The sequence below is a fragment of the Falco biarmicus genome, chromosome 4 (assembly GCF_023638135.1).
Source record: "Falco biarmicus isolate bFalBia1 chromosome 4, bFalBia1.pri, whole genome shotgun sequence".
NCBI lineage: Eukaryota > Metazoa > Chordata > Aves > Falconiformes > Falconidae > Falco > Falco biarmicus.
In genome coordinates this window covers 85938967-86227324 of record NC_079291.1, presented here as the reverse complement: position 1 = coordinate 86227324, position 288358 = coordinate 85938967, and the positions used below count along the sequence as shown (strand labels likewise).

The window sequence follows — 288358 nt, the reverse complement described above, 5'->3', positions numbered from 1 at the left end:
GGGCCCCCTTCCCAGCGCCTCTCCTGCTGCTCCTTCCCCATGGCACAGGCTGTTACATTGGGCTGATGGGCCATTCCCACCATTTCAGTACATTTTCCTCCTGATTTATCCTACTTGGATAGGAAGATAATCCATGCTACTGGAGAGCCAAGCCAGCTCCTTGTCTCAAAGGTCCTCCAACTCTCATGGATCGGTCAGGGCTCAGCTGCCTTGATGTCCTTCCTCTCTGCACAGAGAAGGAGGAAGCATTTCCAAAAGGAACAAATTGCCCTTTTTATAATGCCTATCACCAGGAGCATGCAAGGGAGCTATCAATCAGCACAGGTGATCAGCAGTTGTCAAGGTCATTAAAATCATAAGAGTTTGACTAATTTACACAAGCTGGGCATCAGGCCATTGGTTTTTCACTCCAGTTTTGATTAGCCACCATTGACCTAAGGGCTGGTTAAGACAGTAAGGACCGTAGGCTCAGCCTGCCGGCACCCATGGCAGTTGTCTCTATAACTGTTTTCCTTTGTAAAAAAAAATAATAAATTCTCAGAACTCTTCTCGCACCAGTGGAAAAATCATACATCCGCCGGGAAACAAACAGAAAAGGATCTGAGTCTCATCCTCTCTGCTGCATTTTAATGTCATCCCAGAAGAAGCAGTGCTGCCTTGGCCACTTGCAGCAGAGGGAAGAAACCTCGCCGAGTTTACTGGCTACTTTTATTGGTTCATCTGTGCCACGTTTTGCCGGCAGCTGTGCCAAGAAAACACCGTGGCTTTCCAGAGATGAGGCCTCAGAGAGGCAGAGGTAAGCCCAGGAGAAGAGTGAAAAGCTGGAAAGAGGAACCTTGTAAATTTGGTACCAGCAAGGATGGAGGGATGCCAAAGCTGACCGAAATCTGCCACGAAACGAATCAGATCGCAGCCTTCCCTTCCCCGCGCAGAAGTCACGACGCCCACAGCTGGGAGAGCGGCCAGTGTTATTTTTGGGCAAGATTTATGCAAGTTCCAAGCAGAGTCTCAGCGAAAAGGAAACGAGGGGGAGAGATGGAGGTTTCTTTTTAACAGAGATGTTGGAAACACATGGGAGCCATGAGCAAAGAGTTAGAGCACCTACTCCGGGGTTGAATACCTCTGAACTGGACAGACTGGGAACGGCAGACCAAACGCAGCTGTCCCCTGCTAGCTCCTGAGCTGCAGTGACAAATCTGAGGGGCAGCTAAAGCAGGGTCCCCACCAGGCCTGTCCCCAGGTCCCCCTGCACGTGCTGGGTGCCAGATCACAAGGCCACGCTCCTAAATTGCAAATACCACTTAGCTGAGCAGAGGAGGCAGGATGGCTTTGGCCGCTTCATCTCCATGGTCCCACTGTGGGACAGCGAGTCAGAGCACGGGGCACGGGGAAGCACAGGACCTTGAGCTCCATTTTCATTTGGGAGGGAGGTGTTGACAATTTAAATGCCACGAGTGATAGATAACTGGCAGCGTCTTGGGTTCATGAAGTCACCGAAAAGCAAAAAAAAACCCTTTTTCAATGCCTGTGGTAATGATCCAGTTCTGGGTTAGAAGTCACTCAAGTGCAGACGGCGTGATGCAGGGCACGCTCGGAGCCGGGATGAGTGCCTGCGGGCCGGCACGCTTGGTGGGGTGTTCCGCAGGGATCAGCTGGACAGCATCCTACCCTGGCGCTGCTGGTGAAGTCACCATGGCTTTCTGCCCCTCTCCTTGTCCCGCTCCCGAAAGGATGGGGTAGAGCAGCTGCACCTCAGTGTGTCAGGCAAAATATCGTTGTCTTCTTGCCTGCTGCCTCGCCAGGGCCCCGACATCGCAGGCACTTGGAGGATGGGTTTGCTCTGCCTGGGCTGAGCTGTTCACCTCCTGCCCTGTGCCAAGCACACGCAGAATTGAGCAGAGGAGCTGAGTTGAGAGCAATTCCTTGCTGGAGCAATTTGCTCACGGATAAAGGTGTGCAAGTAGGTCCTTCTGGCTGCTGGTCCCCCATGTAGGAGCACCAGCGGTACCACAGCTCCGGCACACACCATGAAGGTGGGGTGTCTTACGGTAAGAAGGAAGCACTTTCTTTTTATTACTTGGTTGTTCCTGGTGTTTTGCATCTGTTAGGCACGCCACTTCTTAAAAAGAGGAGTGGACCAGCTGCTGCTCCATGGAAATCATTACCGGAGTCCTTGTGGGTATGCACACCTCTGCATCCACATGGCCCTGCACTTCAAAACTGCCTCAGGCAGAGGCTCAGCTACTCTGAAATCACCCCATGCTTACGGAAAGAGTCCCAAAGCCAACAGTTCTGGGGCTCTGTCCACTGCCCCCAACACCTGGACCATCAGGATGGCAGCCCAGCATGGTGTAGGTCCACTGACGTCAATAAACTGTGGCCACTGTTGACCCCGTTGTTATAGCCCTGGAGCCAAAGGCCCTGTGTACCCACCCCATGGGCCCCATCCATAATCTCCTTGGGCCCACCTACCCACCACCACGGCTAGGAGACCCTGAGAAAATGCCATGGGCTGGTGCTGGGAGCTGCAGGAGCCTGGTGTTCCCTTCTGGGAGCAGGACATGCAGGGTCACAGCGAAAGTCCCAAGAAGTTCAACCCCTGGGGATTACAGAGGGATCTGAATGTTGTTTTGATAATACAGCCTAGTTTTCTCTTTCTCTGGCTAATTCTAATCTCAGGCACACTCAAGATAAGCCTCAAGATGTTACACTGAAAGAAACAGGCAGCTCAGAGGACACGTGTGGCCTTATCTTCTCCATGCATTCATTTGAATAAATCTGTTCCAAAGGTACTTTACATAAACATGCTGAAGGACAAACCCTGGCTCACCTCTGGGGAGTTTGTCTTATCAATGAAGTCTATAGGAGGCTTTTAACCGACTCACAAGGGCACCAGCGTTGCCCTTAGGAAAAGGCACTGAAAGTCAAAACCCCAGGATGCTGTTCCACTCATGCTCTACCAAACCATCCCTCCTGTGCTCAGCTTTCCTATTCATCAGACTCAAGTAATTAATACTGAGTAACCTGGGATTTTACAAGTCTCAGTGAAAGGTCTGTTATTTACTGAGATGGGGAAGTTTAACTTGGAGAATGTCACGTGAAAGCCGTTGTGAGTGCAAAGCTTTAGGAACATTTTTATCACATTGAAGCTAAGTGGTTTGTGGCAATAAAGAAGTTATCTTCAGGGAAAAACCACCAAATTGAAGCTATTCCTAGATTATTAGCTGGAGCAGATGTATTGTTGTTTTAGCATGGTGATGTGTATGAACAAAGACCAAAACTCAGCCATGTATCCACGTATCAGTAAGAACAAATATCCTTGCTAAGAAACTCGTTATGGAATTTTGGAGAGAAAAACCATTTTTGAGGAAAACCATCCCAAAAATGTCTTTATTTTTTTTTTCCATCAAAAATAAGGTTCTGATTTTTACCAACAACAATAATGTTAAAAAAGATCTGGATTAACTTGAAAGCTATTTCACTTTCACTCCATTTCTTTTGCCCCTCCGCAGGGAAATCCTCAGTGCACAGTTTCCAAATGTTAATGAACAACAGTCCTTTCTCTGTACCTTTTAGGGCCTGATTCACCATGATCATCCATAAATATTACTTTAAAAACTTTTCTGAGGAACTCCCGGGGGCCGTGAGAGCAGCCGATGTCAGGAAATGTCAGATATTTCTCCCTCTCCTCCTTGAGATGCTGGTAGCGTGGTTGGAAAAGAACAGATGCGTTAAATGCTCAGAGATTTACGGCACCCCCCACACACGGGAACCATAAAACGACAATTTGTTCAATTTCAAAAGCAGACCTCTGCCCGTTGCAGGACCTTTCATCACTGTTTATAAAGCTTGGCTTAAAAAGCTCGGGATCTTTTATGATAAAATGGACACAAAGTTCATTTTTCAACCACTGCAATACCTAGAAGATGGAGATGGGTGCAGCTGGAGGGGGGAAGGAGGAGAGGACAGGGCTCTCACAGAAGCCCCTCACCGGCCGGATCCTGCCCTGGGCTTGCTCCTGTCTCTCTCTGGTACAGAGGTATCCCGTACTGGGCATCTTTGAGGTAACAGGGCCAGGAGGGGTTGGAAGCCTCAGATTAGCAGACTGAATGGTGCGCAAGGTCTGCTCCCAGATTCTCTGTGAACCTCAGGTGACCACTGATGGACCTCGTACCTCTTCCCGACCTCCAGTGGGCACTGGGAGGATCAACATCCACTTCTGACCAAGAAATGGTTTGGAGTCATAAGATGAGAGCATCAGTCCAGTCTATCAAAACCTGGCCTTGACGAAGGTGTTTGCACAAAACCCCTGAAGACCAAAATCGCTGCCTTGCCTCTTGTTCTTGACCCAGTTCCCCCATCGCCTCTGCATGTCAGAGCAGCCTTCAGGCAGTCAGGGCATGCTGCCTCTTCCAAGAGACACATTGCCAGCCCCAGAGCAAAAGGAGATTTTGGCATTTGGCTCAGAGGGTTTCTTCACCTCCGCAGAGCCCACACGTGCTTAGTTTCAGACTCAAGGTGGCCCCAGACTGAAGCACTGGATCACCCCACCTCCCTACCACAGACCTGTGATCTCCGCAATGTTGGTTTGGCTCCGAGCACTGAGCTGGGTCCTCCTCTGGCATCCCAGCCCTGGAAACCAAGCAAGGAGTGAAGCAACGTTACCCACGTAATGGATGAATAAGAGCAGAGTTCTGCATTTATTGCCGAAGTAGTTTGAAGTGATTGTAATGCAGCCAGATTTATTTCTTATATACAGTGGTGGACTTATTAAACTTCCAGAGGAGCTCTTTAAGCTGTCATTTGGGGTTTAATTGCTGAATATAACGACTTGCTTCTAAAAGGCTGCCATGGAACAGCCCTCCTTCCACACACCGTCATCTCCTGCCCAGACAGAGAAGATCCCCAAAAGCACAAAGGGTTAAAACTCTGGCCTGCCTAGACCAGTCCACCCCCTCCTCCCCCAGTTTGCAAACAGTAGAAAGGAAAGGATTAGAGGGGAGAGATTTATGGACTAGCCCATCACAGAGCCTCAGTTCGCACTCTGATGATGGGGGAACAGCCCCGCTCTAACAAAGGGGCTGTAAAGCATGCCCACCAGTAAACTATCTATTGGGGGGAGCCAAATCCCTCCTTGGATTATTAAAGGCTCTGCGAGTCCTTGGAAAGAAAGGCTGCACCTTTTTTATTGCTGCATTATTAATAAAGAGCTGGTGAAATACTTACTGCTGCTCTGTAAATCTTCCAAGGGCAGGAGTAGGTTGCACAGACATTTGGGCTGGAAGGAAATGGAGGGGCCATGGGGCTTGACCTACATCCCCCATCCCAACTGTGGCGAGTGTCTCTGGAGTGGCAGGAGCCCAGTTCCGCTCCCAGTGTGGTGCAGACACGCTGAAGGGAGAGGAGCTCCATGCCCTGAAGGCCCCTGAGATGTCTTCTGGCAGCTCCATCCCCACGGCACTGCAGCAGAAGCTGTGCAGGGAGAGGTCCCCAGCCTCAGTGAGTGGGTGGGATGGCCCCATGTCACTGTTCCCACCAGCCTGTGGGTCTTTGGATCTGTCCCAAGGGCTGGGGAGCACCAGTGGCTGTGGGGATGGATCCTGGAGATACAAAGCCGCCTTGCCAAGGTTCCACAAGAAACCAGTACTATCATTCATAGCTGTAACTTTCATCTAACCCCATGCAACATTTCGTTTAACATCTTCAGATGCAGTAACTCCTTCGGTTCACTACAGCTCACCCAACAAGGAAGGTCTGAATGACCTTTTAGAACATCTTTTCACCGTTCTATAGTTTTTTTTAGCAGAGGAGGGAGGATTTAATGCAAAACCAAAAGTACTACATTTAAGCGAGAGATGGCAAGAAAAAAAAAAAAGTCTGCTGGCACTACCCAGCCAACAAGCAGCTGGTGCTGAATACGGGCTCAAACCAAACTATCATCCATCAGATCTGGATTTACAGGGGAGGCTGAGAGGAGGGAAGAACTTGCACTTTTACAGTTACTTGGCTCACATCATGAAACTGTTCCAGGCTGGACACCCAGAACCTGTCCCCAAGCAATGAAAACCATTTGCTCTCCCACGCATGTGCCCTATTCTGACACGGCCATGAAAACCCTGCTTGCCTGAAGGCAACCACAGTGGTGGAGGGAGGACATCGCCCATCCCCTTGCTCAGTCCAGGGCTCAGCTTCCCCCGCGTTAGCACCTGTTTGGAACATGCATCCCCCAGAAAGCCTGGAGTGCTGAGACCCGGAGGAGTTGGCTGTGCTTTAGAAAAAGCAAAAATAAACAAACCCTCATGACTACCAACAAAATCCAGCCCACGACAACAACAAAAAAAGTTTCCTTCCTAATTTCAGCTTCTGGTCATAAAATTTTACTTTCATGTAACAGCATGAAATCTGCACAACCGGAGCAGGGGTTTTTAATAAAAGGCAGAGTTGATGTAATATCCAAGCCAAGGTGTTTTTATAAGCCAGAAGAAGAGAGACAGAAACACAGAAGGAAAATAATTTTCTTGAATTCCTTCCAGAAAGAAATTTTATTTAGATTTCCTTTAACCATGCTGAAATTCTCCTTCCTCTTCTTGCATGGGTTTCCCCCCTCAAAAGCTGTCCCTCTTAACCGGCAAATCCAAGCCACTAATTTCTTTTTGCATCTCAGCCCTAATGCATTTAAAACATTTGCACGCTGAGGAACAGAGCCATTTTCAGCATGCATTGGGCTCCAGCTTGCCCCAAACCCCAAACCCCTGTGGTCCCTGGCCTTGGAGGAAGGTGCGAAGTGTCTTCCAGCCAGGATAATGTTCCTCTTCCAACACCCGGGAAGATGGCGGGAAAACACTTCCCATGTCCCAAACTATGAGGTTTGAGAAGAGAATAATGTCTGCTAAAGGGCCAGAAACAGCTCTCAGCTCAGTGAAAAATGACTTCCAAATGCCCCCTGCCCTGGGGATTTTATAAGGGAAGATGGATCTTTCTATCCGTTTTCCTTTCTTCTTCATTTTTCAACTCTTGACCTACACTGTGAACAGAAACCTCCCGGCTGTGAGCCTTCGGCAGAGGAAATGCTTCCTCCAGTTCATTTGTCTTCGGTGGTCTGTGCAGCTGAGGAGATGCATGTGGCCAAAGAGATGCTGTTCCCAACCCTGCCCATCCTGCCTCCTCTGCCCCGGCTGCCGCAGGGCTGCACCTGCGGCTTCATTAGCAGGGATGGGACCGGCCATCTCTCACCTGGCACTTTGCGACTAGGAAAACAAGAGCCAGAGCAGCCTTGGCCCTGCTTTTGGGCCCACACAGCCCAAGACAAAGAGAGGATGATCTTTTTTAATAAAGTAAGAACCACGTATTTACCTGGGCGCGAAGGACCAGATCATAGCGCTGGGAAGGGTGTTGCTGGGCATTGCCTCCTGGATGCTGTGGGTCCCAAGGTTACTGCTCTGGGTAACTCACACAGCCAGCCCCGTTCAAAACATCCCTCTCTCAGGTCAGAGCATGACACTAGTCACAAATGCCAGACACAGATTTCAAATGTCTTAAAGCCTGTGATTCCCAACTCAAGGCTCAAGGGCAACGTGCTGACACAAGACGTTCTTGCTTCCAGGATTGTTCATGATCATTGGAAACCACCATGGCAATAGGCCCAACAGGGAAAGAATGGTGTGGTTTGCAGCACCCTGTTTAGGAGATAATCCAAGCTGGATGCTTGGGAACCAGTGCCTAAAGGTTTCCAGATGAAGAAATTTCTGCTTAGCACATTATTTATAATTAGGGTGAAAATAACTAAGATGGGAGGATCTGTACAATTCAGATCTATGGGAGGTTCTTTGTTGCATCTTAGATAGCCCCAAACACACATTGCCCTGGATGCTGTCCACCTCCAGGCATGGAGCAAGGCTGGAGTGGGATGGAGGGGAAGAAGGAGTGAAGAGGGGCAGGCCTGGGTCATCCCGCCCCTCACCCCCCCCCCCCCCAGCCCTTCCCCTCTCTCGGTTTCAATGTGGGGCCCGTCTTTTCTTAACTGTTTTTCAGAGTGTCTCAAGCATGACCGTGGGTGGGGACCTCTCCCCGGTATCCGGCAGAGCCATTCCGTGCAGGCAGCCCAAGCATTTCGCATGGCAAACAGGAAGTGATGGATCTCCGGGAAAGCAATTTATCAGCAGCTGGTGACCGGCGGGGCTGAGACCCTGGCTGCACTTGTTCCTGGGCCACGCCATGGAGCTGATGGCATATGCAGGGGGAAGCACAGGTGTCAGCAGCACAGCCACCGACAGCAAGATGGATGATATCTCAGGACAGGGCTCACGCACCTTTGGCTCTTTGGTACACATACTGCATGACTTCCAAGCTGGATGTGGAGAGGAAGAGGCAGTGTCCATCCTCATCCCAAATTCCCTTCACGGGAAGGTGGAGGTGAGGCTGGACCACATCCTTCAAGTCTGGCACCAGGGCCAGCAGCTCTTGTCCCTTCCCACCTGGAAGATAAGCAGAAATGTCCTCGCAAGGTTTTCTCCTTTATGGCAGCTGCTGAGAGGCTGCATGAGATGGGGCCCAGCAAGCCCACAAACCGGGCTGTCCCCAGCCAGGAAAAGGTGGCTCTGGGTGCAAATTTAGGGATGGGAGAGAGGCAGAATCTGAAGACCCCATTAGATTTCAGTGCCATGGCTTCTATCTTGGACTTTGCTGTCCATTTAAGAAGTAGGAGATTTTAGTCCCAGGTTTACAAGCTGGGCCTGTCTCTTTAGAAAAATAAAATTTGAGAAAAGAATTTTTATAGGACAATTTGTAGCTCTCCATGAAGGCTTGAGAAAGCCAAACGGCACGGCTTGCGGGGCTGCAGCTCGGCTGTGGAAATGGACACGGTGGTGTCCTGCCTGCCCTCTCCCTCTTGCAGCAAGTAGTTTCCCTCGGTTTACAGCAGCCCATGCTCCAGGGGAAAAAACAACTGCCGCTGTTATTCTTTATGAAGGCAGCAAGAGGGCTGAATAAAAGAGGCTGCATCCAAATCACAATATGAGATGAAAAAGACATCCAAGCTCCATGGCGCTAGATAAAACAAAGCACACACAAAAAGAATCAAATGCTGAAATATGTATTTCTTGTGGGTATGAATAGAACTGTCTATGTTTGCCTTGGAGACAGGGGGAAGGAGGCCAAACGGTTTAATCTCAGCAGGTATTGCTTTTCAGTACAGAGACATCGAGCAATTTAAAGACCTCCTGCCAGGCCATTTCAGCAGTCACACAGCCGCGCTCCCTCTGAGCTGCTCCATGCTGGCCCACGGAAAGGTCGCCCCCCCTCTGCCACCCATGGACAGGTAGATGCTCGCACACCTCTTGCCCTGCCACAGATGTTAGCAATAAGAAAAGCCCTAAGTTCAAGGTAGCAAAGCAGCCATCTCCATAAGCTTCATCCAGCCTTTGCCCGGCGCTCCCCAGCCTGGCTCGCATCATGGGCCGTGCCACACCAACTGGGGTGCCCTCACTTCTCTGGGCTCGGGGACTTTGGACTGGAGGGTAGAGGTGGGAGGCAGTGGGATTTGTTCTGTAAAGCAAGCACCAGAGCTGGAGAGCAAACAGCTGCTATCACTGGAGCACGCTGCTATCTCCAGGAGTCCCATGGGGACAGGCAGGAACCAAGATCAACAGCTTTATGTCTTCATAAAGCCACAAAACGAGCACAAAACAGAGCTGGGTTTTCACTCATGATAGCAGTTGATGTGGATGTGATAAAAAGATGAAATGCTCCTATTTAAAGGAGAAATTGATTTTTTTCAAAATGATTTCCAGGCTTGGAAATCCAGTGATGCTACTGCCACCCTGTCTTCTTCCTCTGACCGACTTCACCCACTGCCATCCCAGGGCTGTGTGTAAGCGCGTACCCCTCGGTCTCTGAGCTTGCCCCCGTACTTGCCACGCACACAAGCGTGTGCCAGTGCAGCACCAGCAGGTGCTCGAGCGTTCTGCGGGCAGGTGCACGTCATGCCAGCGCCGCCATGAAATCGTACAGTGCTCTCGTCTGCTTACAAGGCAGGAGGGACCCATCTGGCATGGCGTGATGAGTGGGTCCGGAGGAGCAGGGCCAGGTCCCAGAGGTGATGAGTGAGCACAGCCGATTGTTCAAAGAGGTGAAGGCAGAAGGTCTCCAGGTGTGAGGGTGGGGGAGCAGGTGCCTTGCAAATGTTTTCCACATATTTGCCTGGAAACTGTGATGAGCTCATCTGAGAAGAGCCCCGCAGATGCTGAATGCACCCAGCTGCTCACTGGCAGGTTGGGCACATCAGTAGTTCTGATATTCTGTGCCCTTTGCAGATGGCTGGATCAGTTCACCGTCATCTGCATCTGCCTCCCTCATCCCAGACCACGTTACTACCTCCCCTGTCCCTAAGCAGCCCATCTATGTACAGAAATTTGGTTCCTGGCAGTGATGGAGAGCAGAAGCAGTTGAAGAATGATGTTAAGCGTGGGAGGAGGTGGGACACAGTAATCTGTTCCTAGCTAATCTATTCCTCCTGAGTGAGGCCAGACCTGCTCTGGCATCTCTTCTCTGGTGGTTTGGGCCAGCCTGCTACCCAGCCTTGTTGCTGTTTATCTCCATTGAAAAGCCAGGTGGTCTGAGAGACCCCCATCCTCCCCAGGCACGTTGCCTCCAATACCACCGACAGGTTGCCTCGTGTACTGAGGCTGAAAATATGGTTTTAATAATGTGCCCATAAATCATTCTATCCCTAGCAGCTGACACGAGCAGTGGTGCTGGGAACAGGCCCAAACTTCCCAGGTGCTGGAAAGCCTACTCAGTCAGCCCCAGTGCTGGTGTCACAAATGGTGGCCCCCATCAACCCATGGCACGAAGGTGGCCACCAACGAGACCCAAAGGCAGCGGTCACCGTGGGGTACAACCCACCCTCCAGGGGAGCAAGGGTGGGAATCAGGGCCCTAAACAGAGGTACCTGGTGCTGTGTGAGGTGCTCCGGGGTTTCAGGGCAAACCATGGGGCTGCCAGGATATATGGGACACCTGAGCCTGCTGGAAGATCGGCTGGAGGCCAGGTGGGGTCCTGCAAGGTGCCTGAATGGCACCAGCCACCCAGAATGTGCCCAAAGTCTTGACATGGGAACTGGGTCTTGGCCGCGGCATCAGCTATTAACCCCCCGCAAGAATCACCCCGCAGTGAATCTACCTGTGCATCCTCCGCCACGGAGTGTGCTCAGGGTGGCCGGGAAGGGTCAGCGCTGTTGTAATCCCTCTTCTGCAGCCGAGGAGCTGGAGCACACAGAAATGAAGTAACCCGGGCATGTTCCTGGGGGGCTGGGCTGGCTGTGGTCTGCCACAGAGCACTCTGCCGACAGCATCCGCACTATGGCACGTCTCTCCGTTCACAAGACCGCAGGACCATCCTGCTTTCTCAGCAGCAGCGAGAGCCATAGTGGAGATGCTGGTTACCAGACATGGTGTGTGCTGCAATGGCAGCAGAAATCACTTAAGGCTGCCTAGAAAGAAATGTCGTGTCAAAACAACCACATCAACGTGCATTTTTTACAGCCTTCCCTACATTTTTGTCACGGATTCCCCCAGCGGAGTCACGCTGGCCTCTGGCAGATACAGGATATGTCTCGTGACAGATTGGTTGTTTTAAAGGTATCCTGTTCTCCAGCTCTAATAATTTGGGAAGCTCATTTGCAGCCTTGAAAGTTGTTAGACAGCATTTAGCTGGGTCTGCAAGGGGTTTGCAGCCTGCCAGGCTCCCCTGTCCCCAAGCATCCATCACTCTCACGCTTCACTCCTGCACCAACACTAAAATAACAAGCGAGATCCTGCACGGGTGCAAAGCAAGTACCCCCAGCTCTACATCAGGACAGTTTGCCAGCAAGTAAGCTGGTTGGGATGACTTTTTTCCCCATCTCATGATGGATGATATCAGATTTTGAGCACGGGCTGGGTTCAGGACAAGGGCTGCTATGAAAAGCAACACCCCATCGCTGCTGCTCAGACTTCCCATTCTCCCTGTTCTTTCCATCACCTCCCTGCACTCAGCAGCGACGAGATTTTCTAGCAAGAGAAGTAAAAAAAAAAAAAAAAATCACAGAAAAGACATATCCCTATGCCACAGTTTTGGAGCACAAGAGCCATTTGCTGCCCGTACAGACATTTGGAGGGATGAAACCATCCCCAGATCAAAGGCTCTGACTCTGCCCAGCCTGTTTCTTTGTCTCTGGCGTTCGGAGCAGTGACGGGAAAAGCAGCTGGCCAGGCGCAGGGTCTTCGCCATGGGACTTCGCCTGATAGCAAGGCAACAAGAGGGGTTTTCACCTGATGCTGGAAACAATGCCATCCATAGAAGCCCACATTGTTACCTTGACATTTGGAAGCAATTACCTGCATGTTATGTAAAACTTTTATTAAACGACTGGAGAAATTCGGTAATGTGTTAATCATTGGTTGAATGACATCTGCTTAATACCAGAGATTTTTGAACTGCAGGAGAAGGGTTCAGCAGTTCAGAATGATTACCAAAACATATTGCTCCTTTTTTCGTTCTCCTACGTGTTAATTTTTCAGATTTATTATCTTAGGCTCCTGCGTCTAGTATTTTCACTACATGTCAACATCTGTTATATCTCTGCATTTCACAGCTCTTTAGTCTTTGCCCCATGAAGCCCTAGGCACTCGGATGAGAGGCGCAGCCAGCTCTAACCCAGGGTTTATGCAATTTTCCAAAGTAATCCAAAGGACAACTACCAGGGAAATTTGGCTCGCGGAGGCATTTTGGCATCAAAAAAGGGATCAGTAGGTGGACTCGAACCCAAAGAACCCAGGCAGGTTCAGAGACACACTTGGCTGTCAGGACAGGACTTGGAAAGTCTGGGGTGCTGCGAGTCTGCTGTTTTTTGAGAAACATGTGGTGGGTGGAAATGTGTCATGGAAAGATGCTCGGTTTGTTCCCACTCCTTGTTTTCTCTCATGCAGACGTGGAGTCATCCCGTTCATATGGCAAGCCACGAAATCCTCTGGGGACGCGCATCCTTTCGAAATGCAGAGCAAGGAAAGGAGGGATGTTCTGCACAAGCCATTGTGGTCAAGGGGCTCTGGCTGCACCTGTGACGGAGACACGTCCCTGGAGATCTGGGGCCTGGCTGGGACTTGGGCTGGGCACAAGCACCAGCACTACAGCAGAGGTGGGGGGCCCAGCACTGCCCATTATAAATGCATAGTCTGTTAGGGTGAGGGTTCATCCTGCTTTCTCTTTTTTGGGGGGGAAAGGGGGATGGGTGAGGCTTACAAACACAGCACCGACATTTCTCTGCTGGTAAAACCTTTGCCCTCGCCCCTGTGATCTTCCCTGGGACTGCTTTTGCTAGCAGACACATGAGCAAGCCCCTGCTGAAGCAGCAGTCTGTGGTGGTGGTGCAGGCAGGAGCCCTGCTGCCTGTCACCTTGCAAAGGCAGCTCCTACACCACGGGAGAGCAGCTGCCAGCTCCCCCTGGGGCATCCCCACCAGGGGCAAGCCAGGGTCCCATTAGCCCCTGCGGACAACGTGCTGAGCGGCCTCAGCCTGGGGCCAGAGGGAAGAAACGTCCTCAGAGCGCCAGGATTCTTCCCTTCTGCACGGGCGGATGCTCCAGTGATGGAGGCTCCCGCACAGGGGGCTCACCCTTTGCTGGGTGACAGCTGGTGGCCCCCAGGGCAGCGCATCGCCCCGCATCCCAGGGACCAGCACCCAGCGCTGCCGGCTGAGTGCAGAAACAAAAACCTCTCCTAGAGCCACCGGGAGAGAGGCAGAGTCCCGCTGGGCTCGTATCGGTTTGGAATTGTGCACTGGCCCTGCATGACAAATCCCACCCTGTATGCACTACATGGCGGGTTGATGTGGAGCAGCGCGGCGGCTGCAGCAGGAGGGTTCGGGAGCGCTGTGAGGTGAAGCGCAGCCGCCCCTCTTGGGGCATCGCTCAGCAGAGCCATGAGAAAATTCACCCTGATGTGACTTAATAGAAAATCTTTTTGCAGGTAATTTCCATGCACTGCCCTGGATCATGTTCCACAAGAAACTCACATTACATACAAGCCTTTCTACTTCCAACCATCAGGCCACGTTTCGAATTTATGCTTTTTTAATTATTCCGTTCCCTCACCCGTGATCTGCCCTCCCCTCCCCAATAAAAATTACAGCTCCCATTTATCATTTTTCTGAGGGCTGCTGTAAATTCAGCTGTGTCCCATCTCTCCTGCTTAATGTAATGCAAACTTTCTGTCTGCCTCCCTTTGTAGTTGTGTTATTTCCGTAACCTTACACATCTCCTTTCCACATCCTCCTTTGAGGGGGGGAAATATCTCTAAAGGCCATATTTATTTTTCTATCTATCTATCTATCTATCTATCATCTATCTATCTATCCATCAATCCATCCACCTATCTATCTATAGATATAAAATCCTTAAAGGCCACCTCCAAATCTTTAAAGGCCATCTCCAGAAGCACAGAATTACTGGTATCACATACAAATAAAACTTGCTTTTTTTAAGGGGACAACTTTTTTTTTTTTTCTTTTATAAAATACTTTCAGTAATTAGCAACAGCTTGGGCGGGTGGACAGTGACACTTGCTGCCCCTGAGCTTGTGGGACCAGGGGTCCCTTCAGGAGGGCTCTTGCCTGTTTTGCTCCCAAGGTGTTTTGCAGATTTAACTTTCTGGAGGCTTTGCACTGTTTTTTGGGAAGCACAGGGAGAAACGCGCATCCGATGCTCTGCTTCCCATCGCTGCAGCGCCGTGAGCCTGAAAACACTTATTCCTTCTAAACTCCCGCCTGGAGTAATTAAAAGAAATCATAAAAATGTGGGAATGGCTGTATTTCCCCCAGGCTCGCGGTCCGGTATCCGTCTTCTGACGGTGGCCAGCGCGCTTCAGAGGGAAGCGGAGACGACCCCCTGCCTGGGGCCGTTCTGGGATGAGCATCTCCACGGGGAGCTTCTGCCTCCCTTCGAGCAGAGCCTGGCTGGAGTTTATGCTGAGAGTTGGCCAGGAATCGTTCCCGCTCTCTGAAAACTGCTGATGGAAACAAAAGATTTTCCTGCTTGTTGAGATTTGTTGCGTTTTGTCAAAAAATCCTCCTTTTTCTCCATCTCGAAGCACAGCTTTCTGAATTTTTCCATGATCAGGAGAAAAACGTTAAATATAGAGCAGTTTGTACCTGGCACGGGAGCTTGCAGCACTGGTTTTGAGGAGGAAAACAAGGAATTTTTGCAGAAGTTCATGGCAAACCTCTTCCAAGCCTGAGCACAAGAAGGGCAGAAGATTAGTGCTGACACGAAAATATAACCAATGGGCAAGAATTTTTGGGAGACTCTACTTCAGTCATTCTTTTTAAATCCAGCACTTAAAGACGCTGCTCTTTACTTAAACATGACTTTAAAGCACTGAGCTCTGGCAGTAGTTCTCCTACTGCACAAACGTGTGACCTTGGATGACACCGATCTGCCAAAAAAGAAGGAAAAAAAAGGTGTTGCTGATATTTATTTATTTTATGCTCCAATTCCTCATTCATCATCAGGTAAATTTGCTCTTGGCAGCACCGGCAACTTCCTCAAATGCAGCCAAGGTGACCACTAAAATTAGCATCAAATCCCAATAACACTTTACATCATGTACACGTTATTTTTCACTGGACATAAATTGTGAGGTGTTTCGCTTTTGTTTTGAATCCCCGGGGGATCAGGTCATTACTCCGGGCACCAGTCCATGCCGGCGACGGAACCGGCTGATGCAACCGACTCCAAATGTGGAAGTTAAATTTTTTGTTTCACTGGAGAAATTTTCTCAGCCTTTGCCAAGATGAATTACTAAAATGTCTGAAGAAACAGCACTGACTAAGACCTCAGACAGTAAAACACAATTTTCATTCTCTCTCATAAATTTTTTGCTTAATGAAAAGTCCTCAAGGAGCACATTTCTCTGTCAGAGCCAAGGAAAATAAACGTGTGCGTGGTTAAACAGCGCCGATAGCCATGAACGCTAACGACCCTTCCCATGTCCCGGTGTTATTAAACATCTGCATCTACATTCCCGCTGGAGACCTCCCTGCCTCTGCCATCCCAGGTAGGTGAGCTCTGGCAAAGGGATGCTCTGGCAAAGGCGGATTTCACACCGTGCTGGTGCCACGCCGGCAGCGCTTGGTCCCCACTTCCAGTTGGCTTTAAAGAGAGCTGGGCAGAAGGCACAGCCTTTTCCTTAGCAGAATGTAGCGTTGGTTGGCTGAGGTCACCGTGAAAGCCCCGCAGTGACAGAGTGGCACAGGCTGGAGTGGCCAGGGTTGCCTGGCGGTCCTGGCCAGGTGGCCATGGCCCTTCTCATCCCCAGGCAAGATTTTGAGCTAAGAGAAGTGAAGCAAGGCAGGTAGTGCTAGTGGGAGGTGCAATTAAATGCTCATAAAGGCGTAGCATCATCCAGGGATGCTCACAGTTCCCTGCGCCAGTGTCCAAGTGAGTTTGGAGAGATGGAGGGTGAGGGCAGGTACCCTGTAGTGCTCCAGCCTGAAGAAGAGGGGTCACGACTTGTTCCACGGCTGTGCAGGATCTGGTTTGCCGCAGACCTCGTCTGCCTCATCCTCCTTGTCCTCTGAGGAAGCTGCAAGTGTGCGAGTGGTGAAAAAAAACATCAGCAATGGGAAGGTGGAAATTCCCTGCAAGGGTGGCTGACAGGGATAACACCTAAGAGCAACAGTCCCCAACACCTCCAAGCATCACCTAGACCAATGGGTTAAGATCATCAAGACCAACCATAAACTTAAAACGTTTCGAGATGCCGATGGCTCCAGGGTCACATAACTAGTTGGCACGCCAGAGTCTTGATCATTATCTGAACAGGGGATGGCAGCACCAAAGTGTCAGGAGGAAGCGCAGGGGCCGTGTCAGTGGGACACCCATGGTGCCAGGCTGCTCTGCAACATCCTGCCTATGCCCTGGGGAGCCCCAAAACGTGAGAGCCCACCACCGGGGCTGGGAGTCTCCAGCGGGTACTTTAGCCCGGCAGAAATACCAGTGCTGGCTGCAGCGGGGCCAGGATTGCACCCAGAAGCAGGAGGGTGAAATAAAAAATCAAGGGTGATGCTGAGGATCCTTATTTTTTCCAAAAACCTGAAACCCCAGGCAGCAGGTGAAGGGGCTGCCAGCCAGGGCGCGTGGGCAGGGGTCTGCCACACACATGGCCCTGCCCATTAAGCTGCTGATTTCATGGTGCCAAAGGGGGCCGGGGGGCTGGGGGGGGGGGGGGCCTGGACCGCACTAGAGAGCACTGTCGCCTGCAGATCACCACGGGGGGGACACGGAGGAGTTTTAGAAATGCCTGTAACCCACCTCTGCACCACAACCTCTGCTGGAGTCAGCAACTGGGCCGCTGTTTCAAAAAAATAATAAATATATATTCCATCTACTCAGGCTGCAGGGAGCGGCTGCGTGAGAACTGCTGGGTGAAATGTTCAAACCTTTACTCTCTGAATATTGCAGGGTCTGGGGTTATTTTTATATGTTTCATCCCAGAAGACACTCAGCCTTGCACCGGGTCTGAATGTAGCCAGGCTATTTCTTGGGCTGGAGATGGTCAGACCTTTGGAAGGTGCAGCAGAACTGTGTATCTGCCTCTGGATTTCTCCTTTACAGATGGGATTTTGTTCGGGATTTTGCATGGGATCTTGCATCAGGGCAAGAGGCAGCAGCCCCAGGAGGTGAGGAGGGCAGCACAGGGGCTGCTTGCAGAAAAGCAGTGGAGCATGCGCTCACAGGCAAAAAATCACTTGTTAAAGAAATGAAATGAGCAAAAAAAGCGAACCCTGCCCCTGCCCTGCATCCCTCCCCAGGGCAGGGTGCCGAGGCTGTTTCAGTAGTGCCGTGGTATAGCGGGAGCAGCCGGGACAGGAGCAGCTCTGATTTCCATGGACGAAGCTTGGGGGGATGCAGAGACAGAACACACAAGTTCTGTCAAACTGACAAATTCCCCAGCTGGAGTTGGGCCAGGACCCCAGGGCTCGCGCTCCCGGCTCCGGCTGCAAGTGCCACAAGACTCCTAACCACGAGGCGGTGAGGATTTGGGTTTTACATCATACCTATTTGTAGAGGAAAAGATTAAAGGCCTTGCGGACTCTTACGAAATCCCCGGCAGCAGCAGCTCTGGTGACTGGACTCAAATCAATTCCAGACTGAGACCTTCCATTAGCGGAGAACGTTTAGGGAAAAAAAGAGAGAGTATTTCATCTGCCTCCCTGAAACGGCCATGTCCGAGTTCCCTGCGCCGTTGGTGAGGGCTGGGGAGGGGTCTGCAGGCTAAGATGCATTTCTGAGCGACCCTGCTCCTGTCCTTCACACCTCTCCACAGTAGCAGCCATCAAGGCCAAAGGGACAGAAAAAAATCCCGATTTGCATCACATAGATGTCCTGTCTCACCTGAGCTGCACCTCCAGAGCATGGGACCATCAGGAACAGTTATAGCTCAGGCTGCTCCAGATGTGAGGTCTCCCTGCGGAGCTTGCAGGATGGTCAAGGACCAGCTCCCACATGGACCTAGTGGTGGAGCATCCACTGGGAGACCACGGCTGCCTGGAGACTAGATACACCTGCAGCTGAAGCCAAACACAGATTTTCCAGTGTTTGTTCTGATTAAATGATCTGGCAGGAAATAAACTTCCCAACCACCTTGAGATGCCTTTAGAAAATGCTGTTTTTCGAGGCAGGGCGTGATTTTAGCAGGAAGGGATGAGGAACCCAGGCCAAAGAAGGTGTGAGGTCTCCTTGGAAGCCACGTGCTCCTGTTGTGGGTTTAACACCCGGTGAAATCAGGAGAAAAAGCTTTTTGGGAGGGGACCACCAAAGGCATTAACTCCTCATGCCCCTGGCAGCCTGGTGCACCTCTCCATCCTCAGCCAGTAGATATTATCTACCAGAGATTTATTTCCAGTCTTGTTTTCAAGACATGATGTCAGGATTATAATAACCTGACTAAGGCAAACCCTGGATGGAATTACTATTGTGTTTATCAATTTCCTTTTTCTTTTCTTGTCTCGATTAATCATGGAACAGTGCGATGGAAAAGTCCTGTTAGACCAACCTACCTCCGAGCCAAGGCAGGACTGATCCCTACATCCACCGTCTTCTGTTTCATCCAGTCTATTTTTAAAAAATCCCTAGTGACAAGACTTCTTGAATCACAGGAGCGAGAAATGGAAAAGACCTATTAGATCATGCAGTCTGTCTCCTGGCCAGTGCAGGCTGTTCCCTGCAGCCCAGTTTTTTAGTGCTTTAGCTTCCACCTTTCCTTCCCTGGGGACATGATCCTGCTGGCTAACAGATCTCACACTCAGGTTTGCTTGATGTCATGCTGGAAAGCAAAAAAATGTCCGGCACTGGCCTCAGCTGACTAATGGGGCTTTAAGTCTGGTATGTGGGATGGGAACAGGGTGACCAGCCAGGTGCTGCCCTGCTGGGACCCCTGCGATGCTCCCAGGGGCACACGGGACCTGCCTGCTGCACCGTGAGTCCTGGCATCGCTCATCTCGGCTGCTGGGAAGGGACCTGTCCTGCTCCACACCCTTCATGTTCCCCTGTGCTGATGCTGTGCCGGCTCTGCGACTTACGAACAAGATGGACAGATCAACCTCAGCCAGGCTAATTAGCTCTGCAGCACCACTGTTGATTGGTTTTTAGGCAGAAATGGCCCACATCTGCCTGCAACGGTGCACACCTGCACAGCCCCGTGCAAAATGCCCCAGCCCACTGTGCTTCCCCCAGCACCGTCCCTCGGCACTGTGGAGGCAGCTCGGATGGGTGCCGGGGGCTCCCATGGGTGCTGGGCGCCCATGACCTGCCAGGGAGCAGCACAACCAACATGTATAAGCCACGAGGTGCCCTTGATCCCTTGCGGCGCATGGTTTTCGGCTCTACCCCAGCCTTATCTGTCTTGAGTAATCAAAAATAATTGGTTGCTCCCCAGTGGACTGATCTAATAGCAGTACGAATAAAGTTATTTTGAACAGTTGTTCATGAGTTCATCTCCTGGAAAGCCTCAGCCCCAGCTGTTGCTGTGCTTTTGATTAAAAAAAAAAAAAAAATATTAAACTCAAACTGGGGATTATCAGGGCTAAGCACGTCTCAGCCCTCCCTCCTCCCCATGTCAGGTGCCCGGCTGGGCTATAAACCGCTCTTTGTGTGCGGCTCCCTCGCCCCTTTCTCTCTGGATTGGCACCAGCACTGCCGCGATTTGGCAGCTCTCCGCGGCGCGCCGAGGGCGGGATGCTGGCAGTGCCGGCATGGCTCGCGGGTGCCCGGGGCCTGGCTGGCAGCAGCAGCGGCAGCAGGTTTAGCATGCAAATGGTCACCCAGGCCTCCGGCCAAGTCCGTTTGTTAATGGTCAAGCTATGGGGAGCTGTTTGGGGAGAAGTAAATGGAATTAGGTGTGAGCAGGGAAAAAGGAGGGTGGGAGCGATGGGGATGGGGAGAAACTGTGCAGGTTTCTGACCACCCTCCAGTCTGGCAAAATGTGGAGCTGGGGGTGGCAAGGAGGGTGCCTAGGGACAGCATGATGGCGGGGACCTGCAGCAGACACGAACACCAGCTCAGCCCCGTGCAAGCCCAGGGCAGTGGTGGGGGTGCCCTCTCCAGGCACCCGTCCACCCGCTGCAAGCAGCCTGCGGACGGGCCAGGCAGTGGCATTTTCCCTGCAACCACTGACTCACAACTCATCCCTCCAAAGCAAAACCCACCGCTTGTGCTCCAGGGTCAGGCTCTGAGCCGCAGGCTGACGCGGGGCAGGGATGTGTGGGCTCCCCATGGTGCTCATCCCACACGGGGTGCCCGGGGACCCTCACATGACATATTCCTGGGGTCTGTGGGCGAGCACGGAGCCCAGCTCCTCCTCCCCCCCAGCCAGACCATATGGTTTGCTGCTCCATGGCTGCCTGCCACTGCAGACGGTGAATCAGCCTTGTCACTCCAGCAGCACAACCTTTGCAGGCTCTAGGCTTTGTTTTTAAAGTACACCGCTCTCTGCCCTAACCCCTCCGAGAAGGCAGGCGAGCGTAGGATGGCAATGTCCCCTCTCACCTCCGCAGCAGCGGCCACGGGGCCCCAGCGGCTGGACCAGCCCGCAGCCAGGCGTGCGGCCCGAGCCAGGGCTCAGGCTCCCAGCACTCAGCGCCGAAGCACTTCGTCTTGCTCCTCTGCCTGCCAGAGCAGAGACGAGCTCAGCTCCCACCTCCTGCTCCAGGGTTTGGCCAGGACAACCTGTGCTCTGGCAGCAGCAGGGTTAGGATGGGTGGGAGACGGTGCCTTGACCCCCCTCTCCCCGCAACATCCCTCTGCCCAGGACAGCTGGCAGGGCAGGGGAACAGCAGTGCTGCAGCCTCCCCCCCCCCCGCCATCAACATCTGGGTGCACTCAGTCCGGTCCCAGCCCCTCTCTCCAGCACAAAATCCAGCTGGACACACGTCCCAGCTGCTGGACAGACACTGACACCGGCACAGTGGGGATGCACGGGCCGGGAGAGGTTGGGGGGTCACCCCCTTCCCACATCAGTGTGGACTTTGCTTGGCTCAAGCTGACTGCAGACCTCCTGCCGAGACCCCTCTGGAAGGGATGGATTAGCAGCTTGGGCATTGGGAGAAATTCTTGCTGAGGCAGAACAATTAGAGAGCGACTACGGACCGGACATTCAGAGATGTTCTTGCTGGGACAGGATAATTAGAGAGAGGGTATGGACACTAAAGAGTTTCACGCTTAACTTTCCTTGTCCAATCAATTAGGTAATAACAGAGTTATTCCATACATCTGCCTAAGGAGGTCCCTCCTCCTTCTGAATAAAGATAATTTAAAAAGTAGACTGATGAACTCACAGCAATAACTGTCCCAAGGTTGGGAAAACTTGGGAGCAATGCGGTGAAATAGGGACAATCAGATCAAAAGGCAGAAAAAAATGCTTGATAGTACCAAACCCTGAACACGTTTGAGGCTGAACATGCATATTGTCTTAAAGCTAAACTATACGGTTGCCCGTATATATATATATATATAATATTATATTATATATAAGATGTGCAGTTGTCATCACTGTACCTGCTGAATTAAGATATTAATTCTCAATGTCTGAGTGTCCTTCTCTAATTCTCTTCCCTGCTTCAAACAGAAAGACACTGTACCCAAAGCAGTGCCAGTTTCTAGAAGCAAATTTCACACAGCATCCCCACTCTCCTGGCCTACTCGCCATGGCTCGTATTTTCCTTTTCAGCATCAGCATCTAAACATCTGGGTCGTGGTGGAGCTTAGAGCTGGAAGCGACACAATATAGTGAGAAAGGATGTTTTTGTGCTATTTCCAACCTTCCCAGAACAGAGAACTTTAGAAACCCCTCGACAAAGGCTGCTTTCTTCCTCTACGCTACTTTGAAAAGATGGGTGAAATCCTCAGTGATCTGCCTATACCAGGGCTGTACAAGACAGAGACGATCAAAAAGGAGGGGGAAGGGGACAACAAAAACCACGGCCAAGTGGTTTTGGGTTTTTTTGTTTGTTTATTTTAGCTTCTTTCGGTTAAAACTGAAGTTTTGGAGCAACTCCAGCCTCCTCTCTACTTGGGGAGAATAGAGGATCTGAATGATCTACTACAGATCCCCACTGATATCTTAATTCTTTTTTCCCCCTCCCATACTAAAATTTCAGTTTCTTGCTGAAATGTTGAATCGGAGCAAATTTTGGGGACTTTTAAAGAAGCTTCACTGCTCAGCACACCCTGGGCTCAGCTGGCCAGCAATGCTGGCTGGAAAAACCAGTGCCTCCGAGCATCCCTCCCCACCAGCCAAGAGCCCTGGGCAGCCTCGGCAGGTGCCAAGGCTGAGTCAGGAACAGGGGCAAGGAGTTGTTCCCCTTTCCCTCCTCCGTCCAGAAAGGCTTGTGAAAGTGATTAAGGGTCTTGACTAGGGCCTCCTTGCACTCTGCACCCAAGGGTGATTGGGTGATGCTCAGCTCAATGCCCCTTCTCCCACCCATTTGGGTGCTCCCGGGGTTGTTCCACCTGCGGGACAGACCCAACGCCGACACCAGAAATGATGCGAGTCCTGCTGCCCTCTTCTTGTCCTCTCCTGGGATGAGGTTGTTCTGGCTTCTCCGTATGAGCTCAGTTTTGAGCCTCTTTGGGAGGGGGCTGCCAGATGGAGCGGGGCTGCCAAGCCCGATGCAATGCGGTTCGTTTGGGAGGTGGAGTCTGTCTGCAGAGCGCTGGCCTGCGCGATGCATTGGCCGGCGCTCAACTATGTTCCTGTGATCTTGATCGAAGGAAGCCCGACGTTTTACCTCCTTCCACAGATCCCCACAGCTAATCCCCAGCTGCCTGGGGGCAGACCTCCATTTTCCAGCTAGCCTCCAATTTTGGAACTGGATCCTCTTTGCCTTCCCCCAGCCCGCAAGCAAACACTTGTGCAAAGCAGCTCGTCCCTGAAGGGAGAGCCCCTGGCCTGCTCTCTTCCCCCCATTTTTGCTCCTGCACTGCAGACAGGAGCCGGGGCACAGGTGATCAGCAAAGTCCTGCTCTGCCTTCCTCCTCCCAGCACTCATCCATCCCCATCGGGCTCCGGCTCGCTCCCTCGCTTCTCAGAGGCTGAGCTCCATGTGTCCCCGCAGCCTCAGGAGGGTTCCCAGCTGCACTCCCTCTGCTCCCTCTCCCACCTCACTCCCCCTTTTGGGGTATAATCCCCTGACAGGAATGCTTGGAACCCCCAGGTTTTATTGCCATATAGAGCTGCATCCGACAGCTGCGTAAAGCGTCACCCGAACAGCATGAGCAGTGCTGAGGAACAGATGACGTGGCTAAAGCCACACTGGCCGAGCTGCTCGCTGTTCTGAGCATCCTCACAGCGGTACCTATGTGTGCTGAGCTGGCCAAGCATCCCCACCGCAGCCCAGCCCCTGCCATAGCCATGGGGCAGTCCCGGAGGGCGCGGGACCCCCGGCACACCCCTGGGGCAGCAGCAGAGCACAGTGGCTCAGTGAACCCCAGCGGGGCGGTTCTGACCCCATTTTGCAGAAGACTGCGCTGCACACAGCCCCCTACCCTCAGGGAGGGCCTGTGCGGTCCCTGCCTGCAGCAACACCAGGTACCAAACCAGGCAGGGATGCGGAGAAGGGGACCGAGCCCCAGCCCAGCCCATGGCTGCGCCAGCACACAGAGCTGCCAGTTCCCAGGTACTGGAAAATCAGGCGACGTCGCTTTTGTAGCACATCCCTTTCTGCAGGCGGCCCGAGAGTCAGAACATACTTTATCATATACATAATCTCAAAGAGAAAAAAAACAACAAACCCCCGTCTTCCAGATTCCCAGACAGTACACTCAGCATCCTCATGCTACTGATGTAATCCTGGAGAAAGGTCCCCTGGGCCCAGGCTTGCTACAGCGAAGCTGCACGAGCCCTCGGCTGCACACTGGGGTGGGCCAGTCTCCCCACAGCCCCCCGGTGCTGCACCGCCGGGGTGCCCCGGGCACGTTTTATGGACCTGTTTATGCACTTGTTGAGTGTCTAAGTTCACTCTGCACCCACAGGGAACATTAATAGCCCGGTACAGCTCCTTGCTAATACTATTCTTGCTGTCCTTTGTGTTCAGCTGCACTAAAAAATTAGCCAGGAATAAAGCTGACAGGATATTAAATAGGAATAAAACCAACAAAGCAGATTCCTTGGGTAACTCTGCATACACAGGTACCCACCTCCAACCCCGCAGGCTTCACCGTTAACTAAAAGCAACTGCAAGGCAAACCCTGAGCTGAGGTACAAGTGAAACGCAAGATAAGTCGGTGGCGTGATGCCAGGGTGCATATTTGACCCAAATTGCTTAAACTACAGCTGGTTGAGTGATTCACTGCATCCCGCTCCATCAATGGGCCTGGCCTGGCTCTCTGTTTGTGACTTGTCTCCGGAGAGACGGAGGGTTTCTTTGTTTTGTTTGTATGAACGCCTTGGTTATTCAGGGAAGCGTGACACACGCTGTGGGAACATTGGCTGGCTGCTCCTGGAGAAGATGCACATGGTGGATCCATATTTGGACCTGGCTGCTCGGCTCCCCTGGGACCCCTCCTGCTCTCGCTTGACCTCAGGAGCATCACTCAAGTCTTCGTGTGACCCGTAACTCTGTCCTGCTCCCTGGCTCGCCTGGCACAAGGAGGGCTATGGCCAAGGGAGGTCTATGTGATGCACAGGGTGTGTAGATGGAGGAGAATGTCAGTACTTGGCTGGACCACAAGCATCCCTCTAGCCCAGTGTCTGGTCTTTGATGGACAGATACTACTGGAGCTCCAGTGGGGAACAGACATGGTCAGGGACACCTGAAGCTGGAGAACACCTCTGTGTGAGCCTTTGGTGTCTGCTCTCCCTTGAGCAACTTGTGCCCACCTTGAAGGAGGTGGGTGGCACAGAGTGGGGCACCTGGCCTACCCAATAGCAGGTGGACTAGGGGCACAGAATCACAGAAGGGTTTGGGTTGGAAGGGACCTTAAAGACCACCTAGTTCCACCCCCCCCACAGTGGGCAGGACCCCCTCCCACCAGCCCAGGTTGCCCCCAGCCCCATCCAGCCTGGCCCTGAGCCCTGCCAGGGATGGGGCACCCACAGCTGCTCTGGGCAGCCTGGGCCAGCGCCTCGCCACCCTCACAGGGAAGGATTTCTTCTTGATAGCTGATCTAAATCTGCCCTCTTTCAGCTTAAAGCCATCACCCCTTGTCCTGTCACCCCATCCCCTGTCAAAAGCCCCTCCCCAGCTTTCCTGTGGGCCCCTTCAGGCACTGGAAGGTTCTGTAAGGTCTCCCCAGAGCCTGCTCTTCTCCAGGCTGAGCCACCCCAACTCAGCCCGTCTCCACAGGAGAGCTGCTCCAGCCCCCTGAGCATCTTGGTGGCCTCTGGGCATGCTCCAACAGGTCCCCGTCCTTCTCATGCTGGGGGTCCCAGAGCTGGATGCGGAACAGGGGCTCTGCACCCGAAAACACAGGCACTCTAAGGCAGGTGAGCCCCATATGGACCCAGGCAAAGGAAAAGAATCTGCCCCCGTACCCTGCACCCCCACTGCACGGTGCCTCCTGCCACCCTGCCCAGTTGGGATGTCTTTAAGCCACTTGGGCTGGAGAGGGGAACATTAAATACTCAGTCCCTCGGCTGCCCATCTGCGCCGTTCCCTCTGCACTAAAGAGAAACACACCCCAAAGACTTGAAATACAGAAACCTCAACCTGGGATCAATTTTTTTTCTTTTTGAGCCAATTTGTGGGAAGAGAAATCCACCCGACTTTAGAAGCGGGTGGAGGAAGGAGATGAAAACAATTAGATACCATCTGAGTGGCCGTTTCGGGCCCTTGCAGGCTGAAATTGGCTCCTTTCTCCCAATGAACTTTCCATAGCATGGAGTGATGGAGCGCTGCCTTCAAGGGTTTTGGAAATACCAAACACAAATGTATTCAGAGCTGCTGGAGTTTCCCTGTGTCAGTAACACTGTGCCCGGGCTGTGGGATCCCTTCCCCCCACACCACGAAATGTCCTCAGGGACAGATTCACATGGGGACCACCTGCAGTCCATCCTGGGGCTAAGGCGTAGCCAAGCCATCCTTGCTCCTTCTCCTTCCAAGCATGTTTTCCAACCGAAAAACACCTTTTTCCGCAAAATGGGAATTTCCACAGGAAACAGCCAAGCTCAGCAAAACCCTTCCTCTCTGCTTTGCCATTCAAACCAGCTACAAACGCACATCGCGTTCGGGTGGCTGGTAAACCCAGAAGCCAACCCAGCATCCCCACTGCAACACCGGCCACGGTGGCAATGCCTTGTCCACCCTGTGGACTCCCACGCTTGCCACCATGGAGCCACCCTGACGGCTTTGAAGTCATTTGGGCTCTGCCATGACTGCGGACGTGGGGGTTACGTCCCAGCAGGTGGGGATGAGGGGAAACTCAAGGCGCTCACCCCATCCAGGTGGGGCCAGAGCAAGCTTTCAGGACCCCTGAGAGAGGTTCGCGGCTGTGGGTTGAGCAGAGATGCTGGTGGGGAGGTGGGCATGGTGGTGAGCCCCAGCATCCAGCACAGCTGACCCCACGGGAGCACCAGCTCGACCCCAACTCCATAGATTTTTTTTTTTTTTTTTTTTTAGAGACACACAAACCCTCCACCACCCGGAGCCGGGCTGAGCCTTGCCCCTGGCAGAATGCAGCCGCCGTCCAGCCGCTGGGCAGCAGATGGCAAATCGACATGAAAAAATGCTGAAAATGAAAATGCAACAAAATGCTACACAGTTGCCTGTCCCTTTCGATTCAGTTTTTGGTCAACTAAATTGTTATTGAATAAGGCAAGCTGCGTCAAAAATGTACTTTAATGAAGTGCAGCAGGGGCTCTGGCATTATTTCCCAAGCTCCGCTAAGGTTTTAATCCCCCAGTTCTCTAAGCCACTGCGCGACATATGCTTTAAAGAGGATATTTTTTGCTCCCTGGTATTTCACGCATGTTATATTTTAAAGACTGCTGCCAGTTTAGTTTAGGCCCAAAACGCTGGTGTCACTCGGGGGACGGAGGAGGGGGAAGGCACCTCACCGAAGTGATTAAAAATAATCCCAGCGCAACCTCTGAGGCAGACGGCCGCCACCGCCACCGCCGCGCACAGCCCGAGTCCCCTCGCATCTCTGCCAAGTCTGGGCCTGTCCAAAAAAATGTAGAAGGGTTCCAAAAATGCTGGGGGGGGTGATGGGCACCCCCCCCACCTAGCCTCACCCCCCAGCCCAGTGCTGATCTGGCCACCGAGGAGAATCCCAGGGGAGTCCCCAGGCACCCAGAACGGACTTTGCTAATTAGTCCTGGCTTATCTCAAGCAAACTTTCTGCTCGGTTTGGTTAAGAGCTGCCCTGGAGTGACTGATATCTGCAGCAGGGAGGAAAAGCCCTCCTGGCATCTCTCTTCTTGCCTGGGAGAGCCTCGCTCGGGGAGATATTAAAGGCTTTTGTTTCCAGGAGCTGTCAAACCCCTCACCTTTCACAAGCACTAAAACGGCCAAGGGAAAAAATATATGCGAGTGGAATAATAATTTTTAACTCATAAATTTGAGCTTGTAAATCAAGGATTGACAGAGCAGTCGTTGTAATGTCTTGTGAGTTAACATTCAAGGTTTTCTTTCACCTGAGGAAAAGGAAAAAAATACCCAAATCTCTGCCCTTCCACTCCAGAGATGGCTATAAATCACCTTAATGTTACACTCTTGCTCTTAAATAGACCAAAAGCATGAGCGTGGGGAACAGATAGCGAAACCGGGTAATTTAAAAAGTACAGTACTGGGGAGAAAGCTTTTATTTAAAAAAAAAAAACAACCACAACCACCCAACAGACCCAAACCATTCCCTCTCTGCTTTTAAAAGCAGAGGGCAAATCCTGCACTCCAAGAAACACACCCCATGGACTGAGGCCAAGCCCTGGTGCTGGTCCTGCCGTGGTGCTGAGCTTGGCGAGGGCATGGGGACGGCTTGGCTGCTACTGGCAAACTGCGGAACGGGGCTGGCTGGCTGGCTGTCTGCACGGGTCCGAGTTTCAGGTTTAGGAAAACAAGAGAAAATAGAGGCATGAAGAGAGGGGGAGTCACGCACGTTGTAAGGGAGGGATGGAAAGGGATGGGGGTGCTACGCGGGTTGAACGGAGAATCCGGCCCCCCAGTGTCCCCACCTGTGCTCTGCCGAGCTGGGAGCATCACCCTGACACGTGCCGTGATGGCAGACGGAGCCACCCAGCACGAGCCATGTTTGCCCGTCCCCACACAAGGGAGAGCGGCATGTACCCAAACTGGGGGCACCTGACCCAAACCGGGGGACTCAGCCCTCCCCAACTGGAGATGCAGTGGCCGCACAAGAGGGGAGGCAACAGAAAAGGAGCCAACCCAGCCACACCGTGGAGGGAACATCTGCAGAGCTGGGACCATCACCCACCTGCTACAGAAGTCCCACCTCAGCTCCTCTCCTGGGAGGGCCATGGTGGGAAGTAGGGAATGTGATGGGAAAAGATGGATTGGAAAAAAACCATGCAGTTGGGCACTGGGCTGTGTCCATATGCAGATCTGGTTCTCTCAATGTTAAAATACGGTATGTTTTCTCCCCCTGGGATTTCCAATGATTTTATCTGTTTGGGATAAGAAGGAGAAAGCTCATCAGATCTGAACCCAGTGTCCCAAATGCTGAAGATGCTTGGACCCTCACCCAGAGGTCTTCCCACCTCCATCACTGCCCGGTCCAGCCGAGAGCAGACCCCCACTACCCCCACCCAGGGCTCTGCGGGGTCAGCAGCCGCCGGCTCATGGGGCTTCAGCCCCCAGGGCTCAAAGGGTCGCTGCCACCTGCCACCCCCGGGGCTGTCCACAAACCAGCAGCCAGGAACAAGGAGCTGGCGCAGAAGATGCTGAACGGATGAGATATCAGGTCAGGGAGGCTGTGGCCGCGTGGCCGGCAGAGCGCCGGGAGGAGGAGGAGGAGGAGGAGGAAGGCATTGGCATGCGGAGCACAAGTGCGTGCATGGCACTCTCCTCTGCCTAATCCGGTGGGTTCAAAGCAGCCGGGTGGTGCCGGGTGCAGCTGCGGCATCTGAGCTCCAACAGGTGATGGCTCAGCTGTCCCCCTCCCCAGGGGGCTGTCAGCTCTGGAGGGGGGCTGGTGTGGGGGCCAGCGGGTCCCCAATGCTCCAGCCGGCTCCATCCTGCCCTCAAGGAGCTGCCCGCACCTCCCCGGCGGCTGCCCGCAACCTCGTATGGCTCCCTCGGCTCTGTGCCCAGCGGGACAGCATGCCGGGGACGGGCACGGTGCTGGGAGGCATTACTTGTGCACAATCCTCCTAGAAAGTTCTCTGCCTTGCTGGGAAAGGCAGGACCAACCTGTTCAGCATGGTGCTGGCAGCACGGAGCTGGCACTGAGACCCTGCAGGCAGCACCTGTGCCTGCCCTGCGCTGGCACCCGCTCCCTGCCGGCACAGGGACCCCCTCCAGCACCCCCTCCTCTGCCCACGCAGGGATGGGATGGAGGAGCTGGGAGGCAGCCGAGGATGGGGGTGGGGGCAGCCCTTCCCACCCCCAGCCCTGGGCGAATTCACAGAATCACAGAAGGGTTTGGGTTGGAAGGGACCCTAACGACCACCTAGTTCCACCCCCCTGCCGTGGGCAGGGACCCCTCCCTCCAGCCCAGGTTGCCCCCAGCCCCGTCCAGCCTGGCCCTGAGCACTGCCAGGGATGGGGCACCCACAGCTGCTCGGGGCAATTCCCATGCTAAGGGCTACGCTGCGGGGGGCACCGAACAGCCCCCCACTGGGAAATATTTCATCCCATCACTTTTGAAAACTTGTTTGCAAACAGCATCCGTCAGTGAGACTGCCCCCGCTCCCAGTGCATCCCGCAGCAGGACCAGGAGAGGCCTTTTGGGCAAACCCAGCCAAGCCTCTGTGTGCTCAGTGAAGCCGGAGGGACTTTTATTTCTGGTCCTGACTGGTTCCTCTCCGGAGGCTGAACCAGCAGGAGAGACCATCTGCCACCAGCTGGGTCAAAACGCAGCGATGGGCAGGGGAGCGTGGCAGAAACACTTGCATCTGCCCAGGGCATCCCATCCAAAATCTGCATCCGTAGCCACCGGCAATCACCGCCGGGCTTGGGCTGGGACAGTGGCGCAGGCAGAGAGGGTCCGTGGCCGTGCTTGGCCTTACAAGAACTGCAGCATCCTGCAGTGATCCCATCCCTACTGCAAAGGGATGCCCCAATTTCCCTCATTTGTATACAAAAATAACGAAGTGTGACCTGAATATTTCTCCACCAGCTGCAGTGAGACACGACCGGTCAGATAAATGGCTCGCTCACCTCCACGCACCCAAGAAATAACTATTAACACAAAAAAGTGCAGGTGGGGGGTGGGTCCGTGCACCCCCACCCTGCAGAGCCGCCGGCTTTGCCACTGACCCGCTCCAGCTCTCATTAAGTCGCTCGAGCCACCTTCGTCTGAGCAGCACCATTATTCATGCAGCCTCCAGACCCCGTTCCCCACTGTTAATTTCTACTTATCTGCATATTTTATTGAAAATTAAAATCCTTTTGCATTTTTTCCCAGGGCTCAGTCGTGAATGATCTTTTCTCGCAGCCCTACTTGACTCCAATTAGTTGGGATAACAAAGCTGCCGCTGTTGGAGGATTATTGACAAATGCTCAAGGAAAAAAAAAAGTGGCAAGAGACTAGTCTATGAAAATGACAGCTTTTTAAGTGTAGGAGTAATCCCACCTGCAGTTAATAGTGCTGGGGAGGCACGGAAAATACCAGCTCTTATTTTTTTGATGGCGTTTTGATTGATTAGCCTGCTTGAGCCACTACATGGGTCACCATCAGCATCCCTGGCCGGGCACAATGCCACTGCATCCGTGTGTCCACCAGTGACCGCGGGGACATCGGCACCAGCCATGGCTCCGCGACAGGAGCCCGGGGGAGCCGGGAGCATGGAAATACATCCCGTCAAGGAGAGGCAGCCACTGCCTGGCCCGCCCGCGGGGATGCTGCCTGCTTCCCAGGCCTCGTGCTGAGCTGCCCATAGATACAGTTCCCATGGGTGCCCGTCGGTGCCGGCGCTGAGCTCCTGCCCCTAAAAACCTGCTCGATGCAGCTGCAACTATGGCACAAAAGGACTGAGAAGCATTGAGAGCAGCACAACTCATTCACTGATAACTCGTTAATGGCGTTTCATATTTTTTCCCTGGCATTTTTTTTTTTTTAATAAAAGAATAGGGGGTAAAAATGAAGCATACTTGATAAAGGGCAGTAAGTGTTATCCTTAAAAAAAAAAAAATAAAAACCTCACAGAGCTTTTTTTCTTTCATAGGTGGCTCGGACAGCTGGCTCTTTAAATATTAATCAGGGGCTCATTGATATGCAAATATGGTAAGAGGGAATAATGCTCCTGCAGCTGCGCAGCCCCCAGCAGCCCCGGCCGAGTGTTGGCCTCCTCTCCACCATGAATGGAAATATCTGAGGACACAGGTGCAGGGAGCCGACCGCGAGCAAGATCCTGCTTAATAAGGTGATTTGTGAGCGATGCTCTATAGAGACGAACCGGAGCAATCTTTTACCACTTGACAGTATCTGACCACTAAACAAGGTGTTAATCTTATAATTGTGGTGTTGACTGTTCCCTAGCACAGCGTTCCTGGCCTTTTGCCCTGACACTTGGCCAGTTAAAATCAACTTAACTGACAGGTCGGACGCGCGCCAACCGATCGGCGATAAATTATTTATTGTTCTATTTCCAGAATAACAAGTAAACAGGAAAGACGGGGCATCCCACAGAGAAAACCAGTTTGGATAAGCATCATTGGACCGAGTCGCGTTGCTCCACGCAGGCACCCCGTCCCCCCCGGGGCTGTGCTCAGCGGCCGTGCTCCCCCGGCTCTCACCTCTTGCTGCTGGGAAGGTGACCGCATCCCGTCCTGCAGGAGCAAAGCTGTCTCCACCGATGGGTCCAGTTATGGCACCTGTGTCCAGGGACATGCAGGTGGAGTTTTGGGGTGGTCACCCCTGTTCCTCACGCAGCTCCTGATACCCACTCTCCTTTTCCGTGAACTGGGGGCCAAGAAAAGAGACCAGAGGCAATGTCAGAGCCTGCTGTGGACATCACCACTGGGTGTCTGCTGGCTCCCTCTGCTACACTGAGCGATGGGCAGACCAGGTCAGGGGTGCCAAACATGAGCTCCCACACCTGGGGACCCCAGCCCATCACTGTGTCCTCGCTCCGAGGCCATCCATGCAGCTGTGGTGCCCACAGTGGGGACCTCTGGCTGCTGCAGGACAGACGACTGGGAAAGCGGGCCAGAGCCTTCAGCAACATTTCACATAAGTACCTACAGGGCTCAACTCGCATGTTTTTCTCCTATCATTTGCTGTTGGCATGGATGGGTCTACAGACCAGGGGAAGGTGGTAAGGAAGGGCCTCTGTGAGGGCACCAGGAAAGGCACCCTCCATCTCCACCCAACATAACCCAACATGCTGCACTGCTGATTTAAACACCCATACCCCCTAACCGTGCTTCTTGGGCAGGGATGCCCTTGCCGCCTTCTGCTCCCACCTCTCAGACAGAGCTGGCCTGAGGCACGGCTCATTCTCCTGCCGACAGGCAGGACCAGCTCGATGGAGGCATGTCGGGGCTGCTCCACCCCACACAGGACACCACGGAGGTGTCCTGCCCTTCCAGAACAGCAAGAGGGAACAAGCTTCCAGGCTGCGGATACAATACCCACTGTCGCAGGGTATTTTGAAGACTTGCCTCCTGTGGTTGCCGTCCTCCTTTTCCCTGCCAAGCTTCCTTGCCCAGGCTCCTGGTGATGAATGACCTCGTCCGGGTACCGCCGGTACCAGGCGCACGCAGCTGCGAGGCTTTTCTCCCGGGCGGGTGCTGCAGATGGCTGCTCCGCCGCCGAGCCCACAGCTGCACGCTCCCTGCTCGCCCCGCTGCAGCTGCCGCGTGCCCGCGCCACAAAGGCACAGAAAACGCAATTAGTTCAGAGAAAAGGAGTGAGCGGGAAGGGATGCTGGGATGTCTCAAGGAGCCGACCGAGCCACCCGCAGCTCACCCTGGGACCTCCGGCCTCGCTGCGGCTGGGCGAGCGCTCAGATCTGCAGAGGGGTCTCGGGGCAAGGGTTGTCCACGTGGTGTGGTCATTCCCAAAGGAGCTGAAGGCCTTCCTGGAGATGGGGAGAAGCACAATTTACCATCCTTGCCTTCTGACTCAACTTCCAACTTTTCTGGTGCTGGTTCTTGGTGTCTGGGTCCTGCCCAAGCCGGGCTCCCGCTGTGCTCCCTTGCAGGCAGCACTGGAGGTGGCTGCTACAACCTTTGTGGGTGCTACAACCATTGTAGGAAGAGGCAGCATCTCCCATATGTTTGGGGACAGAGAAGGTCATCTCAGAGACTGAAGTCATACACATTTGGTCATCTTTGAATTTGTTTAATTTAAAAATCTGTTTAAAGCTTTGCAAAACCTTCTTAGCCTCTATAAAAGTTACTTTATTCTAGGAGATAAGAACAATTCTGCCTAACCTTATAGACTGGCCTTTTGTTCCCAAAGTATATTTATCTGCCTTAGTACCTCAGCACTTGCATTATTAATTATTAATAATGAGAGATTAAGGATATATTACTAATAATAATTATTGTTATTTTATATAAAGTGATTTGCCTCTTTTGACACTTTATTGGGAGCAAAACTGCATCTATCACCTGGAGCATGGAGATCCTACTTTCCCACTTAGACCCAACTTTCCATCACTTCAGGGCAACACTCGGCTCTTGAATTTGGCCTGGGAGACAAAGATTAATTTGCCAATTAAATATAGCAGCCCTGGGGCTGCACCTGGCTCTGCTCACCCAGTGCAGGAGCTTGCCTCGCGCCGCCTGCCAGAGCTCACCCCGCAGATACAATTCCCACCCCTCTGATTTGTTTTCTGAAAAGCATAAACCCTTCATCTGAGCTGACAAGTAGCAGGGCTGCGCTGTGCTCCTCAGCTGAAATAGTCCTGAACAAGCCGAGCCCCACAAACCCGGCGCTGCTCCGGGAGGATGGAGTCTGCAGCGTGCTGAGGGCTGGGGAGGATGAGGCTGGACCATGCGTGGTGCAGCAGACAGCTGCCGCAGAGGTGTCTTTTTACCCTGGACCTTGTTAATGACCAAAAGCTTAGGAGAGTGTGGGCAGCTGGGCTAGACGGAGAATAAATAGGGGATTAGCAGTGCAGAGCCCCCGGGCGAGGATAGGGCTCTCTTCCCCCTGCACTTGAAACCCAACCGGCAGCGCCTCTTCCCCTCCCGATGCTGCAGCCGTCCGTCCATCGTAGCTGGGCAAAACTAGCTTCTGCAAGAGCTTTTATGCCGGCTGGGCAGCTAGGCCCTTAGGCTTCTATTTTTTATTATTTTTTTGTGTGTGTGTGCATGTGCGAAAACAGAGGCCAGGCAATGCCTTAGCTGTGGTGCATCTCTGCTCCAGCCTGCCTGCATCACTCCCCACTCCAGTGGGGAGCAAATGCCTCCCTGGCCACACTGGGATAAACTCTCCAACATTCCTCAAACAAACCCACGCAAGGCACTCTGCCTGTAGCCGTGGCATGGCCTGGTGGTATATGACCTGCAAAAAGTAGAACCGCCCCCCCCCCCCAAAAAAACCCAAAGGGAAAAACAAAGGGAAAAACTCACCACGCACGTACAGGGGGAACTGCAAGGTGAGGGCACAGAGCAATAAACAGCTCATTCCTGGCCTGGCCGGCATGGGCTGTGAGGCGCTGCCAGCCCGGCGGTGATGTACATTGTGCGTGTGCTTTACATGCACGCCATAAAAACAATGCTTTGTGAAGGATATATCTAAGCATCCAGGCCAGGCAGGGCCAGGCAGCTGGGAGCTTGGCTGGAAGAAGCGCTGGCAGCAGGACCCCGCCAGGCAAATTGGCACGGTGTGCTCCAGTGAAGGGGACGTGGATGGCTGCTGTCCCTGTGGCGTGATGTCCTTGTGCCACCTCTGCAGTAACCCCAGGGCTCAAGGGCCTGCAGGATGGCTCTCTTCTTGCCTGCAATTCTCTCCCTTTTAAGCAGGAAAGTGATGGAGCGTGCGGGCAGAGCAGCCCTTCCTGGGGAGCCGCTCCATCTCAGAATGGATGTTTGCTCTGGACAGGAGTGGTGAACAGCCAGTGCTTCTCGTGGGGTGGAAATGACTTAAAAAGCTACTCGCAAGCATCATGCTTCCCCTGCAGAAATAGCTCCAAACAGAAAGGACTTGAAACGATGCGATCCATGCTTTTTTCCCCTTGTAAAACCAAACACGCCATCTTAATATGGGGGGTGGTGGGGTGTGTGTGCACGGAAACGATAATTCATTTGAACTTTCCTCCTTGGAAAATGATCTGGCAAATGCCCCATTCTGCAGAAACACACAGGCAACACCGGAATGGCCCATCCTGCTGCCCACCCCTTGGCTCGCCCAAAGGGTTCCCCAAGCTGCCGCCTCCCCGGGGCAGCCCACCCTGGCAGTGCCGCAGTGCCAGGTGGGATGCTCAGGTCGCTTGTTCCCAAGGAGCCTTCCCCCGGCGGGTACGTCCTCTATTTGGCCCACATGAGGTAAGGCTTTGCACTAGACTAACACTTAATAAATGTTTGCAGGAATTAGCAGAACGTGACATTGCACAGCCCGATTCTTGACTGCGAGCTGCCAGCCCGGGCTGGGGCCGGTGCTGCAGATGTGTGTTCCTGGAAAATGGAAGGCCATATGGTAAATATTGGAAAAAACCCTCTAATATATACATCCCTAACTGCTTTTTCAGCTGATCAGAGTTTACTTGGTTAACCAAAGTGTGTATGGTAAGCAGCAGAGCCCCGGGGCTCCAACATACCCAGGTGCCGATGTTTGGTCCCATCCCTCTCGCCTCCCCTGCGAGCATCTCCCCGTACCCCGCACACGTGCAGCACCACAGGGAAGGGCGCTCTGGGCTGAGGCTGCACCAAGTAACCAACTGAGCTCCCCTGGCCATTATTGCAGGGCCAAAACGATGCTCCTCAAAGTAAGGATCAACAAATGCCTGTTCAGCCCTGAAGCGTGGCGTGCCTCCGCATTTGTCAGCCAAACACTAGAATTTCTTCCCCTGTAAAGCTGGAAAAGTATCAGTCCATGTCACTCCATGCCCTGTAATGAGCAATTATTCCTTTCAAAAGTAAAACGAAATAAGAACCATTCCCATAATCACCTACTGGATTTTATCAGCATGTTTGGGTTACGCTTTTGCCCCTTTGGCTAATACCTAATTGATTCTTTAATCTCTACAACTTTTTTATTGACTGATACAAGAGCTATTTAGCCCATCAGCGGCAGGAAGGCAGCCTGCAAACCCCCCGAGACCCCCGACATGGTGCTAGGATGACCTCATCTGAAGCCAACACTTTATTTGATAATCTATCACTTATTTATTATTCTAACTAACCGCTTGCAGGTGGTGTGATTTTAGTATAATTGTCCCAGCAACAGGCACACACAGGGAAAAGCTCGGCAATGTGCAGTCTTAGCCAGAGCTGCTACTGCAGAGGAAGCAGGTTCCCAGCCTCTGCTGGGGGAAAAAACAGCGTTTCAGTGATGTGAAGGGCATGGCAAAATCCCACTGACTGGGGAAAGGGGAGGGCAGGGGCTCATCCCCCCCCCAGCTCCCTGCGGGGAGAAGGAGGCAGAGCAGGATGGAAAGCCCCGATGCCACTGGGGGGAACCTCCACGGTGCCTGGCACCACGGCTGGGGCACAACGTGTGCAGGGGCCATCAGCTCTTTCCTCCCCACCTGCCTGCATGCAAAACCTGAGCAAACTGAGGGGTTTAGGCATGACAAAGTACAAGGACTCACATCCCCACAGAGCCTTGCACCGGGCTGGCGTGGTCCTGGTTCCCCGGAGGGGTCAGCGCTGGGGTCACCTGCCGGAGCAGTTCGGATGGCACGTGGACTCCAGAAGGTTCAGGCTGGCATATCCAATGTAAAATCCTGCATAAATAAAGAACAGAGGTTGGGGGTTTATTTCTGGACATCTCTGTGTTGTTTTTTTCCCACCATAGCCCTGGGGCGGTTCTTGGCCTGTTGCCATCCCACCTGCAGCAACGGGGCCAGACTGGATGGATGCCCCAGGGAAATGCCATCAGCTCGGCTGAAGCCACCCCGTGCCACAAAGCTGTTGCTCCTGCACAGAAGACAGAGCGGACAAGGATGTCCTCGCCATAAAACAGGGGCTTTGCTGCCTTCCCAGCCCGGGTGGGGGCTGCTCCCACCAGACCCTCCTGCTCCCCAAAGTGGAAGCTGAGAGGAGATGGCAGATAGAAACCAGCCCGGGAATTGACAGCGCAACTCCGAGCCATCCAGCAACAGGCTTTTAAGATCAATTAGTCCTGCATTAGTCTCTGAGACTTTTGAGCTAGAATTCCCTCCAGGATTCAAGCCACTTAAAGCGTTTTCCCAGTGAGGGAAGGGTTGGAGGATGAGGGGGTGGGTATCAGGAAGCATCGCTGGGAGCAGAGGAGGTGCCTTTCCACATTATCTGCCCCTTCATCATCTGCCCAAGCTCCTTCAACCAAGCCAACAGCCTCAGCAAAAGACAAAAATGGTATTTTGAGTGGCAAGACCCCATTGCAGCTTCATTTTTAACCCCAGCTGGGGTGGCGGGGGGTGGGGAAAGGAGGCAGTTGGGAGAATCATTTTTTCATTAAAATAAAAATTGATCCACAATGAAAATAGACTTTTAATGGGAAAAAGTTTAGTGCAAATGGAAGCTTTTAAAAGATTCTTTTGACTGACAATAACCTGAAGACCCTCCAGGAACTCCAGCCCAGAATAATCAGATTAAATGAAAACTAATATACGATCCTGAAATCCATCCCATGCTGGTCTAAACTTATAGCAGCTGGGTAATTTAGCCTACAGGTTTCTGCCTCATGCCCAGCAGTTCACACTGAATTGTTTAGCCAAACTTAATCTACTGGGAAGGAAAAAAACTCTTTCCTTTAATAATATGTGCTAAAGTAAAGCCAGCTTCTAAAAGCAGCTGGGAGCAGAGAAAGTATACAAATACATGTGTTTTCTACGGGAACCCCCGGACTGAAGGCTGGCTACTTTAAAACAAATAACTACAATTTATAAATGATCCAAGAATGAGGAAATCTCTGGGTTGGTGCATGGTAGCTGCCAGTAGGGATAATACTGGGACAAGGACCTCGCAGGGGCCGTGTTCCCAAAACACGAGTCACATCCACACTTCCAGCCACAGGAAGGTTTGAAAATGCGACCTGCGTGGATCTCAGACAACCAGATGGAAGCAATGACTTCTTTCCTCCAAATCTTTGGGTTTTTTACACCAGCCCTGGAAGGGTTATTTTTCAAGGAAGGCTGTCAGCCGGAGGAGGTTTGGCAAGATGTCCTCCCAGCGACCAGCGTGGTGATGGGGATGAAGCTGGGAACCTCTCTGTGTTTCTGTGGCAGAAACAAACCCTGATGGGAAAACAGAACTTCCAGTTCTAAATCCATCATGAAAGATTTTCCAGCTGCATCTTATATTCCTGTGGGGCACTGAACACGTTGCACAGTAACACACAGCACAGGTTTGCATCTCACCACCGGAGGACAGCTCTCCTGGAGGGCTCGGAGGCAGGTAGATGATCTAGAAAACCTTCAAAGCCCTTGCAACTTCATATGCGATGGAGTCTGAGCCAAAGCCTCCCACAGCGGGCAGGGGAATGAAGTAACCAAAGAACCCAGCCCCGCTGGGGACCCGAGATGGTCTGATCCAGCCTCCCACACCATCTTCCCCTTGACATGGGCATTGTCGTATCCAGCTCACTCCAAAAGCCATGCTGCTGGTTTTCCCAAATTATGCAAGCACGGATGCGTTTAGCCATTCCCTGTGTATGCAAGATGAGCTAAACCCCATCGGCCCGCACATATTGGCTTTGTGTTCCCCAGCAGCAACAACAGGAATAGACATTTATACGTGGTATTAAAAAAACCCCAAAGCCCAGGGAGGCTTCCTCATTCCTGGGGAAGAGCAGCCTGGATGAGCTTGGCCAAGGCGCTGGGATCCGACCCCGCCGCAGCCGGCAGCCAACGTGCGGAAATATAAACCCAGCTGTGCTTGCTAGGGGGTCTCATGCTTTCAAAAGGCTGTAATCTTGGCAAAAAGGAAAAAAAGTCGGTCCAAGCCTGCAGCCCGGACCTCCCGCCGGCTGGACTCCCTGGGCTGGTACCTGCGGTGGTGGTGGTGACCCCCAGACTCACCTTGAGGAGTCCCGGCTTGGGCGTGTGGCAGAGCAGGTGTCCCCGGGGACGCGGCAGCGGGTTGGAGGGCTGCAGAAGTGAAAAGCCACCTGCAATGCCATCAGGGGAGAGAAAAAAAAAAAATCTAAGCAAGGAAACTTCTACAGCAACGCAAAACGAAGCTGAAGGGGATAACCTACCCCAAGGGACTGTCCCCAGGATCTCGCCGTGACTCCTGGGTGCCTGGGACATGGGGTTTGGATGTGCAGAAAATGGAACCCCTTGTGTTTCATCACCCATGAAGCAAAACTCAGCTGCCAGCAGGACAGGGTGCAAGGGGCAGCGCCGGCAGGCCCAGCGTGGTCCCTGTCCAGCATGTCCCCCCAGGGGCAGGGACAGCTTGACCTTCAGTGCAGGTTAAACACGAGCATCCTCGAGGCGACTCCTCTCCCCAGGAGGATACGTATGGTCTCCTCCAGCCTTTCCTCTCTGGGATGAAAATGCTCCCCCCTCCCAGTGTGGCCCCAGGGACCCTCCTAAACCCACCGAAGCAGCTCTGGGTACAAGTCACCCAATCACTTCCGTCTTCCCAAGCAGCCCCAGGGCTGGGATGAGCCCACGGGCAGGGAGCGGGGGGCACAGTTCCAAGCAGGAGGCTGGAGGCTCTCCGCAGCCAGCCATTGCCCAGCGAGGACTGAACGCAGCAGCACGCTGGGGTTTCGGCGGGGAGGGGGCCAGTGTGCCCCCAGCCCCCGTGAACATGTGCACAATGCATTTGGATGGGCTGCATGATGCTGCCGTCCTCTGTGCAAACACTGAAGCACCCTCCGCTGGGGGTCCCTGCGGCCCCACTCCCCCCAGCATCACCTGTTCCCCCGGGGCAGGGCAGGAAAGGTCTCAGTTCATTAATTTGCAGGTACAGCGGGGGGTCTCCCGGCTATTTTCTCCCCACCCGTGGTTTTGCGGGTGATGCACTCAAGGAGACTGTGCAGCACCCAGAGCCACCGGCAGCCACGCGCACGGGCAGGGGAGCGCAGATTGCACAAGATGCATTTGTAACACCCCAAGGGGCAATAACTTTCATCTAGGAAAAGCAAATAAAAAAAGAAAAGCTGCTTAGCTTTGATCCAGCAATGTCCCCCGACATGCTGGCCATGTCCTTCCCCCCTCAGCACCAGTGGCTCTGGGACCTAGTTGGACCTGACAGAGAAACAGGAGGAGGGAGCAGGATTAGATCACACTCCAGACCAGAGGATGAGCTGGAAAAACACACCCATGATAAGAGATTTGACTGATGGACCCAAACCCTGTGCCCCAGAGCTGCTGGGGCTGATGCTGGGACCCTAACCCTCTCTGCTGGGTGCTTGTGGGTGTCCCTGTCCCCTCTTGGGACACTGGGGATGAGGAGCCTGGCAGGAGCAGACCTCAGACACAGCTATCTTTCACATGAATTTACGGTGCGCTGACTTGGGAATGCCACAAAGTTTTACTTCCAGTGCATAGCTCAGGAAAAAAAAAAAACAAACCTCTCCAAGAAAACTTCTAGTCAACAGATAACACAATGTGGTTCCGATTTCCTCACCCCCTCGAAATAATTGTTTCTTTTCTTCTTTAAAATTTTGTCCCAGGGAAACGTTTCTAATTTAATCCCCTGCATGCACCTTCCTCACTGCCTTTGAATGTGTATTATCTTCCAACCAGTGCTCTGGAGCGCAGCGAGAATTTTTGATTTAAAAAAAAAAAAAAGAGAAAAGAAAAAAAGCTTAACAAGCACAATGCACAGCAAACAGGAATGGAAATGCTGGTCTGGGTTCCATTATCCCTGACCCAGAGGTTGGAAACCAAAAGAAATTAATTAAATTGGGGAGCGGGGGGAGGCCCGCACTGTTTGCTGCCAGTGACCAGCCAACGAGCGATGCCTGGGGGATGTCTGTCACCCATCACCCATCACCCACGCATGGGGGCACCCGCACCCCTGTGCACTTTCCGAAGTTGCCAGCTCTTGGCACCCATGGGGATGGCTGGGGCTGCCCACCCATGCCAGCTTGCTCACATTAGGGCCGAAGGACGGCCGGGGCTGGGGAGCAGACGGTGTGGCCGAGGGGCAGAGTCTCTTTGAACAGTGACTTAAAATCTCTGGGCTCAAAATCCCACAGCAGCGACCCCCGGCAGGGGGCTGCAGCCACGGTGCTGGGATCCTCATGGCTTTTTGCTGCAGCAAGCCCCTGACCGGGAGCGGGCTCAGCCCCGAGGAGGCAGGGATGGCACTGCCGGGCACGGGCTCTGCAGTGTGACCGTGGCTGTCCTGGGCACGGGGAAGGTGGAAAGTGCCTTTTCAGGGGAGGCTCCACAGTCCCATCAAGCCAGAGAGAACAGGGGCAGCGTGTGCTGCTTTCTGCCGACTCACCTGCCGAAAAATTCCTGCCCAAGGTCCCCCAAGGCGCGAGCCGGGGCCGTGGGAGCAGTCCAGCCTTGCCCTGCGCATCCCACCCCAGCGTGCAATTTCAGCTGTGGGAGAAGAAAAAACCCAAGACCCAATAAAATGCTTCAAATAACATCTGGCAGCACCTGAGCTCACACAGGCGGGAGATGCTCAGCACGAAGCTGTGCCCATCGCATGGAGACACCGACCCCCACCCGGGATCCGTGACGGACACAGCCCGGCCTCCATCGCCCCCAGCCCCACGGCAGGGCAGCCAAGCCAGGAAGGACGATAATGGGAGCGAGATGCGGGATCGCGGCGTTTGCCCTCATCCCTCCACGCGGTAATCGGAACAAAATGTTCTTCCATTGTTCGCAGAAGAGTGCTGGTTTCCAACTATGGCAAATATTTAGGAAAACACAATTGAGTCATAAATGTTATTTACAGTTTGGAGCGCCCTATACGTTGCTCCAAGCGCCACAATTAATCTATTCGTCTTGGTTCAGAAAGGATGGTAACATACAGGCCTTCCCCAGTCCCCGGCCAAGAGCAGTAACGTCTTGCAGAAGCGTAGCAGCTCCCTGCGATGGGCCCTGCACCTCTGCTGCCGTCACGGCTCTCCCGGGTGCCAAGTGCCAGCCGCCGCTCCTTGGCAAAGGTGGGCACCCCCGGGACCGCAGACCCCCCCAACTCCCAGGCACGAGGACCGCAGACCCCCCCAACTCCCAGGCACGAGGCCATATGAGGGTCCTCCCGCCCCCTCCAGCCATCCTGAGCCGGACCCATCAGAGATGGAGCAAAGCCACCGCAACCCAAGAGCAAACCCTGTGCAAACGTGCCCACCGATGCACCGGAGAAGGGGAGGGAGAGCGGTGCTCCTGCAGCCGCGGCAGCCCAGGCTCACCAGGATGGTGATCGGAGGTGACACCAGGCATCTTCTCAAACACAAATAAGTGCTGCAACACCCACGACTCGCCTTATTTATTACCTGTCACCTCGGCCCCGTGGGAGCTGGCATGTCCCCGGCGAGTCACACCAGGGCAGGCACCGGGGGGACTGCACCCGGGGCTGGGCTGCCCTCCCAGGGCTGCTGCTGTTTTCCTTTCTTAACACTTTTAGAAAAAATAAAAAATGAGTGACACCCCCCATGGTTTTTCAAGAGCTGTTTGCTTTAATCCCTTTCTGGAAATACGCTCTCAGTCGTGCCCGCTCCGTACATGCCGTCAGAAAGGGGGAAGAAACATGGAAAATGGCTTTTCTGTGCCTGCATCCGTGCCCAAAGTTTCCCACTTTGGACCCATTTTTCTGTCAAAACCCCATTTGGCTGCTTTTGGCACATCTGGCGCGGGAGAGGATGGACAAGCCCCAGGGATGTGGCCACCACCTCTGCCTCCCGTGGTGTCCACTGGTCCCTGCCCGGCTGGTGGCCCCTGGGGGGGTGGCTGTGCCCCGAGCTCCCCCAGAGCCCAGCACACAGCAGTGCTTTGCCCCTGGCATGTGGCTTGGGCTCAGTTTGCTCTGGAAGGGTAAAAGCCTTCTTGTAAGCTTACTGGCCACTGGAATTCCTGCCCAGGGTGGCCACGGTGAATGTCAAGGCACAAACCCAGGGGGAAAAGCCTGGAAAGCCCTGTCCTGCCCCTCTCCCAGCCTCTCCTGCTGGGGTGTGCGGCCACACAGCTGGCGGCGCTGGACCGTGCCCATGGGATGCTCAGCTCCTCCCAACCACCGGCCGGTCGGACACCTCTGGCACCAACCTCTGCCAGCTCCAACAGGCAGATCCCGGCCCCAGGGCCACCAACCAAACGCAGCAGTTACAGAACCCCCAGGTTAAGCAAACAGGAAGGCGCAGCCCCGCGCGTCTGCGCTGCCGGGCCAGGGCCTGTTAAATCCAGCCCTGTGTAAACGCGGTGGGGCTGGCGGCAGACTTGGTGACTCCAGCTGCCTTCCCAGCCCGGGCGACCCAGGAGCACCAGCAGCGCTGGGACACGGCCGCACAGGGCTGCGCTTGTCCTCGGGGCTGAGTCACAGAGCCCACACGGCAGCTCCAGCGAGGAGCTATTTTGGGTTTCTCAGTAAACCTGTGGCTTTCTGCAGGCAAGCCTGGTACAACGGGGTTTTATGCGTTGCTTTGATCATTTTTTTTTTTTTTCCCTGCAAGAAGAAACGTGTGCAGCAGAACGTGCTAACAAGCAATCGATTATTATAAACTACCCGGCCTGCTGCTGGCTGCTTCACACACCGTCCACTTTCTTGCTCTCCCTTCACTTCCATCGCTGTCATTTGGGCTCACCGAGCCAAACCCATGTGGTGATTTTAAACACAGACCGAGATGAGGGGAGACTCCAAAGCAAACAGGAGGGACAGGGGATCCCAGGGTGAGGTCGCAGGGCGTTTTCCCCAGCCCAGGGATGAACAGTGGGAGAGCCGAACCATGCCTGGTGGGCAGGACACGTAGCTCAGCCCGGTCATGAGCCTGCAGTGAAAAGGTGGCGAGGAGACTCCTTCCCAGGGTGCCAGTGAGGGCGGCGCGGGGGCAGCTGTGTCGGGAGTAAAGCAGCTTTGACAGCTCAGGGCTGCCGGCACACATGGGGATGGGATGGGATGGGATGGGATGGGATGGGATGGGATGGGGTGGGATGGGATGGGATGGGATGGGATGGGATGGGATGGGATGGGATGGGATGGACGGGACGGGATGGGATGGGACGGGACGGCACGGGGATGGGACGGGATGGGATGGGACATGGGATGGGACGGGATGGGGGAGCAGTGCCCTGTGCCAGGCCAGCATCACCTCCACAGAGCTGGCTGCAGGGCAGGACCCAGCTGCGCTGTCCGATGCCGGACCCCAGGGAACCTGCGAGCCTCAGGGGGCACAGGCCAAGGCAGGAGACCACCCCGAGACCTCCCTGCACACCTCTGCAGCCACCACACAATGCAATGGCTCAGGATAAGCAACACCAACAGCTACCCAAAACTAATCATGGTATTTGTTCACACTTGTTTTTCCTAAGTTCTAGAGCTGATGATTTCCAAACAGAGCAGTCTGGCAAAAGAAATCAATCATCAGGCATGGCTGCGGTGAGAAGGATGGACAGAAAGAAACAGAAAGATGAGAAAAACCAGATCACAAAAGCAAGTGGACAGGTTGGTTGGGAACCTTCTGTAAGATATGTGTAAACAAGGATATGGATGAAAAATACAGAGAGAGGCAAGACAGGCAGTTTGTAAGGGAGCTGACTGCTCTGCTTCCCCAGCTGGTCCCTCTTGACCTTGCTTGTCCTCCTCCATCAGTCCCGCATGGGGTACGGCCAGTTCCTGTCTTCATAAAACTTCCTCAGGCCCTGGAGGTTGACGGGGGGGAAGTAAGGGCCGATCCTCTTCCGAATCCACCACCTCCCCTCGCTGGCGTGCTTTCCGCCGGGTCGGCTGAATTTGTACTTGAAGTGTTCTGCTCGGATCCACCTGCAGAGGAACACAGCGCAGCCTGCTCAGCAGGGGCTGGCACCACAGCTGGGCGGCAGCGGGGGGAGTGTCAGACCCTATTTACGGTCCCCTCAGAGATGAGGTTTGAGCCTTTCCATAGCTGGATGGAGAAGTCAGCTGGAGGGTGCTCAGCCTGGCTGGCTCCTGCATCCTGACGCTCCCTCCATCCTTGGGATGCCCACAGCCAGCAGCAGGGGTGCGGCCGTCCCTGCTGGAGCGAGGCAGCGGGGAGCTCCTGGGCTCCTCCTGATGCAATTTAGGAATGATGCAGAGGAGCTTTAACACCCCCTCGCCCTCTGCACTCCCCACCGCCGCCGCATGCTCCACACACCTCTCAGCAACCAAGTTTGAAAGAATAATAATAAAACCAAGAAAATTTTTTTTTTTTCTTTTCTGAGAGCAACTAAGGAGTATTTCTGCCCAGGACATTTTTAGGTATAGAGCCTGACTCCCACCCCAGCTCCCCCAGCATCCCTCTGCCCCAGGCAGCGGCTGCTCCTTCTGCTCCACAGCTTATTAGTGGAGCTACGAGCGCATCTGTTTTCTGGCCGCCCTGGGAGTTGACAGAAAAGGAGATTTTAAAACAGTGAAGAAAGAAGCATTCATCAGTGTCGCAAAACACATTCAGAGGCTAACCATGCCGCTTGGTTCGGGAGGTTTGGTCCCGCTTGATGTAGGGCATGCTGACAAGAGAGGGAGTAACACCCCGGTCCTCCAGCGTTGTGGTCCCTGTTTGCAGAGTGCATCGCCGCATTTGCTGGATAAGTTCATAAAATAACCCACAATATAAAAATGTCAAAGTCGTGTCAATGCTCATTTAAACCTGCTTTGCTTCACTACTAAAATACAAACCCTGCTACTGAGCAGGGCACCACGCTCCTGCAGCTGCTTGCTCCTGGGGCTGCACCTTGGGCAGCCGTAAAGTTCCTTCCTACTGCTAAAATAATTAGGGACGACTCCTATATATTTGCCATTAACGCCCACCTTTGTAATGCGGTGCTCTGATAGGAAGCAGGGGAGATGGAGACGACAGATAAAACTGCACCCAATCAAGAGGTCTGCTGCAATCACATCTCGACATCTCCACTTAAATCTTGCTGGGTACCCAGATGAGCGATACAGAAACGCATCTCCTAACAAAATGCATTAACATGGAACTGTTCATCACGCCCATTGCTTGCTGCTGACTCGCAGCAATGGGCACTACATCTGTTTTCTGATGGCCTCCTGGCTGGCATGAAAACAGCAAAAATATCACCATGCTTCCCCCTCTGCTGAGGATGACGGGGGGATCCAAGGAAGCCCAGACTAAAGCATTTGGAGCTGCGCTGGAAGCCCAGACTAAAGCATCTGGAGCTGCGCTGGGACAGCTCTAATTTAAACAAGGGGTAAGGGCTGGGTGCCAAGGGAAGCGTAGGGAAGGAGGTGCCCCCCGATGCTGTACCCTCTGCGGCAGAGCCCCCAGACGCTGACGGGGGGCTGCAGGGAGGCAGGACACCAGCCCTCAAATATGGGAAGGTAAATGGGAGAAGGAGGGGGCAACGGCACAGCCCTGGCTGGGGGCTCAGGGGGCACAACCCTGCATCTCATCACCATACATGCCGCCCTGCAGCTGCTGGCTTCGTGGCAGCCAGGGCCATTTCTACACCCTCTCTCCCTCCTCTGTTCTGAGGCTGGTAAAAGTCAAATGGGGGCTGAAGTGTTACTCCCAGAGTGTTTACTTCGCAGGAGCACAAAATTTCCTGTTAATAATTAGAGCATTACTGAACAGCAACGTTCCCGCGGGTCCAGGTAGCCTGCAGGCTCCTGTCTGGGATGGTTAGAGATTTCCAAGCTATGCTGCTTGATTGCTTTCCTGAAGTCAAAATACATATCTACTTCCCAAAAAAGTTTCAGTGGCTGATTGTATGTCCATCCCTCTCCTGCCTGAAGCCTTCCCCCGCCTGCCGCATCGGGGCTCTTGGGTTTTTTTCTTCACTAAGCGACTGCAGAGCATACGGTGAGCTGGGACCCGTCCCCATGTGCTCCCAGCACATGGGGGTAGCAGGGTCCCCAATGCTGAAGGAGCTGTCTGCAAACCCCACCTGGAAAAGTTCCCGTTTTCTAGACGGGGATGCGGAGTGCAGAGAGCAGCTGGCTTCTCTGAGCCCCTGGGGCAGACCTAGGAGACCTCGGGAGATGCCAGGTCTCTGCTCAGACACCCAAGTGTCTTCTCCCAAACCTCCAGGACTGTCCTGCAGCCTCTCTGGAATGAAAATTTCCTTGTCCCTTTCGAATGGGCTTGCCTGTCCAGATTAAATAATATCTATCATCTGATTTGGCATGATTTTTCCCATATGTTCTCTGTCTATTAAAATGTTTGCTATCAAAGGGATCGGCATGTAAAACTAGAACCGTGTGAGCATTAAAGCAACCACATGCCATTGAAGATGCATTTTTGTGGCATAGTTTGCCTTTCTATCTGACTGTGTTTCAGGCTTTCCTGTTCAGAGCCTCAATCAATCTGAAGAGTCCCCCTGCAGCCCCCCGACCTCTAAATTCAGCCACCCTCTTGTCCCAGCCACAGTCACTCTGCTTCCCCCAGCCTGCTCCACCTGAGCCCTGAGCTGGAGTGTTGGGACGCATGGTCCACGTCAGGATGCCAAGATCCACAGAGGAGGAACCTGCACAGCTCCATGGACTGTGGAGCTTGTATACTCTGTGGAGCTGAGCTCTTCCAGGAGCTGAACACTCACCCAGTGATGAGCTATAAAGCTCCGGCACACCACAGCCCACGGCTCTTCGCTGTCCTGCACGGCCAGCGCTTCTCTGGGATGGAAAACTTGCAGGTTTCCATTCTGGTAAATGGAGGCACCAACGAGCCCTCACAGGGCTGCAGCAGCCAAAGTGCTGCAGGATGGGGAAACTGCAGCGGGAATCTCTCTGAGCATCAGAATGCCTCTGAGCATCAGAATACCACAGCAGCATCCAGATCCTGCGCTATCCGTCCTCTCCATCCTTCCCGGCCTAGGGGCTGTGGGAGAAAAGCGGAAAACCTGGAACCCATGGCAAGCTTTCCTTGCAAGGCTTATGTATGTAAAAGCTGCAGTTTAATACTCACCGGAGCCCCTCATTTCAGGGCTCATAGAGTTTACAAGCTACCCCAGTATTTATAATCTACCTGGGTGCCTCAGTCCTGAAGTTACAGGATTTGTAAACTCCTCCAGCGCTGCCTCGCTGGACCCGCTCCCTCCTCTCGGGATTCAGGGAACGAACAACCCAGAGTCCATCATTTCAGGGCTCACAGAGTTTACAAGCATCACTTGAAGCCCTGGACAGCTTGTAACTCAGGCGAGACATGCACATATATGGTCGCCTGCAGACCAAGAAACCTGCAGGCTACAGACCATCCCATCAGCAACTGCTTGTGTTTTCTGCAACACAAAGACCTTCCCACACAAAGACCTTCTGGCTGGTGGAAGGGATCCACAGGTCTCCGAGCCCTCTCTGAGGCAGGAGACTGCTAGCATGTGTGAACCTTGTTTGCTGCTCTGGAGAAACGGGAGCATCTACAAGAAGGTCACGAAGAAGCGCTCTGACTTCATCTACATTCAAAGGAGTCTGCTGCCACAGGTGCTCGCCCACACTCAGAGAAGGATGAACAAGACTTGTGTTTCAGAGCAGACAGACAGAAAGGTCAGGAAGGACAATCCTGGCTGAAGACAGTTTCCCAGGATTTTCGGAGCGAATGCAAGCCAGCAGCTCCTCCTGGCTCCCTGGGAAGCACCGGGCACCAGCTACCACAGCTGGGCAGGGAATCGGCTCTGGAGGAGCATCAGCCTGAACCAGCTGAGCCCAGGTGAGGTCCCTTAGGAGACACACGAGGGCAAAATAATCACTTGAGAAGCCAGAAACAAGTTATGGTCAGATAAAGCAAGTCAGACATTTCTCCTCTAGATGGAAAACCCTCTCCACGATGACAACAACAGGGACATTGGGACAAGGGACAGCGGTACTCGGGAGGTGCTGGCAGAGCGATGGCGCTGATCCTGGTGTGGATGGCTGGATGAGGGAGGACCACCGAGCCACCCAGAAGGACCCATGGCCCTGCATGGGGTGCTGGGACCTGCCTGCTACCACCGTTTTGGGCAAACACTGCTCTCCATCACCACCCAGATCGGGCAGGGCTACAGCCCTGGGGAGGGCAGAAAGGCTAAAAATAATAAGCATTATTTTTTAGATCAATATATTCATCCCACCAGATGCCCGGTAGCAGCTGCGCTGTAGCACTTTTAAGATTCGATCATATATCAGCCTATTATGACATCTTCCAACTGTACGTGTTAAAAATTAGCAGCAATATTGGAGTTGTTGGGATGGAGGGCTAAATCTCCCAGACAGCTGTAATTAGTTCCAGAGGGTGCAGCTGTCTCCCTGCAACAGCTGAGGGGTTCGAGGGAAAAAACCAGAGCTGGTGGTTTCTGTTAGAATTAATGGCCTGACAGGGCAAGGCGGGGTGCGAAAGGGAAGAAAGAAACCAAAACACGGGGCGTCTTTTCGATTTGGTGGGGGTTTTCTTGTTGGTTTTCTTTTTTTTTTATCTGGAGGTTCCCCACTCCAGCTAACTCCTAACACAGTAAATCAGCGAGCAAGTGTCAGTGGAAAGTACAAATTCATTACAGTAACAGAGCCTCCATCATCGGCTTTCTTGCTTATTCTAGCCCTGTTAGTGGGAGGGATCATAAATTCATCTTGGCCCAAGTTTGCAGAATAAGGGCAGTTTTATGGGTTGTTTTTCAGCGCCGCTGACTGCTCCTTCTTCAAGGCTCCTGCAAGACCTGGCCCTGCAGAGCCAGAGCATCCCACGGGCAGTTTATCCCCCAAACTCTCTTGGGAGATGGCGAAGTGGGGGTTTTGCCCCACCGACGGGTTAGAAAGAGGGGCTCAGAGGCTGTGTCTGTACCAGGGGCAGAGAAAACCTTGGGGGAAGGCAACCCGGCTCTCCCGGGGCTCGCAGCACTGCCCGGGATTCCCTGCGGCACCCACAGACCCCGCAACTGGGCTCAGTTCAGCGTCTCGCAGGCGTGATGGGCATGCGGCCGATGTTCCCGACGGAGCCCAGGCAGGAGCTGCCCTGGCCAAGGCAGACGGCTCCTAGGGCCACAGGGAAGCTGCCCCACGGCTGCATCTGCCACCGCCGCGAGAGGCGGCTGGGAGCCCCATCCCCCACCCGGGGGGGGTATCCCGACGCCATGAGATGAGTTCTGCCCTCCCCAGCAGCGCTGAGATACCGAGGTTGTTTTTACCAAAAGAAAATCCCTTAAACTTCAATTCAGGAGAGTGGAATAATTTTGTTCTGATAATAGTAGATGTTGTAATGTTGATGATAAAGATTTTCTTTGAGATTCGAGTACATAGGGAAAGAAGAAACGAACTGCAGTAAAACATTTCGCCGTGGCGAAACCTGGTGAGAAAGCCAAAAGAATGTGTTTATACTTCTTCACCTCTGAGGATCTGGTCACCTCCCGGGACAGTTTCACTGCTGGCAAAGCCGCTTTTCCATGGGGAAACCACACAAAACATTTCACTTCTCCGCACAGAAGCCACCAGCACCCGTGGGAGAGGATTGGCTCTGGGGACAGCAGAGTCACATCGCTCCCTTACCGCATCCCGTCATGTGGACCACGCAGGTCCTTGGAGGGAGACTTGCGTGTCAGCACAGAAACACCGTGGGATGAGAGGAGGCATGTGGGATTCAACAAAACCCTGAAGGTTTTGTTCAACAAAACAAAACAAACCCTGAAGGACTCGTGTCCCTGCAGAGCATCCCATGCCCATGAGCAGCACCCCTGTCTCCTCTGAAGGCATTTTGGGAGGGACCTTGCACCACAGAACTGCCATTTCCACCCACATCTCAGTGATGCCCGTATCTTCCAATAACGCCGTACTCCCTTCCTGCTCCCAGCACTGCTTCCAATAGCTACAGAATTACCTTGACCCCTTCTGGGGGGGTCCGAGGGAGCAGCCCCCAAAGTGGCTTCTACACCGTGCAAAGCTCCGCAGCCACCTCCTGCCGGGCTCCGTGGTGACTCCCACAGCCTGAAAACCCAGTCCACCGTGCCCCCAGGTATAGCGCCCCGCAGCCGTGACACAAATGGGAAATAAATGGGCAATCAAATTAAAAAAAAAAAAAAAAAGAATACGAAACGTTATATTCTTCTTGCATTCCTGCAGCCAGGTAGCATCAAATGGGAAGCGCTGCCTCCATAAATAACGCCACCGCTACAAATCCAGGTCCTCGGATACATGTTGGGGCTTTTTCAATGAAGTGCTACTATAATTGCAATAAAAGTCCTTAAGTGAACATGATTTAATATCAGAGACACCAAACACTTCAGGTCAAAAATAAAAACCTGATTTTTTTTTTCCTCCTGTAGGCAAAATCTGATTTTTGTTTTCTTTTATTGTTGCAGTCTGTTTCCATGACGGCGTGTTAAACACTTATTAATTTCTCAGCCAAAGCCCTACCGTTCAGATTTATGACGGCTGGTGTTTTATGAACTATCCGCTGCACAATAATATTTTGTAAATCCACATTCCACAAACATCACTGTGCTTGAAGTAAAGCTTCACACTCAGCTAGGCTGGGCGCTCAACAATACCCTCATTTTTAATCAGTCACCTGTTTCTCATTTTAAGTTTATCACACTTGAAAAAATACTATAATTTCTAGAGTTGTAAAGAAACCTACAAACTTTGGTCTCAGAAATTTCATTTCGAAGGCATTAACTCATTTTGAAAGTCCCTTGGCTATTTAAGGTGTAGAGTTTCCATTAACAGAATAAACTCCATGGAGTATGGAGCGTAATGTTCTTATGGAAAACAGTCCCTTCCCCTAATTATTTAGTCTAGCAGGGAATGAAAATAATTAAGTCTCAAAATTCCCTTTAGAATGCAGAGGGGGGCGGAATATGGTAGGAAAATTAGCTTTTTTTCCACCCAGCTACTGAAGGGAGCCGAGCTGCGGGGGGCACAAGCCTCAGCTGGAAGGTGGGAGCGAAGGATCCTTCAGGTTTGCAGCAGCCGCAAATGGGCTCCGGCTCATGGGAGAGGGCACAGGGATGCCCCACGGAAACCATCGGAGCCACAGCCCCCCTGAACTATCTTTTCTTGCCAGGCGCTACCGCTAAGGCTCAAATTTAAGTCTATTGTTCACAATTAAAACAAAATTATAACAAAAAGGCGCTGGCTGGCTGTAAGCGGCTGTCAGCGCTGAGGTTGCCCACATCCAGCACTCTGTGGAAGATTGCTAAGGAGTCTGGATTAAAAAAATAGGTATCCTGCTAATGGCCTCTTATACTTCTTACACCCAGATCGGAGGGTACAGCTTGATCCTCGGGTTCTGGCCACGGTTCTCCCGTGGGAGCGTGCCTGGGGCTGTGCCGTGGGTGCAGGGGGCTCGCCAGCCCCGCTGGGAGCTTCAGTGTGCGACAAGGGGACACTTAAAATTAAACAAAGAAATGGTGGGTTTGAAATATAAAGGAAAAAACCCCAAACCCGAGCAAGCGAGCCCGCCGGAGCAGAACTAACGTTGGGTGAAAAGCAGCTCATGGAGCTGCTGTGCCCACGCCAGCCACAAAAGCCATGAGTGTAAACCCAGCAGAATGGGGACAGGGCACAGCAACTGGAAAACAAATTAAAAAAAAAAGGCAAACGGTCACTTCAGCCTCCTTATGCAGGCGAAGCTCTAACAGCAAAGAATAACCGAAGAGATGTAAATAGCCAGAGGAAGCGGTGACTGACGCGAGAGCCCAGCACAGGGTCCGACCCAGACCCAGCACCCCAGCGTGGGCGCCCAGCACCCCCCTTCACACCTGGGTAAAAGCCCGGGTGGTGCCAATGTCCCCAGGTGTTTGCATTTGGCTCGCCAAAACCCAAAACGTGACCCGCAACCTGGGATCCAGAGTGAAACGGGGTGTTGGATTTTGGTCTGAGCCAAAACGAGCATTTGTAAATTGTTATTTTTACTTTACGCCACCCAAAAATAAACTAGACCCATGAAAAACTTTTAAAGCAAAGCTAATGCCAGAGCAAAGGCAGCTGACACATAAAACCAGTGCTGGATCCTGATCTTTTCCTACTATAAACTAGCTGCTAAAGAGTGAAAACAGAGTCTGTGCTTTGGTTTAACCACGGTAACGCATGAATCAAGACCCTGTTCAACAAAATCTATAGCACCGTGTGTTCAACACAGCATCCACACTGCTGTGTAATTACTTATTGGACCTGCTTGCGTTCCTCTGTACGCTCTGCAGTCGTTATCCTATAAAAACTAACAAAGATGAAGATTTGCTTTTGGTTTTGCTTTAAATTCCTGAACATTTCACTTCCTCACCTGTTACAGAATACAGTAAAAAAACCTATTCACCACCTGGAGCAATGTAGCATTATCCCAGCCACATCCCACTTCATTATTTTCATTTTAAAATGAGTTCCTATGTTCAACCACATTAATTTTTTTTAACACCACTGATGCCAGAAAGCAGAGAAGAGATGCAGCCCGTCTACGGCAAAGTCTGGGAAGGCAAGACGTGATACACATTTGCTTGAGTTTTAATTTGTCAGGATGTCTTGTTTTCAGCCTCCGTCCCGGTGAGCACCAGGAGCAACGTTTATGGCACTGGGGGACACGTGGTAATAAACAGCTCTGGGATTATCAAATGCTTCTGTCGCTTTGTGAATTGCGAGAGCCGTTTATTGCCAGCAGCCACCAGATGGTCATGGCTTCTGGCTGCTGGCACCAGGGGACACCTAATTCAAACTGGTGACTCGGTGTCTAAAGGTCCCAGGTTCTGCTAAAACCCCTGGGGTCAGCCAGCACTCAGGACTGACTTTTTTTCTTCTTCTTTTTTTTTTTTTTTAAATCATAAAAAAGCAATGCAAAGGAACGCCCTGCAGTGAACTTCACTCAGTGAATTTATGGCACTGAACCTTGGGGACACGAGGGAAGTTTGGTGAGATGCAGATGATAAATGCACCCGAGACAGAGCCAGCGTGATCCGGGTTCTCCGGCTGCTTGGCCAGCTCAGCGCTGCCAATGCTGCCCCAACCCCAGCTCCATGATGGGCTCCCGAAGGATCCAGCTCCCACCGGATCCCAGTAGGTAAGCCCTCTCACTGGGCTGAATTTCTGCCCGTTGTGAGCTCTGGTGTCCGTTAGCACCCTAACAAGGTGCCCGCTGCCTTCACCACGTGCAAGGCTGCGCAGGCGCTGTGCCCCTTCCCTGGCTGTCAGAAATGGGCCACGGCCATGGAGGCTGCGCAGCCCCCAGCGAGGAGGTGGCAGGGAGCGGCAGGGCGGTGCAGTTCGCTGCCACAAGCTGCAGACCCTGCTTCAGCTGATAGATGCACGTGCATTCAAATGAAGGTCCATGAAAACGAAGAGAAACACGCAGCCAGAACACAACCCGGAGCAAAGAGGTTTCACGTGCTCCTCAACACCACTGAGGGCAGTGATGGTGCAGCACCAGCACCCTGCTCCCCCCATGGAAAGCCAAACCCAGCACGGCCAAGCAGAGCTAAACCCCCACCCCCCTTACACATTCTTAAAGCTGGATCCATCCGTGGCAAGGGCTGTGCTGCTCTAGCCCAGCATGCCTTTTGTAGCAATAATTAACCGAGGTGCCCAAGAGCCCCGCTGGACTGCAGCCAAGGTGTCATTACTTGTGCGTAACAGACCCACTGCCCGTGTAACCCAACAAACGGCGACACCACCCCACAACGTGCCCTGAGCCATAACGCACCGCTGACGGGAGCTCCGCTGAGGCTGCTCTCACTGGGCCGTGGGCAGGATCCTGCCCTGCACACCCAGAGCGCCTGCCGGCTCGCCCTGCGGTGTCGCACCCACGGGAGAACGGGTTCTCCAATGAGAAGATGTGTAAAAACCCCACAATAACTGTTCTTACAGCAGTCTTGGCTCCTGCACCTGGGGGGAGTATGTTTCCATCAGCCTGTACCAATGCTCTGACAAGGTGCTGTGCACCATGACAGGGCTGGATGCCAGGGAACCCCAGGAATGTTATTTTTTAGAAATACTCCAATGTGATGGTGGGCAGCTCACTTAACAGTTGTGTTCCAAGCTTTGGAGTTTTTGCAGACTACATACAGACATACATTCAGCTCAGAGTCTAAACCGTCATGGGTTTATCCATCTATAGCATCCTGGGATGTGTAAATCACCTCAGAGGAAGCAGTTTGGTAAAATGTGGAAGTTCTTAGTGTCTAGGTGGAAAAGGAGTCTCTCAGAGGGTTTGGGGGACGCACTGTGCTGAAGCCCACAAGCAGCAGCAGGGTGCAGGAGGAAGCTCGTTTCACACAGTACTGTCAGCCTTCCTCCTCCTTTGCAGTGCATCCTAAGAGCCTCGAATGGAAAATATTAGCAAGAGCATAGTATTACTCAAGTTGATCCAAAATTCCCTTAAAATGTTTTCTCAGCTAAAAATAACTTCATCAACAAAACAGACACTTTTGTGAAAAATTTCCTTTTGTATAAAAACCTTGGGGTTTTCATCTGTGCCTTTCACTTGCTGATGTTTGCTTTGTCTTTTCACTGAAAACACAGACACTTCCAAGACAAGTGTTCACAAAAACAGTCATTTCTGCGGGGCCAGTTTGTCTTTGAAATGCCCCAGTAGGGCGATAGAAGCAGCGCTTTCGATCTGAGCTCACAAAGCGATCACGACAAAAAAAATCTAAAGCTGATGGGCAGGAAACCACTTGAGCAGCCTGGATTGCTGTCCAAGAGGAGCAGCGCTGAGCCCTTTGCAGACCTGCCCGGGGACAGGCTCAGCCCAAGGGTCCTCGTGTCCCCCCCCAGAAAGGCACTGAGGTTCTGGGAGCACCAGCTCTTCCTGGTGCCCGCCCTCCTGTACCCCGGACTGCCTGGGCACCACCCCCACCCCACCCCAATCCATCAAGAGAAACCAGGTGTGGGCATCCAGGGTAGGACCAAGACGGAGCCCAGGTACTTCCAGCTCTCGGCAAAACCCAAGGCTTACCGTGGGGGTGCTCTGCCCGCGAACGGGTTCGTTGCCATCAAGGACAAGGTCTCCTCTTCCTGGGCCAGCAGCTTCCCAGCCAAGTGGATTATCCATTCATTCTGCTCATAGGTCTTGAGGAAGGAATAAAATATAAAAGCGTTAGGCGCTGTTAGGCTTGCCATGTAGTGTGATTAGCATTAAAGACTTCTGTGTGGTCTCTGGGGAGAGATTACAACTGATTTGGGTAGCAGCAATGAATTGCCTGGTGTTGCAGGGAACGGATCCTGTGGGATCCAACACCTTGAGGTCCACACCGAGACCCTCTGGCATCTGTGGGGTGCAGGGAGAGCTTCACTGAGCTCGTCTCATCTGGAAATCATTCCTGAGGGCACAGCCACAACTGAGGGTGTGCAAGTCACAAAGGTCTAATGAGTTTGTTAGCTGAGCTGGGACGGCTACGCACACGCTCCCAGCCCGCCCCAACTGCAAAGTAGCATCCTCCATCTCAAGCATCCCCTAAGGAATTCACATTACAGCGAGGGGGCGGGGGGGGGCTGGTGGTGAAGCAAAAAGCGTGTCCACAGCCAGCAGCCACAGCTCAGCTGATGATCAGAGACTAGCTGACAGTCAGGGATGCATCTCCACCTGCACCACCCTGCCATGACAGAGACCTCTGCTCCATGTGAGGTGCCTGAGGGGGTGTTTCTGCCAGCCCTGCATCCCCGCTGACCCACAGCACCGCTTTATCCCAGTGCCAGGGAGAAGCCTACAGCTGCTGCTACCAGGAAAGCATAGTGCATCGCTGGTCCAGGAGATGGTCTGGGTCCAGTGGTACTCCCACCACGAGCTGTGGCTCCTCCTATACCTTGGATCACAAATCTCTTTTTGGCTTCACGCATCTCTAACATAGTTGGAGTGTTCTTACCAATTCTGCACCCCAAATCCTTGATTTAAATGATTTCTTTCAGCAGCAAGCTCCACAGAGGAACAGTAATGGCATGTTTTGAAATGACAATCCATCCATCATTTTAAAATAGGTTGCTTTCCCCTGTTGTGTTATCCAAGAGAAAACAGGAGAAAGTGACTTCTCTGTTCCTGATTTCTCTCTCCTCTTTATTTCCTTTCATCTCATCTGTCCTCTCCACATCCCGCGCCTATGCCATCCCCTTAATGGTGCAGCCACTGAAAGGGAGCAGGGAGCAGCCCAAGCTGCGGGGGCAGAACTTGCCTCTGCATTTACCTCCCTCCAGGAATCCATGCATCTCATGCTGGTCACAGGGATTCTTGCTGAGGCTCCATAAAAAGCATTTCCCCTTCTGGTGACTTTCTGTGCTTTATACTTCCATTAAGACTGCCCCCCTGCCCCCCGCCTCCTTTTTTAATGTGTACCTAAATGGATTTTTTAATGCAAGCAGTAGGGGACACTGTGGGAAAGCGAAACCCGGCAGCTGTACCTGCAGGACTGTGACTAATGCAGAACATCAAGGCGAAGTTACTCTGCAAAACTTTTCTAATGGTAAAGTTTGTTATTTCCGTTGCTAAGGGAAACAGAGGAGAGAAACGAGATGGAAAACACCAAATGCTGGTGGAAAGGCTCATCAAGCGGCAGCTCTACCTCACAGGGTTTCTGACCCGTGCTCATCACAATTTAGAGGAAAACCACAGATATTGAAGCCAACAACTTTTTAGAAAAGATTATTCTCCCCATACACCTGCTTCGGTCCTGCCTCACCGCACGGCTTGTTCCAGCTGCTGCCCCTGCTGCACCACCAGCATGGATGGGTGGTGGGGCAGGGGTGTTCACAGTCACAGAAACACGTTTCCCACCATGGCCCCGTGCCATGCTCTGCCCACCCCAAAGCCCTGTTTAACCTCCAGCACACCCCTTGCTCCATCAACACCCTGTGCCACCCCGTCCCATCTCCCGGTCCCCTTCCCGGCGTGGAGGAGGTGGTGGCGGCTGTCAGGGAGGGCCAGGGCACCTCAGCCCATGCAGGACCGAGGCCACTGTGGCCCCAACGCAGCGCTCTGGGAGGGGAGACGCGGTGAGTCCTGGAGCCAGGAGCTTGGCATCACATGAGATGTTAAACACAAACCTTGCAAATCTCTCAATAACCCTGCCAGGGCTGGCAGGGCCACAGAAAAAGCCGGCAGCATCCTTGCCAAGGGCCCAAGCGTGTCGTCACAGGATGACTCACGCCAAGACTCCCAGCCGCGCTGAGTGGCTCCCTGCCCCTTGACGGCTCAGCGATGCCCCAGGTGCCTGGCTCTGGGAGGGTGGGTGCCACATGGGGACCCGCAGCCTGGGGGATCCTTGGTTGTGAGTGAGGATCTCCCGAGAGATGTGACAGCCATTGCAAGTGATCAGATATTATGAGTCAGATCTTCAGCATGCTGTGCCTCCCCGGGCATCCTTTTTAAAGTGCTCCGTATGGTTGTAAGTGCTGTTTCCAGGAGGGCCTGGGAGGGGTGAGTGTTCGTGTCTGCAAGTTGGGGAGAAGCAGGAGAAGAACAGAAAGAGGAATCACCAGACTCCTAGAGCCAGACCTTTATGGAGGACCCCAAATCTTCAAAGTCTGATTCAAAACCGTGAGGCTCTGTAATGGTGGAATCAGCTCCCAGGCTCACATGGTCTCCAAATTGTTAATTAGCAGCTCCATGCGCACGAGAGTTTGACTTCTGGTTTGTAAAGTGTTTTTCTTGTAAAATTTACAACATGTCTGGCCCCAGCAAAGTCTGCGGTGAGAAATTTCCACCCGGTGCAGCCCCCCACACTCCCCCCAGCACGGAGGCTTAGATATCGTGCAGCGCTGATGCTTGGAGCACGCAGGAGCTGAGCCACACTAACGACCGCGCTGTTTAACTCATTACTCTGTAAACTGATACGGTGGCAAAGGGAGGAAAGAAAGAGTCCAGGAGATCTGGGCTGCATCCAGGGAAGCATCACACCACAGGGTGGGAAGGTGATGGTTCCTCTGTCCGTGGATCCAGTGGGACCCACAGCCGAACACCGTTTGCAGAGCTGTGGCTGTCAGGATAGGAGGGATTTGCCTGGCACTTCCACCGGCTCCGGGTGCGCAAAACAGGAGTCAGAGCTTGAACCATCCAGTGGATCAATAAAAAGAAAAACCCCACAGGATGGATGCACACATTGCTTTAAGATGAGCAGGCATGCACGTGCTGGGGTCAGCTTGAGGTTTTGGCTCTCCAGAGAGCACAGAGGCAGCTGGGGACCGACCGCACCAGCGACAGGTCCGCGGGCTGCTGTCTCCGTCAAGACATGGGCACGGACCAAGCGCCCTCCCCCTGCTCCTGCTCTCCAAAACTGGGGCTACAGCTCACCTCGTGCCACGCACGGCCCCTGCTGTACCCGTGCTGGGATTACTGGGGAACCCAGTGTGACCCACACAGCCTGCTGCTACAAGCTGCTGGTCGGAGCACACTGAAATGTGCCATGAGCTGCACAACTCCCTGTCTGACGCTGAACAGAGAGCCCTGGGGAGCTGCAGCCCCCCCCAGCAGGGACATGCCTTCCTCCTTTATCTTTTGAGAGCTTTCTTTCTGGTTTACACAGAAAGCAACTGATGAACCAAAAGACACAAAAATCCATCGTCAGTCCCACTAAAATGCCTGGGAAAGGCAGCTCAAGATGTCCAAAAAACAGGTTTTAGGTACAACACAGTGGACTAACAAAGAGGACCTGCAACCAGGTGTTAAGAGCCCATGAGCTTTTGTTTCCTGATGGGCTTCAGCCCTGTGCGGTGCTCGGGCAGCTGCCCCCCGCCCCCAGCTTCCTGTGCCAGCCTCGCGGCGTACACTGCTCTGGGATGGAGTTTGCTCCTTCTCCGCACCCACCCACCCACCGCCCAGCATGGGGAGCTAAGCATCACTGCGCAGCCTGGGGTACCACCGCCTCCCGGAGCGACGCTGCCCTGAGACTTCTCTTCAGCTGCCGATATTCTCTGACCTCTTCACTGATGCACTCTACGAGCGTATAAACACGGCATTCTCACCTTGAACACATGAACTTGTATACGCAGGTACTTAATAACTTTAAAGAACTTACAACCCAATCACCGCTAAGTCAGGCAACAGCGAGGAGCTGGGTCAAAGCAGACACAGTAGCAACTGAACTCTGCAGAGATGACAAAGTAGAAAAGAATATAATCATCACACAAAATACATATGAAAACCACCCGGCACTACAGGGAACATGTTCCCAACTGAAATAATAATAAGAACCCTTTTCCTCTAGCTTTAATTGGTCATTTAATGAAAAAGGACTGCGGATTAGTGTGGCATTTTATTGAATCTCGGTCCTGGCACAGGCGCACGGGAGGAGGTAAGTATGAGATGCACATGTGGAAACAGCTGGAAACTTGGCACGGGAGCCCAGCATTATTATTTCACATGGTTGGGAGCCCTGCACGGTTTCACAGCAGCGTCGGTGTGCACAGGCAGATGACAGAGGGGTAGGGGAGGTTTACATTTCCCGCGCTGTGTCGTAAGGGGCATTTTTTGCGTCACAGCCTACCCACTGCGGGAGGTAAGGCGGTAACTCCACCGTCCTGGGATATTTTCACCCAATATTCACGTTGCTGTTTACATTGCTGTTTCCACTTCTGTAGCTAAGCGCCTTCGACTGTTGCTGTTTATGGAACTTGAGCTATCAGCTGGAGAAATAATCCACGTCCCACAGAAAACACGGCATAACTAATGCAACCCTTTGCTTTTTTACAATATTCCCGCTCACCACTGTTTGCTGCCATCCTGCTACCCAAGCGACTTAACCAAGGAAGGTCAAAGGCTACATCAGGTCGCATCGCTTCTCCTTATCTCCAATAACCACATCCCCTTCTATTAGTTTCCCAAAGAGGCAAGCTGTTTCTCCGCAGGTCTGGCTCAATGTATAGTATTTCAGTGGGGACAGTTTCTCAAGCCTCGCTAAAAGCCATCCCTTAACCCATCCCATTAGGAAACATTTGGGAAAGCAGCAGGTCCCTGAGGAGGTGGGTGCAGGGCAGAGCGTGGCAGGTCCGGGCTGAGGAATAAAAGACTGTGTGAGAGAGCGGAGCAAGACTTTGGGAACCGGCTCTTAGATCTTGCCTATACGGGGAAATCGTGCACCTGGCATAGCTCCCGTATCACCTCTGCATTTGGAAAGAAAAGTCACTTTGTTCCAGAATAGAGTCTAGACAGGGAGATACAATAGCCACTGTAGACAATAATCATTCCCTGCATAGACAAGGTCTTACGCTGTATTTAGACAGTCCGTGGTACGATAGGCTATCAGGCTTATTTGGGTTTCTGGGCACTTCCATCGCTGTGTTACTCCTGGAGGCAGCTGCCGCCATCCAGCCTGCAGTGCGTCTACATGCGGCGTGGGGCTTTGCAATTCTTCATATTCACAGGGAGACAACTAATCACAGTTGAAAGAAGAAAATAAAATTCTTCCATGCTGAACATGGACCAAAATGTATGAATGCTGCAATGGAAAATGGAAGTGAATTGAGGCCTGTATTTTTAGAAGGGGGAAGAAAGGAAATGTAAAAGGCTGAGCTTAGTACACTGCGCATGAGGTTTAGGTTTTATTACGTTACACACACCTCCTCCTCCATTCTGCTGCCTTGCAGCTTTTTCCTGTAAGCACCCTCTGGCTGGAAGACTGAGGCAACAGAGGCCTTGAATAAAATATTTTCAAAAATATTGATCTGCCTTCTCTGTAGAGGGTTACTTCTTCTCAGCTCTTCCAGTTTCTGTGTGATAACATCAAGTAACTCCCTGTTACCACCCAGGGGAGATCTTCAGAGCATCAATCCTGTTGCTGAAGCTTCTCTCTTGTCTCAGGAAGGCAGCTGACGTTTATTTATAAACTTCCTCATTGTATCTGGAAAACACACGCTGATTCTCAGTGCATTGCAAATGCTGCTCTGCGGCAGGTTTGCTGATGGTCTGCAGAGCCCCATAGGACATGGTGACATGGGCCACCAGTCTAAGCGGTCTCTGTGCCAGTCCTGACATACAGAAACCTTTGGAGCAGCTTCCAGGTACAACGCAACATGACACTGGGCTTTAAAGAACAATATGAAGATGGCATTAGCTTTGTTATTTTTTGAGTAGTTATTTGGTAAGCACCAAGAGCGTGCCTTCGTGCTGGCCAAATGCAGTCCCCAAGCAGAATAAACAACCTTCATGCCATCGTAAGGAAGGGAAAAGCCTTCCCTTTGATTTTAATTTATTCAGAGCTTTCCACTACTGCCCACTGGTGAAGAACAAATCTTTGGTACGATAAACAACTGGCTTTTGTAAAGTCCAAGACATCCCTCTACCAGGAAAAGGGACGAACCTGAAGCCCCAAAACTATGAGCAGTATTTTGTTTTCTGGTTGCTATTTATTAACAGTGCTGAATCCACCCACGGGCTGCCAAAAATTGTAATGCTTTTTGTACCAGCAGCACAGCATAGCTCAGGTCTGGGTTGTGATGGCTGCGCTCCTACAAATGCCCACTATGAATGAGAAGTCAAAAAATAACCAGAGTGCTGCTACCAGCAGCTGGAGGACAGACAAAGTGGTAACAACTTGCCTCCAGCTTCTGTAAAAACAGGATGTCTTTGCACTAAGGCAACAAAGTGTCAAGGGGTGAAAGTTTTTCCTAATGCTTAACCTGAATTTTCCTGAGATTAAATCATATTCTGCCATTTCACCCATCACTTCCTTCCTTCTCCACAGGGATACAGAAAACAGATTGCTGCTTTCCCCTTTGCAGCAGGTTTTCACCCATTCCAAATCTGTTTTGACGCTGGGATGCCCATGCAGATTTGTTTGCTCTGCTGCTGGAGGAGAAGAGTTCTGCACCCCTTTTCTTCCTGCGGGTCCCTCTTCTGCACCCTTGCCACTCAGCTGCATCCCTCCTGAACTGGGTGCTCGGCTGAGTGTCGTGGGTGACACCAGGCATGCCGAATGCCTGCTCGCCTGCTATGGTACCGTGTTGGCCTTTTCACGATGCCTTTTCTGAAGCGTGCTCACCTTGCGATACACGCTCAGCCCAAGGGGCTTCGCCAGATGCTTTGCTCCATCCCATCCCAGAGTGGAGACGGGTCCTGCCCACCTGCAGCACTGCACACCCCTCTCCTCCTGCCCGGACCCAAGCCAGTGAGAACGCTGGGCTTTCAGACCTTGTCCTCTTGTGCTCACAGCTCGGTGGCACCTGCAAATGCAGGAAGCACATAGTGCCATTCTTTCCAGCTAGCAACAGCTCCTCAGAAATGTGCTCGTGCATTAAGTTGGCTCAGACCTTGGTTTAAATTGCTTCGATGGAAGCAGGTGATCTGGAGCAATCAACCTCAGCAACGAGCACCTGAACAGCAGCTCCTGGCCCACAGACACATCATTTTTCTTGACACCACCCCAGCCCAATTTGCAGACAGGGGACCGGGTTATCAGCTGGGTGATGGAGCGAAGGGGGTCCCAGCCGAGGCGGCTGCTGAGAAACAACTGAAAAAGGCTGCACAGATTTCCACACGCTGCTGCTGGTTTGTGGGAGTTTTTCCCCGGCTGCAGACGGGAAGAAGCAAGGCAGACATGCTTCAGGACGGGTTATGTCCCTGCCAGAGCGAAATGAAGGACTTCAATTCAGAGCTACAGCACCCTCGGGATGGCGAGACACGCAAAACAAAGAGGGGATTTAGAAAACAAGTGAAAAGGCATATTATATTTAGATAATAAAATTAACATAGCGAAAATTGTTTCCTGGAAAAATAATGCCATGTTACATTACATATAATTATGGCACTACTGGAACGGTAATTAAGAGGCAGGCAACTAATAAATTGCAGTCCAGAGGTGGGGCAGCACTGCGGCTCCTCCCGTTCCCGTGCCAGGACTGTGCCGACGGCTCCCCCGCCACGCCGGCCCGTGCCAGCTGTGCCAAGGGCCCGGCTCTCCCATGCTCCAGCTCTTCAAAGCGAATCCTGCAGCTACAGCCAAGGTGGAAAATTTCGCAGGAAACCCTGAGCGGAGGAAGGCGTCATATGTCAAGTGGTGATGAGGTGCAAAGAGGAACCTGTCACGAGCAGCACAAAGGGATGGTAAATATCTTTCCCCCAAGTCCCTGGCTTTTCTGCAGCCTGTCAGAGCTGGATATGTCAGCTCCTTACCTGACCACTGCCAACGAACTGCAAAACCAGCCCCGCAGCCGCCTGCTTGGGAAGCAATGGGGCAGACAGTGAGCGGCGGCGTAGAAAAAATCCAGAAATTTTAAAAACAAATTAAATCTAATCCAGAGGCTGAAGTCACTTGGTTTTATGGACTCCGTAAACTACTGTACAGGGTTTGCAAAACTTGCCTGGCTTCACAAATTTCTTCTGGGGTTTCAATTTCTGGTTTCCCATCCTTTCTGCAGCTCTGCGCAACTAAAGTCTAAGCAACACCTGAAGGATGGTGACTCCTCCTGGCTGTGGCAGCCCGGGGTGACGGCGGGACAGCCAGCTTTCCCAGGGATGACAGCTGGCACCAAATATACAGCTCAGAGTTTTCAAACAAACATTCGGCCACTCCAAATGGCATTTAATTCCGTGCTTAAGCAGGTTTTTACATGCCTGAACATCCAGCTCTGAAAATGCCTGCGCTGCGCCTGGGCTAACGGCCTTCCTGTTCTCAGCAAGTCATCCCCACTGTTCGGCAGGGTTTTTTTTTCCTCCTTTGTGCACCTTCTGTTAATACCTCTCCTAAGCCAGATCCAAAATTGCTTCACGTGGACCTGTGCACGCTGGCAGGCGTGGGGAAGGTCCCAGCGGCCGGAGGGAACCAGGCAGCGCAGCAGCGGGCATGGGATGCTCATACCGGGGCAGCCGACCCGTTTCCAGCCAGTGCTGCTGCAGCGGGGAGGTGACGGACACGCTCCAGGGCTGATGCACACCCCGGCACCCAGCCACCCAAGCCGGGGGCTTGCACCCTCCTCCTGCCAGCACCCCGAGACCCACAGCACTAATTGCTGCTAATCAGCTGGCGTGGACAGACGCCTTGGCAGGCATGCGCTCCCGCAGCCCCCTGGCTGAACAGAAACACCTGGGGGAACCTTGCAGTGAATTAAATGCTAATAATAAAGATGCAAAGAGGCCGTGTTACTTCCTCTTCCTCCTCCTCCCCAGGCTGCCGGGTACATCCCAGTCACTCAGCACCCAGCCCGGCTCTGCGCAGGGGTGGTGCTGGGGTGTAACAGCATCTCTCAGCACCAGCACAGCCCGTGCTCACCCGTGATGCATAAGCACTTACGCACTCCCCTCCTCTGCTTTTAAACCTGCGATCACTTTGTATTTTAAAGCCTTCGGGATGTTCCTGCCCTGGAAACAAACAGCCTTTCTCTCATCTCAGAAACAACCTTTGCTTGGGTGAACTGGATTTCTCCTCTGCTGCCAGAGCCCTCCCAGAATACAGTCAGGTTTAAACCAACAACTCCCATTCAATCTTCTGCACCTCCGTGTAACGCTGGGCACCATTGCTGGCTTGAGATTTAACCTTTACTGTTGTCTTGCTGAGGGATAAGCGTACCTAATGCAGATTAAATGAAATTCCAGCACACAAAAACTAGCAGGGTAAATATAAAACCATAGCCAAAGAGCAATGGTTATGTCATCGCTGAGGAATCCAAAAGGCGCCTAAATGAAAATACCACAAAGAAAGCAAACAGAGAAGTTTGGGGCTTGGGGAGAGAAGCGAGGGAAGAGGATACGCCGGGAGAGGATACAGGAACAAAGAGAAAAGCCTGTGATAATCTGAGATGGGTTTGCCTCATGCCACTGCTGTAAGCCCCGGTTTTGTAAAACCCAGTCCAAGTTCTCATGCTCATGTGAATAAGGTTTTACAGAATAGGTTAAAAGATATACAAGAATTAATTTCACAGGTTTCTCCCCTCTTCTCTTTTTAATTTATGGCTGTCACCTGTTTGCTGACACCATGTGGGGAAAACATTTTGAGGGACCCTACATCCACACGTAGGCAGGCGGGCAGTGGAAGCAACTGCCGGTGTCCCCAGGGGTGTCCCCAACAGGGACACAGGTTCAAGCTGGCTGGCAGAGCGGGCAGCCAGGGATGCTGCCAGCCCCGGTGAGTCCCAGGTACCCTGCAAGGCAGCTTCTGCCCCACCATGCTACCGCTTTGTGAGGCAAGGGCAGTCCAGGGACTTTCCCAATGTCTTTAACTCTTGCTATTGCTGAGAAACAATTAAAAAGCCCCACATAAAACTTCCAAGTTTCATTACATTAGGAGCAGACGTCCTTTAGGAACACAAGGTTTTTTTTAAAAAAAAAACCATAATGAACTTAGGGGCTTCAAACATTCCCTCACCCACCCCAACACATAGTAAATTCATTTAAATTGTTTTTCCTGGTCAAGGGACACTCAGGTCTCAGAACAGCGAAAGGCACACACCTGGAAGGCAGCGAACCACATGAGCCAGTCCAAGCGGTAGTGGTAGGGGGTAATAAAGCACGGCCGCCTCTTCAAGTCCCCAGGTTTGCATTTGAAGTCATACTCCTCCCAGACGGCAGCGGGGTCATTGGGATCCAGGCTGGACGTCCCCTGAAGGATGACTTCTGTTCTCTCCTTGGTAATGCTGTGGGATGCAACATGATGGTGTTTGCTGCAGGTCATGTAAAATGCTCATTCCTGAGAGTCAACAGTGTGGCAACGCGAGTCAGTGGCCTCGTGGTGTACGTGGATCCCGACAGGTCAAGCTATAGGGAACCTGTCGGTCCAGCAGACTTTTGTCTCTCTAGCAGCAAACTACATGGAAAACTTCAACCTCCATGCCCTCCCATGCTCCTCTCTATCTCGCTGCAGTTGTGCCAGTCCAAGGAGGGATTATGGCCCCAAAAGATGATTCCCACTGAAATCAATGGGTCTGTCTTTCTAGATCAAAGCCTGACACTTGTCCAAGACACTGGGAGAACACAGCCAGTGTCTCCCAAGTCCCACCTGGGATGAGCATCTTCAGCCTCCACCCACCTCTCTCTCTGTCCCATGTTTCTGAAGCAAACCTTTGTTTCTATTACTCTGACGACTCCCATGATACAGGAGCTCTTCGACTACAAGCTCCTGATGATAAGAGGAAGCAGAGATGAAGGATGTTCACAAAACATTGCTCCATCTCCACGTTTTTAGCATGCACCATGTGCAAAAATACACACTGGTAACTGGTATGTGTGGCTGCCCTAGCAGCACAGCCACCAACGGCATCTGCAGGGGAAGTTTCCCAGGTGATCGTGCACAGAAATCCTGCCTCGGCATTGCAAAGGTCTGGCCCTGAGACCTCCAGGCTGCAGGATCAGCAGAGCAGCTTCCAGCTGGGACCACTCCAGCATCCCCTATGCGAGCCTGGCTCTCCCTGCAGCGTGGCCATGGGGCGCTGAGCTCCGGCTCAAACCTTGGCTGTGGCAAAGGGCAGGACAGGCCCCAGGGAGCCCAGGCCATCTGGCTACTGCTGCCTCGGCCCTGGGGAGGTGGCTGGCCCCAGATGGAGCACCCCCCAGGAGCTGACTCTGGGGACACCATTAACAGCTGCCTCTACATGCCCAAACATTTCACCATTCTGGCTGGAAGACAGGTCTCACGGAGCTATTACTCAGCAAGAGGAGGAGGAGGAGGAAGAGGTCATGTGTGAGCCAATGCAAACCAAGCCAAGAAAAGCAGAAAAAGAAAACAAAAAAGCCCCCCATACCCAACTGATGTATAGAAACTTGGTTAAAAAGCCCCCCAGCCTCAAGGCAGGTCATGTGTATCCCCTTTGCTGCCTGGCCGGACTCTCTCTGCACAGCAAGGTGGTAGAGCAGGGGGATGGCAAACTCTCCAGGCCACGGCGAGCCCACGTGAAAACACCATCATCAAGTTCTCAATGACCTGCCAGTGATGCTCGCCTGCACCAGAGAGCTGTTTTCCATAACGAACACGTAACTGCGTAATTCTGCCTATCAAAGTTGTCCAGCTCCCAACACCCTTTTAATTTTTTACTACTTCAGTCCCTTCTCCTTCAACCCAAGAAACCGAAAGTTTGGAAACACATGGTCTCCACCTTCTCCCCCAATGGCTTCCAGTGATAGATGCTTACAACCCAAGGAATGCTGTATGTCTCCGCTTATAATTGTTACCTACATTTAATAGATTTCTGGATTCTCCAGCCAAGTTCCATATTATACGCTAGGCTGAGTTATGAGCCGTGGCCAGCTGCCCAATGGTTAGAAACACGCTGTAAATCAGGGACACCAAATTACTAATAAAAGTATGTTCCTACTGTGTGATTCAAAATATGTCAAGTTTCACATAATCGTATATTCATTATAAGCTGCAATCCTCTTTTTATTGGTTTACATAGGCTGGAATTACAAACATATTACAGCAGCATTTCATCACATGCTCTTTAGGTTCTGGTAACTCTTGAAACAGAAACCATGGGCTGAAGAAGAAAAAGAACAACAACCCAAAGAAAACAATCTCCCGTAGCTTCACCATTCCAACCTTCAAAGAGGTTCAGGGGTTATTCGTCCTCCTCTCAGAAAAAAGGAGAAATTCAGCATTTTCCCAACTAGCGTTGATATTTTTAATCATGTTTTTTTCTAACTTTTTTTTTTCCACAGAAATTTTTGCTATTTGAAAAACTGGGGGAAACATGTTCTCCCAGTGTCTTCTGCATCTCCAGTGCTCACAGTAAGACCTGCTCCTCCCCTTCACCATCCGCTCAGCCAGCCCTCTCAGCAGCCAACCTGCTCCGCCTTTTCTAAAACCTGTTTAATTACTGTTGGCTTCTCCTGTGGGACCTCCTCCAGAGCCCACTGCCCCAAGAGCTGCCCACCCCACCCCTCGGCTCAGACCTCTGGGGGACACCCCAAATCCACCACAGCAAGGTGGTGGCAAAGCCAGATGTCCCTGCAAAGAAGACTAGCCCTGTTGCTGCCCCTGGGGCAAGCTGTTCAGATGAAGCCCTGTTTTCCAGCATTTTCTCAGTTGGAAGAGCCTGGGAGGGCCAAGCACAGAAGAATGGTTATGGTGACCCCAACCGTGGCTCACCTAAGCCTGGTGACCCCAACCATGGCTCACCCAAGCCTGGTGACCCCAACCACGGCTCACCTAAGCCTGGTGACCCCAACCATGGCTCACCTAAGCCTGGTGACCCCAACCATGGCTCACTTAAGCCTGGTGACCCCAACAGTGGCTCACCCAAGCCTGGTGACCCCAACCATGGCTTATTTAATCCTGGTGACCCCAACTGTGGCTCACCCAAGCCTGGTGACCCCAACCACGGCTCACCTAAGCCTGGTGACCCCAACCATGGCTCACCCAAGCCTGGTGACCCCAACCGTGGCTCACCCAAGCCTGGTGACTCCAACTGTGGCTCACTTAATCCTGGTGACCCCAGCCGTGGCTTACCTAAGCCTGGTGACCTGTCCCCAGAAAATCTAGACTCAGATGTTTAAAAACCAGCCCGGTTACGACTGCAGCTGGAGATGCCTCCCTCGTCCAGCCTCACCCTGCAGCCGTGCGCAGGATTTCTTGAACTGAAGGCAGCAGCCAGACTGCTGCTGGACCTGTCCTCTCAATTTGTCTTGTTCTTTTTTGAGGTCATTTATACTTTCGTCTCCACAGTTTCCTGTAGCAATGAATTCCCCAAATCACTCGTTGGAAAAAGCACTTCCTTTTGTTGGCCTAAAATCTGCTACCCAATAGCTTATGTGAATATTTACATGAGGGAGAGCAAACGCGCGCAGGGGAAGAGAAGTTCACCATAAATAAAGCGGGCTGGTGATGGTGAAGAGTATCCACTGGATGAACTCTCTTACGGATATTTTCATCCTGCTATTACATTTGCTACATCAATATAGTGAGCTAACTAAAGTAGCTCCAAGAAAATAAATTGTGATTCAGTGGGAAAGAAACCTGCTCCTTTTCTCCTTCTTTCTCATAAACAGATATTCCATAAATCATAATTCGGTGGGAAAGAAACCTGCTCCTTTTCCCAGTTTCTCTCATAAACAGATATTCCAAGCCCAGTGGCTACTGGATGGGTTTGTTTAGGTTTAGGGCACACGAACCGGCTACCACTACACTGGAGAGATGAGCAGAGCTATAGGATGCGCCGTTAAACCACACGTACCTCCCGAACGCGCCGTAGGTGTTCACTATCCTGAGAGGGCTGAACGAGGTGTTCATGACTTGTCTGGAGCTGAGCAGGTTTAGGACAACCGGGATGCTGAGATAAGCAATCAGGAGGCCGAAGGAGATGTTCACCACTTTGCGGACATAGCAGCCTGTTCGGGACACAAAAGCAGAGCCGAAGGTGATTTTAGTGCCGGCGATGGGCTCTGCCCCCCCTGCTCCCCTGCCCGACCCCCCTGTGGTGGCCAGGACCCTGCCCGGGTGCTCACAGCTGCTCTGGGGCTGGGGCTGACCCCCCCCGCCCCCGCAATCCACCCGACCTTGCCAAGGGCCATGCTATCGCTCCAGAGATCTGCCTTTCTCCAAATAGTCTGAGAAAGGGCTAAAAAGAAAAATGTCAAAAATGTAAGATTAATCATTGCTTTAATACTGGGGGAAAAGCACAGCTGGCACTTGCACCTTGCTCAGAGTTGCCCTCCTGGTTTGTAAGCCGTGCGTGGGGCACCTCCAGCTCCAGTGCCCCCGCTCCTGCCCGGGCTGCCTCCTCCCCGCTGCCCAGGCTCTCTCCTCCCAGACTTTTCTCTGCATTTTCCTCCCTCTCGCTCACTAGCTCCACTCAAAGCTCATCTTCCCTGGCAAAATCTCTGCTGCTTATCGTTTATGTATGAGACATGCGTTGCTCTTCCAGCGCTTTGGTGCTCGGTGCAGGAGCAGCACTAGGCTGTGCTGGATTTCACTCTAAGGAGACACCTACTGCAATCGGACAAATAAGCAGACGTGACCTCTGAGGGCTTCCTACCCTTTATGGCCGTTTTAAATTTATTTAACATTAACAGCCAAAGGATCAGATTCAAAGAAATCACATGTAGCTTTCCCCTTATCTCTGCAGGAGAGGGATGTTTATTTGAACCTCTCTCAGAAGCTATTAATAATTGTTTAGTCTGAGAACATTTCTGAAGAATCATTTGATTTGGGAAGGAGCTCGCTGAGATGCCCCCCCTCACCCCCTGTGCTGCTGCAAGAGCAGTACGAGTCTGTTGGGCATTTTTTTTGTCTTTTAGGTGGGCTGAACTTCCCAGCCTGTAACTAAAGAGCAGGTATCGACACAAAGCCCTCCACCGTACGGGCAGCAGCTCCTCACATCATTGTTTGTGGCTGTGCATGGACTGCTCATCCCTCCGCAGGTGGCGATCATCATCATGCCCTTGGGGTCACAGCTCAGTCAGAGAGAAAAAGGGTTTAATATAAGGAAAAAAAAATCTACATGGCAAGGATGGAGCAAAACTTGGGGAAGGAGCACGGGACGTGAGCCAACGGGAGCTGGATTGAGCAGGCAGGAGCTGAGCACTAGCGATGGGAATTCAAGGTCTCAGTAGGAATTACACACGCACACGCTTCAAGGATGTGGCCAGAGCCTTGTAAAATCAGGTCACGAGCGGGGCACAGCTGGGCACCCTCCTGTCTTCTGCTCTGGTGACCCAGGGCTGAGGGCTCCTCCAAGCCTCTTGCCACACAGCCCATCAGCACCAGCTCAACTGCCTCTGCTCTGTTAGCAGAAAAAATATGCAGAAATCCAAATTCACCCAGAATATTACAGACACCCTCCCCTTTACTTATGGATTACCTCTTTTTAAAAGTCCACGTCTATGCCCCAGAGCAGTGGTACATATGGATGGTTCTCCTTGCTTGGGCACCCTGGCTCAGTAAGGTTTTCTGGAGAACATCACAAATTCCTCAAAAAAAGGATCTACCTCCCCCTCACGGTGACTCACCGAGTGCCATAGCACAGAGGCACCCTTTGGCCTCTCCTCCAGAAAGGAAAGTGTAACTTGAGTGTTGTTTGGGACTGGAGGCCAAAATACAGTTGGTAGGAAAGCTCTAGGCTCTCACAACCTCTAAAGCAAAGCTACCAGAGAGGAAAAGCTGTAAAATATTTCTTCCAGCAAAATATGTAAGATAGGAGACACAAAGTTTAATGAAACTGCACCAGCCTTGCTGGAACTAACGCTTCAGGTTAATAAGCTGTGTCTCTGGGCGGATGAGAAAGGACTAGAGACAGATGCTGAATCTTGTTGACATTTTTCATTTGTCTGACAGATGTTTAGCATTTAAAAAATGAGCATCTTGTGATCATTGTTGATATTATAGGCAATTTGTTGCTTATATGCGGTTGATAAAAATGCTACAAACACAAATCCGTATCTGTCATGCAGCCCCGTGAAAAATATGCCAGTATGGCTTGTGCAGGCGATGTGGGACAGGGCTGCCTGAAAACTCCCTTCAGAAGGCAACACCAAACCCACTGGTCCCTTCTGCTCAGTAACAAACCCCTTTGTATTTGCTTTTCCATGTTCACGGGATGAAGATGCGTTCACCTCCACCCTGCTCTGGGGAGCTCGCTGCTACCGTGACCGCGCACTAGCTGCAGTGGCCACCCCAGCTGCTCCGCTCGCCTCCTCCAAGCGGGACGCTGAACGGGCAACAGCCCCTTTCCCAGCAGTCGGGTCTCCTTCCCAGTTAGCCAAAGAGTCGTTGGACCCACAATGGATCAACAATCCATTTGGTTCTTTCTGGAAGAGCGACCTCGTGTCCAGTCACTTGCCCAGGGAAGCAGGGTGCTCGTGCAGCCCTAGCACCCATGGGTGCAAGGGGCAGGAGGGGAGATGGGTCACAGGACTCCCGTGCCACGGGGGAAGGAGGAGAGCAAACACGAGAGCTGCTTCTGCACCCAACTCCTAACACAAACCCCTCACCTCAAACCACACGGGATGTTGCGCTCTTGACATTAAATAGACAAAATCAAAACCCAAAGGTAATAAGAAAATGGCGAGATCAATCGGGCAACTCCACATTGCTCATTTTGGGGTGGAGCCTGATGCTCACTGAGGTGAGAGCCGGGAGGACTGGCTCTCGGGAGCAGAGGTGCCAGAGCTGCAGCTGCCTGGACTCGCTGCAGATACCAGCCCTGCACAGAGGACATGCCCTCTAGCAGCAATGCAGGGGCAACCCCCTCGGGGCAATCCCTCCAGGGCAATCCCCCCATCCTGGGGCACCCCCCCCGGGGCAATGCCCCTGCAGAGCCTTATGCACGAGGTCCCAGCACCCTCCAACCCCCAGAGGAGACCACGCAGGGGCAGAGCCATCTCCCTGCCCAGCCAGGTTTGCTCCAGAAGGAGATGACAGCTTCTGCCACAAGCACCCCGAACATGCCCACCTCCCTGCTCTGGGAGTAACTCACCGCGGGGCAGCTGCCCCCCGGACGGCTCTCGGTGCTGCAGCCGCCCCGCTCGCTCTCCCAGCCCTCCTGGCCTGGAGCTGAAGAGGAACGCCAGGCTGGCGTCGTCGAAGCAGGCGATGCTGGGCACGATGGTCAGCCAGTTGAGGAAACTCAGGTTCCCGCTTACGATCAGAAGCACCTAAATGGAAAGAAAGTAGCAGAGGGTGTCGCATCCACTGAAACGACAACAGAAAAGTGTGGTGAAGGAAACGCCGGGTAAATTCTAGCACCTAGCACATCCTTTGCTGATTTTCCATGATAGCAACAGCGATGGCAAACCTTTTCCCGCCTTGACCAGGCTGCAGCCCGAAGGCACCCCCCCGGCTTGCAACGCGAGCTCTGCCCTGCCTTTCAGCAGGAGGAAGCCCAGCCAGGGTATAGTGTGACTTGATTTCCATAGTGCTCCCGGGGACAGCGCAGAGGTTTGATCCCAGGGGAACCATCCGCTTCCTGCTTATGCCAATGTATCTGTGACAGCAACGTTCCTGAAACCCTTCAGAAGGAAATATTGGAACTTCTAATTAAAGAGCAGCATTAAATATAGAAGTGTGGATTTTTTTAAGAGGCTTTTTTTTTTTTTTTTTAATTTTAGCTTTTATTGGCCGTTTAGGAGAATGTCTTGCATGTGTAAGGCAGAGAAAGTGGAAAAATCTGTGTGCCTTTGGAGGAGTCTCCATAAATATCTGTACACATTGGGAAAGGCTTTTTGTAGGCACATGTTATTTTATGTCTTACCCTTACAATGACCTGAAAAATATGAGGAACCTTCTTGCCATTCTCCAGCAAGTCCAAATGAGCATTAGGTGGGTCGTCTGTGGGCACTGCCCGTTTAACCTTGGCCACGAATCACGTCTTCACAGGACATGGCTTCATTCTGCAGCTGGAAGGTGTCACTTCCATGGTCACACATCAGCCACGGGGAAGGAGCAGGTAAATCCCCGCGCCAGGTACGTGCCAGTGCCCCGCCACAGCCTCTCGTTAGAGCATCACGTAAACCCGAACACACAGAGCATCTTCTGCTTCCTCACAAGCATTGGTTTTAACTTCTGTTTTTCTAGCCTAAATTTATTCAAACCCAGTCTATACTTACTCACTTTTTCTAAGTCATTATTTAACCTGTTCATACACCTCCCTGTTTTATTTGTATTTAAAGCACGCCAAACCACTCTGGTTTCCTCTCCCAGAGGAATTCCCTGCCTGCTCATCCCCGCAGCCATGCCCTCAGCCCGAGCAAGGTTCTAATCAATCTTTCCGGGCGCTGACAAGGACCGTACGAGGGATATCAGATGGGTTTCACCAGGACCTTGTACCGCGATGCTAACGCTTCTCATGCTCGACCAGACCTACCTCTCCCGCTGTGTTTTAACACCACATTGATCTTTTCCACTGGGGTGTCACGTTAGTGCTTGACAACCCGTGTGCACGTCTCCCTACACATAAACCGTTTCCAAATGCACAGTTCCCAGCATCACGCAGACACCTCTGCTCCTAACCCGTGGCACATCATCCCGCATGTCGCACGGCCCGACTTCATCCCATCTGCCCATTAACCTCTGGAAGGCAGGAGCCCGGGCAGCACTGACACCACCAAGGATGCTGAGAACTGATGGACTCAAAAATCTGTCGCTTTCCTTTCATACAGAATGTGGTTTTTAATCAAAAGCACCTGAAGCCTTAATTGCTCCACATTTCGTCTGAGAAGGGATCGCTGCCAGCTCAACCTTGCTGACACCAAGACTTGCACCAGCTGCAGATCTGACGCTGTGAACTTGCTCCCGTGCCAAAGGGACACGTCAAACGAAGCCAACGACAAGGCAGTGGCCGTGAAGACACTTCTGGGTTTCCCTGGGGCTTCCCAGCCACCGCAGCGGTGACAAAGGAACGTGCTAGGAGCGACCCAGCATGTCGGCACAGAACAGTCTGTGGGAATCCACGCACACAAGGACAAGAAGACAAAAGCAGCTGATGCCTGTTCAGGACCATTTGAGTTTTGAGGCCACTTTGGATTCTTGTCCCATTAGTCACATTACTTAGGGTTTAGCCCTAATTAACTAGCTGTGCCTCAGACACATTAAAACAAAAGAGGTGGAAAAAAGGGAAGAAAAGAAAGTAATCTCATCATCTTATCCATCAAAAATGAAGGTTATAAAGCTGACTTCATGTATTACATGTTGAAAAACAATGCCCTGACGTAAGAAGGTTTTTTATTTTTCAGCCTTCAGATGAGCTAATGAGAACTTCCCTACCTTCCAGCTGGGCTGAAAGCTGTAACCTTGATTGGCACCACTATTATTTCATTTAAAGAACACTTCTCCATTCACACAGCTGAACTTTATCCTCCTGTGAACTGTTTACTCACAATTTTAGCACATGTGGTCAAGGAAGACTTTCAAGACAGTGCAAGACAAACGCACGAACCCTCAACACACCCAGCATCCCACTGCAGGCAGAGGAGCTGTCGTGTGGACCACACTCCTGCCAAACCAACTGCAGCCCTGCCACAGGTCTCCTCCTCCAAGGGAACAAGTGACAAGGGTTTTGGAAGCTCTGAGTGGAGACAGAAGCTGAAGGACTGACCACAGACCCGCGAGGCACAGCTGAAGCTCCCCACTGCTCCTCCAGCCCGTGCTGCACTGAGGACGGCGGGTCTCTGGAGGAAACCTGGCTGCCTCGAAAAGCCAACTCAAGCCAAACCCAAGAAGATTCTTGAGCTAGAGACCATCACAAACTTCCCACTCCCGTAGCAAAGCACACCTTTGGGCCTGCCTTCTCCAACATACACAAAACCCCCACAATGAACACCAAACAGCTACATCCCAAGCAAAGAGGAGCTCGTACGGAACCTTGCAGGCTCGCCTCTGGCCAGGGCGATGAAGGCTGATGGGTGCTGGCAGGTCGCAACTCCACCGTGTAACCGATCACGTAGCTACCATCAAGGGGGTTGGTATCTCCTCTGGGGTAGCAAGTGACAGGACAAGAGGAAACAGCCTCAAGTTGCACTAGGGAGGTTTAGATGGGATATCAGGAAAAAATTCTTCACTGAAAGGGTGGTGAAGCACTGGAACACCTGCCCAGGGAGGTGGTGGAGTCACCATCCCTGGGGGTGTTCAAACACCATGTAGATGCGGTGTTTAGGGACAGGGTTAGTGGTGGGCTGGGCAGCACTGGGTCATCAGTTGGCCCTGATGATCTTAAAGGTCCTTTCCAACCTGAATGATTCTTTGATCCTATGGTAAAACTTCCTACAGCAAAAGGCAGATCATCCAACAGTAGGTCTTTGCTGAAATCCTGGGATGCCTGGGAATGCTGCAATATATTTTTTATTTTATTCCTTTTATATTATTCCTTCACACTGCTCTTGGCCTTTAGAGAGGTGTCTCTTGACCTCATTCAGAGGTCTCCAACCTCTGCTGGGGCTTGTTCAAGAGCAAGGCCTCCATGGCATTGTCCACCATATGGGCAGGAACAAGGAAATGAGCCCACCACCCCACTTCACAAGCAGCACACTTGATCTGTTTTCAAGGGCTTTGGGGCATTACCTGGAGGTTTGTCATTAGGATTTGGTTACACTCACGTAACACGAGGAGGCTCCAACTGCAACGCGGACCCATTTAGCTTGGACTTGCCAAAACAGATGGTAAGAGGACAGTTCCTGTCCTGAAAAAATACTAAATCTAAACATACCGGACAAAGTTACATCAAAATTAGTATGTATTCCAGCTGTGTTACAGGCAGAGAGCAGAAGAATTTTGGCACCTAACTCTTATTTCAGCAACGCTCTCTGGGGACATCAACTTAAGAGAAAGTCACTCAGGATCACATAAGGAGTCTCGCAGCAGAACCCGAAAGAGGATGCACATCTCCCAGTTACACATCCAGCATCTTAATTACAAGTCCCCCCAAATACTTCTGTGCCCAAATGCTGGTCCCTGGAGTTCCCCTGTGGGTCATCCCCGAGTGCCCCCATCCAGTGTGCCCTCTCCCTCCCTGAACCAGGCTCACTGTGGTGCTCGCTCTCCCACTCAAAAATACGCGGTCATCTCCCAAAATACTATTCCACAATGCAAACACCAGTAACAAATGCACAATTTTGGTCTGAGGACTTCCAGCCAGTGTTCTGTTAAAAAGATGTATGTTTTCTCACCAAAAAAAATGACAACAAATAAATATTAAAAACATACCATTTCATATATATGATATGATTGGCACCATTTCTTTGAATATGGTGATTTGCAAGTTACGATTTTGAAAACCCCAGCAGGACTCTTCAGTAACGGAGCCACATAATCTTAGCAAAATGAGAGATCTGACCAATTACAGTATGTAACAAAAATCCCAACTATTATTCAGTTAAAAAAATAATTACTTATTTAACCAGAGTTGAATAATTATCCAGAATTATGAGGGGAAAAAAGTATTTAAATCTGAATTACACACACATGTTAGGTCCTCGAACATAACATACTCGAAGGTTGGCGCTCCCCCTTTGACCCGAATGTGATTTAGTTCGGTGCATATTAATCAGCCTGTATTCATTAACACGCTTCTCACTTAGCTACTTTGTTAGGGAACTCTGATCCTTTTCTGAAGTGATTTGCCTCGTGCAATTGCAGTAACATTAAGAAAATAGTTCTGCACTTTGCCACTTCTGCCGAGGCTCGTTTTACAGCTTTGTGCGGAGCGACTGGGTGGTCCAGGGGAGGTTTTTTTGAGCAGTGATTCACCTCTTTATTGCTTGGAAGTCAGAAGCAAGATATCTTATTTCCACCAGCCCTTAAAAATCAGGGGATTCAAAAATAATACAAGTTTGGCGTTTCCTGGTCTGTGGGTGGAATCACGAACCTGACACGTTTTTAACTTCAGTTATTCCAGCTGAGCCTTGACGCTCACACCCGCCGCGCTCAGCCCCAGGTGAGTACAGCACCCTGCCCAGGGGGCTGAGCACCCCGAGTCCCTCAGCCTCACGAAAATAAACCTCAAGGGACCCCCTGTTTCCAAGTCAATAACAGGCAAACAGATAATTTTCCAGAGCTGCCGGTGGGTGGCTGTGCTGGCAATGGGTCTGGTGAGGTTCTGCCCAAGGTGTCACCCGCTCGACGTGCCGGGCCAGCAGCCGATGCCTTCTGCAGCGCTGATCCTGCTGGTGCAGATCCCCGCGGCCAGCGGATCCTTTGCCAGCAAACTAGTACTTGCCCTGGCAGGCAACGCACATCTACCTGAATCCTGCCTTTCCTGCGTGAAACCTCCGAAGCGTCTGTGTCCTGCTCTCCCTCCCCTGGTGATGCGGAGCCACGCTGGCTCCTGGCGGGAGGTTTAATGGAGCACGAGTCTCTCTGGGCAGCAAGGGCAGCAAGGGCAGTGAGGGCAGCGAGGGCAGTGATCTCTGCTCACCATCTGCTCGCCTCCTGCCCCAGCACCTGCCGGGGGGCACGGCTGACGTGGGTGCCGGGGATCTGGGGTAACCACCCAGCTTCCCAAGGGCTAACTTCACCTGGTAGCAGCGCAGGTGTAGGGGCTGGACCTCCTCTGCCCCCCGTTGGGGAAAAGGGCACCAAACCCCTCTGGGAGCTGGTGCTGAGCACGGGCAGCATCACTGCTCCTGCCCCATCATCTGAAGAAGAGTTTGTTGCCAGCACCTCCGAGTCACACCAGCCTTTGCACCATGCCAGGCTTGGCCCTTCTGGACCCCTACCATGACCGCAACCCCCCGTACCCCCCCCTCCACCCTCCACCCCCAACCTCTGCTGCGCTGGATGGGCTGTGCCCTCCTCACCTTGCTCTGTGTTTGTGTGTAGCGAGCATCTTTCTCTTGCTGGACAATATTTAAATGCACAATTATAACAAACACATGGTATCAACCCCTGTGGTGATTTTTAAAAATTTTTTATTAAAGCACAGTATTAATCATGGTAATTGGGTAGGAACTTTAAGGTTATAAAACTACAGCATGTCTAATGAGCGAGGTCCTTATAGGAGGAACTGAGGTTTTTAATCTAATAATGTCAGTTTTATGGATTATGACTGGAGTTTTATGAAGTGTGATATGAAATACTGTGGATTCATGGCTCTCACTGGATTAATTTGGAAAAGTAGTTTTCCTGGTTCTAGGCCCAAAAACAATTATGCCTTACATTTCTGTCCCCTGCACTGTTACCAAACCCCTCCGTCAGAACACGGGCACCTACACCCATAATGTTTTTACAGGTTAGGCTTCTTTGTTTGGCTGGGTTTTATTTTTTTCAACCGCAGATTGTTATAAACATACAGTAGGTAGGAGAAGCTCATATTCTGTGTAGCAGACCGTATATTTGTCCAGAAGGAACAACAACGGGCTGTAAACTCTTAAACACAGTCGCGGGCTGGCTGGAGCCCACAGGCTCCGTCCGAGCACGGGGCCAGGGTCACCGCGCAGCACTGGAGCTCTCCGATTCTCAGCCTTCGGTCCAGAAGAGCCAAAACGAGGGTTCCCAGAAGGATTATAATTTGTTCAAAGAGAAAAACACAGGAGCAGAGGGTTGGAGGAGACCTCAAGAAGCCGTCCAGCCCTTCCTGCTGCCCCAAGGTACAGCTGTCTCTACTTGCACCAGAGTGTGTTACTCTAAACCCTTCCTAGAAGCCTTGTGGAGTGATGGAGCCAGGTCCCTGGCCTTCCTGGGCTACCTGCCCCACTGCTCCACTAGCTTTAGATTATTCCTAACATCTAGCCTGACTCCTCCTTGACAATATTTAATCCCATGACCCCTTCTTGCTGACTGGCATCAGACCGCTCCACCTTCCATAGCTTTTCAGACAGATGAAAACTGCCCTTTGCCCGCTGCTTCCCCCCTCCCAGAAATGTTCTCGTTCAGATTAAATGATCCCAGCGGGTCCAAGCCTGCCTTGAGAATCCGGTCCCTACATCTCTGCTTATTCTCACCATCCTCTGCATTTTCTCCAGCTGGGACATATCTTTCCTGAAGGGAATGTCCAAAACTGAGCCACAGCTTTCAGCTCTACCCTTACCAGTGGCGGAGAGCAGGAAGGATTTATATACTTGCAGCATAAAGAATTTCCATATTCCAGGAGGACGTTTGCCCTTTCTCCAGCAGTGCAGCCCACCTGACTCGATCGCATTGCCAAGATTGTTCTGAATACTCATCACATGCGCCAACACCCTCTACCTGAGCACGGTCTACTAATATTAGACATCATTAATGAAGCCCCAGAACATCCCCAGATAGACCCTGGGGAAGTCCCCCTGATAAATCCTTCCCTCTGACAGTGAGCCATTGATAACTGCTGAATAGACTTTCCAACCCGTTTTGTCCGCCAGACAGTATTTCCTTCTTCTTACAGACCCCATTTTCTTGGGTTGTTTATGAGATTTTATGTGAAACAGTTTCAAAAGCCTCAGTAAAAGCATATATTGTTTATCCTCTATTCATGCGCCTCGTTTTGTCAGTGAAGGAAAGAAGACTGCTTTTACATAGCCTGCTCTTGGCAAAACCACGACGGCTGTAGTTATCCCCCTTGTTTTTTCAGGGGTATGTAGAAATGGCCTGTTTCATCATTTTTCCCCAGTATTTTTCCAGTAATGGCTCTGCAATGTCCTGGCTCTTCCCTTTTTTTCTCTTTAGAGGACAGGTACCTTATTAGCTCTTCTCCGTTCTTTCATTACTTCACCTATGTCCTATGTGTTCACACAGATAATCACTGATGTTGACAGGTTTTCAACAACCAGCTCTCTAACAGCCCGAGGATTGAATTCTTTGGGCTCAGACGACTTGAAAAGATCTAACTTAGCAAAGTACTTTCCAGCTCTCCCCTGCCTGTGGCTGAGGTCATCCCGCTTTGTTACTGGTATTAATTATACCGACAGCCACGTGAGATGTGACTTTTTAGTGATGACTATTACCAAAAAAGCACTGATTTCAAGATAAAACACAGACCGAATTTATCAATTCGAAAAAATAAGATGTAGAAAAAACAAAAGTAAACGCCTTCATTACACATAAAATAAACAAGCGCTTACTCACTCTGTGCTAGTGAAAGCTGGAGAGAAAAAAGCCCTCTCATCTGTGCGCTGCCAAAACTGCAGTGCCTGGGTCCCGCGTGCATCTTCTCATCGCAGATGCCAGAGTCACACACGGTCAGCTCAGCTGACTGGGACAGCAAAGACCCCCTCCTCTGATGGACCTGCTGCTGGATCTCCAGAACTTCAGAATGCTCCTCAATGGACTTTGCGTGTCACCAAGAAAGAGGAGATCAGTCTCTGAAGCTGGATTTTATGGGCCCTTAAGAAGGAGCAGAGGTAAAGAGGAGTCCACATCAGCACCCAAGGTGGTGTGTGCCGTGCTCTCTGGAGTTACCAGGAAAGCGGTGGCCTTCGGAGCATCTGGTCTCCATCCCTTTCTATCCCACATGTGACAACAGCACTACTCCACAGCCATACGGGGCTAATGGCAAGGGTCCCAGCTGAGAGGAATGCCTGCATGAGGCTTATCTGCCATGGCTGAGCGAAGGCACTACGGGCTCTCAGCTCCCCGTGGCAACCAGAGCGAAGTGGGAGTTTGGAAATGACCCAGCCAAGCCATGCCTTTGAGCAGAGGGTGACAAATCCTGGTGGTTCAGGTGACACCAAGGGAAAGGGAGATTTGCCATCACCCACCTTGGCCTGTTTGCCCAGTGCCCCAGCACCACTCCTTGCTCCCCAGCCAGCCTGCTCTCTGGCTTTCCTCCAGGCACCCAGCAGCCTGGCTGGGTGAAAGGCAGATGGTGGCACATTGGTGCTGCCAAATTGAAAGCACAAGTGCTACTGGCTGCACTGGGCATGCTCCACTGCCCACAGTCTCTGTCCCATCTGTGCCTGGGATGGGTCTTTCAAAGGAAAAGCATCCTCTGAACAGGCGTGCATCGCTTTCGTTTTGGTTAGGCTGTATGCTCTTTTGAAACACGCAGCCCTGCCACCAAAGGATCTCCTACGCTTAGGACAAGCTGAAACTCCCAACATCAAAAATTGGTCCTTCCTGTAAGAGATAGGAAGGACAAGCCTCAAAAGCCAAATTTAATTTTAATGTGCCTCCAGTTACTTGCGTACCATGAAAATATAGCCTCCCACAAAGAAAAACAGGCTATCGTTCCCCCATCTGGTTTCAGTTTGAAAAATACTTATATATGTAGTTTTCCCCAAAAGTTTTTGTAGGCATGGGCAAAAAATTCCCATATAAATGACAACAGCAAGAACATTTAATTTTCCCCTATTATTAACTTAATCTCTTGTTTACTTCTTGATTTGATATTTGCATGAGGATCTACTCTCTGCTTTCCAGAGCTTTTTAGTGCAGAAAAATACAGAGGAAAACAGGTACCTCTGTCCACTTGCTCTGTTTTAGACAGCAGATAAAATGGTTTTGTGAATCCCATGGAAGTTCAGAAAGCTCCTGGAAGTACCAGGAGAAAAACGAGCGAAGTCAGTTGTGCTAATAAGATGAGAAAGAAGAATGTGGTTTGACTTCGGTTTAACTTTTGGACGTGCAGTCAATTAGGTGACCTCAACTTAGTCATTAGAACAGGCGTCCCACGAAGGGAAGCGAAGTGCCTTTCCCCATCCCCTACGTGCCATGGGAACACCTGATCTCAGGGCACCTAGACACTCCTAAGAGACCTCAGCCCTGAGTTTCCAAAAGGGGTGGAAGCACCTACCCAGCTTAATGGGAATATCGCGGAGTCAGGAAAGAGCCCAAATTTGGTATCCAAAACATGATTTCATAGGCAAAGGCTAAGTATTTCCTTCCCACAAGATGACAGGACAGAACCCACATATTATTACCACATTTAATACAGAAATAAGGAAATAATAAACCTTGAGATGTCCATTGCACAGCTGCACACATGCGCTATGCACCTCTAGTGAGACTGAAGATAGGCAAATGATTCATTTACAGCCAGAGGAATTAGGGAGAAATCAAAGCATTTTATAATCCGCACCCTATATACCAACTCTTGTTTTCCTGACATGTTAAAAAAGACTCATATTTATCCCTAAAAAGCAGAAGTTAGTGTTTATAATGTTTATAAATACTTGTATAGATGTATAGATGTATAGATACTTGTATAGATGGAGACTCCCCTGAACTTACAAGTGTGTAATGGAAATATTGAAAAATAAAATAACTGTTGAGGAATAAAGTAACTATGGATGCAGAAATGCAATCGTGTAGCAATCTTCGCTAAAACTTGTCCTTGAACTGGGTCAGACTTTGACATATTACAAATTGCACCGTAAGGCTTTTGCAATCCCCCGTCTAAGTACCTGGTCTAAAGTTACAAACAGAACTGTGCTAAAGCAATAGGAAACCAAACCTTTTCCATTCGTGTTATATACCCCACATTTGTTCTTGATCTAAATGTGAAGCAGTATAAATGTCTCACTCCCTACTCATTTTTAATTTGTAGCTCTATGAACCACCTACTGTAGTTCCCACAGATTATGGGATTTGAGTGCAGAGCATTTCTATGGATAAGCACAATTTCCAGATTTTTGATGGAAAAAAAAATTAAAGAGAAGCAAGAGAGTGAATGTAGAGTGATTATGGGTTTTTATATATATATATATATGCACATACACGTATATACATACATATCTATCTATCTATCTCTCTATCTCATGCTTCAGCAGTCCACTTGACCTTCAGTGATGAGTGGCCAGAAGGATGGACAGACGGACAGCAGCTCAGGGGAAACACCTGGGACTGGGGCTGGGATGCTGGGATAAGAAACAAGTCCAGTGCTAAAAGAGAAAAACTTAGTTTTTCTTATCTAACATATAGCCCCAAAAGGCTGTAGTAAGTATTCTTGTTCTAGGAAACTTTATACGTGTAACTCGATTAGCAAAGTATCGTGTGTGAATTTAGGCTCGGCTGCTCACTCTGGGTCGGAAACACGACTGGGCTGCCCCTGCCCTGCTCCTGCAGAGCGCAGGCACCTCTGAATCACTGACTTTGACACATTTATCCTGCTCTGCAGCTTTGTTATGTAAAACACCTCTCAGTGTTGCTTGATCCACTGACTCCTTTGCTACAGGCTGCAGTGTTCCACGTTAATACATTACAGGCTAAATAACTGCCCAAGGACTGTTTATGGAAGTGTTGGACCAATGTAAAATGGAAGAATAATTTTACAGAAGGAAGGAATTTTTTGCTACTCTGCTCTAAATTATCCACGTTTGCATCCCTGATGGTAAAGTTACTTCCTAAAGGGGGCAGCTGTCATGAAGACATTTAATGGCAAAAACCTTTCAACACCTTATTTATTTTTTTTACTAAAGGCTGAAGAGTACTTCCATGGGCCAGCAAACCTCAGCAAGGTTTCAGCAGCGTTCTACATGAGAGGACAAACTTCAGATAAATTTCTTCCTGATTTTACTCCAGTTTGTTCCAAAAAGTTGATTTTAGTGCAGGCCTCCTGGATGCGGATGCTGTTTAAGGGTGGGAAGGCAGCATCTTTCCCGAGGTAGGAGCGAGTCTTATAAGTTTGGGACAGGGAGTTTCTCCATGGAGAACATGCCAGCACACAAAAAGAAGGTGGCAAACAAGAGCGGGAGTCCCTCAGCTCTTGAGCTTGTACAGGGATGACTCAAACCCAATTTGAGCCGCTAACCCAAACCGGCCCCGCAGGCAGGTAATGCTCACCAGGCACCCACCCAAACCCTAACCATTAGTGGAAAGCTCGGCAGGTCACACCGGAACGACTGTCACTGTCAGGAGAAGGTGGAGCAGGAAGAGGCAGAGCTACCAGAGTGAACTACCCTGTTGGTTTGTACCAGCATGAGATCAGGATCTGGCCCCATTTCAGTCCCGAGAAAACCCTGTTAGCATGTAATTACGGGGCCTTGTGTGGACTTTGAGACAGGATGTGAAACCAAGTTCCTGATTACTCATGGTCATAAAAGAGACCATGGAATTTTCTACAAAGCTGGGAGAAGCAGATCTCAACCCAAACTCCAAGTCAGGTTGTTGGGACCAGGGCACCGCAGCCCTTCCCGGCATCCCGTGGGACCCAGGTGACCTGTCACCCTTCCCTCCAGCACACCGCCGAGGAGCGGTGATGTCCCACCGCCGGCACCCAGCTCCAAACGTGCTGTTTGCAAAATGCTTTAGGATCCATCCACCGGACAGGAGCGCTGTGGAAAACCGGAGCATTGTTCCCCCCAAGCATGCCTGGGTTTCTTCACTCGGCACGAGAGCAGCACTCGTTCCGATTAGCTCATTTCATCAATAAAGTCAAACAGCACATTAAAAAAATTTCTACATCTATTAACGGTCCAAGCGTTTCACTAACCAGCTCCATCCTGCTCATTAAAAATACTTTTACAGCAAATGTAAAGTTGGAGTCCAGCAGAAGTGCTCTGCTTCAGTGGTATCTCCAGACGGGTTATGTTGGAAAGAGCCCCACACCACATGCTCCGGAGGGATGGCGGGCTCTGCCCTCTTTCTGCCCCTTCCAAAGGGAGAGCCAGTTGGAAAGGATTTTTTTCCAATCAGAAACTGTGGGCTTATCAAAATATTAAATGGGCCAGACCCAGCTCTGAGCACCTTCCCCAGGAACCCTGTTCCCATCCAGGATGCTTGAAGACAAGCATTCTGGTTTGTGGGACATCATCATCCCGAGCTTGCAGAGGTGACTCGCAAGTGCAATTGTCATTCTGTGCCTGATACTTTTTTCTTGTAGGAACAGCAGCAGGGTCAGGCTACGGACCCTTCGAGCACCCCTCCCGCCCCCAGCCCCAAACCGCAGACTGCCCCAGCTCCCAGCCCCAGTGGCCACGGGCAGACGTGTGTGATGGAGCTCGCACGTCAATGTGGAGCAGCTACCAGCCAGGTCTGTCACCAGTGGAGACACTCAGACACCAGATAAGGCAGATCAATGGCAAATAAGCTGAAAGCAGTCATCTGACTAAAAAAATGAGATTCCTTTTTTTTTTCTTGTTAGCACAGCATTAAGGTCATCTCAGAGTGCAACAGCCGTGGTGTTTAATGACGAGCTCTTGCCTGTTTTGGTTAACAACCAGCAGCTGGTTTGTAATATCAAAACCAACTTTCTTACTGAAAAGTGATTGAAGAATGCACCCATGAAAGTTTCACAGCTTCCTTTGAAACGGGTTTCAAATTGGAGCTGGGCACCTAGTAAATAGCATTACAGCTTTACGAAAATAATCCTAAATATAACCGTGTCTTTTGGACGGCACTAGCTGGACTGGGCAATAATTGCCTAGTCAAGTTGTTCTGGGAGCATTTTGCTGCAGGTTTTTATTTTTCCTCTCTGCTGAGGTCTGCCACATACTCGGATATTAAGACATCATAAGAAAAATTCCAACATGGCAATTAATCATTAACTGTCATAGTTTTCCATAAGGTGCAAATTTAAGGTTATAAAACTGTCAAAACCCGAAAACAGTTACACGGGCTGCTGGTGCTGTTGGCTGGATGCACTTCTGGGAGCGGATGCTGACAAATACCTGCGGTGCTGCGGGCTGCAGCTCCTCGGGAGCAGCCAGGATGCTGAGCACCCGTGGCACAGCCTGTGCCCGTGGGAAGCTGTGTGGCCACCAAGAGGTGGTCATGGTGCAGTCCTGCGTGGCTCACGCAGCTGGACCTCTGGCTGGTGGGTCATCCTCGTGATACCACCTGGGGTGATGGTTATCTGTAATGCAAGGTTTGGTAGCAGCCTGCCAGACACCTTGTCCTCAGCCTGCGAGTCACCCTGAAGATGACTTTGGTGAGCCATAGAGCATGGCTTATCTCCTAGTGGGTAGGAAAAAAGGAGAGGAATGTTGGATGGATGCATTGAGATAGCGCCAGGATGTGGGAAGACCTCAACAGAGGAAATACTGCCTGGATGTTGATGGATTATACATCCCCTTGAATGAGAGTGCCTTAGGTCTGTATTCCTAAGGAATATGGGTCTAAGGACAGTCACTCCCGCATGGCGGTGTTTTTAATTCAGCCATCAGCAATAAAAACAAGTAGAAGGTCACCTACTCAAGTGGCAAAATTACAGCCCTATCACTTCACACAGCAGCAGGGATGAAGAACATCCCACTCGGCATCCCCAACGCCTTGGTCCTTCCCACAGGGTACCGGGGCGTCAGGCATGGAGGGTTCCGAGGACCAAGCCCAGCATACAGCTCCACAGGGTCCTTCCCACCAGCTTCGACAGGACCAGACATCCCAGGGACAAACCAGATGTGCAACGCAGGAGCAGGTCACACCACAAACGCCGTTGCATTTGCCATTTCTGCTTCAGAGCAAGCATTACCCAATATTAACGTACAGGCAAAGAAGTGTTCAGCAAAAGCATTTGTCACCCTAGTAGCAATAAGCCTTGTTTGAGGGCTATCCTGTTTTAATTGCCATCTGGAATAGGCTGGCAATAGGATAAATCAGTAATTCAGCAATTACACAGCAAAGCACAGAACTCCACTGTAAGAAATGCAGGATGATTATTGAATTATCAATAATAAAGCAGAACAGTATTAAGACTAGAAAGTGAAAGCCCTTTTTTTCCAGAATATCCTTTTCTCTAACTGGGACATTCTTCACTGAGAGACATGTGGGTTCAAAATTCCCTCTGCAAAAAATGATGTGAATTAAACCCTGCTCTCTCAAATCCTGGATCAGTCTGAAGTCACATGGAACTGTTTATATTCCTTGATTGAAGGAATGCTAAAATACTTCTGGCAAAAATACTTCAATTCCCTTTCCACATATAGTCCTTGCAGGCTCTTTTGAAATTCACTTTCTCTACAATATTTAGACATATCTAACAATCGCCAAAATAAGAGCTAACCCCATTAGAGAAGGAGAATGCATCAGAAAAAAACTGTTCTGATAGCGAGCTTTTTGCCTAGTATCTGTCCAGGTCTTGGTAAAATTTGGATGAAATTGGTATTAAAGACAGAGTGTGGGGAAAACAATGTTCCTTGGAATAAATGTAGATGGGCAGGCTGAGCACCTCAAATGTCAGACAGCCCTGGCAGAGGGAAATGGGATGGGTGTTACAAATCCCTTTCAAAACCACTGAGATCCCAGGCTTTGCGCTGACCAGTTGTGGACATCACAGTCAGCTGCAAGAGCTGGACCAGGACTCCGCTCCCCAAATTTGTTGGCATTTCAATCCCAGCAGAGACTCAAACTCATCTTTTCCTTTTAAAGTTAAAAGGCAAGGACACGACCACATCCGCAGGCATAAGGAAAACACAAGGCAAAAGTAAAAGAGATGTCACATCTCATCAGCTTGACAGTACGGTGGAAAACATCGGTGGCTTCTCTGATTTATATCTTTCTGCAGCTACTTTCTTTGCCTCATTAAAGTACATAATTTCAGTAACTCTAGGCTCTTAGCAACATCTGCAGTAAAATATTTAACTTGGGTTGGCTACTCGGTGTCGCTGAAAGCCAAGGCTGGGTGTATTTCAAAATCCAGGATGACCTGGATTTTTCCACCCACGCAACCTCTCGCAGCACATTCGGGGCTAATACACGGACGCGCGCGGACCTGAGCTGTCAGCCGTGGGCTTCTGCAAGCTCAGGAGAAATAGAAAACAGTTGTGGTGTGAAAACACCCCGAGAAAAAATAAACTGGTGCCTTATTTGGGGCGGGTTACCATTTGATTTTAATAAAGAAAGCCTGCAAAAGCCTCAGGGATAAAAAAAAATGAAGTATTGAATGTAAAAATTTTAGTGGAAATGGTATGTTTAATAAAAAAATAATAAAAAAAAAAGAGGAGAAACCTGAAGAAAGTGCAGAACAGTTACCGTGCCTCAGCATCTCCGTTGGGAAAGAGCCTCTGCCATGGGCAGCAAAGCACCACTTGCTCCCCACCCTAAGCCGTTGCCTTCACTGTAATAGAAAAGAGGTTGAAAATTGTGACAAATATATGATGTAATCGGCCAGCTCGCTGACATGTTGCACGGCATATTTAAAATATGAAATGCCCAACCAGTGGACATAAAGCTTTTGTGAAATTTTCCATGGCCAAAAGAAAAAGAAGGTAAAAAAGGCATTTTACTTACATCCCAGATGGTAGCTTAGCAATCCCCAAGCTGTCAGTGGCAGGGACTTAAGTAAATAGCAAATGAAATGTACGTTGGGCAAAACCAGATATGCTTAAGAAAACACAAAACATGTTACAGAACACATTTTTATGCTGCCATCTGCAGCAGTTTCTTTTCAGTGTTGGGGCGCCTTGCTTGTAATTTAGGCTACAATAGGACTGAGGTGTAAATTATGAAATGATAAAAAAAAGAGAAATTTCAGTTCGCCTCCAACGCGGTTCCTTCTACACGGGACCAAATCATGCCCCAGGAGGGCTGGTGGGACAGAGCCAGGGAAGGAGGTGCAGAACCCAGGAGAACCAGGATGCTCAGCATTGCTCCAGCCTTGCTGGCAGGGCTTTTATTTTATCTGTGTGTTGGCCTGCACATTTATTTGCCGGTAGAAAACTGAAATAAACCTCCAATGCAGGAGCTGATTCAGTCTGTTTAGCGCTAGCTGGTAATGCAAACTTTTACTAGACAGCAACACAAACGTTTCAAAGAAGCTAAAGCCCTGTGTTCAGGTTAGAAGGCAGAACAGATAAGGTGCTCTGAAGGGAGACATGCAAAAGAACCTTTGTGCCATTTATCTAATAGGTGGCTGTCGGCACACATGGCATATTACAGTTTCAAAAGCTGCCTAAGGAGCCTGTCTCCTACAGGGAGCTTTGAAGATCTCAACCATTAAGAGGTTAGTGCAGTGGGTATTTCCTGGTAGTATCGTCCTACTTTTCCCAGCACAGATTTGGCCTGTGTCAGATGGGATCACATGAAATGTAGATCCCGGAGGATGCTGGAGAGGAAGCAGAAAATGCCACCCACTTTCAAGGTCACAGCTGCAAGAAGATCCCTGCTCATGCTGCTGCACTGATCGCTTACATATGAGACGAACCTTGGAAGAGAAATGAAAATGTATGTGTATCCCAGGAAGAGCTGTCGTCAGACAGCCTTACTGCTGGCGGAGCAGCGCTGCGACGAGCCCGCGCATCGACAAGAACCTAATGGCAGCTGCACTGTTATCAAGAAGAGATGCGCTCTTGGAAAAAAGCTGCATGGGGCTTGAAGTTTTCCGGCTCCAAATAATCTCTAGCAGAGGATGAACTACAGCTGCCTGTCTGTGAGTAAGCTCCTACGCTCCAAAGTGAGTGTGTGACTCATTCAACAAAACCCAAGTGCATCAACATCAGCCATGGGGCTGATTTTAAAAGGTTACTCATTATTCACCGGCAAATTAGATTTGTCAACAGAGAGAGAAAAACTTCAGCATCGCCTGGTTCTGTGATTCAAGCAGCCTCATCTAGCGAAGTGATGAGCTCTTCCGAGCCAGGTGACAGCTAGCATGACATTAAGGCAGAAGAAGTGGAACAAGACACAAGGCACAAGAGCCCACAACGTGCCAGGCACTGGCTGGCGCTGCCGCAGGGGCACGTGAAATGGCAGCGACCAGGAAAAGCAGGGATCTGAACGTTCCCAGGCGCCACACGCCAGCGCAGAGCTGGGAAAAATGCAGAGAGTTCTGCTGGTCCAGTTTTTCTGCACCGTCAACATCGTGAGCAGCGTGTTGGCAGCGTGGCCATGTGTGAACGGCCAGTGGCAGGTCAGAGCAGCAGGGCACCACGTGCAGGGGGAAAGGCACCCGTGAGCAAGAGCATCCGTGGGGCCAGAGGGGCTCCGCACCCCTGGAAGGTCCTGGCTTGGGTGGGCATCTGCATCCTGCACCTTCACGCTACGGACTTTGTTACGGGTAGTTTTAGTACAGCTTTGTAGCTTAATTTCTTCTGACAGCGAGAAGGAACCCTTAAGGTTTCCGTAAACCAAAATGTTTACAAGCGAGCGCCAAGCAGAGAGCCGGGTCCAACACGGCCCGCGAGCAGCCAGCCCCACCGCTGCAAAATTACACGATGGAGCACAGGACGTGCCACAAGGCATTAATCTCCCGACGCACAATTTTAGCCTTGAAATCTCTGCGTGACAGATACATGAGCAGCTCAGACATGACTGAGGGAAGTTTAACGAAGCAGCAAATTACAGCTCTGCCCAGGATTTTCCATCCGAGATACCACATAGGTATTTCCCAGGACTCACTCATCGGCAGTTGTGGTCAGAGCAGCTCCTTTCTGGCGTCTTGCAGTGGCACCACTGCTGTCAGGGTGCTGGTGGCCATGGGTCCCTGGGCCGCAGCAGGGCACTGTCACCAGAAAACAGATGAGCGGCGCCAGCCCAACACAATAAAAGGTATTTGCATGGACCCAGCGAGCTCCAAAGGAGCTCTTTGGTACCTGCTCCAAGGTGTCTGGGGGTGCGCCTGGTCCTGAAGACCCTCAGGGTTCCCTGTTTTGGTCTTGCCCTGGACAAGGAATGGTCCCTATTCTGCGAGCTTGTGATTGAATCATGAATGCCTGGGACTTCTCTAATGCTTTGCTTTCAGGATCTCCATGTGCTTGCCAAACTCAGGAGAGGACAGATGGCAAGACAGAGGTGAGGAGCACACAGCACCTATGGACCCAGGAGCAGAGCCCACCGAGACACACTGCAGGGGACGCACCCAGCCACCCCTCTGAGCAACCTCAGCTTTGGAAGACAATTAAGCTGTGGCTTAAGGAACATCAGATCCATTCCTCGCTTGATCCATCCACAGAAATCCCTCCGCATCCCCAAACATAATTACTTTCCCTAACTTACTGATATTTGAAATAAAAGTACAGGTAATGTGGCTGTCACGGATGGGATGGAGGATTGCACTCAGACACTGCGCCAGTACCGCAAGGGACGAAAAGCACCACAAAGGGAGAAGCAGCAGAACCACCACGTACAGCCCTGAAGCATCATCCGAGCAGGGCATCTCCACCGGAGCACTGACTGCCCAAGCAGCCAAAGAAACACTGCAAGAACTCTTACCACAGTGTGTGGAGTAGTCCTTCTGGCACCCTATGGAGCTCTCACAATTTTTTCCTTTATGATTAATATTAAACAAATTATTAAACAAGTCATATTCCTTATGGAATTTCCTAACCGTGTCTGTCTATATTTTTCTCTACATCATGGTTAATATTTTAAGATCATTTCTCTCTTTTCTCCCTTTTATTTCACATTCATATGTTTTCCTTCATTTCATGAAGCAGATTTCTTGTTTAGTAGTCATGACAACACGACTACATGTTACACCACAGCCTGGGGCTTTTTTTTTTCTTTTCTCCCCCCCCAGTCTGTCTTAGAAAGAATATCCTTTAAACAAACAGAAGCATAAAATGGAAGGGGCAAGTTCTGTATCGACTCCTCCTCCTTTCCCTCCAATGACCCACTTCAACAAGACTTCCCAGCATGGTGGGTGAGGACTCATTTGGCTTCAATCCTGTGAAGTCTTATCTACGTAGTTAACTTCAATGGGAATACTCAGAGCACATCAAGTGAAACACATATGAAAGTCTTTAAAACCTCGAGGCCTACGCCTGAAAGGCAGAAAGCAAAAACCTGGAGTTGCATTTTCTTTCTGGGCGTTGATCTCTGCACAACAGCTACAGGGTTGTGGTGCTACGGGGGTGAGCACGGGGACGTGCTGCTCCCGGGGGCGAGGATGGGGTGACTTCCATGAGATGCTGTAAGCTCAGCATCATCTTCTAAAGAGGGACCATGTGGACCACCATCGGACCAGCAGTTCGGGCACAGCTGCCTGATGGCTTTTGTATCTCTGTCTTCCTCCGGGCTCTCAACAAAACCCAGCAGCGGCAGGACCTGCTTGCTTCCACCTCTGCACTCCTCATGTCCATGAGCAGGACACGGTGATTAAAGCCTACCCGTCAGTGCAGCCTGGGGAGCAGGCAAAGCAACTTCCAAGCAAAGGGGTGTCACACCAACAAATGCATTTTTGTGACCGAGGGAACAGCTTTTACATTTCTTTTAAAATGAACATTATATTTCAGTCTTTTAGGATGGTGGTAACCAGTAGCTTAGAAGGAATTTAGGCTTTTGACAAAAAAGGAGTGTATTTTATTTTAGACTTCTCCCACGAGCACAGTAAATGGCAATGGGTTACGGATCTGTGTTTACCCATGGCAAGAGGCAACTACAATTCCACGGTGTGTTTTACATACTGAACACGAAATACCAATTACATAGATGGCCAGCCGCACTGAAAGCAATGCTCAGTCAAGAGGAGGCAACGAGGAAGGGAAAAGGCCGGGAATTTAACAAAGGCAGATGAACCTTTAATACGGCAGAACCTCTGGGAGCCCTGAGACACTGTGTCCAGATGTTTGGAGGTCGATGTAACCTGACTCCAAGAAGGAAGAGGATGTATTTCTTAAAATTCCCTGTTGTGCTTTAATTTACTGCAGTCTTGCAGAGGACGCATGTGGTGATCACAGGTGGAGTTTCAGATTGACCATAAACATGAAGTTGGGGGCAAAAGACTTGAGCCGTTTCAGGTTTGGTTGCCAAGAGAGTTGAGGTACAGATTTCCATGAAAACATCTCCCTCCCCTTCCCCTGAGCTCCAGCCATCAGTAATGGGGGTCAGAGGAAAACCCTCCAGCAGAGACACTGCAGGCACCGACAACCCTCCTACTGATGGCAGCCAGGACCAGAGGCAGGCTGCTGCCCGAACGAGGGCTCTCCAGCTGATCGCTTCTCCTGTGCTGGGTGGAGAAAGGGAAGGAACATAGGATGGACAGCAACAGTTTGAAGATCCAATTCTTATCTGTGGTCACGTTTCTTCTAAATAGCCCCAGCAAAATGATCTCTCTGCTTCCTCAGAACCCCACTGTCTTCCCCTGAACACTTTGCAGAGAGGAAAGAAAAATACTGGCCCCGTCGTGTCTCTGGCACCATCCCATCTGCCCACTGAATCGCAGGGACCGAGCTGATTTGGATGCACTGGGTTTCAGAGTGCCCCCCCCCCGATCCTGACCCTTTTACCTTGGCTTCGCTCCCTCTGATGTTTCTGGCCCGCATTAATGATCAGCATTTGATTAGGAGAACTGGCAGATTTGCCGTTGTTGCTACAGAGGGATTTGCATGAGGATTAGAGCTGGTTTTCAATGGTTGGCTATGGAATAAATGACATTATTGGTGCAATAAAAAGCAAACCTTCTCCTTTTCCCATTCTCCCCTCCTGCCATTCCCAACTCTGCTCCAAACAAACACTGCAGTGTGGTTTGTTTTTCCAGAGGAAATTTTTAAATTTACGTTTGACTACGTTCCGAGTTTTCTACAGCCGCGGTATTTCGGCACCTCTGCACAGCAGCCAGCAGCAGGAGCTGGCAGGTGCTCTGACAGAGACTGTGATGTGACAGTTGACTGGCAGATGAGAACTGAGCGACCTTCCTTCTCTCCCAACCTGTTTCATGTTATAGGAACGCGGAGCTCAGCAAACCCCTCTCTCCCTAACCTCTTTACTTCGGCCAGGACCAATGACCTGAGCTTTCAGAATTGAACCTCTTCCATAATTCACTGTCTCCTCAAGGAAAGAGGATGCAGCCAAAGGAGATACAGGGGGAACTCCCCCCCTGAAGGCTAACCAGCCTCAGGACTCCTGGCACAGGGCAGCACAGACCCCACTGTCCAGACAAGTAGTAGCAAAAACCAGTGGAAAATGGGCAAAAATGGCTCCTGCAGAGGAACGGGTCAAGGTGAGGATGAAAAACCAAATGCATCTCTGGACTGGGAGAAGGTTGAGCTTCACCAAGAAACAACCAATACCGCTGTCAGCGTGATCCGTACCTGCCAGGCACTACCTAACGCTTCAGGCACTGGCAGACCCGGGCAGCCCAAGAACAACGGCTGCTGCGCCCTGGGGGAGAGCGGCCGGCGCCCGGGCTGGTGGGCGAGGGCTCCCCCCACCCTCTGGCTCAGGACCTGACCCAGCAGCGGAGCCAAGAGGAAACTCGCAACACCATGGGGGAGCGTTTTGCAAAGACCATTTGGCACCGGGGGGTTGGTTCCTCATCTCATCTGCTCGTTTTCACGTGGCTTTGCTGGTTACGAAGGCCACAGCCTGGCACTGCTGCGGGAGGAGCACGGCGGGCTCAGGCGTCCCTCTGGCTCTCCGAGCAGACCGGGGGCTTTCGTGCCTTCAGGAGGGGAGCAGAAGGTTCTGCCGTGCCCTGGGGGGGGGGGAAGGTTAATGGAGCACACGCAGCTGTGTGCCCACCTTGAGCTGATGGTGCCGAGCTGGTCAGGATGGCAACGGTTTGGGCTGTTGGCACAAACTCAACGCAGACCATTAGCCAAATGCTACAGAGACAAGCCAAGATGACACAGAGGCACTGCAGAAGCAAGAGGGGCAGCGAGGGAGCATCCCACCATGGCAAGAAGAGCTCCTCTAGAATACACAGCCTTCTTCTCCTCCCTGCTTGTTCACTCGCAAGGTGCAAGAAACCAACCCACATGCCCACCCAGCACTAACAGCCACGCCACACAGCCCATAATCTGGTATTAACCATCCACAAACAGCTCTCATGATTTACTGCTCATGTTGTGAGTTTTTCTGCTAGACTTTCTCCCCGCTCCCACTGCACCACCTTGGATACATGATTTCTGCAACCAGGAGAGACCCGTGCTACGCACACATAGATGCTCCCTCTAACACCAGGGTGAGCTCAGTAACAATATGTTTCACAGAAGGGAAGCTTTTTGAAGCTTTTTGAGCCTTTAGAGGGTTCAGATCCTTGGATCTTTATTAGCTGAATGAATCAGCTGCATGGCTACCAGAAAGCCTCTGGGATTTTCTCTTTCATCTCTCCTCTCATCAGCACGAGTCACGAGAAGTGCCGATGTGATGAGTAGGGAACATTGTTTTAGGCACTTGCTTTCTCAGCCTTTGCAAAACTGGCACTGATCTAGGGTTCCTCAGTGCTTGCAAGTTTTTCTAATTAAAGTAGGGTGAAAATTTAAAGTGCCATATCTCTTCCTGAATAGCTCCACATGTGGACACCAATCCAGGCCAAGCCTATGTTGTTCCTGTTCAGCTTAACCCATCTTCAAAGGAGGTTGCATATGTGTCAAACGAGCAGTTAATCAAGAACACCTCCCATGGACAGATAAACTGTCAGTTTGCTCCTGGCAGAGATGAAACTAAAATGCAAGAGTCCCTTGGAGGAAAACAAGAGAGGTGAGACCTCGTGCTGCAAACACTGGCCTGGAACAAGGTATTTGGGGCTGGAGGCTCAGCTGAGCTCAGCCACCTATTCAGCTTATGGCAGCAAGAAAAATCCATTACCTTCTGCAAAATGCCAACATTGTGCCAAGGAAACAGAAGGTGAGATTTGGGGTTTGCAAACAATTCTCCGGGCAAGGATCACCACCAACCATCGTGCAGTGTCTCCACCCCATGCACGGGTGGGTGCGCACCCCGGCAACAGCCGGGCACCGCTGCCTGCATCCCAGCACAACATCCCTCATCTCGTCCAGCGTGGCAAACAAGCCACAGCTGCTCGAAGGGTATCTTGCACCAATCGGCCATTTCTCTGAGTCACCGTCTCCAAGAAACCCCAGTTTTTATAGGAAGATGAAAGTAATGAGTGACACAGGTTTCCTGCGATTTCTAGCTGTTGCATCACCAAAGAGATAATGTCTTTGGTGGTGCCTGGGGAATCAGTTAATACAGCTGTGTAAACTGCGTGTGGGCTAAAGTATCTCAGGGCCGCATCCTCATCCCAACACTTCCAAATCAAAATAAAACCTCTCTGGAGGCAGCATCATTACAGAGAAACATTAAACCCAGCAACTTGGCCCAGAAGAAGCAAATGAGTTATTTTCATCAAAGGAGGACACTAAAAAATCCACCTTCGCCTCTTACCCCTAAACAGACCGGACACCAAGTTCCACGGCTTTATCTTTACTCTGGAATTACACGGGATTCATTTAATTGGCTTTAATTAAAGCTATCCATTCTTTGTGCGAGGGATACTGGTAAAACCTGCACCTCTGATCTGTGGGTGGTTTTACAGATGTACATTCAGCTGACACGAGGTGCACTCAAATCCAACTATCCACACAAATAAAACTGCAGTAATTAAACCTGGCAGAAAACGACCTATTGAAATAAGCAGATTAATAAATAAAACACAGACTTGACCAGCTGGGAGGACAGAAGGTATCCTCGGGGCACACAGGTACGTCTCGATGGACTCTGTGTTACCCTGACGGAGTTACCTGCAGCTCAGGGCTTTGCCCATCAGGTCCCAGCACAGCCACCATGCTCCGCAGGGATGCTGCCATGCTCTGCAGGGATGCAGCCAGCCCACATCGCCGGCATGCCAGCATCCCCTCCCTGCGGCACAGCAGCTGAGAAAGACTCCTGCTGGTACGGAAGGCGCGGAGAGCTACGTCTCCGCAGGCGAACCTGGCTGGCTAAAGGCAGAGCAGTCAGGTTTCCAGCAGAAGGAGGGGACAGCTCGTTTGGAGCTCTGACCCACCCGGCTCCCCAGCTCTGCTAACCTGAACCCAGAAACCCAAGGTATGAGCATAATTTACACCACTCCGACAGTTGGTGATGCCAGAGGAAAGACTAAAGAGCAGGAAGGGTAGGAAGCCCTCGTTTCAGCCAGGAGAGCTTGCTGTAGCCATTCAATGCAGCAAAACCCTCCCCTAACCCCCAAGAACACTGCACCAAAGGCAGCAGCCCACTCCCAGCCCCTTCCACTCCTCGAACGGGCACGTTCTGTCTTCACACATCTATATCTGACACTATTAAATGATTCTCTTCATAATACATGTATTATAAATTCCCTTTTAAAAAAGTTTATAATCTGCCATCTGTTTCCAGTTAGGCTGTTCTGATTTCTTCTTTTTTCAAATGGAATATAAAACATTATTTAAAGGTCCCGTAATCTAGATGGTGGGAGGAGAGAAACCAAAATCCAAATACCATCACCACTGTCACCCTGCTGAAAAGCAAAGACTTAGTGAGAGCCAAGGGCTGGGAAGATGCAATGTGACAGGTTCAGATCAGTAATAAGGTACAAAAAATGTGATTAAACTTGGAAGAACTTTACCATCACTTCAAGTCATTGCACAGAAACTGCTTAAATCTACAGCTTAAAGACATTCGACATGTATTAGCGGGTGAGTCCTTTGGCTTGGGCAACGTTAATGGATCGTAATGGTTTTAGTTAGCTTTAGTAGCTACACCTAAATGTAAATAAATAGCCATCACTGGAAATATGGTAACAGTGCATGTTCAAGATCATGTCACTGACTTCAGTAACATCTCTGCTTTATAGCTGGTCTGGCTCTTATTAGACACAATGTTTTATACACACACTTACACATACATGCAATCACATGTGCAACACATACTTTATCTCCCATCCTTGTTTGGACCCAAATGCTGCAGCACAGCATCGAGTGAATCACATCTGGAAAGTGCAGATGTTTTGAAGCTCTTGCAGCCTCGCCAACTCATATCGTTTCACTGACAACATCGTTGTAATTGATTTTTCTCTTCAAGCCCAAGCACCTGGAAATTCTGCTAGTGGACTGCAGACACAAAGATTCCGGATTGCAAAGAAATCTTGAAAATCAAATGCAAAATTAAAACAGGGGGGAGGACCCCACCACCCAGCCCTGCCCCTGAGCCCTAGGAGCCTAAGTACTCCACAACCTCTTCCCTTGGCACGGGACGGACCGCGTGTGGTGGATGTCAGCCATGTCATTTAATCCGGCTCTGGAAGGTGTTCCTGCAGTGTGAAGAGGAGAGCGGCGTAAAGCCTACATAGAGCAGCACAGAAAATGAGACCTGAGAGTACCCTGGAAAGCTGTAACACAGAAGAAACGCCAAGGGCAGCCAGAATTGGTCGCATTTTCATTATACTTAAACGAATCTTGCAATTTTGGGATCTAACTCGTGATCTTTTAATGTCAGCGCTAGCAATACACCCAAGGACATGGGGCCACCGGAGCCTACTCGGTGCCTGGGTCTCCTCGGCTTGGCCATGGCGGTTACTGTGGGACAGAGACGACACTGGGGGCACCGACCCAGGCCACCGCTGTGGGGACAGCCTGACACACATGACACCTTCCACCACGAACCTGAAACTCAGCTGGAACTCATCCCTCTGGCGCGGCCGCACGCTCTCTCCCCTCCCTGCCACCGTATCCTTTTGCCGTATGAGCAAATATATGCTGCTGTGAGACAGAACAGCGCTCTTGGATGGCCAAACGCGCTCAGGCTCTTCCTGGCCCCAAAACCAAAAGCCCCAGTCAACAGTGAAAATTAATCCAGACCTTCCTGCTGCGTTTTTATAGCCATAGCAGCACTCTGCATCCTGGGGGCCTCCTATGCAAATCTGATTTCATAGCTGGGCGTAAAAGCTCGCTCTCAGGTTTAATAAGCATCCCACTATCAGTAGCAGAGATGAGACAACAGGCATCCCGGCCCCGGACATCTTACCAAGATGCCTTCACGACACACTGAACCCTCCTCTGTGGCAAAGCAGCATGTTTCAAGTCGGACAACCAAACACAAAGGCACCTAAAATCAAAGGCTGACAGTGTCCCAAATAACCACGTTTTATTTTCAATTTCAAAAAAAACCCCAAACCACCCAACAACCCACAAACCCAAGGCTGTGGGATCCCTCCAAAGTTTCCCTCTGCGTGCCAGCAGGATGACTGATGGTAAATCACACCAGCTCCAGGGCTCCGTCGCAGACTGCTGCCAGGCGGCTCCGCCTGTTGGAGTCACTGACGGTCCCCTTTCCAATTAATCAAGTTCCCATACTGATTAACAGCATGATTCATGTCTCTCGTTAGGCGCATTCTGTAACAAACAAGGCTGTATTTCAAGGCCACTGGCTTAATGGTTAAAATAAATACCTTCCAAATTTCTATTTTCAAGTAGCTGAACCTTTTCCACCTTTACAACTAATTCAGACTTCCTTCAAATTATTTTTCTAAGTAATATAACAATTTGTTTTTCATTAGAGCTTGTCAAAGCCGGACTTTGGTTTATTTTGAGAGAAACCAGCACTCTCCAGAAACTGTTTAGTACAATTTGAATGACGCCCAAAGGGGTTATTGCAGCCACAATCAAAATAGAGTTTACAGCACTGGCTAGGGGTGACCCTTTATTTAATGATTAAAAAAAAAAAAAAAAAAAAAAAAAAAGAAGAGACACCCCACCACCACCCCAGCCCCCTGAATCAGAAGCTAATTAAATGCACTCCTATGGCTAACAGTAAGTGTTTCTAAGTCACTCCGATTACTGCAGAATGCAAGAACTTAACTTGTTGCTAACTAATACCAGACACGATTATATGAGCAGCATTATTTACTGGTTTGGGGTGGTATGTGCTGGTATTCTTGTGTCTGGCACGGCAGCCTTGCCTCGCAACAGATACTATCAAGCTGGATATGAAATCAAATATAGGAGTGATTAAATAGTTTGGGTTCTGCCTGCTTACGTTAGATTTTTATTTTTTGGGGAGGGGGTATAGCCTGGTATTTCATTTAAGGTGGCTTAAATGCAACAGAAAATCTGCCCTGTAACTCCTTTGATTTCACATTCCTTTTGTTTTGCTGTTGAGAAAAGCCGAGCTGGAGCTGGGCCAGGGCCGCGTGCGGGGGGCTGGGGGGCTGCTGCGGGCAGGGGGCTGGGGTCATGAGCACCCCGGCTGCCCCTCGCCTGTGGCACCGGGATGGGTGGGCAGGGCTGACCCAGCCACCCGGAGGCTGATGATTAATCTCCGTAATCCCAGCCCAGTGCTCCAAGGCTCCCAAACAACCTTCTGAAACACTCTCCCTGCATCCTCCATCTCGGACCCCAGTCCAAAGCAGATTTTTAAACAACTAAGCTGCAAAACTATTTTCCATCGGCCCATTCCTCCCCAAGCAGCAAACTCATGTTCTGGTGTTAATTTTTCTGGGATGTTCTCCGTTTGTTGTTTCTTTCTAAACCACAACAAAATCAACAAAATTTGGACTTGTGTGAGGGCTGAATTTCCCCTTTGTTTCCACAGGGGAAAGGCTGTGCTGCTGCCCAGCCGTAGCGGTGAACACCCACTCGCTCGCACCCTCCCAGGGATGCTGCTGCCAGCGGTGCTGCTCCGGGGGGACCACGATCCCCAGCATCCCACCTTGATCCCCAGCATCCCACCTCGCGGGGGATCTGCAAGTGACATCAGAGGCTGGGGTGGGGGTAGTGCCTGGAGGAATCTTATCTGCAGTCTCTTTTGTCGTCTTAACTCCGGGGTGCTCGTGGTCCCGATCCCTACAGTGGACCTGCAGGATGGACGCCCCAATTTTCTGGCCGCTGCCTCCCAGCAGCACTGGGGCGGCTCCGATGGCAACTGGGGCAGCGGCTATGTTCTCGGGCACAACGTACTCACAAGGTAATGACACTACTCGGCATCAATAACAAAAAAACCTACTTGAGCAGTGCAAACATCCTATAGGTGCGTAATTAAAGCACAAACGAAGGGGCTGATTCTTCAGCCACAAGCCTGGGACTTGTGTAACCCTGACAATCCTCCTGGAGACACATCTGATTTCCACCAGCCTAAGAAAAAGAACAAAACCGAGCTCATATCTGACAAGTGAAAACAAACACTGGATTCAGACACTTTCTGCCGGGAACGGGGGGAGCTGTTTAATTTTTGTTCCTTCTCTCTGGGCTGCTGCTGTGACCTCTGCTACCTCCTAAGTCAGCAACACAATACGTTGCAGCTGTGGCACTGCAACAGCATGATTTAATTTGTGCGTGTGTGGCTGGAAGGGCAGTTCATCCCTCCAACGTCTTGCGGCATGGCAGAGGCAGCAGTGGTGGAAGCGGGGGGCTTGGTCCTCCCCTCCCAAAAGAGAGGGGGGAAAACCCCCGCTTCGCCTCCTGTGCGCAGCTTTGGAGAGGAGACTGGGAAAAGGATCAACTAGAGGAAAATGTCCATCTCCATCAAAATTTATAGGAGGCTGGTGACTGTTCAAGCCAAGGGAAAAAGGGGCAGATAATATCTATTTATTCAACAACTGTTTTCTGCTTAACACCCCCCTCCCCCCCCCCCCCCCCCAAGCAAACAGAAGAGGGAAATGGCTTTGCTGCCCACTCTCCTGCACGTTCCCAGCTCCCAGGAGCTGCGTGTCTCCGGTGCGGTGCCCAGCTGGGCAAGGGTAGAGCTCAGAGTTTGTTTTCCGAGGGAAAAGAGCCAGAGGTTCCTGCCACAGCCCCCCTCCCCGGGGGGGCTCCCTCTCGGCGGGTCCTCCCCCCTGGCCCTCCACCAGCTCGTAAAGCCGCCGCGTTCCCGCGCAGCTCCTTGGCCGGACCCCGAGAGCTGTCTCGGGAGCTTTCTTTGTCAGCGCTCTCAGTTGGAGGGGGTTTTGGCTGCAGAGGTTTTATCTTTGCCTTCCGCAAGGCTGGAATTCAGCTTCGCTCTTGGCATTGTCATCCCTCCGCTTTATATATGGCTCCTGCTGAAAAACAGCCCGGGATAGCCTGAATTGCAGCCCACTGCCAAACCTCCGCGGGAGGAGGACTGGTGGCAGCAAAGAACTGGCAACCCCAAGGCTTCACCACCCCGGCTCCTTCGGGGAACCTCTGCCCTGATGTGTGACGCTGGGGGCTGAGCTCATCCCGGCACCAACAGCCCCCCCCCAGGCAGCTCCCTGGCCACGAGGCTGCGCAGAGGATGCTCCACACAGGACGACGTCCTAGGATTTTTCAGAGGCCATGGAAAGGAGTCAGGCTTCCCAATTTCATTCAGATCCAAAGGGATTTGAAGGCCTAAAACTCTCCCTGCATCCTAAAAACCCCAAACTGTGCCTATATGACTATGACGCAGAACAGCACCATGGAAGCAAAGGAACGACCCTGGCTTTCCAGCAGTGCTAGCCTTATACTTTCCATTTACTAGTTATTTCTTTCTGGATTTTACCTTTGTGATACTGAAGCTCCTTCCCATCTGGCACAGCCACCCCCACCCCCACCCACCCCCACCCCCCGGCTGTAAGAAACCTCCTCCTTGCCCTGCTCTCTAACCCAGCACTACCTGCCAGCTTGTAGGGGCAAGGTGGCTTTTTCCTGGCTTTTTGGCTTTCCTCTCGCTTCCCCTCATCAACTCCTTTGCCAAGCAGTGTAATTTTACTGCCTGGCTTAAGGAGCCAAGAAATACGTTTGCTGGTGTAAGCTGTGCATTAGACGTCGTCAAAAACATGCAGCTTCAGGGTTTTAGGAGCCAGCTCGAGAGAACAGCGCAACACCCGCAGAGCAGCACGGCCGCGGGTTTGCACTCTCTCTGGTTTCACTGGCGTATGCTGGTACTCAGCTCGCTCTGCCCATGGGTGGCTCAGCGCAGGGATGGAGCTTCAGGCAAGGAAAGGCGTGTGCACAGGGGATGGAAGCATCGGCAGGGAGGTGATGCAGTGCTCTCGTAGGTGGTGTGGTGGGAAGGGGTCCTACGGCACCAACCTGTGGGCAGGGGAAAGGACTGGCCTTCCCCATGCAGCACTTTCATCCTCCTTCCCCCTTAAACCACAAGCTCATTAGTGCATGGGCTCTGGTTTCTACAGAACCAAGAACAACAGGGTCGAGACCTCTCCTGTGGTCTCCAAGACCCTCCGAGAACTCTTCTTCGCCCTCCAGATACCAACAGCCACATTTTGCACCTCATTTCTCCTGAATGTGGGGGTGCTTCAGATCTCCATGTATATTTTTGAGGTTCAGACACCAACACTACTACAAAATCCGCCAAGTGGTACCGTCAGACTCAAAATGAAAGAAATACTCATCAAAGCGATTTGCAAAACATTGGCCATCGTGACCACCCACAGCTGGGTTTCCATCCTGCTAAGTCAACATCACGTTCGATCGCCACCATCAAGAGACATTCAGTGAAAACAATCTCATCCTTATGAACCAACAAGGTGTCCAAAACCCCAACCCCAGCATGGGAAGTTTAAGCCTCATGATGGGATGCACGTGTCCTGCTCCAGGCACGAGCATCTTGGCAAACATGGCCGTGTCTCTACACAGCTGCTACACAATGCGCCTGTACTCCTCAGGAAGAACGACAATAAGCAGCAGCAAAAAGCTTTCAATATTTAGCAAACTGTCAAAAACTCTCAGGACTCTCGGTTACATATGAGCAAAGGGGAAACTCCACCTCAGGCTTTATTTGGAGGGTTCTGAGGCTCAGACTGGCCATTTCTCAACCAGCGTGTTTTTCACAGAATCACAGAAATATAGAAGGGTTTGGGTTGGAAGAGACCTTAAAGACCACCTAGTTCCACCCCCCCGCCATGGGCAGGGACCCCTCCCACCAGCCCAGGGTGCCCCCAGCCCCGTCCAGCCTGGCCCTGAGCCCTGCCGGGGATGGGGCACCCACAGCTGCTCTGGGCAGCCTGGGCCAGCGCCTCGCCGCCCTCACAGGGAAGGATTTCTTCCTGATAGCTGATCTAAATCTGCCCTCTTTCAGCTTAAAGCCATCACCCCTTGTCCTGCCACTGCATGTCCTTGTAAAAGGCCCCTCCCCAGCTTTCTTCTTGTTACAGGGCTGGAGCACAGAGCTGAGCAGGGAAGGAGCTGAGTTACAAGTCTCTCCTCCAGCTTTATTCCTGGCAGAGACAATTTGGGGTAGTGTTGCTCAGCACATCAAATCACCTTATTGTAAGCACCTGCTTACAATAAACCCCTAACGATGTTGAAAAGTTAAAACGTCCACTTAGTTTAATTTCTGTTTTAGATTTGGATTTCTATGTACTGTAAATGCTAGAAAGAATCTTTTTCTGAAACAATGCTGCATATTTGCATTTGGAGATGCTCCATAATTGGCTGCCCTTCATCTAAGATTTCTTTCTAAATGCAAAAGGATGCTCTCAGCACAGGCAGTCTGAAGGGGAGGCTTTGCCACCATCACCTGCTAATGCCTTCATGCCAGCTGGGAACTTCTGGGCAGGCTCCCTTGCAGGTGGGGTGGGTCAATGCACTACTTTGGGTCTCTGAAACCCAAGGGCTTTGAGCCTCAGCAGACACTAAAGGAAGAAAAACGCCTCGTGGGGTGACGTCAGCCTGTGCAGGTGGGAGTTTGGGGGTCTTTGCTTTTGGGACACGTGATGGGAAAAAGCAAGATGGGCACAGTCAAGGGGTCTAGTCCTGCTGAGCATGATCCTGCCTGTTTGCTGCACCACCTGTATGGCTGAGAGTGTCTCCTCAACCTTGGAGGTGCCACGTCCCAGAGCTCCCCCCGCCCCAGCCACCTCTTCAGTGCAAACAGCTTCCTTGGGGTTGGGGTTCCGTGCAGCAATAAATGGCAAGGTCAGCACAGCCCACTCAAACCTCTCTCTCGGGAGCAGGGAGCCCCCGGTGCGGAGGGCACATGCCTGCTCTTAGTGTCCCTGGCGTCATGAGATGGGCAGCCTGGTGGGACCCCGTGCCGCACTGTGGGGACAGTCCCCAGCCCTAAGCCCTTGGCTGGGTTCGCAAGCAGCTGTGCTGGCAGCTGGGGAGCTCTTCCGCAGCCTGTCCAGGGGACAAACGGTTGACGGGGCCTGGCTGTAAAATCTTGGATGACATTTTCTCTCCACTCACCTTTGATCCTGGTAAACGTGCTCTGGGTGCTGCAATCAGATTGACAATCTCCCTGTGTGCAGATGTCCTGCAAAAACTACACCCACAGCTGTAAATCACAAAGCCCTCCCCGATCCGGTGGTTAGCGACAATGAATAATGATTTTTCTAATGGGAACTGGCCAGCATTCAACCCACTCCTTGATTATTTTTTTCCTAAGCCAGTACTGTTTATATTGAGAGACTTGCAATAAGTAAGACTCTTGGATTTATATGAGATCAAAAAGCAGCCAAAGGGGGAGATTTCTGGAAGCTCAAGCTACAGGGACTCCTCTCAAGAGCAGGCAGACCCCAAACTGAGATCACAGCAACGCCAATGCACCCCAAGCACCAAACCCATGGGGTGTCCCAGCTCCTCGGGTCTCGCGAGGACAGTGGGTGGGCAAGCACAAGAAGGGGACGGTGCAGACGTGCCTACGCAGTGCGTGTGTCAGTCGTCATCACCCAAACCTCCCACACTGTAGGTGGCCCAGGACAGTCCAGCAAACCCAGACCAACCCAGTCTGCCTCTGGCCTGGCCGGCACAGCCCCACGGGAACGCAGTGGGGGACACGTCCAGCCCCCCGGCATGCCTTCTGCTCTGCTGAGCCCGTGGCTGCCGAGCCCCTCCTCTCTGACGTTTCCAAACTCACTAAGCCTTTTTCCTTACAAACGTGAACCAGGCAAGAAGAGTAAGTTCACACTTGAAAAAAAGAAGAAAAAAAAAAAAAAAAAAAAGACTTTTTTCTTTAAAGCACAACTTTTTTTTGGGTTCCTGACAAAGCAATATTCTCCAGGCCAGTTGGAATCTGGAAAAATACACTTACTCAACCTAGCCACCATGACTCCAATAACAATTATAAAATGTCCAATAAAACTTCTATGTAATGTCAATTCAAATCTTGAAAAGCAGAATTAAGTGGTATATCAACATTAAACTTTATTGCTTCCTTTGCAGAGCAGAAGTATTGTCAATAAAAGTCATTCTGAATGAAGAAAAGGGCAGTAAATATTAAATAAACAGGTTTTTGTTGAAATGCTATAAATGCACCAGAGCTGCATTTTACACTGGGACCCTTTTTTCCTTTGCAGACTCCCCCATGATAGAAATAAGTCAGTAATTGTAAACTATCAATAAAGCGCCAATTAAAGGGTGGTTAGATGCATGCATTTACAATATGTCATTATAAGCCTTTATTGTATGTAGTTGGCTTTTTCAGATCCCACTGGCTCCGTCTGAAGTCCCCCAGCACACCACCAGTCCTGCCGCTCGTTATGGGCCCTTGGAGGAGCCGTGAGGGTGCTAGAGGAGAGCGCAGCTGAGAGCCCCGGCTGGGGGCTTGGGGTGCATCCCCCGTGAGCCCCGCGCCACGGCGAGGATGGAGAAATCCAGAGCCGAGAAGGGGATGAGAGAGGAGCATCTGGTCAAGCTTTCTGGTCATGCTCATTTCTACTGGCAGCAATGTGAAGATAAAGCATCACCGTCTTGGTCCATTACGCTATTATTTTATTATGACAGCCCTGCCCTGAGACACGGCAGCTGTGCCAAAGCCCCGACTGTGGCAGCGTGGTTGTTTTCTGACAGGTGTCTTCTGCTCCTTTCTGGCTCTACTCACCTCAGAAAGAGCCATCGCCATCCTTCCTACACTTCCTTACATCCAACAGTATTTCTACTCACAGTTCCTGCTTGCTAATCATACCCACACCGTGTCTCAGCAGCTGCCTGCTTCTGCAACGCACAGCCAACAGAGATGGGATGTTTTGCTTCAACCATGAGACGAAATGCTTCTTTGGGGGTTGGGCTGAATATAATCCTCCCAGTGACACTGAAAACCTCAGGCACGATGCCCATCGCAAACACAACCGGCACCTCATGGAGCAACGCCCCAAGACCTCAGACCCCTGCTGCCCCGCTGCCGGGACCTCCAGCTCCCTGAGAAGATCCATCCCCACAAAACCAAACCTAATGCCAAAATGTGTGCCGAGCGAGCAGAGGTACCAGCCCTACACTTGGTGGTACCCAGACCCAACGGGATGTCTTTTGGAAGAAGGTGGAGTGGGCATCTCTGTGAAGGCACAAATCCCATGACTCTTACGTCAGACCTTTAAAATCCAATCAGCATTTTTGTGGTTTACCAGTCGGGTTTATAAGCTGTTCCCTAGTTTAATCTTCACATGTATTTACAGGAAGCAGTAACAGCTACCGAGTATGAAGTTCACGATGCTGAAATGATACTGAACAAACCCTGCCGTCAGCAAGGGCCGACAGCGGCGCTTCTGTGAGTCAGAGTGGCTGAGGTTCAATGAGCTCTTTGAATTATGATGAGGCAGAGACAAGATGAATCAGATGTGGTCTAGCAAAGTGCATATGCAGGAGCTTCTGTCCTCTGACTTTTGCACAGATTTATTTACTTCATGTACAAAACCAACCCCAAACCGAAATTGACTGGAACTTGAACGCAATTCATTTTGGAAGAAATTATTTTCACTATGAATCCAGGCTCAGGTTATAAAAAAAAAAAGCTCAAATGCTTTCAGAGATAAAGAACAGCCTTTGAATGTTAAATATAAAAAAACTTCCCTTCAAAGGGTGAAAGACGACTATAAAAATTAACTTTTGGAGAAGTTGCAAGTGTTCACCCCAGCCACCCGCAGCCACAGGATCAGACCCTTTGCACTGGGACATTTCTCTGCCATCCATATGAATGGAAACCAAACCAGCAGCACAAGGAAAAACATGGGAAGAGCACCCACGGCAGTGTGAACCACCCGAGAGCCAACAGTTAATAGCTGTGAATCATCTTGATTCACTTGAGCCTGAACTCCCGACCTGCTGATTGAGGCGGTTCCTCTGGATGCTGCCCCTGCTCGGGGACGATGGGCTCCAGCGACCCACGCTGCTGCCGGCACACGTGCCCACGTCCCGGCTGCAGGTTACACAGCTGGTGTGAGGAATGAGCATCTGCACCTTGGCCACCCACAGCCCACCCCACAGCCCCCCGCGGGGGCAGCTCTCAGGAGGAGAGGTCTGAGACCCTTCAAACACCCTCTGCGCTGCCCTGGGCAAAGATGTGACCCTTCAGAAGCAAACCTAGGAGCGGCTCACCTGGAAAAGGATCTGCAAGAGGCCGTGGACGATGCACATCCGCCGTCCCAAGAAGAGGAAGAATGGCACCACCAGCTCGATGAAGTGATTGACCAGGGTCTCGAACCGATGAAACCACCACGGCGAGTGATGCATGAAGTAGGCGATGGGGTTGGGCACCGGCTGCGTCTGAAAGGTGGGGGAAAAAACCCAATTAATCCTCCTCCAAGGCTCATTACTGAGGGCAGCTACAGGGCTCTTGGCCTTTTTCCTTATTTATTTCCCCAAGTCTGCTCACAGGACAACCGTCCTTTGCCTCTGGGCACTCATTCCTTTCTAGAGAAAATTAATTCATTCAAATTTTTTTTTCCTGCAAACCCAAGGAATTTTTAACTAATGCACCTTGTAAAAAGCAAGAGTTTTAATTTTCTTTTTAAATCATAACCAAACGCCACTTATCTTACATTAATATTATTTAATACTGAAATGTTACACATAGCTCAACACCGACTGATGTTACATTGCTCTGCACGAGTACTGAAGCTCATCAGAGCCGCTAAGCAGATACAGAAACTGAGAAAAGGATTTTCTCAGGGTCACGCAGTAGGTCAAACAGAGCCAGGAATGGAAACCAGATTTCAAAACCTAGAAGATATTCTTTCAAAATGTTTAAATTTGAAATAAATGTGGTGGTAGAGTTGCTTTCCAAAGTTGCAATTTGGAAGAGGGAAATGTAATTCCTCTAAACATGCTATATTGGTTAAGGTATTTACATATTGGCTTTGTGACAATATTATTCTTCTATCAGCCTGAGATTTTTTGACACTGGGAGACCTTCCACCCAGTACAATAAAGCTGCAAATTTTACAAAGGAAACAAACCCAAATCCTGATATGTTAATAACTGCCATCCTAAGAAATGCTGCAATTTGGATGAACAGAAAGAAGTTAACAATTTATCTCAGCATATGTGACAAGCTCAAATTCATTAGTATTGTTTTAAAACTGCGTTGAAAAAAAGAAGAGGATGAAGACGCAAATTTTAATTGAAGGAGACACAACACATCTTTAAATTATTTGTAGTTAAATCAAAAATACAAACAAAACAGGGAAAATACTGTACTATGCATGGCAACCGAGCGTGCTTCCACTGCCAAATCCCACAACTATTGTAATTCCTTATTAGCAAAGCTGGGATTAATAAAATTGTTGCTCTATATGGGTTTGAGGCTGCTGTAACCCCTTAGGACAGGAGACCGCATCCTTCCTTCCTCGGACACCGGCGCCGGATGGAGCGGTGTCGGGGTCACGGAGCTCTGCCAAGTCCACTCCGGCACAGGGGTGGGAGGTCAGGGCTCCCCCCCTCCTGGGGCAGCAGCAGCAGCCCCCCCGTGCCACCGAGGGTCCTTCCCCTCCACACGGGACCTGGTTTGAGTTAATCTGCTTGTTGGACTGCTCCTGAGCATTCCCAGAACGTCAGGGAGGCTAACAAAGAGATTTTTTTTACCTTGATCCCAAATTGCTGAGAAATGCTTTTATCCTTCCAAAAAAGCAGGTTGTTTTCTTGGCTTCTTCTATTTCTTTTTTTTTTTAAAAAAGTGCTTTAACCAAAACTGACCTAGATGAGGTATCAGTCCTACAGGTTGTAATGTTTAGCCTGAGATGAGCTGGTTTCCAGCACGTAACTGCCTGTTCCTAACACCCCAGAGCTGCGGGAAGGTGGCATTCCTGCTTGTCCCCTACTGCCACTGCTGCGCGGTGCCAGGGCACCCCTGGATCCGCTCCCTCCCACACAGGCAGCACTTATGGCCGGGGAACACAGGGAACAGGGGTATCATACATGCAATTACATACCTACTGACCGACGTAATTAAGCCCCGTAACGCAATGGCACTGAGCAGTGATACATTTGACTGCTGTTTTGCAGGGCTGGGCTGACACTGCTTAATTTTAAAGTGATGTCCACCCTTCGCTGTCAAACGTGACACTTGGTTCCCCCATCCCCTTCCTCTCCATCACAGGCTCATGCTGATGCCCTCGTCTACCAAAGCCAACCACAGCCAGCAACTCCTGCTTGTTGCTTTGGGCTGGGACTCAGAAGGATAAAATTCCGGCCTTTAGCCCCACTGTGCGGGACAAAAAGCAGAAGAAAGTTCTTGGTTTGGGCTCCTGCACCACATACGGGCTCGTGTGGGAACAGCCCAGGCTGGCCGTCCACGGCTGCTGCCGTCCTGCTTCTTGGCAGCAGCTCAATTCTTACTCTGAAGTAGAAAAAGGGGAGAAAGAAGCAAAGCCCAGAAATCTGGCATGGGTTAATAATTCACTCCTGAGTGCTAGAGCATTGCCATCCTTCACCTTATCAGCGCTGACGCTATCACGGTGCCGGTGCTGGTGGGGGCAATGCTGCGACAGGCAAGATAACTCGGATGACAAGCAACACCGAGAGCCTACAACAGCAGCAGATGCAGCACAAACACCACCCGGTTCCTCGGCACTTGTTTTGACAGAGGGAAATGCACACATTTGGTAAGAGCAGTGCTGGCGATGGAGCCGCTGGGGTCACTGTCAGCAAGGCTCCCCTCCTCCCCATGGCTGCAACCACTTCTCCGGCGTGTAAACCTCGAGTAGACAGAACAAAAAGCAGTGATTGAGAAGTGATTCGCCTGTATCAGAAATTCGTTAGCAGGCTGCTGGGGGAGGAGAGCTTTGTGTGTGTGTGTGTTCCTCCCAATGCCTTCCAGATGCTGCTAGTATGGGTGTAGCACAGCACAGGTTTCCTGGGGAGAAAGCTGTGTTCGCTCGGGAAGGGGCGTTGAGGCAGGAGCAAAGACCCAGAGCAACATGTGAATCACTGCGGTGCTGAACACTGGCACCTGCGATGCTGGAAAGCTTTCTGGTTTCTTTTTGTGGCCGAGTTGACCGCTGCCTGGGGTGCTGGGGGCACCCCACACCCTGGCTGGTGGGTCCCGCTGCACAGCACCCAGCTGGGGCTGGGGGAGAGCCCCCGGGCACATCGCTGGGGTTAGGGACTGTGCCCAACACAGGCATGACTAGTGCTCTCCCTGTGTAACCATGTCCTACGGAAACACCGCAGCGGTGTCAGAGCCCAGAAGGAGGGAAAAGCATTCCAGGATCACTTCACCCGGCTCGTTTTGCTGGGGATTTTGAGCTTTACACTTTGCTTTGTGGCTGCTTTGCAAGGAGAAGCATCCGAGGAAGCAGCCAGGAGTTCCCCTGCATTGAGAACTGTGAACTCCTGACACACAGACACAGAAAAATGCAACTTCAAGTCAGATGTAACTAAATAAACAAGCCCAAGGCAGCCGTATGGTGCGAAGAACAGAGCTGAGCCCTTGCCTCCAACCAGCCCCGTTTTCTGGATACCTCTGCGAAACATAAAATGTTTTTAAATAATAAAAAAAACCCGATTAGCAAAAACTGGCTTTATGTGTCAGCACAAGGTGCAATATAATAAACCTTCTGCCTCCCTCACACCTCCAGCAGCCAGAGAAAAACTGTGCTGCAAATGCGTTTTGAAATCAGATTGGGGAAAATTAATTCCATAATTCATGGGGCAGATTTGTAATGTGTGACTGCGGGGCGACACTCGGCGGGGGCTGCTGAATGAATTCTGGGTCGCCAGCTAAGGCATGTTCTCTGGCTTGTATCTACCAGGTTTTATGAGGGCTGGTAACAGATTCTAAAAATATGCACAATAAACTGTTTTTTCTCCCTAAGGGGTCTATGGTTTAATTATGTTCTTAGTGAGAACCATTAAAGTGCTAAGTACCTGAAGACTCCTAATTTACTAAACTATACGCTACTAAAACCCAACAGAAGGCTATTATACACCAGAGTAAAGGCTCTTCTCTGGGACTGTAAGCACACATGGTCTCTCCTCTCAGCCTCCTTATTGGTATGGCATTACACAAACTCCGACCGAGTATTTAATCCCAGTGTTAGATACCCCAGCTCAGCCGAGGGAAATCTCCAGGCTCTCCTACACGTGTGCACGAAAACAAGTCCCACATTGTCCTCGAACAACCCGCTGCTCACACCAGCCTGGGGATGTTATTCTTGCAGCAGGAGCGGCGCAGCTCCCACGCCAGCAGCCGTGCGGCATGGGAGCGGGAAGTTGGAGGGCAGGGAAGACCCTGTCCTCAAAGATCACAAATGAGGAGCCCAGAGATACATCAGGTAAGTTTTATCCTTTGCAATGGTGGGGTTTTACCTTCCTTAACACAATAAACTGGCACAGCTTCAGGAGCCCCTGCTGGACCTGCTGCCCACCTGAGCACCGCCACAGCTCACGCTCACAAGGCGTCTTTCAAAAAACAGCAGCGAGTTATGAATGAATCGGTTTCAAATAGGTGAACAAAAAATCCATTATTCTATCTGTTTGTATAAGGTGAACTGAGATTATGTATTGATTCAGAAAACCAAAAGTATACTGGGCATCGATATTAAAACAACACAAAGGACAGCCTTTCAAAACATCACCCCGGGTGCCTATCGCAGAAATCTGGCTTGGTGAAAAACCAAGCAAACCACTAATATTCCTGTACGCTCCAGATACTACCATTCCTTTTCCCATTGAAAGGCACCTACTTAACCAAAATACTGAAATTTGAGCATGTTGAATGGTGGAAAAATCTGGAAAAACAGATGGAAATGGAACAACGGCAAATATGAATAAATGATGGGAAGAAGCAACTATTGAGTCAATAGAAATAGGATTAATTTGGCGCAACAAACACTTCCCTAACAGCTTGCAGGCACTGGAGGCTCTGACAATCAAAAGAGAGGGAAGACTGGCACGAACGGGAAGGTGCAAAGAGCAGTGCCCTGGAAAAGCAGGCTGAAAGGTATCACGGAACGTTTCCCTGAACGTTTGTGGAAGGTACAGATGAACTGCAAAGCACAGTTCTCCAGCTTCCCGAGGCACTGAGGCATGAACTCATTTTCTCAGCTTCAAAGAAAAGCTCTCAGTTCTCTTGTACTTTGGACCGAAAAATAAAAAGGATTCTCCGTGGCGGAGCATAATGTGATCAACATGATCCAACAGGCTGTTTCTCTGCCAGTCTCTTCTGCTTCAGATCTTGACCCTTCCTCCTTACGCATCTGCAGATCAAAGCTCCACTTCCCCAAGCCCGAGCAGCAAGGGCTTCCCAGCCCCGTGCAGAAGAGCAAGAGGCAGCAAGCAGAACGGACATAAACGGGGTCACTCGCAGCTGCTGGGAAGTGTGGGAAGATGCGTGTCTTGACTGAAGTCAGATCGTCTCGTGCTGTACAGTAACCACCGTCTCCTGCAAAACACCCTGCTTCCTAACGGGGGGAGAGGATGGAGGGCGGCTGCTTCCTCGCCGCGAGGCTTTGTGGTAGGCGCTCTGCATCTGCAGCACCCTTGATTGATGAGCAACATGGTGATTTTGCACAAAGATACACATGTAGGCAAGGGTCCTGAAAGGAAATTGAGCAGTGAACTGCTCAGCCTCCTGTGTAAATCCCAGCGGTACCCTGCACCGTGCACATTTTGTACATACATTCATGTGCACAAGGCTCCACGTGCACGCTACTAACACACTTGCGTACACAGCAGCTAGCCGGTTAAAAATAGGCCCTTTGAAATGTTCCAGTTATTCACAGGATTCCAATCAAAAGAAAATAATAAGCAAAAAACTAAAAAGTTGCATCTGTCTTAAAACGCGGAGAGATCTAATGTCCGGGTGGGTCACAAGGGGCCGGCTCTTCAGTCACACAATATCAAAAAAACCTAAGTCTTGATAGATCTATTAAAAAGAAAAGTTACCGATATGTTCTTGCTGGGCAGAGCTTCCCCTGTCCAGTCAATAGCAATATTCAGTTCATAGAAAAACATACTGGAATCTGCCTGCTTTAAGACAGCAACCCAAGCCAAGGAGATGTGTGTTTGACTTGGTGCCAACACGACCATAAAATGTTGGCAATTTAGTAGAGACGTAGTGCCGCGCCACTCTCCCAAAGGACCTAAATAAACTTCAGATGTAGAACATATATTTTTACTTTTTATATATATAAATCTGCTGTTTCATTTTTAACTCCTTTCCCCAGCCATCCCTCCGTCTAAGGTTTTTCAAAGCTGAAACAGGTCCCTACTTTTCCCGGCTGAGCGAAGCCTCAGCAATGAAAAGTTAAAAGCATGAAAAATCAGAGAAATGATTCACGTCTGGGTGTTGGGTTTCTTGGGGAATGATGGCTGCACATGCGGGTACATATGCTGGAGGGGAAAGGGTCTTGGGAGAAAATTCTGCTGTGCAATTTCATGCCTCGGCATTATAAAATATCCTGAGGATTTTTTTTTATTCCCCCCCCCCCCCCCATTCACAAAGTTGCACTTGCAAAATCACCAGTGTAGGTGAAACCTTCGTGCCGCATCTGTGACATCAAGCTACAAAGCCAAACTTTGCTTGTGATGAGTCAGCCCTGACTTAACACCAGCATGAGCGAGGATGTGCTTCACCAGGGGCACACTGAAATGTGGGACTTTTGAATTCTAACAAGCTGGGTGGGGGCAGCAGGATCCATAGCTGCACTGTTTGCTTTTCCAGACGGCACCCTACCTCCCGGTCAGAGCTATCCCTCTCCAGTAACACAGACCACATTTCCAGGCGCGTGGCGTACCTGTTTATTGACACTGCTCCTCCATAGCATGCCTCCGAGCTGCTCACTGTATATAGCAATAATTGTGCATGTACTACAGATTCACCTATTCATTCTGCACATTCTTGGAGGGGTCCAGAGCTAAAATTACACAAGGAACTGCTGAACTGTTCAGGCTATTTATTTGTTCAAAATCCCTTTAAAATAATTAGCAGGGCCTTGAACAGACATCTTGGCTCTTGGAGGTGGGGGGGGGGGGGGGCGGGGTGCAGAAGAAGCTGGTGCAACCAACTGCGGGTCATTCCTGTCTTTGGGGAGAAGGCTGGTTCATTAACAGCACCAGAGATGGGTCACATTAGGTTTCGGGAGTGGGTCAGGCTGGAAGGTATAAAAGAAGCAGAAGTGAAGGGCAATACACGCTTACCAAGAAGGTCCCATCCCAAAGGCAGTGGGGGAGCTGCAGCCATCCTTCTCCAGGTTTAATACCAGTGGCCATCAGATACCGCTTTCCTGGTGCGTCTCATATTCCCAGATTTTCCAACACAGGAACATGCTCCCTCGTCCGGCACTCTCCGATGGAGCTCACCTTCCCCGGCAGATCACGAGGCAGGTCGCTCACCAATATTTTAAATTGCCATTTAAGAGCATATTGCAAATATGATCCTTTAATTGGTCACTATTATGGCTCTCTATTAGAGAAGACAAGTTTTTCCACACAAGGTAAGCCCTTGCGAAAGCACTGAAAATGTTTAAAAACAACCCAGTCCTGATATATTTATTATATATTTCTCTCTATATAAATAATTTCATGAAAAGGAAAGTACTGAGTGGAAACTCCATTTAAAATGTGATCCCAGATGGTGGCAAAGCTCTAAAATTGCAAAGCAACATGTAAAGAAAGATTAACGACCTCAAACAGGCACAAATTTATGAGGTGAAAGCCCCTGTAATCCTAGAGAAAAATGATACCAAACGTTAGACTAGACAGCTAGAAAATACCTCTGCTTAGTTCATGTGGCCTCTGCCATTTTACATTTTCTTTTAATACGCGTTACTTTTGGGTTCATTTAGTCTTTTCTCCTGCAGGCCAGAGGTATCGCTTTGGTACATGAGCACGATGATGGATTTGCCAGCTCCCACCAGGTACCCCCTTATGAGCAACCGGTAAATCAGATAACAGGCAACAGCTAGGCTGCCACATCCTGGGAATAAGCAGCCAAAAGGAGAGAAAACGGAGACAGGGCAGCATGTCAAGCGTTTATCATGGCTGTGAGACTCAAAGTTACACCATCAAGTGGGCTGAGATGACGGTGCTTAACATTTCCAACACTAAAGCGCATGCAGTTCCTTATCCTGCCCCAGTACAACACGTTTGGAAGGGAAGGATGCCAACATTTCACCCCAAAGAGCACGGGTCGCCCCAGAGAGCAGGCATCTCCCATCCTCTCAACTTCAGCTGGGACCAGATGGCACCTCTGGGTCCCACAGCCTGTCTCCCTGAGACCTCTGCAAAGATCCCCTTGACAATCCTGTCCTGTTCAGCCCCCTGACGATTCCCCTCTGCGACCTCTGCAAGGTCTTCTCTGGACCATCGTTCTATGTATTTTTCTGTGAGAATTTTCAACGAACTGGGATTTTCTGACCTTTCCAGCAGCACTCCTGGCACACTCTAGTCAATAACAGAGCCGTGGAACGATACAAAAATTAGTGTTTTCAAACCAATGCAAACAAAAGGATGTTCAGTCAACACCACACTAGCACGGCAGCACAGAGCCAGCTCTTTGCTGAGCTTGCTGTTTCAAACCGGGGTTATTCCCTTGTTTTCTGTAGCCCCTCGATGTGGCAGATGAGCAGGGAGCCCTGGATGCCGCGCCGGGATGCTGTCTGCTATGGGAAATGGGTGACAATAACCTGTGAGTACAACAGGGACAAGGACACATGAAGGAAAAGCTGCCCCAGGACTCCTGCCCATTGCTTTGCAAATCAAGGTCTCTGCTTTCCAGCAGAAGTTGCGGAACCCTGGGCTGTGATGGTGTTCGGCTGCCAACAGATAGAGCCGTAACTACCAGAGGGTCAGAGAAGTGTTTAAAATTCCAATGAAGTACTAAAAATACAGGTCACAGCCTGCCCTAAGCAGTTGAAGCGGAACCTACCGCACAGAAGACAGTCAGAAGAGGAGAAGGAAGAGGAAAAAACCATCTGCCATATTAAAAAAGAAGACAAGCTTGCATTCTTCAAGGAAAAAGCCTGTACCCCCTGAGCACAGCCTGCTCTCCCTGCTCAGGATCTACAGACAAACCGTTTTCTGGGTCTCTGGGTCCCACTCTGCTGAGGACGAGCGTGGAAAGGGGAGACCCTGTGCTGAGAAGCACGTCCCTCTGCCACCCTGGCGAGACCCAGGATGCCTACAGGGGCCTGTGGCAGCCGCCAGGTTATTGTCAGCCTTTCTATTCTCATCCAAAAGGTGCCAGCGCTCCCCCCTTCCCTGCACGGCGGGCGGTGAGTTGCTGCAGCAGGGAAAGCCTTGGATATAGACGCGCAGGATAACGGAGCTGGCAGGGTAACATCATCCTTGTGGATCTGCCTCGGACCGCAAGCTCTTTCCAAACCAGCTAGTGCCTGTTCTCCATCAACACCAAAGACCCTCACGATGCAGTGTGGTCCCTTCGCTCTCTTTGGGGATGTGCTTTGAAAGGCAAATCTAGTCACTTAGACAGAGGGTGGAAGAACATCTTTCCGAACACCCTTCCAGCCGCTACGCCCGCTCAGGCAGACCCAGGGACCCTGGGCTTTCACCTACCATCCATGACTCTACAAATGTACTGTGGCTGCTCTCCCAAAGGCCCTCGTTACTTCACTTTTTTTTCTTTTTAGTAGTCCAGTGCTAAAACCAGGATCATATCTCCTTCAGAAAGCTTTTTTTTTTTTTTTTTTTTTTTTTGGTGTATGCTCATAAATATGATGTTCAGCATCAGGCCAAGGAACACATGGGCAAAACCCAGGGGCGGCGAACGCCAGCAAAGCCCCGGCTCGTGCCTGAACTGGATTAGGCAGTTTCGTGGCCTGGACGCTTACAGTTGGGTTAGTTTGTTGGTGGTTTCCGCCCCCACCCCCATCCTGAGACAAACAGTGGGATCTTTCATAAAACCTGTTCACAAAGGGTAAATTGTGCCATTAGGAACCGACTACCTGGATGCCCATTTGAATTCTCCGAACCAGAATGCCACCACGCTCCATGCCAAATCCAGCGCCGAGGGTAGGACAGGGAACTCAGCATCGTGGGCTGCCTTGTTTAACTCTCCAGCTGCCTGAGAGACAGAGTACACTCAACATAATCTGCCTCAAATGTGAGTATTTCAACCAACCAGCTGGTTTGAGCAGTTGTAAATGAAACATCCAAGGGGGTGGAAGCTGAGGGTACGGCGTGAAAGGCATCCTGGTGCTGATCAGTGCTGCAAGTCACCTGGGCTTTGCTGAGAAGACTTTGAGCCAAGTTAGAAAAGAAAGAGAATAATGTAAATTAAAACTTTCATATTAAAATGAAAAAAAAAAAGAGTGATCCCAACACTGACTAGGTGTTGTTGCAAGGCTGGAACGGGTGAAATAAGTTGAAGATGGTCAGGTCCCATCCACCCTCCCGGATGTTTGTACAAAGAGCTGCCAGGCATTCCCCTAACACTGTTAAACGTAACTTGCAACATTCTTCCAAAATAACAAAAACCACATTGGAAAGGTGCAAAAATGGATGGCTACCATCAGGGACACATGTCACTTAACAGTCCCAGTACACGGCCGTTGAGAAGCCCTAGGCTTCTGGGGCAGCTAACATCAGTGAAGTCTGCTCCTCTGTGCTCTAGTCGTTGTGGCACCAGATTCGCACATTCTTATTCTTTATTATCTGATCATTCAGCGGAAAATCAAAACAAATCTGAGAAAATACAGGGTATGGAGCTACTCTACCCTTCTGTCCTGAGAATACACCCAAGTACTCCCCGGAGCAGGCAGGAGACGTCTGTGCCCCTGCAGGCCTCACCTCTTTGCATTAGACACTGAAACAGATTCCTAACACACGTCTCCACCTTGCTCCATGCGTTCTTCCAGCTCACTGTTCAGCAGTAACACCTGGCATTTTCCAGTTTATTGACAAGTCTTGCATGATTATAATGAAGATGCGATTTTTAATCCAAAATGGTTATGCCAATTCAATCCAAGTTGAATACCCAGATAAAATAACACGGGATATAACTTATTCCTGTTCTCCTCTAGAAACTACGTTGACATAAAGACCAGGGTAACTCTGCCCATTCTAGTCCACAGTATTTCACAAATTTAACTATTTCTCTGTAGCTGTAGTACAACTCCTGGATACACTGTAAGCAGGCAAAAAGGTTTCTCTGCGACACTTGGTCAAAAGAGCCTTTTAAATGGGCATATAAATTATTCATCTCTTTGGATATGTGGTGATCCTCATGCTAAGGCTGCTTTACTCTGCTAGAGGAACCAGCTCTGCAGGACACACTGTGGCTGATTCAGAATTCAGGCCTAAGTCTCCTGTTCATCTAAGAGCACTTATAAAGCAGAGGGGAATAAAAACAATTCTTTTGTTTCCTGGGGAAAATAGGAAGAAAACATCTGCCAAAGGATAAGAGTCTGGAAAGCAGCGAGGGCCACCTCCTGCGTTAGCCACCCACCCCCATGTGAACAAGAAAGCAGGAAAAAACAGGTAGCTGTCCCAAAGATGCAGCCAAAAGCTCAGCAGAGCTTACTTCTATTTTAAGCTTTCTCCCTAGTAACAAAGGATGCAGAGCGAAAGAATTTAGGACAAGCAAAACAATTCACAAGAAAACTCTCCGCTGTCAGGAGCCGATGCACAAACTGAACACTTGGGTGAATCTAGCAGCCAGTTCTGCTCCCTCTCGCCGATGAATTGCACCTCCACAACCATTTAAACAGCCACTGCAACTTCTGGTGTGCAAATCACTCAAACAACTTTTTTTGTAAAAAAATTAAAGGCCTAAAAAAAAAGTATACAAAAAAGGACTTCTTTCAAAGACATGACAATTTGCTACAAAACAATACACACAGTGACAGACATAGACATATTAAATTCTGCTGATGCCAGGGAACAGGCTTGGGCATCTTTGGACATCTGGATACAAAGAGTGCTTGTTATAAACGTCCTCATCCTGCTCAAGGCCCTCCTTGGGTAAAAGTAATAACCACCTATATTTTTAAGGACAATTTAGGTAGGGGAAGTTGTACAGTATACTCTTAATAACCCTGGCGGTTTACCTTCCGGCATAGAAACGTGACAAATGTTCAGCCGCACGTGCTGGAGTGGCTTGTTAGCCCAGAGCGCCTGTAGGTCACCTGCAGACGTCTCCCACCAGTGCCAACCAACGTGCATCTGAACGTGCAAATCCTTTCGCCTCCAAGTCCGTCAAGTATTACACTTGTGTAATCGCCTTGCTGGTTTTGTAAGTGTTGCTTGTTTCTATGCCTTTCTAAATAAATAAATAAATAAATTCTGTAGACAGATAAATTCTACCCAATAAATGTGTTGCTCTGTTGTCCCTGTGGACGTAATAATGCCCTCACACTTGTCCCGAGTTGGAGGGCTTGCAAATCATGGTTATAAATAAGACTGCCGACCTAAGCCAAACATCTCATTTCTAATAAAGCCTTTTACCTCCTTTCCTAACAGCAAAGTGTCCCGGAGCGGGAGCTCACAGCCTGAACGAGGGCAGGACGGCAGCCCCCGTTGCCGTCTCTGCCTGCCACCCGGTGCCACCATGCCTGTGCCAGCGGGTCCCCATGGTCCCCATGCTGCCATGGGGGCTCATGCCGGTGTGTTTACCCGGGGCGGGTTTCGGGGCTGGATTTCTAGCATATTCCCCTACCGCTGGCACCAGCCCGTCACCCCCGGGGAGCCACGCGCCTGCCCTGAACACTGCGCCCATTGATGCCGCGGGCCGGGGCGATGCCGGGGCGGCGGGGGGTGCCTCTGTGTGTTTGCCTGATGAAGTTAGGTTCTGGCCGGGTATTTAATATTCCCCGTCATGCAGGCCTGTTTCTCCTTGAGCCTGCCTGTCAGTTAAGCCCGGGGATGTTTATTTTAACGGCCACTTGTGGTCAAGGCTGGTGCCAGTTGTACGGCATCGGTTACGCAGATTTAACACTGGGGACTCGGCCCCGGCTCCCAGAGCACCGAAGGCAGCCAGGGCCGCCCTGGCCTAATGTGAAACAACTGAACTCTTCCAGCAGTCCCTGCTCCAGCTTTAACCCTTGCGGGGCAGGAGCTGGGCTGCCTCCGCAGCGCTCAGCCCCCCCGCAGCACAGATGGTGGCCCTGCGCCCATCCCCCCCCACCCTGTGCTCCCCCTCCTACTCCCCAAACCGCCCCCGGCAGCCAGCAGTCTTGGGGTGATGGTCTGAAAGCTGCAAGAAGAAACAGAAAATGGATTCGGTTGCTTAAGGAGGCAGCTTTTGGGAGGAAGGAGAGGGTTTTTATCACTCTGACGGATTTATCATTACCCCAAGGGAGCGATGCTCCGGGATGAGCGTGGGATGCTCTGCACCTCTGCCCCTGAAGTGCCACCAACATGTGCCCTACAGCTACGACCCAGTGACACAAAGCCAAGCCATTTCAGCTCACTCCCTGCGACCGGAGCCCAGCCTTCCTCCCCAAAACCCAGCCTTGTGGAAAGCGAACATGCCTCCATCACAGTGCGAGCCACTGCCACTACGCAAGAGCCGGGAGGATGCTAAAATGTTAAATAAACTGTGGCCCGCTGCAAAAATTATGCATCATTTTTGATCGTCTGGACAGTCTCCAAGATGCTAATCAGCCCCAGATTAAGTCATCAACCAAACTGATGAGCAATCACATTTTGTCAGTACAGCTGGACATCATTACTTGGGAGCCGGTCTTTCACCGGAGAGGCAAGGCGGCTTTTTGCCATTGATCAAACTGGAAGAGAGGAACGCGGGAAGACTCCAGAGGACCTGTGCTGAGTTGCCACGGTCTCTACACACCAGCAGCTCCAGTTCTTTGCCTAACGTGTCTCACAAAAATTGCCTCTTACTACCCCAGGGCACCGACCGCTGCCTTTCACTGGGCTGCCGCCGCGCCGGTCCAGATCCGCTGGCAGACGGCTGCTCCCGGGCTCAAAGCAAGCACGTGTTGAAGTGTTTTGCTGAATTACTACACATGTCAAGAGGCAGATATTTTTTCCATGGAGAAACATCAGCCTGTGGAAGTGCTTTAACTTGACGATCACTAATACTGTTAATAACTGAGGGACAATAATTAACAGAAACCCGCTAATGGTGAAGTACGGAGAAAATCTGAAGCATTGCAATGCTCAAATCCCAAGTTCATTTGTCGAGAATTTGTTAATGGGAACAGATTCAAGGCTTGTTTGCAAGGTAACCCTGCTGGGTTTGCAGAGCTCTAACTGAGATCAGAGTTTTTCTCTAAGAGTTAAAACCTGCCCAGTAAATAACTTAAAACTGGCAGCAAAGCAGCCCAGATGCCTGATAAGGAGATATAAAATATGTCTGGAAGAATCAGTACAAAATACTCATCCTGAATTTCTTACTCTAAAAAGAATGAAATAGGAAAAACATATACGAATGCTGACAATATTAATTAAGAGGAGGACTTCTCCATATTTTTTAATACAGTTTAAGAGGAAATAGATTAACAAGAGTTGCTATCAGGGAATTTACTCTTCTCACAGATCTTAGACATGGATAACACAGCACCATGTCTCCAAACAATTCCTTCCCTGTGGTTTTCTCATCTGCATCAATTTTTCCATAGCTCAACGCACCTCACGCTTTATTGGGCTGTATCGAGATACGAGAGGGTCTGACTCTTCCAGCCCTCCCCGGTGCCAGTGCACATCTGGCTGCCACACGGGAGCCAGCGCTCAGCTGCCCCGTGTCCTCCCTCGGCAACACGCTGATCCGCTTGAAGTGATGATCTTCATGGAAAGCCTCAGAAGTGAGAACATAATTCACCAGCCACAGCTGAAACTCTCCCATGCGTTATGTACGTGGCTCTAATGCCCAAGCCCCAGCCGGTGAGCGCGCCGTCCCCGTGCACAGCAGTAATGCCTTTGCTGCTGTAGCTGAACCTGCACGGAGCGCCTTCCTCAGACCTCATTACCTGTAATGAACGGGCCAGTTCTAATCCCTACATTTTCATCCCTCTGCATTTGCAATGTCTTTATCAGATTCTGGAAGCAGCTACAAAATTATATATAAATATGAGCACGTAAATCAAATTAAACCCCTACAACCCGCCCCCCCCCAACAGCTACACCGTCTCACCCCACAAACCCTCCTGCCTTTCACATGTGCTTTTACTTAAACAAGAGATAAGGTTCTGTTATAGCCCAACAAATATATTCCATTTTGCCATTAATCTTATAAGTGAAATGGCCATAGAGAGTCCTTGTTGCGATATCAGCATCCCAAATTTCTACAACAACCTAAGAATGGCCTAAAGAAGGGGAAACATTCCAGCGCATCCCCAGCTTGCCAAGGCCACGTGGGAGCAGGGCTTGGACCAGGTGATGTCCAAGCTTCCACACAAACTCTACAACTCTACTCAGCTGCAAGCAGCCTGCTCCTACTCAGTAATTAATAAAACCCATCTTCAGCCCAGCCGGGCTCCTCCTCTTCCTCCCCTGCTCCAAGGCAGAGTGCAGCATCGCAGAATCTCCTTGGCCACACGTGTCAAGAAGAAAGAGGCAAATCCTGCGTCCAGGAGAGGTTTGGCTCTGCTGGGAGCTCCCCTGCCACAACGGTGGGTTCCCTGGATGTGCACACCACCAGCAAAGGCAGCTGGAGTCCACGCAGAGGCACAGGGAAGGGGCATGATGACATTTAAGTCACAGCGAAGCCACAGTTTCAACCCAGCAGGACAACTGTCTGCAGCCTCTTTAATTCATTTCTCTTTAGGAAAAAAAAAAGAAAAAGAGAGAGAGAGAGAAGAAACTATCAGTTTCAGAGCAGGTGAGCAAGGTGATGGAGAGACGAAACAAGAACGTGAGCTCAGATGTTTTCTAATAAAACGCTGGGAATATGAAGGCAAAGCTGCATTGTGTTAAAATTCAAGACTAATTTAAAGTCTTGTTCCTTAGTGCAAAAGCTGGAAACACGCCCAAGCAAATGGAGGAGGGAAAAAAATAATAACCAGGCCAACTGTATATTTCTCCTAGAAATTCCATGTCAGAATGTACCTCGCGACTCACACTCACAGGCTCCAATTTCAATAAATCAACACAGCGTGCAGGGTAACAGTAGCACAAGTCTTTCTCTCTTTCCATAATACACCCAGGTAAAATCACCGTGAAGCGAAGAACAAAATGCCCATTCTTTCTGGTGCTTGGCAAGGGGACAAATTACTTTCTGCACCTCTCTGTGTTGAAGGACTAGTTATTAAATACAGTCTAAGCTGCCTTTCCAGCTGTACTTAAATCAAGGACAAAATAAAGCAAACGCGACTGTCCACAAGAAATTCAGAGAGCAAAAGAGCAATGTTAGGATGAGGCCACCCCCGCACACGTCTCTGCCTACCCAAGTATTTAAATAATTTGGATTTGCAATGCAGAACAAAGCCATAGAGCTGCGTTACACAGAGCTGCTGCCCGTAACTGCACAGACCTGTGCAATGGGCTGCAATTTTTGCCAATAATTTACGGATTATTCCAGCCGTCGAAGCCCAGTCCTGAGCATGTCACTGCCAAGAAAGAGCAAATAAGAAGGTGAGAGTGAGCTCAGAGCTGTCCCATTTGCTCATCCCAAATGCGTTTGCACAAAAACCCCGGTATTTCTGTTTGGATGGCAGTTTGTCCATGTCTGGGACCCAGTTATGCTGAATGCCGTGGAAATACCGAGGAAATGAGAGATCAGAGCAGAAAGCCCAATAAAGACACGATCTAACTTAAGGGAGGAAAAAGATTACAAAAAAAGTGACGTGGCTAAAATGCTGTATTAAATCCACACGATATAAAATCAACACCATTGGCCAGGAGAGAAGAGGGGTCTCCCTGGGCCTTGGTCCCCCCCCCTACACCGCATCCCCTGTAATGACATTTCATGCCACTTCTGCTACGAATCGTTTTACATTTCCTTTATAATCCCTCTCCTCTGCGAGGTGTAACTTCGTTACTGGATGGCACCAGGAGCTGGAACACCACACAGGAGCTATCTCGGAGGATGGAGGGCAGCACCCCGAGCTCCGCAAGCTGCCAGGAGGGAAGAGCCAGGGTCTGCAGCCAGCCCCTTCCTCCTAACCCTGTACCAAGGAAGGGATAGCTGGTGGGAGCAGAAAATACCTATAAAGCCTTCTCAAACATCAGGTTTCTTCTCCCACCCCGACATTTCAATTTTCAAGTCTCTTAGCACATGGGCTTCTAGAAAGAATAAAAAAAATCCGTATCTGGGGAAACGTGGTTTATTACAAACACAACAAGAAAGTGCAAGTGGCCAGTGGGTCCAGCTCTCTGAACCGACTCTGGAAACCGCTTCCGAAAACCCCGTACCAGGGGAAGTGGTGGAAGATGTCCCACTGCCAGGGACCCCGTGTGCTGCAGAAACTCAGCAGGGAAAAGCAAAGACTTTAGGATCACACTCTACATAAAAAGAGCAGTCAAACAAAATAAGCCACAGGCTCGTCCTTTTGGGGGGCAACAGAAAGCAGCGTGCCATGCATAGGTAATTTGGATTTTCCATTGCATTTTTCGGCATTTCAGAGGCAAACTTTCCCCGAATAACCCCTCATCTATTTGTTGTTATTAAATTACATCTTTAGCTTGCCACATAAAACACCTTTGAGACTTTGTGCCTGCCATAAAATATTTAAAAAGTAAGCTGCTCGCCCACACAAGCAGCTCAGTGCATCAAAAGTATGCACCAACCAAAAAAGAAAAGAGTTGCGAGAACCTACATATGAATGATTAACATGTTTCCAAATCGATGCACTAATTAAAATAAAATTTACAAATAAATAAGCCAGGAAGTAAAACCCTTTAACAGCACTTGCCATTAAAACATCTATAGTTCACCACAGCCAGCAATTTCCTCCTATATTTAGGGAAAAAAATAGTTATGAACTGCTAACCATTGCTTCATGTTAAGCTGGTACCCGCTGTTAATAACCTCTCATTCCCAAGGATCAGGAACAAACCAGCAAACACGGAAAGAGCAGCCGAGAGCCCCTCTGGGTCAGATGGACCAGAGAGTCTGCAGCATCTCTCTGGCCAGAGGAGATGCTACAGAAAAATGTGGATAGGGATCATTTTAATCAGACTTATAAACCAGGACCACTTCAGTTCAGTAACAACGATGCTTTACAATCTGTCATCATCTTTTAGCATATGTGCCTGGGCTGTGAGTGCAGCCGAGCTGACATCACCCCAGCCTCAGCCCCTCTCCCCATCCCCCCGACAATCCCTCCCCTCCGCACTGAACTGTTTTTTCCACTTCCTTGCCTCACTGCCAGCATATGTATCAAAACTACCCAAATAATTCTCCCCATATAAACATTACTGGTTGATCTTATAGAACTTAATTATTTGAAGGCAATCCCACGTGAATAAAGAAATAAACCAGAATTTTCCAGTTAATAATAAAAAAAACCCTTGATAGTCTTATCCCAGAGCAGAAGTTCTTCATATGTAGCGCACATAAAACTCATTCCTGATGCTCCCAACCAACAATGCAACAGAGGCTGTATGAGCACACTCCTCTGCTCCTCAGCTGAGGCAGCACCAGCTTCAGTCTGCTTCAGCAGCTTTTTTTGCACACACACAAGCAGTTACATTCCATGAGCCCCGCAGCTACATGTGCAAAGCTGCTATTTGCGTAGATAAATATGTATTTAAACCCTGAGTAAGCATCTGCATAGGGTCTTGACCCCATGGGCCAAAGCACAGGGATGTCCTGCAGTTGCACCCTCCTTTGCTCCCATCTCTGGAAGTCTGCATCTCTCCCAGCTGCTACAACGGAACAGGCAGAGCAATGACTCAGTCCTGCCTCTGTTATAAAGCACTAAGGGCTAAAATAATTCTGCATAAACATCTTATCCAACGGTACATCTTGACGTAAAAAAGACTGAACTCCAGGAACATGATTCCAACACCCCATTCACCTGCAACACGTCTAAACGTCCAGCCGGTCCCTACGACAATGCAACTGGGAGGCAGGAAGAAAAAGTCCTGGAAGAAAGGACCGTTTTATAAGCCTGCGTTTCACAGGACAAGCAGGAAAACACGGACATGTTTAGACGGAGGCCAAGAGCTTTGAATATAAATAAATTTCTTATTCTTCCCCATGAGGACAGAGCACACACAGCACTCTTACGGTAGATACAACTATCATCCTTCTTCCTTACTTGTAGAAAGCGGGTCTTTGGCAATCTAGGAAACCGGTACCAACTACCAAGGAGCTTTGTGGAGGTTCAGCAGAATGGAAGGCAGGTGACTGCAAAGCAAACTCAAGGGCAGCCTGGTCATAAAATTCAGATTTGTATGAATTCCATTTTGGCACTTTGGTTTCCACAGCCAGCAAATCCTTTGAAAGAATCTCATTAAAAATTCACTGTCCTCCTTTCATAAGCTTTGAGGAAAAAAGCAAAAAGCAAATGACTTTCCAAACTATTTTAAGACTTGGATGAATTAATACATACAGTTAAACAAGCCCTGGAAAAGGGAGGAGTGGGGGCAAATCAGCCCTTTCCTGGGCTCCCCAGATCACTCACAAAGCAGCTAACATGGAATCTGAAAATTATGCTTTTGTTCTTATCCTGGTTACGTTTAAAGAGGATTCTTAAATGATTTGGGACTTCTTTGTGCAGACAGTGCCAATAGGTGTCAGCTTGCAGCAAGGAGCCGGGGAGCCTTTCGCAGGTATGTGCCTACGGCAGTTGCCGCTTTCCTCAATGGGTCAATGTTTTCTGCTCGCCCCAGCGTCGTGCCTGCTGCGAGCTGCACAGTGTGTTGTTGGAAGGAACTGGATCCCTCCCCTCCTCCTGCCCTGGAACAGCTTTAACGAGGAGTGTGGTTCCTGGTGGATGTGGAAAAACTAACATCGGTGGCTGCTGCTGCTGCTGCTGCTGCGAGGAAAACGGGCTCCTTGGGAAAAAAAAGAGAAAACCCCCAGGCGGCTATAAGGAGATGCAAGTGGTGATGCAGATAGGAGAGGCTTTGTACCCAGCCCTCGCTGGGGACCCGCACGGACCATCTCCCCATCTTCTGCAACCACATTGGTACAATTTATTCGATGTGATACATACCACCATGTTCTGTGAGTCTGTGTGCTGCTGGAGAGTCCTATTGTTATTTACTCCTGCATCTATCCACAGCACCCTGCCGGGGACCAGCTTGCTCAAAATTGGGCATTTTAAAATAAACTTGCTACCCCAATAAACAGGGCATTTAGTACCAAATGGAAAGGACTCCAGAGGTGGGATGGAGTTGAGAAACATCCTGTGTTACCCGGCACTTTCTAAATCAACAATTTCATATTTGTCTCAGGACAGTCGCGGCTATTTGCTGCCTTGTTTGTGAATGTGCCGTGCCCGGAGCAGGAAAGAAAATTTTGGGAGGGGAGATAATGAAATACACAAGTCAAGAACAGAAATACCTGGCTGAGGGCTTGGCTGCCTGGAGATCTCTCAAATGCTTTCCAGCTCTGGTTTTGCAGTGGATCAGACTCAACCCAAGAGTCTCTTATTTGATAGCCAAGGGTCAGTGGGAGATGACAATAATCATGTTGCTCAAAGTCAGAGAGGAAAGGGGCTCCAGAGCTTCCAGGAGAGTCAGCAGAACCACTGTATGAGGGAATCCATGCTGGGGGTTGAGCCCTTCGGGGTGAAGAAGTGGCATTCACTGTCCCAGTGAAGTCATGCACGTGGCAGTCTGAAGGCTGATACTCCAGCAGGAATAAAAGTACTAGTGCAGACTCGTTCCTAGTTTCAACCAGCAAGTTGGTTATTACTCACCATTCAAAGGGAAGAGGGGAAAAGTTGCCTAGAGACATGCTGGACCATGCAACATTTGCAATGAGGTGACAAAACCCCGTACGGAAGTATAGCCACATCTTCCTGCGAGGCTCTCCTGAATGTTTTGCCAGCAGCAGCTGGGTGGCCCATTTGAGAAAGGAGAGATTAGGACAGTTCCCCTCGTTAGTACGGTGCTGGGTGCCAGCAGAAGAGGACCTGTGGCTCTGCAGGTTTGAGAACCCTCTTGCAGAGGACACCACGATAAAATGAACCACAGCCAGCCTCCAAGGACCTCCAGAGACCTAGGACCCCCATTCTGGCTGGACTGGGGAAGAAAAGCAGCAGTTGACACCCCCGTAGAAGAGAAGGAACTGAAAGGGCAGGGAACCCAGCTGGAGGAGCTCTGGCCCAGTACGAAGAGCAGGCAGATGGCTCTCCTAAGAAGCACTGCTGTATTTTAAATCTAGCTGCAGGGGGATGAAGAAGCTGTCAGAGGCTCCTGTTTGGTCTCAGCAAGGTCTGTACTACATGGCTGAATGGGATAAGACAAGAGGGGCACCGTGAGTGGGGTGGGAGGGGGGCAAGAGCAATGGGAAGCACCAGAGGTGCTCTGGCCCAAGCCAAGGGGAGGAGGAGGTAACCTGCTCCTGGGGATTGGGCCAGCGGGTCAGAACGGGATTCACAGGTGATCAGATCCAGCTTTGGGAGAAGGAATCGAGGACCAAGAAAGCAGAGGGTTCCCCAAAGCCAGCTGGATGGAGATCAGAGACGAGGCAGGCCTCAACGGCAGTCCAGTTCCTCTGGTGCAAATCTCCCACCTCATGGATGCGATCCAGGTCCTGCAGAGCTAATGAAGCAATAACTTTTTCCAAAAACAAGAAACGTTGAGAACGCTGGTGTACAGGGCTGCTGGAGAGCCAGGTGAAAGGCAACCACTTGCAGAGAACCACAGCTCCTCTGTAGGGTTTGCTTTGCCCAGCAGCAATATCTGAATTGCATCTCTCACGGCTCCCCCGTAAAAATAAATTACAGCCTCAAAGTCCAAATATAAAAACCTGCTGAGGAGTCTGGGCAGAAAAAAACCCTGAAATGCCCGTACATCCAGCCTCCTGCTACAGCGACTCGAGTCCCCACAAGCAGCAGCTCTGCTCTTCATTTCAAAAGGTTTTTGACCGTTTCTTGTCCTTCAGTTACGCTGCACATCAGCCACCCCTCCCCACCGGGCAGGTACCTGCTGCTTACATGGAAAACAGTGACTGATGGAGAGCGCAGGGACTATGGAAAGAAATTCAGAATAACCGCGGTTAAAAAAAAAAAGTGTGTCAATACAAATGAAATTTCTGTCAATGTTCATAAGAAGAAACTAAACAACTACATTTTAAATATATAAATCCTTTGTTATATTAATGCATTATTATTATCAAAACAATGTGGAACTATTAGCCATGAATATAGAGTAATCTATTACGAATCTATTAGCTATGAATATAGAGGAATCTATTAGGAATCTATTAGTCTCTATTCTAGGGGAAATACTAGTTTATTACAGAGGTAAAAGCCAAAAGTGTTGTACATTGATGAAAACACTCTTCCATGTGGGACAGCTTCTGCTTCCCACTGCTGTGGGGGCGCTTCTCCCACCATGACGGGAGCAAGCAACCCACCCGCCGGTACCGGCACGCTGGGGACCGCGCTGCTATGCACCCCGAGAGCCGGCATGCAGCATCGGGGAACGCGGGGAAAAGAGTGCTGGGGCACCACATCCGCGACAGGCAGGATGATGCTGGTTTAATGCTTTAACGTTAGGGTCTTCACGGTGAGAGAAATCTGTTGTCCAGTATTGCGCAGTTAGGACTAACCGTGAGGCTGTTCACGGCGTGATTACAACATGCAGCAGCGGTCCGTGGGGTGAGGCTTTCCAAGAGCAGGCAGAGAAAGAAAAAAGCAGGACCAGACGAGAGGTTGGACCAAAGGAGGAGGAGAGGGGTTTCTGGGGCCAGCAGGGTTTGGGGGTCTGGCGTTCCCACGGAGAGCAGCATCACCCTGCACAGCGGGAGGCTGCACCAGGCTTTAGCAGCCCCAACAAGGCGGTAGGTGGGCAAGGTCTGGCATAGTCTGGCAGAATTCTGAATGAAGTAACCTACAGGAAAATGTAGCAAAAACCCCACCAGGATTAAGAAACTCCACACAACCTCCCCCCCCCCCCGAGCCAAACACGGAGAAACAAGTTCAAGACTGCACTCACCCCCCTTGGCACAAAATTAGAGTACAATTACGCAAATGAAGGAAGCGTACAGCTCAGTGTGGACGTGTGGTTTCAGATATACGTGTTTCAAGGGGGGCTCAGCTGCACCTCCCGACACTTCAGATGAGGAGGCAGACTCAAGCAGAGACACCCACCACCTGAACATCCTCTGGGACCAGCTCCTTGCCACAGTCAGTGGAGAGGACAGCACCCAATGCACGGGATCTACTGGCTCATATTCAATTAAAAAATATCAAAAAAGTATCCTATGTGACATTATGCAAAAGTACTTTTTTTTCTAATATCCCTGGTGTTGTGAATGATAAATTTTAGGCTGAAATCATCACAGCAGTGTTACCTTTGAATTCTAAAAATGGTATCTTAGATTATTTTTTTATAGTTTTAATAGAAACTTCCTGTATCTTTTACTCCGGATTTTTTTCAGATTCAGTAGGAACTGGCAAAAAGAGAATTACACGTGGATCACGCCCACGAACTACATACAGACACCACTGCACACGCAACGATAATTTGCTTACTGGCAACCCCCTTGTTGTCGGGGAAAGGGTTAATTCTAGCAACCTTGGAGCTTTATTGTGTGCACTGCCAGAATTAGCTTACACTACAAAATGAAACACCGTGAAACCTGTACTGCATTAAGGTTAGTGGAACTACATAATAATTTATGAACTGGACTATGGTTTACACCACAGACAAACAATCGCTAAGCAGGAGGTCTTAGGAAGCTGAAGGTTAAAGGTGATTGCATATTACCTGAACTTCCCTTCAATAACTCAACACATGACTATTAGCCTGGTTTATCTGGCTCTATTAAGAAGAGCCGATGAAAACTTTTAATCTGCTTCCAAATGGCTCCAGGCACTGGGTAGATATTAGCTTGTTTGGTTGGGAGCGCTAAAATAATAGAAAAACCGGGGAGCTCTGCTCCCCTGCCCTCGTTAGGACTTTCAGAGCTGTGCCCTCATCGCAGATGCCTTGCTAAGGGCGATGCAGACTCTGCCCATACCCTGCCTGCACCCCTGCCCACAGCCCCTGCCCACAGCCCTGCCTGCACCCCTGCCCGCAGCCCTGCCCATAGCCCCTGCCCACAGCCCTGCCTGCAGCCCCTGCCCATAACCCTGCCTGCAGCCCTGCCTGCACCCCTGCCCATAGCCCTGCCTGCACCCCCTGCCTGCACCCCTGCCTGCGCCCCTGCCCATAGCCCTGCCTGCAGCCCCTGTCCACAGCCCTGCCTGCAGCCCCTGCCCGCAGCCCCTGCCCATAACCCTGCCTGCAGCCCCTGCCCGCAGCCCCTGCCTGCAGCCCTGCCTGCAGCCCCTGCCCACAGCCCTGCCTGCAGCCCCTGCCCACAGCCCTGCCTGCAGCCCCTGCCCATAACCCTGCCTGCAGCCCCTGCCCACAGCCCTGCCTGCAGCCCCTGCCCACAGCCCTGCCTGCAGCCCCTGCCCATAGCCCTGCCTGCAGCCCCTGCCTGCACCCCTGCCTGCAGCCCTGCCCATAACCCTGCCTGCAGCCCCTGCCCACAGCCCTGCCTGCAGCCCCTGCCCACAGCCCTGCCTGCAGCCCCTGCCCACAGCCCCGCCTGCAGCCCCTGCCCATAGCCCTGCCTGCAGCCCCTGCCCATAGCCCTGCCTGCAGTCCCTGCCCATAACCCTGCCTGCAGCCCCTGCCCATAGCCCTGCCTGCAGCCCCTGCCCATAGCCCTGCCTGCAGTCCCTGCCCACAGCCCTGCCCATAGCCCTGCCCGCAGCCCCTGCCTGCAGCCCTGCCCATGGACTTGCCCACAGCCCTGCCCGTGCCCCTGCCCGTGCGGGCAGCCCTTTGCTGATTGCAGCCAGCAGGCAGCGTCCCGCGCCCAGATCGCGTTCCAGGTCAAACCAAGCACAATCGGCATTTGGCACCGGGAGCCTTTCTGCTCTGGGAACATTTCACAGCTTTAATTGCACTGTCGGTTTATTATGCTCATAAATGTTATTGCAAGTGGTTTCCCTCCTCACGTCACCTGTCCTGCCACTGGGCATCTCCAATCGCACCCCGCACCCCAAGGAGCCCGTGGTGAGATGCTCCTGGAAGGAAACTTTGATCACAAATTACAACCAACTTACTACAAGCGACAAACTGTACCTCACATCAGGACACCCAACTTCTGCGTGCTCCGCAACGCCCTGAGCACTGCCTGAACCCCAGCTCTGTGCCGAGAAACCCCAAGAGCTGCCCCTGCACCCCGCAGCTGCTCACAGAGCATCCTGCACTGCACATGGGTCTGGGGGCTGCCCCTCGTCCCCCTCTTCCACCGCCCCTGGGACACGGGAAGCCAGCACCGAAAACTGAGCAAATTCAACACACTTTACCCCAAAATAGCATGACTTTGGCTGACAATAAAGGATGACCTTATGGTCATACCAACAAAACTTCCAAAAATAATCCTTTCATGGGCTTTATGTGATAGTGGCCGTAAGCATTTCAAAGCACTGGCATTAATGGGGGGGGGGGGGGGGGGGGAAGCGGTTCCCTCTGCTCCTTTTCAGCTTGGCAATACTACAATTAAACAATAGGTTTCATTCCTGGAGTAAAAGCTGTTATTAACCAGCTACTGCTTTATTGTTTTGTATATTTGTTTTACTACAGTGCCTACAGGGCTGAAACAAAGACAGGGCCCTGCCCCAAAGTGTTTACGCTCTTAATTAGCCTTAATTAAGGTAGCAGCTCCCAACAGCTCCAGCTCCAGACTGCTGTTTCTCTTACAGGGCCACATCCAACAAGCAGTGGAGTCCCTAAAAGTCTCACCCACTTCTGCAGGGGCAGAGTCAGGGTCCACAGACCTGGGTATCGCTGCTCCCAGGACATGCTGGCGCTGCAGGCATCCCTCGCCATCTCACCCACAGGGACCACCCCAGGGCAGCATAGCAGAGGCCGCCGGACCCCGCAGCAGAGCTAACTGCAGTTCATTCTCCAAGTCAAACCCACCACGGCTGCACAAGTGCCTCCTGCCAGCGCCACTGCACCCACCTGGGGCTCCTGCCGCTAGGGCACGGCTGTGGAGAAGGGAGGTGATGTTGCATGTCTGCTGCAAGATCAAGCCAGGTAGGAAGAAGCAGGCACGTGCGGGTTACGGGGGGTCCATGCAGCCCAGTGAAGCCAAGGCTGCAGACCTGCGAGATGCTTCCGATCACCTTTTAAGTGGGCAGCATGGTACTGGAGGTAGGAGATGAGGAATGATCTGGAGAATCTCAGTGCTGAGCACCACCCCGGGGGAGAAGGGCAAGGATCGCACCAACTCGTTGTAACTCAGGCTTCACGTGGCGATCCGTCAACCTTATGACCAAGTCTCACCCAAAAGCTGTCTACACTGCCCACTACTCCTCACTTCCTCAGAAGCCGCAGCAATGCCCACCTCCCCTCTGGCAGCACAGCCATTTAATGCCGCGTGTTTCAAATGCTCCCATCCGTCCAGCGTGCCCCATCTCCCTGCTACGGGACATCGCAGTGCATTGCTTTGAAACAAACAAGGAGAGAATTAACCCAATGTATCACTGTTCACTTTGTGTACATGTGTGTGTGCACTGAAAGAAAATAAACAGAACCGAATTGGAAATCCTGGAACCTGATTATTTATTTATTTGCACTGCAAGCAAAGTCAGAGGCACCTACTGCCTCAAAGCCTCTACAAACTGAAGCAACTGTTTAAGAAGAACAAAAATGGGATGTTTAAGTAACTTCTAACAGAAATAAACAGTGCGGATCCAAAGCAGAGTAAAAATATTGAGCAATCACCAAAACCTGTCAAATCAAATGTAACAAATGAAAGGCCTTCAAGATAGTGACTGCACATTCTCAGGGTTGCTTGGGCTACACTCCAGCCCGGCAGATTATTTACCTTTCCAGCCAAATCCATCATCCCCCTGACGTTCCAGGCAAACACAAACGAGGAAACTCGGCTTTGTCACTGAGCTGTGGAGGGAGCAGTAACAAACCCGGCTCGCTTCCGAGGGCGCTGCGTGCGTCTGCTTCACCTGCTCTGCCCCAGCACTGGGAACCCCTTCGCCCTTTCTAAAGAGCTCCGGAAAATGAGCATCAAGACACAAGGACAAAATCCTCTGGTCACACCTGACATAACACAGCTTTTCCTTGTCCCCAGGACAGTAAATACCCTTTGATCAGGGCAGTCACCCCACCGGGACAGACACCTGCCAGTGCCCGGGGCCTCGGCGCACCAGGGAGCAGGGGGAGATGCAGGATGGGACCACCGACAAATGCTTTGTGCTCTCCAATTCCCTGGAGGTTTTCCAGGACAGGACAGCACAGACAGGGCAGAAGCAGCAGGAGCAGGAGCTGTTTTCTCCAGCCCCCTTTGCTCAGCACAGCCAAGCACACCCCTCTGCCCCATCCCAGGCAGAAGACGTACGGCACTGAATTCCCTTCCTGCTCAAACTGCAGGACGCCAACTAAATTTGGATTAACCTGTGCTACTAGTTAGCACAACTCTGCTAATAACTTTATTTGCTTGGTTTCCAGACAAGGAGGATGAGGACAAGGGGGTCAGCTGTCTGCAGCCCCAGGGGACCTGCATCGTGGATGACCACAACGGTCCCAGGGATGTGCAGCTTTCATGGTTTGGAGGGTCCATGGTCTCCTCTGTGCCCACCACCAGCACCTCACTACTGCCAAAGCCCTTGGTGACCGCGGAGGAGGTACTGGGGGATGGCAGACCAGCAGGCAACAAGGGAAGGGGTTGGAACACCCCATATTTCTAAGGGTGCAGACCACAAAAGCTCTAAAATAAAATAAACCTTGGTGCTTAAAACAGACATAAGCCTAAAGGGCACGTGTATTTTTAATTTAATAACTAGCCTCACAGGTATAAACAAGGTGGAAAAGGCAAGGGAGGTCTTCAACTGCTTTTCCTTACAAACAAGACTGCAAGGCTCAAAACATCCCCGCCACCCATGCTGTTGACAAAATATGATTTATATTTATTTGCGTGTGCATGCACTGGAGCTCAGCAGAAGAGCAGAGGGTTTGGAGGGAGCTGCGGGCAGAGCACTGTGCCTGAGAGCACCTCACCCATGTGCCCCACGTTGGGTGACGGACGCTGTACTGCAGAAAGCACCCACGGTCTGCACGGGGAGAGCAATCCCCTGGCAGGACAGACATCTGCACAACTGAGACGCACATGCCGCTGAGCCTGGCCCCCAACACACCTGGCTGGAGAAGGACATCACCTTAAGAAAAATGAGAACAAGCTCTTGGCTTGAAGGAGAGAAATGCCCAGCACCCTCCAGAGATCCTGCTAATTTGGTAGGGATGTGCCTGGGTGCAACAACAACAGGCAGTGGTCAGGAGCCCTAGCAGAGATTAATATCCCAGGGCTTTTGGGCCACGCTCAATTTGTTTCACACGGAAAAATCAGTTAAAGCAGCTTGAATGGTTCAGAAGCACTCATGCTCTCTCCTGATGATGTAAAAAATCCAAGTTTTTCAGCAAGAGAACAATCGTATTCCCTTGTCCTTCAGCTGTGTGTTTGACAACAAAACTGGGAAATACTTTAGTGATTCAAATAACGAGTTCCTCTTCTAAAACACAGGATAACCAAGGTGTAAGGGAGATGTATTTGTGGCCAGGCAGGCACATGGTCCTCTGCCTGCTCCCCAAAAGCAGCACTGAGCCCGGGGAGCACGGTCCTGCCCCTGGCTCACAGGCATCGAGTGTCTGCCACCAAGTCCTGGTGCCTCCTTTGTACATGTGGTCCTTTGCCTTGTGCTAAAATTATCAAGTGGTATTACCATGACACATGGAGACTGCTGCCCACCAGGCTGACAGGTATATTCTTAATTTTGCCTGTTCATCTGTCTCTGCTTGTTCACCTGCTCATCATTTACTGTGCCAACCCTTTGCTCCCTACCTGAACAGCACTGGGCACAACCACATCCAGACCCCAAGCCGGGGCTCTGTGGCTCCACAGAGTGTGTGTCCTCTGTGTGGATTCCACACTAGGAATCTCAAAAAATAGTATCCTTCTGCTGCAGATCTGAAAGCCTCGTCTGCAAAGCTGTGGGACCATCTAGGGTCTGCTCCTGCTGCCGAGTTGCCGAGCCGTGCATGGCAGAGGGTTTGCTGAGGCTTTTAGCTGTGGCCAAGAGAGAAACCCACACTGCAGCGCCCGAGGAGAGGAAGGAAAGAGAGGGAGAAAGGAGGAAAGGCAAGTTACGGATTTCACACCTGGAATATGTTTAGGAAATGTAGTTAAAACAACTCTTGATCCCCGTTACTAAACTGATACAGTAGTCTGAAAAATCTTGCCTCTCTCACTCCATGCTCTCTTCCCGCAGCAGTTTTTCAAGGCAAACCAGCAAAGAGCAGCAGGAGTGTGGTCTGGGAGTGCTAAAGCAGCCGGGACGCATCCTGCCCAGGTGCTGGTAAAGAGGCAGCTCCGGCAAGGCCACCTCAGCCCTTCACCCCCATCCGTTTGGGGCAGTCCCAGAGATCTCGCTGGGAAAGTGGGGATGAGGCAGCTGCAGCGCAGGCAAAACCACACAGCAAAGAAACAGGACAGATGGCAAAAAATAAAAAGAGAACAAGGAAAGAGATACACACTCCGGTATGTTCAGCACTGCTGCAAAGCAAGCCAACAGAGGAGGGAAAAAGTTAAGCATGGGGCTGTGAATTATTAATTACATTGAAAACAGAGGAATTTATTAATAAAAAGAGTATGGGGAAACAGACATTTCACTAGTTGAAGTCTTCTTCTTAGCTTTACATGGATATGGTTTAAAAATGCAAAGGAAAACTGCGCTGCAGAGCAAGCCAATACGGCAAGACGAGGGTGCAAGAGTTAAAGCATCAGAGAGCAGCAACTGAGCGCTGGGTGCCAGGCACAGAGACAAGGAGGAGATGGGGAAACGGGTGCCTGGCGACCAGAGGAGAAAGGATTCTATTTTCCTTCCAACATCCCTAAAAACAGAAACCACTGCAAGTGAAGGGCTGCAGTGAGCCATTCTCCCACAACCCTGGTGAATTTAGTAGCATCACTGCTAGTTTGTAGTGATGGAAGAAGAACACCAGCTGGGAGAAATGGGAGCAAATGCATGTGCTCAGTAGGAATAAAAGCACGCGGGGATGAGGGTGCAATGGAAGTAGCTCACAGTTTATCTGTGCATCAATGCAATGGATATTCCTGGCCCTTTCGCAGCCCTACACGTGGTCTCAGCTCCTGGGTTTCTGGGTGAGGACACCAGGAGCAAGGCTGGGCTTCACAGGAGCAGCAGCCCACACACCCAGAACATCAATACAGGGTTCTGGAAATAAGAATCCACTAAAGCAGGCATCAAAAATAAAGCAAAACCCTCTACCCTCCATGAAAACTTCACAGACAGAAACAAGAACTGGAAGTTGACCAGTTCATGTTAGATTCTGAGGTTTTAAATCCTCCTGGACATAAACCCAGCCCCACTCCTGTCTTTTTAAAGCCACATGGAATCTTTAAGCAGGTAAGAAAATAAGAGCTCAATTAGAGCTACTGTAACTCCACAATTGTTTAGACATAATTGTCTAAATAAAATAAAGGGCTTAATTAGCAGTATCATCAAAATGAAAGGCATATTTGAATAAACACACTGCTGTTTCTGTCAAAAGCAATTAACATTTCACTTGATAAGAGCAATCTCGGCTGGATGCAGATGTTTTTAATAATGAAAATATTTTTCCTACTGATAATAATTAAAACCACTTTTTCCATTTTTTTTTTTTCTTTTAAAGAAATTCTGCGAAGACTGGTGCTGGGAATAATCAGTATCTCACCTTCAACCCCAAGAACCATATCATCCCTGATAAGGGCATTTTAGACAGAAAGTGAACTGTCCTCACATCCACTCCTAAATACACTGAGGACTTAAAAGAAATAATTTTGCATCCCACTTTAACGAAATAAATTAATTGGGCACCGCAAGACCACACATCCCAGAGCTACATCCCATTCTGTGTCTCTAAACCCTTTAAATAGCACAGGGGATGGCATCTGCGCATCCTGGTTTTGTTCATTAAGATCTGGAATTCTCGTATTTTAACTTACTACATGCCAAGAACCAAAGGCAGCTCTTCAGTAGAATAATAATAATAATAAAATAAAAGCATATTCCAGCTCAGCTGTCCCCTCCATGTGGGCTGCCCAGGGCTAGGATGGAGCTCTTTACAGTAGACCTACATAGTAAAACCAAAATAATTAAGAACTGAGACAGGCACCCTCTTAAATATCAACAAGTATAAACATACTGATACTATCTGCTTAAGTGAGAGAAGGATGTCAGAGATGACAAACCACACAGATATATTGTGAAAATTAAATACGTTTTCCTGAATCCAGAAACCGGAGCTGTGAAATTGCTCAATGTCAGATAAAACAGAAGAGTCTGAGTAATTTATCAGCCATTAATAGATTCAGCCATCAAAAAGTTACAGGAGACAGACTATACTGGGCTCCTTATTGAAGCCCAAGAGCCAAAAGTGTGATTTCCTGATTCTACATGTTAATGAAAAATGAGCTGAATTTATGGATGCTTTTGAATTTAATTAAAGCAGGGTCTTGGAGCTCTTAATTTTGTTCTTTGCACGGTGAGCTGGTGCAACAGGGGCCCAAGCCAAGGGCTGCTGCAGCCCTTCCACCAGACCAGGCTCTGCTCACAAGCTTTGCCTTTGGTCTCAGAGCCAGGAGGTGACCACCTGGGAGGGAGACCAGGCGGCCACTGCCCACCCCACAACCTCCACGAGTCAGAAACATCCCCTTCGCATGTGTTCGAAACAGGGGGTGTGGGGTGTGGAACTACAAGACTACAAATTCAAGACATATAGGGGAAAGCAAAGGTATGGACAACATGCATTTCGGCGCCTGCAGCATCCTCTCACCAGCCCTCTGCGCTGGGCCCTGGGAAGCCACCCGGTCCCACCTGGCTCAGCCTCGCCCTGCCGGCAGCAGTACAGCCCCTGCAGGACATCCCTCAGGTCCCCACTGCCGCTTTTTTTGCTCTGGTTAATGAAACTTCAGCACCAAAACCAGAGCAATGCAGGCATCGAAATCAAAGCGTACATCTGTCATCCCCATGCTAATATTGTTTGCAGCGTGGCTCTTGGTATTTAGCATCCACAGTAATGATGGAAACTGCTGGGAAAGCATTCAAGAATTCCCTAAACAGTGTGTTAATTAATCCTCCTCTACAGAAGCGTGTTAGAAAGGGTCACTCTGCAAACCAGGAACCACGCATTAAATAGTGTCACTATCAGGCGTAAACAGAATCAAGTGGCATTTACTTTTTGCTTGGTGTCCCATGTTTCACATCTGCCTGTGGGCTTTGTGACTTGGAGCAGCCACGCACCGAAAGGGTGACCGAGGGCATCCCGGGTGCTCGGCCACCACGCCAGCGCTGCAGACGCCCCGGGAAGCAGCACTCTCCCCTGCTCTGCAGCCAGCGGCACAACTGCAGCCCTCACAGGCACAATCGTCAAGCAAAACTTCCCACAAGTGGCAGATACAAGCGGTAGCCGACTCTCAGTGGTGCCAGGGAAAGGGTGAAAAGGTAAATCACTGTAAAAATCCAGCCTTTTTTGCGGCGTTGACTGGGCCAGCTGGCAACGCCACCATCAACGAGTACAGAAGGAGAAGATGGAAATGCAAAAGATCACATTTCCCAGCATGGTCATAAGTTTACTAAAAAGAAACAATTTGCTTCAATTCATAAATTGTGAAGGTATCTTTTATGACTGTCTTTACAAAGGGGATGAGGCCTGTGACCAAATATTTTATAGATGTTACAAAGGGATGAGTGACCTCCCTGCCTGCCAAAACTAGAGATGCAATGGAACTTTATCACTTAAAGTTCACAGAAGTAAGGAAATGTATCTGTCCCTGGGACGTTACAACCCACAACTGCTACAACCCTAACATTTTACATGTCCTGCAGACACTGAGTAGACCTTCAAAACATGTGCCTCGTAACTTTTATTAGTGACGGTCCCCTTGCTTCTGACAATGCATACGAATCTGAACTCCAATTCTACCACCACTGCAGGAACGCTGCAGCGTTTCACAGGGCAAACGCTTCTCAAAGTCTGTTTACATTCGATTTTATCAGTCCTATGTAATAAATAAAAAAATCACCTGGCACAGGGCTGAATAGGTGCAGCTGAGCAGCCCAAGCAGCATAACCTCAGCGCACATGCAGTGGGCCTGGCAAAAAAGAAAAAAAGCAAAGCAAAGCAGCTACTCTCTGAAGTCAAATGGCAAAACGCCCATTTTGTCTTGAATGCCAATGCAAAATACTTGCTGATTCCTCCAGCAGTTTATTATTAGTGATGAAGTCCCCCGAGGTCCCTCCAAAGTAATTTTTCTGCTACCAGAACTCAGTCCGGCAGAAAACAATAGCGATTTTGCAGCTCAGATGACATGCTAAGATGAATAACAGGAAGGTGAATAAGAACGGTGCTCACAACAGGCTCTGGGAAACAGTTCCAATTACACAATCCCCTCTTCAAAAAGTTGTATTTTCGCCTAATGTGAAGCGACGGTGGAAAACTCTTGTGATCACGAACAAACACAACTGCTGGCCCGGCTGCAAGCCCGGAGCCGCCTGGCAAGAACCTGCCCACCTGCTCTGCTCGCATCCGGCTTTGCTGGGAAGGGAAGGTCCCCACCGCAGCCCCGTGCACAGAGACCGCTGCAGTCACAAGCCTGTGCTGTGACATGGGTGGGCTGCCTGGAACGAGCTGAGGCTGGTGCAGGGAGCAAACTGACGAACACTGCATTTAGACCACCGACCTCCAGCTAAAAAAATTTCATTTAAAAGATGGTAAATAAACCATGCAAGACCATTTCTGAGGAACGGACCTTCAAAGAGTCCAAGCCAGAGCTCCCTGGTGCTGCGTGTCTCCCACTCCTTGGCCCTGGCTGTCCATCTCACCCCTTGCACATCAGGGAGAACACCAGTTCCCCACCACAGGAAGACCTCGGGTTACTGAAACCAGCCCAAGGAGCACTGCAGCCATGGAGCAACCTGGGGTGTGGGTAGCATCAGATGAAACAAGGGATGGCTGAAACCCTCTTTCAAAAATGCTCCTCTGATGCCATGACAGAATAGTGTGAACGATTCTCTCCTAACCTTCATTCCAAATCCCTGCTCAACATCTTCCAAGGAAAATTTGCTGAAACGGTACTGCCACGCCTCATTACCAAACATTAACATCTCTGCTGGGGATAGCACAAGCAGGAGCCCAAAATTACCAACAGTACTTCAAGACACCAAACTTTTCACGTCAGAAAGAGAAAATATAAAGGTAACCAGACAGGCATCAAAAAGCATTTCAGGCCATTTAGTAGCTCAAAATCTTTCATTGAGAAGCAGGACTATCTTGTTTGCTTTTGGAAAAAGGGTCGTGCCATGCTGAAGAAACCGTCAACGTGGGTTGCTTGAATGTTACAAAGCTTTCATTTGAGGTCTGGCTTTTATTTAAACTGCAAAGCTCAGGGGATTCTCCAGGACCACAGAAAATTATTTTGAGAAAGTACACTGCAGTCATGCTGCTGGAGAAGCAGGGAACCATCGGTGGGGCCAGAGCTTCCAAACGGAGCAGGCAGACCAGAGCTGCACTGTAACCCAGCGCTGGCCATGGCCGCACCGGGCTCCCTCGGTGTTTGCTCCAGTTTAATGGGTAACTTCATGGCACTGACATCGTTCGCTCTTTTAACAGGGCTCTTTCCAAAGCAATTACTCATTTATAAGGGCTATAACGTTTTATACCGTGTGTTTTGGTGTGGTACCCAGCAGAGCCTGCTCCTGGCAGGCTGCCTGCCCACCTTCGGCAGGCAGGCTCTGACGATGAGGTCCGAGGGGGCTGCGGCAAGGGTCTGCCCACATCCCCGCAGACCTTGTCCCTGTTGAGCTCCAGGCCAACTCCCACTGCTGCGTAACTTTTAGTTCTCCCACTACGTGTTTTCAAAGTGGGATAAGCCATGAGTTTTTCTGACGGTGGGCTATCACACGCCAGCTGACACAGCTCGGTCCCTAACAAATCCTTTCGGAGCAGAGGCATGGGTCTGCACCACTCAACAACAGGCTGCGCTGAAGCTCACAGAGGAAAAAAGGCAAGTATGGCAAAAATGTAAGTACGAAGCATTTCACCTGAAATAAGAATATAAACAGAAGCAGTCTATACCCGATGACATTGGGTTTCAGCCACATCTAGCATACTAATGGGAGCTGCACCATCTAACGTTATTGGGGCAGGCTAAGGAAGGACTCACGGAGTTGGGATACAAAAGTTATCTTCTGAGATGGGTCTCATGAAGTTCCAAACCGACTGACTGCTCTCTGCATGCGCTGTCCTGCAGACATCCCAAAGCGTGTGCGTTCCCATCAGTGAGCCGTGCCCTGCCTCCCCGGCGGCAGTTCCTGCGCGGCTCAGCCGAGCGCGTGAAGCCTTTCACCCGCACACAGCAACGGGCTACGGCATACAGAAACCCAGTTACTTAATGCGCTCTGGATGGACTTTGCCACTTGCTGGAAGTCAAAGGAAAGAATATAAGGGTAAAAACCATATAAATCATCCTGCAACTTGATTTCATTCTGGTTGCAACTAGGGCAGTTCATATCCATTTATGAATTCCTCCTACTGTGGCTGATCCATCTGCACGCCCTGCTCCGGCTGCTAATCAGGTCAGCACCCCCTCCTCTCTGCCCCTCTGCCCAAAATTGCATTTAAAACACAAATAATAATAATAAAACATCATAAAAATGTCACTAGACAAAGTAAATAAACCATAACTACAAAACTGCTCGCTGATATTTTGTAGAAACTCCTATAAAATTAACTTTTACAACTTTTACTGGCAACTTCAACCTCGGTTGAAATTATTCTCTGATTAGTGTGCCCATATATCTCAGGGCAGCCAGTGACCCTCATCCAATTACGTTAAGAAACAGTTTGCACACATCCAGGCCTCACAATTAAAACCGGGATAACATACGCCCCGCTCCCAGGGCAGAAATGTCTCCCCTATGATTTCTGATGTATGATTTGGAACGTGGTAAAAAAGATTTGCTCTTTTAATCCACCCACTAAAATCAATCATGCACAAACTTTAAGAGTCAGGGAGGGTGTCGTGAGGGGGTTTTTGTTGAGGGTTTTTTTTGTGTTTTTTTTTTTTAAGAGAAAAAAAAACAAATAAAAAAAAAAACTCAGCATGCACATTGCTGGCTTTAATTTCCTTGAGTAAACAGTGTGTTGCAGCCGTGTTGTTGAGGGCTGAGGAAGAGGACGCATACCTGAAATTTAGGCTCATTACTGCTGTATGAAATATGTCTCCGATGTCAACTCTGGCTCGGCTGGCTGTTGGATTTAAACATGAATTACTCCAGTTACTCTATCAAAAGTGTCAGTACACAAGCGGCCGTGGAGTTTAATTAGCCTGGCCTGCTTGCAACAACATTGCATTGAACAGTAAAGTAAGATTATACTCATGCTGAGCAGATTTAGCTTAAACAGCCCCAAAAGTATTAAAAGGGTAGTAGGGTGAGGACTGATTGTAAGTTTACAACTGGAACAGATTACAGTCAGGTTCCCAGATTGCACTGGTAGGCTGGCCACGGGGGAACGGGGTTTCACTGGATTTACCCCTCTTTAAGGTTACCCCATTAACCAGCGGTGGCTGGGGGAGCTCCTGGTGCAGCAGAGCCTGTTTCTGACAGCACACACCCGCTGGAAAGAGGGTGCCTGCTCCTAAAGGATGCTCAGCTATCAGGAACGCTCTGCACGGACCTTGGCTCAACGCCTCCCCTTACTGGGAGCGGAGACAACCTGGGCCAGCCTGGCTATGCCTGCAAAGCGTCCCCGTATTTATTATATTGGTCTAATTCTTGTCTTTAAGCAATCAGTGACAGCTTGGTGGAACAGCTGGTGGATTAGTTTCCCCGACACACTTCCCATCCTGATTTATTTCAGGGCTGGTGGCCACATTCCTCATGCACCAGCAGCTCGGCTCCTCAGCTGCAGATCTCCACGCCAAAGGGGCTGTCAGGTGGGGAAAAGCTCGTGCACACACTGCAAGGGCAGAACCCAGTCCTCTACCATCAGGAAGAAGAAATTAAACGTAAAATCTGGAAGGACTTTGAATCTCTTGATGATTAATTATTTAAAATTATAATTCAAAAATATAAATTGTAATATAAATTATATAAAGCACAATTACATAAAATAAAATTGTATTTTCAAGGTTAACAGCTCTTGCCTGTAGACTGCAGTTTGCTATGCAGGAGTCACTGGAAAAAAACCTGAAGAAACTAAACAGAAAAAAGGCAGAAACCCCTGACGCTAGAGAAATCCAGACTTGCTCCTGCCAGTACTCTCAAAAGCCATAGCTCGGTCAACAGCCAAAGAGCAAAAGTGTTGATCATCACAAAATAAAAGAACAGAACTGGCTACAAAAAGCAAATCTAACGAGTAGTGAGCAAGCCCCGAAACTACGAAGCACAGCAGTGAAGCACAAGCAGCACATCACTTCAAACGTGACAGTCACAGAGGTTAAACCCACCCAGAGGTGCAAGAGGAGCGGCGCTGGCCCCTGGAAAAGGATCAGCTGCATCCACCAGCCTACGGAGGGCTGGAAATCCATGGCATCAGCTCTGATGTTAAAAATCAAACAATGGGGGTAAGACCGCTACTACAGTGGATTTTAGAGGCATTAAGGGAAATGTGAGGGAGGCAAGGAGGAAGCAAGGCTGAAAAGAGATGTTAGGAAATCCTCCCATCCAAAGAATTTGAAAGGGCAGGCAGGGAAAGGGGAAGAGAAGTGTGAAAACAAGAGGGGGAGAAAAGGCCCCGTGATGCCCTCAGGTATTTCATGTGTGGATCCTGCTCGAGCAGCCTTCGGCTGTGATGTACAAAGGGGTCCTTCTTCAGAGGAGAGAGAAAGCCATGCAGAACATTCACCATAGCTAATTAATTTAGGACCCTCAATTACAAGTAGGATCTTGTGACACTGCTTTATTTGTAGCCTTTTTTTTTTCTTTTTTTTTAATAAACAAAAAGCAGATAAGAAGCGTGACACCTTTAATGGCTTTACAATGGCTTTCCTGCCAGCGCTGCATGCCTTGGGGACCTGCCAGAGAGCATCCAGTGCCGAAAGCCTTGTCCCTGCTTTTGGGAGTCCCCGTAACCACTGCTCGCCCCTAATCGACTCATCACCGTACCAGCTCGCTACCCAAGAACATCCCCTCTAGAAAAGCACTAGAAATGGGATTACATCAAATATCAAAAGGCAGACAATCTCCTATTTCATTTTAAAACAGGACTTGCTTTCTCAGTCTTTGCGTTCGGGCAGGAGGTGCCCAGCATTACTGGACAAAAACCAGAGGAATAAACAATGCTATGTTTTTTTTAAAAACTGCAAAGGGAAAACGCTGTTGTTTACACACCGCAATATCGACAGATTTACACGCTAACAGCCACATTAAAATAATACAGCTCTGGCACGAACTCACAAAAAGCGACGCAATTCAGAGTTGCCTGTAAATGTGTCGATGGGGAGTTGGGGACCTTCACGCCAGAGCCAAACTCACCAAAGGCAAATGCTACAAAATCTTGATAACCTTTGGGGTGAAGCCCTTTGGGGCAAACCCGAACTGCTGCCCCTTGCTCCCCTTGCCGCTCTCACAGACCCCCCGTGCCCACCGAAGCAGCCCCTCCGTGTGCGCCGTTAACCACACGTCTACGGGGAATAATGCGATCATTCTTCCACCCACCTCAGCCCTCCCACGACAGAGCCCAGGGCACTATCCTTCCACAGAAACTCCACCATTTTAATTTAAAGGAACAAAGGACATTCTTTGAGTGAGCAGACTGGAAATAAGCATTTAAAGCCAAGTGTTTCACCCCACAGCTTTAATATCAAGGGGGTAACTCCATGGTGCGGCTTATCATAAAGACCATGATCAACCATATTTGCTAATACAGAGCATGCTCATAGTTTGACAGTCGTCAGACCAGAGCCTGTCTCCAACAAATCAACTTCTGTGGTTTGGGAGCTACACTGGTCACCACCGGGAAGGTGAACTTGTCATCCATCTGTCCCCGGCTCCGTGGTGTGATCCGAAAGCCAAGGGAAGAGGGGACCGCTTGCCTTCACCCAGCTGTGCTTGAGCCCCTGCAGAGATACTCCCCCTCACAAACACAGAGGACAGCAATACAAGTTATTTTGCAGTATGCACGTACACCTGTTTGAGAAGATTTCCCCCTCACATCCCACTCTCAGTCCAGAAATCCATGCCAAGCAGAAAAGAAACATGAAGCCTCCAAAGAAACTTAGAACAAAAGTACCTAGCTTCCCACAAGCCCTGAGTTTAGCACAACACAACAAGCTGATGGAGGCCTTACTTGCTCAAAAACTGGGGGGCTGGGATGCTCCAGTACCATAGGGAAGCACTAGACAGCATTCCTAGAGACAGCCTGAGCCAGCAGCTCTAAACGTATGAAGCAGCCCAATCCCTGGACCCAGGCCATGGTCTGATCCAAGGAGGTATCTTCTAGGTGCATCTGCTGAATGCTTTAACACAATACTTCCTTCCCAGTTTTTTCTCCTGGGATGCAGATCTCCTGCACGCAGCAAACAGTGCCAGAAGGGCTGTGCCATTGGGAGCTGAAGCTCTGTCACCTGGTTTCCTACAGATCTGCCTCTGCGCTCCTCCTCTTCCATCACATCTCGTTTCAATATTCTTGACCCACCACATTACCCATGACACCAATGCCATGGGACCTCACGGTTCCGCAGGCTTCAGCCATGCCCACCCTCGAAACCCTCTTCCCCTTCCCCCTGTGTGCCAGGTTTTCCTTCTCCAGCAACATCAACCATATCTTGTTTCAAACCTACATTAAATGATGCTGAGCTGGTGGATGCCTTTATGCACAAACATCCATAAAAGTCCTGTCCTGAACTGTCAAAACTCTCACAAATGGAAGTATTTATTACACCGGAGCCCCTCAGATGCTAATGAAATTCCTATCATTAGTAAAGCTGGAGGACTGCATCCCCACTGCAGAGCAGATTAGATGCTCATCTAATAACCACAAGACTAAGCGCTGCATTGGTGGCTCTAAATTACTTTCTTTCAATAAAGATAAGTCTTGGATCCTTATTGAATAAAGAGATACCTCTCTGCAGGCCTAACCCAGCATTTTGAAAGATTAATGACTCGTGACGTCTTGGTTGAGTCTGGCTTTCTGACCAAAGCCTGCCTTAAATGAAAAATTAAAAGGAGAAATCTTTCCTGCCATGCAACTAAACGTAAAGCACATTCTTGAGCAAACATCAAAAGTTTTAACCATCCACTAAACTTGGGCAGCTTGGGCACAGAGTATCTTAACTTTGGCAAAACATAAAGCTGTGCTTGGAACCCAAAATCCGTGCTGTACAGCCAAAGGAATGCTGGGCCTCGGAGAGGTGGTTCGCTCTTCAGAAGATAAAGTATTAAATTTCTGCTAAATCTCAAGCACTAAAATTAAATACAAACTTCGAGGGAAGGGAATGAAAAGGCCGATGCATAATTGTTTCATAAAATTTGTGTTTAATTTACTTGAGACAGGCCATTTTATAGTTTATCAAAAACAGCTGGTGTCATAGCCATACATTCATGGTCCCGTAACATGGATACAATTTATCCTGTGAAATCTGTAAATGAAACAAGACAAAGTTCTCAATATCTTTTATAATAAATTCTTTCAACAGGTAGAACCAAGTCCTGAAGCAAGCTTTATTAATGGACTACAATGAAAAAAACAGTAATCAAGGAGTTGGGCTCTCTCAGAAGCTATAAAATGATTAAAAATGTACAGTGCTAAATGGTAAGTTAATTACTGCCCACTGCCGTCTGACTGTGTCCCCCGGGGCACGCTGATGACCAGCATGCTTGCATGCTCAGGACCAAGATGAACACACACACGTTGCAAGGAATTCTTACCAAAATACTTTTACCAGAGCATGTTTTGGCTAAAAATAAAATATTGCCATGGCACCTGGCTGTCATCTTTCTGGCATGTACTCACATAGCACGTGCCAGACACGTATGATCCCTTGGTTCCACAGCAAAACCCACCCCCTGGTTTTCATGGTGCTTCCTCTTGCCCAAGCCATTTTACAAACTGCACAACAGAAGCGCAAGGTCTGGCATCACCTCAGACAGGCTGGGCTTGAATCCACTGGCCAGCAAAGGGGGGATCATCTTCAAGAAGCAGGGTCTTGGAAACTGGCAACTGGACACATGGACCACTCTCCGAGCCATGGGCGACGGAAGGCCAGTGGAAGTGCCCCCTAAGAACAAACATGTCAAGCCCGATGCTCTACTGAAATCCAGCACTGGCAATTATTTTTGACCTCTGTGTACCCACCTGGCTTTGGACAATCTTTCTCTCTCTGCCTTCCCAGCTGGCTACACAGGCTGCCATACGCTGGATGTTTCCTGGTCTTCGGTCATCATGCAGATGACCTTCCAGAATGATTCCCTGGATCTGGGTCTCTGAGTCCAGGCAAAACTCCCTCAAAACCTGTGAAGATCCATGTTTGCACTGGGCAAAACCAGGTACAGAGTCAGGGCACAGGCCTGGGATTGTCTAAGAGGAGCAGGACAAGATCCAAGAAGTCACCTCTCATTGCACAGTACCAGGTGCTGAAACCTCCACACCTTCAGCAGTGCACGTCCAGGTCTGCTCCAGCTATTTCTGGGATCAGAGGCAGCAGTTATATTAGCAGCAGGAGAAACAAACTTCAAGTCATCATTTCAACCACTTTTCCAGAGTAAAAATCACTGCCTAGCATTTTTGTTTCCTTCAATCGTGTACTCCAGCAGCAATGTCTGATGGCAGAGGAGAAATTGTACAAATTTACAGCTGTTTTACCTCTAAATACAATTTCTGGTAGAAAAGACTGGGGGGGTGTAACTGTGCCATTCATCCCAGAGGGACCCTAAACCTGGCTCTGGTGCACACAAATGCAATACCCATAAAACCAGCATGTTGTGGAACCTCCTTAAACCAAACATGAAAATGCCTATTAAGGGTCTACGGGGGTTCATTTTTCCCAGCGCGAAAAGTCCTGCAAGAGAGGTCAGGGCCAGCTACTGTGCAGGGGTCTGTGCGCACCAGAGCCCACAAACATCAGGTCACAGAGCGCATCTCCGACAGGCTCTAAAAAGGAGGCGGGCTAGAAGTCTGCATGAAAAGGCATCACGGTTATGGCTATATAGTGCTTTTCTGTCATGCACTTCTGGGAATGGTAAAGCACACTGCACCACCGAGATGCAAGGATGGGCTCTGCCAGTCTGCAGCTGTTGGAGAGGATGTGACCGAGAAGGCAGCAAAAGGTTCAAGTACGCCAGGGGCCAGCTAGGACAGCTTAGGGGAAGGCAAAACTTCACGTTCCCCACAAAGATCTGGTTAAATGACTGATGCCAACAAAAATTCCAGCCATTTCACCCAGTTCTATCCCCCACTTTTGGCCACGGTATTAGACCAGCACCTCAGCAGCACTAAAAAAGCCCAAGTCTGGTACAAAGAGGCAAGTTACACTCAGCATGGAGAGACTCCACGGAGCCGGAGGAGTCCAGGCAACCTTCGGAGCAGGGCAGAGCTGTTGGCAGGCACTGATACTGCCTAAGGGCAGCAACGACCTGGCTGCCCCCGCTGCCCCCTCTCAGCAAGCGAGGACCACGGGATCCAGGCTCCCCAAACCACAAAGAGATGCTACAGGGTCCAATGCAGCCAACACACTGGGCTTTAATCATCTAATTTATTTCTGCATGTCCAGTATTTAAGTGTTTATTTAATATGTCCTATTTTCTTGCATCTCATCGCTTGTCAACCCCCTAAATGTGAAATACATCCCCAAAATCCCATTTTGCATCCTCACCGTCTCCAGCATCACCTCCCAGCTGATAATCATGCTTGCTGTAACAGACAGCCCTTTGTTCTTCCACGGAGGAGAGCGTGTAACCTATCCTAACCTAAAGGGAACTATTTCTTTAGTGTACACTGTAAATTGAACTAAAGTGCCAGAGAAACAGTAAGAAATTCCTGAGTGGTCTCCTAAAAACCCCCAGCCAAAACGGCTCCCATATAGGTGACATATAAAATTTCGTAGAAGAGGAAACATTAGAAATCAAGGAGAAGTCGGTAACATCTTAACTAGCAAATTAAACCCATACCATGGTTCGTGTAGAGGCAACTCTACTACAAGCCTGCATTATTGCCCAAAGAAAGCACTCTCACAGGGAGATACGCTGCAGCTTGGCATGAGCTCCTCTGAGATTTGGTGGAGGCAAATCATATAATATGAAACCCGGACTCATCCTTGTCAGACAAAATAGGAGATGGTGCCAAGCAAGGAGTAAACACGCACTGTCGCGCTACAGCTTCTCCCTTGTGCCCTTCAAGCCTTGCAGGGTCCCGCTCCTTCCTCTGACCCTCCGTGTCGGGCTACCCTTCGGTTATTCCGGCTAGGAAGAAGAGTAAGACCCAACAATTCATACAGGCTACAGGCACAAAGACACTGAACAGGACGAAGCCATGGATAAAATCCTCAAAAAGCACCCAACCTGCTAAATTGCCACCTTCAGGAGATCTTTTATTTCAGAAGTTAAAAAAAAAAACAACAAAAAAAACCCAACAGAAAACCTCCCTGTGCTGATATTTTGCAGTCCTTCTGACAGCACGTTTTCCTCTTACCTACAGCTGCCCCGCAAACAAGGAAAGAGATCAACTACAAACTCTGCAAGCACTTTCTAGTTGAGAAAGTTTTGCATTTAATTACGTAACGCAACACACATGGCTCTCACATCTGCACAGCACCGCACTCCATCATCCGCGGAACTCCCCTCCACCCTCACCCATCAGCTTGATGAACTCATTACAGTAATGAGGAAAGCGATGGGCTTGATGTTAATCATACTGCTGAGACTTACAGGAGTAATAAAACAATAGAAAGCAAATCTCCAATATTTAAGCAGCTAACCAGCCATGTTTGTTAACTACTCCTGGCCTTTACATCCCCCCAAGGTAATCAGCTAACGCTTGTCTGCTGGTAGCACAGTCAGGTCACGTGTGCTGCTGCTGCAGATTTGGCACAGATAACTGCAAAAGGGAGTTATAAAAAGCACTGTTAGATCCTGCTCGTGGTTACCAAAATGTATGGCAGGAGCAACTTGATGAAAATTGCACACAAACATACACAGAGGAATACTAATGATCAAACGTACTGCAGAAGCGACATGCATTAACAGAGAAAAGCTGCTCTTTAAAGACATACTTCTGGTTCCATTTCTGACAAAACTTCTACAGGAAATTCTCAGTGATGACAAATTCACAGACCATGGTGAAATTCAGAGTAGTGACAGAGTAGTGGTTTAAAGAATTAAAGGATTGCCCTTTTAAAACTTTGGGTGTGCAGGTTTCTGGGAAACAAAGCAACCAACCTGCTGGAAATGCTCAGCACCTCTTACAAGCAGCGTCCCATCAGGATCTGACCAAGAAATGGTGAGCTCCCCAGCCCCTCACAACTGTGTCCTGCCCTGCGAGGCCACTGCGTGAGGACTGCTGGCAGGATGAAAACACATTTAGCAGAAGAGCATCCCTTTAGGAGCTCCAGGAGGGAACTGGAGCACCCTGACACGGAGAGGGGTAAGATAGCTGCCCTTGGAGTGTTTCAGGTGTTGATCCTCCCCTGGAACCTTCAGTCTCTCTTTGAAAATCTCTGCAGGACCTTCCCAAGCATCCTCTGGTAGAATCACGGTTGGGACAAGCACTGCTGGAAGAAGTCGTTGCCCTAACGACAGCACCCAAACCCAGGGTTGGCACACAAGAGCAGGGGTGCAGGAATTGGGAGAGGCACCCTCATGTGAACTTTAGTCCTAGCAAATTACAAAAGCGAGTTGCTCTCTATATAATCAAGCCAAAGTTCAGTTAGGAAAGTCAGGTTTGACCAGCTTTGAGAAAACTAGCCTTTGATAACTACATGCTACATTATCCTTTCACTTCTTTTGGCAGAGAAAAGAGGTTCCTGCAGTTTCCTTTGGCTCCCGCTCCCTCCCGTCAATCCCTTTGTGCACTCAGATAGTTCAGGTTCAATGTTCAAAAGGGGGAACAGGCTGTGAAACATCCATCAGCTCTGCTTACCAACAGAACTGGTGAGCAAGGGCAAAGGGAGACGGCACCCAGAGCTGGCCATACTGGTTAGAGATCTTGGGATCTGACCATGCTATCTGCCCGTGGGGCTCTCTTTCTGTAGTTGCTGGAAATGCCCTTTATAATGATTTGCAGCAACTTGAAGCGTGGCACCAGTAGCAAAAAATCATTAATGAATCACATAATAAGTCAAGAAACACTCCCAGACTATTCTTGCTCATGTTTGGTTTCAACATCTGCACCGGTGTTCCCAGTCACTTGGCTGAGATCAGAGCAGGACAGCGCTTCACATCATCTGCCAAACTTGGTATTGAAAGGCTGCTAAAATTGCAATTAACTCCTTGAATTAAAATATTTCACTTATTTGCCTTCAGGGCCAAGGATAACGCATTGAAGCAGATTTCCATTATGGGCTGCTTGCAAACTGTTAATTGCAACTATTGCCTTAAGGACTCACGAATCCTAACTCATCTCATACAGAGCGTGGGCCACCTCCTGCGTGGGATACTATTTCTACTCCTTAGACAGATGACAGGAAATTTTATCAAACAAGATGAAGGCTGTTGCAAAGCCCTTAAGCTACCAACAAACCTACATGTTCTTTGTGGCAAGCAATACAGTTAGACAAGCGGGTATTAAAGCCAACTCACATTTTATGTTTCAATAAATACTCTTTAAAATAGTATTATTTGCGGAACGGAATTTGCTCAGCTCCAGCAGTTGCTGGTTCATTTCTCCCCAGCGCTCTCCTCCAGGTGAGTGGGGCTGGCCTGACACCCAGAAGTTAAAAAAGCAGCGATACTCTTAAGAGAAAGTGTGGGTGGAAGAGGGGTGATGGTCACAACTCCCCAAGGCAGCCACGGGCTTGGCATGCCGAGCCTGGGGGAAAAGCAGAACCAGCAGCAGGACTCCAGATGTCAGCAGGTTCCTTGAGGAGGGTGAGTTTACTGAACGTGGCTCTAAGAAGAGAAAAAAACCTTCTCCCTGCTCGTCCTGCAGAGCTTTTGTTCCATGCCCTCAGCCACTGCTGGGAAATGCCAGCGCGCAGCCCAGGCATAGCTCCGCTGGCTTCGGGCACCGGCTGCTGGAGAAGGTGGCACTCATCCACCTCGGGCCGGGATTGTCATACCGATGGAATGACGGCAGAGAGCGACAAGCTTGTGTTACCTTCAAATGGATCCAACGTGACAGTTGGAAATTCAATATTGTCTCAGTCTGATTGGATGGGATCCAGTTCAATTCTGTCAAATGTCTTGATTAATGCTAAAGCAATAAAACCCCTTTTAGCCATCGAGACGGCCAGGCTGAAAGGGAAGAGGAAGAATATGATCCTTGGAAAATATAGATAAGTTAATTCATGAATATGAGAAAAATAACTGCCATTTTTAATACAAATATTTCCATCATGCTTGCAAGGGCAACAACACTCAACCCCTTCTTTTCCCTGTAAACTGGTCAAGAGGGAAAAGCTCCCAGTGAGCACCTTGGGCAGCCCGAACTCTCACCCTGACCATGGTATGACAGCACAGTTATGGAAAAGTTCTATTTCTTTGTCTTGAGTTATTTTGTGATAGACTAGAAAACTTGGTTACAGATTTGCTTAACCAGAAACGCCACGAAGTAGAAGGAATGGGTCAGAACTGCAGATGGGAACGCTCCAAACTCTGGGAAGAGAAACCAGTGTCCCACATCTGACTCCACACAGGAATTCCATAGCTTAAATCAAATTAACAAAACAGGAATCGTTGCCTTGTTTGAAACTGGTGGGGAAAAGCTCCATACTGCTTTTATCTAAATGTTGTCACAGAAGTGGGTATTTTTTTTTTTGCAGCACAAATGGCACTGTACAAGAGATGATGGGATGCTTCTATACGTAAAAGAAAAGGGCAGCAACTTCAAACACTTGAAAACATTGATCCTGCTGAAATGGTCAATAGAATAAGACAAAACCCAGCAGTTTTACTGATCTGTCGAGTTTTTAGGGTTGAAAGAGCTAATCCACCCTGAGTTACTCTCCCAGCTTTTATCTATAATACATACCAAAAAAGATAAGCAAATTATATTACATTATATATAATTACAGAAGCTCCTAATTACGCATCACAATTTCTAGGCAGTCTAGCAAATGCTGTGCTTTCCAGAACGGCAATTCCTGAAGTGAATAGTAAATCAGCTCTTGCTTGCCACTGATTTGAAACTTTAACCTATAAATTAAATTAATAAGAGACAAAGGCTCCTTTTGTGCATTTGCAAGCCTGTAGGATTTTACAAATAATAGGACTGGAAAGTGATTTATATTCCAAGATTAAAGGTCAGTTTGGCGCACACGACTTTGGAGCAAAACACCACAGCAGAGACTTACTATTAACTCATTCGTACACCATCCTAACACCGTGGTGTTCTTTTTACAGAGTTACGACGGCTTGCTGTGAGCACTGTAATAGTTGAAAGACAGAAAAAAAAAAAAAAAGAAAAGAAAAGGCATTGGCAAAAATATGTGGAATTCTTCCCCATCTACAGTAGGGAGGAAAATGTGTATGGGAATAGTATCGGGCCACCAGCCTCCTGATCACTGGAGTGACATTACCTGTGTGCTGCAATTTAAGTCAAGTAGATGCTCAACACAGCAAGTTTGGAAACACAGAGAACTGCACGGAAACAGCATAAATTAAATGTAAATAGAAGGTACACAAATAATTCAAACTTTTAACAGCAAAGAGCAGGGCTCTGTTATTTCTACAATTCTGCCAATGGCTGGTCCTTCCCCTGGACAGACCAGCATTTCTGTGGAAATAAAACTTCCAAGCTGAACTTAAAGCTGCTGGTACCTACAATAACTAATACAGCGTTAACCTGAGAATGGGAAGAACTCCTGATAGTTATTCCAGCGAGAAGATCCTAGTAAGAGACCTGAGGAGGAGAGATGCATGAACACACCCACCACTGGGAATGCAGCTTCTTCAGCAGAACTTTTTTGCGTGTCTGCTCTTTTGTAGGCAACAAATTAAATCTTTTAGTTATTAAATTAGGACTGATCTATTATGTGAAAATTAATTAAATGACTTACACATTTAATAGCCAAAGAAAGAGATGAAACAGTAGCACATTTTCATAATCTCATGAAAATGTAATCTGATGTCCAAAGAAGAAAGCACCAGCTTGTAAACCAACACCTTATTTGTTTAAACTCTATCTGCAATTAAAAGCATGTCATTATTTTGCTTTCCCTGGAAAAGCAGATGGTGAGTATGTTTTTTGGATAATTTAATTGTATGTTGGAGCTCTGCGTACACCATTTTGCAGCTGATACTATGTGAAACTGCAGCATTGGAGTTTCAGTTTCGGTTAGACTTCTGGACTGTTGAGAGCAAACATTACAGAAAAAGAAGAGAATGAAATTTTGGCAGACACCAACAGCTTGCATCATCCCAATGGTCTCTGAAGCAAGGGAACTGGAATGGTGGCTAATCCCCTACGAACACCGAGGAAGGTGGGAATGGATGAGAAGACCAACTCGCCTGCTGGCAGACCAGAAAAGACAGCTTATGATGTCCAGGCATGCCACGAAGAATGACAAAAATTCAGTGTATTTAGTGCCATGGAGACTAGTTCTGACCACCTGGAGCAGGCAGGGGCGGCTACACCTGGGTAAGGGCTCTGGGCAAGGCCTGAGGCAGTCCCACGCTGGCCACCAAGGCTGCCCCATGGTGGCAGAGGGGCCAGGCCAGGCAGCCAGTCCCGCCTGGTGGATGTGGCGCTGGAGCCTGGTGGATCAAGATGCCATAGTAGAAACGGAGGAGTTACTGACACTGTGTCAGGGAGGCCAGCTGAGCAGTTCCCTTCCATAAAGCAAGAGAGATAACAGACACATTATTTGGAAAGACTAGCAATTTCTTAGAAATCTTAGAAGAAAGACTTAAATTTTCTTCTACCATTTCCCCCTCTTGCTTCTGTCTTCCAGATAGCACCAAGATTTGTCATCTTCTCTTCGCACAGATTTCTTAAAACACACCATTAACTAGCTCATAAATCCACAATTTAAATAATTATCAGAGCATTGCCTCTGTTATCTTCAAAGCTGACAAACCTCCTGGGTCCTGAACGTTTCATGAGAAGCAGATTATTCCCCACAGTCTCTGGGAGGCAGAGGGGAACGATGGGCTCCATCATCCTGTCCGCTGGAGAAGGCGGCCAGCAGAATAAAAGCCACGTACAGGGCCAGAGTATGGAGAGCTGATTAAGTGGCTGCAAGGTGGGTTGCATGGATTAATCTGATTAGGATTAAAAAAAGACCAAATGGATGGAGGGGAGAGGAAAAGAGGAGAATATCTAAGGCAAGTGATGAGGGTCCTGGGTGGTCTGTAAATGAGTTTGAAACAGTGGGAGAGTGTAATGAAGAGATGAAATCCAATAGTTGTACAGGAAGCTTTCACCAGGCTTAAAACAAATCCTTAAGAAAAACAGAAAAGAATCCAGGAAGAGGAATTGTATTACTGCTGAAAACGGTATTGGCATATTCCCAATGCATTTACAGTGTGTGACTGACAGTTCTGCTGCTGATCCCGGCAGCGGGGAGGGATAATGTCTTCCTACGCTTCAGAAACCTCAAAAGGCTCACAACAGAAAGGTCCCTGGGGGGCATTTCCACTAAACTTTTGCTAGTTTATCCTATTTTGTTCTAATATTGCTGGAAATCGGGGGAAAGCTAGGGCAACCGGTGGGATGCAGTGGGTTACCCAAGTGGCAGGTGCCACTAACCTGCTTGGCTTATACCAAAGTGAGAACCACTTTGCTTTAATTTGTTTTAATACTATAACTTCTGGTGAAGAAATGAGCAGAGAAAGGCGGTTCCTCAACTACACTGAAGAGATAAATAAAATCCAGCAGCAAAACGGGTGCTTTGCCACCCATAGTGGCCGGTGCCTGGGAGGGATCACTTACTGCGTGCTTATCCCATCCCTCCAGATCCTGCCGTTACGTTTCCTTTTAAAACTATTTTGAAAGTTTCTCTCTCAGCACCTGCTTACGTCCAATTTACTTCAACAGTATGTGGTTTCCTGAGCCTGGGCCAAAGATGCCGGGTCTGCTTTATGATGCTGATTTGCAGCTCTACCTTTTATTTTGATAGTTCTCTGAACAGACACTCCTCCCCCTTCTCCTGAATTCACTGCCAGCATCCCGGTCTCGATGAAGACGATAGCTGAACTGCTGCTGACTTTGAGGTGGTTGGGAATCCACTTACCATTTGCCTGTCATGTTTGCTGCTCAGAGTAATACAAGCCAGACTCCTGGACCAAACACTGGCTGTCAGTAAACCTATGTTCTCACGAGTGCCTGACTCTGGGAAGCAGCTTCCCTGCCTGGAATAAAATATCACCTACCACGTCTCTGCATGTAGGAGAAATCTGCTTTTGTTCTGCTTAAGGTCCAACATTATTAATCACCCTAGTTCTGGAGCATCCTTTGACTACAAAAGACCTGTAGTCCTTTTCACTTTTTAAAAAGCAGCATGACTGGGCGTAGGAGTCAGTATTTATCGTTATGTCTTCTGAAATTGCAGCTCCACAAGGATGGTTACACATCTGAAAATTTACTGCTTCACAGCTTTCAAGAGCTCAGCCCTCATTTTCGGAAGCACTGATCATCTGCAGCAGAACCTGCTGCCAGTGCCCAAACTCTGGCAAACCAGGCCTCCTTCCGAGAACTGCTCAGCTGGAAGTTATATAGTCACTGATCTCTGCTTGTGCTTCTGCCAGTAAACCCGACCTGTGCAAACCTAGCAATACCCATCTTCCCAAGCTGAGCACAAAAATTCCACCTTTAAAAGCATTTGCTCCCTCTCTTCTTCAGTGATGTGCACATTTAACTATTATTAAAACAACAGAGCCCAGCCCCAATTTGGGAATGACAAACATTTCTAGCAATCTGCATTCAAAGACATCTTGCATTCAATACAGAGCACCTGGGATTCATCTAAAAACCTGTCTCGGATAGAGACCTTCTTGCAGCAGCCTGATACAAAATCCAGATACAGCGTAATAAGCTTTTGATGTCGTGTTGACATTTATCTGCCAATATTATTGCTTCATGCACTTACCTTATGATGGATCTTGTTACTTAATTGATCACAGGCAAGGTCAGGAATTAGCCCTTCTTCTAGTGCTAGCACTGACATCATGCAAATCACCAAAACCCAGAAGAAAGCACCTAATCCTCAGCTTCAAATCCCCACTAAGCAGCCCGTCAATATGTGTGAACGAGGACAAGTGGTTTTTCAATTATACTCCAGAAAGGTCATTTTTCAAAACTTATGACTAAAAGGGAAAGAAAAAAAAGAAAAAAAAAAAAAAAAGCTGAACACAAATGCGCTCTTCCTTTTGCAATCAGTCGCCCCAACTCAAAGAACCGTTTGCTTTTACAACAGGAGATGAAAACAAACCGCATTTAGAATCCACAGTGGGCAGAATGTCATTTTGCCCTTGCTCTCCTTACAGAGGACTTGGCAACAGAGGTTCAGGTTCCACGTGGCAACTTGTCCAGGGAGGACAGAGATGGACCACAACTCACTTCACTCGTATTCTCACAGAAACACGTCTTCCAGAGCACAAATTTTACTGTTTCAAGTAATGGCAAGCTGTGAGCAACTCCAGAAACCTATGGCACATCCATCAAATCCCACAGTCACTTTTTAAAACCCTCCCAGCTGCTGAGGGCAGACAGTTGTCCCGGGCTCATAGCCACATGTCCAGCAGTGTTGACCTCACCCCAGGGCCTGGAAGCACCGACTGCAGGACTCCCACACCCTTTTCAAACGCTTTTCGAAAAATCTGTCAAATTTCCCCATGACACGGCTGCACCTTGCCTCTCCTCCAAGCCTCAGCCTGACCTCGGTTACTCACCTGCTGCGACCCAGCATCTCCTGTCCCTAGGGGAACCAGCAAAATCCAGCAGCAAAACTAGGCAATTAAACATCCTGCACGGAAGAAGGCATGGAGATGCAAATTGTTCTGCATTCAGTGAAACAAAATCAGATCCTTCCACACCAGCAAGGGGGAAAGGTGCCAACCAAGCGGCTCAGCCGCGCTGTGCCAGAGACACAGAGGTGGGTTCTTTGGTTTCCCCTTGGTGGCTGTTGGAAGGGGAAGATCTGTGCTTCCCCAGAAGACATCGGTTTTGGAAAGCCCACCTATCAAACCTGAGCTCCCATAGCTAAGTCAGACCTGGGAGTTCATCATTTTGTTGGCCTTAATAATTCATTAATGTGACCATCAGCCCTGCCAGGATCCACCTTTGTCATCTTCAGACTGGAGAAAATTCTGTGAAGGGCCAATGATTGTAAACTTAGGATGCTACATATTTCATAAGGTTCTTAAAAAGAAGACTGCCAAAACGCTTTGCATGGATACCTCTTTTAAATATTCTTGTTTTCTGTTTAATTCAGCGTTGTTTCCCTCATATTGATTTGTAACTTTAAAACACACATTTTGAGCATGAGATCTGAGTACCTGCTCCCCTGTTTGGAACATTTTTGCTTCCAGCAATGCAAACTGTTGGAATAAAGCCCATCCAGAGACATCGGGGATCATGGAAGCAGATCATTTTCTGATTTATCAAAACAAACCGCTAGATACTATTTACTTTTTGTTTCATAATAGGTTGGAAAAAGCTAGATGAAAAGTCTAACAAGGTCTAACACAGTGAATAGAAGGGAGAAAAGCAATCAAGAGGCAGTTAAAGAGCAGTTAGAGCTTCCTTCTCATCCTTATCAGCACAGCTATCAGTCAGCAAGCCCCTAATTAGGTACAAAAGACATTGTGCTCGGGAGAGCTTCTCCAGGAACTGGAGACCTGCCATATGCCAGAAGCTGGAGCACTGACTGACAGCCTCTATTTAAGAAAAACAGTTACAGAATAATTAGCGACAATTTGTACAAATCAGAAGAAGTGACCTTTGTGGCTGCACAGTGTCTTACATAAAGAACAAAGCTTTTCTCAGCAGCACTGACAAATTCAGAACTAAAGTGTGACTCAGTTATAAAAGTAGAGGCTGGTTCAGCAAAGGCCTTCAGACCTCCCTGCTTTGTGGCCACCAGCCCATCCGGAGCACCTACAGACAACTCCGCAGCAGGGAAGCAAACCCAGGGTCTTACTTCCAATGCTGACAAAAATTTGCTTTGGGAGCGGGTTTTTGTTTCCCTTTGCCTTTATCCCTCTGCCTCAGTAGTAAGTTTGACTTCCTAGCCTGGTTTTCTGCAGCAAAGGATGCAAATCATCGAGAAACTCTGGGATAAAAGGTGCTCCCTTCAAAGCATCACTTAAAATAAATTATGTTAAAATTAAAAATATAAAATACAAGCTGTTTCAATAGTGGGTGGAAGGGCTGTGGCAAGGTCCCTTGCCTGGTGCATGCCATGGCTCGCACCTCTGCTAAGCGTCACCCAGCACCAGCCCAGCTGCAGACAGGCCGCTGGGACACAAGGGACAGGCTGCTGGGACACGAGGGACCCCCGGGATGTGTTTAACAGCTCCCGCACAGTGTCAGCGCAAAGCTGGCAGAGGAGGAGGGCGCCCAGCGGGGCTCTCCTCCACACGCTCGCCTGCCCCAGCAGCTGCTTCGGCAGCTGTTCCTACCAGTTGGTGGCTGAATTTTACAAGATATCTGTCTGTAATTAAAAAGCAACAATACTTTGGCAGCCATTATAAAAATGCATCACTGGATTACATCCCACAGGGAGCACTTCTGCAGTGGAGTAAGGGGAGACACGCTAGATGTGACCATGTAGGACTCCCCCCTTTCTAAACCCCTAAGATTATCTGCTTAACTGCTCTGCCAAGACCACCACCAGCATCCAAAACAACGGGCTCCGTTTGGACCAGCTGCAGGTCAGAAACGCTCGTCTCCTGCCCGTGCCACTCAAACCCACCCTGTGCCTGACATATGGTTGCAAGGTGCTCCACAGAGTAAGCGCCAGGGTTGGGGAGCTGCAGGTTTGGTGGGGAGATTTTAAAATATGGGTCTTACACAAGAGGATTTTCTCCATTTGGAGCATGTTAAGACATTGTGCTTGTGCCAGCTAAGCAGCACACCCAGAATTAGCAAAGCTTGAGCCAGATAAAGCTTGGCACGGGAGTGAGTGGTAAGAGGCCCCTGGGGAGCAAGTTGGTGCTTCCTGGTCCTTCCTGGCTCCCAGACCTGGTACCTACTAACATGCCCAGGCAATGTCCTGCAGGCTGTGCAAGCTCCAGAAACACCCTCGAGTGGCACAGAACCTTCCATAGCAGACTTTTTCCTGGTGCACATGGCAGCCTGGCTATGGCAGGGAGCTGTGGCTCTCCACAGGTGGTGAAGGATGTCCTCTGGAGCAGACAGGGACACATAGGGCAGTGGGACAGGCTCAGCTGCATCCCCCAGCTTGCACAAGGAGGGAACCGAGGCTGCCTTCATCTTCTCCCAACGGGCGGGATGCCGCAGAACGCCGTGGGATCTGTGCCATACGCTTCAGTGGAAGCAGAGATCTAGCTCCAGTCTGCAAACCGCTGCACACATATTTGTAAACCATTGTGTACACAGATAAATGCTTAATAATCATGATGACAAACAGACCTAAAACCCAGAAGCAGCTTCCCTCCGCACGAACTGCATCAGGAACAGGTTCCACTGAGCAAAAGCCTCCCTTTTATCGGGACTTCTTAGAGGGGACAAAGCCCATCTAACCACAGGCAGCACTGAAACGATGGCAAATCCAACAAATGATAACTAAAGCCCGTGGCACCTCAGACCCCAGGACTTCACCTGCCAGCCACCACCCACGCATGTCCACTTCCACACGCTAACGTGGACACGGCTGCACTGCAGGCACCTGGAGCCCTGACCTGCACACAAACCAGGGTGCAAACAAACAACCCACCTTGGAGCCTCTGGCCGCATTAGAAAGGAAACTAATGCAGGAGGAGGTTAAATTCCATGGTGTCTTGCCAAATTGGGATTACAGTTTGGGAGTCCTGGAACCCAGAGCCATGATTAATCTGCTGAGTGCTTCTACCCTGACCTCTCATCTCAGCCTCCAGGTAGTTTCCATGTGCCAGGCTGTGCACGGTGGTGTAGCAAAGTCATCTCCATCAGCATCTGCCTTTCTCTTCTACACTTACTGGAGCCCATCTGCTCCTCAGGGATCAGAGGAGAGTGAGGCTGGTAGGAAAATACCTTTCCTATGTAAACCATGCATTCTGCCATTTCCCTCTCCAAATTACACAGCGTCACAGATCGTAAGCCCTCTAAACAGAGGGTCTTCAGTTGAGGAACAGATCTCCATAAAGGCTGGGATTAAGGCCCTGCACATTAGAAAGGAAAGAGCGAGGAAAAATACGCTCCGTTTAATTACCCAAGCCATAACAACATTTTACTATTTTATACACGATTCCTGACAAAAGTGGAAATGTTATTTTCCACGAGCATAGCTGCTGGTTCTACTACAAATAAATAGTCCAGGGCACGCTCACCACGCGAGAGATGGAGGCCATGTGTTTTCATTAATTCTCTTGGCAGAGAAGCCCATGTAGATTTTGGACTGCAGCTCAGGACTGGAACGGGAGAGCTGGGGTGGCCAACATACATCACAGCAGACTACATTTGGCCCAGGTCCACATACGAGCTGGTCCAATACCCAGTTTTATCATCCTAATTACGAGCAGATTCCCGCTCCCTCCCTCCCTCGCAGAGGTATCTTCAGCTTCACCTTTTCCTTCCTCTCTCTGGCTGGTTGAAATCAGCAGGTGAATCGCAGTCCTTTGTCGTTACCGCTGGTAGACAAAGTTTGGCCTCTTTCATTTTCCTTTTATTGCAGCTTCTTTTGTGCAGATTAAAATAATTGATATTGATAATGTGATCTGCCCCCTACCCCTGTTCCCAATTACTTGCACAGGCTGGGGATCCTGCATTATGGATATGACAGGAATGGTCTTAATTAGCCTTCTGGGCTACAGAACTGATTCTGGTTTTGATTTGAAATATTTGGGATTATGCAGGCTGACTGTTGTGGGCTGGGGTCACCAGTGGAGCTGGCTGGGGGATGCTGGGGGGCTCGCTTTGAGCTGGCTTTTCTCAGACTGCTGCCAGGTGCCTGGCAGCACACCGAGCAGAGCCCTCACGTTGCTAGACAAAAACGAAGGACGATTTACTGCAGCTGCCTTTGTGTTGGGGATTAAGAATGACAGCACCGAAGGGTCTTTGCATCCCAAGTTTCACTCGGATTGAAGCAGGACACGGATGGTCCAACATGAGCTGACCAAGTGGCAGCCTTCGTAAGAGATCGCCCTTGCATTCAGGGCATGAAACCCCACTGAAAGCAAATGGTAACAACAAACCCAAGAGCATCACAGCTGAAAGGCACATACAGCTTTCTGGACCTGCAAAATTCCATTTCAAAATATGCAACCAGTTAACTCAGTCACAGGAGTGAGAAGTAAAGGTGTCGGCGCCTGGGAAACGGATAGATTTTTTTTTTTTCTTATTTTGGTGAGAGGAATCCCAATCCCGTAACAGGATTGTTAATGTGCTCCCTGGCACTCACACGCAATTCTCTTCACACAAGGGTGGAAAGAGAAAGGTCCTGTACAAGCGTCCCTGTTTCCACTGCGCAGCGTGCCTACCCCGTAAAAAGTAATTCATAGGCAACACCTTGGAACATGTTCTGCAGGTCAGAGAAGTCAGGGTCTGCCAGGTTTAATTGGAAGGGGGAAATGGTTTCCAGACGTGATGAGGGTCCGCTAAGAATGTCACCCCAAAGGTACATCTCCAGGGGCTGACAGCTCAGGCCTGCTAGCTGAAAATAACTGTGTGGTGAGGCACGAAGACGTCCCCAGGTCTCACCCAGACGGGACAAGCGCAGCACCAGAAAGCGCAGCAGGCTGGGATGTCGCAGCCCCACGCTCACCCACTCGTTAGACAGACACAGATCACAGAGCAGAGGCGTTATAACGTAGGGTGCCGGTTTCTGTGGCTGCGAGGTTAATCTAGCAAAGGGAATATTGCTTCAGTACCGCTTACTTCATTAAATCAGGGCTACTCGCTCAGTGGAGCATTGCAGTGTGCAGAAATTTCTTTGTTTTTAAACACTGTTTATACAAAACGCAAATGCAAAAAAAAAAAAAAAGGTAAAAAGAGAGAGGAAGCTGAGCTCCTCTCTCTGTAATCAAAGAGGAGACAACACTCAGAGCCAGAATACAAACCACAATTTATAATCAGAATGCAATGTAATCACTGGAACAGATGTCAAAAGATAAAACCGTATAATTCTGAATTGCCAACGATTAGTATTTTGCATCTTGGAGAGCACCGAGATGCTCTATTTCTGTCTACATATGTCTGCATTTTGGAAGCATAAGCAGAAAGTATTCAGCACAATGCTACAGAAACTCCTTTTTGTTCCTCTCCTGTAGCATTTGTACAGAGGAAGTTCTCAGTGAGGCTCAGGCTTGTTCCTGAATCAGTCCATGGTGGGGAGGGGAGGGAAGGAGAGAAATTGGTCTTTTAGGACTGCGGTTGGGAAAAACAGCATCACCAAGCTGGCACGTGGACATTGACTGTGTTGCCAGAGACAGAAGTCTATGATAAACAAAGAAAACATGGAAAGCTGCCTGGCAGAAAAGGTTAGAGAAAATTTTTCTACCAAAGTAAAACAGACAAGAGAAATTAGTTTCAATGTGCAGATCGCTCACCTCATAGTGATAATCCATGCAAGTTAACTCTCTCCAGCAGCGATCTCCTCGAATTTTAATCAGCCCCTGGAGGGGGGGGAAGACAAAAAATACTGTCACAAATATTTTATTTTACTTTATCTTGTATGTCAAGGTATTATCTCAATATGCCAAACAATCTAGTTACACTACAGGGAGAGCCTGTAAGGGCAGGGAAGCGCAGAACAACCCCCAGGAGACCCACAGCACATCTGACCCCAGGCCCAGTCGCTGTCCCAGAGGAAATGTAAAGCCATGAGAGCTCCAACGTGACTCCTTCTACTACCTGCTTACTGAAAATCTGACAGAAAATCCTTGTGGAATATGCGATGTCACTTAAAAGGGCACTGGAAGATGCTTTACCCGCACCCGAGCTCTGCAGAGCAGCTAGGCACAGCATGGGGCTCCCAGTACCAGCTTCCAGCATTGCTGGGTATGAGGCAGGGGGGCACAGAGGAGCAATAGGAAAAAGCAGCCTCTGCCACTGGGACGACTCTGTACAACAGACTGAAAAGTTACCTGCAGACCTAAACACAGCTGCATTCACAATTTTGAAATCCAGACCCAAATGTCTCCCTCTGGCAAAGCCACCCCTGCTGCCTGCGGAAGAGGAAACAGTGACACAGACTGGGATGAGGACCCCGCAGCCTCACCAGCCCTGAGCTGGATACAGAGATGCAATCAAAGTAATTAGAGAAACAAAAGAGGAGAAGGGGAAGGAAGCTGACAGATCTAAACACAGATGAATGTGCTAATGACAGGTCTACTTCACCTTAGGTTAGAGGTTGGCAATGAAATAAGCAGGTATCAGCAGTTGCTGTGCATTGATATTTCAGGGCAACAAAAGGGTGAAATTTCCAAATCAGTGGGTCCATTCCAGGGCTGGCAGTAATATTGGGATTAAATTTCTTTGCCTTAGTGATGAAGAGTAGAAAGGAATCAGTCGTCCACAGCAGAAAGGACACCTGGCCAGGGACGAGCCTGCTAGCAGGAAGCCTTGCAATCAAGCCGTGCCAGCCTGGAGGTATGCGGGTTCAGCCTGACACAGAAAGGTCCCTGATTAGGATCACAATATCCCAAATTGAGGAAAGCTTCACTAGTCAAAAGCTTGAACCAGCTCTATCATCTGCATACAATTAGGGGGTATTTGCCTACCTCTGACATTGCCCCTAATTATAACGTTCCTGCTTTCCTTAGTAGAAAAAATACAGGGAGTTTCTGTAAGGACCCATTACCAGCTATACCAGGAGCATCCTGAAACTTCTTTACATTTGCAGTAGGGAGGGTTTTCCAGAAGCAACCAGTGACCTTTCAGTGCTAAAATCTAAGAACTTGGAGGAAGAGAAGATTCCAGCACTATGGCACATCCTGGCCTATTGGTTTTATCCAGATTGCTAAAAATAATCTTCACTTAGAATCACAGATCTCAAGCTGGAAGGGAACCATGAGGATCTTGCAACATTACACAAAGTTTAGCAGGTTTGGAGCTCAAGAAAAATTCAAAATTCTAGTTAAAGACCCCCCAAAACTGTCCAGACCTCCTAAGTAACTATCCACAGCTGCCCTGCTCCCGGGCTGTACATATGGGCTGTACATATGGGCTGTACAATGCCTTAGAGCCCAGGGTGCTGGGTGTGGGAAACAGAGCTCAGAGCTGAGTCCAGTAACTCCCAACTAGCACAGAAGGGGCCAAATGGGAACGATCATTGGCCGCTTCTCCTGAAACAAGGCATAAAGGCAACCTGGTGGAAGCATCCAGTAGCTGGTTTAGAAACTAACAAAAGACGTACTTTTCCAGACAGCAAATAATTTACTTTATGAGAGACAAAGTACAAATGTGTTCAAAAGGAATTAGACACATTCCCAGAGGACAGGCTGAACACAACCTCCTCCCTGGGGAGCCCCTAAACCACCTGGGTGCCAGGAGCTGCCCCCTGCCCCAGAAGATCACTTTATGTTTTATATTCCTCCCCAAGCATCTGTTAATGGCTGCTATTAGAGACAATGTAAGAAGTTAGCTGGACTTTGGGCTTAACCCAAGATAGACTTTCTTAAGCAAACAAAGATCCACAAAAATAGTTACAAGCTCATTTGGCAGGTAAATTAATAGGAAATAGGCAGCCTTCTTGGTCTGAGCCGTATACCAGGTAATATCTAGATGTGCATGCCTTTGTGAATAGGGGCGACCCCAGCAGCCTTCAATAGGGCCATTTACAGCCTTAAATCATACCTGTTATCAGGCACATTGCTGAGTTCAAGCAGATTTCACCCCATCTGCTGTTCCAAATTATTTTTCCTTTTTTTTCCCTAGTCATTAAAAATTGAAACCTTTTTCACGCCAATGCTAACTGAAAGAGGACAGTAAACAGAAACTATTACACATTTTCAAAATCTGTGAACCCAGACAATTTACATCCTGCATTTTTAGCTAAGAACAAACCTGGCAAACCTGGTTAAAGCAGTAAAAGCCCAAACTCCTCCATGGCACATCTCACGGAGCAGGATGAAAGTCCCCCCCATTTGTACACAATAACATCCTGTGGTCAATGAAGAAAACGCCAGACAGACAGCATGGGCACCACAAGCATCAACCATCAGCTGCAGGAAAAGCATCACCTCACAGAGGCAAATGCCAGAGATGCAAAAGAACAAATCAATGCCACCATAACCAGCAAGGAAGAACAAGGAGATACAGTAAAGGGTAACCATTATTTTACAGAAGCGTTTGATAAGGTAGATAGCAATAAGGCAAAGGTTTCTGCAGCGTCTCACACGGCTCTGCACAACACAGGAAGAAGGAAGGGTACCACCGCAGCATAATGCACACTCCATCCCTGGAAAGCAGGTGGCCTGCGGGATGCTGGTACCCAGCACATCCCTGCTGGCCTTCAGACCTGGCAAACTCCCCGAGAGCTACACTAAAGCCTAAGCACTGAACCTGGCAGCAGCCTCTGGAGAAAAGAGGCACCCTCAAACCTCACACATGCTGTCGTCTTACACAGGCTGCAGTGGGAACGGCTGGGGGGTGGCTCCACACATGGCTGAGAAGGTTCTACACCAGGAGCTTAGACCAAGAAATACCTCGGCCCAGGAGGTCTCCATCTCGGCATCACCATGAAAGGGCCACCCCCCACCAGCACCACTCACAAAAAAAACCCAAGCAGAGCTGGTCCAAAAGGCACGGGTAAAATCACAATGGATGCAAAGTGTATAAATCGCGACTTGCAGGACGGGAAAGCAGAGCGGTGGGTACCAGTGGCTGCTCTGCAGTTTTACTCTTTAGCGAGTTATTCAGCAGATTCTGTCACTCTCTTTTCCATCACTCTGCAAGGACTGGAGCAGGGGAGGCAGGGACAAGACAGACTCGCTGCCAACAGCACGGCTTCATCTCCCCCTTTCTGAATCATCCGCAGCTTGCTCTGCCCCTCGAACCTTTTCTAAAATTACAGGATACGTTGATAGCATCTCACAGGATGTGCCTGTCAGTGGCAGGACAAATGCTAAGAAAGGCTCTGTGCAAGAATGCTGGAATATTAAAAAAGGACAGCTATCTTGATGACCTTCCCTCCTACCTTGCCCAAGCTGTTATCAAGCTCTATTACTCAGCAGGGATGATTAAAACAAGTATATGACAGAAAAGCAGCATACTGAAAATCAAAATCTTTCCTGCAATGAGTCACTAAGGCAGTTAATCACATTTTGTTTACTATAAAGCTTTCAAACAAGAAAGTCACTTAAAGCTCTTAATATCAAATCTGTTTTCCAGCACAGAAAACGCCCACACTCATAATTAGGGGGCGTTTCAAGTCTTCTTTACACTGCTGCTGTCTTCAAGTCCACTTCCACTCCCACACTGGCATGTGAGATTTCCAGTTTTCAAACGAATTCGTACCAAGAAACAAGAGCATGCAGTGCATGAAAACCTATCTGCTCTGCAGCTTCATCTCTGCTGAGGACGACGATGAAAGGAGAGCGAACCATGGTGGCTTGTTAAATAACCCTGCCGTGAGGAGCTGTGGATCCCTGGGCATGCATACACCAGCGAGCTCTGACATACCATGCTGCTCCATGCTGGGATGGACTCTGGTTTTACACACTCTCCCCAAATTATCTGGCTTCTGCTGATGTTTTTGGAAGTCAGTTCCTGGTGTCTTGAAGATGCAAACTTCATTTGAGAAATCCAAGTGAGCACAGGAGGACAGAAGGAGGAAGGGAGGAAGCGAGGATTCCCACATCTGCTGGAGTTTCACATTCACTGGATTTCTCTCAGTCTGCTAACAATTCCCAATCCATTTTCAAGATTTCTCCATGTATATTGAACTGGCCTGGACACCACAGCTGTAGCAGATTACGCTGCCATACCACAGATCAAAGCACAGGGAAAAATCCCCATCCCCTGCTTGAAGACAAGCAGCAGCTAGTGCACCTCTGATGTTCCCCAACTGTCCTCTTTTTGAATGAGGAGAGGACGCACGAGGGACCAGAAGGAAAAGGAGCCAGGGGGCAGAGCATGGGATGACCCCGTGAGACTCCAGCAGACCTGGAAGACCCTCCTGTCACTTGGATACATGCTACAAACATCTTGCAAGAAGTATCGTGGGGGCAAATATTAAGCGGAGTTCAAGAGGTGAACAATATGGACAAATTAAATGGAGAACAAGGAAAGGAAAAATATTTTTTTATTATTATTATTTTTTGCAGCACTCTGGAGAGCAGGGCTCACATCCCCAAAACGGCATTTCTGTTCCATGCTTGCAGGGCACTGCTGTTGGATCTCCCACCTCCCGCGACCTCCTGGTAGTGTTGCTTCAGCAAAAAGGGAAGGAGAAAAAAGGAACAGCCCATCTCCAGGCTCTAATGCAGCAAGGCACTCGGGTTTGAGCATCTGAAACAGAGATCCACGGATCAGCCTTAGGTGGGACAGACTCACGAACAAACTTGGTGTTTCGTTGTGTTATGGCTGTGCTGGAGGCAATGCCTGGCTGTGAGAAAGACCAGGATGGAAAGGTTTTAACAAAGGACTTTTCCACTAATTTTGGGTGGCATTTTTTGAGAGTAGGTTCTGGCTGATACCTTCAACGTCCAGGAACATATAAAGGCATTTAGAACGTTCAGCAACTTCCAGGCAGCTGCTACCACAAACATGCTGTACCATCCTCCAGCTTAACTGCGCTCTCACACACATGTACAAGTCTCTAGGTTTTGTGACGATTAAGTTCAAGGTTCAGGAAGCAACCGAAAACAAGCGACACTTGCAGAACCCTCTTCATATTTCCCAGTGTTTGGTGTTCTCCATGCCAAGTCTGGTTCCTTACCATCACTCGCAACTTCAATTCCTGACTGGTATTCAAGCTTCTCTAGGTACCACGTGGGTTTTGATACAACATCAAAATGGACCTGTTAGCTCAGCACTAATTAGCACTGACAGAGGTTGGCTATGCTTACAGGTAGGCAGCAAGCAGAAGAATATTTCCAAGGGCAGCCACTGTTACCTCCTGAGAAATCGCTGTCATACAGGGATCGGGGTCTTGCCAGCCCATTCACTGAGGAGCTGAGCTCTTCACCGAGCTCCAGTTGCTGGGTGATAAAAAACGACAGCGAAGTGTTCACCCACTGTAACCCGCTTTGAATACTGGACCACATCTCAACATACTAAACCATCCTCACTTTTATGGTCCTTTTTGAAGCATCTTGAAGATGTGAGTACAAGATGACACCATCACAAAGAAAAGGAAAGTCTTTCTCATCCTGCTTTCAGCTCCCTGACTTTTTATTAAACTTGTGAAGTTAGGCTGCCCGCACAGCAGGGGCTGCGTGCCAGCTGGTAATGTCATTACTATTGGTTATCTTCTAAAACACCAACCACATTTCACAAGTCTGAAATATTGAAGAAAACCTCCAGATCTCAGGCAATCTGAAACAGCACCCGACACCGCACTGCATATGGGTATTCGCTACTTGCACAGCAATAGCGCTGAGGAGTTAGTGTCACCTACCGGGACCCCATCGGGTAGGATGCTACACAAACGCAGAACGAAGCCCTGAGCCCCCTGGGTATCCTGTAGCATCATGGAATTGTAGGCTTAATTATGTTGGATAAGGCCTTTAAGATCATCCAGTCCAGCCCTAAACCTAACACCACCAAGCCCAGCTGCATTTTAAATACCTCGCACCAAGCAGGCGCACCCGGTCACGGGGGCTTCCTCTGCCAGTTCAAGTCACTGCTCTTAGTCACAGTTCTCATGTGTACATGGTTTTGTGTTATCGCAGCTTGGTGTAACGCTCCTAATATCGTCAACATGGCAATGTAATAATTTGGGAAACACAGAAAAGATACGCTATAGGTAGCTCGGTGCGCTAACTTGTTTCTCATTTTCTAAATTCCAAAATTACTTGAGAAGTATTTTTTTTCTTTTTATTTTTAAGATGACAAATTTAAGAAGTTTCTTCCTAGTTCTGAGCTAGCAGAGCATCAGCTAAAACCTCAAATTCTGCATTTAGTTTGACATAAGGTTTGGAGACTAATGAACAGGAGACAGGGATTTTTGAAAACATTTTTTACTTTTCCCTTTTTATGATTCACTCCCATCATTAGATAAAACTAAAAAGTGTGTGTGCTGAGTGGGAAGGGAGCAGGAAAACAGCCTCTAAAGTTTATTTTCTTTTCCCAATGACAAAGGCAAACGCATGTTCACATGCTTACAACCCCAGGAAAAAACCAAGCACCCCCGGAAACGCCGGCTCTGTTTGCATACTGGGGGTGGCTGGAGAGACTTTCAAAGCCCTGCATATCAGAAGGGAAAGGTATTCAGCAATACAAATTAAATATAAGCTAAAGGGAAGGAAACAGGTGGCTAAGTGAACCAGCAATTGCCCTTTCACCTCCATGGCCTTGCTTTGAATCCAGCTCTAACCAGAATTATTAAATTCATACTGATGGGACGGTGGCTACAAAGACACCAGGGTTTGATCCTGCTGGCCGAGCTCACGGCAGCCCCAACGTGCACACCAGCCCCTTCCAGTAATAATACAGCCTGGCCTGGGAAGGGTAAAGTTGAGATCTTTGTCATATTGATTTACAGCCGACTGCAGCTCCAGGCCATTCTGCACACTCAGAAATCTCCTCGCGCTGCTGTCTGCATGAGAACTATAAAATGTTCACCCTGGATTGAATTAGCATCCAGAATGAAATATGTGCTCAATACCTTCTCCCCTACTAAGTTTGCTCCCTTTAGGGCACGGCTGAGGAGCGCAGGGGAGGATGGAGATGCAGCACCTGCTTGTACTTCGAAAACACCAACCTCCGGGGCTCCCAGGCTCTCACAATTAAGGTGCATTAAATCCACCAGCATTTTTCACAGGGGAAGGAAAATTACATTTAGGACCTTTAAAATTTTTTTTATTTATTTTAATGGTGTTCAATAAAATGCCTGGTTTTAATCACCACAGCCACTCTGCCGTCCTCGCTCAGCCCCCATGCGCTTTCCATCCGCCAGCCCCACTTTGCGCCCATGCATTCACACTCATATTTAAATAGCATTTCCCAAGCTCAGCTGATGTGTGCCCTTGGATACACCGCAGGTGTCATGACTGATTTTGTCACTGTACTTTTATTTGTCAGCTATAAATAAGATACCGGCTATGCAGAACAAGACCCCGTTTTGCCTCGAGCATCATCACTAGCTTTGATAGCTTACTACGGTGTTAAAGGAAAGATGACGATGCAGTCACTTGAGCAGATCCACAAGCAATCAGAGGGAACAAAAAAAAAGTATTTCCCAGCAAATTCTTAGCAAAACCCTCACTGCACAACTTCACCCTCCTGCAAGACTTGACCCAGCCAGCAAGGCACCGAACCAGTCCCATTGATAAAACTCAGTAAGCCTGCTGAAAACTCACTATTTATGACTAATAAATTCTCTTTCAAATGCAGTATTTTGTTGAACACATTTGCAAGGTTTGCCAACTGGCGGCCAGGGGACTTTGGGGGTGGAAATCAAAATCACCCCTTCACTCCCACTGAATCAATTCCTGTCTTGCTTGACTGAGTAACCTCACATGCCCCCTCTCTTTCCCCATCACTGAAAGAATATCCAACAAAAGGGATTTCAGGGGAAATTAAGCCACAGAGAGGAAGTTTATGAACAGCTTTTGATTTCTACATTTCTTGAGTTTGATTAAATCGTGGCAGAAATCCCAAACCTAAGGCCATGGCACACAGTGGCACAAGGAATGTAACAGGACTGGGAGGCAGAACCAAAGAGGGATGCAAGCCATTCAGCTGCTGGCTGGGTCCTCCAAAGACAGCTTGCTGCTTGATTTTAGGGTCCTGACATCTGAATTTACACTGTAGCATGCTGAGGATCGCCGCCTTAAAACACAGAGAGGACGAACATGTGATGAGAATGGGTCCTCACTTTTCAACTGCATTTTTTCAGTGAGAGGAGCACATCTGGATGCTGCTCCTTTTTATTGTATCATCCCTATCCCCTGCCATTAGGATTAAGCTGAACACTGAGTTGTGAAGACTGCCTGGTACCTGCTACCACTGGCAGAGGCTCTGTAAGGGGACCCACCCCCACACCCCTCCAGACCCCCAGGAACTGCCCCAGACTTTCTGAATCTGCAGAAGGCTGGGAGCATGGGAACCATGCAGGTCCATCCCAGGAGAGGCAGAGAGGAGCCCTTCCACCATGTCCATGTCACAGCCACCATGGACACCGAGAAGCACAGAAACCCACGCCCAGCCTCCCCGCTCTGAGTGGCCTGTCCAGGGTGTCCCCCCTGGATGCAGCTCTGCCGCTCCAGTGGAGGATGCTGCGTACAAGGTCCACGCAGGTCCCCAGCTCCCCCAGACCTCCCACTAAGCTCTCACCCCATCTCTGCCCGCACAGACAGGCACTGCCCACAGTCTTTGCTCTCCAGCTTTACTTCAGACCTCTCCATCTCCTCCCTGTGTTCACTCTTCTTCCAATTGCCCAATTAGCAGACTCCCTTCTAATTAAACCTGCCTATGCCCAAACAAAATCCCCAGCATTGCCCTTGCTCCTTCTCACCCACCACCTCCGCCAGACCCACTTTTTCCCCTGACCCCCTTCCCCAAACGACCAAACCCAAGCACAAGCATCAGTTCAAGATGCACCATCACAGTCAACTCCGTAAGGATTTTACACTTCACATAAGAAGCAAAACATCTCCAAAGAAGACAAACTCTTCCCTTATTTACTTGATGCCAGCAAACATGACTCAGGGACCCCGGGGTGACCCGCCACCCGCCGCTGCGGAGCGATGCAGCATCTTGCCCTGCACACCCTGAGCCATGCAGCTCCTGCTCCGACGCCGCTCGGAGGGAGGGAAGTGGCTGAACTCCGACACGACAAATCCTTCCTTTTCATCTTACGCGGATTGCTCTGCCCAACTGTACCCCTTTCAGGCTGCTGTACTTTGGTGATTCAAAATGAAAAAAAGCCTAAATAATTAAAATGTCATTCAAGCTCTAAGCCGATATGAGTCACTGTTACAAAAAAATATCTTAAAAATTCTTTCAGGAGTGGGGGATAATTATATTCCTCCCTATCTATTGATTTTTCTCTACAATGCAGATGTCAGATTTTCCACGGTTTTTTTCTTTTTCTTTTTTTTTTTTCCCTGGAGTGAGTGTCAAGGAGGAACAAAGCACTCTTTGAGACTTTTTCAGCCCAAAATTAATTCTGAAAAAAATGGTACAGACAGGCCAATAGCACGGGAAGCCGAGAAAAAGCCTGGTGACTCAAGCTATGTCTGCAAAACCGCTATTGATATCGGCTATGGTGAGCAGGGTGGGGTACGGGGCACCAGCATTATAAATTTAGAGTCAATTTGAAGACTTTCTTTCTGTGTCTTCACAATACAAAAGATGGGTAAAAAGAAAAAAATCTCAATGACGGCCAATGCTAAATTTTTCTCATAATATAAATATGAGACACTCCAGAGAAATCCTGACCGGTGCCTGGCACTTCACGCGCGCAGCCCCTTGCCAGCCTCTGCTCCCCACAGGAGAAGCAGTTTCGGTACCTTTTGAAAGCCAAACAAGTACCTATGTATGCTGAAGACAAACTGGCTGTAATTTAGAACCCCAAGTTCACAGAAGAGGGAAGAGCTTTACAAAGTTAAAATTAATGAAAAAAAAATTGTTTAAGGGCTATAGGACAGGGCTGTAAGGGGACAGTCAGCTATGCCACTCCTCAATCATGCCTGACCCTGGCACCTGAAGCGCTCAGATCTGTGGGCTCCGACACGGTGTCTTTAGACACAAACAGAAACACTAAAGCACTTGGAGTTTTCCTGCTGCTATGCACCGGGTCGCCCAGCCTGCTCCCTGCCTGCCTGCTCCATCTTGCTTCTGCATTTGAATTGAAAGGATAAATCTTGAAAAAAAATCTGGATTTTATTTCAGCCTCAGTAATAAATATCATGGCTAAATGCTCTATTCACCAGGGGAAAGATGCTTGGATGGGTGTGACGCTACAGCAGCAATACATGGCAGTGGCACAGTCCTTCTGCTGGATGTGTAAAACTGCCTCTGAACTCCATGACACTGTTTTATGACTTTTTTTTTTTCTTATATACATCATAACAGACACAATAATTAATTCCCAAGGACAGCAAGGGCTCTAGCTTTTTGAAAATTCAAAACATTTTCTATGGTCCTTTTATGCCCCAAGGTTCGTGTTATGGCTATTGAAATTGTTTGCATACTTTTCAATATTTGCATAATTTATGAGGCCAAATCGTCAATTGTGGAGTGCTCTGGCGCAGGGCTTGCCACAAACCGCACTGGTGGCAGAGGATGGTATTGGGCTGGGTCACCCAGACCCCCTGTGCCCCCCCCAGCCTCCCATCCGCAGGCTCTGCCAGCTGGTTCAGGAAGGATGCTCCGGACCACATGTGCCGCACTGGGGTGTTTTGAGGGGGGACACAGATGTTAGGCTTTTGGGGAACTTTTTCCTACAACTCTGACAGCAGCAAACGAAAAGCTTTAAAAAAAAAAAAAAGCTGTACCTGATGTTCATACAAACCTCTCGTTAAATGAACAGCCGCTAATTCAAACCTCTCCTGCTTCGTCCGTGAAGAGAGACACACATCACAGGCTAGAAAACCTCCTCCTTCGCCAGAGAATGACAAGCTTATGGTCCTCAGGTGACACTGCTGTGTAAATTGCTTTATTCTGTACCTTGTGCACCAGTTCAGAGCCCAGAGGCAGCCCTACTCAGGTCCAAGCCTGCGCCAAGATGCTGGCACTTCCTCATCATCAGGAGAACATTAGTTCTGGTCCAGCATAAGCAGATTATAGGACGGGGCTACAGATTCTCTAGAAAAACCCACCTTCACGTGGACCAGCCCCACTGCAGCAGCAGGGATGGGCTTCGGTATGGCCCCAGGACCATATGCCCACAGGACAGGTCCCACCCGCGGAAGAGCTGAACATCTCTGTTCTGCTGCAACAGGCGCAGGCTGGTCCAGCGCCAAAGCTGAACTGGAGTCACCACCAAACGCAACTGTGAAGCACCTCAGCGCGACGGGCTGGAAAACACTTTTTCAGAAAGAGAAGTCACTGGTGTTGATTTTTGTTTTGTTGTATTTGTTGCTGGTTTTTCCCCCAGCCACCAGAAAGACCCTTTGAGAAGCCACCATGACTGCACCAGCATCTGATTGACTTTGAAGACAGCGCTGCGAGGAGTGGGTGAAAGGGATTTTGGAAAGTCCTTGGCATTAGCGGCTCCCTGCCTTTTACAGCCACCGAAGGAACAACAAGTCTTCCTGCCAAGGGCTATTACTAGACAAATGGAGCGAGATCAGAGGCACAAAGGAGGTTGCTAAGGAGTCAAGTGTGGGATCCCTGCAGAGAGGAGGAGGGCTGCAGCTGGGACGGCAAAGGTCAGAACATTGCAGACATCATTTTCCAAAAATTCCCATGAAGCCCCGGCGCGGGAGCCGGGAGCCTGGCCCCGCCGCGCTCGCCTATGAATAATGAGAAAGCCATAAAAGAAAGCTCCCTTTCTTCCCTCCTACCCACGCTAATGTAATAAAACAAATTAGAATAATTATTCTCAATTTCAGAGCCATAATGCCCAGGATCAGGGCATGCTTGTCACTGAAATGACAACTACATCCGTTTGATTCTTCTTCTTTTTTATATTTACAGAGATCACCTAAATTCCAACTTTTATTTTGTTACATATAATGCAATTTTACTACAGGCATCCAGATTCTGTTTGCTTTAAACTCTTCATTATTTTTGCCAGAAAGTTCATCTCCCTTATTAGCTAATCACATCCCCACCCTTTCCAGTAACCTTTAAAATGCCACCCACGTTATGACACTTTTAACAGAATCCAAGCAAAAAAAAACCATGAGAAATTAAGAGTTTAACACGAACCACTAGTTTCTAAAATAATTCACTGCAGTTGGTTAAAAGAAACATTTTTTCTAATAGTAAAGAAAATAAAATATAATTTCAAAAGAGATTAAATACCCAATGAGATACAAACAATCTGGAAATAATTGATCCTTTCTCTGTGAAAACACCTCTCTGTGTGAAAGATGGACAACATGTACTAGGAAGCAATGATGAGAATTTAGTGGAAGGATTGATTGCTAATTATTATAAATCTTTTTGCACTATTTCTTTCCCAAGATTTACAGGAGGAAAAAAGGTCGTTTAAAGTGGTAAAGGGGAAACGTATCTTTTGTGTAGACTTGAAATGCCAGAGGATTTAAATTGTTTTCTAAGTCTCTGGCTGCCAAAAAATGCTCCGGGACTCCTCTGTTCTGCAGTGGCTTCTTCCAGGGATGTACTCGAACAGCTCAGAGAGGCAGAGCTCAAGCTCAGGGGGTTCAGTCTGTAGCTACACTGAGAAAGAGAAATCCAGAAAGTGGTGGGGTGCGGGGGGAAGAGAGAGAAATTTTGTTTACAGAAAGTACACTAAGGGGAGGCACCGCCAAGTCACAAATCACAACCTGAAAAGATGCACTTTGGGTTCCCTAAATTCCCCCTGTGCCCCTCATGACCTTCCACACAACGTACCCTGCATGAGGAGGAGCGGGAGGCGACTCCTGGGAAGGGCTCTCCAATACTGGAAGATAAGGGGGAGAAGGAAACCCCTTCCCCATGTGAGCCCACCCCTGGCTCCCGGTGTGCCATCAGCCCGGCGAGCAGGGAGCAGCCCCTGCAACAGTTTTAAGGGCATCGCACGAGGAAGATGTCAAGGTCATATTATTTTATAAAAATACATGTATATAATTAATATTACCATTATATTATTTCATAACACACATACTAAAGGATGTAATTTCTTGTAGCAAACCTGAGCTTGGGCAACTTAAGCCCAAGCCTCGTGGCCCTGGCCAGGAGCGGAGCCTGTGGGGCACGGACCCATCTGCACACAGACCCCGCCGAATGCTCCCAAGCCCAACACCTGCATCAGCCAGTGATAGATGGGCAGCTTTAAATCTGCATTTCCTTGCTTTGGGCACTTTTAAATTAAAGTGGTAATGTGCTTTAAATCCTGTTTCCCTGCTTTTTCACTATACTCTTCAATCCTTTCCTCCAGAAACTAATCAAGATGTCTCAGACTTATACTCTCTGCTCCAGCCACCTTCCCCGATAACTTATTCCGTATGTCTGTGATCCTTACCAAGACAAAGCTTCACCTTAATTCCCTATTTACTTCCAGTTTCCCAGCATACTGTAACACTACCAGCACTTGAATCCTCCCCACCTCCTTGCTGCATCTCCAGTAGTGATAATTATTTGTACAGAGTGGGTCCTTTGACTAACGTACATGTCTCAGCAGTGCTCCTGCTCTCTGCTAACAGGGCACTGCCAACCCATCCTGGTGCAAAGTAAAATGCTTATTGGAACCCCCTGAGAAAACAACCAGTTCTCCATCAGCAACCAAAACAAGCCATGATGCATGTGCACTGGCTCACCCATATATATGTGACCGTACAGCACCACTGCTCGCACAGCACCAGCATCTCCACCTGGTTACAGCAATGGGAAAAGGACCCAAAGAAGAGATGTGGGAGAGGCAGGTGGAGAGAAGCTCTGGAGGTGACTTCCAAGGCACATGGTACTGCCCACAAGCAGAGGGGCACTGATGGGTCCTGTCCCTCACAGTGGGTCCACGACCCAAAACCCAGGGAACAACAGGGAAGTGCATGTCTGTCACAGCATTCTCCAAACTGTCAAGCTGCAACAAGGCCTTTTACCACCTCATATCGACACACTCTTCATGCCAGTCCCTCTGCTGCCTTCTCCTCGTCTCGCCTCATCCAGGGCCCACTCTCTCTTCTCTTGCTTCTTCCTCTCTCTGCTTCTTCCTTGGCTGCTCCCCCTTCATTGGTTCTCAACCCTTAACAGAACCAGCCACAGCTGCACCTTAGCTACATCGGCCAACCCACCGCCCCTGAAGCCAACCCACAGCTGTATGTTATCAACGCTAATTAACCCAGCTTCATTCCTCTACACATGTCAGTTCTCCATTTGCTACAGGACACACTAAAAGCGTTTTCCTTTCATTGTTGACCAGGTCTTGAGACACCCCATGCCAGCGACACTGGCTCCGCTCCCTGAGCAAGAGCACCCAAGAGCCCTGGACCACAGCAGGCAAATCCCAGTACCTAGCTGCTCCCAGACCATGGCTCTGCTGCCATGAAACAAGAATGCATCAAGTGTGCAAGAACAAAAGAGTGGGAATCTCGAGGCATTTAACTTTCTTGACTACCAATATTCCCACTGCCATGTCCCTGGCTCAAAGTACGTGTTGGGATGGGATCTGTATTATTAACACAGCAACCACCAGCCTTCAGCTCTGTGTAATACAGAGAACTGCCAGGCTCCACGTTTGTGCCCCACAAAGAGAAAGGCAGAGAGGGAAGAGGCACAGGAGACAGCTTTAAATGGAGATGATGAAAAGCCACATAAATTGCAGCACACCATCACTGTTGGGCACTTCCAGAGGGACCACTCACACCAACAGCATCGTGGCCATCTGCCACGTGCAAGCAGCCGACACGCGCATTTGCTCTGGTGCAAGAAAACTCAATCTCAACTCTTGCTTCTCGTTGGCATGAAGACCAACCTGACCTAAAGGCATTTCATGTGCCTCATGTTTTACAGGAGTGATACCAGCCATAAACAGATAACGACATTTCCAAGCTGCTTTTAGCACCAGCCCTCCGAGTGCCAGCTGCACCATTGTAGCCACAAAGAGCTACAGTAAAACAGCAGCAGCTCACGCTTCCAGGCAGAGTTCCGTTGCACAACCTTCATCGCTAGCTTCATCTGCGGCAGCAATCCAGGCTTGCACGGCTGATACACACTTGTTCAAAACCTACAGGCATACTTTGAATATCTCCAAACCTGAAATAACGTGGGGCAGGAGGGACGGCACACGTGCAAACACCATCACGCACCCCCGTAAAAACCACTCCTGTCTCCTCCATGCAAAGCTGCCCACTGTTTAACGCTCTCTTCAGTTAAGCCAAAGATGTAATGATGCGAAGACAGATCTTGGCATGGAGCTGGACAGGCCTGAACTCGGCTGCGCACAATTTTAGCAGCTCTGCGCTCGATGAACCCGCTCAAGCAGGAAGGAGCCCCAGCACCTCGCTGGGACGGGCATGGCATACTCCGCCAGACAGGGCTCCCACAGCTCATCCCAGTTTCTTCCTCAACCTCTGGCTCAGCTTGGGACCTGTTTCCCCATCCCAGTCCCTAAGTCATATTTTCTGTCCCCAGCAGTGGGGCAGGTTTTATAGGGGGTTCTTTGGTTGCTTTGCTTTTTGACCTGGTAAGTCTTTGACCTGTCCAATCATTCCCACCATACTTCACCATATCCAGGTGGAAGAGGCGATACTATGTCAAGAGTTAGATATGAACTCGTTACACACCCTGTTTATATCTGCTTTATCAACAGAAAGATGTGCTGATATGAGGAAACAGCCCTACATTTAACTGCCTCTTGACAAAAAAACCCTCTAGTATGAGACTGGAGGAGCCACGTGTAATGAGCAGAGGCAACCCAAAACCAGTGATGAAATCATGAAAGTCATGTCAATGTTCAAAAGCATCAGCCTTTGCAAGTCACAGCTCAGCTCGATGCACACCAAGCTGCAGCCTGAGGCAGCGTGGCATCCCACTGCAAGCTGGACAGGGGGTGTCAAAGCTCACATAACACAATACCCCAGGGCAGAGATATCAGGAGATGCTCCCAACACCCAGCACTGCAACCCCTCACCCACCGAGGCTGGCTGCTGGGGGCTCAAGGATGAACCTTGCTGCAGGTTCTTCCCAAAATCTAGTTAAATCACATTCCTGTACCCCTATCCCTTTACACGTGTTTTTTCAGTTACTAAGTTTTATCAGTGTTACTATAGTTATGCACACAGGTGCCGACAAAAATCAAATTCTCACATTTCTGAGCAAGCATGCATGCAATGTTTCTTGAACACTCAACTAATGAAGAAACAGAAACTATATTTTATGGTTTGCATATGCAATCACTAATGACTTTCAGGATCCTAAGAGGTACTACAAAGTTTCAGCAGCACAGTGTTAGCAATTCATCAGCTCACAGCTACTCCCCAGCTCACCCCAGCACAAGCAGGGCAGGTATTTGGATTCTCCAAGCACATGGTTCTCACCTGCAGCAGGTAACTGCAGTGAATACATGAACTTGCCAAAATTGTCACTTACTTTCCAGTCTTTTGCAAAAAAAACAAAAAAAAAAAAAAAAAAAAAAAAAAAGAGAGAGAATAGGACTAGCATTTGTGGAATGGGGTACCAGCCACAAATTACGTTTTCTGGTAAAGAAGAGCTCATCAGCAACGCTGCTGCCTATCAGAAAAAAAAAAACCACAAAAGCACCACAGGGAACTTGCCCATCTCGGAGGTAAAGGCCATAGCCTCACCTAGCACAGCATATGATCACAGCCCTGGGAACTAAACCAGAAGCTCCCCCAACAGCCCAGCCAGAGCACGAATGTGACTTGGCTTTGAAAAGCCACAAGGTGCAGGGGAGATGGCGCTCCACTGAACTGAGGAAGCATAGCTACTCCTCCAATGAGTCCCAGTACTGGGGATCAAGTGATTATAAAAATCTGGTGTTTGACTAAATCCTGCCAGGAGCCCCTCCAGACCCCCAGCCTGCAGTGAGGGGCTCGGAGAAGAGGCCAATCCAGACCAGGGAGCTGGACCAGCAGCGTGCAGACAGCCCCACCACCCTCAAACCCATCAAATGCACCAAGTCCAACAACAGCTCTACAGGGAACAGAGCAGCTAAAAAACAAACTCCACTGCTGAAATACATATATATATATAATATATATAATATACACACACACTTGAGAAAGGGTCGAGGCTTTGAGAGCGCAGCGTCGTGCCTTAGATGACTCCCCAAGTATCTGCAGATGTCAAAACACCTAATTACCACCAGGCAACACTGCCGAGCAAAGCACCTTCCTGACAGCATGGTCTGCTCCTTTCGGCAAGTCACCGCGGTTTGGTTAATGGGCTGAGCACCCACCTTTGCTTACCCACCTCTTGATCCTTGTGGAAACACAAAACATCACTTTGCACCTTCCAAGCTTCAAGAAATCAGAGTGACAGAGTTGCAAGCAAGACGGCAAAGACATTAAGTCATTGAGCGCTTCTGAGGCAAATCAGCCCTGTAAATGTCTGTTTGCATCGCTTATTTCCTAACAAGCTGCTTGCTCACACAAAGGGACTGCTATTCTGTTGCCTCTGCATGTTCCTAAGAAGCATCCGTCTTTACATCCTGCACTAATGGATTATTAGGAACATCAAACATATAGATTGAATCACATAATTACACCTTTTAAAGAGTCAGCAATATTTAAGATCAGCCCAGCACTTGCTGCCAATCAAACGCCAGAAGCAGAGCCTGCCTGTGCTCCTCGCCTCCGGGAATATTTTATTTCTCATATGCTGTATCTCCCCTAAACAAACCCAGCCAGCCCCCAGGGAAGGCATGTACTTTAAAGCAAGATCTGGACATGATTTTGAGGGGGCAGAATTAGCCAGGAAACTGCAACACTCCCTTACAGCGGTCCGGAGCTGGACGACAGTGCTCACATGCTTCAGGAGAAAACACCTGGTTAAGACTAAGAGAGGAGGAAGCAGGAGCATGCTGGGGATGCTGCTGAGTGTCAAGAGCAATATTCACCTCCTAAGCAGGAGAGAGATAAACAGCAAGACACAAAAGAAAAGGCAGCAGCAAAGCAGGGGAGCACAGTACATCGGTGAGCTTCATGTGCCGCTTAGACATCTTCCACCAGCTCTGTGGACTTCCACAGTTTATGTGGCAGAAAGTATAAAGACATATTGCTGCTCCAGCACTTCTAAATGAGGAGGCTGTAAACAAGCCTGTGGGGTGACAGGGTATGGGAAGCTTTCGAGATGATTGTTCATGTGCTCTGGAAAGATGGATAGCAACAACCATGCTAATTTGAGTTAGGAAACAACATCTTTAAAGTCCAGCCTCCCTTCTTTAGTGTCAGATTTATTTTGCATCCAGCATCTTTACCGGGCTTTATCTTCTGTTCCTTCACAGGCTGATACAAGAGGGGCTACAACGGGTATGGGCACATCAGCATTCATTTTGGTAGGAATTCCCAGGACTTCATTGCAAAGTCTCTGGTTGCTAGAGCTCTCCCAAATATGTTACACTGAATGGAAAAAAAAAAAAGGAGGGCTGACAAGTGAAATCGACCCCCATGTTCTGTTTGTGATACAGAAACTGCCTGCAGGCAACAGGAGAGCTCTGGGGTAAGAACCTGAAGTCCTCACTGGGAGCCATCACATTGCAAAAGAGAGACAAGCTTGCCCATTGAAGGTGCGTTTCAGACCCCACAAGACACTGCCCACCTAAAGTCCAGCACAAGGTGAGAAAACCCAAGCTGACCCAGTGGAACGCTGTTTGCTTGGAGGATGGCATTTTCCAAGGAAAGCCTTACCCCAACCAGCTAGGAGAGTCCTTGGCAAACCATGCGGGAATGACAAACTTCCTCTCCGTGTAAGATAGAATCATTGCCAACCCACCCCTGGGAAAAACTTCCTTCAGTCCACGGTTGTGCACGTGCTTCAGCTCCTGCCCAGATTAGGGAAGAAATCAAAGATGGGCTGTGAGCAGGTGCACCTGCGCTGCAGGAGATACTTCGGTTTCACACAAACTCGCTTCCCTGTGCCTGCAAGCGTCATTACCCCAGCCAAGAAGGAAATGTACACGTGTTTGGGCCCCAAAATGTTAAAGATACCATCAATCACTGATTTCCACTTGCTTGTATAGATCCCCCTTTAATGACCTTTCCATGTTTTCCTCTCCTATGGCTGTTACTTATGTACCAGTGACCCAGACAGACAAGGGACTCGAGGGGCAGCATCTCTTCTGCAGAGGGCTCTTCCTAAAATAATGGGAGAATTATTACTCTCCTGATAAAACCAAGAAGCAGCACAGAGATAACAGTAACAAAGATGTCTGGTGAGCATGATTTTCCTTTATACCCAAGCTGTCCCATAATTCAGAGTATATATTACAAGTTAGGAGGAACAAGGCAAAGCTCAGCCAAACTCCCCTTTAAAAGGAAAGCAGGATGCAAACTTGGTGATCATGTCACTTGTTAAGAAATTTAGCTGCATTTCCCTGCACTTAGTGTCACGGATTGTCAATTCTTTCTATAATCAACATCACGACTGAGACGAAGCATTTCAGAAGCTGAGAAGCATCAAGACTGCAGGAATCAGCCTCCATCCATCAGGGATGAAGGGGCTACACCGACATTCAGTGAAAATGACATCAGTGATAAATGGCCCAAATAATACACTCACAATGAGGCTCCCAAAACCAAACCAACCCACCCCAAAAAAACACACACACATGCCCCCAACCATGCTCCCCGCAAGCCCTGCAGGCAGAGCAAAGTCTATCTACTGTTGAAAGTAACCTGCTTCTTGGACTTCACGAGGTCAGAGGATTAACAGGTCACCTCACAGGATCTAATCCAGCAAGGCAGGAAACACTCTCAGATCCTCTTGAATCACTGCACAGGGGTCCTGCAGGGACTGGGACCCCTCGGGTCACCCCCACGAGTCCTCATGATTGTCGTTAAAGGCCAGCCAGTGCTGTGCTACTGCAATCACAAATCTTTAACAACTTCAGACCTTTGCTGCCCTCAAAAATATAATGAAGAAACCACACAGGCCAGCTACTAAAGTGCTTATCATTCTGTGCTTAAAGGAGAGGACAGGAAATTTAATTTGTAAAAAACATAGATGGATATTTCTGGCAGGTTAGCGACCTTCAACTGTGTTCCCTAAACAATTCCTTAAGACACTTGAAAACTACTGTAAAAACCATGCCTCAAAGTGGCTAGCGTGTTAAGTTTTAAGCGCTGCTTTAAACTTGTTAGAAATCCTTCCTCAGGTGGAGAGCAGCTGCCCTCGAGCCTGTGACCTCCCCACAGCCATCCCATGGCTTGAGGACATGCAGCTCCAGCCAGCTTGAGATGTGAATGGCACCTTCTCCAGCCAACTCTGAAGGATCTCAATTTTAATCAAGTCAGCGTGATGTCCAAACGAGAAACCAGATGGCATCAAGAACAACAGGCACTTTCTCACAAAAATTTAATGGCAAAAATTTAATACCGAAACCACTCTTAGCTTCTCATCCAAAAAAAGTTTCAACAAACTGTTCTCATTTGACCAACAACGTACCCTTCATACCTGTTGCATCAGCTGCATGGAGACCCACATCTCATCATCTGTGATCTTCACGTGGACTGCAAATGATTGCCCCCAAGGAGCTCTGCATAACACCAGCAGCAAGCCAAAAGGGACAGCCAGCAGCAAGCGCCAGCACAGCCCAGCCCTGACACTACCGGGACAGTGCCCCGTGCAGCACGATGGTGCCAGCCCTGCAGCACCCCCGCTGCTTCTCCAGGTACGGACTCCTGATACTGCAGCAGAACCCGTGCACAGATTTACAAGCTGCCTTAGTTGGTTTAAGGCAGGCCATTTTTAGGGATTATCTTCCTTTATTCTCTCCTAAACCCATACGCTGTACTTCACCTGGCTACCACATTTCCCTTCCAGCACCATTTTCCCATAAAGAGCACCAAGCTCCACAGACACTCCCATTTCCATTCCTTTCCTACCAGTTGTTTTGCTAAGAACTTGTTGTGGTTTAACAGTCAAACCTGGGAGAGAACCATTCCAGCTTTTTTTCTAATTGCAACTTCCCAGCTGTCCCAGGAAAAGCCTCCATGAAAACAGATCACAAGAGCCCGAGTAATTTTGCATCTACCTACCTAACCACAACAGCTTGTTTGCCATGAGGCTCCTGACATTTTGTGTTCAGCCCACCATGGATCTTCCCATTAGCTCCATCTCCTGCTGGCAGTGTCAAACAAGACCTTCTCTCCACAGAAGTCAGGCATCCTAAAAGACTGGATTTCTGTAATTTAAAGTTGCAATTACAGATGCATCCAGTCGCCTCCATCCCAGGGTATGGCAGAACGTACCGCCCACCTGAACTCCAACCAAAAACCTTACAGCATTTTAAAAGCATTACGAAGGTGACTTTGTCTCACAGAATCAGAATCATTTAGGTTGGGAAAGACCTTTAAGATCTTCAGATAGTCCAACCATTAACCCAGGACTACCAAGTCCCCACTAAACCATGCCCCTAAGCGTCACATCTACAATAAACCCTTATAGAATATTTTCAACCAGCAGTTGCATTAAAATCTATGGGATTATCTACACATGCAGATATTGTATGGGGTCATAGAAAGCTGGGCTGGAGCGGACCTTCAGGAGCAATTTTATCCATCAGTATTGCCCTGCAGCAGGTTCAGATCTATTTCATTAATAATGAGCAAGAATTGCAGGAATTAATAATGAGCAAGAACTGCAGCTTTAGGAAGCTGAGCAAAATTTGGCAATGCTACACCATAGCTAATTAACACAACATCAAAGAGTGGGTTTTGAAATACACTTGCACAACACGTGCAAAAAAGCAAAATTTTCTCTTTGATGCAACAAGCGTACAGCACACGTTTTCCAAGAATATCTACTGCAATAACATATCTGCCTCTAACAAAGTTGTCTTGAAAGTAGCAAACACTAAGGCTAACACAAAAAAGTTTGCCTTTCATTTATTTTTTAAGAGCTTGACTACAGATTCAAGCACTTTAAGAGCTGGGGTGACAGTAGGACTTTAGAGCAAATGGACACAGGAATGTCCCACCTGCCTGCAATCTCTTTCTACAGTGATAACCCTTAGCTTAAAGTTTTGGGATATTTTGAAATGTCCAAAATGCATACTGAGATGACGGGATAATGCCCCTGCCACACCTTTATTTTAACAAGGATGTGTCAGCTCCTGATGGATTCTTTTACAAGCCGCTTGGGAATTTCCACTGGCACAGAGACAGTAATGCAGCAATTGTTTTCTCTGAAAACACGGAGCACAGAGTGACATTACAGTAAAGCACGCACAAAGAAAAAATAACTCAGGGCAAAGCTCCTGGGAAGTACCCACTGGACTCCCAACCATCTTATCAAAGAGCCACAATGCCCAAGTCTCAAACTTCACTTTTATTCCTTTTCAAGAGCCAATCACACCAGCAGCACCAACATATCAGCACAGGTATTCTTACTCCTGTGTTTGTCCTCCTTAAAATAAACACTAATAGTTGAAAGATTCTGTGAACCAGAGGATGAAGCATTTCCTACTACATGCTTCTTCCTTGTAACAAGAAAAAATCCTAAACCAGAGGACACCAAAGTATTGGACCAGGGGTAGGTTTTCTGTTAGGATGAGACACTCCATTTGCTGACACCTCAAAAAAGCAAAAACATGAAGTCCCACTTACCGCTCCAAGCATGATCCTGAAAATCAGCCACCGAAAGCCCCAGATGATGATGCTGGAAGGAGGAGTGTGCTGGGGCAGGCGGGAGAGGGTCCACAGTGGGCAGAGGAATATCCCCAGGAACCCTGTTTCCAGGAGCTGTGATTCCCATCCTGTAGTGCCAGCATGTCAGAAATGAAAAAGAAAATGGTTATTGTATAAGTCCTGTAAGTTATGCTTTCACAAATTTTAAACACCCAAGAAGAAAAAAAAAACCAAAACAAACCACCAACAACTTGTAATGCTTTTTAAGTTTAACTTGGGGAAACTCAGGTTCCAAACTCTGTCCTCATACACCCATCACACACACTGGGAGGTCACACTTTGAGCTCCAGTATGAATGATGTGCAACTGCATGTGGTGCATTGGGTTGTGGTGTTCTCCAACCACACACACGGACACTTCTGTTGTTTACATGGTTATTTTATGCAACACAAAGCAAAAGAAAATACAAGAACTTCTATGAAGCAGAGTTAACTGCCCTGGGAATTGGCAAGGTGACCCAGGCACACAACCGATTGGTGCCGCTGTGATTCCTGCAATCATGGACTGACTGAGCCACTGCCAACAGTCCCACTGACTACTGGATTGGTGCCCAAATGAGGCAGTCTTTATCTTCAACAGGAAATTATTAAAATCACATTAAGTCTTATTCATCATCAATATTAACGTACAATGAGAAGCTTTGAATTTTAAATTGCAAAGAAAAATCATAGTGAAAAAAGTCCAAATCACCCATCAAGCCAGTTTTACACACTGCAGGATTTAGCAAAATTACTCTAGATTGAATACCAGTAGAGTGAGATGAAAGCACAGCCTTGAAACCACACAGCGAACCTGTTACCTGCAATACTGGACACTTTGGAGAAGGCAGATTATAACATACTTCATTCAAATCTACATTTTACATTTTCTTTTTCCAGCGCAGCATATTGTATAAATATTGAAATTATTATTCCAGAAGAGCCAGAACACAGCAGTTCTGTTTTGACAGGTGAAGTCCAACCTCCACTATGTTTTTAAGGAACAACAGACTGATGCCAAAACCAAATTACTCCTACTTTATCCTACCTCCAATTACACACTCTAATTTTCAAATATTTCTGCACAATACAATTGCACTCTGAAGCCATAAAAAAAAAAAAGACACTAAATGGCACACTAGTGGGGACAATTCCTGAAAACTCAGCAACCTCTTTGGAGCTATTTAAGATGCTGGTATTCCCATCTACATGGCTACATAAATTAAACCAGATAGTGCCCACAGGTCCCTTGTAGCCATGTTCCTTTTCCCAAGAGCCCCCCAGGTGCTTTACCAGCTTCCAAATGGCAGCAACAACGTGCGGTCCATAACACCTCCCTTCACCAAACAGGCAGGGAAACACCTACCAAAGGAATTAATTTCTTCCAGCTCCAGTCTAAGACACCTGATTGTGCACCAGGTTGAGATTTTTCAAAGCTGCAATTTGACTGTCACACAAGCAAGACTATGTTGAACCTGCTTTAAAATACTTTAAGCAGCAGTCATGCAATCTCCTTTTTTTAACCTTAATATGCACAAAGTCCCTTAAATCAAAATGTTGTTTCTTTTCTCAAAAAGATTATTTTACATCAAACAACTATTAAAAAATACCCACTCTCCCTCCATACATCCTGTGGTTTCTAGAACAGATAACCCAACTGCCAAAATTAGCACTTTTGAGTGGACAAGCGAAGTATATTGTTATAAAAGCAGCTGCACCAGGAAAGCAATGGCTAATGCAAAATGTGAAAGGTTAATTGTTACTAAACCCAGCCACAAATAGCAGTTATGGGTCTAACTGGCACCAAAATGGTAGTATATCTCCTTCATTTCTGCCTGCACAAGAATCCCACTGTTATCAGCGTTTTCATATGTTAATCACTGTGTTTCCCTGCAGACATATAGGATGCACGCTGGATGGCTGAGCAGGAAGGCGGATGCTTCTAGACCCCCAAACGGCTTTGCAATCCCTACGTATGCATGTCCCTTCCAGAGCAGCATCGCCTCCCACCGTGCATGAGACAGTGGCAATTTTTTAAAGTTGTTTTTAAACCAAACACCTAGGGAGATGTTTGTGTGCATAGAGGGAAGTGGCATGAAAGGATCGTGCAATCCCGGGTGACACGTTTCTTGTGCGTGAAATGGGCTATACGAGCACACAACCAGCTCGCCGGGCCGCGTGCATGAGCGCGCGTGTGTCCGAAGCGAAGTCGAAGCTTTCCCGGTATGTGCTGGCCTCCAAGGATCATGAGTTCAGCCTGCACCTGTGCTTCTTGTTCCAAAGCGACAAGTTTGAATCCTGGCACCACCACCACCCGGCTGTGAGTCCAACAGCATAATCCGAGGCGAACGGTGCCAGCGAGGGGGACAGCTCAGCACCGCGGCGGGAGGGAGCACCGGAGCAAACAGTGCTGCCAGCTGTTGGGAGAAACCTCTTAAATTACCCGCTGCTGACAACTTGGACTGGCAGCGGGTGCAGCTAAGCCGGCACCAAGCAGGGTTTAACTGGAAGTGCAGCCAAGGACAAACTACGGTCACAGCACCGTTTTACAAGTCTCCGTCTAAACCTCCTCGGCTTGTGGTTAAATCCTGTCCTGCTCTGGCTGCTCTGCACCCGCTGCCAGTCCAAGTTGTCTACTGACCTTTGCAGTAGATCACAGCAAGTTCCTGCGAAAAACCAAGTTTAAGATGCAGATATGCACGGAGAGCCTCTGATTAATTAACAAGCCTCTTCCTGATGGACTGCATCTCCACAGCTGGTAATGTGGTCATGCAGATCAATTTTCTGCACTAGCACACATCACCCCAACAGTCACATTTGCTGCCCTCGGCAGGGGCAGCTTCTCTCCAGCCTCCACCCATCGTTCCCCCCAGCAGCCTCTCACCCTGGACCCTTCCCTGCAGCAGCCCCCCAGCTCCCCGACCCATGGCCAGAGCTGCACTGCTCTCCCCCTCCCCATTCAGCACAGGCTCATCCTGACTGTATCACGCTATTCCTCTTACAGGCTTCATCATGTGCAAACAAAGTACTGCTTGATGCTACTCCATAAGCAATGCAAGTACTTGTGATGGCAGGATTACCCAAGATGCTACGTGTGTTATGTTTTCTACTAAAAATTACAGCCAAATCATCAAGACTTTCAAGGATGCAAACATGTTGCTCAAACCACAACTGCATCCACAGTACAGTGTAAAAAGGGGGAGCTCTGCTCCATCTCACATTCACTTTACTGTAAATTGATATTACAAAGCAAGATTACAAGATCCGTCAACAGAAACCTTGCGTTTCAAACTGCTGACTTACAAACAGTTGTTCACGTCCACCCCTTGTAAGCCTCACACTCAAAATCCCTTGCAAGCTTAAGACAGGTTTGAGGCTGTAACCATGTGCCTGCTGAACACTCCTGAAGTTTGAGCACTGCCAACTTTTAACACTGCTTTTGAGGCTCACAAAGCCAAAAGACACTGTAAGACCCATCAGGAATCAACCAAGTCATCACACCTTGGCATGGAAGCCCTTAGGAACAACTGGTACTTAGCTGACCCATGCAGCTAAGTAATAACAGTATTTTTCTCCCTACCCTTATCCTCCTCTTCCTGCTATCAAGTGGGCAGCATTGATCAGATGTACTTGCTGATGCGGCAGTGCCCAGCAAAGGAGCCCAACACAACCACACCCTCCATCTCCACCAAACATACTGGGAACCACATACCAAACCCTCCTCCAAGCTGCAGAAATTCCCACCTGCGATGTTTTTTAGGGCAGTTCTAGCACAACAAAAATATGAACACAAAGAAAGTCATCTCCATGATCTGGGTGGACCTACAGGGGGAATCAAATGGTCCCCCACTTTGAGGCCATGGGAGGGGAAGGCAGGTGCTGGGCATCAGAAGCTTTAGAAGCATCTGCCTGGCAGCCACGGAGCATCGTGCAAACTGCAAAACCAGCGGCAATACAGCAATTAAAGGACTGGTACCAGAGCAAAGATCTCCTGCCCGTCGTGATGCAGTTTATCACATACAGCAACATTTCCCAATCCTATTCAGGAGTGAAACCCATTTTATAAATGGCAGCAAACCCCAGGATATTCAGAGGCATCGAGGCTATCTCAGAAAGGCAGCTCCCATCCTCAAAAGTGCCAACCAACACATCCTTAGTGCCCAGGCTAAATCTCGGGGCTCACCTCCAACCCGGTCCCTCCGGTCCCAGCACACACTGATACTGCTGGGAACGAAAGGGTCACGTTGTTGACCCACCTGCTCCTGTTTTCTTCAGTTGGATCTAGTCAAATTTCAGCAGCTGCAGAGCGGCACAAAGCGCCCCATTGTTATCTCCCGCGCAGCCGGAGAGGGAGCCATGGGTTGGTTTTTTTTTTTTCTTTTTTGGGAAAAAAAAATGAAATAAAATAAACTGCCAATGGCGGCTGCACTTGCCCCACACGCGTTTCAAATGTTTTTTACATGCTCCAAACTTGATGTGGCAAAATCCATCGTTTGGCATTTTCTAGAGGTCTCTGCAGGGGCAGGGGAGGAGAAGAAGGAGAGGACGTGTCGGGAGACAAGACAGACAGGGAAGGGGAGCAAGCAAAAACAAAACCAAAAAAACCCCAACCACCTTTCTCATACACTTTTAGGGTTTTCAAATGTTTGGGGTTTTTTTTTTCCTTAAAATTATATAAACCCTCCAAAAGTTTAAATTTTCAGCTAGGAAATTTAGTTCAACTTCAAGCGATCTCTTGAGTCAAAACCCATTTGCAGCTCAAACGAAGAGCTGCAAAAGCTGGCACCGCACGGTCTCACCGAGTCCTTCTGCAGAGAGACCATACACATCGGCAGGAACATCTGATGTGCTGTAGGAAACATTACTGGTGCTTAACATTTAAAAAAAAAAAGTCAATTTTGCATGAACAATCTCCAGAAAAGTTCAAAGCAGCCCCATTATGGCTCCCTATAGAGAGTATAATTTCTAATGGAATATAGATTATATAGCATTATATTATTAAGGTTTCCAATTTTCATCTTTATTATTTACCATCAAATATCTGATGAAAAAAACGGCCAGGTTACAGCAGCTTGTCTACAGCTACAGGGGAAAGGCAGTGCAAGCCCTTCCCACCCAGCCCTGCACACTGCACCTTCAGCCTGCCCGCATCCCAAACCAGTTTTCTGTTTACATGGACAGTCAGGGAGAAAGCAACGAGGCAGAGAAGGGTAGAAAGCCTTCAGAACTAAATACTAGATACAAAATAGTCAGGTCCGGAGAGAGTGAAGTTTCTTCTTTTCAATTAATCTGATTTTCCTCTGGAAAAAAAAACCAAAAGACCCAACACCACCTGATCAAAATCAAACCCGACACCTAGCTATGGTAGAAATAGCTCAGGTAATTAATTTTTATTAATTCCCCTACATAAAACATGGGATAAGGTGAAACAGCAAACCGTCTCTCTTTGTATATATGTATCTATACATAAAATGTATAGAGGGCACGTTTGCATGGCACAGACAAATGCTTCTACAATATACACGCATTTTACAGCTCTGCGCAGCCAGCAGGCAGAGGCGCGGGAGCGGACAGTGCAGCTGTCTCCTTATGAATATTGTGTGTCAGACGCCCCAGCAGCCAAAGCAAGAGAGATACCCAATACGGACTGACTTACACTGGAATTAGATTAACTGCTCCTGAGCCTCTCCTCCCTACCTCCCTGAAATTCAGTATGATATAATTTTAGCTATAGCGTTAAAACACCTGTTGAAAATAGTATGGTTACACCGACGACTACAGGATACTCCGACCAAGGACTTTAGCCTGCAAACACTCGTTGCAACCACCATGTGTGGTTCAACCAATGCAAACGGACCTGTTGCCAGCAGCAAGCAACATCCCAAGTAATTAGGTGTTTACCTGGGGTGCGATCCCCATGGGTACCGGGCTGCTCTTTGCCTCTGCGCCCACCGCTCACCCCTACTACCCTCCCCATCAGGGTCTCCTCCTTCACCCTGCCATCCGTGCTCATCACCCACTTGCAGAAACGCACAGCAAATTAGAAAATGCTCAGAACTGTACTGACATAGCAATACTTTTAATAAGTACATACTGTCTGAAAAGAGAACAGTCAGTCAAACCCTAGCCCTCTTTTCCAGCTACGAAAGATAAATCTCAAAAAACCAACCAACCAAAAAAAAAACCCCAAACAACAAAACAACCCCCAAAACCATACAAAAACCCACCCATGGAGAATAAATGTGTCTGCTTTTTCCTTACTTTTTTATTCTTTCTAAAATCAAAACACTCTATAAATAATTACAACTTTCATAATTCATAGCAGCAACTTCCTCGAAGGAAAACAAAGCTCCTAAATATCCTAAAAATAACTGCATCGTTGTGAAGTGTCTTGCTAACATGTCCTCTAGTAAGTCAAAATACTGCGCCTGCCAGCCAACTACAAATACCAGTTTTTATCTCCAGCGTGAAATACTGGCCACACTAAAACCCATGGCAAAATGATCACCAGTTTCAACTGGGTTTGGCTTTCACGCTGCAGTTTCAGATGTCTCAGCTACCACCTGTTGAAACATGCTGGCTTCTCCTCTCCGCTGAGGACAAGCGCCAGGGAACGGGCTCACCGGCCAGCCCCGCGGCAGGGGACGAGCATCACCATGTTGAAGATGACACTAAAGACCCAAGTGAGCAGGATCCATCCGCTGCTACGCCATTCCAGGCTTAAGGAGAGCAACAACTAGATGCAAACAGCTTCAACTACAGGAGGAAGAAACCTTTGCAAAGCAGAGGATGTTCAGCAAATTGCTGCAACTCGCTCTGCAGCAGTTTGCACTGTAGTCAGTTGTGCTCAGCACCCCAGAAGCACTGGGCACCCCACGAGGCATCGCCAGCAGCTGTCCTTCCACTGCAACGTTGCCCCTTTTTGCCTTTTTTCCAGTCATTTTTCCTTTTCCACAAGGACAGCAAACCTATCGGGGGAACAGACTCACTCCCCTCACTCTCTAGCTTTCCAAATATCAGTAAAAAGCAGAAGCACAAAGAGTACATACATGAAACGTTCAAGTTTGTGTCAAGTTTTAAAAGTTTCCCAGGGCTCCCAATAGACAGGATTTAGGAAATTCCTAATGGAAAGACCAGGTCTCTCTGCAGTCACATGGTCTGCCTGTAAACACGAAAACCCTGTTAACAGTGTCACAGAGCAGTTCTGAATCTCCTCCATCAGCAGGCAGAGAGCGTGCACGCAAGGCTCGGATTTGAAATAACTTAGGTTTTCCAAACAGGGGAAAAGCAAAGCCCAGGCACTGGCATTGCACACACCTTAGAGGCGCAGCAAAGCTCTCCTTTCAACTGACACACAGCAGAAAGTTTCAACTTTAAGACTTAAAATTACTGCGGAGCAACAAGAATGCTTTGTTTAGAAGTGATCAAAAAAAAAACCCTGCAAAAGTTCCTAGTGCAACAGATGCTGACCTCAGAAGTGGATCTGAACTAGGACAGAGAAAGGAGAGATGCTCAAAAAAAGGGAAGAAATCCATCCACCACAGCTCTGAGGAAAAGACAATGAGGAAAGACAATGATTTATTGCTTCTCAGTTCGGTGGTGCCTTTCACTTCCAGATCCCAGAACAAAGAGACACCTCTCGCTGGCTGCCCGCCCCCACGGGGTCTCAAGCCTTTTCAGAGCGGTGAAAGCCAAAGTTCAGAGGGCTGAAGGATGGTCCCCTCCGGCACCTTGTCCTGGGCAAGAGCAGATAACCCCACGCCTCCACTCCTGCCCCGAACACCAGCAAGCCTAAGATCTGAACTAGCTTCCCTCAGTCAAACCGCCATATCCATTCTGCCCAGAACACCACCTACATTAAATGTTTCAAATCTCTCATTTGCCAAAGAGATAACAGCCTGGTGATACTTCACATTTCTGCAGCCAACAGAATAGTTCTTTATGTTGTTGGAAGATTTGGAAAAATGTTATCAATAACTTTTGTTCTTAAAGTATAAACCATACAGAAAAAAAAAATTCAGCATAAAAACTTTTAAAAGCTTCCAAGTGCTCTCCAGGGTAGTCATTAGAAACTACTTAGGTAACAGGAGGGTGATAACAGTGAGTTAATGCAGCGTTAAATTAGCCCTCCTTCCATGCAGAACTTTAAGTGACAGAGGAATCAGTTGGGAGGATTTTTATTTTATTTTTTAAATAATGAAGTTAATGGATTTCCTGTTTTTAGCTCTGTGGGCGGCTGTCATTTTGAGGGATCCGTATATACTGTATTTAATTACTTTAAGACAAAGTAATGAAAATAATTTCATCTGTGTTCATATGGCCTCACGGGCAGCAGCATCTCCCAAGCATGGCCATCAAGGCGAGGAGAACATGCAAGCACCGCTGCTCATCAGCATAAGGGAGTGTTGCCTCTGGAGATGTGTAACCACAGCAGCTACTGCTTACTCACGGGACTTCTCCACATCCCAAGCCATCCCTCAAATCCTTCACACGGCCAACAACCACAAGACTTTTGCCACAAATCTTGGTGAGCTGAGGGGAACGAGCATCAGGAGGGGTTCACAGCCAAGAGATGGCAGTGGCTTCTCCAGGTTCCCTACCATCTTCCTGCAGACCCAGCTTGGGCTGGCGCTGGCCCCCAGGGAAACCCAACAGCAGGTTTAACAGCTCCTCTGGACTCACCTCCCGCAGTGGGGACTCACCCCATTTCCTCTTAACAGATTACTAGAAGTAGGGTCAATGATGTCCACCAGTAACTTTAGACAGAGATCAGCAAGATTTAGGCTGGCCACAAAGATAGGGGAAGGAAAAAAAAGGCTGAGCATCCTGCAATGGTCCACAAATGATGTGCCACACAGAGAACTTTGTAAATTAAATGGGGAGTGATGGAAGGGACTGACTGTGAAATGAGATGTTGAACAGAGCCGGGAACAGATGCAGAACAAAAGGAGAGGCCAAGGACACGTGATGCCACCACAACCAGGCAATATGACCCATTTAGTATTGGTGCTACACATTGCATCAGGGCATGGCAGCATGCTCCCACTCAACCCATTCTGACAGAAGAAAAGCAGCCTTAAAGGCTTGAAACAAAAAAGCCTGAAGGCAGAGAACAATCCCTGGCTGACGGGAGCCATCGGAGGGAAGCCTTCCCTGAGAAACTGATAACCTGCCTACTGCGGCGCTCTGTTTTGCTTTGAAGCAGCTGGCTCTGGTACTGCTGGAAGCAAGCCTTGATGGATCACTGGTGTGAATCCAATATTGTGATCCCTCCATTCCCCTGTGCTGAGAGAGGGTCAGGTATACACTGCACATACCAGCAGAGACCATCTACTGCCAGGTTCCCATGGCACTAGGAAAACAAAAGGGAAAATATGTATCATCACTAAGGAACTCCAGTTCCTGAGACAAATAATTATAACCTGGAAGAGATTTTCTTTGCAATTATCCTTTCTGTGCCGACCGCTTTGAAGTCCATGCTGTAACTAAAAGCCAGTTACAGTTTTCTCTCTCAAAACCCATGATCATCAGATGAAAACAATACACGATGGCACGGCCAAGTGCACAGAGTCAGGTGGCTTTGGCTTAAAAGAAAATAAGCCAAATCAGAACATACCCAAAGAACAAGAAAGGTAAAGACTGAACCCTCACCCACAAAACCAGAACAGTCAGGGTTTGCTCAGGAACTGGTGGTTACTATACACTTTCCTGCTACGTGACTGGAAAAGCCTGAAATGCACCTGATGTAACAGCACCCCATGTGCTCTGCTCAGAGCTGGTCTGTACAGAGCTCTGCAGGCACCACGCTGTTCTCGGCGGTGGGGTCTGCACAGACACCCCGCACCAGCATCTGCAGCACCTCTCCTCCGGGAAGCCAACAGCGATTCCGCAACAAAACCACTCCAAGCCCCTTTACTGCAGTGAATGGTGAAGCAAAACGTCACGAGGCTCTGACAGCCTTCAAGAGATGAACCTCAGCTCCCAACCCTCTTTCACGAGGAAATGTAAGTCTTCCTCCCAGTATTGATCAAGACCTGATACAGGATTGACTCAGAAGTTCATGTCTACCCCAACACAATCAAGATAGACCAGGACACCACTCTTGCATACACCACACCCTCCCTAGCCCAGCTTGCTTCTTCCAGCTGCCCCCCACCTTTGCTTGCCCCTCCCCACTACTCTGGGGATGCCCCTCTGCTCAGCTTTGGTGGCCACCACAGTCCACGTGTTCACAGGATATGAACTGTGCCAAGAGAGGAGGCAGGGAGGAAAACCACTGGAAACGGGCACCAACATTCACTCAGGAAACTTGAGGTTGTGCCGGGATCAGCCAGTGGGGACTGACACCCCTCTGGGGCTAAAACTCTTGGGAATGTCAACTTGCAACTTGGCCTTGCTACAGGTGGACTCTTGCAGAGATGGAGGAACTGGAGCATACAATCATTTGGGAGAAGTGGCACCTTACTCCCACCTGCAAAGCACTCTGAACCTTGGGAGGACACTGCAACGAAGGACATGAGGGGCCTCTGACTGACGGGAAGACACCAAGGACTTTGGAAGACAGAGGTATTTTGAAGTACCAAAAAATTCCCTTTGATGCTCATCTCTTCCAGGTTACATTCCTCCTTCCTGTGCTTTTCCTCCTTACTCTCCACCAAGAAATCCCCGCTATGAAGAAGAAAGCTACCAATTTCCACCTTCTCGAGCAGCCTGTTGAACACATTTTATCTGTTCTTTATGGACAGGACCCCTGCAGCACTACGCCATGTGCCTGCGGAGCTAAATTGCTAAAAACAGGTGTCTGTTGGGTGTTAAATCTATCTACAGGCTGCTCTGGCAGCTTAAGAAACCATTAGCAGCTGTTAACATGGTTAGCATGGCAACGTTGAGCCTAACAGCTCAACCAGCCCGCTTTCTTCACCATTTCAAAACTATCATTCCCCACTTGTACACTTCAAGCAAGAACAAATTAAAACCAATACCATGAAGGCACCTGGCAAGCTATTTTGCTAGCAGACAGAAAACAAGTCTTGAAATAAAAAGCATATTAGACAAATTTTTCCTGCTTATGATGCGAGATTCCCATTACCCCAGAGAGATCACATTTTAGCCTCATGCAAGCACATGTTTTAGCATCAACATTTGCAGATGATAAATACTCACTGAGGGATGACTCCTTCATCAGGCTTCTCCATCAGTTTGAAGCAGACTTCTCATTTAAAATTTTCTCTGTCTCCCCAATTTATTCTTGAACTTATTTTTTTTTAAAGCACAGCTTGTATACAGAGTAGGGAAAAAAAAGGCTGCATAGCCCATTAACTTCAAGGCAGATATACCCATCCAACAGCCACGGGATCACAGGAGCGATAAAAAAGGTGTAATCTCAAAGGTGGTATGTGAGAAGACCACGAGGAGGTTATGGCCAACTTCTAGGTTGAATGTGAAAGGCTGTCCTAGTGCAGGAGAGGAAATACAGGTCCTGGCAGTATATAGGAGTCCCAGAGGGGAACACAACTTTGCATATTAGCTATCAGACATGGCACATTGGTGTCTGACCAGCGCATGGACCAAAGACACTGGCCATGGTCATGGTCCCAATCCTGCCACTGAGCGTGACAAACGCTCATTCACACACAGTTAGACACAACCCACTGTCAGATGCCTACAGAATGCGCACACCGAGCACCCAGGACACATCCTCAGCTCTGCGCACCAGGTATGAAGTAGGAGCCTGGGGACAGCCGGCGTTTGCACAGCCCTGATTCTGTCCGCCATGCTCATCACAGAATACCACCACAGCGCTCGAGTCAACGCTCATCAGGAGTGAGGGGACCCCAGCACCCACCTCCTTCGACAGAGGTGAACTCCAGAAACCACTTTAACCCACATGCTGAGCTTTCAGTCACATTCCTGCACCATCTTTTACACTCAAAACCTTAAAAAAAAACCCAAAAAACAAACAACAAAAAAAACCCACCACACACAAAACACACCAAAACCCAAAAAAAACCCAACTAAAAAAAAAACAAAACAAAGAAGCAGGGTACTATTTATATTAGACAGCATGAGAAAACCACTACAGTACCTACAATAGGAATTTTCTGATTCTAAAAGCACATTTGCTCTGCCTGGAGTGAAGGCTATTTTTTGAGATTATGCTTAAATGAGAAAATTTATATTATCGTGCCTTTTAGGACATCCCCTCTGTCCCAGCAGAAGTAAATAAGACTCTCCATTCAGCTACATCACTCAAGTACCTCAACTAACTCTAATGAACCTTTGGTGATGCAAAGCTGCTGTAATTGAGGAATGGTTTAATCCAGGCATTTTTCAACACGATGAGCTCAGAAGTGACCAAAATGACTAATGGGACCTCAACACCCACAGCTTTAACCTCCAGGAACAAAGGAAGAAAGAGGGAGCAGGAGGAAGGAAGACCAAATGCAGATCTCAGGAAATCAAAAAGTTGTTTTCAAAACCCATCTGATTTTAAAAAGATCTGATGGATACGTAGGAGGAAGCAGGAGTTTTTTGGCAATTACAGGATGAATGCCAAAAAGTTAACTACGTTACGAAGTCATTCTCTCCCTGCACAGCACAAAAAGATGAGCAAACACACAAACAGGCAGAAATGCTGATGGTCAGAGACCCGAACTACGTGCCAAGTCTTCCCGAAATCTCCCTCTTGATACAAAGAAAGAGATTAACCAGATCAGCAATCATTTAATGCACTGCCTGAACAACTAAACTAAAACATAATGCACTGAAAACTATAAACAATAAAAGAAATTAGTAATAAGTAAATAACAACTAAAAGAAATACTTCAACATAGTTATTTTCAGCAACGGCAAATGGAACTGTAAGCAACCCTTTGGATGACCGATCAGTCTGCAGAAAACATTAAACCTTCAACGTGAGCGATGTACCCTGGTGAACCTGCCGCCACATATCAAGTATAATTCACCAAAGCAGCAGAAATAAAATAAAAACTAGCCACTGTAGACGCTGGTGTTCTTCCCATCATTACTCATTTGGAAAAAAAGCCAAAAGTGTCCTTTGGACACCTTTAAAGCCAACCCATTAATGGTTTCGGAGACAGAGAGGGAAGGCGGATGCAGCCGGCACAAGGCACAGAGCCACGCTCAGCCATCCCAAACCAAAACCTGCCACTTCCAGCTTCAACACAGAACAGCTATTAATCTGCTGCAGGCCTGATGTGAAGATTTCAGATGATGACCTCTTCACCCCATTCCCCACAAACAGTTACAATTATCAAGCAGCACGTCAAAACCATAAAATTTTATCTTTTTCTTGTTTGTTGTTTTGCACCATAAGGCTGCCTCAAACATTACCCTAATTTTGCCTTTTTCTTCTACCACAGAAATTCCCCACCGCGATCAAATTACTCATCAGTCTTCACCAGGACACACTGAAAGGAGGGAGAAATAATTGCAAGAGCCTTAAGATCTCAGGTCATTTCTTTAAGCTCTTTTCTCAGCCTGTCCTAATATTTTACTCCCTCTGTGAAACGCAGACGCACAGCCGTCACCCAGAGCAGCTTCCACTCATCAAACCTGAGTATACAGAAGCTACCAAATAACAGGAGTAAATACCCAATTATAATATGCATGTAAAATATAAATTTACCCTTTAACTGATAAAAACAGGTACATATAAAATCAGATTTATACAGAGCAACAGCCAGATGTGGCATTCATCGAGTCTTGCTCTTATTCACATGCCATTCACTATGTTGCCTCACTACATTTATACATATTACTTATTAAACTAAAATCTCAGGCACTGGTAAGGGAGCTGGAGACAGACACCCTTATTAATCTGAACCAGCAGCTGTGAGAATTACTGTAGATTTCATTTTTAGGAATAAGCAAGTTTCAGAGTGGTAAGAAAACAAACAGATAAAGCAACACAAAGCAGGGTTATTTATTTTCACAGCTGTGGTTTAGTTGTTTTAACTGTTTATGATGGTTTTAAAAGCAACTCTGAAATCTACTCGGTAAAAATAAGAAAGTCTCAGTAACAGCGGCTGGGATGTGAGTCCGGAGAGGAGACACAGCCAGTTTTGGGGTTGGGGACTGCCATGGGGAAAGCAGGGGACACCAGCAAAGGGCTCTGGTGCCCCCCGGGCTGCCTGGAAAGGTTACGGATGCTCCCAAGAGCTGCACATCCCCTGGCACACAGACTCTGGCAGGCACAGGGTCCTCGCCGCCTCCCTGGGCACAGGCAGGTGGATGTGACCCCAAGACCCACTGCCCGACCCCACAGTTCCCCCAGTTTTGCCACAGTAGGTGTTGGTGCTGGTACCTGTGGCAATGGGGCATCCCACTCCTGGCTGGCTCCCACAGCTTAAATCCCTCCAGGTGTCACTCGCCCGGCCAAGTGAAGCACCCACAGCAATGACCTGGCTTTGCTTTATTGGTTTAAAATAAACATGAACATGCTTCCCTTCAGCCGAAATTAGACATAGCAACACAAGCTAGTTAGCATTAATAATATATTCCAAATATTCAACTCCCATTCACCTAAAGGGCACGATAAATTACCATTTTTAGGTCTTGTTTCCTGTGCTTCAAAACGGGTCATACCTTGATGCACCTTGAAAAGGTCCTGCCAAAAGCCTGGCAAGGACAATGGGAGCCTTGGGGAGCTGCCCCCGACATCGTCCCTCTGCTCCCCCGGCCACAGTCCTGCAGGAGGGACACCGGGATGGGGACCACGTGCGGCAGGACGGGCTCTGACACAACACAGCCCCAAAGAAATAGGGTGAGGGAAAGAGAGGAGGAAAACTTCCAAAAAAACCCCAGATTTTATTACTACAGAAATAACAAGGACACTTCTAATGTTGAGTTTGTTTCTGCATGAGCATGAATTCCTCAGTAATTTATTTTTTTTCTTGAATATCGAAACTAGAGGAAAACAGACCCCTTTATATGTGTTTTCACACACACTTTCTCATTAGGAGAACCTGCATCTTAGCTCTCATATTCACCAGTCGAAGTTCTGCAGATACCCCAGGACTTCATTAAATAAAATTAAGAACTGCTAGATCAAGCATGTAGTTAATGACACAGGCACAGTTAACTGACATTTACTGCATATCTTCCCTGAGATTGAACACTGTTAATATTGCCTGAAGAAAAACAAGGTTCTCAATTCCTGGAAGTTATGAGCCACCCTATTTTTTGGAAAACACTATGCATTCGTTTTATGGTTCAGAATGCCAGCTGGGATAAATTACTTTCACTTTGCCTAATCTTCCCCAACACTTGGAAAAGAATGTATATTTTTCTTTCTTTTCTGGCTGTTTTGCAGAGCTGTTGCCTACTATTGAACAGTCAATATCTTTACACGCTAACAAAACATAAAAATAAAAATATTCCTCCAAAACCATTTTCCTGAAACCCCCTGAAGAGCCACACTCTGCTTTTAAGGGGGCAAAATTCAACATCAAACCTGGCAAAAATGGCAACTTTGACATTTTTACATTTAAAAAAGAAACCAACAACCCAGAACTATTATTTAGACCTTTGGCAAAGGTGGGACCCTAAGTCTGAACACAGATTTGTTGCTCACATACAAACATGAGCAACACATGGCCGGCATCTATTAGGAATTATAATGACTACAGCAGATCTAACAGTATTGCAGCGTTGCTCCTTAACGCCTCCTGAATCACTGCATGCACAAGACTGTATGCCTCGTGTTCCCTTTTTTCACACTATTTTGTTAAATGCAGCTAACCAGAATTATTCAGGTAAAAAACGATTTCTAAACAGTGACAGCAGAGCAGAGTACAAAGATTAAAAAAACCTGCCTGCCTCGGTAAATAGTGTTTCTTTACTGAGCCACACAGGCGATCCTCTCCCTCTCCTCTGCCCTGGTGAGACTGTCCTGGAGGGCTGTGTCCAGTTCTGGGCTCCCCAGTTCAAGAGAGACAGGGGATGACCCCACTGGAGAGGGTCCAGCAGAGGCTACAAAGATGATGGGGTGACTGGAGCATCTCCCTCATGAGGAAAGGCTGAGAGAGCTGGGCCTCTTTAGCCTGGAGTAAAGACTGAGAGGGGATCTTATCAATGCATACAAATATCTTCAGGGCGAGTAGCAGGAGGATGGGGTCAGGCTCTTTTCAGTGGTGCCCAGCTAAAGGACAAGGGGCAACAGGTGCCAACTACAACACAAGAAGTTCCACCTGAATGTGAGGAAGGATTTCTTTACCTTGAGGGTGATGGAGCACCGGCACAGGCTGCCCAGAGAGGTTGTGGGGTCTCCTTCTCCAGAGACATTCAAACCTGCCTGGACACGATCCTGTGCAACCTGCTCTAGGAGAACTGGCTTCAGCAGGGGTTTGGACTGGATGTTCTCTAGAGGTCCCTTCCAACCCTGATTGTTCTGTGATTCTGTGAAAGGCAAGCCAAAGGACTCAGAGGAACAATCAGCTGCAAAGCTTTAAGAGCTGCTGTTCATCAGCTTTTGGTAATTCACCAAAACAAGAAGTTTTTGCCTGGTAACTCAGCCTGTCATCAGCCATACCACCCAGCAGCCCAGGGCGGCTCAATCCATCCCATCCTGCTGGGCTCAGCCCCTGGCATGCAGGCCCAGCACAGAGGTGCTCTGACAGTGACACTGACTAATCCTGGGACAAATCCTTCCCCCAACAGAGTTATCAGGGAGTCTGGGTCAGCTCCCTCCTGAGCCCAGGTCCCGAGGTGAGAGGCTGAGCATCACTCGCCCCACTAAGGGCTGCAGCAGAGCAGCACGGGCTGTGCACCATGGGCAGAGGAGAGCAGCAGCTCACCCAAGCCCTAAAACCTGCGAGTTTGGTGCCCAAAGACAGTGCTGGGCAAACACTTCATTTTCACCTTTTGCTTACACTTTGCAGGCATTGCCACAGAAATGGCTGCTCTGCCGACCTGTCCTCACCTGCCACCTCTGATGCCGTTTCCAAGCCCAGATTCACTTGGGACAGGAGCAAATGTTCTTGAGAGACCTGAGCTGTCACGCTCAACTGTCAAGAGAATAATTTGATGGGAGAAGTATCAAGGGAGCGATCAAGAAAATCTTGGAAAGGAAATTAAAACAGATCTATGTTCCCAAAATTACAACATCCACTTCAAACTCGTGCTAGCTGAAATCTATATTTACCCAAGGCGAAGTAACTACATAATTGCACTCCGCAGAAATGACTATGCAAGACGAAACACGTGCCACACACTCTGCGGGAAGTCTCCAGGCTTCCAGGATCTGCTTCAGGCTGTGCCATTGCCTCAGTTTACCAGCTCTCCCTGCATCCTTTGGGCTAGGTGGTTTTTAACTGGAATTCGGGTACCACCACCCCAAGCACCAAAACGATGCAAATCATCTCCCCAACCACTGCTGGTGGCAGTGGCAGTGCTGGCAGGTTTGGAACTGCAGGGCTCTTCCTTTCTTGTTTTCTGCCCCATCCATCAAACCAATTTCCCTTGACAGGGAATTAAGTACACTAATTATTTCTGTCGCAGGGTACTGCACCCCCTCCTGCTGCAGGGTCTGAACAACTGTTGCTGCATCTATAGGTGCAGGGGAAACGATGGAGGAATCCTCAGACTCCTGACACAGCAACGTTATGAAGCAACAGCTAATATTTTAAGCCTCACAATTCTATTTTTACTCATGTCCACATCCCACAGTCAGTAACAAAACACAGTAATAAAAAGGCAACCCTAAATCCAGTCCCATCTTCCCTCTCCTCTAGCCAGATCATTAAAAAACCCCAAAACACAATAACAACAAAAACAAACAAACAAGAAACCCCACCACCACACTCACAGGATGCAATCTTTCATTTTAAATTGTCCAATGGTTAAGCTGGCAAGGGGTTTTTTTCAGGAATGCATTTTTAAAATCGTTAGCCCTTTCCCTACTTCCTAGAGCTCTTAAATAATTACTACTTATCGCTTCTGCTACAAAACTGAAAGCAATTGCAAATTAATTCTTGGAGATGTTTAAAGCAGGAATTTTGCTCTGATTGTGGCCATATTCAGTATAGATTCCTAAGGATGCTGCAGCACAAAGGCTGTTCACTTAAAGTTTGTTATGAAGAGATGCCCCAGTGACTATGGCCAGGCCACCGCTTACGGGCTGGCCAGGTTTGCACAGCCCACCACTGAGGTGTGAAAACCCAGCAGTGCTGAGCACGGGCTTTGCACAGCCAGTTTTATCAGCCAAGATGCCCTGATGCTCATCCACCCTCTGGGCACAGTCCCGATTCAGGATCTCACCCCAGGATATGAACTCTCTTGCCCCTCTGACAGACCCTGCATCACAGCTTTCTGCAGAAAGGCACGAGGCTGGGCAGCCCAGCAAACACTGACCTACAGCAACTGCAGATGACCCCCAGCCCAGCTGCAAATGCCACGAAGCCTTCCTGGTAGAAGAGGGGAGAAGAAAAGCAGCGTGTTTTCCCACAAATATTACCATTCCCTCAGATCTGCTGAGAAGCTGCCAGTTGGAAGGATTCAGCGGTTTAATGATAACATAACACAGCATACAGCAAGATTTTCCTTTGCCCCTCGCCGCCCCATCGCTGTGAAGCAGCCAGCCACGGTTATGCTGCCGGCAACCTGGGTGGTGGGTTTCCCATGCATGTGACATCAAATTCACTTGTGAGGATATTCTGTACCATATAATTAGAATTTTTGCTTCTAATTGGAAGAAGCAGCTTTTTACATTTTTATATAAACCGCTGAAATCAACCACATTAAAAAAAAAAATCACACAGGATAGTGACAACTGATATTAAACAGCTATTCACATATGTCCCAATACCACAAGACTCGTACAACCGCTCAGCTCTCTCCGCTGTAAGAAATCCAAATGACTTCAGTGCATAAAATGAACCATATGAATTAATCACTGGCTTTCCTGTCCTCACTCTACAGAGTTATTAATTCAGGCTGAAAACGCATGTGCCCCAGAACAAAGAGTGATCCAGCAAGGGAGCATGTAGTTCGTTAAGCATTCAGCAACATAAAGCCAACCTGGAAATGCAAAATAGCAGGTACCACTTGGGGAGTTTTTATACAAATGGTTATCACTGCCTCAAAGCAGGGGAAAATATCCTGCAACTGCTTTAATACTGAAATTGCAACAGAATAGAAACACTCTAAAATAGCCGCTCAAAGAATGCGTTCTTTTTATCGATAGAAATAACTGCCCAGTCTTTGATGCAAACTTTCAATCATTAATGGGAAACTTGTCAGTAAAGCTGGGGGCTGAAATTCAGTAACTGGAAACATGTGTGAAGGCAGCCCAAACACCAGCACCGCTTACCCCAGTGATTTATCATACACCTGAGGCCCAGTACGCTCACACCAATAAAGTCCTGGATGGGAGAGAGAAAAGCCATTTTATTTAAAAATCATTTGAAACACGGTAAAGGAACCAAAAGTAGTTCTAAAATATCTGCGTTATTTGTTAAAATAATTACTCTATAAAACAGCCAATTTTAAAATGTTACCCTGTGCAGTAAACTTTCATACAAAAAATTGCTCTTCTCTCTAATGAACATAGTATTGCTCAGTTGGTCTAGAAAACCATTTAAAGGAGATTAGTAGCTTTTTAGCATGACAGTGTCCCACTCTAAATGACTACATGGCAGGATAAATAGATCTAGCAAAGATAAAACATTTTTGAAAGTATCTAGAAATGTGGAAACAGAGAGAACAGAGCACAGCAAGCCTCTGGACCAAAAGGAGTGAAAAAGTGCACTGGTTCAAAAGAAGAGGCCAGATCCTCTTCCAACCGATGTATCTGCAGAGAGGGGAGATTTTAGCAATTATCTGGGATTTCTGGAGATGCTTGTTGTTCTGCAGAGCTCTTGCCATTACAGGGGGCTCCCCAGAGAGTGACCCCACCAAGCAGCATGTGGGACAAAACCATACGGATACCTACAGCTCCCACCAGCCTCGGCTGCACCCATTCAAGGCAGTGGGTACCAGCAGATCAGCAACAGGAGCTATTTTTTGGCAATGACATGATCCTTCCAGCTCACAGCAGTTCTATACGTGGTGCTGGTATAAATATAGACTATTGTGCCTTGCATGTGTGCGTGGCCAGGGTCACAACTGCAAAACTGACTTATTTTTTTTCCACATACAATCCGAGCAGGAAAAGAAGCTGCTGGCAATCCAGGAATCAGAGGCAAAATAAAACACTTGAGGAAGACATTCATGTACAGGATAATTTTCCAAAGAGAAAGTGCTGACCCTTACACAGAGTGGCATGTGTCAGGAGTTTTTAAACTTTATTTTACTTTAAACTCACAAAGGAGACGTTCAAAATGCTGTTCGTAACCATAAGTTAGAGTTAAAAGGTATTCAATAAAAATGTACACCAATTTCTTCTGGATATAAATCCAAAAGGTAAGATTGTGCAACATCAGTACTTCATATTTAATAATAACAAACAGATGGGAAAATATTATAATAAATTATTCTAACTGTCCAAGCTGTGTGCCAGAAAGTCTTGGCTAAATTCCCCTGCTTAACTATCTATATACCATTTTCACTGCGTAGATCTCAGAGCTCTCCATACTTCTGTAGATTGAAATATATGCATCAAGTGACTTTCTTTTAAAATATATAAATAAGCACCGCCTGAGCTACACTGTAGGGCTGACACAACACTGCAAAACGTGAGCAAGGATTTTATACAACGAGCTGTGCTGTATCACGATGCAGAAGGAGTTGCTGCACTGATCATAAGACCCAGCAGCCCACGAGAAACCCACAGGGATGCAGGGATGTGGATTTATCTTTGCTCCGAAGTCTGGTTCCCTCCTCGATCTGGGGATAAAGTTTTAAAGCCCAAATGACAATTCAGATTGAACCTCACCCACTCTGCATCAAGGACACGGGCAAGACAGCTCTTAGCACTGAAAGCCTTCCAACTCCCTTCCCAAGGGCTCGACAGCCAACACAGCTGTAAATCCTGGAGCCTTTCAGGACAAAGATCTCTGTGCCGTGCCCCAGATCCACATGAGTGTGGAAATCAGCGTGGAGTGATGCCACCCTGTGCCAGCGCCTGCCTCCGGCACAGCCGGGTGACACTGGGGCCCCAGGGCTGTTCCCCACAGCTCAGCTCCCGGCATTTGGAACTGCTCAGCACCAGCATTGCCCAGGCTCAGTACCAGCATCACCAGGCGATTTCCCAGATGGGCCCAGGGCACCAGGCTAACCTCCTGCTGGAGCCTCAGGATGGAGGCACACACATTTCCATGTAACCAGCAATTCCTATAGCTGGATTTTGTGAAGTTCAAATTTGAAGTGTTGAATCTAAAGCACTGAATTTTGACTTTACGGTGTTCTCCTCCTCCTCCTCCTCCCTGGCCATTAGCTGTCAGTCACATCTGTTTTAAAAGTCAAATAAGCCAGAAGAGGTCATATTAAGAAGTAAGCCATGTAAATGAGAATGCAGTATGTTTATCAGTTAAATACAGAGGACAAGAAGTGGCATTTTAAAGCTTAACAAAGGGCAGAATAGATGGGAAGAGCTACAGCCCTGTGTTATCCCCTTGGACACCTTCCCGGCATCTCCTTCCCCCTTGCTGCCCTTCCCCAGCCCTCCGGTGATTTTTCAGCGTCTGCAAGCGGAGCAGAGCAGCCCGGCGTGCAGGCTCTGTACCGTGCTTTCCTCCAAGCAAGATATCCAGCACAGCTGGGCAGATCCAACCACACTGATGCTATTCCAGATTTACACCCAGATTTACGTGTTTACCAAACTGCATTTTAAAAAAAAAAAAAAAATCAAAACAAACCAGCAGCGTTTTCCGTTGTGACAATTGGTGATAACAAATGGCTGTCCCGCAGCTACGGCGGCCCGTCACTCCCATCGCTGACAGCCTTCCTCCTGCAGCTGTGAGGCTGAGCAGAGACATCACACGGGGGAACTGAGCTCTGCCATGTGCTCCAGCTCTCTATTCGAACATAACAACATTACCTCAGCAATCCCAAACAAGGGACAAGAACAATTTCCCCATCGGTTTCTACCCCTCATCCTTTCCCATTGCTCCTTTCCCCCAGAGGAGCCTTCCTGCCATCTCCTCCCCACCCTGCACCCAGATTGCTCATTGCTTACTTATTGCATAGCCTGTTTATTACCCACTCACTCTTTTGGGGGGGGATCATCTTTGCTTTCTCCTTTCACCCCCTGACACACAGAAGTACCACCCTGGTTTGCAGGACTGCAGGGTGACGTTCCCCTCGGTACCACCGCTCAGCTCCCACACAGATCTCCACCACATGCGAGTGCAGTCACCCTACGCTTGCCCCAACACCTCCTTTGCCGGGGAAAAAAAGGTCCGTATCTGCAGAAGATGGGCAGCTGGGTGATGACAGCCACCCAGGCTGGAGCTGCAGGACCTATTCCTGCCTTTGCCATTTCCCACCCATCCCTGGAAGCTGTCCCTGCGTGGGCTTCTGCAGGCAGGTCGGAGCCGGTCAGCCTCCAGCCAGCTCCAGGGAGGTTGGGCAATCCCTGTGGAGAGGGTCAGGCTGCACAGCTAAAACCACAGCCTGCCGCTCGGCATTCCTTGTCCTTCCCACTCACCGAAGCAAAGGGCTCCATCCCGCAGGTCTTCCAGCTGAGCTTGAGGTTAGTTGCTGAATCAGACACAACCCAAAATGGCTCAGACAAGTACGAAGCAAAACAGAAAATTACCCTGTATCTCCTCCCTCATAAATGTTCATAATAAATGGTAGATCAAGAAGTAACCTCATAAACCTCCACACTTCGGCTACCTGCTCCACTAAAACCCTGAGCTGTTTAGTCCAGTTTTAACGGTGGTTTAATCACCTAATAGCCTGAAAGCATAGGATAGAAATCAAAATCCCACTACTAAAACACTGTTATTTTAGGCACCGTGCCTTAACCAAGCAGCAACCTCTCGCTCTTATGTAGTGGCTTTACATAAAGGTCTGGAAGCACCTTGGGGAAAGCCTTATCCCCATCTGATGTCACAGAAACAGGACATGGAAGATGGGGTTAACGCACACCAGGCAAGCAGGACCATGGCCCCAGGCTCATCTCCCTCCTCCCCATAACACAGCCTGCCCCCTCCCCGAGACAGGTACCTACCCTTGGGGACAGACCACCTCCTTCAAGGTGTTAAGCCTTCTGCTGAGCAAGGACAGGAGCCACTTTTGCTCTTTCTGAGAGGATAAGGCACGGCACCGCATAAGGCACGGCACCGCGAGCCCTCCTCTTCCCACCATTATACCTGCAACTCACAAGCCGGCACCTTCTCCCACTTCGCTCCCTACAGTTTCCCTGCCATTCAAGGGGTTTCCTAGAGGGACTGGGACCCGGAACAGATAACTTTGGTACACACGCAGGCCCCCTTCCCCCAAAAAAGAATATGAAAATACCAGAGAGTTGCAATAAAAGTACCAACTGTTCTGAATCAAGGCACAAGAGCCAAGGTACCGCAGAGATTTCAGCGCTGGAAATTGCAGGGTGGAATTTACTTTGAAATCCTGACACTTATCTCTTTTGACTAACATAAAATATGTACCTTGGCTCACACTCACTTCCTACAAACAACTGGGAAGAGGATGGCTTAACACTGCGGTTTCACCCAGTTTAGAAACGGAAAAGAAACCCATGAGAAAATTATTTCACTAGACTAAAAATAAATAAATGAATCAATTTTTTTAAGAGTTTAAGGGAACATGGTGGATGCAATGAGGAGGCGGTCAGAAGTATTTGGCTAGGTAGCATTCTCCTTAAATCAAAAATGATAAAACTGTAATACTCAAGTGGTAGTATGGTATTTAAGAAAATACAGGCATCCCGCTCAGCTGCTGTGCACAGGGCTCCGTAGGAAGCAGATGCATCAGCTTCGACTTCAGTGCAGAGATGCCACAAATCATATAAAAACACACAAGATACTTCAACTTCCAGTTGCTGCAGCAAATTCCTTACAGTCAAAACAAAATATAGCAATATTCGGGAACAGCAAGAAAACTGGCAGCTCCAAGGCTCCTTGATGTGGTATCTCTGGGACACAGCTCCGCACAATTCAGCTGCACTGCGCACACTTTTCTCTGCACGCCCTCCTCTTTTGTTTCAGGTTTTGCACGTTTGCTCTTGGAATGATTTTACCTGAAATCTGAAGTTCAGATGCTGCTCAAGAATGCAGTGAAATCCCATTAAGTTTACAAAGATACAGGTTTTAAATGAAGCTAAGTCATTAACTACCTGCTTTACACAAATCAATCTGTTTGCTCACATTTAAAACCAGGGAGAGGCAAGGAAATGCAGTATTTCTGGTTGCTAATAACCTATAGATTTCATCTTAATTCAGCTTCGAGGCACTGCACAGTTTCATTTTTTTCACATGCACACACTAATGCAAGCACTTTATAATAAGTGCAATTGATGTCTAAATTTCTATGCACTAACCCCCTCTGAACTACGACACACTTTTTTTCTAACTCAAAAATGGCAAGACATGAAGAGTTTCAATAATTTCAAACATGTTAACTTCATTTTTCTCATCCAGAAATCCATTCAAACCTGTGCATTCCCACAAATAATTTCCATTTCAAGGAAATGACATTTTTAGACAAAGGAACTTTAAGAACTCCTCCACAGACGGCTCCATTCATGTGGTCACTCACTTTTGCATCAATTTCTGCAAAGACAGTGAAGAGTGACAGCTTGTTCCCTGCTCCAGGGAGATCAAGGAGTCTGGCACTTAGAGGAAGATCAAACTTGACCTCTGGCTCTCACTCCATTACCCAACGCCAGTACTTCTACCAGTCTTTATATGTGGAATGAACACAGAAAATGCAATAAACTTCAAAATATAGACTTGAGAAGAAATGCACGGGGTTCAAAAAGGGACTCTGCCAGCATAAATACATTAACCTCTTTAGCCCTCAGTAGCATCGAACAGTCTAATAAATACCCTTAAGACGACAACTTAAAAGAAGGAGGGGGAAAAAAAACCCAAAACCCACAAAACCACACCACTCCTCCTCCTCCCAGCAAGAAAAAGACGACAATAAGAATAGATGAGAGCACACTAGCGTACGTGTCCTGAAACCAGCCCTTTAATTTATTGGTCGTCAATGGATTAATGCTGTTTTTTAAGGCACGGCCAAGAAAAGTTAGTACCAGATACAAATGGGCAGGAATACTAAAGTGTTCTTCCTCGTTCCAAAATGCCATTTGCATTGCAATGCTGTTACCGCTCCCTCCACATCTGCGTTTGAGCAGCTGGGATTTTGCACAGACACATTCAGGGGACGGTACAGGTCTGCTGATGATTCTCCAGACAAAGAGCTTTTTAAATCCTATGACTGATTAAAAAAAGACAGAAGATCTAGAGCATTTAACCTGACCCAAACTGCAGTGCATTTCTGCTCGTCAAACATTCCTGATGGAAAGCATCCAAAAATCTATGGACTTCTACTCAAACTTCCACACCCCAGAGCAAAACAAGAATAAAGGAGGGATAGAGCTGGATTCCTTAAAAAGAGCCCATACTCTCATCGACCTTCCTCAGAGCTCCATACATGACTTCCTTTTGGTGCCCAGAGATGCCAAGTCCCAAGACCTCAACCCTTTAATTTGTAATTCTACCATATACCTCAGAAACACCCAACAAGACCCACCATCCCCAAGAAGAACGATGCTCTAAAACTTTACGTTCAGAGCTGTAATCATCCTCTATAAATTACTGCCATAAAACTTTTATGTGATATATATCAGGTCAGGAAAAGGGCATTTGAATGGTTAACCAGACATAGATAAATCAGATGCACGTTAGAAATGACAGTGTGGGTAATGGAAAATAAAAATGCCAGCAGTTCCTTGGATGTCCTTCAGTTTATTGTTATTATTCAGGGGTTATTCTGCACATCAAGGTTTATTTAACTTCAGAAAAATAGAAAAATAAAAATAAAACATGTTCTCCCATGCCAGACTTGAACTTTTGATCGAAGCATGCCTTGAAGACAGCTCTGTCCATCTCCCATCCTCCTTCCATCAAAAGCCTGGCGATATCACAATGAATTTAAATAGCACCTTGCTGAGAAGTGTCAGCCTGCTGAAGCCAACACTGCCATGGAGCTAATTCATTGTTTTCAGTGGATTCTCCCCAACTTGTCTTTCTCACTAAAAATCAGCAAAACCTTTACTACCTATCTCCCACTTTTGGGGTGCATTATGCTTTTATGTTGGCCTTCTGCCTTGCAAGACACCCTCAGTAGAACTGATTGCTTACTAAAAGGTAAAAACAAGGAGGTGGACTATGCCTGGGCTATGCTGACTCGTGGCATTTGTGACAACTCGCAAATATTGCGGGGGCAACAAGAGTGTCATTATTCCTGCTCAGCAGCTCACAGCAGCATGTTCAAGATCCTTCAGACACGGTGGCACATAGGTGAGCACTACAGCTACAAAGACTGTGTTACTCAGAAGCAGAAAACCAGCAGTAACCCACAAATGAGGCGAGGACATAAAACAAAGCTGATGCCCTCCGCAATTGCCTAAACGCTTAACAAAATCCTATTTCAAACAGTTGTCTGCATTTTGTTTTTAAAAACAGAGCAGAAGGGAAAAATAATCACAAAGTACAGTATGTACAGGAATATTTTTTATGGCTATTTTATGAGGTTAGCTTTGCTGAAAGACTTGGCTCCAGTTTTGCAGAGAGAAATTCATGCTTTTGTGCAATTAAATAGGAACAACCAAAAGAGGGAGAAGTAACAACTCCCATCATTTAGTACAAGTGCTGCAAGCTCCTGCTAACCCACAACCTGGGCAAGGTCAGAGTGGTCATACCTGCCTGGTTACCCTTTGAAAACCAGTCTGTGGGACACAGGTGATGACTCTGCAGATGGCAGCCTCGCCCATCCCTCCTCCCAGCTGGACCAGTCCTTGGTGCCAAGCACAGCCAGCATTACAGCAGGGATGGGCAGGTGGAGCACCGCTTTGCGGAATGATGCACAAACCGAGGATCTCATCGCTGGGATCATTAACATTCCCACAAGCTTTTCTGAAGGAGTGGGGAAATGAATCAACCTCTCCCGGCCACACTCCAACTGGATAATTACATCTCACCTCCCTAAACGCCCCCAAAGAGGCAGCTGCGGTGCTCAGGTTACCCTCTCGCACCGCGCACTGTCCCTCTGCATTATTAGGCAGTGCTAAACCCCAAAGTGGTGGCAGCCTTTTGGTCGTGGGCAGCATTCCCCTTGCCTACAGTGAGTTTGGAACAAGCATTTTTCTTTGGCAAAATAAATGCCTTCTTTTTTATATACAAACAAGTAGCAATTAGTCCAAGCTGGGATGGCTGGACATAAGTCAAATCCTCCTCAAAAATTCGAGCATGATGAGAGCCAATTTTTGTTCAGATACACCTCTCTACGAAAAGGTTACTATAAAGATTTTTAATTTTATTTCAAAGAAGAGAGCTGGCACTTTTATTAACCCTAGTCTTGTTTTTGCTTTTGTACAGGAAGCTGCAACTGGGAACACTGCAGAAAGTCACAAGTTTAAGGGAATGGCTTAACACAAACCCAATGCAAGCTCAGGATAGCAGATAACAGAGACGCTAATGCAAGATAAGGAGAACAAGTGCTGGCTTTATAATGCACGCAGGTGAACTCAGTGCCAGTACCAAACTGTTCAGGTATATCTGGGAAGATGTGCACTCCTACATACTTAGAGCAACTGAAGTTAATCAAACTGCATTGTTGTTCTACAAAGATGCCCAGGTCTAAAATACACGTATTTTCCCTCATTAGAATCTTGTTAAAAGGATAAAAACCTTAGCAGACATTAATACCATTGCAATAAGCACATTAAATCCTTCCCTTATAAAGGAGGAAAAGCACCCAGAAGGGGAAAATGCATTTCAGGAGAAAATGCGGAGGTTATGAAGCTTTCGATACAATACCCGTGTTATTTGCACACAGATTTGCAAAACCAGAAGCTATAATTATAATTGCAAATTACTACACCTGCTCTAGCCACACTGGGCATCGCAGCTTCATCTGTGTGATAGCATCCAAGTGCTCACCAGAGACACAGCACTCGCGTGCGAGCCCAGTGCTGCTCGAACAACGGGGCTGCCTGGCGCTGCTGCTGGCAAAGGCAGAGGCTTCTGCATCCCCATGCAGGCTGTGCCCGCTTTTGAAGCCCATGCTGAACAAAATACCCTGCAATCCACTGTATCCCAAGACCCGTACATGACATCTATGCCACCAGACCTTCAAGACCACTTTTTTTTTTTTTTTTTGCTGTTACATCTTCAATTCCGGTAGCTTTTTCCCCACAGCACCAGTTTTCAGGCATACTAGACACATCACTAATTAAAACACTCACACGCTCCGTTTGTATTTCCACCATACCTTTCATGCCGAGCTTTCAAAGGGATGCAGCAGTTCAGATACCTCGCAGAGCACAAACGCCACTCACATCACACGTGGGCACCCTGCCACGCCATACCTCCACACCACTCGCTGTAATGACTTTACAAAGACTTTTGGCTTTTATGCTGTTACATGCCAGCTGCCAGGAGGGCCAACAACAACAAATCCATAATATGGGAAGAACATCCCTGACTTAGTCCTAAGCCAAGGCACTGACTGCCCATCGACACCTTTTGTGAATTATCTGAACTGAAACAGTAAACCTCCCCATAACCGATGCCACGCACCGTGCAGCCCTGCATTTCTGCTCCACCAGGAGCTAAAAGCTTAGTTTAAGCACCACAGACTGAAATAGGAGCTAAGTCTCTCAGCCACACCGACAACAGATGCTTGCCTTCTAATTGTGGTCAATGTTTTTCCAAGCTATGGGAGACAAGGATCCAACTTCTCTGCTTTAAAACTAATATTGGAGGAAATTTCATTTAACTTAACTCTGGCAACACATTAAGTTGAGAGCCTTAGTCAAGGAGACCTCCACTCTTGCTAGTCACCCAGACCAACTCGCCTTTTTCTGAGGACAATCTCTGGCTGCAAAAAGCATTTTTGTTTGTTTCCTTTTTATTAAGGCCAGGACAAAAGTCAGTCACAAGAGCTGTGGAGAAACAATTTGCTTAGGGAAAGGGTTTCCCAGTTTCTGCAAGACCAGCGTTCCCATTCCACCCACTTACATTCCTGTATTAAGAGAAAATAAAATCACATCCGCAGGCCGGTCATCATTTACACAGGTCGACATCCAGGCAACATGGCAAATGGCTAAAAGAAAATTACTTGTATGGAAAGATCTTGTTTGAAGAAGTTACGTGCTCATTCCAGCACCACCATTTACATCAGTCCTTGTTAAGAAGTATTTTATCCCTTAAAATCATCTGCATAATTGCCGCAATCAAAGGCACTACTTTAGAGTAATAACTTTAATAGCAGTTTTTTCCTTAAACATTCTTTTTAAAAGGTACCTCCCAAGGCTGGTGCATCCATACGGCAGGAAAAATAGAGACAGGAGGTGACATTCAGGATATGCATGGTGTGGCAAGGGACCAGTTGGTTTTTGATTTGTTCTTTGTTTTTGCTTTATGATGCTCGGACTGTATCCCTGAACTTAAACCTTTGTCACTTAGACAGCAGTCTAGCTGGTATATGGGCAATTCCCTGGGTTTTTTTCTATTAATTTTGATATTTACTATCTGTAATCTTATTATGGAGGAAATCTGGCCTCTTTCCAGACTAAAACAAGGTCTTCAAGTGAGAGTCCATGTCTCACTCTTCAGCTTGCCTTCCCCGATTACAGGTTAGCAACGAAAAACATAAAGCTCGACGAGTGCCTTCACTGCATACAGCAGCGACTCCCTGGGTGATGTATTGTTACTTTGGGCACGTACCATTAACACATTTCAGCAGCCAGACAACAAAGAACACCAGCAAAACATTAAATACAGCTTACACGTTCTGTATTATTTCATGCCTTCAGTTCAGCAGTTGCAGACATCTACCAAGAGGCAAGCTACTGTACCAAAAATATAAAAATAAGTAATGTCTATATACACACATATAAAAAAAGAAATGGAAGTCCCTTCTCCAAAGACCTCGCGGTTTCAGAAGGAGACATTGCAGGAAGCCTGGACAAGCAGCCAGCCACATGGAAGGGGAGGGAATACATACAAAGACTGTAGTTGCTCAGCACTTTTGGGGCACTGGACTTACTACAGCAATTTCCTTAAGAAATAGGAGCTCTGGCCTGCTTTTCTCAGCTGCATGGAGACGTGAGTACAAGAACACAAAGAAGATGGCTACAGGGCTTCAGTAGCACTAGTAGCACTGTAAAGTTTTTAAGATGGGCAAGAACCACTGGCCCAGTTTTGAATACAAACCACAAGTAGAGCAAACAGGCTAAGACCCAACTGGAAGTTAGCAGCAGAAGGCAGATGGGATTTCCACCCTGCAGCTCCCACACATTATTCCAAGGTCTGTGTCCTCCAGATAACACAGCTTCATTTCAGACCCCGGGGTGTTCCACCAATGCAGCTGCATCACTCAGTGCTGGGACGCTCCTCACAGGAAGCTTAACCAGGACCCTGGGAGCATCGTGGCTTTGTCCAAATGGGCTCCACACCTCAGGTGGCATCAGCAGAGGACTTTGGAGGAACAATTCCACTTAATTGAGGTTCTCAAACGAGTCAGGCCTGAATGAAGGCATGTTGCCCTTTAATGCAGGTCTAATTACATTAAAACAAAATGCTTTCGTGAACATGGAGAAAGGCTGGGGAGAGAATCAGACAAGCTATAAATTAAAGCAGAGGATATGAATACCATGCAAGCTGCAGTGTTAGGGTTAACGTGGGTCTGGAAACAGTTTAGAGAAAACCTGGTGTGGCTAGGGGCCAGCTCCAAGTTTAGTTGCTTTGGGCTAATCGTTTCCTTCAGGCAGGCTACTCTAGCACACTAATAGGTTTTAATAAAAACTTCCAATTGGGCCAGTAAACCCCTCATTAAGCTGTTTTTAAAGCATGAATTTAAGAGCGGCGAGGGTAAAAGGTCACGAGGAGTATTTAATTCAGAACGGCTGGCAAAAGGTGCTGTTGTGATTGAAAACACCAGAGTTCAAGTGTCCAGGGCCACATAAACATCCGACTCTGTCACTAGACCTGGTTAAGTGACAGCTTGAAAAATAGATTTAATAAGACAGAGAGAAAAGTTTCCCACTCTTACTCAAGAAATAGGAACAGCAGATCACAATATTAGCTAGGAACTGGAACAGTTGGTAAGCAGCCCCGTCCCTCCCATCTCAGCATGGGGGAAGGATGAATAAATAACAGCCTATGGCCATCTGGGTGTTCAACCCCGCAGCGATTCCCAGGGGCTTGCTGGGACGCTCATGCCGCAGCTCCATGGTCTCCTACTGTGAACAGTACAAAGTTCTCCGGGAATAAGACAGACCAACCCATCCTCCAACGTCCTGCTGCCAGTGTCTCTCCCACGTGGCATCTCTCCAGTGAGCTACTGGAGTAACAAGTGCCACCAAGCGCTAGCATGATACTTTTGTGCTGCCACGCAAGAAAGAAAACCTCTGCCAGCGAATCCTCTTGCGCTTGTGCGACCTCACACCCACCACGCAGATACTGCAGATGGGTCTGCAGGAATCAACGGGTTAGCTCCGCACACAGTTCAGCTAAGACACAGCCCCATCTCAGTACAGTTCTAAGCTAAGCTTTGGACCTGTACTAGTGAAGTCTGACCTCAGCCATTTCATCTTACTCTCATTTCATTCCCTGACCACGGTGCTGTCACTAGTGTAGTGCAACTAATGTGAAAACTTCACCCCTTCCTTGGAAACATGCACTCACAAAGGAGAAACATCTCCATCTTGCATAGCAAAAGCCAGAACCCCAGCTGTGCACTCTAACATTTAATTTTATGTCAATGCACATCTAAAATTCAAGATCCCTGAAGACCTTTTAAAAGAAAATCCTCCTTGGAACAATTTGCATTGAAGTAAAGAGTGAGGATTTAACAAGTAATGGAGAATTACATACACTCGGCTCTCAACTTTTTATTCTACTTCTAATCATAACATACTATCTTAAATTCTGAGATAATAGATGCAATATAGAATCCGGGGGCAGGCATGGGTATGAACTAAGTTATTTGCTTACTCCATGTTTACAGGTAATGGGGAAAAAACCTAGGAGTTTAATTCAACCTTTAGTGATTGTCTTCTCTCCATACCAAAGTTAGCCAGAAAGTTTACTGTAAGAGGAAAAAAAAAGCTCTGACTTAAAAGAGGCTTCTAATTCTAGCCATACAGTTGGCCTGCAAAGAGTGCAGAAGCAAGGCTCTCTGGAACAATCCCTAAGGAAACATTTGCTTTGGCTCCAAATAGGGCAGTTTTGTGCATCAAGAGTCAAATAAGATCAGCTGCTTCTCAACCCTTTCTATTTAATGACCCCATTGATAGCCAAAAGGTAAACAGACACATTTCTGTCTTTTCTGCATGTTCCTTGCTGGGAATCCAGATTGCTGCTCCGAGAGATATCTGACAGCTATGGAGGTGACAATGGGGAGTCAGATTCTCCCCGGACAGTTACATCATTTTCACACACTACACCTGGATTTTTACTCTACAGAGAGACGTGGTCATCTGTTGCAACTCATGCAATCTTTGCAGCTTTTCTGCAGCTCTGCTCAGCTCCCCACTTGGTACCTCATTTGACCAGTATCTCAGGACAGGCATGGGGCCATCAAACCGTCTTCTGAATATCTGAGGCTACTTGACACAATAGTAAGGCAGAAGCAAAGAAAGAGGACGGGAAAGCCTGTAAAAGAGCATCATCTTTTCCAAAGCCTCTGTTGGAACAGAGATAATAAATCACTATATTAAATCAGACTTCCACTGGAAAAAAAAAAACAACAAACAAAACACATCCTTGGGGTATCTCATACAGAAGCACCATCAGGAACTACTGCTCTAGGGGAGTACACCCTTGCTCAGAAAGGGTCAGAAACAGCAAAGCTGTCAACACCACAAATCTGTTGAAGCAGCTTTGGTCTCATTCTAAGCCAGGAGAAAAGATGTCCTTAATTTTAAAGAAGGATAAAATAACAAGTTGACCTTGCTGGTTTCTTTCTAGTCCCACCAGCACAGCTGCAACCTGCAGAGAGAGGGAGACCTGCCATTTCTGGAGCTGAGCCAGGACCAAGGATGCTAAGCGAGGCCAGCTGGCTTGTGGTGGCATGCACAGGTCACCAAGGCACCTAGAAAGGGGCTCAAACAGAAGGAGCCATAGAGGAAAGCCCTTGGTACACCAGCACTCAAGGAGATTTAGGCTGAGGACAAAGCTGCCACAAAATCTCAGCTCTCCAGGAGCAGCCTGGCCGCTGGCCCTGCAGGTGTGCTCCACCCAGGACAGGCAGCACCTCCATCCATCCCTGAGACTCTCCACAGCCCCAGCTCAGCTAGGAAGAACCAAAGCAATCCAGCATACCCTGGACGCAACCAGAGTGCTGCACTGCCAAAACCAGGGAGGAGAAGGGGCCAGCTCCTGTTTGCCGGCACGGAACCTCCCACGCCTGAGCTGTGCCGATCCACGGGGAGGGACCCCACGTAAAACTGCCACCACGCTACGTCTAAAGCCAAATTTATACCCGAATAACAATAAATAAAGCTGAGAAGTTATTACTGCTTGGCTAATTTCAGAACAGCACTAACCCCGAGGCTGACACCCGCTCCAGGATTTGCATGGTGAAGCACCTCTTCACCTTTCAAAGATAAATAGTCCAACGCGACCGGTGCTTTGCACTGTGAAAGCTCTTGCATGGCTGTTTCACAGTTCATTCCCTGAAGTGAGGAGTGTTTTTAATAACTGTTACCTGACAGGAATAAGAGCAAAGAGCAAAACCTGTGGCAATACCAGTTGATCCCATTTGGCCTAACAGCTTGTTGTTATTTCCAGACTCTGGAGTTCTTTAAAATTCATACGGACAGCCTGCAGTTTTAATAGAGGCTACCAAAAATCCATCCTAAGATGTATCAAAAAAAGCACACTTCCTGGAGGGGAATAGGAAACAGTCAGCATTTACAAAGATCTCTCCAGGAATATTTTTTTTTTTAATTTTTTTTTTAAGATCTTGCTTTGAAGTAGATGCTACCAAAGAATAAGGCTTCCAGAGCTCAGCAATATTTAATATACTTCTACGGCAATGGATGACAATGTTGTTGTTTCAGCTATATTATAACAAAAATATTGTGGTTTTCCTGTATTCTAACAAAAGTTAATTCAAGATTTACATCTCATTCATCTTATTCAGAAGTAGCCCTTAAGCCAAAAACAAGGAAGAGAGAGACCCTACTGCGTACAAAGGACTTCAGTAATCCTCATAGGGTGGCTATCCAGTTGGGACATGAAGAAAGACCAAAGAAAGATAAAACACCCCTTACGAAAAGCAGGTTTTCTACAACCCCCAGTAAGAGTGGAAAACGCATACAGACGATGAGTAACTCAAGTTAAAACTAAGATGGGTGTCCTCACTAACCTAACAAAGGTCTGGATTCCCGTTGTGAAGTCCAGCTGGTTAAAATATCCACATCCAATGTGGAAGTATTATCTAAACCACACTAGAGTGGAAACAATTCTCCATGCTCCTCTGCTTCTCCACTGGGTGAAGAAGCACCATCTCAAGATCCTACACACACTAGAACAGTTTGTTCACCTACAACTAATTAAAACAATCCATTGGCAAACAAGGAGACATGCAATGCCCTGAAGGAGAAGGGTGAGACCTGCTCAGTCATCCCTTTTGCAAGCCTCCATAATGCACAGACACAAACGGACTTTAACTATTCTTGTCCCTTCTATTAGAGTAGCCAAATTTCTGACTGCCTAGTGACAACTTGGGAATACGAATCCCCTTTCCATCCACACGACAACACAGCATCCTTCTCCACCCACCCATCCAACAGCATGAGCACCTGGCTGAAGGGATGAGAAGACATGACCAAATAGTCTGCTTTAAGACATCATGACATGGTAGCACTTCCCAGAAAATCAGAAGTACACTACCAGTTTTCCTAATATTCCCACAGAGAGGAACATTTTCTACCAGGATTTCCAACTTGCCATTTAGACTCTGCCTGTGGGTTGCGGTACTTAATGCTGAAAAAAACCTCCAACCTGTGCAAAGGATGAATCAACCTTCCAGACCCCCAAGGGAGTAATAGCTGCACCTCAAACCAGCAGAAAAGCAGATGATATGAGTAAGAGGCTCTTGACATTCATACAGATCACCAGTGGAAAAGGAACTGGAATTTGGGAGGAACCAGTTCACTCCCAGGGGATGTCCTTCAGCCAGCCCTTGCTTCACTTGGTTGCCTCAGCCTTATTTAACGACTTATCCTTAATGTCACCCTCCAAATGATGCTGTTGGTACTTACACCACCCTTCCATCAAGTCTCCTTCAATCCTGATTTACAGAAATTAAACGAGTTTTCCTTTCCTTAAAGGCATACGAGCGGAAGGAAATTCAGTGAAGGCAGAGAACGGAGACAAACAAATCTTAAACATTTGACAGAGAAAGATAGAGAAAACAAGCTAGAGTAATGTAAAAGCTACATACCCACAAATGCATCAATAAATTACTACTGCAGATTTTTTCTCTTTTTTATTCACTTACCAAAGGAATACCTGCAAAACAAAATGAAGAAAAAGCAAAAAAATTAAAATCTCAGTTGATCAATTGCAGGAACTTATGTCTCATATTAGTTTTATTTCAAACTTTACACATTTTGAGTTTCAAAACATACCTGTCAAGGAGTACAGGGACATGCCTGAACCACGTAACATGCAACTCAAAGGTACTAAATGGTAAATTGCTGCTACCTGGAAATGCAAGAGCAGCAAACTCCCTCATTTCTGGGCAAATGAAGCTGTTATTTAGCACTTCAAGCAATTGGCCACCCTTCATTCAATAAAGATGCTAAAGCAGCACACCCAGAAGAGACAGCACAGTCCCAATCACAGCAGACACTGGGCTTCACAAAGAGCTGCTCCCCACCATCCCTCTGGCTTGAGAAACTCCTCTGAGCAAGCGATCTAAATGATAGCACAGCTTAAGCAGGTTCCGCTGCAAAATTACTCATTTATGGTTTCCAAAGCACGCTAAATACTTCCCAGGCAGAAGGCAACAACTGAACGTATTAAAAACATAAAGCTTAACGCGTACTTCTGCGCTGACAAAACCCACACTGTCAAAAAGCGAAGTTACTTCTCGGTGACAAACTATTCATTGGGGTTTTTTCCCCCTTTTGAGCACAGAGAAGTCTGCCCCCATGCCGTCTGCCAGCTCAGGGCTGTGCATTAACGCTCATCCACCCTCAGCATCTCAGGAAAAGTGATACTCACTATATCATTTTCATGTGAATTTTTGCCACAATCTGGTGCATCATTTAACTTGCTTCTTTAACTGGTCTTACTGAAATTACCTTTAGCCTTAGCTACAATACAGTGATTTTCTCTAAGAGTATCAGTTCCAATTAGAAGTAAAACCCAAAGGTTAACAAGTTTTAAGACTCTGTTCTTCAACAGACAGCTTGTGTTTACTCCCATTATGGCTTCATTCACAAATTAGGGCTTTATTATTTGTATCTGCAGCATATTGTATTACACTAACAAAACAAACAAAAAAATCAGAACTCCAAAACAAAAAAATGCCCTAGGCTTTTAAAAGTTTTCAGAAAGATTTGCTCCTACTGAAAATGTGCTGAATAGGTGTGCAAATTTCATATTCATACACATGCAGTTCGAATAGTTCTAAAATCCATCAACCTAAAAAATATTTTACCACATATTTAACAACAATTTCATCCAGGGCTACTGACGTATAGAGACCAATAACTTTAAAATGCACAGTAAGTTTTAACTTTCTTAATAAAAGTGGCTCTTTATAAAGATATCTGTCATTACGGGCAACCTAACTTTGCTATTCTCCACCACAGTTGTGGTGCAGTTAAACACAAACTTGTAGGAATTATTCTTATTTCTTGGCAGAAGTTAAGAACCCCCCGAGGTTCATTTAAAACACACACACACAGACACACACAAAATGAGGAATTAATAAAATATTGTATTCTTCTGAACCACATTAAGTCTTCTGACGTGTGTCTGTTGCTGATTACATCAATCTAGGCCCCATAACTTGTCATGTGATGACAGGCAAACACTTGTGAATTTATTTCTCTGAAGAAGCCTGCGATACAAATGCCAAGGAAACCAAACCAAATGGCCCACTCCAAATACATAAAAGCAGCAGGGCTTCTTGCAGGGATTTTTTTTTTTTTTTAATAGGTACAAACAGGCAGGTACCCAATTCCCGCAGACTTCAGGTTGACGTTTGGAACCCAATTACCATTTTCCTTTTCAAGGTCCTCTTCCTTGCTTATACAGAGTAAACAGAAGTGTTTGTAAATTTATTTTTTTTCCTACTGCCTGCCTTGGCACGTGAAACACTACCGACAGATAACGACAAGTAAAAACATGGATTTGATTCTGCAGGTTTAGGGGTTTTTGGCAAATTTCAACAGAATAACTTTTGATCTGCACATTGTCAAAACCAGAAATTTTGAAGATTCAAAGTATATTCCATTCAGATTTTCTAAATCAAATTAAAATGTGATGTCACTTCTGTTTTCTGGTTGAAGAAACAAAGTAATTAGCCGTGACTTGTCATCAGAGGCAAACTTCACATCACAGTCTTTACAAAGACTGTAAGTATCAGCTGGTAATCATAAACATCATCAGATACTTGCATTAAATTGTTTTCACCACATTGTCACACTGACTAATTCTAGCTCAAGTATATTCCTCGAAAGCAAAATTCGATAGCAAAACACAGTTTAAACTACATTAAATGACATCACTCCTGAAGAAAACACTTCCCGCTGTCAGTGCCTGTGGTGGAGGCGGCATGAAGCTGAGCTGGGGCTGAAGACACAGCTCTGCAAGAGCTCCCCACATCTCCGAACCGTGCGCGGGCACCACTCTGCAAACCAACAGGGAGCTTCCAAACCAACGCAGCAAAAAACACCGCCTCTTCTGTATAACAGCTTTTTTTTTCCTGTGTGCAAATGTAAAATGATTGCTTTTCCTCCTCCTTGAGCAAATAGAAACAGATTGGCCAGACTTGCCCAACAAATTCATATTCCTTCTCTGCTCACCTGCCCCATAGCTACACAGATTATTTAATGCAACAGTTGTCTGGGACAGGGACTCCTCTTGTAAATCTGTAAAAACCAACAAAATTCTAAATAGTCTATTAAGAAATAGTACTAGAACATAGACAGGAACTGTTATCTTTACATCTATCGATGCTTACTAGGAAAATACATCTGTATTTATGATCTAAAAGGAGAAAAAAACCCAGTCCTACCCACCACTCACACCCCAGCAGTGCCAAACACCACAAGGCCCTTCTAACAAAACTGATTTCCACAAGCAGGGTAATTCCCTGCTTCACCCCTAATCTGCAGATGGTGTTAACAGCTCCTCTCACTGTTCTCCATGGAGAACATCCTCTATGGAAAGTGAACCCAGATGTCACCTTCCATCTCCATTATGAATCTCTCTCAATCTCCCAGCTGTGTAACTTAGGATGGGGGAAAAGGTATTTGGGTAGTACAGATACGTTTTCTATTCCCCATCAGGATGTGGCTCCAAAATCTGCTGTAACAAGGTTTCCACAGCAGCACCTCTCTGCAATGGAAACCAGGTAGAAGCTCTACAGTGAGGTATCCCTTCCCTGTGAAGGATGGAAATGTGACATTAACTGGTCTTCCCTCTGGTACCCAGCCGGGAAGCTGGGGACCACCTCCCCAGGAGAAGGTAGCAGCCTCAGACCAGAGCGCGCAATCAAATGGACACACAACTGGCAGAGCGAAGAGCTTCCTTCCAAAATTTCAGTAACAGGGAAAGCTGGATAAGCTGCCTGATGTAAATCCAGGCATGGTATGAGGGGAGAACAAAAGGGCTAAATCATGGAAGTACAGCAAACGTGGAAAATCCACCTGCCCCAAGACAGGTCTGACTGTGAGAATCACCGCTGACAGATACCTGTCTAAGCAGTAACAGACTCCACCTTCCTCTCCAGGTATTCAGCCCAGTGTTCCTCCGTGCGTACATTTAGAAGGCTTTTCCTTATGTCTAACCTGTGTTTTCCTTTCCACCACGTAAACCAACAGCTCCTTGTCCTAGCCACGTGGAGACAGCAAATACAGAGAACAGCTAGTTTCCACCCTCTCTTCTGCTTTCACGCACCTGAAGATCTTCGTCTCCTTTCCCTGCTTTCCTTTCTCTCAATTAATCAAATTCAGCTCCTTCAGCTTTTCACTACCACTTTCTTCCCCACCACCGATGCTTGTGCATCTTCTCTGCCTGGCATGGGGCTGTAGCCACTTCCAGTGCAACGTGACAAAGACACAAGATGCTGGCTGACACCTCCCCAGCTCCAAGAGGTGGAAAACCTCATTCACTGCTGCCTTGCACACGACGGTCCTAAAAGTTACTGGTTTACGTGCCTCAAAGCTTGATATGTTGTGGCTCACCAAACAACTAAATTAAAGCTGTGAACATTTAGGACAAACAAACATCTTTCCAACGTGTATATATATGTACAGTACCTGGCACCTGGGGATCTATTTCCTCCACACACTGCTTCAAAACAAAGCAGCCAGTTGGCAAACATCACTTGCAAGAGACCAAGAGTCCATCAAAATGAGATGACAGAATTAGTCTAGTGCACCATTAATTTCAGAACATCATTAACGTAAAAGCGTGGGGGTAAGAAACATTTTTGACAGCTGGTTTCAGTTGCTGCCAAGCCTTTAGTATTGCACAGCGGTTGTGGGGGGAGGAAATAAGCTAGAATGGTAGTAAATGAAACCACTCGTCTGGTTTCTGGATTCACTTTATTGTGGTCACAGATCTCTAAAAACTGGGATTCTGTGCTCTGTAATTACAACATCCACAATTTAAATGGAAGGAGCAGGGATAACAAAACAAAAAAAGTGTGCTTGAGGATAAGGCTTACTCCACAGTTTGCACATGGTGCTGGGAAAGGTGCCTGAGCAGAGCTGGAGCCAAGCAGTGGACAAGGAATGGGACGGCCGCCCTCCTGGAGCAACGCCGGGCGCTCACACCCATGTCTCGTCCTGCACAGCCGCAACGCGGTCGGGCACCGCACCATGGCTCTGCCCGCAGCCGAGCAAGCGGCAGCTCCCAGGCAGCAAGCCATCGAAGCACCACTTTATTTTCCTCTTGCAAGGCAGGGAACCAAGCTTGGTTAAAAGACCAAATTTGAATCACCCAGCTAAGCCCCAGCACTCACCAACTGTTCTGTCCATGCTCATTTCCAAAGCTAAAAATCATTGCAAACCCTGGCTTATGCAACTGCAGAATTCGCAAAACTCAAGTGAAGTCTGCTTTGGTGAAATCCTTCCAGTGCCAAAACCAGATGGTGAAATGGCAGCCTCAGTAACCCTGCTCTGAGCTGCTCCTTAAGCTGGCTGCTGAGAACGGCAGCAGCAGCAGGGAGGCGACGGCAGCAGCACCGCAGCTCCCCTGCCCCGCTTTGCCCCACCGCAGCCCAGCAGGAGCCGCGCCAGGCTGCCCGACCTGCTGCAACCGCCGCATTTCCCTCGGAGAAACAAACTTGAAAAGCATGCACACTGCAAGTGGAAACAGACACTGATGAAAATAAAGGGGTCAGCATCAGCTTGGAGACATTCAAGCTCTAGAACAAGAGGTCAGTCCCACTACAGCATTTCGGCAGGCGGGCACGCACAGCAAGGCAGCCCAAAACGAGTACTGCGATCCTGCTTTTTCAGGACCAGCAGCAGAAAGGTTTTCTATTTCTGCTGCCAGCATGCTGGCAGGTAAAATTCCAGGAAAATGGCACTGCAGTAATTCCATTCCTTGATTTATTTTTTTTAAATACATTAATTGCATGAATTAATCTCTCTCCAAAGGCTGGCTCCCCACTGCCAACCACTTTGCAGACTCAGTGCGATTCTCCATGAAATGAAGAGGTCTGCAGCAAGGCTGCGGGTTTCAGTGAGAGCACAATCACTTCCTCTCCCCTAAGTGCATAAAGACATGAGTTACCCTAATGCAAGTTTCCACGTACTTTCTACCCCAGACCCTTTGCCCAAGAGAGCCCGCTTATTTTTGCAGTCACTTGCCCCCCCTTCTCCAGCTGCTGTTCACCCAGACAGACCTGGAACATTTCTCCAGTAACACGGCTCAGCCCTGCAAACAACTCTGGTTGTGCAGTAAGCCCAGCCCGGAGATGAGCCGGCACATCACTGCTAGCAAACACTGTTCTCAAGAATAAATTTTGGGATTAAGACCCTTAGGGAAGTTAGTAAACACAGATCCCACTACGGCTTGGACCCTTCCCTAAGCCCTGATTGCTTTTCAGCTCTACCAATCACTGTATTAACGTTCTTTCCAACCACAGCTGCTTGAGAAGTTAGACGAGTACAATAACATGAACATGTGCTGGACCAGACTGGGTGCATGAAGCTATTTGGCAAGTTACAGTTTAAAAACAAACAAAACAAAAAAATCATGAAAAAGCCATTATTCTTTCTTTTCCTAAATCTTTCAGCTGTGGAATCAATACCCAAGTCTACATGCTGGCTACAGCTGGCAATTAGATGTGCCAGATAATAAGCAATTAAAAAAATATTTGTCTTTGTCTCTGGCAAAGCCCTGTGGTACATCAGTCACTGCGTAGCCACGGCACCAACCACATCATCTTCTGATAATTACTTTGCTCTTATTTGCTTATTGGCTGTGATCTGCAGAAATGATTGGAAGGTAGAGACTGTTTGTGCTCAGGAAAAGGTGTGGTGTTCCTCATCTGTATACACAGCTCCCTGTGCAACAGCTTCACCCATATCCCATTCCAGTTGCCACTGACGTTTTAACATGGTGTTCCCGTGAAACCAAATTAGGGGAAGCAGGAAGGAGGTGAAAGAATATCGCTACGTGCCTTCTGCTGTGCTATCAAAGCATTATGCTCTACGACGTTAGGTCATTTTGTCAGGCTTTCTGCAAAGTAGCAGACACACCCCAATGCCTTTCTGTGCTTTCCTGATACTATGTACAGGTACCAGTCCCGATATTTAGACAGAATCGATTACTGGGATTAATGTGATAAAAGGTTATGAACCAGGAGTCAGAGGGCAATTCCACAGTGCATATTTAACAGTCGGAACATGTGCTGGGGCAGGAGGAGTGCTGGCCAGCAATGCGATGGTCATGGGAGCAGCAGCCAGCATCCCAACACCCACTGCGGTATGGACGTAACGCTACAGCCCCTGCACACACCTTAAGGGGACCCTCGGCACAATGCTGGTTTCTACTGTAGACAAAGACATCACCTCTCCTACATATGGTGAATTAATTTTTATAGGCCTCTGGATATCTTACAGCAGATTAAAAACAAAAAAAATCCTCCAAAGATGCTACTGTTAAGTAAGGCAAAGCCAGTAATTACAGTAAGTCAAAACAATACATGGAAGCAGCCAATGTAGAACATTTAAACTCCTCTTTAACTTCCCTCTTTTAAAACTTATTTACGTTTCTACAAGCATTCACATTATTCAGATGACACTAATCTCAGCGGCATTACTTGCTACAGAATCAATAGCCCCAGCAGTAACGCTGCCATCTCTGTGCTGCAGCTGCTCGAGAAACCCCCGCACACCATTTTACCAAAGCCCCTTCTCCTGTTTTTCGTATCGCGTTTCAATGGCAAGTTAGACTTGCCGTGGGTCAGTTCTTCTCCAGGAATGTATTCACAGAAGCAGGCAACAACCAGAGCCGGGGCATCCTGAGACACCACTGAAGCATCCCTTGGCAGCCCTTACAGCTTTTGGGAGCTCTTCTTCTACCACCAGCTCACACAGATCTTCTGAAACGTACAACATAGCTGGACCTGGCTTCTTCAGTCAGGTTCATCTCTGCCTGCCTTTTCAGACCTCTCCACGCTTACAGTCTAATGCACGTTTTTTGGAGCAGATGGGGCAGGAGCACACTCAAGGCTCCCTGCGCATCCTACAAGAAACTGTGTTCTTTGCTTCTATTTGCCCCTTTAAAAAAATCAGCCTAAATTAATGGCATACCACCCACTGACACCTGTATTTAACTCAACTGCCTCAACCAAGACAAATAACCTCACACTGCAGAGCACATTTACAGGTCTCGGGGGCTAGGGAAGGCCAGCCAGCTACGGCATCACCCTCCTCCTTCCCAGCCATGCCAGGCGAGTAGGTGGCATGGGGCTGGCCCCTCTCAAGGACTGCTGCTAAACCAAAAGCCAGCCTAGGGCAGGGAAGGGAAACCTTACACATGCTGCAGGGGGAAATGCTAAATTATTCATTTCTGACATCAGCGATGATTAAATTTTAATCTCTCAAACAAAAATATGGTTCTCATTAGCCTCATTAGTTCCCAGTTGTACTGCAAGGCAACAGTGTCACATGGTATTAATCTTTGTTTTCATTAATATGTCATATCAACTGCTCACGGCTGCTCACAGCATTCTTTGAAACCGATATGCTCTCTCTCTTCTATGCAAGTAGGAAGTGCCAAAAAGCAGCTTCCTCGACAGGAAGGATGACCCCCTGAGATCCTTCAACTTTTGGTTTACGTTTCTAGAGATAATCTTTTCTTTCTGGGGAAAGAGGGAGGGCAGTTCAGAGTAAAAGGGATGCAAGGCTGCAATCCACAATAACAAAGAAATTCCTGAGGTTTATTGCCAAGGCCAGGGCCAGATAAAGGAATAAGATATTCTAAGTTTTCTTGTTGTTGTTGTCATTGGGATATTTTGGAGAGCTAGAAAAATAAAGCCAGGTTGCAAAAAGGGTTCTCAGTAAGTGGGTTATTTGCAAAGCCCCTAGCAAACTTCAAGTGACTCCAATTTAGCATATGCATCAAGTTAATGCAATTCATCTAGAAGTCTAGATATTATTTTTTAAAATACACAAAATTGTACACTGGATTCAGGCACAGCATTAATTTTTGCTTGTGCTTCAAACTTTAATATCTGTAAAGCTGATATCAATTAAGTCTTACAATCCCTCAGCACAAGGTTGTATCACTTCCAGACAGGCAGATAAAGCAAGATACAGACTGACGGAAAGACCTTGCCAAGGTCACACAGTTAAGCCCAACACATCCATTCCTGCCCACACCATGAGGTCTCTCAGAACTTCCCAAGCAAACCAAGCATACTGATGAAACCCCAGGCACACAAGTTCCTATTGCCTACATGCACAGCTCCTGGTCTTTCAGAGCTTGCTTGGAGGCAGTCAAAAAGGTCTTACTGAATTAGCCATGCTACTTAATAAAACATGCGTTAGCTCAAATGCACCCGTGTGGATACATTAATTCACCCTTGATCTGTCTCTGGTCTGCTGGAAGCTCAAAGGGTGATTCTTCCATCTGTATGTTGTGCGTCAGACTAGGGCTCTCCTCGTCATAAAATGACTCTCTCTGGAAGTGCTGTGCCCTCGTCATAAGAGGGTCACAAACCAGTACACTTGAAAATGGGAATGATGTTTTGCCAAATCTAGCCACAATTCACACACTGGCTGTTTTACAAGCTGGCATAAGAAACTGAGAAGAGATCTGTCTCTAACCTTTACCAAATAGGATGACACTGGACAAAACCCCCAGTGCTTTAGACTGAAAAATCAAAGCTGTAGAATATAAAAGGAAAGAAAGTAGGGAAGAAGTCCATTTAATGGCTACTAATGCCCTCCTGGAGAGTGAAAACACAGCCCTGAGCATCTGATCAGCCCTTCAGCATTTAACGGACTTCAGCCTGAACCAGTCACCAGTTCATTCACTAGCACACAGAAGACTGTGATTAAAGTCCTGCATAGGTCAAATAGTTTTTAATAAGACATATAAGGCACAAAACCTCCATGACATACAAGTCTTTCTTCCTTCTCTGTTGTAAATGATCTTCTGAGGACAATAATGTAATTGCAATCAAATTAAATGCCTCAGAGACATGCTTTCAGGCCCTGCAGCATACCTGTCCCTCCAATAAGACCTTAATACTAAAGTTAAAAGCTATTAATAATGTTCAATCAGCTAAATATGAAAAACCACCAAGCATTTGGGGCCAGAAAGACAGAAGTACATCCTCCCCTCTGTGTTCTAGAAAAGCACTGCAGCATCTCCAACTTTTTGGAAACCACCTGGGCACACAGGCTTCGAAGGGCACACAAGCACAGCCCAGACGGCACTCGCCCCCAGTCCCCGGGGCTGTACGGCGGTAAAGTACTGTTCAGTTTCATATGCCTTGCAGGAAAAAAAGGTGTGCTGCTTAGTCTTATTTTACCCTAAATACCTGTTAGCAGTAGCCCCACCAACGTTTTCCACAAGGGAAGAACACACTGAAAAGAACGTTGTAGCCACTTCATGCTATAACATTTTATTTATTGGCTTGTTTAACCTACTCCCTTGAGCTCCTGTAACTCTACCAGAATCTTAGCCATGACAGAAAAAAAGGCAATAGGATTTAAAAAAACCACAATTCCAGCTTTTGTATCAAGCGCCTTACAAACTGTACTCTCTAACAGTGGGCAATATGCTTTGTAAAATGAAACAACATAATAACCAAGGGAAAGGAAGAGTTTTCAGTTGACATTTGAAAATGCCAGGGGGGGTGGTTCAGTGAGGAAACAACAGAAGAAGAAACAGGAGATCAGTGGCAGAGTAGTTTAAAAGTTTGTTTATATAAGAAAATGTAATAGCTCTCCGGAGACACCTTACTGTGGGATAAAAGTGATTTTATTCCAGAATTACAAATTCACTTTAGAAGTGCATTAGTTATTCTGGTACAAAAATGATTTAACTTCTGCCGGAATGCCTCTCCCGGAGAGCTTGTCCTAACAAAGGGCCCCTACTGCCGATGGTCCATTGCTGCAGACGTACAGCCCAGCAGAAACCATAGGGAATAAAACCACAAATGGAGGTTTCATGAGGTCACCTGCAACAAGTATTTTTACTTTTAAACAAAGGGGCAGCTTTCCCCATTCTTATTTAAATGCATGACAATCCATTATATTAATATTCAGAAGGGAGGAAGTGGGGAGGAAGGCAAGGCCATTTGTGTGGGACCTGTGGAGCTGCGCTGTTCTTCCAATGACCGAGCCTAGACAAGCAGGATTTGCAGTCTGCAAAATGGATGCTGAAGTATGAGGAACTCCCACAAAATCTTTTTAAGCATCTTTAGCTTCATTAAATAGCTTTCATTATACTCAAGTTGGGACTACCTTTTACTATTTCACTGAAATCAGCCATAGCCTGCAAAAATTACAAGAAAAATCAAGGTTAAAAGTTAATGTCATGATTAAGTGTTCACCCAGCCAACGGGCGAGACGTTAAACATTCTTTTGCACTGGCATATTTTTAGATTCTTGACAGTCTCCTACTTCAAGAGAAAAAGTTCAAAATGGCAGAGGAGGGATGGAAATCCAGTATTTTCAGACAGACACACTGAGCTTTTGATGCAAGTGTGGCACAATAATATGCGTGCCCCATGACCAAGAGAACGTGTCCAGGTTTGGTCTGAGCAGACCCTGAGTACCACAACTCTTTTGGGAACAGAGTGCTCAGAATTACAAAAGCTCCCTGGTACATTCCGCTTTCAAATTCAACAAAGGCAACCTTGGCACCGCATTTCACAGGTACCAAAATCAAGATGTTTTTCTCTGAAAGCTAGCCTAGTTCTGAGAACCACCAAAGTGCATCTTATTTCAGACAGCTCACCTGCTCTTTGGCAGAGCCAAGAGGAACTGGCAAAGTCAAGAATTCGGGGCCAGGACAACATCCTGGCCCCAGTTCTCAGGATTTTAGGTTACCGAAGTAATCCCTTATCCCGCAAAATCCATTACAAACAGCTCACATCAGCCTGTTCCAGGAGCAGCTTTCTTAAGGGTTGTAACACCCTCAAAGACCTTCAGCTGGTCCCTTGCCGAGCTGTCACAGCAGGCTCAGCTGTCCCCAGGCACAGTGTGGAGTGTCCCCTAGCTCACAGGTGGAGGCTGGCAGTACCAGGGCAGGCAGGCGACATGTCCTGCCCTTCAAAGGAGACAGTTTGCTCTTCTAAAGCTTCCTCTGACTCTGAGCCCTAGCCAGCTGGACAGCAGTTGAAAGACTCGCTCCTTCAGCAGCACCCACTATCTGGAGTCTCCAGCCCAAAACAAATAGAAACATTTAAAATTAAAATAGAAAAAGAAAAGGCGATAAAAGGAATAAATTGTTCCTCAGTGGCCTAAAGAAGAGAGCTCTATTCCTCCTTATCACTCCGTATCTTCCTCGAACTGGCTTCCCAGGCAACTACTGCAAAGGATTTTGCTGGATCGGGTCAGGCCGTGGGTCCGTGCCCGGCCCAGCCGTGCCAGCTCGCAGGAGTCTGTGCCTGCCGGCTGAAGAGGAGCTTTGAGAAAGGCTGTACAGTAACGACAAAACAATGCAGCCACAGGAGGAATTTCTTCCTCATTTCAGATGCCTTTTTGCTGAGCTATCTTGGTAACTCTGATGAGTGATGCCTGACAACACTGTCCTTTCCCCCTTTATAAGATCATCTGTGGTCTTCAACAGATGCTTTGGAGAAGAATCAGAACTCATCCAAACCTCTCAATCTGCCCAAATCTGAGAGTAAGACAAAGTTAACGGACCATCTAACCCCACCTACAAACCAGCATGTAAAGGGAGCTTTAAAGCCAGCCTTAGTTTTAAGGACAATGCTGCCACCCATCCACCCACCATCAACAGCAGAATTCATGAGACTTCTGGTACTCTCAGCTCATCCCTCATACCACCACCATTCCCTGAAGGATGGTGAGAAATGAGTTAATCCCCTCCCTTGCTTTTTCCCTGTTTACTTGCAGTGTCACACTGTACGCACATTGAATGTCACACTGTATGCACAATAATAATACGGTATGACCACCCAGTGACCCATTTCAGAGGATCTAATGAAAAATGCAGCCACAGCTGAATGAACTGTACTGCTGGGTTGCTTTGATTCTCTTCCCCCACCCCTTTACAAGAAGGACCTAATTTCCTGTTTAATATATTTGATGCCACAATGGAGGAGAAATGAAGTTGAGGCAACGCCTCCTATCCCCCCCTCTTTTCTCTTACCCCTTCTGCAGAAGAACCTGACCCATTCCTTTGGTGTGTTATTGCTGTGTACCAGGAGTCACCTGTCTGTGCCAGAGTAAATTTTAAACTACTAGCAGAGTAGGAAAAAACACAGCCTTATCTCAAATATCAAGAGTCAATTCCTTTCAACCACAGCATCCACAAAAGGCAAACTCTGGGCTCTGCTTGCATTCCTGCTGGCCAGCTCATTGCCTTCAGAGCTGCAAAGAGACCCAACACTTGGCCGTGAGCTTCTAACCCTGCTCAGGAAGAGGCGTTTGGACATGGTCTGCTGGACACTGGTGGTGGCTCGGTGCAGCCGTGGAAGAAGGCTCCCCTCCCTCTACCTGACCCTTTGCTTCTCCCTTGAAGACTTGAAAGATGACAGAACAGCCACTCAGAGCTCAACGGGCACAACCGGATTTCTTCTGGCAAAACCTCAAGAGTTCTGCAGACCGTCACCCCTCCAGCACCAGCAGAGAAGACATCACACCTCTGCCTTCAGTCTGTCCGTACCAGGAAAAGCAACTGAGAGCAGAGGACCAGCACAGAACATGACACAGAGAACACATTTCCAGCTAGCCCTCTTTAAAATCAAAACTGTAACAACATTGTAGCACCACTATAGCACCAGCACACTGAGCACTCCAGAGTGCCCCGTGGGCACTAACGAAGACAGTCTGCCATGCTAATGTCTTGGTACACTACTCCAGGAGCAAGCCAGATCAAACCTTCAGCCCCAAGAGTCACTGCAGGTCCAGCTTCCAGCTACAAAACCTCCGGAGCTTGAGGGGGAGGTTGTTAGGGTTCCATCCCACCCACCCCCTGCCCCAAAGAGAAACACAAACAGAAGGAAGTCCAGGAACACATCCAGATTTTGCTGCTACAATGACACAAGCTCCTGTATCTCTGGAAGTGAGAGCAGGACTATGCTTGAATTCTTGCCCTGTAACATAAAACATCTAGAAAAATAGATGAGCGATTTTGGAATAACTTGGGAACTGGCAATGGAAAACTATCCACCAAGTTATTTTTAAAATTTTGTGGCTTTGTTTCATAGCCTTAAGTTCATGCTGAGTTAAGAACTCAGAGAATAGAGCTTTTCAGAAAACTAAAGCTGTTATCCTTCACCCACTTACATACCATCTGGAGTAGGATAGGAATGAATGGGACTGGACAAGATGCAAGTCTGCCCAAGTGCATGCAAATCCTTAAAATTAAATTCACTGAGCCCATCTATGGGGAAGCTGTCCTTGTCATGTGTCGTAGAGCCAGAAGATTTGGGAAGAACATCCCAGTGACACAGCTTATCATGTTCATAGCTTGGGCACCTCTTCACGGTATAGCCTTTTACCTCCCCAAAGTTACCACACCATCTCGGCTACAGGGAAGAGAGGTACTTGAAGAGGTGAACTAATGAAATTTGGGGTTCTAAGGGCCCATCCTCTTTTAGCCAATGTGTTTGGGGTCCTAACACGTGTGAGGACCACCTAAAGCCTTTCCTTTTGCATCACAGCTTTTCCCTGCAGCAAGGCAATATGCAGTCGCTACTTTTCCTTTATTTTTTCCCCACCGGTTTCATGTACTTATCTTGAGTGTTTCAGCTCTCTTCTGGATAGAACTGAAAATTGAGAAACTATCTCAAAGGTAATTATTAGGGGGGTTCCCTTGCGACAGCCATGAGGGAAAGTACTCCACAGCAGGGACCGTGTGTAGCATGGCATGTTATGCAGCCAATTTGCCTCTCAGAGAGGACAAAAGAAATCAGGGCAGATATACCAGGTAAAAGAGAGAGCTGGGGCATGCCCATACTTCATTTCTGCCAAATGCTTTCCTTCTCACATTCTTACATCGTTCCTTACCAGAGTACCAACCTCAAATGGTGACAGAAAGTCAATGTGTACAATGAACAGCAAGAGATTACAGAGAAAAACAAAATAGGGAGATTGTTAACCTACCAGATCTGTCCAACATTGACCAACGAGAGGTAGAGAACCCACAGGGCAGACATGAGGACCATGTTTGCACATCCAGTTATCAATACAAAGGCTGAAGTTGCCAGGCCAAAGAGGGAGAGGTAGTCCAAGGTGCTGTCCATGTCTGACCAATCCAGAAACCAGATGATTGTTGGCGCATAGCTCAGAGCATCCAGGTTTATCTTCCCTTTGAAATACTTTTTGACATTCTGCAGGTACAGTTTAGAAGGGAGCAGCCCCTTCTCCCCTATTAGCTGCTTGTTTTGATGATACGCCACCAGGAATGCCACAACTAGAGGAAAACAAGGAGAGGGGAAACAGTATTAGAAATCATCCAGGCAGAAGTTACGTATTTTGAGTTCAGAGTTACAGAAGTATATTCATGCCTCAGAAAGGAATTTATTCACAAGCCCTCATCTTCATTAAAATACAACACAGTCATTTCTATTAACCATGATGCAGAAGGCAGAGGAATTCTATAAATACGGTCTCTGCCTTCACACCAGGAAATGGCACAGAGTCTGTTTTAAGATAATTTTCTCCTCAACAGCTGTAAGGGACATGCCACTTGCTTCAGGCACACTCAACAATGCACTTCTGGGAAAAGCTCCCTGTAACAGAGAGCCCTGACCCAATGCTGAAACAAAAGGCGCAGCCCAGCTCTGCCAGACTCTGCGTGACCCTAGGTTAGTCACATCAGCTATTCATCTCCTAATGCAGATGAGGAAAACAGCTTAATTGCACTGCGGAGCACGAGGGAAAGTAACACATTAATTTCAAGGCTTTCGGACAGAATATCCTTTCTACAAAAAGCATTTGGAAAGGGGACACCGGGAAGCCCTCAGCTCCCGCACAGATACCGTGGAGCATGGCTGAAGCAGCCAGAAGAGCACATACAACTGCCTTCAGCTCTGCAGCAGCAAAGACACAGTTGTACTTTCTGACCCTTGGTATTTCAGTTTCACAAAACATTTTGCAGTGTCAATAGACTACAGCTCCAGCATGGATTTTGTTATTGATGGTGATTTACAATGTCTGCTGCTCCCAGTATAAATAACCCACACAGACTGACAGCAAACTGTGCCTGCAAGGTTACGCTTTGGCTTCATTTTCACATAAACACTATCTGTGCGTCTATCAAGCACTGGAAGTTTATCCATATATTGAAAACACTTAATATTTCAAAATATTGATAACAAGACAGCTAACTCACACACTATTAAAGAGGCATTCAAAGGACACCTGAATTCTTTTGGCAGCGTGATGGTTAACGGTTATCCACTGCAACTGCAAAAGACAGCAGTTATGCTATGAGTTGGCCTTCTGGATCCTCTCACATCCTGGTATGTTGGAAATATAAAGTCTTAATATTTTCCTGTCCTCTAAATTGCTACTTTTTATATGTCACTATAGCTCTCTCATTTATAGTGTCTATGCTCTTACACTGGACAATCTTAGAACAGCCAGATGCTTTTTTTAACAGCACATAAGCAATTTAATTACAGATTACAGACCTAGAATTTGATGTTCTACAGAGAAAGTTGGTCAGTTTCTAGGGATTATCTCATATTTTAGGAATCTCCTCCAGTTACCAGTTTGCAGTTTGTAACTGCAGTAATCTCCTTTTCTCAGAAAAAAAAAATTATGAAGGCCAACATTTCCTGATTAGGCTCCATCCCTTTTGCTCCCAGCAGCTAACTTACCCATCTTTCAAACATTATCCAAACACCAGCCACGTCACACACAGCAACACCAGAGGTCTTGCAAAAGGCCAGTTTGTTTCCCCCCAGTCCTCCCTGGTTAATGATCAAATCTGTTTCCTTCCTTATCTGAATACTGTCATTCTGCAAACAAGAATTCTGGTGTTCATCTGGTTGGTGTCTCTCACTGGGAATGCTGGTGGAAAGTCTGTGTGAAACTATACCCCAGTTCAGGCCCGGATTCCCATTTCTTTGAAGTTTGACTAGCAATCAAATGTCTGCAGCCCCAGGGAATAGAAATAAATGTCCCATTCCCCCCAGACACATACAAAGGTCTCCAGTGGATTTCAGTTAATCCACTTAACACTTACTCCATCTCTTTGCACACGCTGTGTATTTTGCTCTTATTTGAAAAACCACTAAACCTCACAATCCAACGCGAATCGGAGGTCACTGGGAGGGGTTCCCATTGATTTCAACAGACCCTGAATCACAGCACTAACACAATAAAGTTGGGGGTTTAATTGGCTGCATCTCTTCCCATTTGTCTTTTGTACAGCGAAGGATTTTACAAACTAATAAAAGACATGCAGAATATTTACTCAGTTATGGATGGGGGAGGGAGGGGACAAGAGAAAAACTGATCACAACACTAAAGAATCAGTTTTGGACCGCAAATTAAGTGTTTTATATTTTAGAGTAGTCATATTTTTCTACCAACACAACTGTGTAATCAGAAAGCCTGACACGTGAAACTGGCAGAAATATAATGCTTGGGAGCCTCAGACAACTTAATATCTTCATTTTTGGTTTAAAAAAACCCAAAAAACAAAAAGCAACTCTGCCTTAAAACTCCATGGCTTGATTTCCCTTGATTAGCACTGCAATTTGCTGCACAGTTTTCCAAAAGTGCTAATCAAATTCACCTCTAAATGCTATAGAAATTGCTGCCCCCAACCCGTAACTGCTAAGCAGGTTTTTTTTTTCTAAAAAAATCTAAATTAGACCCCTGCACAGTATGCAAGATAAACAAGGAAAGGGTAAATTAGGAGAAACAAACTATAGCAATTGCAGAAAAGTACACATTGTATGTACAAAATACTGCACAGCCTTTTTAAGTCTGAAAGCAGCAAGGACTGCATTATAGGCTGGCATGAACTGAACATCTAAAGATTTCCCAGTTTGGGCTCCAAAGTGGTTTTCTCCCGGAACATCAATCTCTCACAAGACGCTGCACTGCTGATATTTCACCCATTACCATTTCACAACTAAATCCCACCGGCAACAGCCCTGCTTTATGAAGAACTCATCTAACCCAAAGAAATCCTGACCGTTTCACCTAGGTTTGGATCCAGCACCCTCTCAGGCCATGGGGGCCAGTCCAAGCGCTGGTGATCGCTCGCTCACACTGGGCAGCCTTCCCGAGATGTGCTGCTCCATCCTGGACCCAGCTCCCCCTCCTGGACACTGCCCAAGCTGAGCTGCCGTCTCCACCACGCCATGCTCCCTCTCCACTCACCTCCAGCATCTTTTGGAGCACCTTTGAAGGGCACATCCCTAAGGCAGCACCCACTTCTCAGGCCCCCCCCACCAAATCATCCAGATCTACCCTCCCAAGGCACCAGCTAAGCCTTCAGGAAGCTTCACCCTGTAGGCAGCAGTTCCTGTGTTACCAGCAACTGAAGACAGATTCTGCAAAGGATTTCAGCAACACAGGAGATGCACAGATCCAGGGGAAAAAAAGGGAAGTTATTTATCAGCTTGTCATTGCTTCCTCTCCCTGAACCCCTCTCAAGAAACGGTATCCTTAAATTGACTGTAACACAGACCCTGCTCCCTCCTCCACGAACCTTCCCTTTGACCTTTGCTTAGTTTGATGGGGGGAGACGTTTTTGCCCCCCAAAGCCTGTGTTTTTCTTCTTCTTCCTTAACCCCTATTCTGAAACCTGGCTCCCTTTGGCCTTGTATTTGGGGTTTTTCCACTCTACATCTTCCCACTCCCTCCAGGTAAACATGGTCAAACAAGTTTGCTTCCACCTCGGGCACTGGCTGGCATGCTCGCTGCACTGCCAGAGCATGGGGCAAGGTTAACAGCTCCTCTTGTTTGTCCTGTACCTTCCTCCTGGCAAGATAGTGGCAAAGCAGTTCCATTACATGAACCAGTTAGTAAGTCAGCCTATGCTGGGGGGAGCCAACCTACACAGCATGCTTCATTCAACCATGCCACGGGGCCCAAGGCAGGGATGGAGTCTGCCCAAGCAACGGCACTGCATCTGCCTTAGCCTCTCCAAATGCTTCTGTAAAGCTGTGCCCTTGGGTGTCCGCAAGGCTCATGCCAGCCCAGAGATGTTCCTATCTCTGGCAGAAAAGAGAGAAGGGTCCTACCCACAGGGATGCTGAAATGGCAAAAGAGAGTCTGAGTGGGCAGCCACTGGGCACTGCTGTTAGCCAGGCAAGTGGGCAGCGTCTCTGCCACCAACTGAGCTGCACGACTCTACATCCTGCTCAGAAGTTGCCTTCCTCCTCAGCAAACCTGACTCTGGGATTTGCAAACTTTGGGCAATGCATTCATCAGCATCTCCTGTCAGTTCAGGATTTATTTTTCCACCAAGAACAGCAAACACTTGCATTCCTGCGCACCAAGCAACTTGCCCCCACCAGCTCCTGAGTTACCTCCAGCTCAGGCACGCACTGCACTGAGGAGTCCACAGCAGATTCCCCCAGGATGGAGTGAGATGATGCAGGGCCTGATCCGGAGTCACCCTCTCCTTCCAGCCCCCTTAAGCAGGCCAGACCCCACAGAGTGACTCTCACTTTCTGGTACCAACTTACCAAATGAGAACATAACTGAGAAAGGCACTTTTTCAGAGTTCAGAATATGCTTTGCTGAGCAGGACGCAGAAGCCGATGTTTGCCTGCAGCTATCCTTTCCAGCATTGCAGATGGAATGATGTGAGGCCACAGCTGGGCTCCTAACCCTGGGACATGCCCTGCAGCTCCCTGCACAGCTCTGCACACCTCCAAGTCTCCAGACCCAGCATAAAACCCCATCACTCTGTCCGTCACCCCTGCGACTGCCTGGACTTTTTTGAAGTTCTTCTTGAATTTGGGTGTTTTCAGCCCCTGCCAGTCTCCCCTGCTCCACCTGAAGCACTCTGCCATTCTTCAGACTATTTGCTCCTTTGTGGATTGAAAAAACTGAGCCTCCTGTGACTCTGGTGCTCCCTCCCACTCAGGAGGCAGACGGAGCCTTTGACAGCTCACATGGGAGCATGCTCCTCTACCTGCTGCGAGCTGATCTTTACATAAGTAAGACATGTAAATTGTCATCAACTGCTAATAGACCTTCACTACTTATTCTCACCTCAGAAGGTGCTTTACTGTACTTTTCCATTAACTTCCCCCCCCTCCACCTTCTTCCCCTCCCAGCCGCCTCTCTCCTCCCAAACTGAACGCGTTCCTTGTTCAAACCCACATGCTACCAATAAACACAACCCAAGCGTGCAACACAAGAGTCACCCATCTGAAATTATTTGGTCTATCCATATTGCCCTGTCACCCCAGTTCCTTTCCCTTGGTCCAGGCTCAGCCTGTCATGGTAGGAGAATGAGAGAATCCCATTCTTCATGCTCTGTAAAGATTTAAAGACGTGAAATCCAAAACTTTCCGGTCATATGGCTTTCTCTCTCCCCCCATTAAAAGAAGTCTTAACTTTTACTTAAAGCCCAAACCACAAGAAGAAATGAACCAAGAGCAAAGAGCTTTGCATGAAAACCAAACTACATTTTGCACACACACAAAAATTCTGCCTGGAGCTATATATCAAGTGCACCTTTGACCCAACACGGCGTTCAAAAAGGCCCTATGTTGGATGCTGGCAAGCTGAGGCTGTACTACTGAAAAGAAGAAGGGGGAGAATATTCATGGTATTTTCATTATTATCAGAGAAATGAATCAACTAAGTTTTCAATTGATAAATTCCCCTGCAAAGTTTTGCAACACAGAAGAAACAACACCATAGCACTGAGCAAAGAGCCAAGGTGAAACCAAGCACCCCCTTTTCATCGTGCAACCTTACAGCCACAAATAAACACACAACAAAGCAGTCTGTTCTTACCACTTTTTTGTTTTACTGCCATCCACAGCAAAGCTCAAGACTTTAGGGTTGTTGCTTTGGGGGCTTTTTAAGTGCTTATCTCCCCATTGCCTCTTTGTTTGAAATAACATGAAAGCAAATAGAAAGGCTGGGCTGTGGCACTGCTGAAAAGCTTCCCTGTAGGACCCAGGTTGTTCAAAAGCACACCAGTGGGCAGTTCAGCCTGCAGCTGGAGGATGACCTGAGATCCCTCTGCTCTGGACATGCAGCAAACTGGGAGATAAGATTCCTCCTCGGTTCTTTTACCATTTCCCTTAAACTATCACTGCTTGCTATGAACTTATCTTCCCACAGTGAAAGTGCTTTGTTCGGGACCAAACGCAGTTCTGTCTCACATGGCTCTTTCGTGCAGAGTTAACCGGAGGGCACGTAGCTTACTAAGAGGACACAGTGCTAAAGTACTGCTGTTGCTGTACAGCCTTGCTAACAAGCACTGCGCTGAAATAAAACCTTTCAGTGCAGAAAAAGCATCAGAAGATGTACTATAATCCTGACTAGGCAAGCTGAAAGCTACCAGGAGCCTTCTAATGTAACTGAGGAAAAAGAAAGGGGAAAGCAGGGGAGATGGCAGAGAGAAAGAGAGGAGGAAGGACACCAGGGAGAGGCAGGAACCTACAGGAAGCCAAACCCCCCCCCCCCAAGAAGGCTTTAGATTTCAGAATTAGGAAGAAGTAGCATGAACCTCCCGTAGCTCTAGCTCTGGGAAAGAAAATACTACTACTATTAAACAATACATAAGGAGAAGGAAGATAAACTGGATTTAAATAATAGCTTTTATTTCAAAGCACTCTACAGAGCCTGGCTGAAATTTGGAAGGGTGGTATCTAATTACTTAAACTTTTACATCTGGAATCTGATGATAGTAATCATCTGAAAAGGACACTTAACTATGATTTAGAAGGAGGGTGAAGGGAGCAAATAAAGCACATTTGCTGTCAAGAGCTTTGGGACCAGCTATCTACCTGTAACACCGCTTCCAACAAGACCTTCTGCGTTGACAAAATGTTAATCCCTGCCATAAAGAACAAATACACAGCGCCAGACCAGGACAGAAAACCTTCATATCTCAAAACTGCATTTCTCCAAACCTTCCTGCCCCTTGAATTATTGTGTTAGAGACTGCAGGGAGCCACTGAGGTACAGGCTGAAATGGTGGAAGCCTGTGAGACAAGTCTCTTCAAGTGGCACACCAGTAGCTTATGATAATGCCTCCACAGAAACAGAGAGAGGGGTGTGGGCAGCAGAGCACAGGATAAGACCTGCACGAGTGTTCCCTTCCTCAGTGTTCAGGGTTGGATCCTGTGTTACTTCACACTACCCTCCTCTAGAAGGGTTTTACCACTTGGTCTGCTCACACTTACTTGGTCAAGCAGAGAATGAGGTCCCAGATCCAAAAATATCTCTGAGGGCTGTCGCTTATAAGAACGTAAGCGTCACAGAATCTACAAGTGCACAGTGCTAGCTACTATTAAAACCCAAATTGCGCAGACAGGTGTTTCATTTACCTGAGTGCTCAGCTGGGAGGGCCCCACTGGCACAGCCCTGCTGCAAAGAGCAAACCTCACTGAGTATTTTCAGCTTGGCACTTTCCCCTTCCCTCCCATTCCTGCCAGCAGCTGGTGGGTTTGGTCACTGACCTCCACAAATCATCCCACCCTTTCCCACCTTCGCATCTCTAACCTGCCTCTCAGACAACAGCTGCTTTGCCAGGGACTTCCCAGGCTCTGGCTGCTTCTGGAAACCCCCTTCAAAAAACAGAACAGGAGAGCTGTTACAACCAAAGGGGGTGGGGGGGAAGGCAGGGCACACAGGACACTTCACACCTGCCTTGCTCTGCCTGTTGTCCTTCTGCCCGAGAAGATCCAAAGGGAAAGCATCTCCCCAGCTCACCTCAGGCAATGAAACAGTCACTCAAGTGGAGCAGGGGGCAGGAAGGAGGTGACAGGGCCCCAGATCATGCTTAGTGATTCTGCCCCCCACCTCAGCATCACTGTACACCCTAAATCCATGCTTCTCTCCACCCCATCCATAGGGTCCTTTACTCTCCCACCCCTCCCTTTCCACCCAGGAGGGAGAACAAGCTCTCAGCTCACACAGCTGCACTAACAGGCAGGAGCTACAATCACCAGGGTGTGACTGCTTCCCTGATACTTTCACACAAGATCCCCCCGCAAAGGATCTGTTGCTTAATATGGCAGGAATGAAAGGGTTACATTTAAAAGGGTGAAATGAAAGAAGAGGGAAAAACATCCCACAACTGAAGAATGTCAATCTGTCACAACTGCATCAACCATTTCCTCAGCAAGTCTGAGACTCGGCGTGTGCAGAATCGCCGTGTCTGGGAAAAAAATAATCTGTCAGAGTAAATGGTTCCATCTTCAGAAAAGAGCTTGGAAGAGCAGCTTGGCACACAGGCTTTAAACTGTTCTCTGCTGTTTCTGAACCCAGACTCTCAGAATAGATCAAAAGGCAGCCACCCTTCCTTCAAGAGCACCCCATCCCAACAGCCGTGTCATGGTTTTGCAGCCTTTGACAGGGGAATCTGCCTGTTCACAACCTCTCCATCTCAGACACACCAATCAGTTTCCACCCCACAAATGCTTGGGCTGCAGCCTGCACAGCATCTCCCCTGAGTTCAGATCAGAGCTGGAGCCCTGACACCGCTGCAAGTGGTAGCCCGAAGCTCGAATTTGACCTGTCTCAAACCTGGCCCAGGTTTCTGGCTTTGGGTTGTTTGGCTCTTACTCAAGGGCAGAAATCACTGTCACCTGACTGCAACCAAGCAGAAGGTGCACAACGAGCAGGTAAACTTTTCCTCTCTTGCACCTCTTCCATTACAAAGGACAGAACCATCCTCCTACCCTGTTCCTTCCAGCTCTGGTACCCAAAAGCCTTCCTCTGAGGCTGCCTCTCTCAAAAAGGTTTCCTCACTCTGGACTGCAGCAGCTTTTCAAGGTCTTCTCCCCGCTTCTGTCACATCCATGTATTCTCATTCCACTCTCCTATCTGGAAGGGTGCAGAGTCCAGTTCTCCCTCTTTTCTGTCATCCTGCTTTCACTCACCAACCTGCAATCTCAGCTTCATCCTCTGGCTTATGCATCCTCATTCTCCCTTTCTCCCTGCAGCCTGTAGGTTTCAATCATGTCCATGCTGTAACTCACCTGACCCCAATCAGACACTTGCTCCTCACCTCCTACTGCTCTCATCATCTCCAATCAGATCTCCCACTCACCTGAAGGTCCCATACATTATATGCTGGACTCACTCTTTGCCCTCCTCTGCCTCATCACCCCCTTCCCAACTCCTAACCCTCCAGACACTGCCTGCTCCCTTCCCATGGAACACACTACCACCCTACAGAACAGCATTTGGTCCCAGACATGGCATATTTATAACCCCAAATCCACGATCAGAAAGCAGCGGCCTCCACCGAACACACAGCAGAGAACGCTAATCAGTTTTTCATAAGGAAACTGCAAACCGAGCTACGGGAAACTCAGCAGTCTGGATTTACACACGGGGGAATATCAGAATCGCTTTCATTTTGACTGAAAGAGTCATAACCCCGCATTTCACCGAGAGCTGAAACCAAACTAGAAACAGAGCACGTGTCAAACACATACAAAACTACAGCTTCTGCATGGTTTTGATGCAAAATAATCTAAGCAGGCTGGCAGCCTACAAATTCTAACGATTTTGTGGACAAATCTGGGGCAAGTTTAGAATTTGTAACGTAGCGTGTTACATGTCAGTTTAGGTTTCACTGTGAATATTTTTGAAGTGGAGCACCAGTGGGCTCCGAGCACGGCTCGCAGTGGCACTTGCCAAAGCGGGAACCAAACAAGCACAGCCAAGGTTGGGAACTAGTTTCCCCATCACCCGTCTTAAGGTCATGGCGATTCTAGGGCCCAGCTGGTAGTGTTGGCACACAAGGATGTCATCTCCCAGGTGAAGCTGAAGACCTGCTTCTGCGTAAGACAGTGAGCTCCTCTGGGGCACAGTTAGCTCAGTCTACCTGGATGAAAAAGGCTGGCCAGCCCTGCCGACAGGCACCAGCCTCCTGGTGGGAGCAAACTCCCCATCCAGCTCCACCACCGTGGAAGCTCCACCACCACCACCCCCAAATCCATCAGCCACAGGGTCCCCGTCCCACCAGCACAGAGAGAGCTGGAAACACGAGGCTCTTCCCATTTCACATCCCAGCTGTCCCCTCGAGCTCTGCATCCGCAAACACGTACCCCAACACCCAAGTTATGCGGCACTTTGGGAAAAGGTGCCAGGGCTCCTCCGCGCAACTGCTGCGCCCCTGCAGGATGGGGCCCGGCACCCTGCGGCCCACCAGCCCCCAAACACAAACCCACCGCCGAGCAGCTGAGGCGGCCACGGGCCCCCTGTCCCCCCACGGCGGGGCCTCGCACCACCGCCACGCACCCCCCCGGAGGGCGAGCGCCGGGGGTCCCCCCTTCCCCGCGGCAGGGGTCCCGCCTGGGGTCCTGAGGATGGGCAGCGTGAGGCCGTGAGGGATGGGGCAGCCCCTGGGCTTCTCAGGGCTCTGCGTGGGGACGAGCCCGGCGGCCCCTGATGGCCCCCAGCAGCCCGGGGCTCCGCCGGGCCGGGCCCCCCCGCTCCCCGGGCAGCGCAAAGAGGCGCGGGGCAGCGCCCGGAGACTCACAGTAAAGCAGGGCTATGGATCGCAGCAGCACGATGCGGGTCAGCCAGAAGGTACCCGGCGGCGGCGGCAGCCCGGCCCCGCTGCCCGCCGGCCTCGCCACAGCCCGCTCCGGGGTCTCGGGGGCGCCGCCGCCCGCCGCCGCCCGCCTCTGCCTCAGCGCCGCGCTGGGCGCCGCCATGTCGGGTCCCGCAGCGAGCATGCGTGCGGCCGGCCCGCCCCCCGCGGCTGCCCCGGCCCGGCCCGGCAGGGCGGGTGGGTGCCGGCCGCGCTGAGGGGCCAGCGGCGGCCGCCGGGGGGGCCGGGGCGCGCGGGCTGTGGAGGAATGGCGTTTGCAGGCCTCGGGCCTAACGTGCGACCCTTGAAAAACGGCGAGAAGAGGCGGAATTTAAATAAAAATCGATTAAAAAGCAAACGGAAGGAGTTGGCTGCGGAGCCCTGCGCCCCTCTCCCGCCCCAGGAGGGTTCCTGCGGCCTGGCTGCAGCCCCCACAGCACTCCATCCCTCAGGGAAAACTTTAGCTTAAATTCCTCAGACTCCCACCATTTGCTGCTTCTGGTGTTGCCATGATTTCTGCTTCACGCAGACTAGCCATCCCACGACTGGCTCCACATTGAGTCCATAAACACTGGTTTTTTGAAAAACCACCTCAATAAAGCGGGCTCGGCGGCCACCGAAGAGTTTAGACGTGCGCCGTATATCCTGCTTAAGTAAACAGCACCTTGCTAAAGCGTTCTGCGCTCTCTGAGAAAGTATCTGTTATCAGGTGTAACATTATTCAACGCTTTTATGACTGCAAAGCGCTCCCTTCTAAATGCCTCTTTTGTTTTCCAGTTTCCCATCACTGCTACTCGCATTGTTCTCCTTGGAAAAAAACCCTACATAATGGTGCATTATCTAGGGAAAGAAAAATAAGCTATTTGTTAAAAGCCTCTGGTATACTGCAGTTTCGCTATCCCTTCGAATTAGCCCCGAGGTTTGGCTAGATAAAGTTAAATAGATGTAAGCGAATGGTTTCTTTTGTGGGGTCTTTATGAAATTTTTATAGTCAATTCCACATGAAATGGAAATATCTGTAAAACAAACTGGATAGTTGAGGAAATTACTGAGGGAAAACGGAGGGGTTAGGCTGAAGAATTAGCAAACAAACAAAAAAAAAAGGAATAATTGGAGCTGGGAAGGGAACGCGGAACCGGGTTGGTTTTCGTCACTGAAGGTCGCTCTGAGATCTGCCCGACGCCCAGGCTGGGACGGTGGCAGAACCAACACCAAACTCAGCCGACCCGAGCTCGGCCGACGTCATGTGTTAGTAGCACCTTTCAACAATACGAGCTGCAAAGTTTTAAGTTAAATTAAAGCCATCAAATGACAGAAAAAATGCTGTTACTCTAAAGGACTGATCCAACTCCATAAAAGGCAATGGGAGCATTTCCTTCAGCTTTACTGGAAGATGGTTCAAGCTGTAAAGCAAAATGTGTGATAAAGCAGCAGATTAGAGCATCAAATGAGCTCCTCTCTGCTCTGAGTTCCTGCTGGGACACAGCTCTGTGTGGACTCATCTGTGGTGGGTTTTCTGCTCGCTTACCCATTTACTGTCAGCTTTTATTTTCATGTTGCAACTTTCCCTTGCATTCCTTCTTTTCAAAGCAAGGTATCAGAAACGAAAACAATGTAAAACCCAAGCAAGTAACGCAAACGAGGTATTTAAGAGCAAGGCTCTGAGCCTTCAAGTCTCAAAGGGAAAGCGATTCATAAATGTCAGGCCGGCAGGCAGGCGCTAAGGCATCATTGATGCTGATCTTCATTCAACAAAATGCGTGCCGCCACGTCCCCCCACCCGACCCTATTTCGCTGTGTTCCAAACAGCTGCAAAAGTGACAGAGAAACAAGCATTTACTGTCACAGCACCCAGCAGCTGTCCCCACCAGCACCTCAACCCTGCTGTCCCTGGCACCCTAAATTACTCTGTGTTCATTCAGGTCTAGTCTTTCGCCCCTCTGGCTGCCAGGAATTGCGTTTAAATAAAACAGAGAAAGTGAATGTGCACAGAAATAACTATTTTGTAAAGCAGCATTAACATTTGGGGACTCCTCTAAAGAAAACATACATTCAATTATGTGTAATGCAGTTACCCACAATCCCTCTGAGCATTCAGCTGCATTTGTTAGATGAGAGATGGGGATCTCTCAAAGAATCTGGGAGCCTCCTTCTACTAGTTAAGATTTTTCAGTGGTAATATTTTTTGCATTAAAATCCCTGATCTTTCCCTGTGGAAATCTGATCTTTAACTCCAGGGTTAGCAGGATTAAGGCTGAAAAAGATTTTCAGAGGAAGAATTACCTTTTTTTCTTCTGTTTTTACAGCATCTATAACGAGGGGGTACTGATTCAGACCAGGGATTCCTAAGCAGTACCACAGGACAAATAACTAATAATCACAGTAATCATAATTAATAAAATTGTGCTTCAATGTTATTCTGAAAAGATGCCGCCCAGCTTGTGCCATGCAGGAGGAAAGAAGAGATCTCTTGCTGGTGTCTAACCTGGCCTTTAAACATGTAGTGCATACACGTGTGTTGTTGATCCTGCAAAAGCAAATTTTGTTTTGTTGCTGGTATCTTAGAATATTTGAACAGAAGTAACAGACTGACATATCTTTTCCTTCCCACTGGGTCTGGTCTTTACACATGCATGTTTTCTGAAACCAAAAGAGAAGGCTGTCCCTTTTGGGTTTGTAATCGCTTTCACCTCCGGGTCCTTGGCTGCCAGCACCACAGCATGCAAATTCAGGCTGGGAAAGCTGCAAGATAAAAATGCAGAACAAGCCACTAGTTAAATTTTTCCACTGGGATATTAAAGAACTAATAATCATAAAAGCACTTTTTAGTAAGGGTGCTTTTATTTTAGCAGAAATTCCACACCAGGCCCAATGTAACATGTAAAGATTTTCATGAAGCCCTCACTGCCTTTGGCTCACATTTAAGTCAAAGCTTTCTGAAAATAAATATCCCTTTTCTCTGATATCTACTGCCATGATGATAAGAAAAATGCTTAGGAATCCCATGCACTCCTCTCCACTTGCATTTCAAGCAGGAGAGAGGTCAGTGGAGTCCTGCCCGGCGCAGGTGTGCGGAGTTTCTTGTATCAACGCCAGGTGAATGTTCATGTGTTGGAAAAGAGCTGCTGGGGCAGATAGAATCACAGAATTGTTTAGGTTGGAAAAAGACCTTTAAGATCGAGCCCACCCTTTAACCCAGCACTGCTAAGCCCACCACTAAACTGCATCCCTAAGCACCACATCTATGTGTCTTTTAAACACCCCCAGGGATGGTGACTCAACCCCTTCCCTGGGATGTCCTCTATGGTCCGCTCTGCTGCTGCCAAACTATTCCTGTCCAGAAAAAGCAGGAATGCTGGAGCTAAGCACTCCATTAACAGAGTAAAAACTAGTATTAACCTAATATTTAAGCCTCTGTCTTTCCCTCCTGTTCTCAGCAGACTGCAGCAGCTGTGCAAGGGGTGCAAGTTTACATCCACTCATGGCAGTGGGAGCCTCAAGTCCCCAGCTCTTCACAGTCCATGGAAAGACCTCTAATGATGGGCTTTGGATGAGGCAGCGAAATAAAAAGTTGTTCTTGCTGTGGTGGGTGCACACAGTGATTTCATGACAGCACACAGTAATTTTTCACTCCTGCTGTGCAGGTGAAAACAAGAATTTTGAATGCAGTGGAGGGAGCTGTGGAAGTGCCAAGGACTAAATACCCCAAGTGTTAATTAAAATTTGCAGAAAGGTTCTGTCCCTTTTCCTCCTGAATTGTTCAGAGCAGTGAGGCTTGCTTCATGGTACAGAAGACAGATTTTGGACCTGAACTGGCCTGCAAGCAGCTGAGCCATATAAATTTAGCCTTAAAACTAAGCACCAGTTGTGTGCTGGAGCCTTCACAAACACACAATGTAGGACTGGACCCATCACTACAGTTCTCCTTGAGAGCAAAGCTTTTCACTCTGCTGCTGCTATTTTAATTGAAATTAGTTGAAATTTACCACATTTTTTTTCTTTTATTTTTTTTCTCCTTTTCAGATATCAGAGCTTTCCTGAAAAGGATTGAATGTTGTTTCACAGCAAGCTCTGAGCTGCCACTGAACTGCTGTATCCTCTGGGCAGAGCATTAATCCTGCAGATGTCAGAGGCTTATTTTAACACAACACATAGGTTACTCTTATCTGATCAGGGACTGTTTTTTCTTCCCCCGTAAGGCTCTTTCTATTTGCTCTTTGAAATTCCCATGTAAAATCCACTCGCAGTTCAAAGGTAGCCAGTTTTTGAAAAATGGTGACTTTACCACTTGATCAGATTAAGCGATAGAGCCCACCTTTGGGCTGGGCCTCCTCCCAGCCGGGGAAGGAGCGCAGTACATGTGCATAATGCAGAGCATATCCCATCACATGCAGTGATTCCCACATGCTCTGAAAGTGCCTTCCCAGTCTTCAACTGAAGATGAAATTTCTCCTTACCGGTATTAGTGGGGCTCTGACACCAGTATGCATGCTTACAGTTATTCCTGCTAAATAAATAGGTACAGCAGAGAAGAACCGGGATGAGAGGCCAAGCCACCTCCATCCTCTGGGGATTCTGAGCGTTCCCAGGTGATGATGTGATGGAACCAAGCATGCAGACCTTGTATTTAGTGCCTGATCCCCAGAGACGCTGGTGTTAGCTGGCCAGGAACTTTATTAGAGACCTTGTCAGACTTTAAAGAAAATGAAGCAATATTACCAATATTGACAGGCAGCTGGTGGACCTCTGCTGTGCCCACTCTCTGCCAGAAACCACCAGCTCTGTTCCACCAAACCCTCTCTAAACGTACCCTGCTTGGGTGCACTCTTTAAGGTTCCATTGGGCAACAGGAATCTCTGTTCTTCCCTCCCAGATACGCACTTTTTTCCGGGAATTTCCAATGTCAGGGCCTGCCCTGCAGCAGGCTGGGTCAAGGCAGAGAAGCATTAGGCCAGGTCTTGATGATTCATCACGTGGGACCACCACAAGACTTGCCCTGCAGCTCCATCATTTGCTCATCTCTGCACGTCAGTGGTACTTTGCTATACAAAATTTGAATATGAGACCCCATAAGACAAATGACACCACTTGAACTTCCTTGTTGTCCCAGTGTAATCTCATTCCATTTCATGGATGACTGAACATCTCAGGAAACTGGAGCTACTGAAGTTTCCTGGGTGCTCCAGCTCCCTCCTCTCCCTGTGTCATCTCAGCTCGGGTCGGTCCGTGAGGCTGGGCAATGCTTTCCCTCTACCAGCTCGGCTGAGAACTGACACTCAAAGACATGAAATGGTTTGTGCAAGATCACAAAACCACAAGTGCAGCAGGACGTATACCCTGCTCTGGTTCCAGGCACTCCTCCTTCCCCATGCGCATCTCTGGAGCAAGAGGAAGCAACTATGGAAAGTTGTTCTCCTTTCACCTGCATTGGACAAAAAGGAATTGAAGTGTGGGCTGGGAAATGCAATTCCCTGCCTCAGGCAGGGCTGGGGAGCCCTGAAAGGCAGTAGCATGCAAGGGGGAAGAAAACCAGCGCGTGATTCCTGCTGTCCTTGGGGGCTTATTTTGCAGAAACTTGACTTGTAGTTGAAGGCAGGATCAGAAAACCGGGGCTTTTGTTTTCATTCCTCCCTCCATGGGCTTGCCCTACAAATCCCTTCCCAGCCTCAGTCATGCAATGAGGTTCAAACCTTCCAAGGAAGGTACTCCGCAGGAGAGGCTGTCTTTGAAAAGATGGACTAAAAATATTGATTATTGCTTTGACTCAGCCACCTCTAAAACAGATGAAATACTGAAATTCTGCAAGTCTGGTAAATTGTAAGCTAAACTTATTAAAGAGCTATGAGAACACAAAGAGACAGACATTACAGAAATGTATGAAAATTGTGTCACATGAGAGAGGAAAAAAAGTTTTGCCAAGTGTCCAAGGGGGTCTGAAGCCCAGGGCAACAGAAACCCTTCTACAATCTCATTAAGCTTTAGATTGGGCCCTGGAAAAAAAAAGTTCAGTTGTTTCTTGCTTGCAAGTTCAACACATACAGTATGCCCTGAGCTTCAAAGACAATATATTTTTTTAAAGACACTTTGTAAAATTGTCTTTTAAAAACGTTGTCCAAAGGTAACTCACTTTGTGACTCTGCAAACTGAAAGCTGAAATCTTGAGAAATTACTAATAAGGAGAGAATTTTTAAAGAAAATAAGATCCTGCTTGGCACTTTAACAGAATATATTCTTTTTCATATAGAAGGCAGACAGGTATTCATGCACATTTAAACAGCATTACATTTAAATTCAAAGTGTACGCTTTATTTCAAGGTGATTATACATTGCAGTAATTAAACAAAATGCTCTCAAAACCACCCCGTTCCTGTTACTTTTTAAATGCTGGAATACTTGAAGCACTCACACAATTTCTGTTTTCACCCCCTGTAAATCTTGTACTTGACCCTCTTTTCCCGAGGGGGTAGCAGGGCTGAGGGGGGAAGCAGTGGATAAAGCTGGAATTTGGGGAGTTACTTTTTTTTTTTTTTTTCCCCAGTCGCAATTAGAAGGCTGGATTCCGCAGATAATTAGAATCAAATGCTCCAAATAAACGCTGCAAAACCAGGGCTCGAGGGCTCGCTTGGAGAGGGGCAGCTCTCTGGGTCGAGCAGGGAGAGCTTTTAAGAAGGGTGTTTTTGTTGCTGAGGGGCCCGGGGCGCTCGGCCGGCACCGGGGGTTTCCCGCAGCCGGGGTTAATGGGGGAGATTCTGGGGGTAACCCCCTCCAGCCCCCCACCCCAAAGGCTCACCCCGAGGTGCCGCATCCTCCTCCGGGCGCTGCGGAGCCGCCGGCGCCGGGCGGGACGTGGCCGGGGCAGCCCCGGCTCTGCCCTCCCGGGGAGGGGCCCGGGGCCCGACGGCCGTGAGAAGGTGCGGGGAGAGGCGAGGGGCTCGTTTCGGTTCTTCCCAGCAATTCGCCGCTTTCCGCCTTTATTTGCCCGTTGAAGAAAGCGGGGAAAAGCGATGCGCTCGGGGGTGCGGGGAGCGCACGGCGGTCCGGGGCTCGGCTACCGGAGGGCTGCACCGGCACACGGGCAGCTCCGGCCCCGCTCGCAACCGGGACGCACCGGTGCTTCTTGCCACGCACCGACCACCCCAGGAACCCCCCTCGGTAAATGGGGCTTACAACGGAAACAGCTGTCCCCGGGGCACGGACGGCTCGGTGCATCCCGCCGCATCGGAGCCCTAGGAGACGGCTGCTGCCGCCGCCCCGTCCCGGCGCCGCTCCGCGCTGCTTTAACGCGCCGCGGGGCTGGGAACCGGGCTGGGCATCCCACCGCCGAGCGCCGGGCCGTCCCGCGGGGCTGGGAACCGGGGCTGGGCATCCCACCGCCGAGCGCCGGGCCGTCCCGCGGGGCTGGGAACCGGGGCTGGGCATCCCACCGCCGAGCGCCGGGCCGTCCCGCGGGGCTGGGAACCGGGGCTGGGCATCCCACCGCCGAGCGCCGGGCCGTCCCGCACCGGCTCCCCTCCCGCTAAGATGGGGGGCTCTCTCCGCACACCAGGGGTACAGAACACCGTCGGGAGTGAGAGGAGTGTCCCCATCAGTAGGTGAAACCCCCAGGCAATTCACAGCGGTAAAGGCGAGCGAGGAGCCCGCAGCCACCAGCCCCGGTCCGCAGCAGCCCGCGGGGCAGCGGGACCTCCCGGCAGCAGCGGGTCCGGCCGGCGGAGCGCAGCGGCGACGGGCGGGCAGTGGGACACCCCGCCCCTTATGTAAATGAGATTCCCGCTCCGCCAATGGGGAGCGGCACCGGAGGAGGAGCCGCCTGCCCTCTCCTTAAAGTAACTTGTTGCCAGGGGCCGGGGTTCGCACTGGACGAGGAGCGCGGCGCGGGCCGGGCGCGGAGCGGGGCGCCGCACGGCAGCAGGACTGGTTTTGGGTGGCTTTTAATTTTTTTCTGTTATTGTTGGGGTTTTTTTCGCCTGATTTTTTTGCGCGTTTGTGTCTTTTATTTTTATTCTTCTAGATTATTTTTTTTTATTATTTTTTTTCTCGTTATTCGGGCGCCCGCGGAGGGGGTGCGTGGCCGCCGCCGCTCCGCCCGGGCACCTCCTCGCCCTCGGGACGGCTCTGCCCCTCGCCCCCTTTCCCCCCAGCCGCCTCTCCCGTGGCCACCAATGCTCAACATGACCGAGGAGCACGACAAAGCGCTGGAGGCTCCGTGCAGCCCCGCGGGCACCACCAGCTCCATGTCCCACGTGGACTCGGACTCGGACTCGCCGCTGTCCCCCGCCGGCTCCGAGGGTCTGGGCTGCGCCCCCGCGCCCGCCCCGCGCCCCCCCGGCGCCGCCGCGCTGGGTGCCAAGGTGGACGCGGCCGAGGTGGACGAGCGCTTCCCCGCCTGCATCCGCGACGCCGTCTCGCAGGTGCTGAAGGGCTACGACTGGAGCCTGGTGCCCATGCCCGTCCGCGGCAACGGATCGCTGAAGGCCAAGCCGCACGTCAAGCGGCCCATGAACGCCTTCATGGTGTGGGCGCAGGCCGCCCGCAGGAAGCTGGCCGACCAGTACCCGCATCTGCACAACGCCGAGCTCAGCAAGACCCTGGGCAAGCTCTGGCGGTGAGTCCACGGGCCGCGCATCCCCCGCGCCGCGCCGGGCTGGGGGCGTGGGGGCGCGCACGGACCCCCCATCCCCGGGGGGCGACCGGTGCTTTGCCTTGCGCTGCGCTCCCCCCTCCTATCGCTGCTTGAAATCTCTCCTTTTCATTTTTTTTTTTTAAAGGTTATTTATTTTTTCGGCCGCCTGTGCCTACGGGGGATTCTTGCAGCATTTGAAGCCGAAGTGCAGAAATCCCCCGGAGTGTGTCAGCATGCTGCAAAGGACATGCTGGTGTCTGCTCTGAAAAGAAAAATAAAGAAATTCCCCACACAGGGGCCTGGGCACCCACGGGTGCAGCCGATGGGTCCTGTCCCAGCGCTCCCTTGCGCGTGGGTTTTCCCTGCTCCATCACCCAGATGTGCTGCCTGGGCCCTTTCCTCTCCCGGCCAGGGCTTCCCATGTCCCCAGGAGACTCAGACTTTTTAAAATCGCTTCTTTTACAATGGGTTTTTCTAAAAGTTTCTTTTTTTTTCCTTGGCTGGCTGGCTTGTCTCTTAACAAGCTACAAAACCAAACAAGCCAATCCTTAGCAGTTATTTCCATCTGCTTTCTAATTTGCCTTCTTATCTGTGTGCTTGCATGCTGAGTGCTGCCCACCGATGCAAACTTTCTTTTTTCTGGGCGACATCTGAGTGCGCTCTGCTTTCCAAGGCTCTGGGACAAGCCACCTTTTACCGTGTGGGATATTTGGTCGTGTCTGGCTGTACCAAACTTGCATCTTTCCTGCCTGCTTGGGCCAGTGATGCTCCTGCTGCGGTTTGAGGCTCTCCAAGAGTTTGCAAAGAGAGGTCTGGTCGGGGGAGAGTTTTGAGAGAAATAATCCCATTGCTGTTGCCTTTGTGGTTTCTTTGTAAGCCCTAAACAAAGCTGGAAATGAGCAGCGTTGTTTGTCGCGGTGAGGGGGTGGCATTTGTAGGACAAATGTAGGAATAATATTTGGCAAAGGCATTTAAAATGGGGCAGGGGGATTTTGTTTTGCCCAGTTATTGTTATCTGTAGTGGTTGGGGTTTTTTTGCACCTCTGTAGTTGGTATTTTAATACATTTTCACAACATAGTTTAGCTTCCCCCCCCCCCCCCCCCCCCCCCCCCCCCAGCAAATTTGTTCTGTAATTAATTTGCTCAAATCAGTGTATGGGAAATGGGGATGTGTGGCTCTGAAAATAGGCTGAAAACTTCTAAGGAAAAGATAGTAATTTTGGATACTTTTTCTCTCTTTTTTTTTTTTTTTTTTTTTTTTTTTTTCATAATAAATCCATCCCAAACCAGTCTGTTAAGTGAAAATGAGAAACGTCCCTTTGTGGAAGAAGCTGAGCGGCTCAGGGTCCAGCACAAAAAGGATCACCCGGATTATAAATACCAGCCACGGAGGAGGAAAAGTGTAAAAGCTGGGCAGAGTGACTCCGACTCTGGAGCTGAACTCAGCCACCATGCAGGCACACAGATCTACAAGGCGGACAGTGGGCTGGGCGGCATGGCCGATTCCCACCATCACAGTGATCACACAGGTAAAGGGCCCCTGCGGGCAAAAAAAACCGGGTCCTGGGTGCGTTGGTTTGGGACATGAGCCTGCTGGCGGGCACGGGCTCGTTTGCCGCTGGGATGAGTATCAGTGGGATTGGGACTATCCGAAAGCAGGAGTCATTGCCCAAGAGCTGTGGTTTTGCACCAGGTTGTGAACGTGGCCATGGTTTTCTTTAGTAAAGGCTTATAGAGCCGACTGTGTGATAGGAAATCCCCAAAGCACAGGGATCCCAGCTGGCCCGGGAGTGGGGAGATTTAATTGTGAGCTAACAAGGGTTAATAATCTGTTGGCCACACGAAGGATGCCTGGGGGAGCGGGTCCTGGAGATGCAGCTTCCCCCCCGAAGCTCCCCACTTCTCGGCTGCGCTGTGAATTGGCACAGGGCGCGTGTTGACAGATTCCAGGAGGATTGCGAACGTCCTGCAGCTTCAGACGCGTCTGTGCTCTCGCCCAGCCTGGCTGGGGATCCCAGCCCGCTCTGCCGGGACAGCTTCTCTGCCTCCGGGAGAGCCGAGCGGGCTCCAGGCTTCCCAGTGGGGAGAGGCTGAGTGGGTCCCTCCGAACCCACCCCTGGTTCTGCTTCCCAGGCAAGGGGGAGTTTGTGCAGCTGGGGGTGTCCTGTCGTGGCCCAGGGCAATTCTGATGGGCGCTGTGCGCTTCCTTGCTTCTCCTCCCCCCTGCGAGCTGTCACCCATGCCGGTGGTTACCCCAGCCAAGGACATGGTCCCTGGCATGGTCGCAGGGGGACATCAGCCACCTCCAACACGGGGCCATAGATTAAAATCCCCCTTCCCCTCTTGCAATAAGAGGAGGGAGAAAAGTATATTCCCTTAGTTGTCCTTGAAGGAGTTGGGTGTTTTGTGGCTGTTCTTGTTAAAGCCTTGCTGTCCCTTCATCCCCAGGGCAGACCCATGGGCCACCCACCCCACCCACCACCCCCAAAACTGACCTCCACCATGGCAGCAAGCAGGAGCTGAAGCACGAGGGCCGCCGCCTCGTGGAGAGCGGCCGCCAGAACATCGACTTCAGCAACGTGGACATCTCGGAGCTGAGCAGCGAGGTCATCAACAACATGGAGACCTTCGACGTACACGAGTTCGACCAGTACCTGCCGCTCAATGGCCATGCTGCCATGCCGGCCGACCATGGCCCCAGTGCTGCCGCCGGCTCCTATGGCGCGTCCTACTCCCACTCGGCCACAGGCACTGGTGGGACCAACCAGGTCTGGACTCACAAAAGCCCGGCCTCGGCGTCACCATCGTCCGCTGATTCGGGCCAGCAGAGGCCCCACATCAAAACGGAGCAGCTGAGCCCCAGCCACTACAGCGACCAGTCCCACGGCTCCCCTGCGCACTCAGACTACGGCTCCTACAGTGCCCAGGCTTGTGCCACCACCGCCTCCACCGCTACGGCCGCCGCCTCCTTCTCCAGCTCCCAATGCGACTACACGGACCTCCAGAGCTCCAACTACTACAACCCCTACCCTGGCTACCCCTCCAGCATTTACCAGTATCCCTATTTCCACTCCTCCCGCCGTCCCTATGCGACGCCCATCCTCAACGGCTTGTCCATCCCGCCGGCCCACAGCCCCACCGCTAACTGGGACCAGCCGGTCTATACAACCCTGACAAGGCCTTAAAGGATGCATGGAGCCCCCGAGGGCTTCCCCAACATATGCACTAATGAAGGAATGAAGACGAAGAGCGTGGAGTGCCGCGATAGTTTCCGAAGTGCCTCCTGAGCCACTGGGAACTCTGCTCGTTGCGACTGGATGTCCCCTTGCTTCAAAACTCTCCAAAAGGACAGAGCTCTATTTTTCTTTAATTAATACAATTTAAAAAAAAAAATTAAAAAATAATTAAAAAATAAAACAGACGAAAAAAAACCCACCCACAAACAAAAAAACAAAGGACCGGCGATTCCTTTTGAATAAATGAAGGACAAAACCATTTGACTCCTCTGTGAGGACTGAACTGAACTTACTCGTCGTGGAAGTTGACAAGTGCAAAAGCGGAGCAGGGGGGTGGGACGGGGGGGGAGAAGAAAATAAAGCTGTTTGAGACTTTAAGGGTCTATTGCAATGTGAGGAACGGACCAACCTTGAGGGCAAGAACTCACTCGGACCAACACGGATGAAACCAGAAAACACGGCTATTCCGTGTAACAATCTTGTGGGAACAAACGAGTCTGGTGGGACCAACCAATTAAATGTCTGAAGTGTTTGTTTTTTTAGTCAAGAGTTCTTCTAAGCAAGGTTTGGCTGTAATTAACATTTTTGGTTTTGTTTTTTTTTTTTAAGCTTAAAGTGTTTTTGGTTTTTTTTTTTTAAATCTGTTAAATATGTATTTATGTTCTGTATTATTTTGTCTTTTAATTAATGAAGTAATTTTGTGCAAAAAGTAGAATTTTAAAAGATTTTTAAAGATGGGGGAGGGAGCATAAAAATAGTGGAGATGATACAATAAAATGGTGTTACGAGTCTATAGATTTTTGTTGGTTTTTGGGTTTTTTTCATTTTGAGCCGCTGCAGCAGTCGTGTTTGAGAGAGGGACTGAACAAATCTGCCCATCGCAGACCTGGTCACCAACAGGAAACTCAAACGGGAATGTGAAATAACAAGTGGGGGGGGAAAGTTGCTAATTAAATTGGGAGGCTAAAATGATTGCAAAAAGGAGCAGGCATTTTTTTCTGGCTGCCTGCTTTTGGGCGTTAAAATTGGGTTTAAGGCATTGCAGAGTCTTTGTACACTTTCAGAACCAGGACTACTTTATAGGAAGATGTAATTTAATGAGAAATTATCAACTTCTGCTTTAATTTTGGCTTCTAGGGACCAGATATCATCCATCAAGCTGTGAAACTAAAACCTTCTCCACTTAAAAAATTTTTAGGTACTTAGTTTTAGACTAATATTTCATTGATATATTTCTACTTCTTCCATTGTATGCTGAGCATATAATAACCATCTATTTTATCGTAACTTGTGCCTTTAAAAACTTTGTAAATCTAAAATCACATTTCAGAGGTTATCATCTTTTTACCTTTTCTACGTTTCCTACTCTTTTTCTAAAAAATATTTTTTGCATATTTCCTTTTGGGGACGTGGGGGTGGGGGAAAATACAGAAAACTCATTTTTATGCAATCTATTTTTCTGTATAAAGTTTGAAAGACTTTGGCTGTTACTTATCTGTTCTCTTCACTAGCTTCTGACTAAGCAATGCTAACTTTTGTACAGATCAATTTGATAAAATTAAAAATTGCTTTTTATCAAGTACGTGTTATGTTTTCTTTTTGTTTGAGCCTATTTCTGTGATGAAAATTAATGTGGAGAACAGCTTTGAAGGAGACAGGCTATTCAGAATAAAATATTTTGACCAAGGTTTTTTGTTCTCCTAATGTCTTGGGTTTTGGTTGTTTTGGGTTTTTTTTTGTTTCTGGTGTGGTTTGTTTTTTTTTCCCCCTTGCTCCCTTTCCTGGTACTTAAATGGTGTCTTATTGTGAGATTTAAAAAAAAATTCTTTTTTTACTTCAAGAAGTGTATTTCCATGCCTGTAATCCCAAGCATTTCACAGGATTTCATTGAGACTGCTCACATGAGTAAGGGTTTGCAAGGTCAGACTGCGTGGTTTTAGACAGAGTTCATTTTATTCTGTACAGCACGTAGGAATTTTACAGTAGCAAATTCTGTTTTCTGGTTGGTGAACCCTTGTAAATACCTCTTAATTATGATAGCAACAAAATTATATGTTGCATGGAGTGGTCTTTTTTTTTTTTTAAATACAGTCATTATAATAGTTATATTTGTGTTGTTTTTTGTTTTGTTTTGTTTTTTTTTCTTATATAAACTGAGTTGCAGTTTGGTCTCACCAGTTCAGATGAACTGGTGCAAGATTTTCAGACTGGACCCTAACTGGAAGGAAAGGGTTTGGATTAGGGCAGTTCAGCCGCCCTGGCTTGAGGAACGCGCTCAGGACTTGCTTGCAGGGCAGCGCTGTGGAAAATGTTTTAACACGAGGAAAATAAATGTGATGACAATTAATGAAGCTCAAGAACATTAACAAAGTCTGAAGAACAGAGTCCCAAAGCAAATTTGCTGTTTGCAGTATCTGCCAAGAGCTATCTTGCCAGAGCGTCTGTAACTGGACACCATTTTCTCTGCGCTCATTTACAAAACTGCTGGCAAAATGACTTTATTACACTCCGCGCCAAAGCTGCAGAATAACTTTCAGAGGAGACTTGCTTTCCCCTTTCCTCCTTCCTCCAGTGACAATGCAAATTTCAAGCCTTAATCCTAATTCGTCCTTGAAAAATAGATGTGTTTTGGCTTTGCCTCTTCTGCATGTTGAGGTAGGGTTTCCTCTCCAAAGGCACACGCTTTGGGGGAAAAAAGGGGAAAAAAGGTGAGGTGGGACGTGAGTGCTTCACTTTGCTTTCTTGGTGTTTAATATCAAAGCTTACAGTGCCTTCACTGATCCCTGGATTAATCTTTGAAACATCTGTATGCAATGATATTGTAAATCACCCAAAATAGCAAAACTAAAAATCACAGCAAAGCATCTCTGGCTCATGGGAGCGTGTGATGGGATCTGTGCACCCGGCAGGATGGGTTCCAGTCACAGGCTTGGGGAACATCACCAAGCTCTTCCCTCTCTCCTCCCTCCTCTCCCAGTGTACCGCGCCAGCTGTGGCTCCCTGCCGCAGGGTGACATCCTGTGGGTGCACTGTCCCTGGCAGGACCAGGAGCTGGGGGTGTCTGTGTGGAGATGTCTCTCCTTGCGTGGGGGCTGTGGGAGCCCTGGGTGGCCGGGGGTCCCCACACCCGCCTGGCAACTGCACCAAGGAAACGGGCAGCCAAAATATGTAGATTTTAAACCTGTTCTTTTTTGGCTGTACTTACGTTTGCTTTTTATAAGCTTTGCAAAATCAAGGTAGCTTTTACTAATGTTTGCAGAAACAACGTGCTGTAGATCTATTGCATTCAGTAGGTGCGAGCCATGATGTGAGCCTCAGAGACCCCTCCGCAGCGCCTGGAAGCAGCTCCCCTTGCAACAGCTAATGCTGAATGGTGACATTCAGCCTGGGGTTTTTATTGCTCTCAGAGCTGGGGATGCTTGCTGCATGTTTGCTGTGGAGTAAAATTCAAAGTCATTACAAAATGGATGTTTGAGGAGGTGATGGGCAGGTAAAAAGCGCTGGCCTGAACAATCCAGTGACTTAGGCTTGAGGGTGCGCTGGAAATTTCTAAGAGCATCAGAAGTTCATTCCCCATGCCTAGATTGACACTTAAACATAGGAGTCTCCCATTTCTTTTCCCTAGGAGAAAAACACTGATTGGGAGCACAGTTTATAGTCAGAGAAGAGCATTTTGATTTGAAACTAATGCTGTTTGTATAAATGCATTTTCATGCACTATCCCTTTCTTCCATTTCATGTGTAGATATCGCCTACAGAAAGAGAAGTGATTTTCCATGAGCCAAGCGTCTTCCTGATGTGAATGGCATCATTGTGTGTCCCAAGCTCGGCTCTGATGGCTCTTGTGTTGGCGTGAATCTGGAATGTCTCTGCAGAAGTCAATGAGATCAGGTGAAACCAAGACCGGCTTTTGACCCCTGGCTGTCAACAAAAAGGGGTTCTCAAGATAATTGCAGGAATACACAAACGATAAAAGTTCCTCTTTTTTATTTTTGGTGCAGAGAATAATGAATGTCGCTATTTATCTGAATTGCTCAGAAGGTACTGTTTAGTAAGAAAGAGGAAATTAATTTTATAGACCGTATCCACATTCCCTCTGCATGGTGGAAAAAGAAAAAGTCCCTTCCCATCCTCCTTATTATAATTTTTCCTGGAGTGATACCAACTTTTGTTACACATTTTTTACAGTGGGGTATGAGGTTTATGGCAAAGAAATTCTGAAATGGCATTTCTGTGACAGTGTTCAGCTTTAATAAAGTCCTGTGTGGGTCTAGCCCTGCTCCCCGGCTCCAGGCTGACCGCCTTGGGGTGTCTGCTTTTCCCAGCTGGGCTCGCCGGAGCCAACCCCCAGCTCCGCAATGCTGCGTGATGTGGGGTCACGGGAGCAGGGGTATGGAACAGCCTTCCCGGGGGGCTCTCCAGCCCTCGCCACACAGGGCTGCTCCCCACGGGACCCCCAGGGTCTGAATGCAGGGATCTGGCCATCCCGAAAGCAGCAGCTGCAGGCTGCCTGTCCTTGCCTGGCATCTCCAGCCTAAGGCTCCACGAGATGCAAAGAGATGTGCGGCCGCCCCCTCCCTCTGCCACTTTTATCTTCCCACTGCCAAGGCAGGATGCTCGCAGCCCCTGGCTACATGTCGCCTGTGATCTGGGGGCAAGAAAGAATTCAACAGAAAATAAAAATAGCTAAAGACCTGAGTGCCGTTTGGAGTACAGGGTGTTTAAGCACCCGGAGGGCAGCAAAAGCTGTTTCCAGGTGCTGCGGGCAGTGACCCTGGTGCCTTGCCGAGCTGGAGAGGTTTTGGGAACAGGAGCAGTGGTGTGTGAGCCCATGGAAAGGCTTGGTGGCCGTGGGAGCTGCTGGGATGAGGCTCGGCCAGCTGAGGAGATGCCACGGTGAACGCAGCCCTTGGGAAAGGCTTTAAGTTTTTTTAAAGATTTGTAAATGTTAACTCCAATATTGCCCTATTTTCAGCCTCCAAGAGCATGAGGTTGGATCCAACTGATTTAGGGCTCTGTTAAGTCTGAAGACAAATTCTGAAGCATGAATTCACCAGTGGAAGAGCTCCAAACTCCCTTTCTGGGGGGTGGGAGCGAAAGCGGGGAGTTACACTTCAACTTCTTGGCTGTTCTGTGAGTGATGCATAGAGGAGCCCCAGCTCCCAGGACAGGCATCCTCACCACCGTGCCCCTCTTCCTTGGGGAGATCCTGCAGAGGGTCCACACGTTTTTTGGGGGGTTCATGACGTGGTACCCTAATTAGCAAGGCAAGGGGAGCTGCACAGGAGGGTGGAAGCCAGGGTGACCTGGTCCAGTCCCGGTCCCGTCTCCTCCGCCACCACCAGCTGAGCCAGCGTGGTGTCATTTTAAGTTCACTTTATGCATATTATACACAGGAATTAAGGATGGCACCAAGTGGCAAAGGATGAGGCTTGGGGAGGGGAAGCCATTTCCCAAATGAGTCAGCAGGAGCTAAAAATAGTCACCCGGAGCCCAAACCACAGAAAATGCTGCTTATTACAAATTGCTTCGTTCTCCTGCCATCCTACAACGCCAGCCCGCACCGGAGCCGCAGAGGTTGCAGGGCAATCCCTGGTGATGCGATGGGGTGGGATGGGATGCAGGGGCTGCTCCCTGGCAGCAAGCACGGGTTTGGGGGACGAGCAGCCCTCCAGGCAGCACACGGGGGTCGGGGCTACGGGGTTTCTGCCGCCAAGTGTTCACAGAGAAGTGCAGATTTCAGTAGCTGGAGCAGCAGCTGGTTTTATGGCTGTAGGTGGAAAGTGAGTTCAATTTTTTGCAGAACCTCACTGCCTGAGGAGAGAAACAAGAGGCACCATCTTTCCATCAAACCATGCAGTCTGCACTGAAAAGGAAACAGTTTTAATAGGGTTCAAAAAATAAACGTACTCCAGGCTTCTGCAGCAGCCTGCCAGTGGCACTGCCCGTGGTGGGATGGGAGCCACCAGTGGCCCAGGTGGCTGCTGCCACCACCCCGGGGCCTCTGGCTCAGAAATGGTTTGGCACTTGGATGGAGATGGTGGGTGCTGCTGAGAGCGGGCTCTGCCCTCCCTGTGCTCGGAGGAGCCGCCGCGTTCCTGCTGACCCCTATTAAGCTGCTCCCATATGGCCACGGAGCTCAGCCATGCACAGTGTGTCACTGGCTTAACTGGAGTGTTGGTTTTGACCTGATTTAGTGAAGCCCATGAAAAAAAAAAAAAAAAAAAAAAAGGAAAAAAAAAAAAAGCCAGTTGGACACACTTATTCAGGTTTAAAAGCCGGCTTCTTTCAGTTTATCTTAAACCAATTAGGAATGAAAAACAAGCCACTCCTAATCCAAAATAAGAGGGTGTCCCTCCCTGCCTCTGCTGCCCGCTCCCGGGGCAGTGTTGGTTTAGGGAAAGTGATGCAAAGCTGCCGGGGTGGGTGGCGGGGTGCTCCCAGGGTGGGTGGTGGGGTGCTCCTGGGGTGGGTGGCAGGGTGCCCCTGGGGTGGGTGGAAGGATGCTCCCGGGGTGGGTGGCAGGGTGCCCCTGGGGTGGGTGGCAGGATGCTCCCAGGGTGAGTGGCAGGGTGCTCCCGGGTTGAGTGGCGGGGTGCTCCTGGGGTGGGTGGTGGGGTACTCCCAGCAGGGGCACTGGCACCCACAGCCGCTGACACTGCAGCCCGCCTGCTCCCACCGCACGCTGGCATCGCCTCCTGCTCCCCGTATTTGTTTGTGGATGTGTGCGCAGGCAATATTGTGACTGTCAGAGACGTGATATTAAAACATTTACCCAAAATACCTCTGCCTGCCTTTCTCCTCCCCTCGCTCATCCCCCTCCTCCTCCTTTTTTTTTTTTTTTTTTTTTTTTTTTGTGTGTGTGTGTCTAAATTCCCAATGTAGTGATGGAGGTCTTCACCCAGGAAAGGGTTAAGCATTTTGAAAGGTCTTGTTTGAGGTAGAGTGAATTTTAACCACCACACACATAACGAATGTGAAACAGCCTGAATTGCTGGTGAGGAGCCAAGAGCACAAGAGAGGAGCTGCTGAATTTTAATGATTCATTATTGCATGGAAGGCCTTTGTCTTCCTTTATCCGGTGCACAATAAAAGAATTAATTGGACAGAAAATGGCAGGGCAAAGAACTGACAAGTCATTAAGGGGCTCTGAATGGCTGATTAGGTGCACATTGGGGGTGGAATTTCAACTGCACTGTTTCAGCAAGGGCTCCGGAATAATAATGGCATGGCACAGTTTATATTTTGTATGCAGTACCAGAAAGGCCTTTATGTCGGCATTGTGGTGCTATTTATTATGCTGTCTATTTAGCCATTGTTGGCATTGTGTTTGCAATAAGAATGCACAAACAAAGTTGAGATTTTTTTTTTTAACTTCACGAAGGCAAAATAATTGGGAATCAGAATCTCGCTCCACAGATAGTTTTATTAATTTTTGTGTGTGTGTCCAGAAACGGCAGTAAATATTTAGACTTGTGAGAAGTAGCTTCATTTAGAAAAAGGAAAGGAACTAATCAACTTCTCCCACTTCCCCCCGTTCCCAAAGAGCCGCTGCTCCGGGAAGCCTCGTGCAGCTGCTGGAGCCCCCGCGAGCAATGGGGTGCTGACCACTTCCACACCCCGACGCCGGGAGGATGCAGCTCAAGGAAAAGCAGCCAACTGGAATTATTGGTAGCTAGGAAGTTCATTGAACATTTCGCACACGGATCCTTTGAGGTGGCTTCTGCCAAAGTTTCGTTGTTGTTGTTGATGTTAAGCAGTTGCCTGCGAGTTATAATAAAAACCACACACACAGAAGGGAAAGAAAAAATAAATAAAAATCTCAGCACACTGGGTAGGTGTGATTTTGATGAGGAATGCACTTTTTTTTTTTTTTTTAAGACGATAACAAACAAGAATAGCAGTTTACTGTCAGGTCTGTGCACAGCTGGTTGAAAGTTTCAGGGGAGAAAAAGAAAACTTTAATGAAGATCCAGCTTTTTTCTTTCCTTGCAAGTAAATCATTACAGCCTGATGAAAATAGAAAGCTGTTGCTTTCACATAACAGAGATTTTCACATGATAAAGGTTACTTTTTTTTTATTTTGCTGAAAAGCTCACAGAGGATAACTACATTTCTGACAACCTCCTTCCTGTCCTCAGGATGCTGCTTGATAACCAAACGCAAGCTGCCCTCCTCCTCCCGAATCACAAGCAGCAAAAGCCTCTTTGCCTGCCTGGGTACCAGCAGCTATGCTCCTACATGTCACTGCCAGCTGAGGGGCTGTGTGGTGCCGTAGATGAACCCTGGATTCCAAGGAATAGAGGAGCAAAAGCTGCCGAGTGCTGATGCACCTCATCCAGCTGCTCCTGAATCTTTTCTGGGGGAGCTGGGATAGACCGGGATGCACTGAGGTGGACTGGCCCTGTCTCAGGTGGACAGCACAGAGTTGCCAGCTCTGCCTCTGCATCCCGAGCCATACCTCATCCCCATCCTTCCCCTCCCACCCCTGGGAACCCAGGTCAGGGAGTTTTTAGCACCACGTGCATCGCCGCTGCCCCACTGGGATGAGCTCACACACTCACATCCTTTGGAAAATGACCTCTCCGGTCCTGGCTGGAGGAAAAGCAGGGATAGTTTGGTTTTCTACTCCTCTGCAATCTTTGGTCCCCAGTTTTTCTGTCTGGGCAGGCTGGGGGCAGCGTGAGTGTCACCCCCCACATGATGTGGGGCAGAGTGGGCTGGAGCTGCCCACCAGGCACTGGAGCAGAGCCAGGGAGAAAGTGAGGGGCGACACTGAGGTGTCCCCGCAAAGCCCTGTGCAGGGGGAGGCTGCAGGGGGAAGGCAGGCTCCACAGCCACACATGTGCAATGAATGTCCCCAAAACAGCAGCCCCAAGGGATGGACCCATGCACGCATCCTGCACCTCTTCTTGGAGCTGGGCCCTTTCTCATGTTGCTTTTATTTATTATTTTTTTCCCTGGTACTATGGGCTAATAACGGGTTAACAATATATATATATAAATTTGAAAACGTGAGAGGGGATTTGGGTGTCAGGGAGATGGATGAGCTGCAATCTGAAACTTTTTAGGTAAGAATAAGTGAAAAGGAAAATGGGGTTATTACAAAAAATGCCATTCTCTGTAGAATACAGCCCTTCTGTAATAATATTTTAAGAGGTAGTTAGTGGCACTCTTCATTCGGGAAAGTAAAGGCATGCATGTCAAACAAAAATAAAATAAAATAATAAAAAAAAAAAGAGGTGGGAAGGTAGCTGGTTCCACTGGAAATTGTAATGTTCCTCCTGAGACGTCAGTTTCTTAATGCTGTGAAAGCAGAAAAAAAATAAAAATAACGCTGCTAATTGTGCTCCTCCGCTCGTGCTGCAGCTGGGAAGGAGGCAAATGGAAGAGCTGCTGGGAGCAGCGAGGGGCGCATCAGCCGGGGTGCGCTGGTGCCCGCGACTCTCGCTGCAGTGCAACCCCTTTGGCATCGTGCCCCTGCAGTGAGCCGTGAGTCACCCACCTGCTGTTGGAGACCCGCGAGTCACCCCTTCCTGACACCCCCTTTCCCTGAGAAGGAGGATTTAATGGAGCCCCCATGAGATCCTGCAGGCAGGTGACAATTCACCTGCCTGGCGAGGTGCCCCGATGCTTGCTCCTGTCCCCCTGCAGCTCTCGCTGCCCCGGGGCCACCTGAACCCCAGCAGGTCTGTTGGCTTGGAGAACCTCTCCTGGTGACCAGATGGGGCTGGGGATGAAGCTGGACCCAAACGGACAGAATTCAGGCAGGAATCCAGATATTCTCAACATTTGGGAGAAATCAGATCTGCGGAGGAGGAGCTTGGAGCGGCGTCTATCAGAACAAAGTCAGGTGAGAGCTTCAGAGCCAGATTCCGACCATCCCTTAAGAGCTGTGTTCATGCCCTTGGCTGAAATCCACGCCTGGTGATGGGATGCAGAGAAGTTAAAAACATATCTAAAACACTTAACAAAATTCCCAGATGGAAGCAAGTTTATTTTTTTAATGAAAATAACTTAACAAAACATCCGAGTAGTAGATGTTTGTGTTCTATTTCTGGGAATGCAGGAAAGATCCTCTGAACCCCGCCCCCCCTGCCCCCGAAAAAAAGAAATGCTAAAACAATCAGCCCCAAACTATGCAGATATTCAGATCTGCTTGGAAGGAAGAGGGAAGATGGAAATAGCTGCACTGGAAGAGAGCAAAGGTCTGTCTCAGGAGCACCCTGCAAAGGCACATGCACGTTTGCCATGTAGAAGCAAACAAAAAACCCCTCAAACCAGGGGAACAACCAGAGCTTGTATAAAATAGCCCTTCCCCTGGTCTCTGCCAGCCTCGGGCAATCAGCAATGCTGTGAGACACTTGCATTGCCTCAGTGCTATGCCTAGAAGTTGCATATTTTCCACGAATTTGTCCAACCCTCCCTTGAACCCAGCTCTGCTCTTGGCCTCCGCCAGTGGCAGAGCTCTGCAGCTGAACCGTGTGCTCCGAAAAAAAAAATTAGAAGTCTTTCTTTTGTCTAATTTCAGCTTTCTGTTCAATTACTGTATCACGAGACACACCAGGTGATGGCAAGAATATTCTGTCTCCTTTCCCCATTTGGTGTGCTTCACTGCCTGTACCAGAAGACCTCAGTCTGGGCTGGGAAGAGCCTGCTAGAAGTACTGTATTTCAGATCCAAATCTAAAATATCTACTTTGGGCAGAATTTTGTCCCTGTCTCTGACTCCATGTTGGGGCCTGATACACCTTTGGTGCTGGTGACGTTTGTCTCGTCCCAGTGTGAAAAATGGACTTTAAACATGCTTTAAAAGTCAGGGTTTCCTGGTTTCTGAGTAGTGAATCCTACCCTTTGGGCCATGCCTTCCATGTGATGGATTTCTAGATCTCTGGGAACACACACTCCAGGGGAAGCAGACAAAGCAGAAAAGGCTGTAGTGTTGCCTGAAATTACATTTATATCTTGGATGGCAGAGCAGCCCGGATGGGACTGCTATACACATGGCTGTGGGAAGGAAGGGCAGACGCAGTGGAGCAGATGCAGCTTTCTTTGGGAAAGGCAGGCAGAGCTAGGGCTGGACCACCACCGGAGGCTGGGAACGGGACAGCCAGGTCCCAGACTGGGTGATGATGTCTTTGCATCCTGCCCAGGCTCGGGGCACATCGGCTCACCTGGGAATTGCCACTTCAGGAGGCTGAGACCTGGGTTGCAGCAGATGCTGCCCCATCCCCTCCCACGGGGGTGGCTGAGCCCCCCTATGACCCACCTCCTGTGGGCTGGTGGAGTTCCTGAGGTTTCAGGGCCACCCAGCCCAAACCCCAGGATACAGATTTTGAGCCCTAAATGGCTCAAATGGCATCTTTTGGATTTTCTCTTTTGCCTAATTACAGGGATTTATTTTTATTACTACTACGGACTTGTTCCAAAACCCAGTTGGCTCAGCAGAAAGCTTTCACAGGCTTTTGGATCAGACCTAGGCACTTAGTGCAGTTTCTCCTATAACAAATTAGCCGTTATTTGCTGGTTCTCATTTAATTATTAAACAGACATTGCAGATATTAAGCTTCCAGGTGCCTTGAAATCAAGGACAAGGCTCCCATTGCCTTCGGGAGGTCCCTGGATTTCACTCCAGCTCCTGACACAGTGGTGAGTTCCCAAACTGTGAAAAATGGATCCATGTTGTTATGTTACAGGCCCAGTCCACTGGGTTTGGAGCCAAATAGTCCTTACAGTCAGACATACTGAGATGGACTCTGGCCAACATTTCTGCAGTCCAGCCACAACCGAGAGCTTAGTGCACCTCTGTGTATAACATCTGCTCTACCTTCCTGGGAACGGTACTTGCCGTGCCTCTAATCGCTTCAAACATCGTTGCTAAACACAGGGATTAGGAAGGATTTGAGGCATCTGCTCCCTTGTGATCTGAGCTTCAGCTCTCCCAGGGTGTTTTATAAAGGTGAGAACCTCTGATCCTTTCACCTTGGTTAAAACCCTTGAACATTCTTGCAGAGTGTAGGAAACGAAGCCATTACTTGTCTCATTATTCTCATGCAGTTCTTCTAGTGAGGTGTGTCCTGTGTGGCACCTTGGAGGACAGCAGGTGGAGGACCCCACTGAGCATACAAGGATGCGGTTTAGGAAGCAAAAACATTTAAGTTCTTTTAACTCCATTGAGTTTTGCTGTGGAGTTCACTGAAGACTGCATGACGGGTTTTGCCTCTACCTTAAACACTCAGAAAGTTTCTCTTAGTGTGTCTCACTCTATACATCTATCATCCCATGGGCTGAGCCAAGCCCAGAAATGCTCTTTTCTCCCCAGCCCTGGAGCAGGGCACACAGGGATGTTTTCCCCATAGGTTCCCCTATTGCAATGGAGCTCACGGAGAGCAAAATTCCTCCAGCCCTGTCTTCATCGTGGGTTATCTGATGCTATTGGACTCCAGTTTGAGCTGGACTTGCTGGAGTAGGAGAGGTGGGATGTGAACTGCTGCTGCACAGGCTGACGGTAACTGAATGCAACACATTTTCCCACACTGAAAATAAGCAATTTCTGACTGAAGTGCTGACTTGCTCTTTGAGTTGAACACTTGACTATTCTCTGTAGGAAGAAGCGTTCATATACAGGGATTTCAGAAGTAACCAGGTCCTGGAGTAAAATCTTCACCCTCAGGACACCTGTCCCTTCCTTGGAAATGTAATTCAGTGCCATTTCTGTAGGTGTAAAGCTCTATAGCGGCAGTTAATATATGCATACTTCTGGGTTCCCTCATTACCATTTCAGTTGGCTCGTTTACATAATAACACAGAACAGAAGATTATTTGCATAAAATAAAAAAAATCAAATAACTGAATGTTGCTTTTATTTTGAAAGGCACAGAGAATGAGCCTGTGAAGTTATTTATATCCCCAAAAGTACCAAGGAGGCTAATCGGCAGGGAACCGTGCTTTCTGCACAAAATGGGACTTGACCACTTCAATTTATTCATGAAATATTAGCTCACTTAGTGGAAGAGTTTTTTAAGCAGCTGGGTTGGAGCTGACGGGAAATCCCCTCCCAGCTGCAGCGGGATCAGCACGACTCAGAGCCAGACAAAAGTAAATTCCCCCAGCTCTGGTCCCGCGCAGCACCTGAAGGGGCTGGGGAACGAGGGCTCCGCTCCTTGGTTACAGCCAGTGTGACAAAAATATGCCATTCACTTCCAGCACTTCTGCCTAGTGGTCATTTACCTAATCTGGGGGTCTTACACCCACCCCCTCCTCGGTACGAAGATGCTTGGGCACCTTCATCTCCAATCAAGAGCCAGAGCAAAGCTCCTCGTGGGCTTCCCAGGTTCCCCATCGTGTTCCTCTTTCTTCTGCTCCTCCCAAATTCTGTGGCCAAATATTCCCACACGAGCAGCCCTTGGCCATCCCATCTGATGGGTCAATGTTGCTATGGGTGTAACAACAGCGATCTGGTTTTGCAGCCAGCGGAGTCACCACCAGCTGAATACACCCTCGGGTTTCAGGGGCAGGGAAAGCCATGTGCCGGCACTTGGCACGCACGGCCGTGGTGGGGTGGGCTATGTGGGGAAATGTGGGGCTGAGCAGTAAAACTTGTACTAATTTGGTATTCAAGGCGTGTGCAAAATGGCCATATTTGCATGAGAAAGGTTTGTTGGGAGAAATCTTCGGCCAGATCCTAGTTTCATTTATAAGCCTCCAAATGTGCAGCATCTTTACTGGCACCAAACTGGGAATGTTACTTCGGGTTTGCACAAGGGTCATGAGAGCTGAACTTGGCCAGAGAGCACCCAAAGCCTAAGAAGCACCAAGTTCTTTATTACAGCAACTCCTGGCAAAGCCATCGCCAAAATTAAACTATAACCTCCTGTAACAAGCTGGCTTCTACGTTTTTAACAATGGTGCAAATCCTTCTGGAGATTATTGGGGTAAGCAATGCTGAACTTGGCAAGTTCATGCAGCGCACATGGCCTCAAGATTGGAAACATGACCCAGAACTGCCTCCATTATGTGTTCTTCGGAGACCAGCTCTGGACTGTGGGAGCACTGGGGCAGAGGGACAATGGGACAATGTTTGTGCCGGGATGTCCCTGTCCCACAGCGTGATGCTCTGAAACAAAGTCCTAGTGCAAGCATGTGAGCGGCCGCCCTCCGCCCCCCCGGTACACCAAAATGAATGTGTATTGTTGGGCATGGGTGTGGTGGGTTTCAGCACACTGAGCCTGCCAGACTTGGACTTCTGCCCCAAATATTCACATGGCCTTAATAATGTTGTTCCCCTTTTCTCATACTTGTCCATGCCCTCACCAAGGCTGTGGTGGCTTCTCTGTGCTGCCGGCAGCGCGGGATTGCCCGCGGCAGAGCTCCATGTGCCCACCCTGGCCAGGTGTCCCTGGAGCTGAACCCTTGTTCACAAGGAGCCACATCCTACTGTCACATGGAAAATCCCCTGGCAGGGCCAGGGTGGGAAGGAAGGAAGGAAGGTCCTGCATGGTCCCACTGTAGGTCCTCCACCAGCAGCACTTGGGAGGGTGAGATCTCCTCTGCTGACCCCCCATCCCAAACCCATGTACAGCCACCAGAGAGAACCACTGCTGAGAACCTCAGCTCAGAGATCTTTCACCTCTGTGCTTGGTCCAGAGCCTTGATGGTAGATGCACCGGTGAGTGACACCTTGAAATCCTTCTTCTAGAAGCCTGGAAGAGCATGTGCAGGGAAGATAATGGCTTGGGATGGGCTAGATCCTGACCTCCTGCCTGTCTCCTGCAGCATAAGCACCATGTCTATGTTACATCTGTTCCTCTTCCAGGTATCTGCTGCTCTCACGGGACAGCAGAAGACTGAAGAGTGAGCTGAGGCTGGGAACAGGGGCACTCGATAAAACAGGAGGTGATGCTCCCTCGAGTCCTACCAACATTGCTCTTGCAGAGACAATGAGGCCCCGGCTATTTGTGATGTTTCCTTGTGTCCTGTACTGAATATTCAGAAGGAAAAAGCTTTTACTTCACCAATTGCACTGGGACCCCTGTGAGAGCATCCCGTTAGCACCCAGCAAGAGTGTCCCTTGGGCTGGTACGCGCTGGATGGGTCTTCTCCAGGTTCCTCCATCCCAGACACAAATTGAGCCGGGGGGAATCCACAGCAGAATTTCACAGCTCACTGTTTTAATAAATGTCTGGAAAACGCAGAGTGAAATTGAGTTAGGTCCTTTCCAATACACTAATATTTTGGAACACATGGATCTTGCATATGGGAATAGTCCTGGCCCGGAAAGCATGGGTAAGACCCAAATAGCTCGAAGAGACAGCTCTCTGAATGCTGCTTGGAAGCTGGATTCAATAAAAGGCGATCCCTTGGAGCCAAGGAAACAGGACAGCCAGCCTGCTGAGACCCCAGCCTTGCTGCAGAGGATTTCAAGGCCATTGGCAAGTGCTGTTCCATGATACAGGACAGATGCTCTGCCCACTAATAACGAGAAAAATAGCTATGAACACTGTTAATTGCCAAAATGTAAACTCGCTTCTGAGGCTTGCAACTCCCTCTTCAGCAGAGGCTGCGGACGACATGAACTCTCCTTTGCTTTACACACACGGCGTGGCCACGGAAAGAAAAACGATGTGTCTGTAAGGCACCTGGCCCCAACCCCGGAGCAACACGGAGAGAAGCACCTACCCAAGAGTCAGCGTTTTATTGCAAAAAGCTGAAAACTTGGCCAAGCGCCCCGTGCACTCCCTGGGCTTTGCACCGTGGCCCTGGAGAGGCGTATCTGGGTGCTGAGCATCGCCCCGCGTGCTGAGCATCACCCTGTGTGCGCCTGTTTCTGGGAACCCGCTGCTGATTTGCAAGGGAAATCATGGGTAAATAATCCTCATTACCCAGGAAGGCTGTCCCCTTCCAGATCAAGTTCACTTGTTATTCTGATCAGCCGATAAGCCTCATTTGCATAATTTTTTCTTTCTTTGACAGTCTGGCTTTGCTGTCTCAGTTAAAGCAGGTTTTTATTACTCTTATTAATATTATTGCTCCTTGTGGTCATCCCGACCGAAGAGCTTGCGAATGCCTTCAGGCTTGCTGGGAGCTGGGGGTGGCGATGCGTGGGCTGGGAGCTCTCGGCATGGGGGGGGCTGTGCTTTTTGCTCCCCCTCAGTGCTCCCTGCAGCCCTGTGCTCTTGCATTGCTTGGCTGAGAACGCTGCAGCTCGCCACAGCCACCCCACTCTCAGGAACTGCCCAGGCCCATTACCAGGATAACAAACGGGGAGCAGTTGCTTTTGAGGTCCCCCCATTGGAGTTATTCCTAGCTGCTTGACCACTCCAGGGGCAAAAAGGCTTTTTTTAATGCGAGTATCTGCTTTTTCTTTTCTCTGAGAAGGGGTGCTAGAGACAACACACAGCCGCAGTGGTCTCTGCCAGCGGCGGAGCAGCCCACTGCCTGCCTTCTCGCCCTGAGCAGACCCAGGGTTTTCTCCTGAAATCACTCTCCCCTGCAGCTTCCACCCACTTTTTAAAGATGCTCAAACCTGAACCATCTCAGTTTCTACAGAGGAAACAAGGCAGGAAAATGCCAGCTGATGTTGCTGGCTCTGAAGCTGGGTCCTGCCTTGAATGAGAAGACACCAAGACCTCATCCCTGTCCCCATTCCCATCCCTATCCAGCCTCATCCCTGTCCCTGTTCCCATCCCCATCCTGCTTGGCAATGTCTGCTGCTCTGCCCCTGTGGCCCCGAGCTGAGGGCTGCAGCGTGGGCAGACTGGCAGGGTGCAAGAGGAGGCATGCAGATGAGATGCAAAAGAGAGGGACAGGGATTTGCATCATTTGCTCCATGTAGGGGCTGCTTGGAACTGTACCAGGGCAGGAGGTGGGGGGTGGGCACTGTTTTACAGCTCTCTTGGTGGTATCAGTGTCTCCACTGCTGGGCTCACGATGGATTTCTGGACATAGAATTTGCAGGACAAGGACTTTAAAGCTTGGTCTTTTCAACTTTTTAAAATCCTGTTTCTCTTTGTGCAAATGCAGCTGCATCTGTTGCAATTAGCTGGCTAATACTTTTCTATTAATTACACATGGTCTCTGTGAAACTACCTGAATTTTAGCTGATTAACATACTGTTCTCTTTTATTCCAGAGCTCTGCATCCCCTCCAGCTCCCTCAAGCTCCGTGGTCCCTCATGCTGCTGGAGCTGGGCTGGGATAGGGGCTTGCCAGTCCCCCAGATCCTGCTCTTTCATGGCTAATCCGAGCATTTCCAGAAGCGGCTGAGTTTTTACTGAGCATGATGATGTTGCTTTCAATAATAGTGAAGAACTTTTCTCCCTGCAGCAAATAAAATTCTTTGGCCCGTGCCCAGGGTCCCAGCATGTCATTGTAATGGTCCCTCCTGCCTGCAGGTCCTCCCGAGGTTGCCAGCTGGTGCATCTTAGCTGGTCCCTGAGTTTCTACTGGAATTGGGGCTCGGGCAGCACCGTGTCAGGCAAACGCAGCACAAGCGGGCCCGGGGCAGCCACCATCCCGTTACTTGCGTCTCTCTGGCTCCTCCTGAAGGAGACATCCCTGTGTAGCTGCAGATGGAGAGGCAGCAGTGTGGCGCCGATCGCTCCTTGCCCGTGGAAGGTGCGATAATTTCAGATGGGATGAAAGCGAGATGGGAGACCTGAGGAGAACACGCATCTCATCCCACCATCTTTTTAATAGCGTTATCCCTGCCCACTGCAGCTCCATCGGCTTGACAACACCCGCCTCCCGGGGCAGCCGAAGCCAACAGAGCTGGGAGCCTGGAGGGATGCTGGCTGGCAGGGATGGTGCCGCGGGGCTGGAAGGAGCAGCCACGGGTCAAGCTGTAGGCACTGCCTTTACAGGACTTCTCCATGCGGGCAGCAAGACCAGAAACCCACCCTCTGAGGGCACGAGGGAGATGTGGGCTCTGGCCGGCAGGACAAGGACACAGCCCTTTTATTTAACCTCCCTATCCCCAGGGGCTTGGATTTTGTATCCTGGGCTTGGATTTTGTATTCTACTGCCACTCTCTGACTCCAAGATCCTGGCAGTGGTAATAAATATGCCCCCTGCTTTCCTGTGAAGAGGTTTCGTGCTCAGCCCCAGCCCCGTTTCAAAGGGTGACCCGCTGTGCCGGGTTGCTCCAGGGCCACCGAGCCCTGGATGCCCTCACTGTTCCTGCTCTTTGACAGACCTCTTAGAGAAAACCCGACTGGCACAGAGCTGGGAGATGGCTATTCATTCTCTAGCCAAGGCACAGCCCTTTTTTTTCTGGGACGTATATTTCATGTTGCTCTGTGCTAATTTTCTGTGGGATGGGCTGCTGCAATGGGAAGGCAAGACCACGGCTCTAAGGGGACAGGCAGCTACAAGGCAAAAGGGATAGATGCTCAGGAAGGGAGCAGCTCCTAGCAGGCTGAAGTCTCCAAACTTGCACTCTGCTCAGGCTAAAGGCTGGAGTATCAGGCTGGCAAGTGCCTGGCAGTGGTACCGTGGCACCCGTGTGGGTGCCAGGAGAAAACTGTACAGTGATGCCCACCAAGGAGCTTAAAGCCTGATGGATTTCCTCCGCTTCCTGGGGACAGGCATGACAGACACTTATGTTATTGTTTGCATAGGTCGCCTGAAGTGAATCACATCCTCGGGCTCCAAAATAGCTGTGGAGGTTTCTCTCTGGGGACTCAGTCACCCCAGAGAGGAAACAGGAAAACAACAAGCTAAATATTAAGCGTGTGCTTTAACGTGAAGCCCAAAGACACACTCAGGGTAACACATTTTCCCCATATACCCACCTAGCACGGAATCAATGAAGTTGTTATTTCCAGACATCCTCAGCAAACACAAGCCTACTCAGTAGTTAAATTTCCCCCCCTAAACTCTTTAATTCTTCTGCAATCTAAGGAGATGGGCCCGATGGTTACTTAGTCTGGGTTAAAAGTCTGTGTTTCCCTCTCTGAGCGGACTTAAATAGTGAATTATTATTAGATATGTTGTTGACTATTTTGGGACACCAAACATCTGGACACTACAAGTCACATCCCTACAGGATCCTTCCCTCCGAGCACCCTGGGGCTCGTTGCCCATGAAGGCTATGGTACAAGCAGGCCTACAGATCTGCAGATCTTCGCTCAGCCCAGCCCTGTGCGTGGTCCCACTCACAGTACAGATCCCAGACGCTGCTCATGTCTGTATTAAGGGAAAGGGTTTAACCCAACCCCTGTTCAGCAGAGGGGACTTTGCACGGGGGGAGAAGAGATGGATGCAGTGACCAGAGGGGCTAGGCAGGAGCCCAGCAGCTCCACCTGTGAGGACCATTCCTGAGAGCACAAGTCTCCAACAAAGAGGAATGTGTGGGCTCTGCCGGAACCAGAAGCCTCACAGCATCGAGAGTAGATAGTTGAAACTTCTAGTTTGAAAATAATGTTGTGGCCAAGGCATAGCCTTCAGGAGATGTGGGGGCAGCTCCCCCAGGACCTGCACCCCTGGCTGGAGGCAGCCACAAGCATGGCTCAGCTAACACATCCCCTCCGCCACCACCCTCGGCAAGGCTTTCCATCCCTCCTGACACACAGCACCAAGTGCTACGATTTATTTGTACCGATGGCAGGAACCATAGGTTTGCTGCAGCCTTTCCCCAGGAGAACATCAGCTTCACGTCCCCGTTTCTCACTGAGAGCATGTGGGGCCGTTAGGGCTTTCCTGAATTCTTCCTTTCTGGAAGCCCTTTTTCTCTTAGGTGACATTAACCGAGAGCTCTGTCACTCCACCCCACTTTAATGATTTCCTCTGGAACATTTTGTGTTCAATAAACTAGTGTGTTCCCCATCTGAGGTGAATCTCCTGCAAAGGGAAGAAAAGAAAACACAAGCCAACAACCCTGTCCTGAGCAGACTGCGTGCTTGTCGCCAGCGCCTGCCACCCAAATTACGCCGTGGAAGAATGTGCACATGGCAGAGGTCCCTGAACATTTCAGGCAGGATATTGCCTGCTCCTGGATGCAGCCTCTTTCACCGCTGCAATAACATTTGCTATAATAAGCTGCGACTCCGTTTCGGGGAAGGCGGGCGCGTGGCGTAGACGTTTTGGCCCGGCTGCTCCCCTTGCACGGAGGTGGCTGAGGGTGGTGGTGGGGCTGCAGGCCCATCTCCTCGCAGGCACTGACCCACTGTGCTCGGGGAGGGGGGTCTGCACCCGCGATGGGGTCAGGTTAGCAAGGAAAAGCAGGCGATGCCCCAGGGGTGCTAAGGGGGTGTATCGCTCTTCTGCCTTCCCCCATGGGGTAAGTTCAGGCTGGGCAGCCGGGATGGCTCCGGGCAGCTGCCAGGGCTGCAAACCGTCCCCTTGGCCTCCAGCTTCTGTGCCAGAGCCTGGGCAGGCGTCCTGTCCTCCCGCCTGGGCAGCCAGCCCAGCCACCTCCTCCTGCAGCCTCCTTCATCCCGCTCCCGGCAGCTGGGCTCCTGCCCGGCTCTGCCTACCTGGGACACGCACTGGGAGCTGAGTGCGGCCGCCGTGCAAAGTTCCTTCTTTGCAAAGCTGCTCCTCTCCCTGCCAGGCTGCCTGGGGGCCTCCTGCGGGTCACCTTGTCCCCTGGGAACAAACTGTCCAGGAGGGCTTTTTGCTTGGACACTAGGTTGCTTGTTTGAGCTGCTTGGGCAGGCTTAGCCCATGCAGGGGAAAACTCCTTGGTTTCACAGAGCCACGGGCTGGGATGGCATTGGAGCATCTTGTTGGCCGTGAGGTGCCATCAGGTTCTGGGCCAAGAGGGAGTGCTTTCCTGGGCCCAGAATGGCAGCCCATGCCCCACATCCATCTGGAGGTGCTGAGCCCATCGCTTTTCCATGGGGTCTCCAACACTTCTTCCCAGCCCAAAACAGTCCCTATTCCCAGTCTGAGTTTTGCCTGGTTTCCATTTCTGGGCTTTGGCTGTCCCATGCCAGACCCTGCTGGGGTTTGCTGGCAAGAGCCTGCTACCACCCCACCTTTTCACTGCGGGTGGGCATTTCTGCCCTGGGTGCCTTTGGTGGTTTTTCCAGGGATAGCAGTCCGCTCTTTGCTGGCCAGGGCAAAATGGGCTGGTCCCTCTCCAGCCTTTAGGGAGCAAGGCGCCGATTCAGGAGGAAATCTGGTGTGTGCTCCTGTCCCATCACACCTTCCCACTCTGTGCCCTAAACCCCTCCAGAATGTACCCGAAGAGGAAAGAGCCATTTCTGGGATGTATCTGTGGGACAGCAGTGTCACCCATCCCAGGTCCTTCTCCTTGAGTTGACACAAGCCCCACAGGCAGTTGAAGTCCATCTCCTGCTGCGTGACAAGGTGGCTTTGTGCCAGCTGGAGCAGCAGCACTAGAGGGGCTCTCTCCACAAGCTTGATTTACCCCCAAAATAAGATCATAGAATCATAGAATCATTTAGGTTGGAAAAGACCTTTGGGATCACCAAGGCCAGCACTGCCAAGTCCATCACCAAGCCACGTCCCTAATGAGCAGAGTCTGTTCGGAAGGGGGGATCCATGCAGAGCTGTGGAAAGGCTCCTGCCGACCCCTGTGCACCTTGGATCGGGCTCTGCTTTCGGGAACCATAAATAGAATCCGAGTCACTCAAATACCCAGGACCTGTAAGAGCCATTCATAGCTGCAAATTAACAGCTACCGTCAGGGCCCATCTGTGCACGCCCCAGCCCCGGGTCGGATTCCTGCTCCCTCTGTTTAACCTGATGACCATAATTACACACTCGTTTATACACCCGGCGGCACCTGAATGCTTTACAAGACAAACACCTAATCCCGCGTGGAAATTATAGCCACATAATATCTCTTTTCATTATTTGCTGAGGTGTTGAGTCTGATTACAGCACACACTGTTTGCTTTGTACCAGGGTAAAGCCCCTGTAATTTCTCTGCAAGTCAACATCATTCCAGCAAGGAGGCTGAAAATCTACAGGCTACTGTGCAAACGAGCTAGCAAATATTAATCCACAGTAAATGATCTGGGAGGTGGAGGCAGGGAAGGGGTGAGCAAGGTTATTTATACCCCCCCCCCCCCCCCGAGATTAATAATGCCAAATTAAAAAAAAAAAAAAAAAAGAAAAGAGGGAGAGAGGACGACAAGGGGCATGAAACATTCCTGCTGCCACCGTTCCTGCTCCTTGGGGTAGGGCTCCTGGGGAGCAGTGTGCTTTTTTGGGGGCTGCTAATGGGAAGGGAAATGCCCTGATTGAGAAGATGGGACCTCCCTTATGTCCCATGAGCTTTAGCGGGCTGACAGAGACAGGCTGAGCTTCTCACGTTGTCCTGGCATGTGGCACTCCCTGACCTGCCACGTGCTTCCCATAAGCCCTGAAGAAAGTCACTTAACAGTGCTGTGACTCAGTTTCCCCAGCTTTAAACACAGGTTATTAATGCTTTCTGATTCCCAAGGGCTGTGTCCTACATGGACGGGAGGCATGGATACTCAGTGCAATGGCAATGAGCACCACTAGGTACATTTAAGCCAAGGATGTGTGAAAGGTCCTTGTCGGATGCTGTTTTCCTGAGTGAAGGGGAAGCAGGAGGGGACCCGCGCTGCCCTGGGCTGAGCTCAGACACTTCACTATCAAGGCAGCATCAGTGGTTAGATGAGACCCCTTTGCTGCGCCTCTGCAGCTCCCACTGGGAGGGCTGGGAAACCTCGCGGATCTCCTATGATTTCCCTAGATCCATTTTCCCATCTGCTGCCCTGTGAGGATCTCACCTTCCCGATGCCTTGCTCAGCATCTGGGCTGCCCACGGTCCTTGGGGTGTTTCCCAGATGGGACATCCCCTCATTTCCCACCTTTGCAGACCCCCAGCAATGGTGATCCGGAGCTGGGAGCGCCCGCATCCCCCCACAGCTCCTCACCGTGGCTCTGCAGCCCAGTTCAGATGCTGTGCCCTTGGTTTCTCCCCAGGAAAAATATCACCTTGGGCTGAGATGCAACAGGAGTGACGTTGTCTGGAAAGAAAGAAGGATTTGCTTTAACCTGCGGCGCGTGGGTTTGCAACCAAAGTATACAGGCGGGCTTCAGGCTAGACTGTACCCTGGACCCCAGCCAGGTGATGGGCTGAATCCTGGTCTGCATCTCGGCCGTGCAAAAACTCCTGCTCGGCGGTTTCAGGGCAGTTCACTCCGGGTTTCCACCGAGGGAGCGGTGGGGGAGCTGAGGTCAGCCCGCTGTCCACTGCCCGCTGCCCGCTGCCCCGCTGCTCACGGCGGCGCGGAGCAGGAGGGAGCTGATGGCAAAGCACCGGCAGCATCCATGCTCCTGCCGCTCGGCCCCGGCAGTGGCATGGGCAGGGGGTGATGTTATTGAAATCCATGTCAAATGGGTGTTAATGAAAGAAAACCAGGCCTGTGTATTGCATCCCCCTTAAATCTTCAGGGAAACGTGTGTGCATGCTGGAGAGAGGAGGGTAATTATTGCTCCCAGTGGCAGATGGGGAACCGGGGGAGCACCGGGGCCCCCAGGGCCACCCCCAGCCGGCGCCAAGGTGAGCCACTGCTGGCCACAGAGTGGGCTGAGCACCACAGGACCAGCACCACCTCAGCCACTGGCTCCTGGTGCCCCATCTCTCTCCAAATTCTCCAAAATTAATTTAATTAACTTAAAAAAGGCAAATGCAACCAATGCAACTTGAACAAGGCAGGCTGGATGGGGAGCACCGGGTCGAGCTGCACCAGCTTTGCCATCCCACCACACTCCGACTCCCGCGGCCGCTGCAGACACACGCGTGTGTACATGAACGTGCACACGTGGCCCCATGCGTGCTCCTGGTGGGATGGGGTCCATGCTGGGCCGAGACTCGGCCTCCCGGAGATGGAGAGGCAGCGAGCTGTTTCTCCAGCACTCAAGTTTTTCTTTCAGACTCCAAGCTGCCTTGCCAAGTGTTATAAAAATATATCAGTGTGAGCCAAAACATTTAGCACTCCACTTATTACTTCAAGGTTATAGGTTAAACAAATTCCTTCTCAGAATTTACTGTGTTCATTTTAGCTTCACAACACAGCCCTGCTAGCGGTAGATATATTTCACACTGTAATACCTCCCTTATGTATTGGAGGGGGGGAAAGGAGAAGAGGAAAGTAGCTTTCTAAATTTTTATGTGAACAAAAGCTACTATATAAACTAGCTGAAAACAAGTCCTTTGCAAGAGATAGTTTGTAAAACTTATTTTCCAGTAACCAATAAACCAAGAATGAAAGGCAAAGTTTGTTTTTACCTTACCTAATAATTGTATTTTATTTTCTGAGTTTTGCCTTTTTTGTACAATAAAGCCTAAAAAGAAAATAAAGAGCTGAATTCACACCTCGGGCAAGCAGGTGCGATTGTTCCAGTGAAAGTGCACCCCTGTCAGCCGGGCTCTGACCCCTCTGCGGTGGGGCATGAATCCAGATAACGGGCATCTGCTGGAGTTATCACACATGGAGCTCCAGGCTGGGGAAAAAAGATGGTTTGGAGAGTGAGGGCTTGCGGCTTGCTTTCCCGCTGGGCTCCCTCCAGTCCCTCCAGTGGTATGAACTCTTCCTTTTCTCATCTGCCTAATGTGATGCATAAACTAACTTCATCTCTGTGGTCTGCACGCATGTCCCCATTGCTGATGGCTTGTGTCACCTCATGTCTGCCCCGTGCAAGTCTCTATAGTGGGGCTGATGCTTTCATCCAGCATTGGAGGGGTTAATTCATATCTGGAGAAAAAGCTTCCAAGATGGGAGGATGCAAAGCTGAGCCCAGGCTGGCACTGAGTGCTGTGACTACGGGAGACGTCACAGTTCCACACATGATGCTGCTCCCTTCGGTGTCACCGGGAAGCAGCTCCGGGATGCCAGGGAGGGAGCCAGGCTGGAGCTGCCAGTGTAGGGTTCCTCGGCTGTGTGAGGCACAAGTTGGGGAGTGTGATAGGAGGTAACGTGGTGCTTTGGGAGGGATGGGGGGTGGGTGTTGAGGTGCATTGGTGATAAAACTGCTCTTTTTTGATGTTTAGAGGTGAAGAGGCATAGGCAGCTGAGCTGGGGCACTTTGCCACTGATGTCCC

The 288358-nt window shown here is 49.0% G+C and overlaps 2 protein-coding genes across 4 annotated transcripts; one reads left to right on the top strand and one right to left on the bottom strand.

The window, feature by feature from the left end:
* Positions 1 to 45191: 45191 nt before the first annotated feature.
* Positions 45192 to 251590, bottom strand: LMF1 (lipase maturation factor 1). Of its 3 annotated transcripts, XM_056338286.1 has the most exons (11): positions 251403 to 251590; positions 240857 to 241166; positions 226351 to 226361; positions 190631 to 190779; positions 167675 to 167740; positions 109857 to 110024; positions 74111 to 74288; positions 70871 to 71024; positions 67156 to 67339; positions 56745 to 56857; positions 45192 to 45688 (listed from the first exon to the last, which is right to left on the bottom strand). In XM_056338286.1, exons 1-11 carry the CDS (start codon positions 251578 to 251580, stop codon positions 45514 to 45516), a joined length of 1686 nt encoding a protein of 561 aa, XP_056194261.1. In that variant the 5' UTR covers positions 251581 to 251590; the 3' UTR covers positions 45192 to 45513. The 3 variants fall into 3 exon arrangements, with proteins under 3 accessions (XP_056194261.1, XP_056194262.1, XP_056194263.1); XM_056338287.1 differs by lacking the exons at positions 226351 to 226361; positions 251403 to 251590 and having other exon boundaries at positions 240857 to 241009; XM_056338288.1 differs by lacking the exons at positions 240857 to 241166; positions 251403 to 251590 and having other exon boundaries at positions 226294 to 226361.
* Positions 251591 to 259320: 7730 nt separating this feature from the next.
* Positions 259321 to 264894, top strand: SOX8 (SRY-box transcription factor 8). The gene is made up of 3 exons (XM_056338425.1): positions 259321 to 260061; positions 261370 to 261608; positions 262528 to 264894. The coding sequence occupies exons 1-3, from the start codon at positions 259619 to 259621 to the stop codon at positions 263262 to 263264; spliced, it is 1419 nt and encodes a 472-aa protein (XP_056194400.1). The 5' UTR covers positions 259321 to 259618; the 3' UTR covers positions 263265 to 264894.
* Positions 264895 to 288358: the final 23464 nt, after the last annotated feature.

What these genes read in the sequence shown, in the direction of transcription:
- LMF1 (XM_056338286.1), bottom strand. Translation starts at nt 251,580, where the DNA reads ATGGCGGCGCCCAGCGCGGCGCTGAGGCAGAGGCGGGCGGCGGCGGGC. An exon ending in ATCCATAGCCCTGCTTTACT is followed by an intron (nt 241,167 to 251,402) that starts GTGAGTCTCCGG and finishes GTTTTCCTCTAG; the next exon opens with TTGTGGCATTCCTGGTGGCG. An exon ending in ACCTACGGCGCGTTCGGGAG is followed by an intron (nt 67,340 to 70,870) that starts GTACGTGTGGTT and finishes TGCATCCCACAG; the next exon opens with CATTACCAAGGAGAGAACAG.
- SOX8 (XM_056338425.1), top strand. Translation starts at nt 259,619, where the DNA reads ATGCTCAACATGACCGAGGAGCACGACAAAGCGCTGGAGGCTCCGTGC. An exon ending in ACCCTGGGCAAGCTCTGGCG is followed by an intron (nt 260,062 to 261,369) that starts GTGAGTCCACGG and finishes ATCCCAAACCAG; the next exon opens with TCTGTTAAGTGAAAATGAGA. An exon ending in CCATCACAGTGATCACACAG is followed by an intron (nt 261,609 to 262,527) that starts GTAAAGGGCCCC and finishes CTTCATCCCCAG; the next exon opens with GGCAGACCCATGGGCCACCC.